The following is a 221,026-nucleotide window of genomic DNA, read 5'->3' on the forward strand; positions in this document are numbered from 1 at the left end:
AGTAGTTATAAACCTCTCAGCATTGTGATCAATTCCTTTGGCTGACGTAATCTAGATCTCTGGTGTAATTTACAACAAAGGACAGTTTGGGTAAGGTTCTGTTTTATTGCCTTCAACTCACCAACTAAAATATTTCACTGGTTTATGACTGAAGTTATTCCCAATTTTTGATAGATATGGAATTGAAATAGTCCTGAACAAAAATGTCACGTATGAAAGGGAAAAACATTTTATGGAATTAAAAGCAATAAGCATTTCATCTTTGGGGGGCATAATTTTGGCGCATGTATCTCCTGAAATTGTCCAAAGCACAAGAGTGAATCACGTGTGACTGTGTAGTTACCTGTTCATGTCAAGTCATCCAGACAGATTACAATGCTAATGAGCATTCCTTACCTTCCAAACACACACCATATAACTAAAACAATAGTGTACTTAGTCTACTTTTTTCTGAATCTGAATCACCAACCAGCCATTTGAGTGAAACAAGGAACAGTAATAATCTCTAGACATAAATACTGAGGATCACGTCTCCTGTCACTATGCCTTTGTACAACTTTACTATGATTTAGACAGACTGCTTTTTCCTCCTATGTCAGTTGTATATTCTAGGTCTGAAGACTAAATAAGAAAAAAGGAAACTAGGTATTGGAGTGGTGGTTAATGGAATAGTGGGGAGTTTGAAGAAAGAAGAAGGAACGGAGGTATTCTTCAGGTGTCCTGCACTAAGAGGAAAGGTGCCAGTCTTGTTATTGTCTTGTCACCATTCGCATCCCCCACCTGCACAGCCATATCAATACTCAAGGATGAGGTGGAAGCACAGCTGTTTCTACTGTATAAAGCAGGTATGAGGTGAAGGGTGGGGTAAGGATTTGGATTTAAACATCTATAACATTCCTTTCAGGCTTAATTTCCCTTTCAGTCAACTACAGGCTTCCCTTACATGGGCTTTTATTGTCCAAGACTGAAAATAATAATATCACAGTTATTGAGCAACTGTGGTATGCCAGGTGCTTTACATACTATTTCTTAGTTCACAAATAATTTTGTGAAGTAAGTAGGATCAACCTATTTGACAGATGAAGAAACATGTTGAAAGAGGTTCAGTATTTTGCCAGGGTAAGTCAGAGCTTGATTTATTTGCCAAGAGGCTTCTCTTTGGTATGTTAAATTGTGATGCCCTCCCTGATTTCAAACTATATTATAAAGCTATAGTAATCAACACAGCTTGATATTGGCATAAAAACAGATGCACAGATCAATGGAACAGAATAGACAGCCCAGAAATAAATCCATACATATATGGTCAATACACTTACAATGATGGAGCCAAGAATATACAGCACGGAAAGGACAACCTTTCAATAAGTAGTGTTGGGAAAACTGGACAGTCACATGCCAAAGAATGAAACTCGACCACTGTCTTACACCATACACAAAAGTTGACTCAAAATGGATTAAAGACTTGAACATAAGACTTGAAACTGTGAAACTCCAAGAAGAAAACATAGGTGGTAAGATTTTTTGAGTATGACAACAAAAGCACAGGCAACAAAAGCAAAAATAAACAAGTAGGACTACATCAAATTAAAAAGCTTCTGCACAAAAAAGGAAGTCATCAAAAAAATGAAAAGACAATTTATGGAATGGGAGACAATATTTGCAGATCAAATATCTGATAAGGGATTAATATACAAAATATGTAAAGAACTCATAAAGTCAATAGCAAAAAAAAAAAAATCTGATAAAAAAATGGGCAGATCTGAATAGACATTTTCCCAAAGAAGACATACAGTTGGTCAGCAGGTACATGAAAAGATGTTCGGCTTCACTAATTATCAGAGAAATGCAAATCAAAACCACAATGAGATATCACCTCACACCTGTTAGAATAGCTATCATCAAAAAGACAACAGAGATTTTCCAGTCAAGATGGTTCAGTATGTAAATGCTGTGCTTACCTCCTCTAAGAACCACATCAATTATAACTAAACTCAGAACAACTATCATTGAGAATCACCTGCAGTCTAGCTGAACTGAAGCCCTACAACTATGTACATAGAGAAAAACCACCGCAAGACTGATAGGAGGGTCAAAGACATGAAACCGGCTGGTCCCACACTTGTGTGTGACCATTAAAAATCGGAAGAAATATCTCAGCTGCAGAGGTCCCCCCTAAAGGAGCGAGAGTTTCCAGCACCACTCCAGGCTTCCCAGCCCAGTGTTCCAGTGCCAGGGAGAGAAGACCCCATAACTTCTGGCTGTGAAAACCAGCAGAGATTGTGGCTGAGTGAGACCAAGGGTGGATGGAGTCCCAGGCGCTCCTCTTAAAAGGCCTGTGCATGTACTTACTCACTGATGGACTCACCTGCTCTTAGTTCCAGTGCTGGGGCAGCAGCTTAAAAATTGCCAGGGACATATGGGGAGGAACTGAGTTGTCTGGCTTCAGGGCAAGGAAGGGCTGGTGGAAAGCTTGTTTCTTTGTTGAGTCTTCTCCCTCCCTGCATACAGATGCCATATCGGAATCTCCATCTAACTGGCTATTACCTTTCGTCTGGTCCACCCTAGTGAATCCTTAGACCCTGCCACACCTAACTTGGGGGCCCACCAAGCCTCTTCCTGTGGCTCTTTTGCACAAATAGTCTGTCTTAGCTAATGTTGCAGACTTTCAAAAAAATCTCTCAAAGGTTCACAAAGCCGAAACAAGCAGCACCTAGCTTTGGTGTGTCCCGTATTTCTGGCTGAGCAGCACTAAGCCCAGCACCAACGACAGCTGGTCTCAGTTTTCAGATTGGCCTCTTGAGGCACCTCCAAGACCAGTGCAGGTGGCAGCCATCTGTGGATTGCTTTGCGGCTCATATCAGGTGGCTCCTCCGAGGAGGACCAAGGGTTGGCACATCTGGTGGTCAGCTTTGGACCAAGCTAGAACATCACCTCGCCACCTCCAAAGATGACACACCCATAGGGCAGATTGGGCAAGCACCTGAGCCCCACTAAAGTGAAACCTGCTGTGTAGGGTCAGCCCTTGCACCACAACTCCTCCACTGTGGCCAGTCCTCATAGCAAATCAGCCTGAGGGTCAATCTCTCTTAATAACTTGTAAACAGCAACTTAAGCTCAACTACAACAGGAAGACACGCACAACCCACATAAGGAACACACCTGGAGCACCCAGCTCTGGTGAACCATGGAGACTGCATCACTGGGTCCCACAGGACTCCTATTACATAAATCCACTCTACTAAGACCGGGAAGCATAACAGCACTACATAGAAACAAACATAGGGTGGCAACCAAAATGGGGAGATAAATAAATATTTCGCAAATGGAAGAACAGGACAAAGCTCCAGAAAAAGAACTAAATAAAATGGAGACAAGCAATCTACCAGATGCATAGTTCCAAACACTGGTTATAAGGATCCTCCATGATCTCAGTGAGAACTTCAACAAACAGATAGGAAAGATAAAAATGGAGAAAGAAAACATAAAAAAGAACCAGTCATGCAACCAAGATGGTGCAATAGGTAAATGCTGTGTTTACCTTCTCTCACAACCACGTAAAAATTACAACTAATCTACAAAACAACCATTATTGAGTATTGCCTAAAATCAAGCTGAACTGAAGCCTTTCAACTAAGGACGTGTGGAAGAAGCCACCTCCAGACTGGTAGGAAGGGCAGAGACACATCATGGGCTGGTCCCACACCCACATGTGACCATTAAAGATTGGGAGGGCTATTTTGGCTGTGGGAGTCCCCCAACCCCCTAAAGGAGTGAGAGATACCAGCCCCACGCCAGCCTAGGAGAAAAGTCCCCATAATTTTTGGTTGTGAAAAACACTGGAGATTGTGATTGAGACAGAGAGGCTGCACTCACTGGTGCTCCTCTTAAAGGGAATTGAGTTGTCTGGCTTGGGACAGGGGCTGGAGAGGCGGCATCCTCCTGGACGGAGGGCCTGACAAAGGTCATTGTTTCTTTGCTGAGCCCTCCCCCTTCTCCACATGCAGATGCAGGCAGCCACCATTTCTGAGTCTCCACTGTTTGTTCTCACCCTGGCGATTTGAGACTGGCCCTGTCCAACTTTCAGGCACACCCAGGATGGTTTTAGTGGTTCTTTTCATACAGACTCCTTGCCTTGGCTCAAGCTGCAGACTTTTCTAGGGTCTATCAAAGATTCGCAGAACCCAGATAAGCAGCATCTGGCTTGAGTATGTCCTGTACCTCTAGCTGAGCAGTACTAAGCCAGCACTAGCGGCAGCCGGCCTTGATTTGCATTTGGCCTCTCAAGGTGCTTCCAAGCACAGCACGGGCAGCATAGATCTACGGATTTCTTTCTGGCTCCTGCTAGGTGGCTGAAGTAGACCCACAGTGGATCCCCTCCAAGGTGGTCCTGGGGTTGGCGCCCCTAGTGGCCAGCTTCAAAATTAGCTGGAGCATCACACCCAAGGGGCGGATTGTGCAGACGCCAGAGTCCTGCTGAGAGTCCTGCTGAGATCAGTCCCTGCACAACAAGTCTTCCACTGTAGTCAAGACCAGTCCTCACAACCAGTGAGCCCAAGTGTCAGTCCCTCAAATTGATGTGCAATTATCAACCAAGGCTCAACAACAAGAGGAGGGCACACATAACACACACAAGGGATGCACCTGGAGCACATGGCTCGGGTAACCTGAAAGACTGTGCCACTGAACCCCACAGCACACCTACTTCATAAGTCCACTCTGCTAAAACCGGAAAACAGCAGCCCTACATAATGCATGGAAACAAACACAAGGAGGCAGCCAAAATGGGGAGACAAAGAAACATGTCCCAAATAAAAGAACAGAACAAAACTCCAGAAAAAGAACTGAGGGAAATGGAGACAAGCACTCTATCAGACACAGTGTTCCAAACACTGGTTATAAGAATGTTCAATGATCTCAGGGAGAACTTCAACAGAGAGATAGGAAGCATAAAAATGGAGATGGAAACCATGAAAAAGAACCGGTCAGAAATAAAGGATACTATAACAGAAATAAAGACTATATTACACGGAATCAGCAGTATATTAGATGAAGCAGAGGATCCAACCAGCGATGGTAGAAGATAAGGTAGCAGAAAACACCCAACCAGAACAGCAAAAAGAAAAAAGAATCCAAAAAAATTGAAGAGAGTTTAAGGGGACTACAGGACAATATCAAGCGTACCAACATCACATTATAGGGATAACAGAAGGAGAAGAGAAAGAGCAAGGAATTGAAAACCTATTGGAAGAAATAAAAACAAAAAATTTCACTAACCTGGTGAAGGAAATAGACATACAAGCCCAGGAAGCATAGAGTCCCAAACAAGATGAACCCAACAGGCCCACACCAAGACACAGCATAATTAAAATGCCAAAGGTTCAATACAAAGAAAGAACCTTAAAAGCAGCAAGAGAAAAGCAGTTAGTTACCTACAAGGGAGCTCTCATGAGACTGTCAGCTGATTTCTCAACAGAAACTTTGCAAGCCAGAAGGGATTGGCATGAAGTATATTCAAAGTGATAAAAAGCAAGGACATAAACCAAGATTACTCTACCCAACAAAGCTATCATTTAAAATCAAAGGACAGATAAAGAGCTTCCCAGACAAGAAAAAGCTAAAGGAGTTCATCATCACCAAACCAGTATTACAAGGAATCTTAGAGAGACTTCTTTAAGATGGAAAAAAAGAAATAAGATTAAAAATATGATGAATAACAAAATGGCAATAATTACACTTCTATCAATATCACTTTAAATGTAAATGGATTAAATGCTCCAATCAAAAAACAGGGTGGCTGAATGGATAAAAAAAACAAGACCCTTACATATGCTGCCTACAAGAGACTCACTTCAGATCTAAAGACACACACAGACTGACAGTAAAGGGATGGAAAAAATATTTCATGAAAATGGAAACAAACAAACAAATAAAAAGATGGGGTAGCAATACATATACCAGACAAAATAGACTTTAAAACAAGGACTGTAACAAGTGACAAAGAAGGACCCAGTAACCCCACTTCTGGGTATTTATCTGAAGAAACCCAAAATGTTACTTCTAGAGGACCTGTGCATCCATATGTCCATATGTTCATTGCAGCATTGTTTACATTGGCAAGATGTGGAGGCAGCCTGGGTTTCCGTTGATGGATGAATGGATAAAGAAGGGGTCATGTGTATATACAATGGCATATTGCTTGGCCATGGAAGGGAATGGGTTCTTGCCATTGGATGGACTTGGAGGGTATTGTGGCGAGTGGAGTACGTCAGGTAAAGACAGATACAATGTGATTTTACTTATATGTGGAATATGAAGAACAAAATGAACAATCAAACAAAACAGAAACAAACTCATTGATGCAGAGAATGTTTTGTGGTTGCCAGATGGGAGGGAGGTTCAGGGTGAGTGAAAAAGGGGAAGAGATTAAGAAGTACAAATTAGTTGTTACACAGTAGTCATGGGGATATAGTGTATAGCATATGGGATATAGTCAATAATATTATAATAACTATGTATAGTGTCAGATGGGTACTAGATTTATCAGGGTGGGAGGGAGTTTGGGGGACAAGGTGAAAAAGTTGAAGAGATTAAAAAATACAATTTGGTAGTTACAAAATAGTCACGGAATGTAAAGCACAGGGATTATAGTCAATAATATGGTAATAACTATGTATAGTGCCATGTGGGTACTAGACTATTCAGGGGGATCACTTCTTAAACTATATAACTGTTAACCACTATGCTGTACACCTAAAATTAATATAAAACAATATTGAATAAATGAATAAAGTGTAAAAAAATAAAAATATAAAGAGTACATAAAACCAAATTAAAAATAAACAGGACAAGAGATAACACATGTTGGCGAGAATGTGGATAAAAGGGAAACTTGATAACTGCCCGTGGGAATGTAAATTGGTGTAGCCAATGGAGGTTCCTCAAAAAACTAAAAATAGAACAAGGTTCAGTAATTTCACTTTTGGGTATTTATCCAAAGAAAATGAAAATACTAACTCAAAAGAATATATGTATGTTCATTGCATCATTATTTACAATAGCCAAGAGATGGAAACAACTTACGTGTCCATTCATGGATGAATGGGAAGAAAAAGTGGTACTATCTAGGATCGAATATTATTCAGTCACAAAAAAGGAAATGTTGCCATTTGTGACAACATAGATGGATTGAGAGAGCATTATGTTAAGTGAAATAAGTCAAAGAAAGACAAAAACCATACGATTTAACTTAAATGTAAAAACAAACAAACAAAACAAAACCCCAAACCCAAGCTTATAGGTATAGAGAACAGATTGGTGGTAGCCAGAGGTGGGGGTAGGGGAGTGGAAGAAAAAGGTGAAGGGGTCAAAGGTATTAACTTCCAGCAACAAACTGTGATGCCTCTTCAAGATAGTTTGCAGAGCTATGAAATGCATAGTTCTAATATTTATTAGTTGTGTAGCTTTGTCTTTCATTAAATTTCTTGGGGTGGGAGGAACTCTTTATTCTTAAATCGCCATTATCTAATCAATTTCTTTCCCATAATGCTAACTTGTTTCCTGAACTAAATTGGGTGGATTAACAATGTGAGATTCAAACATTTGATGTGCTTGTTCAAGTTTTATATCTCTTCCCTGTATTTCTTTAAGGATGCAATCTGCTGTGTAGGTCAGAGAGCAAACATATAATTAATTGATACCTGCACTGGGAAGTAAAAAAATCCTGTGGCAATTAAACATTCAGAGCACCAAGCGGAACTTTGCAAAGGGTTACCTTTTTATAGATAACACTCCCCATGTCAGTGTGCACCAAACATGGGAGCTACATACATAATAACTATCTGTGGTGGTTTCAAGTGATTGACTAAGGATAAGAAAATCCTGTTGCAGTTCAGCAATTATTTGAGAATCCATTAAAGTGCCGGATACTAGGGAAATAAAAATGACAGGTTCTTTTCCTCCAGCGGAATGGAGTCTGACTGAACCTCCTATGAAAATGCATCTCTTGGCTGGGAGGGAGTTCGGCTGTACACAGAGATCGAATTCTCTCAGTAAAGAATCAGTGCCCCACTGTATTTTGTAGGCACTGGTTTAAATTTAGGCATTTTAAAAATCAGATTGCTCCAAAGTGCCACATGATTCTTAGATGACTGAAACATCATCTTTGAATCCTCCTACCATTACGAGAATATCTGCGGACATAACCTGAAGGTAGTTTACCAGAAACAGAGGCTTTTGAACTGTGAGACCTGTGTGGTTGGAAAGGGTAGTTCTACGGTGATAAGAAGGCCTCTGTCCTCCAAATCCCAACGTGGTATCTCTGGGTGATACCGCACTGTCTTACCTTCTGGTCCCAGGATGCACCTGCTGGAGAAGAGCAGCATGCAGAGGTCAGAGCAGGTGCTCTCGCAGTGTAAAGATTGTCAGAGAAATGCAGGTAATCTGGCAAACTCAGAGCAAACCACCCTTGGACAGACAGACTTCCTGAGAGTCAGAGGTGCAAGTTCTTTCAGCTGCCACGCACTAACCTGACTCAGGCTCTCGTAAGTGGATGAGCCTGGGGCATAAGGTGACGTCAATGGTAAGCTTCCTGCCATGATGTAAATGTAGGTAATCAAGCATGCTTAGCAATAACCAGCTCTCAGTACACATGATGTATAACAATTTATTTTAATCATATGATTGATTAGAACAACAACTATTAACATACAAAGTACCATTCAGCTCAATTGCAGGAATGGGCTGTCACAAGTATCTAATTCGTAGAGGCTTCACTCACACAACCTGTCCAGACACATTAACCTAAGGACACGTTTATAAATAGCAAACCCGGTTTTCACATTGCAGCTTTCTCAAGCACATATACAGGTGTGTAGTCTTGTTGATATGTCGTTTCCACAGTTCTTTCTGTTCTTGATGCATTCATTCTGTTCACATCGGTAGAGGTATTGCTTTCTGCAGACTAGTTTTTTTTTTTGTCGTCCACCATTTACAATACTCTGGGAATTAGTATTCCTCTTTTCACTTTTGTAATATTTGAACTGGAATATCTCTGCAGTACCATTCCTTGTGTCTTCTGGTAAGTTCCACCTTTGTCAAAGAGCTTTTGGTTGTAATCACTCTCTTGCAACAACAGCCCAACTCTACTAATGGGTTTCAGTGTAACATACCCTCTTCATAGCTTGTGTTAACCCCTGGCTTTGAGTCCTGTAAGGTAATGAGGGTGTGGTGTACTGTGTACTGACAATCAGTACAATTCCTTATCACTATTTACAGCCATTCAAAATCATGCCGTGATTAATCCAAGTCTGACATACCTTTTCTGAAATGTTCACAGTGCAGTATTTTTATGGCCTAACAAAAGTTATCTTGTATCATTAAAAATAAACATTTTTATAAAAATATAATACTTTAAATGTTCATATAGACAAAATCACTAGAGTATCCTGTGCCCCGTGCACTATACAGTAGTAAGCACAAACTCTCACGGAACAAAACGTCACCAAGTGCTGCTCAGGGTAACAACTGTTCATCCCGGGGAAACAGCCAGAACTTTGAATTGCCTTTTTTTTTTTTTCTACAACATGTTTTGCTTAACACAGAACATGTCCTAAAGCAAAACTAGACTCCCCAAAAGTTTTATTGTCTCCCCTTGTTTGTGGGATAGGAAGTTGCCACCTGAGAGAGGCTAATACTTCCAGTCAGTTGATCATTACTTTGCCATACATATGAGCTGTGATTAGGACCAATAAACCTTTCAGTCAGATGCATTCTGCTTTACAAACATGCTAAGTTACCTTTAAAAACACATCATCACAAAGTACTTGTTTTATTTTCAGTCTCCATTTAAAAAAAATACAGACAAAACATTTAAATGTCCACATCCATTAGATTAGAATAGCATCATTCTCAAGTTGATTTTTAAATGACAATTAAATATTTCATTGTGACTAAACTATTTTATGAAAACCTTCTCAATGTCATCTATGTACAATTCGCAAATATCCCTATTAAATTATAAACATTTTGTGTTGAAACACTAACTGCATTGTCTATGGATATTTCGCCAATAAAAGGAATGTGTATGCAAAATTTAAACGGGAATGTTTGCCTAATGGGCAAATGACAACATCAGTAATAAAAAATGTTAGAGACCATATAACACATGAAAGCTCTTTGAAACACTAATTCTAAATGAGTGGCCCGGTCCCATGGCTGCCGTTTGTCCTGGACATTACCACTTCTGAATTTTCTGTGATCACGAAGCCCTCAAAATTCAATGCCTCAGTTCCCCATATAAAAGCAGGTGGGATCCTGATTTTTAAAAACTTCAACCCAGAAATCAGGTTTGGGCCTGAATTCAACAGGAGGGTGATCCCAGCTACAGGGTTGCCATCGGTCACTGGTCTGTGGGACCAAGCTTCTGGCTCTGATGCTGTGTCAGATGATAAATTCCTCACAGTCTAGTCATTTAAAATAGCAATATAAGGTCCTATAGTAGTGCAATTTTGGCAAAAGCAAAAAATATCTGGTGGCCTTTCAATGGCCAGGCAGTGAAAAACTATCGGACGAAGTATGGACTGTTGTTTGGATAGTTCTACGATGTTTCTCAGAAGGGGCTTGATGGTGCATCCATCCGTCATGTATCTCCCCCACCATCAACGTGATCTTGTGATGACAACAGACAAGGGTATGGAGCGACACATTTGACGTTCACATAAGTGGCATTCACGTGGACATAATGCTCCCCGATGAAAGCAGAGAATATCGCTGATATCCTGGAGACCAGCTCAGCAAAGGAAGGGCGCTGCTCGGCTTTCGGGTGCCAGCATTTTAGCATCACTTCATACCTGTTTCAGAAAGGAAGAAATGCTGTGAAAAACACTTTGAAGGCACGCATTTCTGTACAAGTAAAGAATATAAGAGCTACCAAAGATTCTGAAGGAATTCCTACTTACAAGGGATCTGGGCAGTACTCGGGTTGCAAGAGCCTTCTGCCTTGCAACAAGTAAACTGTTATATCAAAGGTGTTGACATCAGGATAAGGTGGGGCACCTCTTGTCATCAGTTCCCAGAGGAGCACGCCAAAGGACCACTGGTCAAACAATGGAAGGGAGAATCCAGGTGAGAAATATGAACACACAAATAGGAAAGGTGATCAGTAGAGCTTAATAACTCAATGTGGGTTAGTGTAGTCAATACTCTTGCTGTTTTCAGCAAAAATTTCCTTAAAGGCAATTAGTAAACCATACATTTTATGACTTGTTTAAATGAGATTTGGATAAAGTTTAGATTACAAGTAAATGTAACATTTTCAAAAAGAATACCAGAAGTCCCATGGTGATTAAGATTTCATCTGTAGTTAGCACAGCAGGATTTCCAAGTTCTCTCGTGTAGAGTCAAGCATTAACAGGTTTCTATCCTGCTCTTTTCCAATAGCTTCACTGCAATTTTAGACTATTCGTAAAAGAAGAAGACACATAAGCCTTCCAAAATTTAAATTTTGGGGATTTCCAAATGAATGTAAATAGTCTTTAAGAAATGCAACCATATCTAAAAGTTAATGTTAAAAAAGAAGATCTAAGTCAATATAAGTAAAAATCCATATTAAAAATAAGAAATAACAAAACTGCTAGGCAACAAGGCTCTCTATTGAAAACAAATTTTAATAAAATAACTGTGATTTGAAAATGTTAAAAGAGGAGATTAATAAAAACAGCTGTAACTGTACTTGATAGGAGACTGCAGGGACATGGAGAGATTAAGCGACTTGCTAAAAGCTCCCCAATAAGTCTGAATTCACACTGGGATGAACAATTAAGAGCTCTTGGCTCCTGGGTCTTGCTTGGTCTACTGAACTTCACTAAATATGCAATTCCTTGATTTAAAGCACGCTACTCGGAATACATCCGGTCATACACATTATTGCCTCCTGGACATGCACCAAGGTGAGAACGACACAAACAGAGTAAGTCAGCATGTGCAGGTCACCTCTGGGCAGAGGACCCAGGAAATCAGTTCTTGTTTAGCCACACTCCCAGGACACATACACACTAGGACATATGTGGGGGGAGAAATGAGGACCCGAGAAAAAGAAGTTTGGAGGACGAGAAGGATGCAGAATAGACGGGTGGAGTAGGAGAATATGCTCTTAAGAGGCACGTGTGGCTCGTAATATTCAGCAAGGAGAATAAAACATGTCTTCAAACACTGTGGCTGACAGAACGGAAGCAGGTAGATGCTGTGGTTGATGATACAACTCTCCAGTAATGGCTTGTCCCCTCTGCCCAACTGCAAGAACTCTTCAAGGCCGTTGCCGGCCTTGATCCAAACTGAGCAAAGAAACTCCTCCCCAGCTGGGAACTAGGTAACTTTGCTGCCTTCTACAGTGTTTCAAAACCAGTTTTTAAACCTGAAAATCATGAGTCACTCCTGACAACTCCACTGTGTTAACCTTCAATTTCCAGAATTTGCATTAAAATTTAAATCAATGTAACAAGCACCTAGTGACCTTGATGGCGCACAAGTAGGTTACTGTCCAAGTGACTAGATAAGCCCTAAGGCTGATGTAACAGGGTTAAGTATTATGCAATTAACTGTCAAGTGGAACAATAAGATATAATCACCATAATTTAGAGCAATAATAGAAAGGAGGTACAAATGTTGTGCAAAATCAAGGAGATAATAGTAGCGTACTGAGAACGCTTCAGGAAGAAAGTGACAGTGAAATGGATCTTGAAAAACAGGGAGCATTTGTGTTCTAGGTACATGCCATGTGAGAGAAGAGAGAGTTACAGAGGGAGTGGCCACTGCCCAGGGCTGACAGTGTATGTGTGCTCTCAGTGAACTGCAAGTACAATAGGTCACTGTGCCTGGCGTGTGGACCATGTGAAGGGATGGGGGATTGGTAGGTGGAGAGGGGCCATGCTGTGGGGTTGGTGAAGGTCGAAAGTGGGCTAAACTGAAATCGATGGGACATGACTGGAGTTGAGCTCCAGGAGGTTATGTCTGTAAACACTGTGCTTTAGGCAAACAGGAGAAGCTGAGGCGCAAGGCAGAGGCCAGTTCGGAGGTTTCTGAACCAGAGGTGAGGGTTGCTGCCCTGACAACATGAGACTGAACTCCTGAATTAGGTGGAGGGAGAGGGTGTGTGTCACATAATGAGCTGGGTATGGGCATCGCACCTGCAAGAAAAGATGATCTTGTCTAATCCTTATAAACCCCGTTAAGATCCTGTCATTGGTTTTGTAGATGCTTACGGATGAAGAAACCCAAGTTCTGAGAGGCTGATTAGTTGTTTGTGATCAGGTCTCCCGAACCCGTAGCCTAGGCTGTAGGTTTATTTGGGGGCAAGTTCACAAAAAAGGACAGAGTTGGGGAAATTTCTGAGCAATAATGTAGATTCAGAGACGAGTTGGAGGACTCATGGGACAAGAGAGGTGAGAGGGGGGCAGTTCCCAGGAAAAGCACTGTCCCATCTGCATTCCAAATTCCGTTTAAGGACTTCGGACTGACAGGATAATGGGGGGAGGGGGAGCAAAGCAGGAGAATGATGCCAGCTGACAGAGGCTGGGGGGGTGGGCAGGAAGGAGGGAGAAGGGGAAGTGGGGGGAAGAGAGAGAGAGACAGACAGACAGACAGAGAAGGAGGTGTGCAATACGTGTGCATTAGGAATGATGGCAATAAGTTGGTTTTAGTTTCAAGGCAGGAAGCTCTACCATTCACAATGACTGCGTGGAGGGTCAAACAATTCTGAACATCAGCACCAGGAGTGAGCTCATCTGAAGAATCTCTGCCTAACTTTATAAACGGTGAAGATCAAAGCAGTTATTAGATGTGAGATTGTTAGAAGCTATAAAAAGTTATAAAAGGTCACTGCTGAGGTGAGCAGGGAATGGGGACAGCTACAGTTGAGCATTCAAGAGTAGGTAAACTGAGATACAACACAATCGTTACTGTCTTTTTTGTAAAAAAAAAAAATCACCATTCATAAAAATTGATACATTTTCAATAAAAGTATAAATTTCTGCTCTTTGATACTTGTAAAATAATGAAGAGGCAAGCCACAGACTAGAAAAATGTATTTGCAGAAACACGTACCTGATAACACATACCTGCACCCCCCAAAAATAAAGAGCTCTCAATAATTCAATAATTAAAAAACAACCCAATAACAACAACAAAAAAACCCAGAAAATGAATTCTAAAACTAAAAAAAAATGGGCAAAGCATAAAAAAAATAGGCACTTCATTAAAGGAGGTAAGAGGACAGCCAAGCAGCACATGAAAAGATGCTCAACATCATTAGTCCTTCGGATAGTAAATGGATAAACAAAATGTGGTACATTTGTACAATGCAATACTACTCAGAAACAGAAAGGAACCAATTACTCTGCTATGGAAAACAGTACAAAGTTTCCTTAAAACATCAAAAATAGAACTACTATATGATCCAGCAATCCCACTTCTGGGTATATGCCCCAAAGCACTGAAAACAGAATCTTGAAGAGATATTTGCACACTCATGTTCATAGCCACATTATTCCAATAACCAAGCAACCTGAATGTCGAGCCACAGATGAACAGATACAGAAAATGTGGGATGTACACACAATGGAGTATTACGCAGCCTTAAATCAGAAGGAAATCTTCTCAAAAGCTACAACACTGATGAACCTTGAAGACATTACGAGTATATACACTAAGTGAAATACGCCAGTCACAAACAGAGAGATAATACGTGATTCTACTTATGGATATGACGTATCTAAAGTAGTCAGACTTTTAGAAACAGAAAGTATAACGGTGGTTGCCAAAGAGGCTGGGGGAGGGGAAATGGGAGCTGTTCAGTGGACATAGAATTTCAGTTTTGCAAGATGAAGAAGATCTAGAGATCTGCGGCACAACATCTGCACATAGTAAACCCAACTGTACTGCGCACTCGCAAATGGCTAAGCCGGTCAGTTTTGTTATGTGTGTGTGTGAATGAATCACTGACACAACACCATGGATAACTGTCAAGTGCATTATGGGAAGTGAAAGGAGACAGACCCAAATGCTACTTACCGTACAATTCCATTTACATGACACTCTAGAAAAGGTACAACTATAGTGACAGAAAACAGACTAGTGGTTTCCAGGCCCTAAGCGTAGGTTAGGGGTTGACTACAAAGGGGCACAAGGAAATTTTCCAGAATGATAGAAGTGTTCTACGTCCTGGCTGTGGTGCTGGAGGTAGTCACACAGCCTTGGTAAACTGCAGAATGGTGATGCCATGAGTAGAGATAAAGAAGTGAGGAACTGAGAACTGGCAGGAAAGAATTTGACTTTGAACATGGTAAATTTGTGGCACTAATTGAGAACATCCAGGAAGAGAGATTTCAGAGGTGAATGTTGATGGGAATGGTTGCAATGGTTAAGGGAAGCTGACACCCAAAGACCAAAATCCTGGGGGCTAGTTGCATGCAGGATGTGAGAGAAGGAAGAGAAGTCATTAAGGGTAAAGAAAACAACCGAGAAGCAAGAGGAAAACCAGGTGGTGCAGTGTCCCAGAAACCAAAGGAGGAGGAAATTTCAAGAAGGAAGGAGTGGTCAAGTGTTAAATGCTGCAGAATGCTGAAGCAGGATGAAAAAGCCAGCTGACTGAACACCTGAGAAGCCAATACTGACTTTAATGGAAGCAGCTGTGCTAAGTGTGAAACACTGTACAGGACTGGATATGAGGAACTGAAGTGTAATGACACCCCCGTTTGTGTGAATAGGTCTTTGGCCGAACTCCCTCTGGGCATCTGCAAGAAAGTGGACCTTTCTACAAGCAGCAAGTTTTCGCTTGTAGATTTTAATATACATACAGCTTATTACATGCTTTCGGAAATGTTCCATGCCAACATTCAGAAGCTCGTGCTATCCTGGACATGAAACTTCATGCAAATATATCCATGTAATCAATAACTCCTGGCCAAAGCAGCGCTGTGATGGACGACCCAGGGCACCCATTATGTAGTGCAACGAGGGAGGAGACATAGCACTTCAGATCTGCAGAAGCCTACGTACACTTCCAGTCAAATATTTGAGTGACAGTTGCTCTGTGAAAAGTGGTGGCCTCCATGTGGTCTATGTGTATTTGTGGCGGTAGTGGTGTGTGTGTCGGGGGGAGGGGTTGTCAAAAAGCTCAGAATCATGATGTAATACAGAATTGTACACCTGAAATCTATGTAATTTTACTAACAATTGTCACCCCAATAAATTTAATCAAAAAAAAAAAAAAAAAAAAAAAAAAAAAAAGCTCAGAATCATAACTCTCACCTTGAACATCCAAAATTTCATCGGGCTCTTTTTGTTTTGTTTTAACAGCTTTGATGAGGTATAATTTATATATCATAAAATTTGCCAGTTGTAAGTGTATACTTGATGATATTTACTAAAGTTATATAGTTTTGCAGCTACCATCACAATTAAGTTTTAGATTAATTCCAACACCCCAAAAGTTCCCTCATGCCCGTTTATAGTCAATCTTCACTCCCACTATCAGCCCCAGGTTCTACAGCTTTCTGTCTCTATAGTTTTGTATCTTTCTAGAAATTTTATGTAAATGGAATCATTCAACATGTAATCTTTTGAGTCTGCCTTCTTTCACGTAACATAATGTTTTTGAGGTTTACCCATGTTGCAGTATGGATCAGTAGTTCTTTGTATCGCTGAGGTTCCACTCCTATTGTGGATACATGCCGTATTTTGTTAGCCATTCACCAGTGGATGGACCTTGGGGTTGCTCCTGCGTTTTGGCTATTATGAGTCCTACTACTGTGAATATTCATGTATCTGACTTTGTGCGGGTGCATGTTTTCATGCACTTATTAGCTAGCTTATCTTCCATCACTTTGGTAAAATGTCTATTCAAATCTTTTGACTATTTTAAGAAATTGAGTATTCTCCTGATTGAGTTGTAAGTTAGTTCTGGCTCTTAATGGTAGACTAACTGTTGGGTCTGAATGAACAGTATGCTCTTTGAGGATGGGTTAAGTCCCTACCTTCTGCCTCTACCTGCCACCATCACAAACATGTCCCCAGCCGACCTCTCTAGTATCCACTTCTTTCATCTGTTTCAGAGCATTTCAGAACCAGGAACTCAGGCATTTGCTCCACCATGTGCTACCACTTTCTCTTAGCAGTCTTGGCTGCCCTGAAGTCCCATTCCTCCACCACGACCTGTGACATTCTTATTGAAAACAAACTCCCCAGTCACCTCACCTTATTTCTAATGTATCCCCACCTCCTCATAGTAACTGAAGCTTGGCTTTCACTTGAAGATCACGATTTCTCTGAAACTCTCACCAGTAGAGGCCACGCCTCTCCGTCTTGCTAACCCAGAGGGAGGAGGGTAAGGTGGTTTCTCGCTTGCCCATCCAGGCTGCATTTCAGTCCCGCCCCTCGCAATCTCTCAAGAGCTGCCAACCCTTTCTCTTCTGAAGTCCATGTTCTCCATCAGCATTAGTTTTTGCTGATGTCATGGGTTTGTACTTTTTCTTTTCCAGTTGTCCTCAAGGGCCGAAACGTCAATGCTTCTCTACGTGCAGACATCGGTCTTCTTGGCTTATCGTGTGCAGACAGAGACAGAATAAGTGCACTCTCCCCCAGCTGACCCCCGGCCTCCCCTCACACCTCGGCCTCTGCAGACCCCAGCTCCTGAGGCATCCTTGTCTGACAGCAGGGCGCCCTGCTGAGCTTCCTGGCTCTGCTTCAAACTTGCTCTTCTCTGGCTTCCCTAACAGCCTCTGCTCCTGGATCTCCCACCTCTCCGCTTTCCCCCCTCACTTCGTAGATGGAGGTTCTCCCAAATAACTGCTTTCACACTCTCAAAAGCATTCCAACCTTGATCTCTGTCACGGACTGAATTGTGTCCTCCCCACATTCGTATGTTGAAGCTCTGACTGTCAGTGTGAGGGTGTGAGGAGGTGGGGCTTTGGGGAGGAGGTGAAGGTGGGGCCTTGTTGCTGGGATCAGTGCCTGTGGGAAGAGATGGCTGAGATGGCCGAGACCTTGCCCTTGCTCTCTCCTCACAGGAGGACACAGTGAGAAGAAGGGGGCCATGTCACGTCAGGAAGAGGGCTCTCATCAGAAGCGAACCACGCTGGCAGCCTCCAGCCTCCAGAACTGTGAGAAGTAAATATGTGTTGTCTCAGCCACCCAGTCTGTGGTGTTGTGTCAGGCAGCCCAGAGAGACTAACACAATGGCAGAGGCTGCACAGGCGGCAGCTCCGTATGTCTCACGGCGTGATGGACCCCTCGGCCTAGCTTCCTGCTGTCACGTCAGACTCAGCGCGTTCCAGGTGGAGCTTCCTGTCTTTCTTCCTGAACCAGCTTCGGCTCCTGCGCTTCACGTGCCTGTTCCTGCACCAGTGCATGACTCGCTCATCTTTAACTTTCATCAATTTCTTGCTGAATAGTGTTGATTTTACCTCCCAGGTGCCCTTTCCTTCTTTTCTAGTCTCACAGTTTCCATGTTATTTCAGGTTCTGTCTCTCACTTTCTCTTTCTGTATCTAGCTCCTCCTCAGTCATTTTACAGAATGAAGAACGTCTGTAGTAATCTAATCTGATTACACTTTACTGTTTGCTTGTGACCAGAGGATACATTCCAGACTCCCTAGCTGGCTTTCCAAGGACCTCTATGATCTGGCATGAATATATTTTTCTTACTTTATTCTCATAAGTCCCCTGTGCGCCCTGCATTTTGGCCAAATCACCCCGTTTACTCTTTCCCTAGAACTTGAAAGGTGTGTACACTTTCCTGTACCTTCGCCTCCCCTGGATTGGTATTGCTTAGCTCATTGCCCATTCCATCCTTTAGGGACCCTTTCGAGCACTGTCCCTTCCACCAAGGGGAAGGGCAGGTGTGGCTGGCAGGTGAGTGTCTCCTGCTCTCAGTACTCAGGGCATGCCTTCTGACATTTGTTCTGAGGGGAGGATGATCCTCGCAGACAAAGGAAAGCATGTTTCTAGCTAGTGCGGGAATAATGACTTCCCTGCTGGACCTGCATCAGCGATGGCCTCCAGCTTGAGCTATGAGTGGCTGGGCTAATCCCAGTCCACTTTGTGACGGTTACTGATGGCCACGCCTTCTTCCCTGCCGAGCTGACTCCAGGTTCACACCTGGTTCAGCACTGGGCTTGTCAGGCTCCAGCCTGGGGCTCTGCCGAACAAATGTGTTTGAATGAATGAATTTATGGAAACGTCCTATGGGTGCCTGTCAGACGATCCAGCTTTTACTTATGAAGAAAACTAAATTAGTAGCATTAATGGTTTCTCCTCCTTATAAAAATATTAAGTAGCCATAAAACCACTAAAAAAGTTGGGTATGCAAGTGAAAGAGGAGAAAGGTCAGGGGCGATCCGTGCGTTACCACATCTGACTTGGTGGTGAACTTCTGAGTCTGCAGACTTTCCAAAGCCATCCACTTCACGGGCAGCTTGGCGCCTGTTTTGTTGTGGACACTGTAGTATTCTTTATCATACACGTCTCTGGCAAGACCAAAATCAGCAACCTTGACAGTGAAGTTTTCATCCAGCCTACAGAAAGGACAAAAATGATTGCTGGTGGCTGAAACAGTATAATTTACAGCGATGCTGCATAGCTCTGGATTAGAACAAGCGACTTCAGTATTTGAAATCCAAAAATCTGTAATTTCTGCCGTGAGGCTTCCTCTGGCCTCAACTGACTAACACTGAATTACAGAGGAATTCTTGAATAAAAATGCTTGGCATGCCCATTACAAATTCAACAGGCCAAGGAAAGAGACCATGAATGATGTGGCAGAAGAAAATTCATTTGGGTTTAAATCTGGGGAAACGGTAAAATTGGACCCCTCCCAGCTTTCCTTCATTGCTAAATCAAGTATGCCACCTGACTAACCAAAAGCAATGGCCAATATTCACTTGTCAACTACCAGTAATACTTAGTTTTATGGGACAAACATGACAGGGGACTGTTATTTTCCTTTTTCATTCTCAACTGCGCTTGGTTAGTACATAAAACTGATATATCCCACCACTGAGGGAACAGAGAAACAGGATGCATAGTCAAGGCAGTTCACTGTATCTGAGGCTATGAATCCTTTGCTTAAGCCAGCTTTTATGTTGTTACATTGACCAAAACCAAGGTAGGAAATTAACAGCACGCTCTCTCATTCACACACACGGTGAGTCATGAACCAGTGCTACGCACCCAGTGCTGCATCAATAACAGACTGGACTGCTGCATTATACAGCCCAGGCAGCCAGGTGCAAAGTTCTTCTGTATATTCATTCCCAAACACCATTTTTGGTAGGGCGTCTGCAAGCTGACTTCAGATCCACCCTTGGGAAGTGACAATAGGTTGGTGTTTGTGTTATCAACCTTTTCCTTTTCACTGTAACAGGCTGAATCAAATTCTACCTCCCAATGCTAATGCAGCGTGAGACCACAACACTGGGGGCTACTTTGGAAGAAGGAAGAAAAGCGAAAGCACACAACAGCTGCTCAGATCCCCTCTGGAGAATCTTTTAAATTCTCCATTGACAAAGCCTGAAAGGGCCGCCTACATCTCCTGTGCTCATACACCGATTTAAAACTGCAATGGAAGCAAAGAGTTTTGCAGAAGAAGAGCAAACTTCCTTGCTAGCCTCCACCAGTGGGACCCACATTCCTCCCGGTCACTTAGTTTGGACGGTGGGCATCGAAATTCTGATACTTACATACAGTTTCTTGCGGCCAAGTCTCTGTGGACAAACTTTTTGCTTGCAAGATATTTCATGCCTTTGGCTACTTGAAGACCAAAGCCAATAAGATCTTTTACAGTTGGGTTCTGCAATCAAAGAGAATTGGAAACGCATAAACTAAGCATCTACTGTGCCAGCTATGATCTCAGAATTCTGAAATGTTTATAAGAACGATCTTGCTTCAAATAATAACTTGTGCCCTGTTGATGACAGCAATCATTGATTAAGTATCTACTGTTTGCAAAGCACCAGGCTAGATGTTTTTTAAAAATAAATTTTGGCTAATCCTTATACACGTCTGTAAGGCAGGTTATAGGGGCTCCATTTTTCAGATGGGACATTGAAGGAGTTTTAAAATGTAGGTTTTGTTATTATTTAAGTATGTTGAGGCCAACCGATGGGAGACAACTGCCATTGAAAAGATAGTTTGTTACAATTCCCAAGGGAAGGGGACATGCCCTGCCATGCGAGTGCACACAGGAAACACTCGGGTTGGGTTGGTCGGGAGGAGTCTTTACTGGGGCTTCCGCGGGAAAAAATGGGCAAGGCAGGGTAAACAGGCACGTCTGAATGATTTCAGCAGGCAGGCTTCGGGGTGTAGGGCTGTCCCTGGCTGTCTGGACCCTGCCCTTAAGCGATTAGGGCAGGTGGATAGTGACAGCATGTGAGAGCCCTTTAAAGGAGGCAGCTGGGGTGTAAAGGAGGTAGCAGGGATTGGCTGGTTTGCATGCTCTTTGAAGGTGAGTTGTTTACCATCCCTGGGAATTTGCCAGTCCTGGGAGGGCCAGTCCCGCCAGAGCCAGCAAGGCCCCAGACGTCTGAGCATTGGAAATATGTGGTTAATACAGGAAGTTCAGAACGGAAGAAATCACCCCAAACCACTCAGATGGTAAGTGGTGGAGTCAGGATTTGAACCTCAATCTTTTAGGCTCCAAAGCCCACACCGCAGTGAAATCAATCACATCAGATGCCCTCCTCATGGTACTGAAGCACCAGCTCACCACCCGGGGGCCTGCACCTACGTGGAGAACAGGAAATCTCATACTTCAGAAACTCCACCCACAAAACTGGATGGACAGAGGAGTGCCTACAGTAACTAGAAGAAGAGTATCTGAAGTTGTACCCATGTCACCGTGGCATCAGCCTGGCTGAGGCCTGGCCATCAGGAACAGCACATCTCTTCCTCAGCAGCTGCTGTGGAGTTCGTGAGCCCAAGAGCCGGACAGTCGGGGTCTGCCAGGAAGGCTGCAGCCCTGCTTAGTGCACACTGTGTGGAAAGGCCAGCTCCCTGCATTTTAGGATTCTCTCTAAGACGCATCTACGTCCATGGTTGTCATCAGTATGGACTCCCTGGGTTCTAACAGGCCATGGAACTGCACAGTAAGACATTTCTATCATGTTTTAACCCTGGGGGAATAATACGCTAGAGAAGGCAGCATATCCAACCAGATGGGCTTATCAGGGTAATGACAAGAATTAAAGTGGAAAAGTGGGACCTGTCAGGGCAGCTTTGTACTTCGTCAGGTCAAGTCACCCATCACAAACATTCACTGCCAGGGAGCTTTTTATTATTGTGGCTGAACACAAGTATGACTTCCTGTGCCATCCCAGAGCTCCTTCTTCTGAAAATGCCCCCATGTTTACGAAGTTGTTTTCCACCAAGAGTAAAGCTACCCCGTTAACTCCTCCAGGGGCCTGAACACAGGAGCCAGAAAGGAGCCCGAGGCCCCTGGGACTTCAGTTCGGGGCACCCTTTTCTTCCCTCTCCAGCTCTGCTCTGGCCATCACCTGCTCACCCTTGAGGTGCCATAAATGTCACTAAGAAACTCCCACTTGCAGGAGCCTATGAACTTCTTTTGTAACTCTGAGCTAAACATGTTCACTAAGAGTTTACGTGCCAAACACTATTGCAAGTGTGGGGGCCACAGCAGAGAATAAACACACAGAAGGCCCTACCCTCATGAGCCGGTATTTCAATGGGATGTGTGTATGTTTGTGTGCACACATCCATATATATATATGTATATATATATATATATATATATATATATATATGCATGTAGCTGTTATTCATTCATTTATTGTCTAGTGCAGCAGTGTTCAATGGAAATATAATGCAAGCCACAAATGTAATACAAAATTTTCTAATAGTCATATTTAAAAGTAAAAAGAAACAGATGAAATTAATTTTCATTATATATTTATCAACCCACATATCCAAAATATTATCATTTCGATAAGTAATCAACAGAACCAATTATTAATATTTTACCTTTTTATACCAAATATTCAAAACCTGGGATGTAGTCTACACTTACAGCACATCTCAGTTTAGACTGGCCACATTTCACACGTGGCTCATGGTCACAGAAATGGACCGCTCAGGCCTCAGCCCTAGTGTATAGAAAGATAAGTGTGTTGGAGAAAAATAAAGCAGGGGAGAGGAGACAGATGGAAGGCATAAGGATGGGGTGAGTCAGGTACAATTTTAGACAGGTCAGGAAAGGCTCATTTTGAAGATCAGATTAGGGCAAAAAGCTGAAGTTAATGAGTAAGTGAGATGTGTGGATATTTTGGGGAAGAGTGGTTCAGGCAGAGGGAACAAGTGCAAACGTCCTGAGGTAGGAGAGTGGTTGTTAAGTTTGAAGACTAACAAGGGACTCATTTATAACTAATTCTTTAATGTCTTTCCTTCTAGAGTTAAATCTTCATGTGGGCTGAGGCTAATGTGCCTTTATGTCTCCTGTGCTGTTTCTTGCACACAGTAGGTACTCAAAGATGACTAAATGTACCAATGAGGGAGATGGTAGAGGAAGGCTGTTTGCAGGCTGGGAAGAATCATGGACCCTGGGGAAACCCTGCTAGGTATTACCATCTTCCCACCAGAATATTTGCAGGTACAACTGAGTTGAATCGGTCTCTGTATACTGGAATGTTGCTAACATTTTACGGGTACTGCTTTGGCTAAAAGCTTTTAAAAAGGTTCAAAACAGGCACCTTTTGGAAGGCTGCCTTACAGCTAGTTCATCAGTTCGTTAGCTTGGTGATATACTTACATGAGTCTCATTTCTAATGAAATTTCGAAGATCTCCATGTTTCATGTAAGGTAAGACCACCAGTGGGGACCCCTCACTGCGAAGGCAGATTCCCAAGAGTGAGAGAACATTGGGATGACTGAAATCTTTCATGATGATCCCTTCAGTCAGAAACTGGGAAACTTCTCCTATGTCAGTGATTCCTGAGAAAGCAGCAGAGAGTGATTTCATTACGGAACAATGAATATTTTGTCATGTTTGGATAGGGAGAGCAATGGGATGTAAACCCACAGGGCTCCACCCTCACGGTGTTTTTGCAATACATTGAGTACCATGTTTTGCCGTGTATAATGTGCTCCTGTGTATAATGCGCACCCACGTTTTTGGCCCAAACTTTCACGGAAAATTCTTTCCTTGTAATTTTTCAATTGAAATTTTTATTTGTTTACATTTAGGTACTTGCTTTTGTATTATAAAGAATTTTAGCATTAATTTTTAACATAGTATTTTATAAGAAATGTTATGTAGCAAATAATTACAAAACACAAGAACAGATACAAGGTACAAAAAATTTTATGTACCAGTAACACATTTTCAATATTTACACATCATAGAAGGCCAAGAAATCCTCGTTATTCCAAATTCCTCATAAGTTCAACAAAACCAACTATCATATTCCAGGGTATTATTCTGCATACGGATATCGTTATTGATTTCTAGAGTTGCACTTTTAACTCACAAGCATAAGTAAAAGAATTAAAAACATTTATATAGATACAGAATTAGTACTACCCATGTATAATGAGCATCCTTATTTTCTCTTACAAATTTTGGGGAAAAGGTGCGCATTATACACGGCAAAATATGGTACGTGATGTCACCTTGCATTGTGCCTTCCAGGCACCACCTACTCCCAGTTTCGTAAACAGTTTGTCTCCTAGAGAACCAGTCTGTCTCATACAGTAAAACGAGAGGGAAGCAGGCCAGTCCGTTTCTGTAGTGACTGTTGAGGGCAGGGGTGGGCAACTTTTTTGTGAAGAGCCAGATAGCAAATGTTTTCTGGCTTTGTGGGCCATATGGTTTCTGTTGCAAATACTCAAACTTGCCTTCACGGTGCAAAAGCAGCCAAGGCAAGAGGCAGCTAAGTCTCAATAAACTTTATTTCAGAAACCAGGTAGTGGGCCATAGTTTCCGATCTGGGGACTGGGAGGATTTGAAGACCAATCGCTGTCATATATCTAAGTAGATTTTTTGTTTATTTGTTTGTTTCTAATAGTTTCTAATCACTTCCAGACAGAGAGCCCGAGGGCTTGACACCAGTCAGTATTAATGAAGAGTGAACAATCTTTAATTTATTTATCTGACTAGTGTCAGTGTTGGTGATGATATTCTTTTACAAATGCAGTACATTCTGAAACCTGGAAGTCCAGAGAGATCAACACACCCCAGGGACAGGGAAAGCTTTCTTGGCATCAGGACTGTCCTTTGTATAATTGGCAGTGATGCTCTCTCATGAGGCAAATTTATTGACAATCATACTTAATCCATCACAGTTTGTTGTTAGGTTTTATATAAACTGTCCCTTTTATCACCTCCTGGTCAGACTTCCAACCAAATCAACCGTATAGAACATGAGATTTATGTGTAAGAAAAGGCTGAAATAGTTCTGACAATAAAACTTATCTTGCAGAAAAACCTTTCACTTGTGCATTTAAAGCTTATTAATTCCAATGTAAACTTGTAATGTAACTGGCTAACATTTTTCAGCATACTGCAAATTTTGAGCACAAACTTGGACATTTAGGAAACGCCAGAAATGACTTGGCGTGTGAGACCTATCAGCAAAATGGAGCCAGGAAAACGCTAGAATGAATACATTGGGTTGTCCAAGATAGTAATTCATGCCACAGTTATGGCTCTGGGTCATCAGTAAAGTCTGAGTTTATGTTTGGAAGCACTCTTTGTTTTTTAAGCAGAGTATGCATTCCATTTAAAAAAGATTTTTGCTAAAATTTGAGAAAATGTTCTAGCATTAAAAGGGGGGTAAGTTTCACTTGTTTAGGAAGTTCATTTACGTGGAATACCTCACTCCCTAAAAATGCGGATAAATGAGGTATTACCACATTTTCAATTTTTCAATTTTCTGCCAGCATATTGTTCTCCTATTTGTCTTATTTCATTTTTTTATCTTTTTAATGGAAGTTGTGGTGAAAAAATAATTATAGTAATGCCTCTGGGTAAAATGAGTCATTACTATTGAATGTGCCAACATGCTTCCAATACTTTCCATAAATGTCACTTGCATAACAAATATTATAAGCCAAACAGAGTTAAATGATACTTAGCTCATCCAGGAACCTCATTTCTCCTACACAGACTTATGAGGGCTCTGAGGGACAATTTCTGAGGAAATATTTCAATAAGAATTTAGACCAAAGTTTCAGGATTAGATCCATAATTGCAGCAGTAGCTGATTTTTCCACAAGGGAAAGTGTAAATTTACACTTTATTATGAACTATCAGTTTGCAAACCACGAAAGTGTACTTAAATAAAATGTGACTTACTATTCAAGGATTTCACAGCACAGTGAATTTTCTTGTCATCATTATCCAACAAAGTCCCATGATACACACAACCAAAATGTCCTACATGAAAGAGGGAGTTTGGTTAGTGCTGCATTACTTTTAATTATGCAATAATTATTTATGAATCCCTTTATGATCTTCATTTCTTTTTCTACATGACAAAATGGTATATATATATTTTTTCTACTTTTCATTAACAATATCACTCTGTGTGTGTGTTTGTGAATACATGTAGATGTAATACATTTTACCCAAAGTTACAAGCAATGTTATTCAATACATGACAAAAATTTAGATGATATAACTGCTACTAAAGGCTATTATAATAAAGTATTCAACAAGTGAAACCAGAGAAACAAGAGTAACATCTGCCTCATAAAAAAATTTATTATTTTTAAGGATCAAAAAATATCTTTTAAATGTAAAAATAAAATTTTACCCACATGAAAAAATGCAATAAAATAAGCTCCCTATATTCCAATAAACTAAAATGAAACAAAAATTTTTCTCCTGTTTGTCTTATTGTGACCATTGGAAATAAGATCAGCATTATAGAAGGATTTCCCCCCTTAGTCACCAGTTAATATGTAACCCAGGTTGGCTGAAACTGAAAGGAAATTGCCCAGATGAAGCAAATTCACTCTGAGTCACTTCATCTAGTTCTGTCTGGCTCTGGCCACATCACTTTCCCAGTAGTAACCTTTCCTCGGGTGGCAGTAATTTTCCCCAGAGGTGCCAAGCATTGGATAGCTGTGTAAGTCATTCATTAATTAATTCATCCATCCAGCCAAGACTCCCCGAGTGCCTGGTATGTGAGCGTCAGACATTGGTCTACCCTCTCGTACTGCAAAGATGAATGAAATAAAACCTACGCTCTCAAGGGCTCACATTCTACTGAGGAAAAACATGAATAACCAATAGTTAATATTTATAGAATCGTGAATGATTATTCCTTTGTAAGAGAAATAATTACCATTTTTTTGCACCTTCATGATTAAAAAATAATTCTAATTTTACGATATGCAGAATTAGAACATAATTAGTGAAGCCACAGGCTCTAAAACTGGTGCAGTTACTGGAATTTCTAGGCTGGTGACAGAACTATGCGTTCCTCTGCTGTGAAACATGTTTACTGACAGCGAAGCTGCTACCAGGGGCGGGGAGCAGCTGAGGACGGAAGTCTGGAGTGTGTGACGAGGAACGTGTGGCTGCTGTGGCAGCAGGGGATGGGCAGACCTGGTGCTCATACAGGGCAGCCCGCCTGCCTCTGCATCGTGCTGCCCAGGCCTGTGCGAGCTTTGGCAGCACAGGTTGAATAAAAGGGATCAGAGGCCAGACAGTATGAAAGGTAAAAGCTTTTTAGAAACCAGGGAAGAGTGGAGTTCATTTTCTGGCTTCTGGTGGCTACTCTTGCCGCTCTGTCTGGCTTTACAAGTATTCATTCCCCTCCGTATAAAGAAATTGAAGTGCATTGTAGAGATGATATATGGTGTGTCAGGGTGGGAGAATGCTATAAATTCCCTGCCTTCTGATGCCGCCCAGAAGGGTACAAACTGCTACAAACCAGGACTTCAGAGTCAGTCAGTGTTTTCAGAGTAAAGAAAGACTGGAAGGAAGTAGGAGTAAAAATATTGAAACGTAAAAGAATGATGTTATAGAAAGAGGTAAAAGGTACCTTTCAAGAAATTAGAATTGTCATTATGAAAAAGGTGAGGAAGGAATGTGACTTATTTCTCGTGTGTTTGGGAGATTATCAAATTGCCTCCAGGTCCAGGGGCAAATCCCCATGGCTATGATTTGCAGGCCTGTTTTTCTGCAGAACAGAGACCAAGTGCCCTTGTTATCACCGTCCTGTCGGTTGCTTTCACCATTGTCTAAGTCTCTAATCTGCAAAGGCCGAAGACAAAATGCTGACTGGAAAATCGTCTTGAACAAAGAGCTGAGTGGAAACACTGACCTCTTCCTATGACCTCATTGAAATGCACAATCAGGCTGCTAGGCCCAATCACCACGTGCTGGACCGCCTGAACCAGCTCCGGATTCAGTGCGCTGAGGTCAATGCGAACGGTATTTTGCAGCAACGGACTGGATATGTCAGAGTCTCCACCAGGCAGGATGGGGGAGAGGTCCATCAGAGGGCACTGCACTTGTCTGCAGGATCCATTCTGGGATGAGTTAGCAAATTGGTCTGCAAGATAAAGCAAAGTATTAGAAAACAAGAGCAAAAACTCACTGCAACAGGGAGAGGTAGCAAATTGAATTAATAATGAAGCCTGAATTTTAAAATGACAGAAATGACGGTTTTATCATTGACTGAGGCTAGGAAGAGCGTTTACAAAGGAACTGGTTTAATAAAAATGGTAAGTTGGAAAAAGATGCTGCCTTTTACACACACACAGACACACGTTTTAAAAAATGTTTATACATTTTCTTTTAAGTAGACTAAGCACTGACTTTGACAGTTTGTTTACTCTCATTTCCTTAGACTTTCCTTTTTATATATAACAAAAAGCCACACTTGAGGTTTATTTTTAATATACTATATTCTTAAGAATGGGAAGCAGCAAAAGTAGTCTGCCTTTTGAGAGACTTAGTGTTTATTAATGGAATTAATTAGTATTGCTCAAAATCTAGATGGTTTCCTGGCCAAAGAAAAACATGTGTAATTAATTATTTTACATATATATGATTAGAAATATAATGGCTAAATTTTCAGAACTGAAAAATTTTCACATTAGCGGTCAATTGTCCATCATGTGATGCTGGCAGATTTAGTGTTACGGCTGTTTAGAGAAGGCAGATTAGAAGGGGGCTAGTGGGCCATCGGCACAGCTTAGCTGAGGGCATTGGAAAGGGCACAGCATGCCAGTAGGAGCCTTTAGGCAAGGCGTTTCATTTCAGGGTGGAGGAATTGCAGGGTTGACAATAAATTTCTTAATGTCAAATAGGGCAGAGAGGCCACCGGTTGCTTTCCCCTTTCCACTGGGAACCCATACACTTCAGGGAGAGGGTATCACGTCCACAGCCACACACCTGAGATAAACAAGGCAGAGCACTGAACTGTATTAGTACATAATGTGGGGAAAGGGCCAGGGTTATGTGGGCAGACCTCATCGGTACCAAAGAGTATTTGTTTGCAAAAGAGCAGGAACATCAGAACTTGAGAGAGGGGCATAACAAGGAAGTTCACGGCTCCCGGACTATTCCTAACCCCACTTAAGCAGTTTTCCACATTGCACAGTTTGGTTAATAACAAATCAATTTGGCCAGAGCAGGAAATCTCAACAGTGGTTCAGAAAAGCGTCAGTGCCACCTGTAGTGACAGTATAATCACTATCTGGAAATCAGACAAATGCTACCTGAAGGGAAGGATGTACAAACAGGCAGAATCTCTGAATGTTGGACGGGTGAGGGAAGAGGAGGGCCTAGCGGCCTGCCTGCTCCATTAATGCCAAAGTCAAGGTCTCCAAACCCTCCCCACAAAGGAGAGGCAGATGAGCCTCTCTAAGCTCAGTCCCTTCACTTTCACTCCCCAAACCTGGAGATCAGGGAGTTTGAGGGAAATTCTTGGTGAGACATGGAAAAAAGTCCTTGGGCGTGGAAATTCTACCGACTCTGGGATTAAACGTAAATATGTGCGCAAACCACTGAAACCATTAATATGTGATTCTGGTGTGACCCTGCAGAGAACCCTAGGTCCCCATAAAAGACTGATGAGAGGCTGGCCCCAGCAGACAGAAGCTCTGTACTCGTCTCTTCCTTAGGTGTGCGCTGTGCATTCCCTTTCTCTCTGGATGACCTATTCCTGCCTGTTCACTTTTCCATGTCTTCAAGGGTTCAGTGTAGAAAAGAGGATGGAGCTCAAGCTTCTTAGCAATGATGACAGAGGTCTGGTGAGCAACCAGGTTGAAAGAAGATTAAGTAAACTTCAGAAAAAATTACTTGTGAATTTTAATGATCTCAGATTAGAGCTATTACATGTGAATACGAGATAATCAAAGCTCTAAATTTCAAAACTGTAAATTGTATTTGATCTGTCCATGGATTTTTAAAGGCAAAAAGGACTCAGGTGGGCAAAGACAATACTTACGTGTATCTCTACAGAACTAATAGAAACTTCAAACAATAAGAGGCAGTCAGTGTTAAAAAAAAGTTAAAATGTTAAGTGCCTTACTGCTCTTGTATTTATTTTGAGGAGCAACTTCTAAGTTTTCCAGTATCCTCAACCGTCTGTGACTCATTTTATTTGTCCAGTGGTAAATATTCAACCAGGGAAATGCTTGTATTTGACTCACGTCCTGTAACTTCTAAAGATAATGGAGCAGATATGATATGGACATTTTGCCTTTACCAGGAGATTTTAGATAAAACAATGTGAAATGCTCTGGTTAACCTGACCATAAGCAGATGACGCTAACACCTCCTTTTTAAATAGCATAACTGAAGGTTTTTATTGGATAAGACTCAAAATGGATGCAAGTGCTGGAATGCTGTGGGTAAAAGGCTGTGTACTAACAGTCCACTGAGATTCCTCCGAAGGATTACTACAAGTATAGTTTAAATGTTTTAGGATCAACATTTTGAGCTAAAAAAAGTAGCAGTGCCCACTTTTATTTATATAAGTTTTGTATCTTAACTCTTTCTGGGTTGCTATAGAGAGCATGACAATTTCTTAACATTGCACTCACACGATAAACACCTGCCTTTGCTCAAATGATTTCAATATTAACCTTTTTGTGAGAAAAGAATCTAAAAACCTAACATAATCGGTAAATATGTTCATTTTAAAATAAAATCCCTGTAATTCTGTGTCAATTTAAATACTTCTTTGGCCAAAGAGGAGGTAAATACTTCTTTTATGTTTTTATAAAAATATAAAGGCAAAACCCAAAATAAGCAACAATGCCACAACCCACTGAGGTATATGCACAGGTATTTCTCAGAACAAAAAACTGAAATATACCTTCTGGAAAAGTAGCTCGGTAGTCTACAGATTCATTTGAGACCATTTCTGTGGTTGGGCTTACACTTCGGGCACTTACGAGCCTATCCAAGTGAGGCGTGTGTATTCGTGCATCATAGCGAACTAATTCACTGCCCAGATCTTAAAACAGAGAGAGAGAAAGAGCTCGTTAAAGACTTGGCTAGCATGGGTCCCAGCAGACCTGGACCAAGTGACACAATTCATGGATTTTTATGGATGGCATATATGACAGGGCACATGAATCTATGACAAGTTTAAGCTCTAGTGACTGTATTCTTAAGGTAACTCCTTAAAACAAGCAAGTAAAAAAAACGTACCTTTAATTTGCTTTCTCCTTTTCAGCCACAGGAAAAGCCCGAACAATAACGAGAGTAGTACCGATATGGAGATAACACCTACAATCAATCCTGTGAAATTCTGATCTGGTTGCACTATTACTTTTCCAAGGACAGTCGAAGAAACTGCTTGCTTCCACTAAAAATGACAAAGAAAAGGCAGCATTTGGCTGGCTGTTTTAGATCGACACAAAATACGCCGCACAGGGAGGATTAGTCTCCTGGGGCCCCACACACGACCCGGTTACTACTGTTCTAGAAGTGATATGAGCGCGTAATAAGACTCCTCGATTCTGCTTCAGAGTTTGAATAAGTAGGAGCTACTGCTCTCTGAGGGACTTACATAGCACTTACCTGTTTGTACTTGTCATTAGCTATTAGGGAGAAAAAGATAAACAAAGAGTTGCTGATCTAGAGGAACTGAAGTGTTAAAAGGGGAGACAAACACATAAACAGATGATTACAATTCAATGTGATGTGTCCCGTAGATGTGTAAATAAATACATCTATTTATACATGTAGTATAGTAAGAAACACAGACAATAGGACATTAATTCTGTCGTGGAGAGTGGGGCAGAGGGCAAAGGAGACTTCCCATAAGAAGTAAATAATCATACTATTAAGGGATAATAAAGTCTCAAAATACTTTAATTTCAGTTTTGATACATAGAAGAAATCTTAGAGGTCCCTTCCAGCTTTAACATGGTATAATTTTTAGGATTCATGGCCCTTCTGAATTCCAAGCCCTGATCTCGTAATTCAGCATTAAACTTTCCAAGTTTTTCTGTAGTTTTCCATTTTATAACTTTTTAGAAGATTTCAGGAACCCTTTAAAAAGCACTCATTCTTGGATAAACCAAATGTGGTATACAATGGAATATTCAGCCTTAAAAGTAATGAGGTTCTGACACATACTACAACATAGATAATCCTGAAAACATGCTAATAAGCCAGACACAAGACAACCATTATACGATTCCATTTATATGAAGTGTCCAGAACAGGCAAATTCATAAATACAGAAAGTAGATTAGAGGTTCCCAGGGGCTGGGGAAGAGGAGGGAATGTTACGGCAATGCTTAATCATTCCAGTGTTTCGTTTTGGGTAATAAAGTTTTAGAATTAGATAGTGGTGATGGTTGCAATTAAAGTGAATGCAATTAATGCCACTGAATGCAATTAATGCCACTGAATTGTACACTAAGAAATGGTGTACAATTGTGAATGTAATTAATGCCACTGAATTGTATACTAAAAAATGGCTAAAATGGGAAATTTTAATCTTATATGTATTTTCCACAAATTAAAAAGAAATAATAATGTAATATACCCCAAACCACTGAACTGTACATTTTAAATGTGTTAATTATATGGTATGTGAGTTAATCTTAATAAAGCTCTTCAAGGAAAAAAAATGCCAAAAAAAAATTACTCACTCTGGTTCCAGGTTATCTGATTTAGCTGTCTACATGCAGAAGCTATTGTCATATAGTTTAATTTCTCTTTTCTTTTGTCTAGTGCATACATATTCTTTTCTTATGAGGCCGAGGCCCATGCCTTTGAGATCACTGAGGATGGCAGTGGGATGTTAGCTCCAGCCTCCTGGGTGGTAAGAGGTAGGGGAGGGGCAATCTTGGATGTGTCCTTATCGCTCCTGAGAATGATAGCAAATTTTGGCAAGAGTGTGGCATGACAGAGAGGGAGCGTTGCTAGGAAGGGCTTTTGAGATCTACCCTCTCGGGCTTGGGAAGGAGACAGTACAACAAAAAACTCACTATTTCTAAAATAACAACTAAGAATCAAGGCTGAGCTGATGAGCCAAAGCCAACACACAAATGAGCTGTAATGATTTATTTTAGGTCTGCAAGTGACATAATTACACTGGCATCTTTATTTACATCATGAGAGGAATGCAGGAATCCCACCTCTATATTTAGCTCGCTGTTCAGCTTCAGCAGGTCACTGGGGACGGTACACAAAACGGCTTCCGAATGTGAGTGTATATTCTCACAGCTCTTATTTCCCACTTTTAACACCTCACCTTTAACTGCTTCAGGGTCAATGTCATTTCCCTGGAATTAGAAAAAAGAGGTTGTTAACACTTCACAGTTTTGCAGGAATGCTAACAATTGGGAAGGAACATAAACAATTGGGAAGGAATATAAATACGCTGCAAACAGGGCTGTGTTGTCTGCCAAGGGACATGATACTCAGTTTATGACACTCTTTTTCATGGGAATTTGGACGGTTGAGAGAGCACAGAGAGCACGACCATTTCAGGGCACTAATTAGTTAGGAATCACAGCATATAGCTTTTCTATTGAATTGGATTTTAGAGAAAAGGAGAGTCTTGGTTCCCATCCTTACATGGAATGACCTATTACCCATAATCACCTTATTAATGTTTTCAGGGGTGTTGATGGTTGGCAAACAGGAAGCAATTTAGAGATTCAGTTGTTGCACTGCCTAACACTTCCATGACGTAGTGATACCCAGGTTTGGCTTCACCTCTAGAATCACAGTAAGAACTTAATAAAATACTGATGCCTGGATCCCATCTCCAGAGATTCTGATTTCATTCATCTATGTTCATATATTCCTTTTGTGTTTGAGTGGGGCGGTTTCTTTTCATCGTACTTGCACAGTTAAGTCCTTTACATAAATGGTTTCATTTTTAGAGAAATGATTGCAAGATGCCATGTACCCCGCATTATGATTTGAGGGCACGAGTATGTTATTTTGAACAATTATAAAGGTACCTGAGGATTTAAAAAACTTATCCAATGTGACATATTCAGTTAACTGAAGTTACCATTAGGCATTTGTGAAATATTAATGTTTTGTTGAAGAAACCAGTAATTAGCCTTGGGAAAGAAGTGAAAACAGAGGAACAGTTTTTCATATCAACACTTAATGAGCACAGTTATTATTAAAAAGCCATTACTTGGAGGAAAGACTTATCCGAACATATCACTGTTTTCCTTATGGACACAGCAGCCAGCAACAACCACACCGTAGCTCCTCTGTTTTACATGACCTCTAATACTCGGCAAACTGCTTTTACGTTCATTGTTCATGGATCTTAATAGGTCAGTAGGGCAGATATTATTGTAGGAAAAGAAGGTGGGAGAAAATACTTTTTCCAACACGAACCTGGAGTTTAAGAAAAAATAGATACAGACAAACCCTGTCCATATGCTATTTCTAGAGGCAGCGTGGGTGCTGCATTGAATCAGGTCGGCCATACAGGGCAATTCAACACACAAGGACGTAAATCTAATAGGTCACTTTGGGGCTTCAGATGACAACTTGTTGGTTAGGTCTGAGGAGGATTAAGGCACTCACTCACAGACTGGAGGGAATTCAGGGGATGACAAAGAAAAGAGATTAAAGAGCTGGAGGGCTTGATTTATGAGGGAATGACTAAAATGTGTCCTGCTTGCTTAGATCATACCAAAGCTGGGGGAGGGGTGGACATCCTGCATGATGTTGCCAGGGCTCCTTTTGGGGTCAGGAGCTCCTGGAGGCTGCGTAACGGCTTCCCTAAAACAACACAGCCGTACAGCCGAACCCCTTCTCATTGGTGCCCACCAAGGAACATGTGCCAAGCAATGACTTCCATAAGAAATCACTATCGGCTCCATAGGTTTAGTAATTATCTTAGAAGTCACAAACCCAAGGTATCACAAAAGTGACACCAGCAGCCCACCATGATGTAACAGAGGGGCTTGAGTAAAGAAAAATATATAAATTTTTATCATTTAAAATAAACATAGCTTTATGGAGCTGTGGGAAGAAAAGGTATATATTTAGAACTTTCATTATTTACTTTTTCACTATTTAAGTATTATCAAATAGAACATATTTACAAAATTGGCTCAGTTCTTCAGTCACTGAAATGGCAATATATGGGTTTTTAAATAAAACAACAAAGAAGAAACTTTCTGGTCTTGAATCCCCCCCACAGAGCAATGTAGAGGCAAAATGACCCCATTTGATCCTGTAAAGACACCCTCCTGAGGTCAGTATTATTGTTACTCGTGCTTTACACATTGAGAAGGTTCAAGAAAGGATCTGATCATGAAGCAAATCTAATTCCATTTGATACAAAATGTCCTTGCTACTCACTCACTATGCATACCCCTAACCTTAACCCTAACCCTAACCCTAACCCTAACCATAACACTAACGAGAATATAAAGGGGAGGACGGGTAGCTTTCTCTCACTGCGGTGTTAGCACGAATGCCTTTTTAAAGTGAAAACGAAGCACTCCCAATGTGTCAGCCATACCAGGATGTTCCTTGTTCCCTCTCTTCCCAACTCTTGCCTGGTGTGACATCTTTCTATGTGGGATTCAGGCTCAGGGACCCAGGGGCAAGCTGCACACAACAGGGCAGATGGGAGTGGAAGCGCGTGGGATATGGAGAACAGCTTTGTAACAGAAGGGGCCTTGCAAGTTTTCATACATCAAGGTGGCCACAAGATTGAGTCTAGGGAAGTCAGCTAAGGGGGTAGGGGGTACAAGCTGGTACAGGACTCAGCCAGGCAGCAGTCCAGAGAGGCTGGCAGGAGAGAACCAGTGAGTTGGTGGCCGTGGGTCGGGGGGAGACTTATACGTTATCCAGAGGACATGAGTCCCTCGGCTTAGGAAGCAGGCCAGAGAACCTTTACAGAAAGCTTCAAGCCGAGTCCACAGGATGCTAATAGGCCTTTGGGAAAAAAGTTCCCAGGTCATTTGAGAAAAGCTGGGTGAACCAAAATGAAACTGGTTTCTTCAATGGCTACTTGGGCACTGTGAAACCACAAGTACTGCCTATGTGCCCTGGAATTAAAAAAAAAAAAAAAAAAAAAAAGAATATATATATATATTTAACAGAATGCACATTGACATGCACAGTATAGGGAACTACTAGTTTATAAGTACCATCAAGAAGAATAGGTCTTGACCTTGGGCCAGATGACCTCTAAGGAAAGAGTCCTTCACCTCCATCCTGCCTGGAGACAGAATTGTCCTCCGTGGTTGTGGTGGGGCCTGGGCCTATAGTTGCAGGTAAATTAGTCAGCAGGGTGAAGAAGCCAACCTCTGACTGGCTCTGGGCAGCAAGTAAGCTGGGTTAGCTCAGAACTACGCTCCCTTCTAGACACTTCTTACACCCAGACACTGACGCAGGCCTCTTCCTGACCCCCCACCTTTGCTCTTGAACTCGCAGTTCTATACCCGAGACCCTGCTCCCCCCTGAGCTGATCTTCCTGCCATCTTTTTCCTGTTTAGTTGACTTCTCCAGACTGAATTTCTGGAGGATCTCTGTTACCATCTACACCCATACGCTACAGAATAAGACAAACCCCAGGGCAGTGTCAGACGGTACTTGTTCCAGCATTAAGTACTGTACTTCTCTAGTTCTGTAAAATATGCTCATACACAAAAAGTCATACAATTAGGGAAAAATAGAGGGCTCCTTTAAACAGAATTGATTTTTAGATATTTGTAAAGAATTTAGAGCTATTTCATTTAAAGAACTGTGTAGCTAGATAACTACATATACCATGAAAGAAAAGTTTCTCTATTATGAAAGGTATTTCAGTATACATTAAATAAAAGTTAATATGAAAGCATTGTAATGTAGTGGAAAGAAGACCAAATTTGGAATCAAGAAACAGAGGGTGAGCCCTAGTTGTTTGCCCCCCAGGTGACCCAAGACCTAATCTTTTTAAACCGTTGCTCACTCATCTGTAAATGGGGATTATCATCACTGACCTCCCAAACCTCACAGGCACATGTGACTCTCAGATGAAATAATATAGGTCAAAGTATTGTGTTAACACAAATGCCACCCACATGTGAGCTGCCTGTGACATAAACTTGGTGCCCTCATGTGAACTGCTGAGGAGATGGCGACTTCTGGCGACCACTGCTCACCACTGGGGTGGGCAGACTCGAAGCTCGGTCAGAAGCTCCCTCCCACATTGATGAGGTTTCCGATTTGCTCTGAGGAGTGGCTGATCCTTGGTCTCTATGACATTCTCCAGATCCAAACTTGGCTGACCCCTGGCCATGGAGTAGTCACTGGGCCAACTGCTGACTGAGGCAATTCTCACAACTCGGACTGGAAACTATCACCGTCTCTTTGCAGCCAAGGAATTCTTGTCCGCATGGCTGCTCAAGGAGCGTGAACTCTTCCAGGCAACAAGGGGCCAATCTCACTGTAAACACGTGCTTCTCTCCAGAGTGCATTCATTGAGAGCATACAAACATCCTTCACACTCAGGTTTTGAAGGGTAATTGAACAAGCACAACGGGAAGTAAAATGGTATCCTTTCTTTTGGAAAAAACAGTCCACTGCTTGTCCAGAAGAGGACTTTTCTTTTCTCATGTTTTGCTTTCATTTGTTTTTGCCGTAAGAGAGGTAAAGGTTTTAATGGGATCAACTTTAGAGACTGATAAAGGGTTAAACTGCTGTCACACAAATGTTCTCTTATACCTTAGATTTTCTCTTATACGAAAGGAAAATGAAGTATGGGAAAAGACTGAATCATGATACCTAAATAGTTCCTAAACTGGCCCTTTTCCCCCAAGATTGTCACTCCGTAACATGACAGGTGTTACACACTTGTTAGAGAAGGGAGTCATTCTCTATAGAGGGAGAAGAAGAAACTGTTTTGTGCCTGTTTCCAGACACCCCTTGGGCCATGTTGGGAATAGTACTGAAAGGCTGAGGGTGATGGCAAATCATGTTTTTCTTGGTGCAACAATTTTGCAGGACATTGAAAAATGGATACTTAATTTACAGGAAAAGAAGTGTTCTCAATGTCAGACTGTGTTTGGAAAGGTAGATAAAAAGCCATTTATTGCTAATCCATCCATCATAGATACAGGAATAGAAAAATAGAGTTTATCTGGGCATAGAAATATTTGCAAATAAACCTTTGTTTTCATCAAGAAAAACCAACTGGAATCTTTCAAATGGCAAACACAGTAATTGTTGAAAGCAAAAGGTCACACTAGATTAGTTTTATTGAAAAAAAGAAAACGAGGAGAGATAAAAGCTCTTTCTCCCTTTCTAAAACTAATTAAAGAAGTAGATGAAAGATTCTGCTGTGGTAAACATGCTGTTCGTTGAAGCAGGCTTCCATTTCATTTCACGCTGGGCTTGCTTAATTATTGTACAAAACACAATTGTGAGATTAGTAAACTTGTATGAGTGTGAATGTGTGCATGGGTTTGGCTGTAAATAAAATCTTGTTGAAAAATAAAATTTTCAGTACAAAAATATTATTGCTTTGAAGACGATCTATGAGAACATATATTACATCTAAGTAAGGACTATCCTATTACTTTGTGTTTGTTCTTGTTTGCATCCTGGCAATCGTTTAGGGAAAAAAAATTCTAATTGTCTCAAACATGTTGAAGGATAATTTTGCTGTTTCTAGCGGAAGGCTATAGATAATGAAGGTCTTAATAATTTTGCCTGTTTTATTACTATTTGAAGACAAAATGACTGAAGCGACATAAGAGAGCTGTATTCTAGTCTTTGTTCTGCCACTATTTCATCACTTGTCAAACTTCTCTGGGCTTTAGTATTCTTTGTTTGCAACCGGCTGGGTTAGAAAAGATGATCTGCTATTCTCCAATTAAATTGTATTTAGAAGCTAATCTATTCCTAAGGTAGAGGAAACCCAGCTCCATTTATAAATCACCTTAGAAATAACCACACCCAGATACAAAATTCCAAGTGTTACAAGGAAGCACAGACCCATAATTGCTGCATTTACTTTCATGGCTCTTCCCTTTCATCTTATAATGAGCACAGTTAGGTGTCCAGGAAAATACGTACATAATATTGGCAGGATAATGCATCACAGGCAGCCTACTTAATGGATTTGTGTTCTATGTTTGCTACTTAATATACACACAAAAAGAGCTGTTAAATGCTTCATTAAAAAGCAGTCCACAATTATACTTACCTTTTAGTCTTATACCCAAATGATTTGTTTTTCAGAGCTTAGATATTTGCTGATGTAGGATACGATAATGACCAACAAAGTACAACAATTCTATTCCCATAGCTATAAAGTCAATTAAGTGCCAGCTGATGATTTAAGAGAGCATTTAAAGCATTTCTTACCTTAATTTCCAGGACATTTTCATTGCCTATTGAGATCATCACTGGTTTTTCAAAAAGCTTAAACACAGGATCGTGTACGTAAATGAGATCAAAGTATTTGGAATGGATCCCGTCTAACATGAAAAAGGCTTTGGTTGTCAGGGGGAGCTGCAGATCCAGCTGTTGGAGTGAAGGAGTTGTACAGCAGATTATCTCGGAATTAGAGCGGTGTTGACATGCCTATAGCGAGACACAATTATCCACCGTAAACACGATACAGCTTGACAACAGCCACAGCAACGTTCATGTTTCACTGCTTTACACCATCAATCGAAAGATAGAATTTTTGAAAAAAATCTGCCTTTAACTTCCTAAGGTTGAAGAACACATTTCTGGAAGCACAACCAATGCAGAATTATCCAAACAGTGCAGATTGCAAAGAAACACAGAGCTTCACTTCTCCAGAACAAGCTATGTTGGTCTAGGCTGGCTCCCCCTCCATCACTCTGTCTTCCTTAAGAAGACAGGACAGTTACCTGCAAGGACTGCTGTCTTGTTTCTGAGACAGCTTTGGCAGAGAGGAAGCTGAACTTTGTGCGATGAGAAGTCCTCATGCACATCCTAGCTTTAAACCAAGCTGTGAGAATCAGGGCAAAACCCTTATTAGAGACACAGTGTCCTCATTTAGGAAATAAGATTAAAGCATCATTAACAGTGTGGGACACAACATGGTAAAGTTCACCTCACGGTTTACATTATAGCTGTGTAGTCAGGTCATGTTATCAGCATGTTTTAAGCTATTAATTACTTAGTGCCAGGTTTTGTGCAAAATATTTTACAAGGTTGGTCTCAGTTAATTCTCACAATAATTCTGTAAGGTGTGTACTATGATTACCCACATTTACGGATGAAGGAACTGAGCTTTTCGAGTTTGCGACATCAAATCAGGCCACACAGCTTTGAGTGGCAGAGTAAGAAACATAAATCTTGGGCCATTGGCTCCAAAACTCAGTCTTAACTCCTATGCTGTCCACACTGCTTCTTGATCACTCTGTGTCTATGATGGCGAATCTTTTCCTATGCTCTCTATTTTACAAAGGCTCTGCTGTTATTATTTATGCTCTTTCACCTCTCATTTCAAATCTCCCCCTTTGGAAATCTGATTTATGGAAGTTTGGAAAATCTGGTTTCCTCTGGATTGTGCTTAGACTAAACCAGCAACACAAAGTGGCACATTTAAGGTTAAATGGTTGTGGTTTTTCTTCCTTTTTTTTCCTCCCTTAAGGAAAAGACAAACAAGCAACAACATCCCTTAGATTTCCTTTTCTTTGACAAGTAGAGTTGGAGATGAAACAATTACTTATGCCCACAATAGAAAAAGGACTCAGGATATACATAAAAAGCACAAACAAAATTGGGTAGTTGATATTTTTTAAAAAAATAATTTTCTAAATTATCCTACATTTTAAAGTGTACGCTGTAAGCAGATAAATAAAATTGATACACAAATATAATATGAATAAAATATCACTTAGTTTTATATCAAATTCATATTATAATGCTAAAAGGGATTTATTCCCATCATCCTGAAAAACGGAAATGAACAATTTTACTGCTATCACAATCATTCTGTACATAACAAGAAATTTGAAAACTATAGATAAAACTGCTGGCTTCTGAGATATAATGTACATTAGCAAATTAATATACATTCTGTTGAGCTGATTAATATTTTTACTTTTAAAGATTCAAGTTGATTGAACTTAAAGTTATTATGGCTGGATCAATATATCTAAATCAGACCCCAACAAGAGTTTTTACTTATTAAATAATGAATGGATTCAATTTATCACAGTCAATTTTAAATTCTACGAGCAGCAGGGAACACGGAAGGAATGCAAATCTCTTTATGAAGTAGTTTTCACAAACAATAGTCAAAGAGACCCACTGAATTTTTCATTCTTGTCCAATTCTTATGCATAGTTCTACTGTACTAATATGTTTGTGGCTAAACAACAGAAGTTTACATTTCCAGATATGTAAACAGATAACATTTTTATCTTCTAGCATTGTTTGAATCCCCCTTGGGATATACCACTCTTATGTCTCACACCTAGAAGGTTTTTAAATAAATATTTGGTTACAAATGAAAGAAGAAAGCCAAGAGGAATTCTACATATTATAATGCTTGTGAGAGAGAAAGAAGGAAATTTAGCCATCTTTTTATAACATAGGCTTAGTGTGAATTAGATAAACTAATAATTTCTCAGAATCTACTTTAAAAAGTCACATGCTAACACCAAAGAGGGTTCTTGTCATTCTTATTTGGACAATAAAATAATGTTACACTTGGTTATGGAGAACTGGTGTCCTTCAATTTCATAGCAGCGGTATTCTAACTTGGTTTGTGGCCGTGTGTGGGGATGGTTTCAATGCTCTCTACTTCATACCGTGACTCCCTGGAGGACAATCTCTCAGGAATATGATAAAAATCTAATAACACTCTTTAGAGGTGATGCAATGTGGCTGACTGAGCAGGTCAAGAAAAATCTCATTTGAGGTGACCTTAGTGTTTGGTGATTTGGCTTGACATTTTCAGCCCCAAATTGTTTTTTGTAATTAAAGAACACTGGCCTTACTCTTCAAGAAATATTGAATGGGTAATCTAAAAGAAAGTGCTGTCATTCAATCTATTACCTGCCCAATGAAAACCCTGCTGGAGAGGAGTCACTAGGTAATTTCATGTCAAGTTGAGGGCACAAGCCCAACAAGCTTATGGTCTTTTATGCCAGAGAAAGACAACGAAAATATGAAATCTTTGTAAATAACTTCAACTTTCTTAAGGTCTAAGCAAAAACTACCATTTTAATGTGATCTATATAGTTAGAACACAAAATAGGTCAATCACTTTTTAGGAGGCATTCCCTTAAATTTTACTTGCCCTTACAAATAAAAGAAGGTGGAGAAATACCAAAGAACATACACCCTCTAAGACATGGCAGAAGTATTCTAATGCTCATTCTCAGGACTTGATAAGTGTTAACAAAGGGACAAGAAGAATGGTAAGAAGAGGGTGTAAGAAAATGTCGTGTGCCTGCCACTTAGAAAGACAAAGATGCTGCTGCAAGACTGGACACTTTACCTGTGGGTTTTATTAGCCCCAAAGGGTTGATGTTCCATAGGACATTAAAAAAGGGGCGTAGAGGAATGCTATGAACTGAATATTTGTGTCCCCCCTCTCCCCGCACTTCATATGTTGGAACCCTAATTCCCAATGGACTGGTATTTGGAGGTGAGGCTTTGGGAGGTAATTAAGTCATGAGGGTGGAGCTCTCTCATAGTGCCCTTAGAAGAAGATACAAGAGAGCTTGCCTCCTCTTTCTCTCTAACCCACGAGAGGCTACAGAGAGAAGATGGCCTTCTGCAATGAGGGGAAGTGTCCTCACCAGATGCCTGGATCTGCTGACACCTTGATCTTGAACTTCCCAGCCTCCAGAACTGGGAAATAAATGTATGCTGTTTAAGCCACCCAGTCTATGGTCTTTTTGCAATAGCAGCCCTAACTCACTAAGACAGGAAATGATGTGGTGTGCACATGTACTGACTGTCTTTAAAAACACTGCCTCAAGTTGCTAATCATCATTTTTGTCTAAACGTGTGTGTATTTTTTTTTTTACAATGTTAGGCCGAGACTAGATAATTTTAGTTGTTGAATAAAAAATATTACTTGACCTACACTGCAAGGAAGGTGCAAACATTCAAGGCAAACTGAAACATCCTATGAAGCATGGTAGAGGCAGAGACGCAGAACTTGAAGCATAACTATCACTCAAAGGACTTACCACAGTAAAGTTCCTTCCTGCTTCACGCACACTTATTACCATCCTCAGGCCACTAACTGAATTCAGGTTTTTTCCAACACCTGTTATTGTGCTCCCACCACTAGCAAAATAAAATAGAAAAACAACATTAAGAGGTCCTTTTCCTACCAAGTATTTTAAGAGAGAAGTTCAATTAAATGACATGTAGTGACTGCAAGTTACAGCCACAGCCAAAGGCAATGGGAACTCTTCTTTGGAAACTTATTTAACTTGAAAATATTTTTAAAAATTTATATTTGGTAAGCTGAAGAAATAGACTTGTCTTTTTAATCACCAAATATGCAAAAGAAAGCTTTTATCTCGCTGAAAAAAATACAAAGAAAAACAAAATTCACTATTGTTGCTAGACTGATAGAATTAATGGAAACAAGACAGACTGAACTGGGTCCAAAGAGATATTGATTCAAAGGGACCCTGATATAAGTAACAGCTGTGTGTAAAGCAGGCAGGACAAAAATTGACACGTACATAATGTAAGTGCATAAATATTATGGTGCCACGTTAAATTGTTTTACTGAAATCCATTCAAAATGTAATAGAATAGGATAAAATGCTTCTTGGCATGAACTAGCACTGATAACGTCAAACTGCACTCAGGACCAGAATGTAGTTTTCAGTCCGGAATTGGAAAGGCAGCCTTTAAAAGAAAAGCAACAGCATCAAAGTCACAGATAAAACTACAACTCGTCTTCAATACTTAACAGCCAAATCATCCTTACGTTCATTATTTTCTTATACCTATAAGAAGTTTTTACTTACCTAATAAAAGATTTGGTTGGATGAATTTCATCGACAATGGGGTCTTCCCGGTAACTGAAGCTGTTCGTCTCTCGGTTGGCTAAGTCAATTTTTAATTTAATAGGAAACTCAGTTGTAGTGGTTTGGGCTGGGGTATAACATTCAAGAATATTCTCGGACACACTGTACAAAAATTTTAAGAAAATGGACCTTAGCTATTAAAGATACACATATTCTAAAATTATATCCATAATAAAGAAGATGTGCTACATATACACAATGGAATACTACTCAGCTGTAAGAAAAGATGAATTAGTGCCATTTGCGACAATATGGATGGATCTTGAGATTATTATGCTAAGTGATATAAGTCAGACAGAAAAAGTCCAGAATCATATGACTTCACTCATATGTGGGATACAAAACTGAAAGCAACAAACAAACAAGACAAGCAAGCTAACAAAAACTCATAGACACAGACAATAGTTTAGTGGTTATGAGAGGTTAAGGGGGAGAGGGGTGGTAAAGGGGGTCAAATATATGGTGATACAAGGAGAATTGACACTGGGTGATGAAAACACAATTGATATATAGATGATGTATTACAGAAACGTACACTTGAAACCTATGTAATTTTACTAACTAATGTCACCCCAACAAATTTAATTAAAAAAAGTCAAGAAAAAAATTATATCCATAAAAGGATATCACTCAGTGGCTCCTACATGGGAATTTCCTGATGAAGTCTAGAAAACAGCTCTTTCTAATGTAGCCTGTTTACATTTGACTAGATCCCAAATTTAGTCTTGTCTGGGCAAGCCATCCTTTAATTCAAAACATTTAGGATTTTAAGCAATTTAAAGGTATCCTTTCAGTATTTGATTAAAGTGAGCTCTTCCAACTCTATGAAGCAAAAATATCTTCCCTCCAAACCCTATGTTTCCCATGTTTCTCACTTCCCCAGAATGATTTAGTCTAATTGTAAATCTTGATGGAAATGTTTATTTTAATTAATTGTCAATTACCCGAATCTCACAGCTTACGGCGTAGGTAGGACACTAAGATATAACAGGAGAGAAGGTGAATGGAAAGATAAAACTCAAAAGTGGGATTAATAAACAATAAGGTAGAAAAATGGCAAAAGGGAGTAGATGGGCTTGAGAAGGAAGAAGTTTTATCAGCAGGAGAGTAAATGATAAATATCTTGATTTTTTGCCACAAAAAAAGAGTAAATTTTTTTTGATTTGTTAGATGTAGATATTAATCCTGCATTACTGATGCAACAAAAAATAAATTTACACCACCTTTTTAAAGAACATGTTTTTCCACCAATTGAAATGTGTCTAGAATTCCCACTGTTTAGGTACTTTCCAGTTAAAGTAAGTAAAGTGCCACCAGTCTTAGGACCATAACTTGGAGAAATACTTGCTATGATAGGATCCTGAATGAGAGATAAAAACAAAAAGACCAATAACTTGTTAATTTGGTAACTCTAAATAGATTAAGTAGCAATTAAATACCCCACTTCATGAGAAAAGTAACGCTGAGACTTACGACATAAGAAAATGCAGTATATTGTGCTGTGCCTCTACCGCTGGAAATAATTATGGGCAGATTGAGGTGCTCGCTCATTGCAGGACCAACTGTGCATTTCAACCTGAAAAAAACCCCACAAAGTTTAATCCATTACAAATCCAAAGCCAGTTTCTGGTTTGCCTGATTTATATGAAGGGACATTAACTCTAAATCGTGAGCTGACTTCTGACTAGCAAGCAGAGTTTTGTGGTAAACATTAGGACTGACAATTGTATAATTATATTCCTATATTTTTATGTTAAACTTCATAGTAGTAACGTGTTATATTACTTCTACAGACAAAACAGGAAATGGTAGACCTCATCAATGGAAAAGTTCGTAATAATCTAAGTCTAATCCTATAAAACTGTAGGCATAATGTTTGGCATACTTAACTATAGACTAACAGTATGTCAACAGCATATGAAACAATGGTTGATTATAAATAAGCCAAATCTCTTCATTAAAGTATGTCAACAGGTACAGTTCTGTGGTTCCAGGCTCCAATTTATAATGCTATGAGTAAGAACTTACAAAATTCATTTCCAGAATGAATTTGTTTTGCCATTCGGCTAAACAAGTATGACATTAATGGATGTTTTGGTCTCAGTAAAATTAATAGATTTAGACCTTTGTGTAACCCTTAGAAGAATTCCACTGCGTATAAAATACCCACTTGATAGGCTAGGTTCAACCATAAAACTTTAAATGTTTGGTTGTTGTTACTACATAACTAAAAATTTCTGGATTCTCATTCATTATGGGATTCAGATTTTACAGGAGGTATGTGTAGCATACAGTAGCATGAGCACGGGTCTCAGATAAGGAAAGCTGAGTTCCAAGGCCTGCTCAGCTCTTACTCTTGGGATTACCTCTGGAACCTATACTCCACCTCTCTGAACTTCCGGAACCACCTTTGTGAAATAGGACTGGTATTGCTACCTCCTGGGATTTGAGAATGGTTAAATAAGATACAGTCCTTACATTACAGTGCCATTAAATATCAGCTGAATGTAAATTTAAACTCATCAGAAAAATGAGTCTCAAAAGTGTGATTCAGCTGCTCCACTCACAGGTTTAGAAAGTGAGTGTAGAAGAGAGGATCCATATTGAGCTATTTACTGATTTTTATAGAAAAAGCCATTGGATACTATCTTTGAAGACTTTAAAGATGGAGTGATCCCAGCCAGTGCTTTCAAATCTACCCAAATAGTTTCTGAAGAGTTGTTACAAAATTGGCTGAAAAAATCCGATGTTGGATTCTTCTTTTCTTCACCCAGGTAATGTCACCTTTCTCTCTCCTGAATCCTGGTAGTAAATAGGATTCAAAAACAAAACAGGACAAATCCACAAGGATATGTCATAGGCCAAAACTCTTTTTAATTTAAGAGATGAACTTTTAGGGCAATTTTTACAAGCACTCATTCAAAAGCAAAACCTGTTTTCCAACCACACCCCAGGGAAGCATTCAAGTTCCTTACATATTTGCTGTACTCTCACTTAAGGTCAAGGTGCAGCTCTCATTTCCAAGGAGAATTCTGGTTTTCTTTAAATCAAATTTATTATTCCTCCTAAATCCAAAGTCCCAGCCACATATTGTCAGCGTTGTCCCTCCTTCCAGGGGGGCAGTAGTCGGGAAAACCTACAAGGACAACACAGAAGTTAAAAAACCCAATATATTCTTTCATATGTGTTGAAAACAAACAAAATATATATCCTCAAATAGTCTGAAATTCTTCCATTCTCCCACTACCTAAAGAAATGTAATTTTCACTAAAGGAATAATGGTCACAAATGTCAGATCACCTGGAACAAATATTAAAACTCTCACATGCTGATGAAATGCATTTTCAGCAGACCCAGTGAAGGGATAGAGAGCAGATTGAGCCTGGGCGGGAACGAAGGACCTCTTTGCGCCACCCTGAACTGAATCCATCTTCTAGGCAACTCCTGGGCTGGAGAAGACACACTTTGGGCCCCGACTTTTACATGCTGATAACGTTGATTATGACTCATTCATGGGCCTCCAGATCAAACTCTGCTCAAAACCCCTTCATGGGCCCTAGAAGCCAAGTGCCAACCTATGCCTCCCTCTGCGTACCATCTGGTCCCATGCCAGCCGCTGTGGTAGCCCCACCCAGAGAGGAAAGTCACAGGGTCAAAATACCAGTGGCTTTCCTACTATCGAACACACATAGATGGTATTCAATACATACCTGCCATTTATTCATTCTTTGTCTATTTATGTATAAATCATTTACTATGTGCTAGGCATCAACATACTCGTATGAGTAAGTGACTCTGTGTCTTTATACTTGTTAATTCACATTTATTACTGATTTACGATTTTTCTTTTTTTCTTTAAATATGGTCACTATTTGATATGTACAGTTGGTTGGTTGATACACCCAGCCTTTAAAAAATGATGTAATATTTAATACATTCAATATATTATTTCGTTAGAAAGAGATAAACACAGGACCAGAGAGAGCCCCAAGTGTGATCTGCAATTGTAGTAATGTTTCTAATTATCTCCCTTGGTATCATTTTACATCTCATTTCTTGGACAGATTCCCCCCACCCAACCTTGTTCAATGTTAAATAAATAACATGTTCATTTTATTATTGCAGGTTCATTTTCAGAGTGTTAAAAGTAAAATTTGAATTTATTAGTAAAACTCTGGCAACTGTAATATAAGACAGCATTAGGCTCTTAGGATTCTATAAGAAAACAATTCTTGTATTAATACTAAAACTATTAAAACAAAACAAATTTCCAAGTTAAAAATAAGCTTCTCCTCAGCAGCTTTGTGACAATTGAGAAAGGAAATGCTGTTTTGGGAGGACATATTGTAAATTGTGCTGTAAATTACAATGGTGGGAAAACATAACACCACTACAGAGACAACTCAAAAACCAGTAAAGGCATTTGTTTAAGGCTAATTAGTGAAAGTCTAAAAGTGATTCTTTTACAACTTAAAACGGCTTTTAGCAAAATTCAAATTTACAAAGATTCCCATCCCTCCCAAGTAAATAATCACAAACCAAAGTCTTACCTTTTGTTTACCACACCCCTTTAAAGTCTTAGCTCAATGCTTTTATGATGGCTAATTTACCCATTAAAATACATTACACAGTTGTGCCTTTCATGAAAACTTACCTCGTCTGTGTCTAGTCAAATGAGAACTGCTAGGGAAAAAATATGTTTATTATTACGTTAGAAATCCAGTAGGAGATAATAAGACACCTAACCTTCCCCGACTCTCTTCAGCCTGAGGCAGTCACACAGCTACTGTTTTTTTTTTTTTTTTTTTAAGATTTTATTGGGGAAGGAGAACAGGACTTTATCGGGGAAGAGTGTGTACTTCCAGGACTTTTTTTTCCAAGTCAAGTTGTTGTCCTTTCAATCTTAGTTGTGGAGGGTGCCGTTCAGCTTCAAGTTGTTGTCCTTTCAGTCTTAGTTGTGGAGGGCGCAGCTCAGCTCCAGGCCCAGTTGCCGTTACTAGTTGCAGGGGGCACAGCCAAGGTGCCGTGTTCAATCTTAGTTGCAGGGGGCGCTGCCCACCATCCCTTGTGGGACTCGAGGAATTGAACTGGCAACCTTGTGGTTGAGAGCCCACTGGCCCACGTGGGAATCGAACCAGCAGCCTTCGGAGTTAGGAGCATGGAGCTCTAACCGCCTGAGCCACCGGCCCGGCCCCCTACAAAACAGCTGCCCAAGGCCTGATCTACTGCCTATATCCTCGCACCTTCTGTATAAAAATTGAAGTCTGTCCCTCTGCATACATCATCACTTTCTATCCAAAGCAAAGGGATCGGTGACAATTTGAGAAAAGACACTGAGAGGTGTTCAACTGGTGTCCTGGCAATAGAAATGGATTTTATAAAAACTCAGCTAGACCGTCCATGAGGTTTCGAAAGACCAGCTCTACTTAGCTTTTCTCTCCAGGCTGAAATACTAAAGGAGGGAGTCTGAGGATTTTTCCTAGCTTACGGGGTAATGTTCACTCTTCCAGGGAAAAAGGAAGGAAGCAGGATTGGACTACACACCCTTGCACAGAACTAACAAAGGGCCAGCAAATTCAGCTGTACTGAAGGGCAGAGGAACTCTGGGAAGGAAATGAGTGTCTGGCATAACGCTGGGTCTTCCACCTGTCTGGATAGGGGAGAAACAGCCACAAAGGTAGCGAGCGTCCTCTCACAGGTGAAAATGATTTAAATGATCATATTTTCAAAACCTATGAAGATAACACACGAGAAAACTAGAAACAACAAAAAAGCCTTGGAAAATTAAAATGGGCAATGTATCATAGTAATGTAAGGTATTAACTATAGGGGAAACCGGGTGAAGAGTATATAGGGAAACAACAACAAAAGAACTTGGAAAATTAAAATTTGCCTCTTCAGTAGGAAAAACGTCACAAATACATTGGTGGTAGTGTATGGCCTGCATGACCTCTGCCCCCATAAGACGGTGCTTCTTATCTGAGTCGTCTCATCAATTAATAAACTGTTTTACTGTCTCACTGGGATGGAATTCAATCCTACAAGAGATGACAATTTTATCCTTATAAATTCAGAATACATTCGAAAGTGCTCTTCCTTTTCAGAAGCATTTCTCATTGCTCTTTAAGTACAAGATCAGATAACATGTTTGACACAAAATAATGGGCTCGCAATCCTGAAATCTCTCATTTGTGCAACTGCAAAGAGTTTCAGCCACCAAACATCATGTGCCTTGAAAAGCAGGTTAACTTACATTTATTGGAAAGTGAAACTCTATACATTAGCTGGGTTTTGTGCCTCTGGAGTTTAAGACAGATAAGGAAAAGATGAATAATCTGTCTTATTTTTTGCAGTAAGAATGCTGAATGTCACGCTCTAGTGCAGCATGAAATCTTTCTAACAACTATGAACCGCACAGCTTGAGACTCACTGACTTGTGCATGATACAACGCAATCTTTTAAAATTGCCAACTAGAGCGTTGGAGTTGGGAAAGGTGAAAGAGGAGGAAGATGCAAACCTTAGGAAAGATTTTCTGGTTCCAGAAAATTCTAAAATATTTACTCTGTTTTTTAACAATGTTAACATAGCTTGACTAATAAAAGGAAGCACATTGGTCAAAATTTAATGTTTCATTTATACAGGTTCTCAACCTGCTTTTCATTTAAAACACCAATGTGGCTATTTTTGATATCAAATTGTGATTTAACTACACACACACACACACACACACACACACACACACACACATACACCTCATATCTCTTACATGGAATAAATAGCTCAGCTCAGCTTTCTAATGTCTCAAGTTGCCAAGGCTGTGTGTTTAAAAGAGTGTAAAATTGCATGTGGTTTTAAAAGTATATTAAAGAACAACAAAAAGGGGGTACATAAACACTACAGTACAGATTTAAATTTGTTTTCTTATTATCTTCTAGTTTATTCTCTGGCTAATCAAGCTAAGTCTTAATAATTGTCACACCCAACAGAAACTGATTTGGTTGAAAACCCAGTCACCCCACAAACCGTGTCCCAAACCGTAACTAAATGAAAACAGCCATGCGCTTGGAGTGGTTTCCTGCTCTGAATCGTACACTCTGTTTACTTGGGCTTGAACCAGGCGTCTACGACCTTTAACTTGAATTTTTCACAAGCACCACTTACTAAAGTCCAACTTTTCTACATGCAGGAAGAGAAAATACACACTGGGTCCTCACCAGGAAGTATTTTCAAGCAAAATGTATTGGCATTAAGACATCTTAAAGAATTGTCAGGGAGATTTTCATTGTGCCAAATACAGAGGGTGCTAACAAAATGTATACATATTTTAAGAAAGGAAAAAAACTGTATTAAAATTGTAATACTCAGTATATACCAACAACAAAAGATGAATACAAGTCACATTTGACTTCTGCAATTATAAGAGGTGCTCAAAGTGGTGACCATCAGCGTCTGGACACTTCTGATTACCGCGAACTACTGCTAGAGCAATGTTGACCAAAGTGTCCACTTGTATACACTTTTTTTTTGGCATCCCCGGTATATGCCGAAGGAAGTAGGGCAACAAGGAATGATGGTGGCTGCAGTGTCGTGGCTGAAGCCCACGACTGGAAACTCGGTTCTCTGACAGCAGAAGGTACTTGGCTCTGTTCTGACTGGATCTCCCCAGTGTCTGGGGAGTGCCTGCTGGGTAGTATGCACTCAGTGTATATTTTTGGAATGAATTAAAGAATGGGATGGGATGGCTCACAGAGAAGAGATATTAGTATAGTCAACAGCTGCACCCTTATGGCTCTTCCAGGAATTCTGAGAGGAGGTGCAAGCCACCCCTGGGTGTCGACCAGCTACACTGCCCTGGGAAGTAGCCGCCAGTCTCACCTGTGATGAGACAAGGCTACCACCCTGGCATCAGACAGAAGAAGCCTTCTGTCCTGTCTGCCCCAGCACGGCTGGGCCCTCCAGCTTCCATGGTGCGCTTAGGGTTCTGGGTGATGCCATGAGCAGATCTCTGAGCATAGAGGAGCTCGCGTCTGGGCACCTGGTATATGAAGTAGGTGGTAAGGAATTAGGGAATGGGTGAGTCAGGGGGAACAGGTCCCGTGGGAGGAAGTGGGGTGTGATGCGGCTTACTAACCACCACTCCTACTCACAGAGCACCAAGGAGGCACAATCGCCCAAGGACAGAATGTACCTAGTGAGTGTGAAGGAGCATGTCAGGAGAGACTTGGGGGACGGGCCCAAACGCCAGCCAGAAGGGGCACCTGGAGGGAGGGGGCTTTGGCTGAGGTCTCACAGCTCAGTCAGTAAACTGATTTTTTTTTTTTTTGCATTAGTGAGATGTGTGTTTACCAAGAAATACTGATAGCTGCCAGAGACTCTTACCTCGTAGATTGTAGGATGACAGACATCTTGAGTCCATACTCCACTGGGGCATTCCTCCAATCGCACACATTTGTTGTGGCACCAGCCACACTGCACAAAGGGAGGGGCGGAGAGACACTGGCTGCAGGACTGGAAGTGTTCACAGCCCAGCCCATTCAGCGGGATCTTGGTGATCTGGGAACAAAAGGGATGGAAATAGCTTCCAGAGGGGTTTTGTTTGTTTGTCATATAAAACTAAACACACCAAAGATACAAGTAAATACAATTTTCTAGGATCTACTAGAGATAGCACCCATGTGTGCAAATCATGGAATAATGATAAAGTGAAAAAAAAAAAAAAATCAAACCCCTTTCTTCCCTCTACTCTTGGCACATATGTAATAGAAGTTACCACTACCGACCAGTGAACGCAAGCACTGTCATGCAATGCTAGAGGTTCTGTTTCGTAGGGACATTTTGCTCTGCCTGGGACGATTTTAAAATAACAAGAGAGTATAATTTAAGCAGCTGGATAACACACTTGAACCCCAGGGACATTCTAAGTAAGTTTACATATCATTCTGGTATCGAGATGTACATCCTTCTCTCAGAGAAAAGGGGTTACTGGCTGGTGTCAGATTCCAATATGAATTTTAGGATTTATCTGCCTGCACTGGAGTTCTTCCCTTAGGACTGTAATTCTAATTCTCTGTGTTTGTTTTTCTCATTGAGAAATATAGGACAAAAGGAGAAGCACACATTATGAGCAGGCCCTCCCTTAGGTCCAGTCTTCCCTAAATAAAAATTTAAAATGGTTTCAGAAGATCTCTGAAATACTCAAGAAGGAGCTTGCTAGAGGAGAGGTGAATCCAAGATAAAGAGAGAAGTTAAACAGGACCACGTGGTACTGGCTATAGCTACCCACATAGGAAGAATTGTGTCTGTGGCATCTACTGTGGGAACTCGGCTTACCGTCTTCCCAGTGACGACTAGTGTGTAGCCATTTTGGTTTAATGGGTGCTCCACAATCATTTCTGGAGACACGGGGTGGGAATCCAGGCGAAAATTCACATGAGGGGTTGATGATCCTGATCGAAAAAGCACAACCTGGGAAACGAAACAGAAAACACCTTTGTTCCAACAAGTTCAGTTTAAACATAAGTGGAAAATGTGGACAATAATGGTGGTAATGATTAGGAGAGCTTGTGGGTGTTTGAACTAAAGGTGTTTAGTTTATCTCATTGTAAATCAATATGGCATCTTCTAATCTCCTGCCTTGAAGACAATTCATCTGAACCCCCAAGACAGACTTTTGCTGCGATCTCTTAACAGTTTCTGGGGAGGGAGGTCTCCCAGTCAATCAGCCAGCACATGCAGACAAACCCTCATGATTGCTCTGGGAAACTGGAGGAGCCCAAACTCTCCCCAGAGCAGAAGACCTCACTTATGCTACAAGGATTTTGGATTATTTTTTAATGTATCCTCCCAACCCTCCCCACCAGGCAGCTTCCTTTGACGTAATGGGAAGTGCAGTGGACGGGGATTCTGGAGACTCGAATCTAGTGTCAGCTTTGCTACTCTTAAGCCATATTTATAGATCTTTGGAGGTGAAAATAGGCCCTCAGCTACTTTGAAATGATGTGCTGTTGTTTTTATAAACCATTGTCCCAGCATCTGCTTTTACTTGGATTATAAATAAAGTTCTGCTTCTCAGTCTGGTTTTATAATAAGGCCTGATGGTTTTAACAATGCCTTGGAAATGAGGCTTGATAACTGGTGTCATTCTTGCTTACAGGTATCTCTAATTTGGGATGCTTCTCAACTATGTAATTTTCATCTGGCCTGTTGCAAAACTCAGCAATAATGAAATCCAGGGGTCAAATCAGGATGATGATCTGAAATGAACACTAAGACTCAGGGAGAGTTGAGTGATGCTCAGAGAAACGTTCGTTCTTAAACAAGGGTGTAGGAGGCTGAACACGGCTCTGGGCTTGAAATTCACTTTGTGAAATTTCCCCACATCCCAAATACCCTCGTAGGTCACACTGAAAGTGTATGTATTTGCCATGGGTATGAAATCACAGGACAAACATGGGCACGTGTGAGACTAGGATTAAATAACCACTCCTTCTACCTTAGCTTTCTCATGCGTAAAATGGGAGAGAAAATTATAGGAGTAACTGACTGCTGAGCACATTAACAAACTCACACACAACATATAAATGTTCTGGGGAACCAGCAGTACATTTTTCCTTCAACACAATAAAGGAGTCAAGTAGCCTGGAACAATTTGGGAAGATTCCCTAATACCTAATTTGCTCCAGAGAATGGACCATTGGTAGAGAAACTAACGAAGCTTTTATAGACCAGACACATGAAGCATCATGACATTTTTTTCCTAACATTTGTTACCCAAAATGTTCAACACCTTCAAAACAGCTCTACTAAGCATGGTGACAGTATTTGCACAGAAGTTAAATGACAGACCAAAGGTCATTTGGTCAGGATGAGAAAGGATGGAAATTATTATTTCTAAATTGGGGGCCAAATAGGTATTTGTGACTTTTGCAGGCAAAGTAAAAAGAAGTCCAATGACCAGTCCTGCCTCCCTCTGGGTTCTGGTTACAAGCAGAGAATCAGGACTTCAGTCTTCTAAAGCTTCCATCCCAAATGATCCAGCTTTTGGTTATCCAATTTTCAATCTTAACTCACTTCTGGTGTTCACCACCTCTCGTTTTTCCTACCCAACCCCCTTTTAAATATTTTCATGATGGTTCCCAATTACTTCAAACTGCAAAGATTAAAGATGAACAAACAAAGCACTCTTTTTCTCACACACGTGTCAAAAACAAAACAGAACAGCAGCCTCTCTTACTACCCTGACTGTCTCTGCCTCATCCCTTGCTTTCCACTTCACTGACGATCCCTGGGAACCTTCCTGGGATAGCTGCATTTTGTTTCTGTCTCTCTTGTATCTTTCATTCTATTCAGACCTGCTACATAACAGTTACCTCATAGTTCCCTTTTTACCCTGTCTTCTTGATCTTTTAAATATCATTTCCCTTATCTATAATAAGCAATCTCTTAATTACTAGGTCATCATCCTTGACTTTATCACATATCTGACCCCCATGCAAATACTCATTTCCCGAAGAGAGTTAACCTTTCCCTCTCTTTCCCTAAAGAATCTCTTTGCACCTCTAACACTTGGATAGGTTCATTTGGTGCATCCCTGTTAACATTCTGTACCTGGTAAACACGAAACAAACAAAAAACAAAACAAAACAAAACAAAACAAAAGACTTTTTGTCTGGAGAGCACCATAGAAATGATACTCTCATAATAGGTAACTGAGCTAAGTACCTTAAATGGATATTTTGCTTACTTCTTACAATAATCCTCCAAGGTTGGTACTATCATTTTCCATAAAGAAAATACGACAGAGAATTTTAACTAGAAAGTACAAGAGTCAGGTTCCCAAGGAGCTTTATCTAATGTTTGAATTGTGTGCTTGACCTCTCCTTAAACACTCAACTGCTACACTCTTGGAGCACCAGAGTCAATACCAATAAAAAGCTTCAACTCTGAGCTTCTAAGAGCCACTCGTGAGTCAAAGCATTAAAACAAATTTCACAATATTTTTGCCTGCCAAACGCTCCTTGTTTCAGTAATATTGGCTGCACAAGTTAAGTGTGCCTAAGGAGAAAGACTCCACATCTGAATAGCTTCTGAGGGCACAGGGAATGCCACCAGCACAGCTGGCAAGCTTTACTTTTGATCATGAGCTGGGATGTGTGACTTGGTACAGAACACAAAACTAACCAGAGAAGACAGGAAGGCAGTGTGGAAAAGTGAGACGACTGTTTGGAATTTTGAGCAGAGGTCATATCACAGATGCAAATACCTTTTGAGTTGATCATTAGCCCTTTCTCTGCAGGAATACCTACGGCTATACAATGCCAAGAATGCTTTTCTATCTGTTAATTCCTCACTTTCTCTCATTTCCCGAATTCTAAATAGAGTAACCACTTTAACTCTCACAATACCCCTGAAGCAATGTTTGCAAGAAATTAGGAGTTTCTTTTGGTTGTCATAGAGATATTTCTAGGGACAGAACTGAATTTAGCGTCTAAATTTAATTCTTATGACAAATCACCTGGCAATCTTAGGTCAATTAGTATGAAATAGAACGTTTTGAGTTTCTGCGGTGTCGACAACCAATCTTTAGTGTTTAGGTCTCAAAATCTTTTTCTTTAATGCTCTTGAAAACATAAGACTAATACACTTTGGGGTGGAGGAGTAGGGAGGAGTCTGAATTTACTTAATTGTGGTGGTGATCTCAAATTACCTAGGACAGGACATGGGGAAAAAATACATGTACAAATAAAATCAAACCTTTGCGGCTGGGCCCCAAAATTCATAGCCTGAACAAAGTAATTTTGTGTGATTTAGCTACAAATACAAAGGCTAGAGACCCTCATCCCATACATAGACTTTTGTTTTTAATTAAGCTGTTTTAGAATTTAATTTTCCTTAAGAATGATGAGTTTAACATGAGATATTTTATATAGCTTTGTCTAGTCTCCCCATTTCTTAAAATAGTGGATTGTTTTTGGTATATTCACATATTTGTGCAATCATCACCAAAACCGGTTTTGGAATATTTTCATCACCTCACCCAGAATCCCACACCCCTAAGCCACCATCCCCCAGGGCCTCATATCCTCCAGTCCCTGGCAACCACTAATCTGCTTTATGTCTCTATAGATTTTCCTATTCTTGGCATTTGGTGTAAATGGAATTCTACAGTATGTGGTCTTTGTGTCTGACTTCCTTCACTCAGCGTAATGTTTTCAGGGTTCATCTGTGTTGGAATGTGTGTCAGTACTCACTCCTTTGATTGCCAAACAATATTCCATCGTATGGATAGACTATATCTTATTTATCCATTCATTGGTTGATGGATTTCTGGGTTGTTCCCACTTTTTGGCTATTGTGAATAATGCTGCTATGAACACTCATGTACAAATTTTTGTGTGATTATGTATTTCCACTTCTCCTGGGTAGATACCTGGGGTGGACGTGTTGGGTCTTATGGTAACACTGTTTAACCTTTTGAGGAACTGTCAGACAAGTTTCCACAGGGGCTGCATGATTCTACATTGCCACCAGCAACGTATGAGGGTTGGTTCCAATTTCTCAATATCTTCACCGGCATTTATTTTCTATTTTCTTCATTATAGCCATCCCAGTGGGTGTGAGCGGTATTTCATTGTGGTTTTGTTTTTTATTTCTCTGCCAAATGTTTTATTAAATTAAGGAAAAGGTAAGTTTACTTCTGGAGGTTCTACAGCCTTCCATTCATTCCTTCTCCCCGAGACTGAGTAGTTGGTTGGCATCACCTGCTCAGCCTCCCAAACAGTGTTCTAGAGAGCAGCCCTCATGGTCAGACTGGACTTTTGTAAAACAGGGTCCCAGAGAGGCTGGAGGTGAGGGAAGGGCACAAGGAACAAACATGGATTCTCACTAGAAGAACCAGTCAGAGTGGGAGATGTACCACACTCCCCAAGAGCCACTGTTTTTCGAAGATCAAAGTGAATTTTCCTTTTATTCAGAAAATATGCTGAATGGGACCTTTGCTACTAATTTAGATTGATTTTTAATTTAAAAGTTAAGAAAAATAGTGGATTTCTATGAAGGAATAAAGAAAACTTCATTTTTAATGAAAGATGGTGCAAATTATTGGAGAAAAAATGTGAGCTGAGAGGGAAAAATGTGAGTGAAGGTGATGACACCACTCAGAAACAGACTGGGTTATAACTGGATACCATCTTAATCCAGGGAAGGGGTCTGCTTTCCCAGCTCCCAGTAAAGTCTGGCACATACTAGATCCCACAGGATTACCTATCGCCTAAATATATGAATAGATTGAAATAAGCTCACTTAAGCCATAATGTCTTCATGGGGTTTTAAAATATTTCAGATATTTAAATAACCTTCATGAGTTTGATGTGCATTTTCAAATCATGGCTCCTGATGCCTCTTGCTTCTTGCTTGCTACAACAGACTGAATGTGTCCTTCCAAAATTTGTATGTTGAAATACTAACCCCAATTTGATGGTATTAGGAGGTGAGACCTTTGGGAGGTGATTAGGTCATGATGGTGGGGCCCTCCTGAATAAGATTAGTGCCCTTATCAAAAGGACCCCAGGAAGCTCTCTTGCCCTCAGCAAGAAGATGACATTCTATGCACCAAGAAGCAGATCTTCACCAGATACCAGATCTGTTGGCACCTTGGGCTTGGACTTCCCAGCCTCCAGCACTCTAAATGTTTGCTGTTTAGGCCACCCAGTCTCTGGTAATTTGTTGTAGCAGTCTGGACTGACCAAGACCTTTCTTTGGGTTTACTATTTTCTTCAGTACGTGAGAGACATTGGTATTTGTTTAGAACAAAATCCAATGTGAAGAGTTATTTGTTTCAATCAAGCTAAACATCTAGTTTCCTAGAATAGAAAAAAGATAAAACATGAGAAGAAGTAGAAATTCCTGATTGGTACTGTAAACTCAAAATTAAAAGTGGTAAGACAAAATATCAGGTAGCAAATGTTGAATTAAATGAAGCTTTACTCCGTTCTTTGCTTCACTCTTTTTGTACAGGGCACAAGTGTTTCTACACCAACTTGATACTACAAAGGAAAGGTACATACAAAAAGCAAAACAATTTTCCTTACTATTATAATACTGATATGTGTGTGTTTCAACTTTTTGAAATGAGTCAAAGTGAGTCGAAATGAGTCAATACCAAACTAAGCCCTTTGTAAAAAAAAAAAAAAAAAAAAAAAAAAAAAAAAAAAAAAATCAACTATCTAAAAACCAAATAGTCTAGTAAATTTCTAAAAATTTAAAAACAACTAATACTTTCAAATCAATATTTCAAATACAATGATTGTAGAATTAGCCAGTCTACACTCAGAGTATATTTGTTTCTGAATTTTAAGTGATAAAATTTAAAAGACTACTGATACATATATATCTATATCTATATCTATCTATCTATATCCATAGATATATATATCAGTAGTTTTTAAAACTATTATATATGATATATATATAAAACATGATGTATATACATATATATCTGTATACATATTTATATATATCATGTCTTAAAATGTCTCTCCACTCTTTCAAAAAAGCACCCAAACAAGAAATCTGGGCTATTATATCCTAACCAAAACAAACACACAAAAGTTTAGCGTTTTTTCATGGTTTCAAATATTTATAATGCTTTAAATTTCTATGCATGTAACGGTGTATAAGATAAATGTATTTGAAGGCATGCATTAATGCATTTTAGTAGACTATTCATGAACTGGGTTTAATTTTTAGTTATGGATATAACTGAAATTATTATTTATAATAGGTTCTTTTTTGCACAAAATAATTTCAGAACTTATTAGTATCTTTTCTTCTAGAGAAATATACTAAAGCTACCATTCTTTAGGGCTATAACTAAGTCAATAACATGAACATTAAAAAAAGGCTGATGATATTTTTATCTGAGCGTTTTATAAAGGAGACAGACAGGTAAGTCAGCAATCCATAAAGAGAAATGTTGCTCAAGTTCAAACTTCATTTGGCTGTGTCTCTTGCCAGATGCTCACAGCATTGATGAATTAATGATCTGTGTCTACATGCACTAAAACAGCAGTAATCCCAAACGTAATGCATGCCACCGGCTTCCAACACAGAGCATTGATGTGCCATGATGGTGGCACAGGAGCTGAAGGAATCTGGATAGGAGGTCAATAGATGCATTGATTCTTGTTACTGGAAGTGAGTAATTACTCTCAAGTTTACTGATTACTAACATAATCCTTTCAGTAATGGGCATGCAAGGTAATGATCACGACCTAAGGGTGTCTTTTTAGGTCATCCCTACCTCTTTAAATTTCTTGCTTAAGACCCAACTAGTCCAGTAAAAAAGCACAAGAGAAACGGGGTGATGCATGGTAAGAGCATTAAAGAATTGGGGATAGGGAAAAAGGGGATTGGAGAAGAGCCAGGAAGATGCCCAAGGGCCTAATGACAGCTGTGATAGTGCCCAGGTGGCCACTGTATGTGCACAAGGTAGCTGCCCAGTGCGTGTTAGTGGAGCTGAACTTGAAACCAGTCTCGAATGGGACTCCCCACCCCCAACCCATCCTGACCCACTCACTCTCTGGCCTGACAGTCATGCACAAATATTTTAATAGCAATGCCTCACATCTAGAGATTAAAGCCCTTATATAAGTGCTGTAAAAAAATCAAGCAGGCATTGTTTTTGGATGTAGATTAGACGAGGAGCTCAGAAGGGGAGACGCGGGCAATCCCTGTGATTAGTCCCGTGGTCTTCATGCGGCTCCCTCCCCTCGCCCACGTCGCTGCGCACGGCACTAATGTGCCTGAGCCTCGTTCTCGTCTACATCCTCCCCCTTCAAAGTGTAAGACAGCGCATTCTCCTTGTTTATTCATACGCTCGAATATTGCATATCGTGTTATTTTACTTCAAAGCATCCCAAGAGAGTGATCACAAAAATAAAAACTGTTTCTGAAATCTATATCTATATCGACGTAGCTCTACAGATAGGCTTGGATATATGTACCGATCAGAGTATTTAGACGTAGCTGCACCTGCATGAGATAAGTTACACCATGTTTAAATGTTAGAAACATGTCAAAAATGTCTTCACTGCCATATATAATATTGTTAGCTAAACAATATAATTCTTTCTAATCAAATAACCACTGTGAAATACCTGATTCACTTTGCACCCGACAGCTGGGGCTGTAGCTTGGATTCCCAGCCGGAGCTGAACAGAAGCACAATAGGAAAGGCAGAAACAGCTGCAAACTCTTGGGAGAAAACATTTGTAAAGCAACTTTGCCTTTAGGCTTCAGGCTAGGAAGGAAGTAAAATCATTTTTCTTTTCCTTTTCATGTATGGCAGCTGTTTTTGGAAAAAAAAAAAAGTCTATTCTATTTTGTAACAGAAACTCCACAGTATTATTAAAATACAAGTTGTGGAAGCTTAGGCCTGGCCCTAGATTTAGAACTTTAGGGCAGCCAAAACATTTACAGAGCTTGGTGGGTAGTTCCGTTCAGCTAGATTAAGCTGGAAGGTCCTCCGGTCTGTGCTCAGAACTGACTCCTCCCCTAACATTATTTGCTGTAAAGAAACATGATTTCAGTGATATTGACTGTTTGATCCTTCCAATGCGTTAGGTTTATTTATGTAAAATTTCATGGAATGGGATTCTCTTTGGCAGGTGTCAGAGAAATAGATCCTCTGTGGCTGTCAATAGTCCTTTGTGCGCCATTGTTTGCGGTCTTTGTATCAGGTACATGTTTTCATCTCCTCTACCACAATTTTAGTTCCTTAAAGGCAAGTTCTGTGTCACTTCTTTCCTTGCTTCATTTATTTGCCTAGTAAAGCAAAGTTAGTAAGTTCTGACATATATATTTGATGAATTAAGAGCCACCTGAGTTTTTTAAAAAATCAGTAATATTAGTACTTTTCATAAATAAGTATCTACTTGTTTCCTTCTTTTTATCTTTAATGTTTTGGATGCACAGGTAATGGGCATACTATAGCTTCTTCTATGAAAATGCTGAGAGACAAGAATAAAACATTTGCCACAGCGTTTCTGTGATAATGAGCCTGATGTATGACATAACACTTGGGTGGAGGAATCTGTCACACAGCAGAATTTACTCAGTGATTAAAGCAACCTATCTAAAAATGGGATTTTATAAGAACTGTAGAATCTGGAAATAGGCCAGGAACCTTTTGATGTAAGAAAGTGTCAGATCTAAAGTGACTGTAGAAAGCTTATTAATATGGAACTGGATTGGCAAGGTAATAGACAATTTAGAAAAGAAAAGCAGAAATAACAATAAAGGGAAGCAAATCGACACAGCGAACACATTGAGAATGCAATAGATGCTAGCTTCTTCCATCCTCTTCCAATTATTTTGGAATTCTATAGAATAACACCAACATAAACTGAGAAAAAAACACCACATAAACACAACATAATACCACACATTTTACAAGGATAATAGATGCGGCCATATTTCAAGTATGTTCAAGTGCTTGTCTGTGTGGGTGGGGACTGGGCATTCCTCCTTCAGATCTGAGGAGTTTAGGACAGAATTAAATGGTCTGAGGTGGGTATATAAAAACATTAGGCTGGGAGCCGGAGGGACGGGGGAGAAAGAGCTTCGTTAACTGTGACCCATGGGAGGAGGGGACTGAGTGTGGGAATATTTAGATAACAGGGTCTATATGATTCACTTTGAGCTAGGAAGGATTTATTGACATGTTTTAGGCCCGAAAAAATTCCACCATGCCCACTAGTATAAGAAAAACATGATTTAAAATGTGGCAATGATCACCATGCAGACTGCTACAAAGACAGTGGTAATTAAAAAAAAATATGTTTGGAAAAGAATACTGAAAAAGGATGTAGAGCCAGGCAAGTCACAAGAAAACATCATCCTCAACTGGTTCACTACAAGTCATTGTCTGACTAGGATGTTAATTATGTCAGATACTTATGAAACGAGCATCACTTTTTAAAAGAGACTTCTAGTCTTTGTAGGAATTCAGCCTTTCCACAGTATTATTAAAATACAAGTTGTGAATAATATAAGAAAATACAAGAATCACAATAGATGCCATTGTGATTCTGCGTTAGTTAAGAATCTGATGAGGAACTCATGTTGAAAGCACTAGGCCGTAACTATTAAAGCAGTAAAAGAGCCAACACAAGAGCATTTTAATCTCCGCAAAGTGCTATGATTCTTGTATCTAGGAAACACAAATTCTGAAATGTGAACTTTTATTGGATGGAAACACTGTTGCTATCCATTAAAAGCATTTCTTAACAAAATCCAGATTTTTTTTTAGTATTTGAACTTCTTTGTATCTGGCCCCATCGTTTTGCAGAATCAGGAGAGTTGAAGTTACAATGGGATTTTGATGATAACGTCCCTTCCTAACTGCTGCCAACATTTCTCAGTGATGTGAATGTTTCTTCTCATGGAGACGCGCGGTTCACACAATAGCTTTCCTTTGATGTGAAGCTTCCCTTGAAATAGGAAAACATCGCCTGGAAGTGCTTTAATTGTTTCATTTTATTTTCCAATCATGTGATAGAAATCATGAATGGAAAAGGGAAAAAAATACCAACAAACCATTTTTGGCAAAGGAATGAAAAGCAACCACATTTAAATCGAAAGCTTCAAGAATTTAACAAAAATAGGCCATAGACTTCATAAAACGTAAACCAGCCTTCTTTGTTTGGCTTTCAGTTTTGTCTCTAGCTTCTATTATGATCCCCACTTTACAATATTTGCAAGTATTTTACTGCAAAACCAAAAACCAATTAAGTGCAGGCTACCAGATGAAATTGACACGGCCGGGCTCAGAAAGCACTTACCTGCATGAAGCGGCCCTCCGACGTCCCGAGGTTGGCGATGGTGAGGTCGCCTGCAATGAACGTCGACACAGACGTCAGGAGGACTCGGTTGAACTGGCCCATGAATAAGTCGACCCGCTGCAAAGCGGTGGTGAACTCCGTCCGATACTCGTTACTGCGCACTTCACAGCCTGATGGAATTCTCAGAAGCGTCTGGAATAAAATATGGTCCTGGAATTAATGCGAGCAAGCTGGTAAGAAACGTTTCGGTGTGTCTTTTCAGAGCTTGGAGGGGGATGGCAGGGAGAACTGTGCCAACAGACCAAGATGGCCAGAGGCATTCCCAGGGACCTAAGTGGCTCCAGCATCGTCAGGCACCTTCGCACGTGTGTGGTCTCTGAGCTGGGGCAAACCATACCGTCCTGGTTCGAACCACGGTTCATCCCGTGCTGAAAGATGGAGCTTAGCTGGTGCAATTTAAAGGAAAATAAAGCTGTACATGTCTCAGCCCTTGACATAAAGATAATGCTTCTTAGCAGGCAAGTCCAATGAGATGAATTTTACCTGGAATAGTCCTAAATGTTAGAGTCACATGGGGACAATATATTTTAACATGTGTGCCCGTGTGCACCTGTGTGCGGGACGGGGTGTGATGGGTCATTCTGGGGAGGCTCCAGGGTGCAAACCCCAGGCCCGAGTGTGCACATCCCATCCCAAATCCAATCCGGGAGCGGGTGCTCATTTACTTCCTGGAGTCCTGTAATCTGTCTCCATCTGTGAAATTCATGTTATCTGTTTCAGCTCCCCATCTGTAAAATTGAGAGCATTATATGAGTGTGCCTACCTTCGAGAAAGAACTGCTGTAAAGATGAAATGAGCTGCTTCCTAGAAATCTCTAACAACAGAGCCGAGCGTGCAGAGAACACAGCACCACCTATGTATTTGTCATCATTACTTGGAAAGCTCAAAAAATGCCAGTGTTGAACATCAACTACATCAGTAACCAATGCACTAAAAGGCAATCACCACTCAATCAGGTGTTTGTGCTTTAGCTTCAATGTTGAATGGAAGGATTTTAGAAAATATTGTTAGTAACGTGTGACAGTTATGCGCTGTGGGTCCTCCCTCCTCCTTGACACTCCAGTCTCCCACTTTCCCTTCTGCCTTCTGGCTGCAGTGTCTGTATCTCCTTCGCAGGACAGCTTGCTCTTTCCACTCTCCCAGGGCGATCAGTCTCTCCAGTGCCGTTCAGTGATATTTAGTTGACACCTTTGTACCTCCAGGCTACCCCTCAGCTCTGAGCGGACTGTGCCTACATTACACCATTAAATCTGCTCGCAGATATCTCAAAGACCTCAGGTCAACATGGCCACCGTAGAAAGCACAGCCTTTCCCTGTTCCACCAGGTGCAAAGTCAGAAACCTAAGTGTCAGCCCTGACTCTCCCCATATACTGTCCATTACCAAGTCCCTTCAGTATCTCCTGGGCCCATCCAGATGTCTCTTTTCCACATCAACCTTCATCCTAGCTGTTCCCGCCCTTTCCTGGGCCACTACGATGGCCTCCTCAGTGGACCTGCCACACCCAATCTCATCTAATCTCTTTCCAGATCCAGTCTCTAGAGTGCAGCCAGATTTTCTTTATAAAACATAAATCTCATCATGTCCTCTGTTTAAAACACTTAGTATGTCTCCCGTTGCTCTTCGCATAAAGGACAAAAATGTCAACAGTACCCGTGGAGCCCTGCATTATCTGGGTCCTGACCAGCTTCTCCAGACTCGCCCTGCACCCGCTCTCCTGTGTCCCCTGAGCCCCAGGGAGCTGGCTGCCTTTCAGTTCTCCAGCTATGCCACGTGTCCTCCCATCGCGGGGTCTCTGCATACCGTGCCCTTTGCCTGAAATGCTCCTTTCACCTCCATGCACCTTGAACCGCGATGCCTCCTTCAGATCTCAGCTTGTCATCATTTGCGCAGGAGGTCTGTCCTGACCCCAATATCTAGGTCAAATCCTTCTATTATTTATACACATATGTATTATGTTATAGCCCTTGTTACAGCTGCAACTGCTACTTGGTTGTACGATTATATGGCCGACGTCAGACTTCTCCAAGTGGCTGCCTGGGATCGGGGAGCCTGCGTGTTCACTGCTGCAATTGCTTAGAGTAGATGAAATATCACACACAATAAACCGTCGGTAAATATTAATTCAATGAATGAACAACTGAATTAGTTACAGGTAGCTGGGAAATGAGTGTGGAGATATGAGCCAATATTACTAAAGTTATCATTTTCAGGAATAGAGGTAGCTAAGAGTTTATAAGGGACAAATAGAGTGTATGGCTCCTGACAAGAGAGTTTTGAATTGGTAAATTTGGGGCAGATAACATGGAGCAAGAGGAAACTGAAGGCGCACTTGGAAGAAAAAGAGAAAAAAATTCATTCTTATACGTCTTTGTGTATAATTACAACTCCAGAAAAGGATTTGAAAATTAGATATGCTCTATTATTATCCTACTATAGCAATTAGAAAATTGTCATACTATATTTCAAACCAACTTAGTTTAAGAACAAATTGAAATACAAACTTTAGTTATCCTTATATAAAATAATCTTCTCCGTAAGGTCAAACTTCTGTCACATGGACTGCAAAAGTCTTACATCTATTGACTTTTATGTTCAAAAATCACCTAAAATACTGTTTTATATAGCAACTCCGTCTTCATTTTAAATGGTGATAAATTAGCAAACGGAATCTCTGAGATGCTAAACCTACTGACTCATAATTAATGAAATGTTTCAGTTCTAGACATTTATTTTGATATATTAATGAGTGCTATTTCGCTATTTAATTAGAAGCTTTTTTTCACCAAAGTACTATAGATTGCTCTGAGGAGTAGCAGATAACTGAGATGTACCAGCAATTCAATAGTAACCAATTAATTGGTAATTAAGTTTCTATTGGTGATCAATCATCCATTTCGCAGAGATAGCCAGAACTAAGGGAATCTGCTTAAAGGATTCTAAATCAAAGGCCATCGCAAGTATTCTGTTAAAGAGGTGACTCTTTTCAGGGTCAGTTTCTGTGGGTATTTTGTTCCTTCTCTTGCTTGATCTTAGCCTTTTTTTCTATATCTGGGTGGCATCCTGGGAACTTTAAAGCCTCAAACTTGACCCTGAGTTCGGTGCTGGCAGAGATGTGATGAATTCATTGGGATATGAAACAGTTTGCTGTGTGTGGAGTCGTCTTTGACTGTAAACTAGTAGCAGCCTTCTATCAACAAGAGACCAGGAATTGTCTTATTTATCTTTTACTCCCCACGGTGTTTTGTGCCCAGCACACGATCCGTACTTAACCACAGCTTGCTGAGAAATGAGGGCATCCGTGAAGTAACCAGACTTATGGCCCCGCTGCCGCCCAGCTCGCTCTGTGGTCTGCTTTGCTGACCAGGGCCAACACGAGCATGAGGTGAGACAGATCTGTGTCTGTCAACCTGCAGGGACTTGCTAGTGTTTTTCAACTGAAGGAAGAGCAACACGACCAGAACGTTAGGCGCTTGTTTCCTCACGTGTGAGGCATAAATGCAGAACTCTGCATCAGAGTTAAAGAAGCGTTTATATTGTGCACCTCAAAATTTCCCCTTCAGGAAGTGGTAAGGTCTCCAAATGGTACCTCCTCAGCGACTGCTGGGATGAAGTTATGTCTCTCTTTGGCCCCCAAACAAAGTCCTAAGTATAGGAACATTGCAACTACAGAACTCCTTGATTTTGAAAAACTGCATTTTGGAGCCCCAAACCAAATATGATGTCAGGTTCAGGTGACATTCATAAGTCAGGGGACCCCAACCTTTTTCTTTTTCATTTTCTCCCTAACAGATCTGCAGGAGATGGGTTAGGGGCATTAGCTTCCAGGAAAAAGTAACATTCCAGGGTTGACGGCAGGAGAGGTGATGACTCCTTGCCTCTTCCTGTTGAGAATCCTGATAAACTCGACCACTGGGGTCAGGGTGACAGAAACTGGCTCCCGCAGCTGCATGCTGTCTTCAAGCTTGGATAGTAGAACTTTAACTATTAGAGAGCCTCAGTTCCAGCTCTCAGCAACGCAAAGATAAAGCGCTGTGCAAATGCAACTAAATCTCAGCCCGAGGAACCGTGTCCCTTAAAGACAATGAGTGAATGCGTTTGCTGCTTGTTTGTACAGGAAAGGTGGGTGGGGGGGGGAGGGGGTGTCTTCACAGTGCTTCAGACAAAGTTAGCTCCTGGCTATGGCATTTGGGGTGAGGCTGGGTCCAGCTGGAAAAGCAACTACAGACCTGCTGCCAGGGGTCTCCTTGCCACTCTGACTTCCCTCAAAGGCATGAGGTCTGGAAGCCGGGCTGGTGGAAGCAGTTCTCTGGTATGGCAGCTGCTTGGGGCACCACAGAGGTTTCACCCCAGCACTAGTTGGGAAGCCAGACTAACGCTCTCCCTTTAGTAACAAAGGGAGGAAGAAGGAAGGAAGGAAGGAAGGGAGGGAGGGAGGAAATCTATCTTTTTCCTGCACCTACACTGTGCCAGGCACCGAGGTGGGCATTTTCCCATACAGCCAGACTCTCAGCAGCCCCGGGAGCTGCCGTTAAACTCAGTTTTCAGGAGGAGGAGACTCACCGGGCCCAAGGTGCGGCCACAGTGCCCGGGCACGCTGGAACTGACACACTGGGGTTTAGTTCTCCCTGATTTTCATGGTCATGAATTTCTTTTGCTACTGCATACTATTCTGGGCAAAGTTCTGAGAATTGCACAATTGGAAAAGTGGAAAGGGCCTTGGAGACCATCTTATTCCAGCCCCTAATTTATTGTGTGAGAAACTGAAAGTCAGGAAAGTTGTAACTGTCAGAGTTGGAACCATTAAACAAAAGTTTACCATTTAACATAAAAAACCTGTAACTCTTGAAAGTAGGAAATGTAGATTCACCCGTCTCTAATTCCTTTGCTGAGAGAAAGGCTGGAATTAATCATTATTTTCTGGATAATGGCACAGAGATGACCACTAGCATTTTGGATTGTTCTAATCAGCTTTGCTATCAAATTTACCTGTTTTTATTACTTATTTTGTTAATTAACATTGCTCTCTTTTCATCCAGGTAACTTGAACGTTTCAGTCATTACTTCTTTCTCTAGCATTTCCCACATCCCACTAGGTGTGAAATCCCACTAAACCCCTTCCATGCACAGTGTCTCTCCTGTCAGCCCCCCCACACACACACCTGCACCACTGCCCCAGGCTAGGTGTTTCTTCTGTCTCCCATCTCATCTGCCCTGAAGCAGTTATGAGTTGTCACTCCCATCTTTAAACCTCAGTTGCTGCCCAAAGGCCTACAGGAAATGTCTAAATTCCTTAGCAGGGCCTGCCTTGACTTACATTTTTAGACTTTTTTCCATTAAGATGAAAGGTCAGGTGACCATCTAAGATGCCAAATGAATCTCAAGAGTGGCTCTGACACATGACCCTCCAATTCCTGGATTGTTGCATTTGCTCTGGCAATTGATGTCCCACCTCCAGGTAGGTCACCGACACCCACTCCTTGCTCAGGTCAACCTGAAGCCTGACTCTCTGCAAAGTCTCTGTCTATAAGGTCCTTTGAATGACAGAAGTAACGTGTTTTAATGAGTGAGGGAGGGGACATAGTGACAAAGAATGAGGTGGATAGTATAAGGGTACAGGAAGACACCACACAGCTTGAGATATTTGAGTCAAGAGGGGAAAAGAAATAAGAAAAACAAATTCTCCCAATACATTGTTTAGGTAGAGACACTTGTGTGGTACAGCTACACACAAGGGAAAGATGAACCAACACTGCATGACAGTTGTTCATCCACTTCTCTGGGCTGGAGAGGGCATCTGACTGGGGTGGGACACACAGTGCCTTCACAGACCTGGTAACGTTCTCTTTTTAAAGCCCAGTGGTAGAGAAATCAGTATGTGTTTAATTTTTCATACACACACAGCACAATACATATGTATAGCACGTGATTCTTTTGTGTATATGGCTATAGTTTAATAAATTTTAAAGAAAACAATGAATAAATAGGAAGTGAGAAAGTGGAGAGAGCCTATTTTGAACTTCTCCCCACCCCAAGTTCTCGATGTCCTAAGCAAATTTTAAACATTCACAGTTTATCTCAGCTTGTAGGAGGTCCCAATAATGTTAAATAACTTCTGCAGAGCGGGTCATAGTTTTCAAAGTACATTACTTCATTGGATCCTCTCAAGTTTGTGGGCTGGGCTTGTTATGGTCATCGTAGTTCTATATATGAAGAAACTGAGGTTCAGAGAGTTGTCAGTAAATACCACAGCTTGAATCTTAGTTGTTGGTTTCAAATCCTATATTCTTTACCCTGCATCATGCTCTTATTTACAAGCTCCTACAGTATTTCTGAGACAAACACATGCTCCGGGGCTGGTCTGGGACCTGGGAGAGAAAAGAAGCTAGCACCCGACAGGACTGGTTCCACCCCAACCAGGATCTGATGAGTTGCATGACCTCAGGCAAATCACTTGAGCTCTCTGGGTCTGAGTATTATTTTACTATTACTTAACAAACATGTACTCATAGTGTTTACGACGTGTCACTGTTCTAAGCACTTTCCGAATATTAATTTAGTGAATCCTCATAACAGTCCGGGAGGAGACTGAAGCACTGCGTGGTTATATAACCAGCACCTGCAGAACCAGGACCAGACCTCGGCCCCCGGGCCCCAGGGTCTTCACTCTAGTACCAGGCTATGTGCTTGTCTGTACAGCAAGGGGTTGGGTGAGCTGACCTCAAAGTTCCCTTCCAGCTCTTCCAAGCAATGGGTCTATGGAGGGCTTCCCAAAGACTCCCCTGAGCTTGGCACTGCCACCAGCCCGCAGCCGGAACAAATGAGTGCTCAGGATGTTCAGGATATCAGGAGGAAACAGTCCCCCAACCACCAGAGGTTACTCCAAAACACAGATTCTGGATACATGTGTCTAGTCTATAAGAAGTTTAGAAAAACATTTATTTTTTTCAAGGTTTATCCTATTTTAAAATAATTATATGATGTCAACTCTGAGATCCAATGATAAACAACCTGTTGTTGTTTTTTTAATTTTTAAAACTTGTTACAAATTGCTTCCTTAACTCAAAAGCTTAAATACTGTCAGAGGGCTAACTGCAAGGTGTGATCAAACAATATGGTTAATGTTGAAACAAACAAACAAACAAATAAAACTTACGGTAAAAGACACATTGCCATGAATCCTCCTCAAAGTACTCCCCTTCACTTCAAATACACTTATCCCATCATTCTGGCCACTTTCTTAAGCAGTTCTGGAAGTTCTCTTTCATGAGTGTCTTTAGTTGCGCTGTCATGGCTACCTCGATGTCCTCAATCATTTTGACTTTGGTGAAGAGCCAGAAGTCACATGGGCCAGATCCAGTGAATAAGGTGGATGAGGACACACTGTAATGTTTTTATTTGACAGAAATTGTGGTATACCAGAAGTGACATGTGACATGGAGTGTTTTCATGATGGAGGATGAAACCATTTGCCCATTTCATGTTAATGCACTGTTCGTAATCCATGATTTATGGCGCACTTTAAAACACACCTTCTCTCAACTGTAGCTCCCCCATGACTGACTGCACTGAACAAGCTGAAACTTGTCACACACGGTTGCTAAAGTTCAACCTGCTGCTTCTGGTAGTGAAGATCCCTGCTTTTCTGTTGGACGGCACACGGCAGTGGCATTCACAGTATGTTTTGATCATAACGGAAAGGCTCCATGTCACACATCGCTTCTGGTATATGGCAATTTCTGTCAAATAAAAACATTATGGTGTGTCCTCATCCACCTTATTCACTGGATCTGGCCCATGTGACTTCTGGCTCTTCCCCAAAGTAAAAATGATTCAGGACATTGAGGCAGCCACGGCAGCGCAACTAAAGACACTCATGAAAGAGGACTTCCAGAACTGCTTCAGAAAGTGGCAAGAATGATGGGATAAGTGTGTTCAAAATGGGGGTGGGGGGATTTTAAGAGGGATTAATGGCAATGTGTCTTTTACTGTAATAATTTTTTTATTTAAACATTTACTGTAACTTTTGATCACACCTCGTAATAAGAATTACTCTACATTTTGTAAGCCTTGAAATAATACTTTAATTATTCTAGTCTTTCTTTGCTTTTTCATGAATACTTGCCAGACTTTTTTACTTGACTCAGACATATACCTGTTTTATAAAACGAAAACTGTATTTGCTTCAAAATGTTTCCCCTAATTAACATTATGATTCATGCAGTGAATATGCAATTACATTTAATTCAGTATAATTAAGGATGTGATATATTTAAAATAGTGATTCTTTTAATTGATCTATAGGACAGATTTAGCTCATCTATAGATAATTTAAATCAGTCTTGCAGATAGAATTTTTTAAATGTACTATCTTGTAAAATCTTTACCAGTTCACTCATACCAGCTCTCTTCCCTCCTTGCCCATGACTAAATTAACAGAAGCAATTTAACATAAACTTTATTCATAATTATACTTTGTACAGACTCTGTGGACATGTAGTTATGGCTTTCAGGGGGATACATATTTCAAAATGGAAAAGTCCTCTTTGCCCAGGGCTTTTCATATAGTTGGCTAAAAACTCAACTGCTTTAATTTCAGGAATTCCACTTAGCATATTTATCTAAATTTTAAGTATGTCCTCTCTTCTCTTTACTAAGTGGGATTGGGAGAGTGGTGGTCTGGAACTGACAACAGACTGAGACATAGAGCTTTGAACTTCAGTGTCAGGTTATGTTTCTTTCAGAGCTATTTTTAACTTCTCTGAGTCTGTACTCAAATGTCTAAGATAATCAACATTGAAGCCTGATTCTTTGTAAAATGCAGAAGAGTCAGCTCTCTTGGGCAGACTGCTAGGGTGCTGTGGTCAAACCCTGAGAATCTGATTAGGTTGCTTTGTGTTATGAAGAGGACTCAGCCGGATGATGTACAGTTTAAAAGAAAGATCCTTCCTCAATAGTTCTGCTGCCACAAACTCCCCTTGAAGTAATCCTGTCTCACAGCTTCAATAGCCATGGGGTTCATGACAACCTCAGAGCTCAGAGTTCTAGCTGGGGAGGAGAGCTGGGGAGCAGATAAAGAAGAGTTGATTCGTCTCTGGGAAGGCAGAAAGGGCATCCTCTCTGGCTATGTGTTCATTCTCAGAAGGCCACGAATGTAGCACAACTAGGCGTCTGGCCAGCCAGCTGCTGGCCCAACACCGGTGACTCACGAGATGATGGATGCCGCCTCGTGGTGATGACCTAACTTCACACACCCAGTGGCATTCTCTCTTCTGAGGACCAGCCCTGTCTCTGAAACTGCCTTCAGGCCAAGTTTAAATATACCATCGATGACATTCAAACTCATCGTTTGTCTTTCCGAACTGACTCCCTCTTCTAGCTTCCTATTTCTATATGGCCTCAATAGCTACCTCATCCTAAGTGTGAGGTCTCAGCCATCTTTGACTCTTCCTTTTATTGTTTGTATCTACCCACTGATATACTTTTTTAAAATTTGAATTAAGGGAAATCTAGAACTTGGCCTTTTACAATCTGATTTCCTTGATTCCAGAATCTCTTTTCTCAGTTCCACCTGTACAAATATTTAGTGTAATGTTCCCCAAGCACCTTCTTCATCCTGTCCAGTGGTAATCCCCCTGGCCTAGCGGACAGGCCTAGTGGAGAGGAGCATGGGATCCAGGTGGCCCTGCCCTGACCAGCTGTTCAGACTTAGAGAGGATACTCACATCTCCACGCCTCAGTTCTTCACTTGTAAATGGAAAAACACATACCTACTAACACAATTGTTTTAAGGTCTAAATGAAAGGAATGTAGTGACAATACTATATTGAAGGGTTACTTCCTTCATTCATTTCGTCATTTAAAAATATTTAAGACCTTACTAGGTTGACTAATGTCCACCCCAATGACTGATATTCACTTGGAACTTCAGAAGGTGATCTTACTTAGAAAGGCTCTTTTCTATGTAATTCATTAAGAATCTTGAGGTAAAATCACCCTGGACTCAGTGTGAACCTAAGTCCACAGACTGCTACCTTTACAAGAAGAGGAGAGGCCATGTAGACACACCCAGGAAAGATGGTTCTATGAGAATGGGGAGAGACTGAAGTGATGCTGCTACAATCCAAGGCATGCCTGGGACCACCAAAACTGCAGGAGGAAGGAAGGTTCTTCCCTGGAGCCTTCAGAGACAGCATAAGCTTGGCTGACACCGTGATTTCAAACTCTGGCCTCCAGATTGCATGAGAATAAATTTCTGTTGTTTTAAGCCACAAAGTTTGTGGTGATTTGTTATGGCAGCCCCAGGAAACTAATGCAAACCCATACCATGTGGCAGATAGTATTCTGTGTGCTAGAAGGATACAGCAGCAAACAAAAGACCTCAGTGCCTGGCCATGTGCAACTTAAATAGTTATGATTAATATCACTGTTGTTGGTCTAGCGATTCCTCATAATGCCCATAAGGCTAAAGTCCAGGGTTCTCATTATTTAGATTAACAAGCCTCGGGTTCTTCATCTGTTAAATGGAAACACTCGTACCTATCAAATAGAATTACTTACAGCAAGTGAGGTTGGCTGGGTTATCTGTCCACTATTAATTTTCACTATCCTCTAAAGCAGGTGGGTGCCCTTCTTTTACAGAGGGCGAGGTAGCAAGTATGTTAGGCTTTGGGTACCAGACGCTCTATGGAATATATGTTGGTTTGTGTGTTATTTTCTAACCCTTTCAAAATATAAAAACCGTTCTTAACTTGCTGGATGCACAGACACAGGCCATAGGATGCCAGCCCTGGCAAATGCTTCTACCGACAGCCAGTCAGTGGCACATGGTGCACACTGGGAGGGGAGAGATAAGACACGCAAAACAGCTAATTCATAAGGCAAAGGACCAAGAACTAGCTAACAGATCGGTCCTGAAAATGTTGGTACAGGTAGCAGATGCTGTAGGATGTGGAAAAGGATAAGATCCCTGTGGCTGGAGAGGCTCACGCGGGGCGAGGTGGGGCCAGGTCTCGACAGAAGCTGGATTAATGAAGAGGAAAGAGAAATACTTGGCGCAGAGTATGTTTCGTATATATGTGTTATGGGTTTCCACACATGTGTACAAATGCATTTATATATAAATGACATGGATACACATCCATTCGAGGTCTGTCATGTAGCTCCTCTCGAGGTGTCCTCAGGGTTCAGAAGACAGCGTTCTACAATGGGAGGAGCTTTGGAATTCCAAGAGCTAAAATGTTTGCTTCTGTAGCATCGCTTGCTAAGGTGAGTCAGCTCTAAGGCAGACCAAGTTCATGTGGTTTCGGTTAGCAGCCTTCCGTCACATCCAGGAGTGACAGACTGATTCATCGGGAAAGTTGCTCCAAGTGAGGCAGATCTTAATGCTTAGTGTGTAGAGGTGTTCTGTTTTTCTCTATTTCGTGAACAGACAGGAATTTTAATGTACTTACTCACAGGAGTATGAGAGACACTCAAAGACAGCACACAGACTTCCGTACACTAACGAGAACACAGACGCGGCTCTCCCTGTCAGTGACAAGAGCCATCCACGCCTGCTGATGTGCCTAAGTGTCACACTCCATAGAAATGGGCCGATGAATGCCTTAGCGGAGGCCAGGAGAGGTGAAAGATGGATGAAGCCTGAGTCCTTCAACTGGGCCCCAGCATACTGTTTAAAGCCATGACTGTGGTCCAGTCTGCCACCTCTTATCCCTCCTTTCCATCTTTCCATTGTGCAGTGAGACTCTACTCACCTTCTCCCCTGGCACCTGACTAGAACCGCTTATCAGAAACCTCCGTTTGTGGGCCGTGCTTCCCACTGGCCAAAGTCCCTGAGGCGCTTCCCAAACTCGCTTCTAATCTGACTGCATCTACATGGAGGCCAAGCTCAAGGAAGTTTCTCTCTGCACCAAGCACGCTCTTCGTGCCTGCGAGTGCGCCCTTTGGATTCCAACCATGTGGCCACAGGAAGGCTGGTATTTCAAACACCTTCACCCTAACCCACTTCTTTTCTTTAACCAATCATTGTCTTCAACCTGAAATCAGAGATTGGTGGTCAAGAGTGAAAATCTGTGGATTCCAAATGCAGACTTCATGGGGGTGGGGACACCTCTGCTGGAACATCACCCCAAGTTGTTGCCACGAGTCCCTCATACAGACAGTATCACCCACTCAAAGGGGGAGCTCAGTGGACAAGCTCCAGAAAGTCTCACGGAGCAGAGATACTGCTCTTCCGTCTTTTTCCTATTAATGGCGTGTGTTTTCCCAGTTTTATTTACAAAGCTTGGAATTCCTGTCTGTTGACCTCTCTATCTTCATCTTTCCTTCTCCTCTTTGTTCTGATCCATCTTCATTCCAAACTAGTGGATGGAGGAGGGTGTGAGGGTGTGTGTGTGTGTGTGTGTGTGTGTGTGTGTGTGAATTTATTCAGTTGCCAATTTAATTTTTGGGAACTCCTCAGTTCCATATACTAGTTTTTAGAGATTTGGAGGAGAGATTTAAAAACTATTTTATCTAAATATTATTTTTACTAATCAGCATTTTATTACATTATTTGAAAATGGGGGCTTCGTCATAATTGTTCACTCAATTGATAAACACATATTTTGTTCAAGCTATTGTGTCAGGTAATGGGGATGTGGAGATAAAAGTCAAAGTCAGTATCTTCAGGGGGCTGATAAGGGAACCAGTGAACATGTTACCAGAGTGTGGTAAGAGACATGGTAGAAATAATTAAAGGGTGCTACTCAGTACTCAGGAAAGACAGCTTATCCAGAATGGGGCTGCAGGAAAAGCTAGAGAAGATTTCCTGGGGAAGAAAATGCCTGACTGGAGTTGTAAAGAATAGGGAGAAAGTGTTAACCTGACAAAAGAAACAAAACCATTATCTTGAAGAGATGTCTAGACTCCCATGTTCATTCAAGCACTATTTATAATAGCCAAGGGATGGAAGCAACCTAAGTATCTGTCAACGGATGAATGGATAAAGAAGATGTGGCATATATATATTAGGTTGGTGCAAAAGTAATTGTGGTTTTTGCAATTATTTTTAACCTTTTAAACCACAATTACTTTTGCACCAACCTAATAGAATATTATTCAGCCTTAAAAATGAAGGAAGTCCTGTCATTTGAGACAATATGGGCGAAGCTTTTATGCTAAATGAAATAAGCCAGATAGAGAAAGGCAAATAGTGCATGGTATCATTTACATGTAGAATCTAAAAAAGAAAAGAAAAGTCAAACTCAGAAAGTGAGAGTAGAAAGATGGTTGCCAGGGGCTGGGGCATGGGTTGAGGGAGAGGCTGGTAAAACAGTACAAACTTACCATTAAAAGATGAGTAAGGTCCGAGGGTCTAATACACGCAATATGGTGACCATAGTTGATAACACTGTTGTATAACTGAAATCTGCTGAGAGTAGAACTTAAATGTCCCGTGGCCCACACACACAAAGAACGACAGGCTGAGGGTAGGGAAGGGTGGCAGTGGTGTGCGTAGGCCGTTTTGTACCAGATTGCAGAGCCAACTGTAAACATTTCTTCCTAATTGTTGTTCAGTGACTTTACCTTTGTAGCTCGAATTTGGCTCGGTGGGAGTACTTCCACCAAGGAAGGAATGGAAATTTGCAAACACTGCAAATCAGGGCTTCTGCTCCTTCTCCTCTCACAGTAAAACGTCTACCAGCATACCACCTGGTGTGAGAAGGACCAAGAAATGGCCAGTGCGAAGGTGAGGAACTCCTTGAATATCGTACTAAAGAGTGTGGATTTGACTTTGAAACCATTGGGACGCCCTCAAATTATTTTAGTGGACGTAATTACACAAATGGGTGTGTTCTGGGGAAAGAGTACGTACTCCAGCAGCATTATGGAGACTAAGAGGTTGGCTGGAGCTGAGGATGGGGACAGGGATTCTAGGTTTATCTTACAGGTATTATTCTCAACACACTCATCACACAAAACCTGTCTGGAATGCTAACCTGCAATTTTCTCTCTCTGCTTTGCTTATATGTAGAAGGAAAGAAGAAGATTTTTAAACTTAGTATTTACTGTGAATGAGACCAGGTTTTATTCTCAAGAAGGAATGTAAGCAGCAGATTGAAATAGATTGTGCTAATGAAGAAGGCTGAGATGGGCTGAATGATTCTCTAGAAACATTAAGTTTCTTGATTAAATAGGTGTTGTTCATTGCACCCAAACCAGCAGCGGAATAAGGTGCTTACGAAAGTCTTCAATAAGGCTGGTGCACGGAATGAAAATGTCAACATGTATTAATGAATGAGAGAGGTTGTGTAAACCATTGCTTAATCCCAGCTGAGGGTTTCCTGAGCCACTGGGGAACTGGGTTGAGGCTGATAGACAAGAACAAGGCGAGAAGGAAGCAGAGCATTAAACAAGCAATAGTTCATTTTCACTTGTGATTTACCCAGAGTTTAGAGTATAGAATGAAGGCCTTGCCAGTGGCAGAAAAGGTGAAATAAAGCTATGCCAACATTGTTCTTAAAATAATTGTCCAGTCATTCGCTGGAAGAGAGATTTTATTACATATTGGCAGAGAAAATAGAAAATTTGACTGTTTCCTAACTACTTCTTGAATCCCCAGCATTTAGAGTATTAAATAAGGCATTGGGAGTTAGAACAGCTGGTTCCAAGGACCCGGAGAATGCAAGGGAAACTTTAATATCTAAAGCTCACACAAGTACTAAATTAATATTTACTTATGAAAATGTAGGTGTTTACTTTCCAAACATTTCATAGTCCTTCTTTTTTCATGAATTCATCTGCATTCAGTTGGAATATTATCACCAGGGTCATAAGATACTCAATATTATATAGTTTTCACTACGGCTACCCTAGATCCCACAATAATTTGGAGGGTTTTTTTTTTTCTTTTTTTTAAATAAAAATTTTCCTTTTTTTTAGGTGTGGTAAAGTCCTGGTATATAATTTTTTATGATCTGTAACAGTGCCACCAATGTTGAACTTCAGATTTTCAATACTGACGCGAATATGTTTTCCTGTACAGAAGCTATTAAAAAGGCCTGGGGGTGATTCGTATGCCACTGTGCCACATGCCCAGGGTCATAAAAAGCATTGCATGCCTTAAAATATGAAATTTCTACTTATGTTTCCATAAGCATTTGATTCTAAAACAGTAAATAGAAAATATAATCATTTTCACAATTTGCCATAACATATCATCATTTTTAAAAAGTAGGCATGTATCTTAGTCCTCTTTGTACACGCCAAAAAGCTGTACTTTGACCTTTCAAGGCTAATTACTCATTATACCTGCTATTGTTAAACTACCATTATATATTACTCATCATTTTGCAAACACTGACTAATATCTTTAATATTGGGCCAGTAACAGAATCGATCTTGTGCTTTGTCTGCCCAATTCTACGTGGAATCAATACCTTTTCTGTGACTCTTCTGAAATGAGAAATGAAAGAGAATGTAGTTGAGAATAAGAAACACTGCCCTTTTTTTTTTTCCATATCAGGTCTAGATAAACTCAACATAACTGGTGTTTCGCAAATTAGAAATATTTCTCAATTACTCTTACTAACATGTTTACTGATTCTTGTTTACCATGATGCTGGAGCCACAAATAAGTTTACATTTAATGAATCATCAGATAGATTGTATTCTATTCTAAATTCCTCTTCTTTATTCATTTAATTCGGTTCCTTAAGTACCAGGATCACCTAATTTGACCTCATATTCACCTCTATTATTGGACTTTCTCCTATTAGTGAATATATGAAGAAAAATAATCTCGCCTCCCTATTATCTTTCTTGAGGTTTTATATAACCCTTACACACATGGTACTCTTATAAACAATCTCTTACATTCAAGATTATGGTCACATTACTGGAAAGTAAATAGTCCTCTGCTTGTAATTACAGCCTCCAGGAAGGGGCAAGCCAGTGACCTCTGACATGTAGGCACAAGAATAAGCTCTGAAGATTAAGTACCTCCTGTTCCCTCATTTTTCCCTTGGCAAACTCCACTTCTTTCTTGGCTAAACACATGTGAACACAGAAGAACGTATTTCTTTTGATTCTACATACATACATACATACATACATACATACATACATACATATTTTGTACCTGCATTTCACATCTCTGTGGTTTGTGGAAATGACAAAAACAAAGCCTTTTGTGATCCAGTCATAAAAATGCATTTGTAGATTTATCGAGGACTTTTATCCAAACATTTCATCAATTCAGATGGTCTCTGTTTACTTTGTAAATATACAGACTTCTTTTGGGAGACACCATTTTTTGTCAAGTAAAATCAACACTACTGTCTACAATCTGTAAAGCACATGCATAAGCTTAGGCACAAAGAAGCATGACAAACTGCCTGCCCTCTAAGATCTTAAAGTTACTTAGATATTTACACGATTAAACATAGATAGATGGATACATGGATAGATAGACAGACAGACAGATAGATACAGATAAACGTGATTAAAATGAGAGACAAAGGCAAAAACGTGTCTGCAGCTAAAGATGCACTAGAACAACGTGAAGGCAGCTTGAACCAGCTAGCAAAGCCTGTACACTCAGCAGGCGCCCCTGACATCCCCGTGAGTCCCCGGAACACTCATCTCACGTGGCTGCAAGATTCACAAGAGAAGGAAATCATCCAAAATGGATGCCATTGTGCAGAGGACAGTGCACAGATGCAGAAGGACAATATAATATGATGGGCCCACCTCAGCATCACATTCCCTTGAATTCAATCAACTTTTATAATTTTGATAGTTTCAAAAGAGCTGATTCTGTGTGTTCTCAGGAGTATACGATTCACTTTGTCATAGGACTTACTGGTAACAGGATAATCCGTTCCACTCTCAAGCAACACAGGTTCTTCTGACAAATAGGGTCCCAAGTGTTAGCCAGAGAAGAAAGGAAGGGGTACCAGGAAAGAAACAACTTGAACCGACATAAGCACTATTTGTTTTCAGAGAAGCTGATAAGGTGACAGGCTGAGAGGCAGTGAGAGCGAGCACTCCTTACTTCTGTCCTAGCGTCTAGAAATCTACACTTTCTCTTCTTCAGACTAAAAATCACTCAATGAAAAGTAACAATTCATTCAGAAGTCAAAAAAAAGGCAGTTTGAACACAGTGACAACTATTTAAAAAACAACAACACAAAAACTGTTAAAAAAGTTAAATGGTCTAGCAGAGCTCTACTCCTTGTGACATGTTTTTGTAAGTGCAGAGTGATACGAGCTCACAGCCAGAACCCACTGTAAAAAGCTGCTTAAATGCCGCAGCATGTAGATCAGACCTATAGCCTGTGAAATAGGTCATAATTATTAGTTAATTACATACTGGCTATGTACCGGCCCATGTACTAAAGATATATTACTTTTTCTAAAATTTTGAGTTTTACGTAAAGGTGATTTTTAGCCTTATGTAAAAGTTAACTTTCACCTCCTCAGGGTGGCTTTTTGCGACGATACTACCAAATTAACATATTCCTCCTCATTTGCATGTACAGCTGTTTATTTCTCTCACTATATTGCATACATCATCATGATGTATTTGCTTGTTGGTGTGACTGATCATTTATGGTCATGTCCTCCCCTCGTGTGTTTGCTTCATAAAGACAAGAGCCATGCCTGCCTATGTCACTCACCACTCTAATACCAATAGGGTTAGGCACTCAATAAATATCTGCTGAATTTCTTGTTGAATCTTGGTTGTATGAACAAATCCTTTCCTCTGTCTCTTGCTGAAAACAATGATTATAAATTCTTGGCCATTTTATGCACTAAATAAAGTAGGCTTCTAGCACTTGGCTTAAACTAATAAGATGAAAGAACAAGAATATAACGTAATTAGCTTAAAATAAATGGAAAGTATTGCACATTTTATTGTCAAGATAATTTTAGAGATATTCGTTTTTGCTATTGACTGCCACTCAGTAGCGCTTGTAATCTGCTTAGTGCATTAGCACTAAACACTATTGATTCACTCGGCTCACAGACCAATTTAATCTCTGCATTCTTCCCATTTCTTGAACACCACTTCACCTATAGTTTATTTAGTAGACCGGTTGCTGGATGCAAGTGTTAATAGGATTTTAAATTTCAAATGTCATTAGAAAATTTAATATCATACAGATTTACACATTTCTCCTACACGAACACAAATTCTAGCAAATTATGACTAACCTATGTATTTTGAAATGACAACGCAGCAAACTTAATTTTCATGAAATCAGTTCCAGAGAAGAACACTTTACAAATCACAACTGACCTTAATTCATCCCTTTTGCCTAGAGCACAATGTGAAATATCATCTACCCTTTTCATCTCTGATTAATAAATATTTTGGTGATTTACCCACTTAAGACAACTAAAGTCAGATTTTAATCTGAATTCATGATTTCTATTTTTTGTTTTATATTTATATTATCCACAAACCATTTCTCCCTATTTGTGAACATTAAGAATGGTTAAAATAGCCTTTATTCTATATTGGCATGCAGTTGTAAGACATTTTTTGTGTCCTCTTGTTTAAAAACTAGAGAACATATTTGAAGCGGAGAAGGTAGGTGCATTCCATCTGCTCCAATGTTAGCTCAGTTCTAGGGTGAGGTGCTCTATGCCTCTTCCTCAAGGGTTTGGGGATGGAAGTCAACACCGCTCAGCCAGTAACTGACATGCAAACGAACCTGCCTGGAATATTTCAGTTAGGAAATTATTTAATTAGCAGACTGGAATGTATCTAGCTGGGATCCTAGAATCACTTACCACATTCACTATTATTAAAAACACACAAACAAAAGAACAAGTCAGGAGAGTTTTAGTGGCTGCAGGAGCAGTTGAGTCCTGGTTTCTTTTCCCTGGTAACAGCCTGTGCAGCCCTCCCCGGCTGCAGATGGGGCTTGCAGCACGTAGCTGGGCACTTAGTCATTGTGGACTTGTGTGCCCACTAACTCAGCATCTGTGCCAATCCAGGAATAAGCCACAGCAGAATTTCCTAGTGGGTCTCCTATCGCAGTTCTGACAGCTTCTTATTTTTCTTATTAGGGTGGGATGGCAGTCGAGAAGAGAGAATTCTGAAGTAAGGGTGTAACACCCCAAATCTGATATCCATTCTGACTCAAGGAGATTAATATTCTTATCGACATGCAGGACGCACAGGCTTTCAGAAGTCCCTCACCATGTGGTGGTGTGGCCATGACGATCATGGACTAGAGCTGTGGCTTCAAGATGTTACTAGCACTTCAGCTTTTCAAAACGCAACTTGAAGATTTTTTTGCATGAACTCCTTCTTGTTTACTACATTAATTTTACCAGATGAATCTCCGCATAGAAACCAACTACTTAAATCTAACACAGAGCTCGCCACCTGCTTCCAAAAACGTTATGAAGAATGAAGAATGAATTTTGATGCATGTGGCATAGTGCCCTCTTAAAAACCCACACACGGGCAAAAACATCCATCACATCATGAGTCAGTATAACACACAGGTAAGGCCTACCTATGCTGTTGGTGACTGTTTCTGCATTTACTGTTGCTCTTTGCTGTTAGCGTATAAAAACATCATGCTTTTGCTTCTTCATTCTTTCCTGGGGTAGACCAGTGAATAAGCTATGACATGGTTTCGAGACAAGTTGGGAAGAGGAAGAGAAAAAAGCAAAAGTCATTAATGGCTCACTCTGCAATGCATTTTCTCATACTCTCAGGGTGTGCCCAGTGAACTCAGAGAGTGTTACAAAATTCTGGAGAAAAAGTAATTTAAAATTCCTTTTCATAAAACAATGCAATATGCCACTTTTCATGGGACGGGTTCAAAAAAGTAAGTTAAGGAACAGTGACTCCCTGAGCCTGGGAAATAAAGAAGAGTTTACAGAAGGAAAGGCATCAAGTATAAAATTAATAAATTTCTACTTTGATTTTAAAAAAAAAGTATATATTGAATGCTTAGACCTCAAAGATTTTCTTTCTTGCAATATTTTGCTTTGGTAGCTATTACATTTGGCACATGGCCAAGATATTTGGAGTTTAGAATGAAGAATCCTCAATAACATTTTTCATATAGGATAACATTCTCTCATTTCGGAGCACAGGAAGTAAAAAAACCCTGAAATCTGACTTCACATTTTTCATCCCTAACACAAAATGCATTCTCTGGAGAGGCTGGATTGTTTAAATAAGACATGCCAAACCAGTATAATTACATGGATATTATTTGTAACACTGACTCCACATTCCCAGTTCAAATGGTGGGGTGTGGGAGATTATAGATATACGGCCTATAAAGAATTATAAATCTTTGTTTATTTTATTAAATATTACGAGACATGCCCTGAGGATGACAGATCAATAATGGTCCTTGTGGTTTCCTGATGGAAGGCTGCAATTATTTTCTTCCATTACAACTTAAATGTAACCCAATTTTACTCATCTATCATCTTTATACTAGTAATAAAGAAACATCACTGTGTGCTTACTTTTCTGCCTATTCCTATTATTCCTTGTTTGCATCTTGTTTTGCTTTTGTTTTCATTCAAAATTGTTCTAATCACTTTGCTTTCTTCCTTTGATGGTTCTGAGTGGTGACCCTTTAACTTTGGCACTCTTTGAGGGAGATGGAAAATTACTACTTTAAGTTTCCTTTTTTTGGGGAAGCGGTTGGCTACCTTTGAATTTGAGTATAAATGATAATTAAAAACAAGGAAGCTTGATAAAAACATCCTGTGAGGTTCAGTTCTTTTTTTAATTGCATTATGTGCAAATTTTTGAATGCACAGTATAACTAAATTACATGAGCACAGTATCTTAAAGGGCCATGGGCAGGTAGAATTGAAAGTTGGGGAAAGCAGCACACTTTGTACTTTGTAGCTTGGCTACCATACATTTCTGATTCAATTGTCTTTCTCTCTGCCCCCCAAACACCACCACTCCTCACCTCTCCTTTCTTTCTTTTTCTTTTCTTTTCTTTTCTTTTTTTAGCTATTGTTTTAAGAAATTAAGCATTATGGAGGTGGGTCACTCATAACAGGTAGGGAGAGCCTCATGAGCAATAAAATCACAATGTACCTCTTCCAGAAAGCAACCCAGTCATTTGAATTTGCCTTTCTTTACAAAAGTATTTCTCACAGTAATCGCTGCTATTTATTATGTGCCCTGGACTGAGTTAGGGTCTTTTACAAACATTGTTACACTTGTTCACACAGTAGTCCTGCATGGAAGAAAACCGGTCCAGAGAGAGTTTAAATGATGCTCTCCTGGCAGGCAGGTAGAAAATCGCGGGGTACGCATCTGAACCCAGATCTCTTTGACTTTAGTCTTGTGCCATTTGACCATGCCGCCTCCCAAGGAACTCAATTTATGGTCACCTTATTGTGCTAGGCACGTTCAATAGATTATCCCAGATTTTTACAAAACTGTGCGAAGTATTGTCACTTGCATGTTACAAAAGAAGAGACCGAGGCTCTAAAAAGTTAAGTAATATGGCAGCCGTCGCACAGCTGGTATGCAGCAGGCCAGGACTTCATTCAGATGTGTCTGCACCAAACGGCATGCCCTCCCCCTTCAACTGGTCAATCATTGGTCAGGAAGATGACCAAGATGTTGATGAAAATATCTGCCACAAGTCTCCACTTATTCTTTCAAATGCTTACAGACAGAGCAAAACTTTGACAATGAGATTGTACAAAAAACATATGACTGCATTTTCTGGGTAGGTGAGAGAACCCTTTTTAATTTCAAATTTGATCACAAGTCTTTCCAAATATATCATTCTACTTCTCTTAGTAAGTGTGCTAGAATTAGGGAACAGGGTCTTCGCAGACTTGGGGCTTAAAAAAGTCCCTTATTCAATATTCTCATTCTTAGGAGATAGGGCCAATGTGTACTGATTCTAGTTTTTTCCTGGAATAATTGTCATGTTAATAAATCCTTTACATGATACTGTGGGAGATTCCAGTAAATGTGCTTAAAATTAACTGAATTTTTAATCCTGTTTGTCCCAGATAGAATGTGAGGTATTTGTTTGTTTGTTTATTTTTTCCTACCCAAACTTGGGGCTTTACAAAGTCTCCATATTGAGTCGTGGGGCATTTTCTCGGTTACTTTATTTTGAATAATAATGTGCTGTTAGGGACTAATGCATTAGTCTAAAACAACTTCAATTAATACTAGTTTCAGATGCTTACAGAGGTCCACTGATGAATGGGTGAAAAATGGAGGGTAAGATATTTAAGATATTTGGGGGTATATAATCTCATAATTCTAAGTGTTGGAAGTCACATTAAACAAACCCTTTAAGAATAACTTTCAAAAGCAACACAAAAAAATGGTAACATTGTGAAGATCAAGAATAAACTCTTACAGAACAACTGATACAATCGACGCTAATATTATACCTGTGGCTTGAGATAAGTTTCCAGAAACAGCGTCATATGTGGAAGCAAAGAGTTCTGAAGCACAAAGAACTTGGAGGTAAAGATGATGTGCTCTGGAAACTATCAGATGACTCAAAAGAGGGCTTTAGTGATATCTTCAATATGAGAAGATGTATATGAAGAATTTGTACAACTAGTGCTTTATAAAATGTCAGAGAGGGAAAAGCAACATAATGAGTGATCTTAAATGAGCAAGTCAGGCCTGATACACCTACCCTTTCTTGGCACTCTCTCTGTCTGATCCTGTGATAGAAACCCTTCTTGCACAGGAAGGGAAGCTCAAGGAGGGCCAGAAAACCCCTTCTGTGGCTGTGCTCATATTCTAAGGACCGGGCAGACCTCAGCGGGAAATCACTGCCACAGCTTTCTTAACCTTCTCCCCAGAGCACACGGCAGCCCCTCCATAAAGATCTGATTGATTAGACTTGCTAACAAAAACTACAATGTACATGTCTATTCACCAAACTTTATGACAAAATAAAAACTCAGTTCCAAGAAATTGTTAGAAGCGTCACCTGATAGCTTGCCAAGTAAATTTGCCAAGACAAAATGGAGTTATCTTATTGCTTAGAGTCTTTCCAAACTGGTTTGATTTTGTAAATCATTTTGTTTTTGTGTGAGTAATGGCTCTAGGTGCCTTGTTTTGAAATGAAGCTGGAAATGACTGTATGCTGATTATTGGTACGATCTGGGGTTTTCTGTGGAACGGGCATATGAAAACTGGGAATGTGGGTAGTCTCATTCTTGGAAGAATTCTGATCTTCAGTAACCAGGGAAGATAAACAGGCAAATAAATAGAGGAGGTTTGAAGGTATTTGTCTTTATGGAATCTGGCCAGTATAGAAGTTGGCTTCCTTGTAAGAAGACTGCGTTGGCGAGTTCCATCTTGTTTCCCACAAAAATTTGTGTGATGGGAGTGATAATGGTTTTAGGTGTGGCTGGAGCATTTTGGGCATTTTTCCTGAGTGATAAAACTGACCTGTATTTCATTGGATAAGCCTGTCTTTTTGTTCCCCTTGGAACACTAAAAAAGTCAAAGGTGTACGATAAAGTTCAGATATGTTTTGGGAATTTCTAGAATTGATAAATACTTTTACATCTGGGGGCTGACATGAACAAAACAAAATAATAAGATATCAATATAAACTCATAAGTTAGGTCTCTTTTCAATTTTTAAGAAAACAAGATTTAAATAGCAAAGTCATGTGCTCTAGAAGACGTGGAGAAATTCCTAACAGACATTTTTTAAACTTGTGTTTCTGAAGCAATTCATTGGATGCAGGAAAAGTGTTTTTTTCTGGAATGCTATTAATATTGCACTTTTATTTCCTAACTCCAGGCTTCTGAAAGTCCTTTCATTTCCTTTCATTCTTTTGTATTTTCTAGTGAAGGAAAGGGGCAGCCTCACTAGCAATCCCATTGCTTCTTACGCAGTTTGCAACATATATTAAACACATGCAGGGAAGAGTAAGTCATAGTTGGGATATATGCATATGCATATTATGTGTATTCATAGGCTTTGGAAGGGGAAGGAGGGAAGTTATGTTTGTAATTCCCCAAAAGATGAATTCATTTTTGCAGAAGTTTCTAAACGTTATTAAAAAAAAAAATTACTTGGAGCTTCCATCTGGGGAAGTACCCCAGACATTTCAGCAAAAGTGAACCAAATGTTTCTGAATTCACATGCCCTTGGTACCCCTCAGCAAATGACATACTTCCTTTCACCAAGGACGTGTTTCAAGTTCTACTTACTTGCAATTATAACCTTTATTACTCAGATTGAAAACTGCTAGAATAAGAGAGATGTACATTTCTACAGTCAAATCGTCTTTAGAAAAGCTATACTATTTGTTCATTCAATTATGATCACGAGTGGCATAGCCAGGTCTGTATGTTCAAATCTGGTTGCAAGCCAAGAAAGGCCAAGGCCATTGTGGAGTCTCAATTTTGTGCTCTTCCTTCGGCACCAAGATCTGATGACTAGCAGGGTAAATCCCCAGGCATAGCTGGTAGCTTTTACTACACCGAAATCAACGCAAAAGAGAGTTTCCTTAATACGTCCTGTGAAAATACCACTCCATGGAAGGATAAACAATCACTGATCAAAAATATTCATATTTATATGTATCAGTACCAGCCAGATAGAAAGTATTAACCTACAACTGGGTAGACACATGTCTATTCAAGTGGGAAGTTCATGACTGATGTTAAGATCCAAGGGAGGGATTTGGGAGCAAAGGTTTCCTCTCTAGTTTTCTATGTTATTTAGAGAAGTATATTAGTTCATTTATTTACCAACATTTTAGAAGAGATTTTGTTTTGTTTCGTTTTCACTTAAGTTTCTTTAAGTAATGCCAACAATATTGACCATTTATTTGCATATTTGTGAGGGAATTGGGGCCTCATAAGAGAAACGCCTTCCAAAGCCACAAATTAACTTGAGCGCCTAATTTTAAATGTTGTAAAGACTGCATTGGGATCTCAATAATCATGTTTTATAGGAATTGGTGTTGTGTTACACTTTGTGTAAATCTGACCAGAACGGCTAAAGCTTATGAGAAGTTTAATAATCTGGTGTTGGCAAATGTGCAAACCCAAATTGTAAAAATATTTTATTTTTTCTTTTAGTTACCGCATTTTTTCTCAAGCTGTGATTTGACTTTTAAGTGAAGATTCCATTTCTAAATTTTCTTGGAAAGGATTTGCCAATATTTTGGATTAAGACCATTTCCCAAGTAGCAAGAAGCCCTTAATATTCTTCTCTAGACCGATACTTGTTCTGATTTATATCTCATAATTTGTAAGTGGGGAACCTGAGTGACTTACCCTATTAAAGCAGGGCTCGTGGTTCGGTCCATAAAAATGCTGCAGACATCGCACATTGTTTTTGTTGACTATCTTGTTGAAGAATTCATTGACCAACTTGATCGGGAACGCACAGACGGCGGAGCGATTCATGGGTTCGGCGGAGTCGGGCTTGCTTTGCGCGAACACGGCGTAGAGAATGTCATCATCCAGGTTGACCCCTATTTGGTTGGCGAGGTGGGTCCCAGGCTTACCGACGTAGGCCGCTTGGAGGATGTTAAACACTTCCTGCCTTGCGGATCTCCTTCTCCTCTTTTCTGTGAGAATACACTCCAGGGGCATTTCCACGTAGGAATGCAAGCCCGAGTCTACGGAACAGAACCTGATGATTCTCGTGTGGAAAGTCTGAGCATCGAGAGTTTCCCGTTGGACCGTCAAAAAGTAAATAAAATGGTTGCTTTCAAAGGCGTGGACATACTTAATGGGGTAAGAATCTCGGAACTCGGGTAAAACATCAATATAGGACTGGTCTGTCAGAAACTTAAAGCCGTCTTGCGTCTCCTTCAGCCGTCTCACCGATATCGAGTGCAACGCGCGGGCCGGGAGGTCAGCGGAGCTCACCGTGTTGCCCACGAAGAAGTTGATGAAGCGGTCCTTCTCGGAGAGCAGCACTTTGGTGCCCAGGGCGCTCACCACGCAGTCGGGGCACCGGCCGGGCTCGTCGTCCGCCTGCGGCGAGTACATGCAGTGCACGTCGGCCTGGATGTCCGCGGCGTGGGCGGCCGGCAGCACGTGCCGCTGGCAGGTGCCTCTGCGGACGCTGCCGCAGCTGATGAGCTGGTCGTCGTAGTACGTGTCCACGAGCAGGGCCATGTTGACGTTATCTGTCCACACGGCCCCCGAGGCATTGGCCTTGTGGCTGCAGTCCTGACACGGCAAGCAATCCGGGTGTTCCAGCACCGGCCCGGTCTTATACTCAGCAACCTTCTGAAGGTCCCTGTCATTCAAGACGTAGATGTAGTTAACGGCTCCGAGGTAAACGTAGTGCTCGTGCACGACGACGTTCTGGATGGGCGTTTCCGCGGTGAAGTTGGGGAGCTGGTACTTCATGTCCACGTTCATGGCAGACTTCACGAGCGCCTCTTTGCACTCCCCAGCGCTCGTCTGCACCAAGGTCAACAGGTGCACGAGGAGGCCGGGTGCAAGCACAGCCAGGGCCTTCATGGTGAGACGTGTATCTGCCAAAACATGTCCAAGGCGAGAGCAATTCAGCTGTCATTAGAAACGAAGAAGAGATGGAAAGAACTATACCAGTTAAACTATTACAAACAGAGCTTCCTAACCAGACATTTTAATCGAATGAAAACAACAAAAAATCTCTAGCTGTTTCACATAAAGGTGCCTTGTGCAGTTGGACATGACTCTACATAGTTTAATTTTAGAACTCAGACCACGACGGAGGCATTTTAGTGAACTATGTGAGACGCAAACAATGCTCTGTATTAAGGGCCTGAGAACCACTGGGTCAGATTCACTCAGCAATGAAGTCAGACACATCGCAAGTACCGTTCTTAGCCCCTTGCTGGTTTGTCATGTGGTTTAATATCGGTGGCTAATGACTACGTTGATATTTAAACGTTCTCAGTTAGTCAAGTAAAGGAATTGTGGTTCAGATTCATTTATTCTAGAAATCACAGCAGGCATTGTTTCCTTGGGAGCATGCAGAATTACTAGGCTAAATTTAGCTTCCTTTTGGAAGAAAACAATCATAAATTCTAGAAGCAATATGATCACATGCTGTTTATAATGGAATTCTGTGTGCAGAGGAAAGGTATGGTTATAACTTGGCTATAGCTGACCTATTGTTTTGGATAAACAAATGCTTAACTTAATGTAAGATCATTGGGAACATAAAAACAGCAAGCTGAAAATGTATAAAATAAAATATAATCTTCAGGACTAAAGTCCTAGAATTATTTCTCAGGGAAAAACAACATATTGTTCATTACCAAGTCAAAAGCTATTTAGTAAAAAGAACATTATTTTAACATTCTGTTTTATGCACATGGACAATATTTCTACTAGGAAGCATGAGTGGACTTGTTATTCAGTTTTTAGAAACTTAAGGTGCCCAAGTTATAAACACTGTGAGTTCAGCTTATAATGGTTATCGGCTGGGTTATTGGCTGGGTAGTAGGTTGGAAGGAGAGGCCTTAGAGCAAATAGAAACTAAATAGGTATTACTTTGTTCCTTTTTTTAATGCATAATTCTGACAGGACAAAGGGAGCATCTAAAAACATACTACACATTGTAACTATTCCGTAGTCTAACCCTGGGTCTACAAAAGCACAACAGAACTCACTGAGCAACTAGTAGTATGTGCACAGCTCTGTTTGCACTATGGAAATGGGAGATGGCCCCTACCTTCAGCGAACTGACAATGTGGTTGAAAGAGAACACACATATGCAAATAACTTTAATACATGGCAGGGTATTAGAATGCCATGCGAAGCACAAACCAAAAGCTAAAAGCATCAAGAGATGGAGGCATGGCCTGTTCTTAGGTTTACTACGATTATGAAAAATAGGGGTAAGTCTACTGTGCTGTAATTACGGTCCAGCAGAGCAAGGACCTTACCTGTTTGGCTTATCACTTTATCCCAAGTACCTGGCATGGAGTCTAGAACACAGTAGGTGTTAAATAAATATGTGCTGAATAAATGCGTGAATAAAATTTAAGCAATGAGTTTAAAGTCACAGAACAGGTAAATATAGTAGCCAGACTTGAATCCAAATCCTTTTGACTCCAAAATCAAAGATAGTTTTACTCTATTGAATTTGATAGCAATTGGGGCTTTATTTAAAGTTGATAGAAAGTCATTGACAGGTTTTGGGCTGGAGACCCACATAACCAAGATTTTACTCTAGGAAGGCAAGGTGGCTTAGAGCAGGGAGAACCCGGCAATGGGAAGACCAGATGACAAGCTATTATTACAGCCCATGACCAGGTAATAAGAGCCAGCCAAGATGGTGGCCCCAAGAATAGAAAGAAAGGGATAAATGAGAGACATCATTGAATAAATAAGATCGACACCTAAATTGGGGACGTACAAAGGAGAAGGCGAAGATGATTAGCGGTCATCTGGGAAAAAGTGGAACAACTTACAGAGCTGGGGTGGTCAGTAGGAGGAAACCAGGCTGAAGATTGGGGAACGCAATTAGCTGGTTTTACACGTTGAGTTTGATGTGATACTGAGACAGGAGTGAAAATGTTCTACTCCAGGGATGACTAGTACATTTTACATTGTTCACCAGGAAGCAGGTGTCTGGCATAAGTGAAGAATGAAGATTTCAAGCCTAGAGAACATTTGTGTCAAACAATAGAGGAGAATAATGAGAAGGATTCCTTGGAGAAGCCTGCCCTTCCTGGGAAATAGGCACAATTGGTCTTGGGGGATACAATGTCCATCGTGGGTGAGACAATACCCATCGTGGGCGAGACCACATCCGTCGTGGGTGAGACAGTGCCAAGTGGAAGTGTGAGTGCCAAGTGACTGCCATCTCTGCACTACAAGGCATGGTGTTGGTGGAGTAACTGGATTCTAGTTGGACTAGAAGTAAACTTGGCATGTTATTTGTACAGAGGTGATGGTTAAAACCAAGGGTGTTCAAGGAGAGACAAAGTGAAAGAAGAGAAGGCAAATGAACCAAATCTTGGGAAAACCAGTGAAGGAGTCAGTGAAATTATAATAAGTTTAGTGAGGCATCAAGTGAATGTCCACTGCGCAGTCACAGAAGCCAGGCCAAGAGAGAGGCTTGGGGCAAGGTGTGGGGGTATGTGGTCCACACGAGGCTCTTTGTGCATCTTCGTGAGTAGTTTCAGTGGGTTCAGTAGTGGTATTTGATGCTGAATTGCAAGGAACGTGGTGAGGAAGTAGAATGTTTGTCAAAGGAAGAACAAGCAGAAGGCAATGTCAGGGTCAAGAGGAGTTTATTCTTAAATTGTAGGAAAGACATATGCTGATGTGTAGACCGCCCTTGCTTCCGCTAACATTTATTGGTGTTTACTACAGGCCAGGCAGTGTCGGGTGCTGGGAGCGCAGAGACAGGACACCTTTCCCCAGGAGGCTCACACACACTTGGTGGTGGCCGTGTGCTGATGGACAGTTATGGGAATGTGAGGAAGGGCAGCCAACCTGACTGGAAAAGATGCTAGAGCTGAGTCTTGAAGGGCCCTGGAGGATGGAAATTCCTAGAAGGCAGAACAATCTGTGTGAAGATATGGAGGCAGGCATGAGCATATGGCCCGGTTGGGAGAACTGCAAGTAGCTGACCCTGGAGAGCTGGGGAAACCAGAGGTCAAATGAGGGAGAAACAAATTACTGGGGCGACATTCCAAAGGAGCAAAGAGAGGCATTTCCAAGAGCCCTGGCACATAAGACAAGTCAGTGCATCTGAGACAGAGGAGAGGATGAGAAGTCAGATGAAGTACAAGGACCCGGAGGGAGTTCAGGGCACATGATCCCAATGTTTTAAAAATAAATCGGAGTATATGACCATCTGCTGAAAGTGATGGACGTCGAGAGGGGTTAGGGACTTCAGGGAGAGGATGCGATTTAGAATAGCTGCAGCAGGGCATGCGAACAGGTCAGCAAGAAATGAAAGAAAAGATTGCTCAGTACCTCTGAGGGCTCCTTTGAGATAAACTACCATGTATTATGATTTCCTCTCCACATTTATGAGATACGGAAGAAACCAAGGCAGAAGGTCAAGGATATAGTGATTTCAGGATCCAAATGAAGGCATGTGATTGGGGATACAGGCTTTGAAGACTGGAAAACTGGAGGAGTTCTGAAGGGCAAAACAAAGCTTCATTAAGGTGAAGAAGTAGAAGATAAATCATAAAATAATAACATGTATTGAGTACTTATCATGCGCCAGGCATTCAGCTAAACCCTCTGCATTACTCTTCCTAAACACCCCGTGATGTACGAAGCTTATTATTCTCCTCTTCTAGTTGAGCAAACTTGCCAAAGTCACACAGTTAGAACCAGGTTCAGGGTCACACCTGGCTCACAGGCACCTGTCCAGGCCCTTAAATGCTTCCTGACCACTGATGCTGCGTCCCCGGCAGCCAGTTGAGCTCTGGTCCCCGCCCTGCCCCTCTCCAGTTGTGACTTCAGGGGATTCACCAACCTCTTGGGTTCCAGGGTTTGATTCCCTCACATGATGGTTTTAAATATCAAGAAGAGCTCTCATCTCTGAAAACACTTTGTTATACAGTATATATAAATATACACGTAGGGTGTTGTACTTGCTCTTTTTATATCTAATTCTCATTGTTTTGAAATGGAGTAGAAAATTTGGGGCACTGGTGGCGGGGATGACAAGGAGTAGAAGTAAAGGATTTGGGACAAATTGTCCCATGAGAAGACAAATACGAACTGCAAATATGTATCTAAACCTTCTAGACTAGATTACGCAGAAAAATTAAATACTCTTCTCAATATGGTACTGGTGTAGCTTTTAAATTGGGAACATTAGCCTAATACATTATTTATCACCATATTTTTTCTCGGAGAAAATAATAAAGGAAGAAAATAAATGAACCATTACTGTCAAAAGGAAAAAAAGCCCAACAACCAAGCTGTATCTCAGTTGATGCCCATTAATGTAGGACAAAGGGCAAATGCCTTTTTTTCTTCCGGTTTTTGAAGGAGCCTTCAAAATGATCTTTCTTTTTTTTTTTTCAGTCTGAGGTATCATATTAAATCATGTTTTAAAAATAATGTTCATATGTCAAGGTTGGTACATTAGTTCACTCACAGTACTAAACCTCAATTAACTAGAATCCAACAAAATGTACAAATGCACTAGTGGGCTTGTTTGTTATCTCATTTGATGAGACAGCAAATCGTAGGAAAACCAGCAGGGAAGGAGGATAGTTTTTCTATTTCAAGAAAAAAATCTTGCAGAACACCCCTGAAGCCAGTAACCCAGTCTCCTACACCTTCTTCACATTCTTTTGATAGCAAATGGTGATGCCATTTCTCAGACTGAAAAATCAAAGAAAAGGTTCATTTTTAAATTAAAGCAAAAAAATGAAACTACGGACAATTGTCAACAATTGGATTTTTAATTAAAATACGGGTTTCTGTTTAATCCTCAATGGGAAAACATAAACACCCCATTTCCTTAATCATTTCAACTAATGTAGGCCCTCCCCCATTAACAAAGGGGTTTGTTGGTCGGACCAGATCTGCTCTGGGAAATGTTTGTGTCATTCATAAGGAAAGGAGGGAGACTTTTGGGAAGTATTTTTTTGCTGAGCTGTGTACCCTTATGACACTGCCAGTTTACTGAGTGACAGGTGACTGGTCAAGTGCACAGGCTCTGGAGACAGAATCCATTCACTGCCTGTGTGACCTTGGCAAGTAATTTCTCTGAACCTCTATTTCCTCGTCGGGAATATGGGAGGAGTATAGTACCTGCCTCACTTGAGGATTCCACGAGTTAATGCAAGCACAGCAAGAGCAGTGGGTGGCACACAGTAGGCCAGTAAGTGTTTATTATTATTTGTTCATGCCTTCAACACACTTTTTGAGCATCAATTATATTCCAGATACTGTGCAGAGGGCTGACGACACAAAAATGACTAAAAGAGTTGTCAGTGAGATCTCAGACGAGTAGGGAAGTAGATAAACAGACCACAGTTTAAACTCAATGTGAAAAGGTCTGTGAGGACCCTGAAAGGGGACCTTGATCAGGCTAGGGGAGTCATGTGGGCTGACCAGTCAGTCAGTCACAGTCCTTTCCTCCTGATGCATCACAACAGAGGGGCAGCAAGGGGCAGAAGCTGAGTGTCAGTAGTGGCAGTGCCGCTACATAGTTGTATGGCCCAAAGCCAGCCGCCAACTCCTCTGGCCTCAGTTGCTTTCTTACGTGTAAAATTATAGTGTTGAGCCAGTCATGTGCTGGAGCCTATGGGTGCATCTCTTCCCAACTCACGTTCAGTGACCTTATCTCAGTAGCTTGAAATTGGTCGTGGTGGGTGTATTTACACCATAGAAATAGGCTAGCACTACAAATCAGGGCTTTTTATCTCCCCTGAAGGGATGGGTATTAAATATTTACAAGAATACGCCTGGGTTGAACTAATGAATTCTAAAGTATTTTCCAACTCTAATAATTTTCAACTTCTGAGATGGTTTTCTGCAATTACATTTTACTTCACTGCCATTGAGTTGGCATACACTGCTTTCTCTTCTCTCTCTCTCTCTCTCTCTCTCTCTCTCTATATATATATATATATATATATATATATACATATATATATATATATATATTTATTTATTTATTTATTTATTTATTTATATATATATGTTCTGCCAAATCGAACTATGTGAGCAAAATACTTTCAATTTTCATATACTTTTATCTTGATACACTTATTCCTGTGATGTGCCTGGATCAGGTTTTCAATATACAATGTCTTTTTACTGTTTCTTTTTTTTTTTCCCCTTTCTTTCTGAAATAATCCTGGGCATTTAACCAACTTTAAGTTCTTTACTAAAAGGAACACTTAAAGATGATTCATATAGACTAATTAATTCTCACATGGCAAGTGAAACTGAGTCATGCATGAAACATTTATTTCTTTTCAGTTGATAGCTAAGATAATTTCACCGGCAAAACATTTCCTGGGAGTGATTGTCTCCATGGCACCTTGGTCATTAAACCACGGGAATTTAGGAGTGTTTCCTATGAAGAGGACCCTCTGTTAGCTACAAATACTGGCCGAACCCCCAGGCCAGTTACTCTGTCTGCCATCGACTGCCTCTGGTTTTATCATTACACTAGCTTCCATTGGTCTTTTCATTCCTTAGAAATCTAGTGATACGTTTAACTCTCTAAGAATTTATCGAATAGCTTACCTGTGCCTATCTTCACTACTATTGTCCTCATCAACAAAACCTGTCTCAAGGCGAGTCTGTGAGTTTATTCAAGTACTAATTCCTCAGGAAAAAACTCAACAGGTGTAATGGCATACATTTTATAAGAGAGAGACTTTCCAAACTTTGACATAGGTGAGTTTGCTTTCTTTAGGAATTAATTTTCTTAGAAATCATAATATTTTATAACTATATAGATAGCACTTTATAGTGTACAAGATACTGTCAATTACATCATTTCTTCTAATCTGCATTTCTTTGAAAGTAAGCATTATTCCCATGTTTTCAAATGACCAAACTGAGATTCAGTGAAACCAAAATATCACCTAAAATGTGATAAATATGTAATCTAGTTCTTCTGAATGTATTTCTAATTTTTTAAACTATGATACTTATTTGAATTGTTTCAAATTATTTGCATTTCTTGGAAAATATTTTTAGTCAAAAGGGATAATAATTTAGTAAACATGTGTGTTCACCTGCCCAGCAGCCACTGTCTCTACTACGGGCAAGTCTTTTGAAAACTCTCTCTGCTATGTCATGGGATGTCAATCACATGGCCTCCCCACAGGTGAGCTGGTGAACCAGGCTGGCCTTTCAGTGAACTCTATTCCTTGGACCCGCAGCTTGGTCAGGGGTGAGCAGGTGACCAAAGCAAGGCCAATCAGAATCTTTTTAGGGACTCAATATAGATACTGTGAGAGGACCTATCTCCTTCAAAGATCACACGAACTAAAGATGATAACTTGGAGTGTCTGATGAGCATCTCTGCCACTGTGAGGAGAAAGCATGCCTGCGCAGGACACGGACCCAAGGAGCCGCGATCTCGGACGTGGAGGAAAGCGGGTTCCTGATGGGACTGCTTGAGCATCTGCACCCGCCACGTCGTAAGCTAATGGGAAATGGCAATGTTTTCTTCCTTCTTTTCCTTCTCTTTCTTTTTTTCATCAGCAGTTTCATTGTGATTTTTTTATTCCTTGCTCCTAAAAAAAGTCCTGACTAAAGAATGTGCACTCAAAGATACTACAAACCTATGAATTCAAACACAAAGGTAGGTGTATAAACCACTTCATGTATTCAAGTAATTAGAAAATGGTGGTTTATTTTTCTAAGAATTACTTTAAATATTTCACTTTGCATGTGGGCACATCTATTAAAGTTTCTGAGGTGTTATACTAGTTTTTATTTTCTGCTATATAATTTCAAATTCTCCCACAATATTTGCTTAACATAATCTCAAGATAGAAATAATGTATCAAAGTGAAATCAAAATATAAAAAGTAGCAAACATTCAATCCTGCTTTTAAGTGTATAAAAGGGATTTATGATGATGGAAAATGGCTGAGGTCCCATATTACGGAAATTAGTCATAAAAACAGTCATGGCTAACTCTCCAGGAGAACATGCCAGAGTGAAATCCTAAGGCAAACCCTTAGACCTCTCTACATAGATATGATTTCCATGAACTTTAAAAGTAGGCCTATAAAAACAAAGTTAAGGGAAGAAGATCCAATAAGAGATTTCTGATGTCATTTACAATATTGTATTTAAAAACAGTCACTACTTATGTCATATTATATTATGTCAACAATATTAATCACATATTTGTGAGCACTCATTGCATACCATACCCTTGTCGAGATACCGAAAGTTTCTACCCTCAGAAAGTGTACAGTCTACAGATTTGAAGATAGCGAGTTAAATGCTTAAAATTGAAACGTGTAACCTCAATTGAAAAGTGAATGGATCTACCAGACTGTTGAGAAAGTGAATTTTAACATGTTTTGTTGAACATTTGATTCTTATGCCTAAAGATTTAACACAGTGATATGATCATCAAAAAGTCTAAACCGACATTAGAAAGATAAGACAATACAGTATGTCAAAAATCTCTTCTAATGTAGCCTGACATTGTCTTGACAATGATTTCTAACACTAAGTTGAAGGGATGAAGAAATCTTCAGGATTTTTCAGCCCATCCAATTGCTCTTTTATTTTTTTAAAGATTTTTATTAAAAATATAGCTAACATACAATATTATATTAGTTTCAGGGGTACAAGTGATCACCATGATAAGTCCAGCAACCATCTGACACCGTACCACGCTATCCCAGTGTTATTGACTATATTCCCTGTGCTGTATATTACATCCCCATGAGTTACTTGTTTTATACCTGGAAATTTGGACCTTTTATTCCCCTTCACCATCCATTTTTCACCCTTTTAAAATTTTCAATTATAGTTGATTCAATTTTATATTAATTTCAGGTGTATAACATAGTAATTAGACATTTATATAATTTAAGAAGTGATTCCCCCACCCCGACTAGTCTGTACCCACCTAGCATTATACATAATTATTACATTATTGACTACGTTTCCTGTGCTTTACTTTATATCCCCATGAGTAGCTTATAACTACCAACTTGTACTTAATCCCTTCAACTTTTTCACCCTGCTGCCCAACCTCTCTCCTATCAATACCCTGATAAATCTAGTACCCATTTGACTATATTCCTGTGCTATACCCTACACCCCCATGACTACTTTGTAAAAACCAATTTGTACTTTTTAATCCCTTCACCCTTTTCACCTACCTCCCAACCACTTCCATTTTGGCAACCATCAAAATGTTCTCTATATCTATGGGTTTGGTTCCGTTTTGTTTATTTTGTTCTTTAGATTCCACATTTAAATGAAATCACATTGCATCTGTCTTTTGCTGTCTGACATACTCCATTCAGCACAATATCATCCAGGTCCATCCATGCCACTGCAGATGGCAAGAACCCATTCCCTTCCATGGCCGAGCAATGTTCCACTGTATGTATGTACCACCTGCTCTTTATCCATTCATCCATCAACAGACACCCAGGCTGCTTCCACATCTTGGCCATTGTAAACAAACCTGCAATGAACATATAGATGCACAGGTCCCCCTGAAGTAGCATTTTGGGTTTCTTTAGATAAATGCCCTGAAGTGGGATCACTGGGTACTTTGTTTGTTTGTTTCCATTTTCATGAAATATCTTTTTCCATCCCTTTACTTTCCGTGTGTGTCCTTCCATCTGAAGCAAGTCTCTTGTAGGCAGCATATGGAAGGGTTTTATTTTCTTATCCATTCAACCCTCCTATTTTTTGAGTGGAGCATTTAATCTATTTACATTGAAAGTAATTGTTAATAGATATGTAGCTATTGCCATTTGGTTATTCAAAATTTTGATTTTTTTTCCATGTTAAAGAAGTCCCTCTAACATTCCTTGTAATACTGATTTGGTGGTGATGAACCCCTTTAGCTTTTTTTTTGTCTGGGGAGCTCTTAATCTGTCCTTCGATTTTAAATGACATCCTTGCTGAGTAGGTCCTTACTTTTTATCAGTTTGAATATTTCATGCCAATCACTTCTGGCTTGCAACGCTTCTGCTGACAAACCAGCTGACAATCTTATGGGAGCTCCCTTGTAAGTAGCTAGTTGCCTTTTCTTGCCTTTTAGGATTCTCTCTTTGTCTTTTAACCCTTGCCACTTTAATTATGATGTGTCTTGGTGTGGGCCTGTTTGGGTTAATCGTGTTTGGGACTCTCCGTGCTTCTTGGGCTTGTATGTTTATTTCCTTCACCAGGTTACAAAAGTTTCAGTCATTATTTCTTCCAATAGATTTGCAATTCCTTGCACTCTCTTCTCTTTCTGGTACCCCTATGATGTGAATTTTGGTATACTTGATATTGTCCCAGAGGCCTCTTAAACTATCCTCTGGGTTTTTTTTTTTTTCTTTTTTCTTTTTTTCTTTTTGCCTTTCCTATTGGGTGTTTTCTTCCAAATCACTAATAAGATCCTCTGCTTCATGTAGTCTGTTAGTGTTTACTTCTAGTACACTCTTCATTTCTGTTATTGTATAATTTATTTCCGAGTGGTTCTTTTTTATGGTTTCTGTATTCTTTTTTATGCTTACTATCTCTTTGTTGAAGTTCTCAATAAGCATCCTTATAACCACTGTTTTTGTTTGTTTGTTTGTTTGTATTAGTTTCAGGTACACAAGACAAAGTAATACTTAGATGTTTATCATTTATATCCCTCACACTGTGTGAACCCCCCTCCCCCCATCCACTATCCCTCTGACATCGCACAGAGCCATTACATTTCCACTGTCTCTATTCCAAGTGCTGTACTCCGCTTCTTGTAAGATTATACATACATATATATATACATACATATACACACACACACACACACACACACACATATAAAATTACAGTTGGCATTCATTATTGTTCAGCTTCAGGTGTACAGTGCAGTGATCAGGCATCTACGTCATCCCTGAGGTGGTCTCCCAAATGGGACAAGTGTCCATTGGATACCCTACAAAACTTATAACCACTGTTTTGAACTATGTACCTGGTAGGTTGTTTGCCTCCATTTCATTTAGTTCTTTTTCTGGAGTTTTTCCTTGTTCTTTCATTTGGAATGTATTAATTCCCTCATTTTGGCTGCCTCGCTGTATTAGGTAGGGCTGCTATGTCTCCCAGCCTTGGCTGGGTGGCCTTATATAGTAGATGCCCTGTGGGGCCCTGGCACAGTCCTCCTGGTCACCTGCTCCAGGAGAGTTCCTTGTGTAGATTGTGTGTGCCCTCCTGTTATAATTGAACCTTGATTGCTATTGGCAAGGCAGTAGGTGGGATTGACCCTCAGGATGACTTGCTGTGTGGTTTGGCCACATCCACAGCTTAAGGGCTGCTGGGTGGGGGTGGGGGTGGGGGCTTACTCTTCTGAGTGGGATTCGTCCCAGTGGGCTCTAGTTCCTGTTGAGACCGCCCTTTGTGTGTGCCACTTATGGGGCTTGTTGAGTAGCTCTCTGTTGTGGTATGAAGCCAACCTCCAAATATGTTCATTCTGGGGCCTCTTGGGAGAGGCTCCAGTGCAGGCTCAGGTCACCTCATCCCTATGACTGGCAGAGGACTCCCTGGTAGGAGTTACAAAGTGATCTGGGGTTGGTCACTGCCTGTGCTAAACCTGGAGGCACGTGAAAGAGGCCATGCTGAGAACAGAGGATGGTTGCCACTGGTACCAGGCCTAGGATAGCTCCGCAAAAAGCAAGGACACACTAAAGTCTGTTGCCACCTGCCTCCTCCTATAAAATTCAGTCATTGATGAAGTCTCATGTGGTACAGAATTGGGTGAGGTGGGGTCTCCGGGAGTCACCAGAGTGGAAAAGTTGTGGTCATCAGGCTAATGTAGATTCTGGTTTGGTGCTAGTGCTGAGCCTGGAGCTACTCAGCAAAAGTTTCAGAGCACACCGAGGCCAGTGGCTTCCCTCCTGGAGTCTGCAGATCACTGGCAGTTGTCCAAGAAAGAGAGCAATGCACGCAGGGCTGGCTGCTCACTAAGTGTCTCAGGCATGGAGTGAATTGGGTGGGGAAGGGTCCCAGGGAGTCTCCAGGGTGGAACGAGCAGAGCTCACCAAACCAATTCTGATTCAGATTTGTCTGTGTAGGGGGAGGGCTCAACACAGGAAAGATGGTGCCCACCTGCTGGCTACATGAGAGAAGGACCCCACACATGGAAAATGGTGACTGTTCCTCCAGTCCCCACCTCGAAGCCACACAACTCAAGTCTCTCCCCGTATGTCTCTGATACCTTCTGTGTTGCCGTCCCTCTGCCAGAGCCCAAGGTGAGTGCCTACAAGCGAGTGAGTCAGTGTGTGGGCCCTTTAAGAAGACATCTGGGTTTCCTGCAGCCTTCCATCCCACTGGACAGTCAGAATCCCACTGTTTTTCAAAGCCAGATGTGGTGGGGGTTTCTTTTCCCAGCACCAGTATTCTGGGCTGGGGAGCCTGGTGTGGGGCTAGGGGCCCTCGCTCCTCCAGTACAGGGGACTTTAGTGGCAGAGATATCCCTTCCTATTCTCAACTGCCACCTGTTAAGTGTGGGGCCACCTGTTCTGTATCTCTGTCTCTCCTACCAGTCTCAATGGGGCTTCTTCTTTATAGCCTTAGTTATAAAACTATTGGTAAGCTAGACTTCAGATGGCTCTCCAGGTTGATTGTTCTATACTTTTTGTAATTTTAATGTGTTCGTGGAAGGACACAAGCACAGGTTTACCTTCTCCAGTTTGGATCTCTCAGGTCCCAATTGCCCTTTTATACAACTACATTTAAGTGACCCAAATATCCATGAGTCAATCTTATGTCTAATATTTAGACTAGTTTGCTTGACAATATTCTTCCTAATAGTTCATAAAACCTTCTGGAGAAGAGGTAGGGGGTAGCAGAGAGAGTATGGGCTTTGGTGTCAGACAGACTTTGATGTGATATGAATCTGGGCTTTACCATTTACATACCTTCTGACTCCAAGTGTCAATTTCCTTATTTAAAACATGGGGATAATGGTATATATCTTGCAGGTTGGCCATGAGGGTAAGAGATAAATTATGAGACACCGGCATTCAATTATGTCACATACACTGGTATTCAATAAATGTAGCTACCATGCTTATCATCTTAAGTTGTGTTTTAGCCAGTTTTTGCCTGCCCTTGTCAAAAATGAGGAACTTGGCACAGTCCTGGGTGAGCCTACTCCAAATACTTGATGACTGTTTCATCACCACAGTTCTCTCATCTACAGATTAAATAGTGTTATTTCTTATTTCCCACCCTTTGGCTATCTTGCGGTTTTCCTTAAACCCATTTCAAGTTCTTGAAGTCCCTCTTAAGTTGTCCTCCAAGAAAAAGGCCATGGTAAGGGCCTTCTATACTTAGGAAGAACAAATAAGTAACCATTACTTTACCTCTTTAGAGAAGAATAAACCCATATCCCCACGGAGGTTTAGCAAATAAAGACATAGGATGCCCAGTTAAATTTGAATTTCAGATAAACAACATATACGTTTTTTTTAGTACAAGTATGTCCCATGAATATATTTTATATGACAATCTTAGTTGTAAGCAAATAAAGAAAAATAAAGGAACAATAACCCTTTTTACTAACAGAACTCTGATTAAAAAGATTTTGGCTGAACCTAATTATCTGTTGGGGTAGAACAGTATTTTTAAGGTTTTTATAGCACATACATGCTGTGAAACTGCATGCAGTTTTGTTGTTGTTGCTGTTTTGTTGCTGTGTGTCTCAAACATGCTGTTTCCCAAGTGATTATCAGGTTAACCTGTTCCTAACAGGTGGTTTTAAATATCATGGGAATGTATAACTGTGAAAGGGAGTAGATTCTTTTCTTTTTTTACTAAAAATCAAGGAAAAGATTGTGTGCTTGTGTAGAAAAATTGTTCTGTATATGGCAACTTGTCACTGACATGAAATTTCTGAAACAAAAAATATTCCTAGATTAATTTGCATACTTCATTTATAATAAACCAGCTTATTAAAAATTCAAACATAGTTGGCTATAGGAGAAAACAAGGTAAACATGGTAGAGGAATAATTTTCATGTGTTATAATTAATGTTTCTAGGGGCTCCTCTAAATAATGATTCTTGATTATTACACAGATGTTGTTACTTTGAATAAGACCAAAATAGTGCTTTTATTCAGATTCTTACCTAATATTGCATCCTTTCTTCTTCCAATAAACATTTTAAAAAGTTGAAAATGGAGGGCAGCGGATGGCTCAACTGATTAGAGCGTGAGCTCTCAACAATAAGATCGCCGGTTCAATTCCCGCATGGGACGGTGGGCTGCGCTCCCTGCAACTAAAGATTGAAAATGGCAACTGGACTTGGAGCTGAGTGAGCTGCGCCCTCCACAACTAGATTGAAGGACAATGACTTGGAGCTGATGGGCCCTGGAAAAACAAACTGTTCTCCAATATTCCCCAATTAAAAAAAAAAAAAAAAGTTATCTATCCAAAATGTCCTTAAAAAAAAAAAAAGTTGAAAATGACTGAATCATAGCACAAGAAAAAGCCAACTATGCATTTTCCAGTTGTAACATATGATTGAGGTCATTGTCCAACTCTGCCGTAGTAAAAGATAAAAAGAATAGAATTCCATTATATTGTCGAGATTATCCCTCATACATTCATAATATGTTAGTAAACATCTTTGTCCTTTTAAGAATGGCTGAAAGTATTCAACTTCTGGGAAAGGAGAATAAATGGACATTTGTTTTATCATTGTGCACATTGTAAAAAGTCCTATTCAGAAAGCATATTGAAGTCAGAGTTCTGACTGATGGACAGGCTTTTGTCCCATTAATATGTTGCAGGTCAGGCAAGAATGTTTCATTGCTCTTGAAAATGTGAAGATTGAACTTTCAATATTAAGAGCGTGCCAACAAGCTTGAAATCCTTTAAAATTATTTTCAGCTCAATGGGTAGATGTAATTTTATAGTTCAGATTGTGCAGAAGTGCTACCAGATCTTGTTCAATTAGTCCAGGGACACAGAATAACATGAATCTGTAAATTGCATTTGAACACCATCTAAATATGTAAGTTAAAATAAGTCTAGCAACTTTCCCCAGTTGCATTCAAATACAGGGTTTGAATAGGTTAAACCTGACTGAAACCATCAGAATGTGAACCACTGAAAGGAGACGAGTTGTGGAGGAAGCTGGTACATTACTCACTAATGAATCAGACATTTCCCTCCCTCCATGTTTGAAAATGTCCTCAGCATAAGTCACGGTAAATTCCAAAAGGGAGAAACCATGTTCAGGACTGGGTTTATATAACTGACAAATCTCCTTTGGTGTTACCTAAAGCAGAAATCAAATGGCTGCAGAGGAATGCTGCTGGTGAGTGGACCCCTTTCTTGTCATGGTGGCTGTCATGTAAAGAGGAAGCAACATCCAGAGAGACAGAAAGAGGCCTGAGGGTACCACAGGCCAGGCCCTGACCCTGAAACACAGAGCGGTCAAATGAAGTGGGTGTTCTCCTGTAACAATACTTCCACTTAGTTCTTGGGGTCTGTCTGAATTTTATTTGGCTCACACCTGGGAACTTTTCTCAGAAATCAAAGTTAGCAAGTAGACTCTCTGGCAGTCGAATGAGCTAGGAATCTTTTTCAAGGTGTATTTTGTCAGTATATTACCTTTTCTTTTTCAGGCAAAGGAGGAAAAAAAGTTTTAGAAATCATGAAAATACTGTGAATGGAAGGAAAGCCAAACATAGCCATGTTTTTGTATAGATGTGAACTCCTTGAGTGAACATAATGCAATTCTAACAGTATTGGGAGAAAATTTTAAAGCATATATCACTATGCTGAGATCAATAGTAATTAGAGAATAAAGAACCAAACCAAAGCTTTCTACAAATATCTTAAATACTTTCAAATGAACAGAGAAGGGCAAACAAAGTTATCCTAACAAAAATAGAACAGTACAGAAAAATAAGTACATAAGTACGGAATCCAATTTCTAAAACTCAGTAAACACTCTGGATCCTTGAAAAATCAATAAACCAAAAGGTTAGGACACCTTAAAAACAACTGTGCGCAGGTCTGCATTTATATAACTGATCAATTCAAGGAAAACTAATTCAGACAGGGGTGTGTGTGTGTGTGTGTGTGTGTGTGTGTGTGTGTGTGTAGAACCTATGTGTGCTTGAGGGAGAGGAGAAACAGAAAGAGGGAGGATGAGATATTTATAAAAATAAGTTTTCAACCATACAGGTGTTGCCCACTGGCTGGCGGTCCCAGCCTCCTGCCCCACCGCATTCCAGGTGGTGCTGTAAAGATGGGTGCACATGCCTAGAGGAGCAGAGGGAAGAACTAACTGGGAGACAGAGGTGGAGTATTTCAGAGTGGAGATATTACTTGATCTTGAGCTTGCAGGACAAGCTGGAAGTGCTCAGGCACAGCAAGGGACAGACCATTTGGACAGAGGACCCACACACAGGCACCTCTGGAGAACACGCAAGGCTGCTCGGGAAGCTGTAACGAGGACAGAAGCTGTGTGAGCTGGGCTTGGTTTGGAAGAAGCTGGAAGGTTAGGCTGGGGCCACATCACAGCAAACTGGGTAGGTTCTGTTGAGGGTCTGCACCTCACCTGTAGAGGTGAGTCACTGGGAGGTTTGAAGCAGGAGATGAAAATCGGTATACTTATATCTATAATCAGAAAATGTTGTGATGGTCTGGAGAGTGGCTTGGACTGCAAAGGAGCGAGACACCAGAAGACATGATGGAAAGTCACTGCATCTGTCCAGGCAACAGAGGATGAAGATCAAGAACAGACTGAAGACTCATATCTGTATCTTCATCTCAGAACCACCAAAGCCCAGAAATCCATCCCTCAAGCATCAGCTTTGTATGCCCAACAGCTACTTGAGACTAAATTTGACATGGATTTACTGAGGCCCTACTATGTGTGAGGTGCTTGGGTACATCAGTAAACAAAATAAACATTCTTGCTTTTGTAGAACTTACTTTCAGCAGGTGTATTCAAACAGCAAATTATATAACAAGTAGATCATCTATGTATTAGAAGCTGATTAGTGTTACGGGCAAAAAAAAAATAAAAATAGAGAAGAGCAGGGTTGGGGGATCAGGCACATCTAGAGGGAAGGTGGTGGGAGAGATTTGTAGCTTTGAGAAGCGGGGAAGGCGACCTGTAAGGAGAGGGCAGAGGAGGAGAGGACTTAGCCATCTAAGATGTGAAAAGGGATTTCTGAGCAGAGGCAAGAAGGTCCTACTGAGAGCATGCCCAGGATGTTTGAGGTACAGCAAAGGGCCAGGAAGTCTGGGCATCGGTGACCAGAAGATCAGATCAGAGGACAAAGAATCAGAGCTCGTAGGGCCTGTGGGCTGCTGAGAGGCCTGTGCTTTTAGTGGAGTGACACGGAGCCAGTTCAGGGCGTTGATTGATCAGAGCAAGGCAGTAATTGATTAGGACGGAAGGGAACCACCTTGACATTGTGTTGGGGGAGATTGCTGGTGGTGGGGGGTGTTGCAGGGCAAAGGGGGGAAGTGAGACCGGTTGGGGGCTGCTGTAGAAGCCCATGGGAGTGATGGTGGTAGCCTGGGGCAGAAGGAAGTGGCGAATGACAAGAGGTGGCTGAATTCAGGTTACAGGTTGAAGACAGAACAGGATTTACTGATGGATTTGAATATGAGGTATGTGAGAAAACAAGAAGTCATGAATACTCCAAGGAGTTTGGCTTTTTAACCGGGAGAATGGCTTTGCCATTTCCTGACATGGAGAAGCTGGAGGGTACAGCGAGTCAGGCAGGGACACGAGACTATCAGGGGTTTCGTTCGTGTTTGAGATACTTTTCAGGAATCCAAGTGGAGCGTATGCAGTTGAATCTTTGAATCCTAGAGTTAAGGAGAAAAGTCCCGGCTAGAGAGTTAAATTAGGAAGTTGTCTGCATGTCAATGGCACGGAAAGCCTTGAGCTTGGATGAGACCACCCAACAAATGCGTGTAGGGAATGAAGAGAAGAGGCTACACCTGGGCACACCAAGGCCAACAGGCTGGGCAGAAGAGGGTGGATGCGACAGAGACTAAGAAGGAGCAGTCAGATAGCCTTTTGGCACATTCATCTACTCAGTGACTAACATTTCCCATATTTACAGGACATCCTCCTTGACTCCCACCGACAGGTGTTTTAAACATGTCCATCTGCTTCCATCCCGACTGCCATCTGTAGTTCAGGGCAGTGTCACTTCTTGCTTGGATTCCTACAACAGCTTCCTACCTGATCTTCCCTCATCATTCCTGCCCCTGATCATCCGCTACTCAATGTACCAGAGATATCTTTCTAAAATGACAATCTGATTATGTCATTATTCTGTTTAAAAACAATTCAACTCCTTAGCACATCTTAAGAGCCATGTATGATCTGGCTTCTGCCTTAACCCTCCAGCCTTGCCTCTTGCCATCACCCCACTAGAAATCTGGGCTCTAGCCATCCTGCCCTTCTTCACATTGTTGAAGCAAGCCATGTGCTCCCCCATTCTGAGTCTCAGCACATGTGGCTCCCTCTTTATGGACACTCTTGCTCTAACCTTCATCTGGTTAACACTTACTCTCGTTTCAAGTCTCACCTTAGGGAACACTTCTTTTAGGAAGCCTTCTCCAATGCCTCTCTTACCCTCTGGTAAGAAATTAGGAACTCTCCCATGTGCTCATACATCAAAACTGCCTTCCCCTTATCTAGACATTATCATGTTGTGTTATAATTTACTTATCTGTATCTCCCACTAGACTCAGTTTTCAGCCCCTAGCATAGTGCCATAATTTGACAGTTGGTAAAAATTTGTTGAAGAATGGATAACAGAATGAATTAATACATGAAAGAATGATCCTGAACAAAGACTCTGGACGTATGAACATGACAGAAAGGAAGGACGAGATTAGAAAGATACTAGAGAGATAAAATTTATGTGACAATGATTCAACATGGATTTCATTTATAAGGGAGACTGAGAAGTCAAGGATGACTAAAAATGTCTAACGGTGTCATAAATGGTAAGGAAGACAGGCAAAGAAAAGTACTGGAGTAAAAATGGCTGGTCAGTGAATATCTCTGAGGTGTGGGATGGTCATCTGAGTAGAAAAGTCTATCAGGTAGCTAATGACATTGGCATTGTGGTTAGAGTAAAGAGGGAGTCAGAGATATCAGGTTGTGAACCACTGGTCCCTCAGTGTATCTGAAGTCATAGAGGTAAGTGAGCTCACCCATGGGCAAGTTCAGTAAGTAGAAACCCTAAGGAAGACCAGAATCTACCCTTTATATTCTAAAGGTAAACAGTTTGAGTGGTATTTCAGAAACTTAAGGAGAAATTTCAATAAAGGAAGAGCAAGATGTATAGTATCAAACGTCAGAGGAGTCAAGTGCGATAGAAAGAATCAGTCATATTTGGGAATGAGGAGGTTACTGGTGATTACAAAGAGGACACTTTCTTGGGAGTGTAGAACACACTGCTTGAGTTGAATGAGGTAAGGAACACATAGGAGTAGAGAAAAAGAGTTAGAAATTTATTTTCAAGAATTCTTTATTTAAAGGATATGGCAGAAATAGGAGTGAATACTTAAGGTAGTTGTGTATTAAGGTTCCTACCAGGATATTGGACATGTGTGTTTTCTTTCTCTCCAAAAGAAGAAGTTGACTAAGGGCTGAATGAAAAAAAGTGAGAGAGACTTTAAAAGATGGGAAGGGTTGGTAGGAAGGTGGGACAGATGGAGCAAAGTGCCTGACGACATGGGAAAAAATGGAATCAAGACCAGAGGTTGAAAAGACCATATTATCATTTGAGACAGAAACAGGGATCTAAAAATGGGTGACATGGAGACCACTTTGGCTTCTGTTTACTATCTAAACTATAAAGATGTTATGCTGAGAGGAGCCATAGAGATTCAAGAGCTTGAGAGAATGGTGAACGTTTGCAATCATTGGAATGGGAAGAGGGAAAATGGAAAATGACCAAAACAAGAATACAAGTTCGACTGAGGTAAAACTCATCCTAATGTCCATTCTCATTGTCTAAGCAGTTTGCAAGGCAGATTTGGGAATTAAATGGTTCCAGAATCATGACCTCTGTAGTGAAATCCTTGTAATGTTTACATAATTCAACAGATCTATAAGTCTTTATTAAGAGGAAATGCCAGGATTTGATTGTTTTTATTTCAAAATGAGGTTTATTGAAATCTGCAAGGAATAACTTCAGGGGAAAAAAAAACATATTGAAACAGATACTCTGCTCTTTTCAATAAAACCAACAGTCTAAAGATGCTAAACAAATGAATTAGATATAATGATCATCTAACTCTGAAAATTAAAACCCATTTAGGAATTGTGAGGGAGTCTTGATCCCAAATACCAGTCTTGTTATTCATTCAGAATCTTTAATAACGTTTGGAAAGTAATTAATCAACTCATGACACAGATTCAAGGGCTGTCACCTTTCATTGTTAATGAAACTGTCTGGAGTTTCATCTGCACTTTTCTGGTGACTTAAAGAACATCATTTTGTTTTTGGTAAGCTCTCTGAAGAGCAGACGATTGTTTAAAATCATTGGACCTTGATGTGCAGATTTCACTGAACAATCTAAGTATGTGTTAGTGAGACTGAAATAAAATTTAGAAGTATCTTAATTCTCACATGACAGAAAGTGAATGTTTGAAAAGTCCAAAATGCATATTCATTTCTGTTAGGAGGAAGCTTTTTCTGTCAACAAACTTTGCTTTGGCTGCTTTTTTATATACTTACTTCAGCAGAACTTAAAATATTTATACTATTTTACCTTCAATTAAAAATAAACAACTAGGGTAATATTTGAAGCTCAAAGGTTTACATGGGACCTAAATGATTCCATTTACCTGCTCACTTTGTCTTAACTAGATACGTAGTAGTCGGACCACAAGCTCACTTTGGATGGATCGCTAGGAGCTGGAGGGACTCTGCCTGAACGTGAGTCTAGAGTCAGGTGACAGCTGCTCACCTATGACTCTGAGCGGAGCAAAAAGACAGGAAGTGAAGGCAGGCCCTGACATGAGCTTTCCTCAAATCTTGAGACCACTGTCTGAGTTTGTGTTTAGAACATGACAAATATATGACAATTCCTTTGCACACTCCAGTATGCACAAACACTGTATAATCAAGGCCCAAAGAAATGGCCTCAAGATAATATCCATAAGACAAGCTAATATGAAAAGCTAACATCCACAGCAGATGATATCCCAAAGGAAAGTAAATGTGGATACAGTTTTTAGGGACAGAACTTTTGGTCCCAACAGTAATAGATGCATTATAAGCACTGATATGCTAGAAAATTTTAGTCATGAAAATGGTGTAAAACATTTATAAGTCTTTTTTTTTTAATACTATGGTTTCATCTGAGAACCTGGAATTTCAGAGTGTTTGTGACTAGCTAAGAGAGGACTTAGGACACACCTCGTACATTCAGAATAAAAGTTCTTTCTGCTTCCGCTACGTGTCCCTGCTATTCTTACTGCTGGCTGAGGGTAGGGTAGACCAAGGGGCCTAATGTCAGACTGGATAGATGACAGTCTAGCTTCTCCCGGAGTCAGACCCCTGTGATAGAGTTGGGGGAAATTTCAATTTTGCTTGTCATGTGCCCTACCATTTTTCTGTGTGCCTCCCTTGATTCCCCACTCAGTTTTGACCAGGGTTCTCCTATTTGGAAGCAGCAACCTGATTCCTAATGGGACACTCTTCATGACTTGCAATGCACCCAACCCATGACTCTTTCAGTACATCCACCCACCTCACCTCTTGTTCAACCTCACAGATCCAATACTCTGTCAAAACCTTAAGGTCTCCTTCTTATCTATCTTCTATATCTGTGGCGTGAGAGTTATCTCAAAAATTTTCTTAAATTGAACTACATTTTTCGAAAAGTACAATTAGAAGCATTTGACTGCTCATTTATCCAATTGTGACACCTTTTAATTGAAGTTAAAATCATCTAAAGATGAATTTGTAAAAACACATTAATATATGATTATTACTGATGCTCTGGCTAACCACTGAAATAAAAATTAAGCATGTCAAAACTACATAAATAAGTTACTCCTTACACAGTGCTATCTATAATTAAATTTCAAAACAAACTTTACTAATGATATACGTATTCCACAAACCTTCTGGTTCACCTAGGAGAACCTCCATTTCAAGACCATAATAACATAATTTTCCTTTATCTCCCCACCAAGATATAAGAAATGGCCAAATTCTGGTACCCCAGTGTCACACAAAAACAAGACACCTTTGATCAGGAGGTTTTCCGGGGAACAAACGTGATGAGTTGTGAGAAATTCACAACATGATATCAAAAAGATCTCAGTGACCATGTTTCACTATGCCTTCTAAATTCTTTCTTTCTTTTAGACAGAAGGAGTTGCTGTTTCCATAGCCATCAATACTGCATAATCATAGGTATTTCAAATGCACTTAAAGTTACATATCTGAGCCGAGTCAATATGGAAAGTCTAGTTACCAGAAAATAGACTCACAAACAGGAAATCTAACTACAGTAAGATAGTGTTTTTCTCCACACAATAGAGTTTAAAGATGTGTCATCTATGGAATTTGGAGCAAAACCCAACACCAGTGTTATTGTTGCGTATCCGTCTCTCCCCTCCTATATTAGGGCAACTTATGATTATAGCATTATGTTTTCTAAGCTTGTTTAAACTTGCTGCTCTTGTGTAGAGATACAAATGACCTGCCCTTTTCTGTACATAGCTTTCAATCAGTAAGCATGTCAAGGTGGGAGGAAGGATGGCAGGATCGGAGAAAGTGAAAAAAAAATTCAATTTTCAGAAAGCATACGGTAACAACTGAATACTTAATCAAATTAGCCTAGAAATTCCTCCCTATTTTCAGCACTCTGTGCAAGGCAGTTGCTTCATGGTACAGAATGAATTTCAATAAACGTCATATATTTAGTTAGATGGCTTATTTAAAAAATTTGTTGAACCAGGTCATTGACTCAGAATAGCTCTCATTCCAAGACATGACAGATGGATATTGATATTGAATAGAAAGATTGACATTAGCTGGGCAGAAGAAAAAGCCATTCGTTTAACATTCAATGACATATATACTGAGTACCTACTGTGTGCCAGGATAAAATTATAATAAATATTTGGACTTTATTTTATATTACAATAGAAAGAGGAGTTGTGCCAAAATAATTTCTTTGGGGGTTAGGAAGGATTATAAGGGAATACCACTGGTAAGCGAGATCTTTAAAAGTACTTATATTTTTCACATTGCATCAGAAAAATGCATTAGTACTCATTCAAAAATCCATTCTGTCATGGTTGCAGGATTTTAGACCCAACTCAGATTTTTGAAGATGATGTTTACTGACCCTCAGTAAAAACCAACTTCCTATTTTTCTGGAACAAAAGGGGCCTTACATGGTTTCAAAGATTTCTTAGACATCAAAGAGCTTAGAGAGACATACAGTTTATGGGTAATGATTTAGGATTTAGTGAATCAAAAACACATGGATTAAATTTCTTTTAAAAGACCCCTAGGTTTAAATTTTAAGAGCTAAAATGTTGGTCTAAACACATGTGAGTCACAAGCAAAGCCAAAATTTATTTGTGAAGATAGTCTGAATTGTCTCATAGACCCAAAGCTTGGCTGGGCTTTTCTTTCCCACATGATTAGGCCTCACAGGAGAGAACCTGCCTTCTGCTAACCAAGTATCCCCCACCTCTCTCTCTGACTTGTGAAAACCACTACATTATTTCAAAGGTCTCCAGCTTTGAATACTCTTCTTGAGATTTTCAAAAACATATTAAAAGCCCAAAATATCCCACGGTCTTATTGAACAACTGGAGTACTTTTTAATTCCTTCAAGTCATTTCTTTTTTTTTTAACATTCAATTTTAAAATTGAACCCGAGATTCTAGGTGCTGCCTCAGATTTCCAACTATCGGGAAACACAAGATCATTTCAAAACAGGAAAAGGCCACTGATCTTAATATGTGCACTGTTTCACGATATATGATTATATTTGCATTTAAAATAGTAGAAAGAAATACAGCACATAATCTTCCAGTCTCACACAATGGCTTCCGGAAGGCTCCAGCCTGGACATTTCACCGAGTTTTTAGGATTAAAAGAAACAAGTTAGTGTACAACCTGTGGGCTTTTATTCCTTTGGAAAAATAGATTGCAACACTGATCTGATGTCTTTTAAAGGGCGCTGGAAACCAAAGCAGTGCGCGTGTTGAATTTCAATGGTAGAGGAATAACAACTGGTGAAGTTCAGGGAGATCTAAAAACAAAACAAAACAAAAACAAAACCAAACCAAGAAAGTGCCAGTATTCCAAAGAGAGAGTTTATTCTGAATGAGAATTTGGAAATGAAATATGACATCCACATATAAAGATATGATGAATTTAGGTTTCAGAAAGTGATTGCTTCAGTTTAAGAATGAACTAGCTAGATTACCGTTTCAAAACACAAATAGCTTGATAGAAAGTGTGTGGGCTGAGTTTAGAAAAGTAAGTATGTGCCAATATACAATGAAATACAAACCGTATTTTTCTTTTTTAAATTGCTAAGCTAATATTCCAGAGAAGAAAAAAAATCTGAGAACTCTAAAAGATAAAATACTTTGCAGAAGTGGTCCTGGGGATCTTTGGCCATGTGCTGCTGGATTCAACAGCACCTGAAGGTCCCACACGGGATCACTTGGCAGGTACAGTCATGGCCACAATTGCAAACAGGACCACCAGAAGCCAAATCTGGCCCACACACATTTTGTCTCTGCCGCCACAGTTTTAAAGATGCCGAGTCAACATTTTAATATTGTGAGATTTCTAGCTCCTCTTGAAAATCTGAAAGACAACACCACATGGGTGCACATCACACACTGATTCTCACAGCAACTCTGGTGGTGAAGCCAAGCAGTGTGCCCTGCTACCCCCTTAGGTGGGGCTTTTTCTGAGCAGGTTGTTGGTCCCTAGTGAAAGGGTTAGTTTCACTCATTCAGGTTAGCTGTTTGCAAATCTCGATACAGGATACAGACAGGGCATAAGAAAGAAGAAAGAAAAGACAAAGAAAATCCAACACAATGGTTCCTCACAGGAAAGGGGTATTGAAGGTGACAGAGAAAAGAAAGACGTGCACAACAGACAGAAGCTTATACCATCAGCAACTGCCACCCTTGCTGTCCCCGGATTTACGCTATGGAAGGGATCTGTGATGAAGTCTATGGGCATTACTCTCAACAAATCCCATTGGGCCAGGCTCACAGCAGAGAAGAAGGAAAATTGTCCAAAGGGAGCAATATCCCTGATCAAGGATGGAGTCTAGGGATGGGACCAGGCAAATGGAGGAAAACACCGTGGATTCTCTTCTTCCATACCCCATAAACCAGGGGATGTGGGCCACAACTTCAAATTCAGGTGCATCCCATTAGAAAACCAGAGACCTCATGTACAGCTGTGTAGGCTGTGGACTGCACAATTCACAGAAAACAAAATGAGAATGGCACTCCTGAGGAACGCAAAGTAGAAGCCCTGCTCCAAATCACCAGATGGGTCACTTTCTCGTCTCCTTCAGGCTCTAGCTCAAAAGTCCCCTGTGAAGTGCGGCCTTCTGACCCCACCACCGGATTTTCAATCACCACTCCATCCCCTTATCCTTGACAGTACCTACTCCCCTTCATCACGTTATGTGTCCTTTTAGCTCTTATCAGCACCTCATATGCAACACATTTTATTTACATATTGTATTTATTGTTTGCCGTCCTCAATATAGAACAGAACATCATAAAGTTAGATACTTTCGTCTATTTTATTCTCTGCTGCATTGCCTATTCCTGGTAGGTGCACAACAAATTATCCTGAATGACTAAACCCTCCCACAGTCTTAGAGTACAGGAACTTAGCTTTCACTACAACCTGTGATTCTCTTTATCACATTATATAATTGCTTTGACCACATTTCATAATAATCCTTTATTATATTTGGAGAAACACATTTTCAAATCCTATGGACCATTATATAATTTATACAGCTCATAAGCTCTTATATAATTTCTATAGGCCTTTTAGCTACATAATTTATTACAGAAATTAAAAACAACAGGAGTATCCTCCATAAACATATTCGCACAAATTCACACAATCACAGAAGAAATATGTATACCTGGGTATGTAATTAGCAAGTTAACTTTTTAAAAAATTTTCACTGTGTTTACACCTCCTGCTACAAATGCCACACACATGATTTTTCTCTCAATTATGTTTTACAGCTTATAAAAACACTTTTTTATTTTGTCCCTTAAAAAGCAAAGTATTCAGATTTTACTGGATGTTTTTATTGAAACAAATCCCAAGGGGGATATACTCTGTTAAACAGAGCTGAAGAGAGATCTGAGAATGGGATTTCTGATAGAAGGGGAGATCACAAAATTACTCACAACTCTTAATCTGATAATAGGAGAATGCCCCACACATATGAATGGAGCCTTTCTTGGTATGCTTTACTCTAAAAAGAGAACACAAGAAAAAGAGAACTGGAGAAAGAGAAGGTGAGAAAAACCCCAGAGCCTAGAAATGCACATTCATCATTTATTACTAACCTAAAGACGCCAACCTATTTCTCAGTGGAAATGGCTTCAAATAGTTAACCTTTCCTGCTGTCTGGGCAGAGGCTGTGGGTGCTGTTGAGACAGCATGGGGACCAGACTCAAGCACACACTTCGTCGTCTATCACGTGTGAGGTTAAGATAGTGCCTATCTGGTAAGGCTGTTGTGGCATCGGAAAGATGATATACTTAGAAGCAGCTTGAAAATTTTAAGAGGTCTTTAAGTTGCCATCTTTTGATTGAAAAAAATTCTACTATTTAAAAAGCAAATGGGGTGATTTCTAACGATGACATTCTCGTGGGACAGCCCTTTAATAACTATGGGTCTTGGTTCCTTTTTATATGTGTATTATTTATCTGTATATCTAGACTGTAAACGCCTCTAGGGCAGCATTTCTTCCTCTTTAAAAATGTCTCCCTAGTACCAAACATGTATGATACTCTATGTGCAGTTCTTAGCTATTTTTGGTGAGGGAAATGTGGGCCTTGCCAGCAACTCAGTGTCTGTTAAATCAAAGTGATGCTGAATTGACACGAGTCAGTATACACATCATTTATTACCAAGAGGTGACTGTTTATTTTGCATTGAGCAAAGACCATGAAAAAATTCTGTCCTGAAGGCTCAGAATCAAAGACAACAGTTTCAACATACACCAGGGAGGTGTACTCCCTGGCACTTGAATTTCTGCATATTTTCTCCCCTTAAGGTTAGAAAACTTGGGGTCCCATGAACAAAGACAGCAACCCAAGGAAAATATTAGGGATGATGGGGAAAAGAAAGCATAGATGGTTCTGGTGAGAGTCATTAGGTGTAATGACAGTGAAGAGGAAACCCTGAGAACAGAGTGGACAAATGGGGGCACAAAAGGTTTTGGAAGGAGCTCTGACCAAACCAAGGGGAAAGGATGAGGAGGAAGTGGGTGGGGAGATGGGAGGTGCTCAGCATGTGTAGGGAGCTGGGTACTCATCATGGCGTGTCACCAGAGGCATTGCTGCAGCCACTTAGAGAAAGGTGCATGTCCTGAGAAAATGTTAGCCTTTTGGGTTATTCACTGTATTCTGAGATGACCACATTTGAGAAAAAGTTTATTTGAGGTTATTATATAGATTTGTTAAAGGAAAATTAGACTAATGCTATTTTGGACTTTTTTGTTTTACTAACAGCTGAGAAAATTGATTCCTGAAATGTATCTCTTAGTCTAACCCTCACTAAAACAACCCCCAAAAATCAAGATTATTAGTGGAACATATGCTTATATAGTCTTAAAATGAATTAGTAAGATAAGGGTATTTTTTCCTGCTTAGAAAAGTGTCATTTTTCTTTTATTGTAGATTTAAAAGTCATGAAAATACTAGTTATGAGCTTTCATATGGGCTGTGGCTAATCTTGTACATCTTTATCATTCAGAGAAATCTCACCCACTAATTCTGAAGGCATAGGGTGTACATCTAATGTAAACCCCTGTTGTGATGTATTAAGAACAAAGCAATCTTTGAAAAAGCAGTAGTCAGCAGACCATCTTCTATATGCCATAAATTCAATTATGTTAAAATAAAAATGTATTTAGGTTAATAACTGTAGACTTGTGCACTGATAAGTGTGAAACCTGAACAGATTTTTAAAAACACCAGTATATTTTGTAGGCAATCAGACACATTTCTGTACTACAGAAATTTCTTATAAGTAATGCAAATTTCACCTGTGTTATTCAGCATTTCAGAAAGAGTGAACACTGAATACACCACAGACATAATTGGAACCAAAGCACCTCACTTTTGTTCCATTACGGAAGGTTACATGTTAAAACAAAGTCTAATAAGCTTAGAGCTAGAAAGTAAAGAAAGCTATGTACCTGTAAATAATCCAAGCACCACTTACACTTTACATAAAAGCACAATTTATGCCCCAGTAGCACAGAGAAACACGATGTACATCATTCTCAGATCATCTTCATGCAGAAAAAAATCATTAGTCAGCTATAATAGTTTAGCTGTAAAGCAGAATAATGTTTTTCTGAATCCATTTGCATGGCAATATACATGTGTCTGGCTGATGGAAACAAGAGAATAAACCTCCATGCAACTCTACAAAATGTGAACAGTCTTCTTAAAATTCAGGAGACGGTCCAGATAGTCTACACTCTCTCCAATGTCCGTTTTTACAATCCTCCTATATTCATCGACCATCGTAACTTGGCAATTAAAGTATGCTGATTATTTTGCCTAAGAGAGTTGACAATATTTCATTCTACCACAGGGCTCCTTTGAACATAAAACTGTGATAAGAAAAAATACATTGGGTAACTATTCATGCATGAGCCACTGGAACCCTCTTCAACTGCCAAATCTGTAAATGGCTCTTTTAAAACATGAAAGGTATGAAATGGGAAACCGTACTCTGGAGTAAATTCTGCATTGGCAATAGTCAGTAAGATTACTTTCATTAGTGCTTTTATTATTGGGTCAGTAACAGTACTGGCCAGACTACCGACCTCTGGTTATAACCTATTTCACCTAATAAGATAGATGCCCTCCCCAGAGCCCCAGCAAAGAGCTAAGGTACAACTGAAAATGATGGATCACAAGTCCTGTGTATTTGCCAGACATGAACAATTCAGACCTTTACAGAAACACCTGTCCCTTGGAAGGACTCCCACGTAATACAGATGAAGCAGAGCTGGGAACAAGGAAACCTCTGGGTTCCAACCTTGCCAGCTGCATCACCGTGGGACAGGGTGACCAGATCCCTCTCTTAAGGGATGAGTCAGACTGCAGTCTTGAAACTGGCCTGGCCATAAACAGTCATATATCACCCCCTCCCCAGCCCTCCTCTCTCCTGAGTCACACAGGTGGCCGGCAGAAGCGACCCCCTAAAACGAATAGCCCCATTACAGTTTCGACCTCCCCCAGACCATATCCCTTGAGTTTCTCGAGCCTCTGAACTCTCGCCTACCTCTCTGGTCTCGTCTTCCGCAACAGCAGTCAGGTCTCTTACGGGAACAAAGAGAGCAGAAGCGCGAGGGGTGGAGTGCGGGATCGGAAGAGGGTGTAGTTTACCTTGCGGGGCCCGGGAACCCGCGGCCGAGAAGTCAATGGCGCAGGGACCACCCGCGCACTCCGTGCCTCCCCGCCGCCTCCTCGCAGCGAGTCAGCTGTCGTCCCGCATCTGGCTCGCGCCCTCCGCTGGGCTCCGCATCTGGTCACAAAGCGCTCGGCGAGAGCCTCGGGTCACCTGCGGCCCGGCCCGCGAGCGGCGCTCGCCGGCGGCGCTCCCTCCGTCTCTTCCCACCCGCGCCTGACCCGTCCGTGACTCAGCCGGGTATGGGCGCGCGCACCGCCCGCGGAGGCCCGGGCACGTCCAGGCGGGAGGCACGGCCCTGCCACCCGACCCAGGCGCTCGGCCTCCCGCCCGCCCCAGCACGTGTCCGTCTGTCTGGCGCTCTGTCCGTTCGCCTCGTCCGCGGGTTCAAAGACCGCTGAGGTGAGGACTGGCACCACCCACAGGGGGAAATCGGCCCCCGCCCTTCCTGCCGCTGCGCCGCGCCTGGCCCCACGGGGGTCGCGTTTCCTTCCACCCCTCCCCCGCCCACGGCAAGGTGAAACTTTCTAGGTGGAGAAGTTTTCTAGCCCTGGCTGCGCGCTCTCTCCTCACCCCCCCAGCTCGGGCAGTTAGAAGTTAGCACAGCGGCAGATAAGCGGGACCGCGTCTCCCCCTCCTGGTGCTCGCGGGGCGAGCGTCACCCGGTGCGCAGAGACCCCCGCGCCCACACTCCGCGCGCAACCGGCGGGAAGAGCGCGCGGCTCTGCCCGTCCCACGTCCCGGTTAACCACCGGGCACTGACCCGGGCAGAGAAAGATTTGGGCACCACGGAAACAAGGAATTCATTGTCAGAGACGGAGGTTGGAGTGGATAGAAGAATTGTCCCAATGATCTCATTAGGCAGCGATTATCCCTACTATAATAACTCGGATTTCTGGAAGGAAGAACAATGCAGGAGTGTAACCCTGAGGAAACCTCGGTTTCTTTAAGGTTTTTTTCTTTTTTTTCCCCCACAGCAGGAAACAGGCTGATTAAATAACTAGGCAAACATCAATGAACAAGCAAAACAGAACAAAAGTTTAATTCTTGAGTGTTGAAATCTTATGATTAAAAAAAGATGAGGGCTTGGTGAGTTGTGTTAGTATCAATTGTTTTAGGATAACTTTTTATATCTCACATGTCTGAATGTAAAAATTGACATTACCCTTCAAAAGAAAATAAATACTCAAAGGTAAAGAGACCTGAGCAGCAGCGTCCTCCTTTCTGACGCCTACAGGCTTGTTGGGATAATGGCATCCGCTAGTTATTTAAGTCATGGGACAATTTACAACTTACTATGCAGGTTCAGGAATTATTTACCTGCAGAATGAAAAATATAAAAATATAGTAAGAACAGCTAGCGTTTTCCTGAGAGCTTACTATGTGCCACTTTACCAGGGACTACACACTCCAGTTTCCATCCTAAAAAGTGATTACCTCATGATTCCTTAATTTTATGGAAAAGGGATGTTCCCGTTACATAACAATAGAGCCCTGCATTGAAACATTTTGCAAACAAGGAAACTGATTGCCTAAGAGTCCTAACAGGGTCACACAGCTGGTTAGTATGAGAAGACAGGTTAGAACCCAGCCCTCAATTCCCAGTCAGGTGTTCTTCATACTGCAAGAGGCCTCAGCCTGGCAGGGCTAAATAAACAATGTAGTCCTACCCAACATTTCCTGATATCACATGGCATAATTTAATAATGATTATGGTTCATATCAAAATGCTGATTTAGTGGCTGGAGGACATTGAGTCTAGTATGAACAAATCAATTATAGATTTGGGGTTCAGTATGAACTTTCAATAAAAGGTGAATCAACTGACGAATTATTTCACACACACACACACACACACACACACACACACACACACACGAATAATTAGCCATAGTTGTCCAAAGGAATGATTAGAGTGCTGTTTCTATTTTCTGGTTTCCATAGCAATATGTTAACTGGATTTTAGATTGCATTATGTAGTTGCCTTAACAGGTTTTCTGAGTTTGTCTGCCATGATAAAAATATAAAAGAAAAAAATTACAACTAAAGTGGTAGAAAGACCTAGACAAACCATTGCAAACTGGAAAATAAAATAGATTATAAACTCAAATAACATGTTATATATTTTCAGCACTGATGTTTCCTAGTTTCTAGTTATTGACAAATTTCAATCCAATTTTGAAACGGTATAAAAATCGTCATTTTGACTTTATTAACCATAAATAAGGAGATAACATTTTATAAAAATAACTAAGAAGAGCATAACTAAGAATCTCTCTGTGTGTGAAAAATCGAATAATTAGGTTTAAACAACACCTAGATAGGTTTGATCAAGAAAAGGGGTAAAAGTAATTTCAAATATTTGGAAATGGATAGAAGCAGATCTTTTAAAAAGGCAACAGGAGTTCTACCTTCAGTTTTGGTTTTGTGGCAAACTTCAATTGTTGCTGTTTCACTTTCCATGATACAGTGTGTCCATGACATGGGTGACACACTGTGTGATGAAGTTTTGTTGGCATTTCCCTAAACAAACCAAACCCCTGTGGTTGGCTAAGCCAACACCTGTTCCCAAACCAGATGCTCCCTTGTCTGCCTCCACTTCTGGAGCTGGAAAGCAGAAAGCTGACTTTCCCAGACTCCTTTGTAGCCAAACAAGGCCACGTGATGTCATTCTGGCAGTGAGGTTAAGCTGAAGTCTGTCGGGCACTTCTGTGAAAGAGTGTGGTGTCCTGATGAAAGGGACCTAATACGCTGGTGCCAGCCCTTCTCACTTCTTGCTTTCTTGATTTCATACGTAGCGTCCAGCAGAGAGCTAGCAATTTTGCGACTGAGGAGAGAAGTTGGGTCTGATATTGCTGAGCTACAGCGCCAGTGACAGTAGACACCTGCTTTCAGATTTCTTGCTTTGTGGAAAAATACTTGTTCAAGGCACTGTTAGCTGGGGTTTCTGTCACCTGTGTCCAAAAAATATTTAAAATTGATATACCCCTCAAATGGGAAGCAAGATATCTCCAAGACTGAGTTTAGTGTTGTAGCTAAGAATATGGGTTGTAGAGCCAGACAGCCTGGATTGAAATCCCAGTTGTGAGGTTGCTAGCTGTGTAACTATAGGCCAGTGGCATCAGCCCTCTGTGCCTTATCTGTAAAATGGGAACAATCATAGGATGACTGTGAGGACGAAATGAGGAGCTACGAGGAAAGCACGTGGAAGGAGGCCTGGTAAAATATAAGGGCTTGAAAGGTGTGAGCTATCCTTATCCACATACTTGTGGATAACATACTGTGTTTCCCTGAAAATAAGACTGTCGTGCAGGGTGGCTTGTGGGTTCTCAGCTCCCACTCCCCACACAAGAACGCAGGATATGCTGAGGCCAAAAAGGAACACCACGGAGCCATAGGTAGGGGAGTCATACCACTATAGTCTCACTGGAGTCTGGGTTCACATGACATGCGACCTGCTGTCCACTTTTCTGCCAACCGACCGACTCTGCTCGACTCACCAACTAGTGCAGCTGCGGCAGTTATATCAGCGGCCAATTGGTTAACTGGCTACAGCTGATGGCCAACTAGCCACAGCCGACGGCCATCTACTACCCGAGCCAGCACCCCTCCATGTGAGGCCGAGAGCCTGGAAACTGCTCTCTGGGGCTCTGTCCCCACAAAGACCTAACCAGGAAATAAGCCCTAGCATGATTTTTCAGGATGACATCCCCTGAACATAAGCCCTAATGTGTCTTTTGGAGTAAGAATTAATATAAGACCTGGTCTTATTTTTGGGGAAACACGGTAGTGTCAAACTATCCGCGGGATCCGACCTCTTAACCCTACGATAGACCCAATGGTCGCCATGGTCAGTAGAGAGGAACAGCAGTGTCTTGCCGCATCCTTTCTGCTCTCCCTTTATCACATGGAAATTTGCATCGTAGAAGGTACTCTTTCTTTAAGTTCATTCACATGGTGCTATTTTTGAAACAAAAGTGAAAGCTGTCTTAGAACAGGGGCTTAATGCTGGCAACCTGTGGCAGGCAGGGCCCACAGACACACACAGGCCCACAGAGTGTTTTTTAAAAGCTGGAATCACTGTGGCCAGAACCTGTGTTCTGCAGTTTGCTGTTGTCCTACCATCTTCTCTTGTGATGCATCCAGCATCCCGATGATCTTGATATCACCTTAATCTACAGGACTTGTGAGCATTAAGTTTTGTGACACCTGTCAGAGAGTACTTATTCTTGGATTCTATCTCTGCTCTCCCCAACTCTCTGGCCCCGTTACCCCTATTACTGTGTTTATGGAAAATGTCTCCGCAAAAGGACAAGAAGAGTAATTCAGGTGATGGTTCCTCAAGTCATTTCTGTGGGCATTTTGGAGATGTAGGAATCTTTTTACCTTTTAGAGATACATTAGCTGCATCAGAATATTGAAGATTCTGAAAATACACAGGGAAAAACAGAACAACAACAACAAAAGACACGCTTTTTTTTCCGTCTTAACAGTTTCAGTAGCAATTTTCCTTAAAATTAGTTTAATAGGTAACATACTTTGGGAAACCTCACCTTAAAGAATGGAAATGCCAGCCATAAAGGGTTAGAACAGGGCAATTTCCATATGAACTGCTTTTATGTTGATTTATATTGGTCATTTGCTTGTGGCTGGGTTCTCTAAAAATAAAATATGCAACATTAAGTTATCTAAAAATATGACTAAGCTTATTCGATATCTTGGACAAGTAAAAGACAGCCATGCTCTTGAAGCTACAAGTGTCCCAATTTTACTCAGGAAGCCTAGGAAACTGGATGCAGGAAAATTAAAAATAAATTACCATCTCCAACAGGGTGCAGCGATTTTGTTAGTGATTTGGTTCATTTTCACACCCAGCTTATACCTCTCTTATAAACCACGTGAATGTATAATGTATTTAGCTCCCATTTATTAAATGTCTGCCATGTATCAGTCATGTTTTTGATTTCTACTTGTGTCCTCATAACAAACTCCAGGAAGGTATCATCCTCTAGTTTACATCCAGGGCAAGGAGGCTCAGAGAGATCATGTGGTTCATGCAAGGTCACAACAGCTGGCCTCAGTCTGGCTGTTTCCAGAACTGCTCTTTCTTTGGCAACTGTTTATCAACTGGTCCTCCTGCTCTGGTGAGCCGTGCAGTCATTTTACAGAGACCAGTAGAACTTAAGCCTTCTTCTCATTTTCCCTTCTTCTCTGCAACTTAAGGCATGGAACCTCTGTTTGTTTGCCTTGGGGACTGGTTGTTGCAGTGCAGAATAAACCTTTGTTGCCCATCTGTAAAGCACTGTGCATTTTGGAACAAGGGTCCCAGACAGTCAGAGTGTCCTGGGGGTGGGCTGTAGGTGAGTATGACCACGATGTCCCCCACGTGGAAAGGAACTGGAATGTTCTTTCCCCATTGTCTCTGTTTTCACAACCCCTGAGCTCTTCATTGGGACTTAGGGAATGTGAGAGAGAAAGGGAAGGCCCAGGTAACAAAGCCTGGAGTCTTTAAGAGAGGGTCTTTTGGAGTCTCTGAAATAAAGGCAAGAACTTCCAGAAAGGCTGCCCTCGTAATTCTCCTATCAATACTTCATGAAGCCACGTTCATTTCTTATCCTTTTGTTTTCTGTTCTTGTCTTTTCCTTTTCTGTCTTTTACCTTGTGGTAAATTGTAAAAGCATTTTGGGAAAGAAAATGGGAAAAATCTTTCATTTTTTATACAACATAGTATAGCATTATTTCCCAACTAGTATATCCATTCCATCTGTTCATTTAAACTGTTTGGCACTAATACAAGTGGATTAGCCTATCTGGGAAATAATGCACTAACAAAAATAAACGTGTCCTTCATTGAACAGCATTTCTTTATGATTAACCCTTTAAAAATGAGTGTGTGTGTGTGTGTGTGTGTGTGTGTGTGTGTGTGTGTGTGTGTAATTACTGCAATCCTAAATTTTACCACTAACTTAATCAGTGCTTTGGCACTTAACCCCTGTGGATCAGTTTCTTCAGCTATAAAAACAGTTCCAAAGTCTGATGAAAATGATTATAAAAATTAAGTATCAACTAAAATTTTACTGAAACCAGTCCTTTCAAAGCAAATACATCAAACAATTTGCTAATTGTATTGTATATAAGGAGACATTGTATTAGAAAGAAAGTACTCCCAGGTGTGGTTCATATTACTATTCCCTTATTCAAATAGGATAAAATTCCTTTTTCTGTTCCAATCATTGATTGGTTTAATAACCAACTTAGGGATAGTATACTTGATGAGTCCAAAAGTAAATTAGGCAATTTAGAAATGGCTACAATATTTAACAGTTAAAGAGGTAATATATAGGTCTTAGTGGCATTGAAAAACTGATGGAATGAAAGGTTTGATTAGAATCGTTGTAAGTATTGCACATGGCTAAAGTGTACTGAAGTATAATAACGGTGGTTCCAATGCCTTTGCACTGACCAGATTTCCACCTTTTGTTTAACAACCTCAGAGTCTAAACATAATTACTATTAATGTGGATTCAAAACACACAGAAGAAATGGCAATCACTCTGGATTAACCTTGGTTTGCCAACGAAAAAAATGTTTAAGTGGCACATTAAAAAAATAACGCAGCCAAATTGCGACCAGTCAGGGGTCATACTCAGAGAGTCACTCGTGATGCAAACTGCTTCAGACTTCCAGTTCGCTGGTCTATTATAAACATTCTTGCCTTACCTATTTTGAAAAACACAATCCAACCAAACTGCCCCCAAGAGGCAATTGCAAACTAACCTCCAGACAGAACTGTCAGAGACAATAAAATCAACTGCAAACTTTCTCACTTATGTTGAACTTTCAAGGAGTGTGTAACCTGAATTAGAAAAGACATCTTTTTCGAGCTTTCCCTGAAGTGTCTGAGCATCTGTTTTGGCCCAAGCTTCCCATGTTAGAACTGTTATCAAGTACTGTCGGCTCTCCCATTGCTACTGTTAACAAATGGATTTGTCACCCAAAGTTAAGAAAAACCAGATGTTTCCTTTGTTGTTCTGTATTCCAATGGCGGGTCAAGAGTGTGTTTAAACAGCACCAGTGAAACTGAGATTTAGAAATAATCTCATTAATCTGATCAATGAGGTCATATGATTTAGGACCATTTCAAGATTTGGACTGAATTTCAATATCTGGCCATCTAAGTTTATCAGATTACCCCCAAATTAATCCGGGTGGGTTTTTTTTTGTAAATATAAACCTATATTTTATGGGAATCATAATTTGTATGGAAGCAGTTATAAATATAGAATAAAATATTTAAACATGTCAGGACTTGTAATCCATCAATTAATTTCTTAACCCAATGTTTATTGAGCCCCTGCCACGTCCCAGGGAAGTTTTAGTGTCTGGGCTACACAGACGAACGAGATGTGACCCTGCCACTGAGGGGCTCATTGTCCAGCACAGAAAGCCCGCACGTAGCTGAGCAGGCAAACACCAGCCACTGTTAGGAGAGTGACATGGCCCCCACTGTGGTGACTGGGAGGAGGTGAGAGAATGTGGAAGACTCTGCAAGGGGGGCCACATGTCATCCACCTCCGAAAGGGTGAGAAGGAGTTTGCCAGGAGAGGAAATGAATTCTTAGTAGAGGGAGCAAGCACACAGGCTTGAAATATTAAGTTGGTGCAAAAGTCATTGCAGTTTAAAAGGTTAAAGATAAGTATAAAAACCGCAATGACTTTTGCACCAATCTACTAATTACATGTTCAGTAGTCCAGAACAGTTGGGGGCATGTGTTTGGGGTAGGGGAGGAAATATGGCTAAAAAAGTAGTTGAGAATCAGAATATGAGGGGTCTTCTATACCACACCAAGACAGAAAATCGGTTTGGGAGGCCATAAGGTGTCACTAAAATATTTTAGGTAAAAAGAATTGGAATTTTACATGTTAGAAAGATCACTCTGGTTTAATGGAAGGTTTGGAGCAGGGTGAGATTGGAGGCAGGGTGGCGAGAGGGAAGGCTGTTTCTTTTATGCAGGACAACAATGAGGGAAGCTTGATGTAAGGCTGCGATGGCTGGGATGCAGGGCAGGGAGGAAAGTTGACAGATGCTGAGTGCGTGACAAGACCACTCCGAGGTAAGAGAAATTGACCCATACTCAGAAAGGTTGCCTTTGGTTTGTTTTATTTATTTTTTGTTGTTTAATGGATGTCTGGGGCACAGTAATGCGTTCATTTTGGACTTGGTGAGCTTGAGATGGTATTTACGTGGTCCTGCACAGTGAGTTATAGTAGTTAAGGTCAAAACACCAACGTGTCAATTGTTCTATTGCCTACTTGGTTATGTTGGCAACTACGGTTTTCACTCTCTTTCTCCATGTCATTCCAGGTTGGCACTGCCCCAAAGGGAAGCTGTGTGAGTTCTGGGAATCAGAAGAGAAGCAGCTGTCATCATGTTCTGGAGGTTACCGTCCAACCCAAGGGTGCTGCTGCGTTCCAGGATGTGCTTTCTCTTTCCTCCTTCCCGATGCTGGCCTTGCCCACTAAAAGTGACCCTAGGCCTCCACTGGATTCTTTGGCAACAACTCACAGAGGTGACAGCCAGGAAGAACCCACAGCCTTCATAGAGCTTGTGCCCCCCTGTCCCCAGCAGCAGTGTGTGCTGGTTTACACACACAGCTCCTGCAAGTTCTGGCTCGTTCATGACTTGTCTCTGTTGCTTCAACAACATTTTTCAGATATTTATCTCCCCAGTTCTTCCAACAATTAAGTATGAATTCCTACCATAAATTCCTTCTCCTGTATTGTTCATGGCGGTTCTGCTTACCTGATTGAAGTTTTTTTCAAAACTACAACCAACGTGTATTTTCAAACAGAACCCCTTAAAAATACTATATTTAAAAACACTTAATACTTTTTATTTCTTGAAATTATTTGATTTTTTTCATTTTTAAAGATTTTTATTAAAAAACAGCTAACGTACAATATTGTATTATTTTCAGGGACACACCATAGTTATTCCTCATTTATAGACCTAAAGAAGTGATCACCGTAAGTCCATCCAGTATCTGACACTGTACCAGCTTTCACAATATTATTGACTATACTCCCTATTCTGTACCCATTATTTGTTTCATGCCTAGAAATTTGAACCTCTTATTCCCCTTCACCTTTCCCCCCTTTTTAAATTGATCAACTACGGTTGGCATTCAATATTATTTTGCATTCAATATTATTTTGCAATATTATTTTACAACATAGTGTTAGACATTTATATAATTTAAGAAGTGATCCCCTGACTAGTCTAGTACCCACTTGGCACTATGCATAGTTATTACCATATTATTGATATTCCCTATGCTTTACTTACATCCCCATGACTATTTTGTAACTACCAATTTGTACTTTGTAATGCCTTCATCTTTTTCAACCTCTCCCAACCCAACCCCCTCCCATCTATCTCCCCAACATATCTAGTACCCATTGACACCATACATAGTTATTACAATATTATTGACTATATTCCTTATGCTATACTGTATGTCTCCATAACTACTTTGTAACAACCAATTTGTACTTATTAATCCCTCCCCCTTTCCTCACCCACACCCCGAAACTCCTTCCCATCTGGCAACCATCAAATGTTTTTTGTATCTATGAGTTTGTTTCTGTTTTGTCTGTTATTTTTTTTTCTTAGATTCCACATATAAGTGAAATCACATTGTATCTGTCTTTCTCTATCTGACATACTTCACTCAGCACAATACCCTCCATGTCCATCCATGTTGCTGCAGATGACAAGAAGCCATTCCCTTCCATGGCTGAGCAATATTCCATTGCATATATGTACCACCTGCTCTTTATCCATTCATCCATTGACGGACACCCAGGCTGCTTCCATATCTTGGCCATTGTAAACAATGCTGCAATGAACATGTGAAGGCACACGTCCCCTTGAAGCAGCATTATGGGTTTCTTCAAATAAATATCCTGAAGTGGGATTACTGGGTCCTTCTTTGTCTCTTGTTATAGCCTTTGTTTTAAAGTCTACTTTGTTTGGTATAAGTATTGGTACAGCAGCTTTTTTGTTTTTTGCTTTTTTCATTTCGATTTTCATGAAATGTCTTTTCCCATACCTTTTCTTTCAGTATGTGTGTGTCTTTCAATCTGAAGTGAGTCTCTCATAGGCAGCATATGTAAGGGTTTTGTTTTCTTATCCACTCAGCCCTTCTGTGTCTTTTGATTGGAGCATTTAATCTATTTACTTTGAAAGTAATTGTTGGGAGATATGTAGCTATTTTGTTATTCATAATTTTTATGTTTTTTTTTCCATGTTAAAGAAGTTCCTCTAACATTTCTTATAATATTGGTTTGGTGGTGATGAACTCTTTTAGCTTTTTCTTGTCTGCAAAGCTCTTTATTTGTTCTTCAATTCTAAATTATAGCTTTGCTGGGTAGAATAGTCTTGATTGTAGGTCCTTGCTTTTCATCACGTTGAATATTTTGTGCCAATTCCTTCTGGCTTGCAAAGTTTCTGTTGAGAAATCAGCTGAAAACCTTATGGGGGCTCCCTTATTAGTTACCAGTTGCCTTTCTCTTGCTGCTTTTAGGATTCTCTCTTGGTCTTTAACTTTGCCATTTTAATTATAATGCGCTGGTATGGGCCTGTTTGGGTTCATCCTGTTTGGGACTCTCTGCACTTCCTGGGCTTGTATGTCTATTTCCTTCGCCAGATGAGGAAGGTTTTCAGTCATTATTTCTTCAAATAGGTTCTCAGTCCCTTGCTTTCTCTCTTCTCCTTCTGGTATCCCTATGATGTGAATGTTGTTATGCTTGATGCTGTCCCAGAAGTTTCTTAAACTATCCTCATTTCTAAAAATTCTTTTTCTTTCTTTCCTTCTTTTTTTTTTTTTTTTTCTGTTCCACTTGGGTGTTTTCTGCTATTTTGTCTTCCAAATTTCTGATTCAATTCTCTGCTTTATCTCGTCTGCTGGTGATTTCTCCTAGTGCATTCTTCATTTCAGTTATTGTAGTTTTCACTTCTGACTCATTCTTATTTGTGGTTTCGATGTCCCTTTTTATGCTGGCAATCTTTCTGTTGAAGTTCTCACTAAGTTCCTTGAGCATCCTTATAACCATTGTTTTGAACTCTGTCTCTGGTAGGTTGCTTGCCTCCATTTAGGTTAGTTCTTTTTCTGGATTTTTCTCCTGTTATTTCCTTTGGGACACATATCTTTGTTTCCTCATTTTGGTTGCTTCTCTGTCTTTGTTTCTATGTATTATGTCAATCTGCTGTGTCTCCCCGTCTTGGCTGAGTGGCTTTATGTAGTAGGTACCCTGTGGGGCCCAGTGGCACAGTCTTCCTGGTCACCTGAGCTTGGTGCCCCAGGAGTGCCCCTTATGTGGGCTGTATGTGCCCTCCTGTTATAGTTGAGCCTTGTTTGCTATTAGCACATAAGTGGGTGGAATTGTCTCCTAGGCTGACTGGCTATGGGTTTGGGTAAGTCCACAGCTTATGGGATGCTGTGTGGGAGGCTGACCCCACCAAGTGGGATTCACCCCAGTAGGCTCTGGTGCCTGTTGAGACCACCCTTTTTGTGTGCCACTTGTGGGGCTAATTGGGCAGTGCTATGCTGTGGTATGAAGCCAAGGTCCAAGTATGTTGGTTCTGGGGCCTCTTGGGAGGGGATGCGGTGCAGATGCGGTCACCCACTGCCTGTGACTGGCCAGGGGCTACCTGGTAGGAGCTACAAAGTGATCTGTAGTTTTTCGCTGCCTGTGCTAAACCTGACGTGTGTGGAAGAGGTCATGCTGTGAGCTGAGGACAACTGCCACCAGTACGAGGCCTATGGTAACTTTGCAAAAAGGAAGGACACCCAGAGGTCTACTGCCACCTGCCCATTCCCTTAAGGTTCAGCCACTGATAAATCCTCTCTTGGTATGCAAGTTGGATGAGGCAGGGTCACTAGAGGGGGAAGAGCTGCAGTCAGCAGGTTAATGTAGACTCTAGTTGGTGCCAGTGTTGAGCCTGAAGCTACTCAGCAAAAGTCTCAGAGCACACTGAGGTCAGTCACTGTCCACGTGGGGCTCATGAACTCTGATAGTTTTCCAAGAAAGAGTATAATGCAGGAGAGGCTGGCTGCTTGTGGAAAAAGTGCCTCCAGTGTTTCATGAGTTGGGTGTGTTAGGGTCCCAGCTGAGTCATCAGGGCGGAGCAGGGAGCTCACCAGGTCAATCAGATTCAGATTTGGCCTGTGGGGGTGGGCTCCACATAGTAAAGATGGTGTCCACCTGCTGGCTGCACAGGAGAAGGACCCCTCACTGGGAGAATGCCAACTGTCTTCCAGTCCTCTCCTGAAGCTATACTCCTCAGTCTATCTCCTGGACATCTCCAAGGCCACCCCGAATGGCCCTCCCTCTGCTGGAGCCCAAGGTGAGTGCCCGTGAGTGAGTCTGTGTGCTGGCTGTTTAAGAGTAGGTCTGGGTTTCCTTCAGCCTTCCATCTCACCAGAACAGTCGGAATCCCCACTGTTTTTCACAGCCAGATATTGTGGTGCCTCCTCTTCCCAGCCACCTCTTCTTCTCAGTACTCCAGGCTGGGGAGCCTGGTATGGGGGGCTGGAGTCCCTCACTTCTCAGAGGAATCTCTGTGGCTGAGATATCCCTCCTGATTCTCAATCACCACACAGAGGTTTGGGGCCCATGCCATGTCTCGGCCCCTGCTACCAGTCTCAACAGGGCTTCTGTTTTATATTTTTAGTTATTGGACTTCTGTTTGGCTAGATTTCAGCTGGTTCTCCCAATTGATTGTTGTATAATTTAGTTGTAATTTTAATGTGTTCATGGAAGGGCACAGGCACGGTGTTTATTTACTCCAACATCTTGGATCTCTCTGGAATTATTTTGATTTTGAGAGTCTGATTTTTTCTGATTTCTTGATAGTGGTCACTTGAGTAGAATGATGATCTCAATGTGTCCAAACAGGAGAAATTGTCAGGATAGCTATGAGGAATTTTAAGAAAATTCAACATTTGGTTCATATGCTGTTGAAAGAAATCATTATTATTATTATTATTATTATTATTATTATTATTATTTTGTATGTGAACATTTTAATATGATGTAGTGCTGTGGAATTATCTGGGCCATAGAGAGCCAGACATGAAAGATCTTAGGTGCTGTGGAGACAGGCAGGGAGGACCAGGGCAGATTATAACAGGAAAAGAGGAGTTCCTCCTGCTAGCAGGTGAAGCCGTCTTGGGGTGAAGTGGGATGAAGCTGGTTGAGAACGCAGCTGTGGGGCAGGGATCCTCATGCTATTGGTTTGGTGAGGATCCCGTCATGAGCAGGTTGAGAACAGGAGTGAGTGGGGGATACTGTCCAGAACCGGAGAATAAATGTTTGGGCTGTTCTTCTCCATCCTCTCCTACCCTGGGAAAAGGGTGGAGTTTAAGTGCAAAGATGGTAAGGAAGAGGTATTGACTTAGTTGCCAGTACTGGGAAATGAGACTTGACCTAGAAAGGTGTGTGCCTTGAGGAGTCCTTTCTTGTGTTTGTTCTGCTTTTTGCCTTTCTTCCAAAGCCGGCAAAGGAGAACATGGGTGTCTCCTACTCCAAGAAGAGAGCAGCAAAGGAGGCCTTGTTGGGAGCCTTGTCAAAAAGGCAATGGTATTCGCTCTGTTTATTCCTTTGGTGGGAATGACCTTCCTTCTTATATTTGCATGGCAAACTCTGATTCATTTTACAAGGTCCAAACCTCATGTGGGAAGGCTTCCATGACTGGCCGGCCCTCTCCTTCCCTGCCCTGTCCCACACACTGAGCAGGCTGACAGCTTGCTTCATCTTTCTCCAGTGGCATTTCATACTCCTAATTTAGTATATCTTGCACTGTATTATAATTAGTTTTTTTTGACCACATGACCCAATGATATATTAATTTGTGTGTTTTTTCCCTGTCTTCTACTTTGTGACTCAGAAAGAATTAAGGCAAATAAAATAAGCTGTCACTGGAGCCAGAGGGAGGTAGGGAGCTTACATCACTTAGAGTGTTGTGTATTCAGAAGGAGTTGCCTTGCTGCAAGTATAGGATAACCCAGCTTTACCTTAGCTTGGTTGGACAAGGCCCCAGAAGCAGCACCCCTTCAATCTGTTTAACTAAAAACCTTGACATCTCTATGCTTACAAAGTTTTAAGAATTCATAATAAGCAAGTGTGGAAGTTGGGCTGTGTCCTTTGTAGACGGCTCTGCAGGCATAGCAGGAGTTCATGCTCTGGGGGCAGACCCTTCACAGGCAACCCGCTTTATGGGACTGATGACCCCCAACCTGTGTTGTGCAATTAATAACCTTTCCCTCCTCCTGAGAAACAAATGGGATTAACAAGCTGTGGCAGTTTCTATTATTCTTAATGAAGTCACACTGAGATGGTGTCTCTTCCTCAAATGACATATTATACATACTGCACAAAGAGAGAGTCATGCAATATGTGCAAAACTCTCATCACAATTTTCTCTTTGTCCAGATAGCATGCCTACCAATAAAGTGGCCATTTTACTAGATATTTGAAAGGTGTCCACCACTTAGTGCCTCACATGAGGCAAAAACATTGGGATTGGATGTGTCTGTAAAGTCTGTCACAAATAAGGTAAAGCATATGATTGGAGGGTACTAGTAAACCCATCTTGTGGGCCTGAGGGAGGAGAGTTTTACCTGGGTGTCACCCAGGACTCATAGTACACCTGTCGCCTTGGAATCATTTACTGATCATGCCCATTGCTATTGGCTGTAAGGTGGGGAGAAGCCCTTTTGTCTCTTTAACCAAGTGCGCCATGCCCACCAGGGGTCTGTCAGCAAGTGAGTCCATGTGCAGTCCCTTTAAGAGGAGCGCCTGGGACTCCAGCAACCCTCCTTCTCTCTCAGTCATAATTTCCACTGGTTTTCACAGCCAGAAGTTATGGGGCCTTCTTTCCGCAGCACTGGAACCCTGGGCTGGGGAGCCTGTTATGAGGCTGGGACCCTTCATTCTTTTGAGGGTGGGACCTCCATTGCCAAGATATCCCTCCTGATTTTTAATGGTCACACGTAGGTGTGGGATGAGCCAGTTCTGTGTCTCTGCCCCTCCTACCAGTCTCAAGGTGGCTTCTTCTGTGTGTCCTTAGTTGTAGGGCTTCAGTTCAGCTAGATTTCAGGTGATTCCCAATGATATTGTTCCGTAGTTTAGTTGTAATTTTGATGTGGTCAGGAGAGAAGGTGAGCACAGCGTTTACCTGCTCTGCCATCTTGACCGGAAATCCTATTCTGTCTTTAATGACTATCATATTTTCTATTCCATCTTTATAATTAGCAGAGACTTCGCACGTTTATCAGGTTTTGATGATCAAGATTCTTTTCCTTTGGTAAGTCATTAAAGTTAAATTTGATATTCCTTTAGAAACCCCTCCCACTACACACACTCCCTCACAACCAAACAAAATAGCCCATAAGGTTAAACTATTGGCTTTGAAATAGTTTTCCTTAGTTAGCTGGCTTATAACTTTAATGTTTTGAGTTTGTCAATCCACCCAAAAGAGTGAGCCAGGTGGAATGTAAGCCCAGTTTCCCCCTCTTTATTAGCCTGGCCTGGATAAATGCCCTAGGAAAATTTTCCCAAAAATTTATTTAAAGTTTCTTGCAATGTGGAAGAAGACCAGTAACTTCAAAAGATTTTTTTGGGGGATATTGTCCTATATCTAATCTTTAGATAGACCTTATTTGAAGGGTTTTAAAAAATCTATTTAAGGAGCTCTTTGGAAAGATTACTGATATAGGTTTGAGCTAAAAGTCATTGGTTCATATTTCATTAGTCATTCCGCTTGTCACCAGTAAATCTTGCACTGGACACTTGTCCAGTCCTATGAAAATAACACTCTTGCCTTTATTTCTATATTTTAGCTTCCATTAAACTGAGGCTTAGAGCTCATTCTTTTTATTCAGACAGAGGATAAGATTACCAGAAATATAATGTTGAAACGTCTATTTAGTGACTAAAATAAGTTATAGGCTTTTAAAGGGACCATGGTTATATCTTCTTGGTTATTTGGAAAATTCCTTTGAACATATGAAATGTATATTGTGAATTTCTGCAATGAATAACAACAATGTAAAAAAAACCTTGGGATTTTAAATATTGTCAAGATGTTTTAATAGTCCATTTACAATAATCATGTATTTTACCATCACTTATATTATTTATTCATGACACTTACTCTAAGATCAGTTCAGATAATACACATAATATACATTTGTATGTAATTTGATTATTTCATTCAAAGAAATCTGATATGTGTTATTCTTTTCTGACACGTGAATTGAATAACTTATTTTTAGCAGCTGTGTTTTTCAAATTTAATCTAGAAACAAATTGCATCAAGCCTGGTGCTAAAACTCTATCTGATGAGAATCTTTCCAATTTTATTTTTATATTTAGATTTACAGATAGAAGGTTATACATCAGTCACATTTAAATTGAAGCAGCATTTCAAAATAAAGATTTCTTTTTATGTTTGTTTTGGTAATGTAGCTTTGCTTGTATTGAATAGAGGGTAACAATCACTCGCTAATCTAGAAGGAGCTAAATACCAAATTTTCAGATTAACGTTGAATTTCCGGTACTTTCTTTTTGATGTCCTTACATGGCTGTAACCAAGTAAGTTCCATATTGCTTGATTGTAATATTCTCCTGGCTTCCTGCCATGTAAAGGGATGTATTAATAGTTCTCAAGAGTGTTGTAAAGTTCAGCTAATTAACATTTATAAAAGCTTCTTGAGATTGTCTGCTGAAAGATACTTTGTAAGTTAAAATTATAGAAAAAGCAAACATGTAGAGCACTCTAGAAATTGTTGCTTAGCACAGATAAATGTGTCCTGAATATCTATTCGCCATGTCTGATTCAATGAGTTCTGGTTTCTTTAATTTATTGTAGTAGTTTATGGTTAGTACATAAAGAGGACTTAAAGATGCATCATCTCTTGTCATAGTGAAGAATTCTTTGTGAAATTTTGGTCAGAGAAGTTTAGGTTAAGCATTTGTCTGGTGCTCATTAGGGCAGAACATTCAAATCAAAGATCTCATTAAAAGTAAAATGTTAGCCAGAAGAAGAATTCTTGGTCCTGAGGGAGTGAGCCTGGTGGTAGGCATTCCAGCCAATGGGATGAGAGCAGAATTGATTTGTGGAACTTCTGGGTTGCATTCTTAAAAGGAGAGTATGCCCTTTTTATATCTCACTGTTTGGAATGTAGATGTGATGACAAGCCACCTCGAACTTGCAGGTGAAGAAAACAACCTAAAGATGGAAGAGCAACAAAACAAAAGGAGCTTGAGTCCCTGAACAACTCACATCACAAAGCTGCCAACCCAGCCTTCTAATGCCTGCCTGTGGATGTGTTTAAGACACGATTAGTTTGATCCTTGGTTATAAGCCACCAGCTTATGGCTATCTTTATAGAAAGCAAAGGGAAAAAAACCGGATTCAATTTTCAGATCGTATACAAATTACCCACTCATGGATCAGGTCTCATTAACCAATCAACTGTAATTTTTATTTATGTGCTGAACACAGTAAAAGTTTTCATCTGGGGATGTGACTCCCCATCCTAAAATGGATAAAGAACAATTTCTTAAGTTGCACCTCCAAATAGACTAGGGAACTCTACTTTGAAATGACTGCATTCTCTGAAAGCCCTAAACATTATGAAAGTAGTAATATTGGAGAGAAAATATTTTAACTAAAATTATGCAATTCCAATACAGTGGAAAGATAAACCATCTTGATGGTGCATTGCTCTCTGTCCTTCTCTATCTCATTCTGATGCTTATCAGCTAAGTGGCAGTAACTGGTTTCTCTAAATGGTGAACACCCACCAGCGCTGACTGCACATTGTTAAAAAACAAACAAACAAACTGTGATCTCTGTTTAAAATTCCTTCTGTTTACAATTTATTCAGAGCTCAGGGTAGTATAGCAGATGCTTTTCAGGTATAGTTTCCATTTGCTCCATAAATTCTTTTTGCTTTCATGTAAATGGGGAATATACCCTCCCCCATTTTTTTCACCAAATATTTAAGTTGTGCCTCTATACATATAGCTAGATAAACTACAGTCAAGTATTAATGATAAATACATTTCTGGCTTGTACTAAATAAAGAGAAGTGGCATATTCATGATGATATTTATATTCGTTACACTTTTTGACCACTAGAAAGTCATTCATATTTACATTTCATGAAGGTATCACTAATTTCTTTTACTGAAAGTAATCTATTGCTGTGTGGTAAACTGGCTTAAAACCATAACGATTACTTCTTTTGCTTGCAGATCTGGAATTTGGGCATTGTTCGTTTCTGCTCCATGAGGCATCAGTTAGGACAGTGCGACTGAGACTGAAGGAGCTGCTTCTAAAATGGCTCACTAAAATGGTAGGCAAGTTGGTGCCAGCTTTGAGCTGGGAGGTCAGCCAGGGCTCTAAGTTAGTGGTTTACATTTATTTCCCTAATGACCTGTGGGGACAGAGCCCCAGAGAGTAGTTTACAGGCTCTCGGCCTCACGTGGAAGGGTGCTGGCTCAGGTGATGGATGGCCGTCGGCTGTGGCTGATTGGCCTTCGGCTGTGGCTGGTTAGCCGATTGGCCGCTGGTATAACTGCTGCGGCTACGGAGGAGAGCCGAGGACTGTCAAGGACTACCGAGGATTGCCGAGGAGCCAAGCAGAGCCAAGGAGAGCGGAAGAGGAGAGCAGAGGAGAGCGAAAGAGGAGAGGACAGAGTCGAGAGAGTGGAGGAGGAGAGTCGTCGGTCGGTTGGCGGAAAGGCTGACGGCAGGTCGCGCGTCAGGTGGGCCCAGCCTCCAGTGAGACCGTAGTGGTATGACTCCCCTACCTATGGCTCCGTGGGTGTTCCTTTTTGGCCTCACCATATCCTGCGTTCTTGTGTGGGGAGCGGGAGCAGAGACCCCGCAGGCCGCCCCGCCTGAAAAATGGCGCCGTGAGCAGGGTCTCCCGCACGACATGACCTTTCCATGATGTTGCTTGAACTTCCCCCAGAACATGGTGACTGGTTTCTAAGAAAAGAGCGTTGGCTTAATCACCTTAAGACTGGAGCGTTAGTCGGGAAGACTCCCAGCCTGTTAGCTAGCGGCCCCGTGTCCCACTGCTTCTGAGTTGCCAGAAGAATGTTCCCGCCATGTGTGTTCCGCTCCTCCTCAACTACTCATAAATCACCCACTGTCTCTTCTGAAATCTAAGACCCTGTGCCCTGCTTTTCTCCTTTGTCCAAAATCTCGTATATACCCAATGTTGCCTCACTGTCGTTGGGATTTTCGACTATATGAATCCCTGTGTGCATGTATTAAAACTTTGATGTGCTCCTATGAATCTGTCTGTTAATTGGACTATTACCCCAGCTAGAAGAACTTAGAGGGTGGGAGGAAAAGTATTAATTTTTTGGTCCCCACAAACAGAAATGTTGCTTTTCTAACTGCCCTCTCCCCTCTACTCATGAGGGAAAGTTTTAGCATTTTTGAGAAGTGTGGGCTCTTTGTGCTAGCATTACATTATGACATATTTCTTATCTCCATAATGGGCAACATGGTCCACTCAGCAAAACATTCTGTCTAATAGAAGTACTGCATTTGGTTACAGCAAAAATCAATCCAGTGATGGGCTTCCAGGAGATCAGTAATGGAACCGTTGTTATAACTAGTGAGGGACAATTCTGGCTAAGTTTGGAAGATATTTCATATTACATAATTTTAAGAGCTATACCCAAAAAGTGGAGTAATATCAATAGGTGAATATATATTTTAAGTAGAGGGTATGGATTTGGCTGCTTTAACAGAGACCAAAAACAGTGCCTTAAACATTATAGTTCACTTTTCTGTCATGTAAAAGTCTGAGTTGGTAGGTCAGGGGAGGGAGGTTAGGCAGCTCTAGGTCCCGGACATTTAGGAAATTCAGTCTTGGCCACCAGATTACTGTGTTGTCATTAACCACATGGCCAAAGCTGGCTCTCTACCACCATGTCCGTATTCTAGGCTTCGGGGAAGGGGAGATTATAAGCAATGGGCAGTAGCCTTCCATGAGAATATGATCTAGGCGGAAATTGCCCACATCCTTTCTGCTTACATCTCATTGGCCACTTGTTGATAAGCCACAACCAGCTGAATGCTCTGTTAGGAAATGGCTCTAGTTGGGACTCCATGTGTCTAGCTGAAAAGGGAGAGGTTTTATAACTACAAAGAAGGTGGGACGTGGATGATGGGTGACAATTACCTGCCTCTTTCATCATGAGTGTTACCTGCTTTCAGAAGAGAGGTGGTCTAGCAGGCTGACACTGTTAGCCTTTGCCTTTTACAAGGAGGTGTTCATCTGGTATTGAAAGCCTGTGGACCTACCCTCAGTCAGCATTGTTTTTTGCTTTCCACTTTGCATTCGTTAAAACCAGTGGCTTACAATCTCCTGATTCCTTTTTCTTGGCTTCTGGATTCCTCACATTCTGTCACCATCTCACCCTAACTGCATCTTGACCAAAACTAAGCACTTCTTTGCTTTCAATATAGGTGTTTAAATACCCAAAGCAACTACTAGCTCAGAAAACTTCACTAAGCCTGGGGGTGGTGGGAGCTGATGAGGGATGGCTTGTTCTCGGCTTTCCTCCTCCTTGGTGGCTTTTACTCTCCCTCGTTTCCCTTCCCACCTCAGCTTTTCACCCATTCATTTCCAAATAGCCCTGTGGCTTCCAAATTCCTTTACTTCTATTAGGCAGCACTATTTTCCTGTTCCTCTCAAGCCTTCACAATCCACTCCAGAAGCTTAGAGGGTCCATTTCTGCTCCAAGGGTTGTTCCCAGCAAAAGTTGTTTGCTCCCTTAAAGGAATTATAGTACCAGTTGTTTAAATAATAAATTTTCCCACCTCATTATAAAGTGAAATCAACTTCTGCATTTGCTGTAAAAATGTTGTGGGGAACATTGTCCATTACATCACTCAATTTCCTCTCTATAAAGCTCCACATCAGAAAGTTCTTTTAGATTTCGGTGCCAGAAAAAACTTTGCTTCTCCTAAACATGCATCCTCCTTTCTGATATCAAGAGTTATATAACGTTTCACTCTTTCTGAACCATATAACTCAGCCAAATTTGCAGCTCCATCATTGCAGTTATGTTACATACAATTAGGACCTTTGTATTTCCTTTATTTGTTTGGCCCATTTTATATGTCATTCATATTGGCCTGCCTTTTGTTATAGGCCATTTCAAATCCTTTTAAAAGGAGTTGATTGTAAATCAGTTAAGTAAATAAGCTGCTTAGAGTTTATCTAAGGCAATAGTATGCAGTGTTTTTGACCTCTTAACCAACCCCACAACTACTTAGATAAGGCAAAAGGCCCTGGAAGGCAAAACTCACTTCAGGAAGCACCAGACATTTTAGATCCTTCAGGTCACCTGTCTACAAAAGCCTTTGTCACCACAATAGTGACCATTTCAATAAAGTTTCAATGGATTTCAAGAAAGTACAACCCAACAGCACCTTTCCTTCTGCCGATTCATGCACTACTCACCTTCTTCCCTGAGGCTCCTTGTTCATGGAGGAAGAAGAAAGACACTATGGGGTCTGCTTGTGTCCGTGTATCTGCATCCTAGGAATGAGCAGCACCTGACGCCTGGGCCACTCACTAAGCAAGAAATCAGGCCATCGAAAGTTCTGACCAAGAATGAAGGAATCTAGAATGGATGGTGGAAAGAGAAAGATGTGGTGATGAATATCAGTTATGACCTTGGTTAATATGGGACCAGCAGGCAGAGGGACTGAAGCTGGTATCGCTAATTTTCCTGCCATAAGCTGCTTTACTAGATTGCACTCGGTAATAAAGCAGGTGCATGTATACTTTTGCTTCTGTCTCTGCTTTCTGGGGAACCAGCTAAGATAGCAGGTTTGCAAAACTGGCCCTTGGTCATATATATAAATGGAAATCTGTGAAGACTCATCTCATTCTGTGAAGAGACTAGGGAAGGATTTTTGTCCTTTCTTGGTCCTCATTGCCCACCCGCCGTGGACCACACACCATTCTCTGAGAGTCACTGGTCCATAGGATTTGATCAAGGATTGTCTTACAGAGCTTGGGAGGTTCTAGAGCTGGAAATCTTTGGATGGCTTATATAGCTTAGTTTTCTAACAACATTGGTTGATGAAGTAGGTATTTGGAAAATAATGCTACACTATCTAAAATTCTCAGTAGAAGTTCCAAGAAGGCACACAGCTCTGGGGCAGCATTCTTATTGCTGTTTTTGGGGGGCAAGTGATCACATTTGACCTGGGAATGACAGCAGATTGGAATGGCGGGTTTGGAAGATAGATTGGGTTAGTTTAAAGCAGCATCGAGAGTGAAGTTTATGGGAATTATCAGAATTAAGAAATCACAGAAACTTGGGTGAGAACACAGCAGATGCTCTGCCATGAGACCAGCAGCCCAGGGCCAGGAAGCAGGTCGGGCTCAGAGGTCAGGAGTGGACAAAGCCATGGGCTGAGCTGGTGCCCTCAGTCATAGTCTGGCAGCAGTGAGGACATCAGGCTAAGATGCTTGGAAGCTGAGCTGAGGCTCTGCAGACAGCCAACCTTTTATGGAGACTTCCAGAGAATTAGTGGGCCAGGGTCTGAGGTTCGACGGCTGAGGAAGGACAGCAATTCCCTACACCAGGCAAACTGTGAGAATTTTAAAGAAAAATAACTTTTTCTCTTCTGAAAAAATCTTAGTGACTTAGAGTAGGTTCCTGTCAAAGAGAAAGCAATGCAGAGTCAACACAGATGGCAGTTCTGAGCCTCTCCCTCTTCTACTTTGAAGCCCTTGGGGTTTTATCTCCAGCTTCTTCTTTGAGGTGCAGACAGCTCTTTGGGGAGCACAGCATGGATGTGAGCAATTGCTTACCACTTAGTTAACTGATACGAACTAGTTTAGGTAAGACTGCTAGCTATTTGCTTTCTCCTTGGTTTATGTTATAAACTGTCTACCCTCTACTCCTGATGACTCCTGTTATCAGAAAGTAACTCACCAGAAGAAATGGGAAGTGTTTTAGAAGACAGACCATCTATAGTACGTCAATCATTATTTCTCGTAAGAAGGAAAAAGCATGGACATCCTTAGATTCTGAGAGAGAGAAGAACTTACCTTTTCTTGTCTATTCTTGTCTCCTTTAATTGTAAGAGTTGTTAATCATCATCCCCATCTGGTAGATGAGGAAAGTGGAGCCCAGAGAGCTAAGCAACATGTAGAGTTAGGAAGAGTGGATTTGAAGCCACGTCTGTCAGGCCCCTGAGCTTCGTCACTTCATCACATCCCTCTGCGTATGCTTATGGGCTGTCTGCCCACAAATGACAAGGAAATCTTTATGGAGTTATTCTTTTGAGACACCCACTCTTTTATCACCACTCTAAAATTAATGTGCACTTGATTTGGAAAATTAAAATGAGGCAATATCATGACATTCTTTAAAATTATTTAGTACTTTCTATTCAAGTATTGATTGTATTTAGAGAAGAAAAAAGGGCAAAGCCCCTTAAAAACCAATTTGGTTTTAACAGAAACTCACATTGTAAAGTACAAAGTCTAGCTAAAAAAATGCCTTTTTTGTATAGTGGAGACATTCACAGGAAATTAATGTTTAAGAAAAGGAATGAAGAGAGATACACTCAGTTTAAAGGAAGAATTATGAAATCTTGGCTACTAGAGGTCTGAAAAGTCTGAAGGATTCTACCATTGCAGTAAATAACTTAAACTCTTGGAAATTTAATCACAAACAAACAGTACCATAAATGGAAGCTACCACAATAAACTGACCCAGGAAAGGAAAGGCACACCAACCTCTAGGACTTCCTAAGCAAATCCAATCCTATTAGAAATGTTCCAGTTAAAAGCCAAACATATCTAGATACTTTTTGCAACATTTTTTGTGATCCATAAATAACAGTGGTCTGCAAATATATTATAGTTAGATCTATTCTACAATAGAATGAGTTAATTAGATGCTTTCTAATCCAGAGAAATTGGCCATTAAAATAATTAGGAGCTAAATTTTAAAGAAATTAAAACTATTATAACAGGTGCCTCATTAATTACCTTTATTGGAGACTATTCTCCTTTCCATATCTTTAAGAGTAACATAACCTCTATTTTCAACATACAGCTCATTTCATGGTTTAGTTATATCATGTATCAAATCATATCTTCAGCTATATTCAACTGTAGATAAAAACGTTTAATATTACACATTTCTTACAGTTCAGCTGTAAGAAATATAGAAGGATTTATGTTTGCCACTGGAAAGTTTTTAGTTCTAATCACGGAAATATTTTTCCCCAGAAAATGTTGCCAAAAATTTTGCAGGATAACTTTTTAAAAATAATCAAATAGACAACATGGCATAATATACATAAAGAGATTCTTTATTAGAAAGTTATTTAGGGGGTTTTCTTTTAAAAATTCCCAGAAAAGAGACAGCTGAAATGACTTGTAGGACACAGGAGTAAGCAAAAGTTTCTACGGAATTCTAGGGAAAAGAGCTGAGGGGAAGGTTACTCATGTGTGTTAATTATTATGTAGGTAAGTTTTCTTTTTCCAAAATAATAGCATTGAAGAATATTATTAGGATTTACTTATATTCTTCTTTCATTCTTACAATTCCCAATTATTTTTTAATAGTATGTATTCTGATGTAGGGCCCATATTATTAAAAAGTCAACTTGAAAATGGCGTCATTGATTTCTTTATCATGTCAAAAGATAATGTTTTCTGCAAGTTTTCTCAAGGTGAATTAAATGTACAATCTAATTTTAAAACATGTATAGGAAACAATTTCAGAAAACTGAAACATTCCATTAAATAATACTCTAATAGGAAGATGGTAGAGAAATGCCTCAGTTGATGGAAATATTTGGGTAAGATGCTGTTTTGTTGAATTACTTTTTAATTTTTAATTTAAAATTAAATGCTTTATTTTCAATTTCTACTGAAAATCTTTAAAAAATGAATTCATGTCTTTACTGTCATGGGAAGTACAAAAGTATATTAATCTTTCTTCGGTCACTGTGAATTTCCAGTGTCTGATATTGATCTTCCTGAATGTCAATAATCACTGTATGGTCAGAGATGGGGATGGATGTATGTAACCTCAGCACATAACCAGGGTATTTATTATTTGAACAAATCCTTTATTTAAACGTCTTTTCCCAAGATGTGCTTCCTTTTTTCTTTTCCTCAAAATAGGCTTCTAGCAATGGTTTGGGATTGGAAATGTTTAATTAGGGGCTCTAATTCATTAGATATTTGTTAAAATAAGATTTTACTGTATGCTTGATGGGATTTTGCTGACTACAGGAGGTAGACTGCTGAGGTTTCCTCCATCAGCGGGCAGTGCTTCACTCAATGAGGTGTATCTCACAGTTGGGGACCGGATAGGAGGAAGTATTCCGGATGTAGAAAAGGGCCTTGAATGAGGATAGTCTGTTTAGCATCCAACCACTACAACTTCTGGCTCGACTTTGGAAATTGGGGTTCGAATATGGTGGGACTGTTACAACCAGGAAATCTGATCAGATGAATAATGGTTGATTGGTTCTGGAAGACCTTTTTATCGTGGTGTTTGTGAGTGGAGAATTCAACTTGGGAAGAAAGGCTAGAAGGAGACATTAGGGCCCATATGTACTAGCTGGATTTAGAATAGGGTCCAAATCTAAAAGGGGTCTGGGCCACTCAATAGGATCACCAGATGTAAACTATACAGTAGAAAATCAATGCATAGACTTCTTATCAATATGGTGAAAGGAGATAATGGTGAAAGTCTCTTCCTCTTGCTCTTAGTTACAGGAATACTTTAACATATGTAGATTTTTAAAAGTAAATAACCCAACTTGAGAGAAAGAAAGTAAAAATCCCTGGTACCACAGAGGAAGGAGGAATACAAAGTCAGATCTCCAAGGAGAAGATGAAGGCTTGGAGACTTACAGGGGTTTCCCAGGCAGACTGAGATTTGAGAGATGGGACTAGAGTTCAGTTCAGAGACAGGAGATGAGGCCCCAGACTTGTCTGAGAGAGGCACTGGGACAGGTCCCTCCATCGCGAAGTCTTGAAGGGCTGCCCATGGAAGAAATAGGGCAACAGAAACTCTATCCTCTGGGGTGGGCCTGGGGAGGGTTGGGTCAAGAAGTCTGCAAAGAACTGGAAACTTAAGTCGGCACAAACAGGTGTGAGTCTGGAGTTTACACCACTCCTGAGGTGCTGGAATCCCAAATTGAGAAATTAACACCATTGTTGGCACTAGAATTTCTGAACCTCCCAGGCCCCTGGAAGAAACAGGAGTAGAACAACTCTGAAAGGATCATCCCACAAAACAGAGCACATGGGAATTAAAAAAAAAAATAAAAAAAATTGAAAACTCCATGAGGAAGGAAAAACAGCTGCAATAACCAGGAGAATTTGCACTCCAAGAACTGGAGATTGTAGAACAATCTGAAACATAATAGGTACATTACAAAAGCTTAAAGAGATATAAAGAATAAAAACCATAACAAAAATAAACAAAGTGGTGGTGAAAAAAGGAAAGCATAACTATAAAGCACATATAGTAAGTGAAATGAAAACTCAACAAACATTAAATAGCAAATTAGGCACAGCTGAAGAGAGGATTAGTGAATTGGGAGCTAGTCTACAAAAAGGCAATCAGAATATAGCACAGAAAAATAAAGAAATATATTAAAATGATGAAAAGAGATGGAGGAAAGATAAGAAGCTTCAGTATAGTCCTAGAAGCATAAAATTAAGATAATAAGAAACAGGTTGTATGGTTGTACATTTACCTGAAGCAAGACAGGGTCCCTCATTTTAACAGAATATGTTAATATCCAGTGAGATACATCAAAATAAATCCAAATCTAGGCTCTTCAAAAACTAAACAGAAAACCTTAAAAGCTATCAGAGGGAAATGAAAGAAAATGTAAAAGAAGTGATAATTAAACTGAAAGCAATTTTCTCACTGAAAAACTAGATATTAGGAAACAATAAAATGCATTTTTAAATGTTGAAGGCAAAAAGGGTATTTCTCTACTCCTTGATTCTGGGCTCAGCCATGTGACTTGCTGTAACCAATAGAATGAAGTGAAAATGACAATGTGCCCTTGTCAAACCTAGGCCCTGAATGTGCGTTTCTTCTGGGCTTGTGTCATTGCCATGGTAAGAGTATTCCTGGGCCACCTCGGTGGTCCGAGGAGGAGTGTGAGAGATCTGAAGAGCATAACAACCCCAAATTAAGCATAGAGGAGATGAGCTGACCCACAGATCCAAGAGAACAAATCACTGTTTTTCAAGTTTTTGCATTTTGGGGTGGATTATTATGCTATTTTCCTATTACTGAAGTAACTATCACAAACTTAGTGACTTAAAACAGCACTAACTGATTTTCTTACAGTTCTGGAGGTCCAAAATGCGCCCTAAAGGGCTCAAATCAAAGGGCTGTTTTTACTGGATGCTCTAGGGAAGAATTCCTTTCCTTGACTTTTCCAGCTTCTGGGGACCTCCCACATTCTTTGGCCCAGGAAGCCTTCCTTGTATCACGCCAATCTTTACTTGTGTTGTCACGTCTCCTACCTCTGTGTCAAATCTCTTTCTGCTTTCCTCTGAGAAAGGTACGTGTGATCACTTTTAGAGCCTACCTGGATAATCCAGGATAATTTTACCACCTCTGGAACCTTAATTTACTCACAGCTACAATGTCCCTTTGGCTGTATAAGGTAACACTCACAGGTTCTGGGATATAGGATGTGGTCATCTGGGGAGGGGGCATTGGTATGCAGACCACAATTGTTATGTAAGGTTTTATTTTTATTTATTTATTTAAACAAGAGCCATTTCTTAGAGAATTAAAGTCCAAGAGACTTACTAGGCAGAGGTCAATCCTGAAAGAACTACTAAAGGATGTAGTAAGTAGACAGCATTAAATCGTGATTAAGCGCATGGATATTGTTAGGCAGACTGCCTTGGTTCAAGTACAACTTCTGCCACTTTTTATTTGTGTAATCTTGAGCAAGTTACCTTTCTGTGATCAGGTTCTTCCTTGGAGTCTGGGCTCGCCCTTCTTATAACATTTCTGCTTGACTCTCAGCTCTCTTAAGGTAGAGGCAGTGTTGGCCATCATGGACCCTCCAGCAATGTGTCCAGATTCAGGGCCATCTTTCCGTTGGAGGCCAACAAATATACTTGTGTCAAGAGTTCTTTGTTTCTGAACCAAAAATCCCAGAATGATTTCTGTGTAACTTGAATCCTTCAAGATGTTCTGTGAAAAAGGGGTATTACAGTCAAACATTTTAGGAAATGCTATATGCCATATTTCCTTCTTGAGGATTTATAAGTCAATTAACAGGTGAAAATTATCTAAATGAATTAAAGGAAAGAAACACATAAAGAAACTTTGCATCTCCCCACATTATTTGACACCAAAATGAATCTTTTTTTGGGGGAGGGTCCTTTAGTGTTTTGTAGAATTCGTTTTGGTCCTCTGTTTGTATTTATGTTATTATTTTCCTAACTCTTCAGAAATATTTCTAAAAGATTTATTTAAAATTAAATTATACCTTCATTCCAGTGTTTCTATATGTTTAAACTCCAAATTGTTCTTAAAATATTAACCAGAGGTTTAGTATAGTCATTTTGTTTGACTCTGTAGGAAGAACTAATACCATGAAGTTTTCTGCAAGTTATTTTAGCTCTTCAAAATAGTATTAAGGCAGTGCATTTATGATGGACATATAGACCATTATACTTTTTGTAATTAGATTTTATGGTACCTCCTTTAAATGTCCAGTATCACGCTCAGTCTTCAGTCTTTTGAACAAATATATCAATAGCTTTAAATCAAACTACCATGCTAAAATATATTACTGTGTCATGACCATTTGCAGTTATCCACTTAATTGCATCCTATAAAATGAACCAGGAGGTATAAGTTTACAAACATAACATCTGAGGTGGTGGTAAGATTAGAGCTAAACAACATATGTAGTTTAAATTCTCAATATAAAGTCACGAAGGGCTGTAATTTTAATATATTGTTGACAAGGGGCATTCAAAGATTTCCAATAAATATTTTCAGTATTAGAGGACATAATACAGCTTCAGTTTTATATATAATGTTCACACACACACACACACACACACACACGTATTTTGCATCTTTTGCTGGAGCATGGGAGTATTCAACTAGTGTATTGTCTAAACTTAAGGAAGTAATAAAAAATATTGTACTCCGTAAGATAATTTTTGGCACAAAATAGTTTCTCTGTAGCTGTTTATTATGTGATTGAAGTTTATTTTGTTTGATTAATTTAACCCTCTCCTCCCAGAAATTACAACAGAATTAATTAAATATGGCATATGAAACAATTTCCATTTGATGAAATGTACTGTTATTCTTTTTTTTTTTCATTTTCACAATTACGTATTTTCAGTAAGTCTCTCAAGTTTCTCAAGTTAGTGAAAATTTCTCTTGTATGTGTGTGACCTTGAGTTGGGTGGCCTTGGAAAAATTAACCTTTTAATGTCTGTTTCTTTGTGTGTAAAACAGGGATGCTAATAGAATTGTGATTATAAAAGTTAATGTAATATACATAGTGTTTAGAATACATGAAAGTGTATGGCACATAGAAGTCCACCATTCATGTTAGCTATTATTATCTTGAGTGTACACTGAACAGACTAAATAATTAGCAATACACCACTTTTTCCACCAGAATCTATAATCACAGTTCAGCATGATCAGATCTATTAGCCTAACTTATAAAACCAGATAGTCTACATTAGATCTTATTCATAGTTGCTTATTTGGTTCTTTTTAATTGGAAAATTAACATAAAGAAATTGGCTAAGTGTTTAAGTTTGGAGGGGAGGAGAAGGCTATTGATGGGTAAGGCACACAGATGCTAAAATCCCTCCTATTCTTTGCTCTGCTTTAAAGTCTGTACATTACTTTTTAGTTAGTATCAGGAGTACAAGAGCCCACCAGCTCACCCCCCAAACTTCCCTCATCTACATCCATTCTCTGATTCTTTTTTACTCCCAATTGGCAGATAGACCAGTAGGCAGAATCAACAAGTGTTGGGATGTAGGTGGTGGTGGTGGTGATTTGAGCAAGGGTTGTATAAACGGTATGTTCTGGCTGAGAGTGGAGCCTGAAGAAAAAGGTTGCCTTCTTTTCATCCTCCCATTTAAATCTCTTAACTTTTCAAAATGTTTCTTCATGTATTTTATAGTCATGATAAGTATATGTAATTTTGTTTATATTTTCAAGGCCATACTCTTAGAAGGCAGAAAAGTTATACAGAAACTTTGCTCACTAAACTTTAAAAGAAATTAACAATTGATACTATTGATCAAAAAAGTAGAGCAATGAGTAGAACTAGTAATGGCTATTTCCAAAAAGTTTTAAAAAGCTGGATTAAGAGATGAGTTGCAGTGTGCAAAAATATAAAAAGAACCATAAAAAATGTCTTACATATATTAGGGAACACGTTCCTTAACTAAATGGAAAAAGATAAGAAAAACAACAAATAGATTCCTACAATAATATGTATTTGGATATACCACGCATCAATTTGTACCTCTATAATCATGAACACATACATACTAAAATACACAAATATATTGTCTTCAGGCCACTGTTCAAGACACACTTAGAGTGTAAGGCAGAGCTTGGGATGAGAGTTAAAATGGGTGAAAAATAAAATGTTATAATCCTCATACTGTACTTTCTTTCCAGCTTCCATTCTAAAACTATTGAGACAAGAGTAGGGCAGGAAGCATACATTTTAGAAGTGGAAAATCAAGATAAGATTTGGAGGACCTAGCCCTAGGCTATTAAATAAAATATATTAAAATATTTAGGCTGTTTAGCATTTTAATCAATAAACTAAATAATTATAGTGATACGCGTTACCAGTTTTGAGGACATAGGACAGAGAGGTTATTGTATGCAGATACACACATACACACACACAATATTATAGACATATTTTACAGCTAAGAGGGAAAATATACATTAGCAAGATTGTAAGTCATGGAGAAATACACACGACAATGATTTTAAATATTATACTGTCTGCACAAGCAACACAGACCTAGATTCTTATTTTATTCCTATAACCATGCAGCTGACATGAGTACAAAGTCCCATTCAAGGTCATTGGAAACTTTGAACTTGGATTGGCTCCAGGAGGACATTGGATAACACAATAATTGTTCCCCTGAGTGCCAGAAGATTCAAAAATGGTAATATTTTTTTATAGAAACTTAGCTTACTGTTTCCTACCATTGAGCAATTTCCAAAATTTATTTTTTATAAATTAAAACAGTAACAACAAAAAAGACATGATACAGAGGCCATAAGTACAAGTTTGTGCTTTAAAACCCCTGAGAAGTTAATTTCCATGCCGAAGATAATGTTTCAAAGAGATTTCTTTTCAATGTGTTTTCTTAGGAGGGCAAGATTTCAAAGAGGAAAATTAGCAAAGCAAGGTAACTGTGATACTGCCATCTGGAGTTTTCAATTAGCATTTCTGACTAATACTTGGACAAAATTACTCACAAATACTTGCAGAGTTGAGAAATAATCTTGTGGCACGTTCTGTTCTTATAATAAGGACACCGGGGCATATAAAATAATGCAAAGAAGTTTGTGAAGTCCAGCTACAGGGCGCTGGAGCATTCTGCTTTTACTATCATGCTTAGTTTTTCCATGTTGCTCGTATGAAAAACAACATTACTTAGAAATGGTAAGGAACATGATTGGCGCACAATTCTTGTAATTCAATGACTAAAGGATGGTCACATATAAGCAATTGTGTAAGAATGAACATCTTAGACCAAGAGATGATTTCAAATATAGTATTACTGGATATTAATTAAAAAAATTAAACCTGTTGACATGAGCAAAATGAAAAACCTTAGAAACACAGATTGTGGAAGTGGAACAGGACCTTAGAGATCGTTTGCAATCACCTCATTTTACAGAAGCGAAATCTGAGGACCTGGAAAATGAAGTCACTTTCCTGAGGTCGCATGGAAAGTCAACAGCAGAGCTGTGATGACACTTAGATCTCTTACCCGCCTGCTATGCTCACTCAGGAGAGTGCTTCAAAGAGGGTTTACAGCCTTTAGTCACAGTTTATCTTGTGGTTAATGCCACATTATTCCTACATTTGTGCTGCAAAAATAGCCCAGAGTGATACAATTTGCTCCAGGTCAAACACATATTAAGACGAAAGGCAAAGCGTTCCCTAGTATTCTTCTCCTGTGTAGTTCTTTGGTGTGTGTGTATGTCCAATCCCTCTTCCACTATTCCCAAATCCAAAAGCTCTGAAAACTAAGTTTTTCATATTTGTGCCAAACTCCATTGATGGCAAAACCTGATGTGAATCAATGAGAGGCTATTTATAAACTTCATATATACCAAGTGTGACCCCTGAGGCATTTCAAATATTTCAGACATAGTCATGTGTTTGGTTATGGGACGCTGCCCCAGACTCTGGAGATGATACACAACACAAGCTCCATATACTGTATTACATTTTCAAATCCTGAAAAATTCTGAATTTTGGCCCCAATGGTTTTGGAAAAGTGATTGTGGATCTTGAATTTGTCCATAATGTAATTTCATTACATTAATTTAGACAGTTTGACTTACAACCAGGCAACTCAGAAAACACTTTACAGATATTATTCCTGTTGTTCAAAGCATGTGAACCAAAGATAATTAAATGGCATGTGCTACCTATGTGGTAGTAAATATATAAAAATAGGAAGCTTAGTTTCACCCCTCTTATTTGTGGTCAGGAAGTCTGGGATAAACCCAGTGTTCAGCTGAGGCAACTGCCTCATCCCAGGTTTCTGCTAAAAATATGTGTCTTTTTCCTTTTCTCCCCTTTTTTGAAAACTTTATTTTATAGTCTTCTTTTATATATGTTTTTTTATTCCAACCTACATCGAATGTTAGCATATATGTGGGGAATGAATTAAATGTTTTCTACCCCACGTCTCACAGCAACTGTGTTCTATCATATACTTAGTAGCGAAGTGGAAGGCTAGTCAGTCAGCTAATGTTTATAGTTTAGCCTGTGTAGTTTAGAATGTGCTGAGCAGGTTAGAGTTTAAATGGATTTGACCATACCTGACACGATATATGTTTCCTTTATGTTATAACCCTTACATTTAACCAAGGTCTAGATAAGCTCAGTGTCCTGTGAATCAGGGCTCAGCCTAAACAACAAGTGCAGAGCCCATGGCACTGGATTTCATCCCAGCTGGAGTTGCAGTTTGACCAACTGCAGATGGAAAGGAAGGGGCAGTCATTAGGGCAAACTCAGAACAGGCCAGCCCTTTCCTTGTTTGCAGGAAGCTTCATCAATCGAAAATTTTGACCTGTCATACACTGTCAGGATAAACACACACACACACACACACACACACACACACACACACACACTCCACACACGGGTAACAGTTCACAACGTCTTAGATTTTTCTATGTCCCTAGTCAGGATCCTAAAAGTAAATTTTATAGATAAAAGTGAGACTTATGGGTAAGCATTACTCCCATGACAATTTCAAATGTGTTCCTAGAGACATTCATTCAATTTCTAGACAATCAAGTTAAATGTAAAACATTTGCCTATTTCAATGTATGCAGATGTTAATGGCTAGGGTATGCCCTCTTTTTGTTACAGTCCCTCTAATATTGTATTAACTTAGGTTGTATTATTTAAAGGGACATGTGTGACATAACACAACACTCTCTTCACCCAGGGTCAAGCAGAAACAGACTAGTAAGAGCCATGAAACGACAAAAGACCAGGAATCAGGTCCCCCCAGCTACACCGGGACTTGGCTGTGTGACCTCAGACAAGCCATCAGCCTCTCTGGGCCCGTTTCCTCCTCTATGAAGTGAGAGGACGGTACCCTGACGCGCTCCAACATGTTCTGATTTAAGAGAGACGAGCATCCATAGGCTCCACAGGCTCTGAGTCTGTTTTGGATCTTCACCAGGAGGAGACCTCTTAATAGCAAATGTCTTGCAACTAACGGCTAACTTTCTTTGCTTGAGGAGAAATTTTTAAGCATGGTGCTTAATCTGAAATGGCAGGAGGAGAAGGCAGAGGCTTGCTGATGAGCCCATTTCAAGAGTTCTCTTCCCTAAGAGCACGCATTGTAGTCTTGTGACTAATGCATGACCCAGGGGGAGGGGCAAGCCCAGTGAGGCAGCCTGTGAAGCAGCGACTGACTGGATCACTGACTGGATTCTCTGCCAGTGCGTGGTCGGTCGGAAGAGCCCACGAACGCGGCCGCGCTGCGCCTGAGGGCTGGAGGGGAGCGGGCAGGGTGGGCACCCCCTCCTTTGTGGCAGAGGCAGGAATGGGGAGGTACCAGAGGAACGGGGTCCAAAGGGACCTTCTGAAGGAACAGGGCAGTGAGATTTGTTTAAGTAGTGGGAGGAATGACCACCTGCTTACGATGATCAAAGAGTAAAACCTTTCAGAAAGAACCCATTTTATAGATTCCATCAGATGTAACAGATGTCCATTAGGTCAGGAGTAAAGATGGACTATTTGATATATTTATTTGCTACCATAATAGCATTTAATGTTTACCGAGTACCATTGCCAGACACTCTGGAAAGTGCTTTATATCCATTAGGTCTTCTAAAAACCATTATAACCATATGAAGTAGGAACCATTATTTCCATCTTTCAGAAAGAGACTCAGTTTTAGGGGACTCAAATAATGCCCATTGCCACACAGCTATGAAATGGGGGGATCTGAGATTTAAACCTGGATAATGTACTTCTCTATACTGCCTCCCTCTGTCTTGTTTTCAGAGTATGAGAGGATGTCTGTGGAGTCTATTCCTTTCTCCTCTCCTCTTTTCTCTTTCTCATTTTAATTCATTCTCTCTCTCTCTCTCTCTCTCTCTCCATCCCTCTCTCTGTCTCTCCCCCCATCCCTCTCTCTGTCTCTCCCTCCCTCGCTCTCATTCCCTACAGCAGCATCATATGTGAACTTGTCTGTTGTTGTAGGGTGGCAAACTCTCACATTTATTGGACAAGATAATTACAGAAAATCTTCTTTCCTAGACATTCTTAAGGATTATTTCCAGTTATTCCTCCTGAAAATGTAAAACTGAGATGTAAAAGAATTGCTAAAATCAATTAATAGAAAGTTCATCCTCTATAAACTAACCCTCACTGCACCCTGTTAAAGATATTCTTCATCATTATTGTCCAAAAGATTTTAATAGCTACAAACCAAGGTTAGTTGTAATCTCACTAATTAAAATACTGTTAATTCATACTCCCCAGAAACGAAACTGAGATTTATGCTGTCGTTTATATAAATTAGAAAATATGATGAGATTTTTTTGCTTCATTGGGGGAGAAAGAATAACAAAGCCATAAAAGCCTTCTTCTTTTCCTCTTGTTGTGTAGGCCTTACTCTCTCGGTAGAAGGATAAAGTAGTTATTTTTACCTTGAGTTCCCATCTTGCCCACAGAGAGACTATCCTCCTGAGACAACCACCAGAAGCTCCCTCGCTCCATAACTGTGTTTGGGTTAGTTCTAGGCATCCCCACTAAGGATGAAGGATGCTATGTCCCCCGCCCCCCACCAAGAGGCATAGACTGCAGCTATTCCTCTTGTCTGTATAGCCACTGATACTGGTTTTGGTCTTCCCCAGGGCACTGTGATCTTCAGGGTGCTGAGGGGAAAGTCTCATCTTCTTCTGCTTCCCCCATCCCACCTGCCCTAGCCCCAGAAGTTCATGTGCAGAGCCACTCCTTTGTGGCACAAGCATGTCCAAAAGCGCAGGGCTGGGCAGTCTGACTTTAGTCCCGTCGTAAACCTAGAACCGTCATTCCCATCAGACTCCCTGACTCAGCATTAGGTCAGCTCATTGGGCCAGGCTGTATTCTACCTCCAAAGTAACTTTATTTTGGCAATCTGTTGCCCTTTCCTGTGTTTGGGATTTAGCTGAAGCCATGTTGCTCTGTCACAGCCTATTTCAATAATTTTGAATGCTAGGAGAATGGATTGATCATTGAACGCTTCTTCCCAGAATGCCCTGTTCTCAGGTTGCTACTCCTCTAGTGTCCCTCTTGGTACCTTAACTCCTTTCAGAAGGATAAAAGAAGTTTCTAGATCCCAGAGTATGCACAGGCAGAAACCAAGACCTCTACCTCATGCAAATCTCTCTGTACACATTCCTTCACCAACACGTCTAAGCCAGTTGGATGTGGCTCTAGGTCAATGTCGGGTCTTTTCTACAGGCTTGTCATCTCCCCTGACTGCACTGAGTAAGTAGTCTACTGCTGGAGTTTCCTATGTTCTTCCATTTCCTTCAGGGCATTGTTAGAGCAAACCCTTTTCTAATCAAGATGTTAGGATAGAGAGGTTATGGCATGGAGTATGGAATAGCTCACTCAACCCCGAATCTCAACCACCTCCTGTCTTGCCTTCCTGGGCCACAGGTATTGGGGAACTCAATACTCAGGCTTCCTAGTCATCTGGTCACAGCTGGCCATGGGACAGATCTGGCAAAAAGATGTAGCAGAGGGGTTTCCTTTCTTAAATGAAAAAAACAAAAACAAAAACACACACAAAAAACAAACAAAGCCTTAAGAGGGAAAGGTTTTTGACTTCTTCACCTTCAACCCTGTCTGAAACATCGACATACTGCTGTCTCTGAAGACTGAGAGAGAGAGATGAGAGGAAGCTGCAGGACAAGGATAGGAGAGCAAAAAGATAAAAAGTTTCTGGATACGTGATGATGTAGGTGACGACGTAGGCAGCAGCATCACCCGCAGTTGTCTACATCAGTGCTTCTTGTTATGAGGAAAGAAAACTGTTTAAATCACTATAATGTATTGTTTTGTTATATGGGACCAAATGCCTTCCTGATCGATACAATGGGGAGATCAGGATAAGTGTGTCTGTTTGATTGTTTCTATTTACTTTCTCTCATCACTCCTTATATACATCTTAGAACTCTAAGCTCAGGGTTTTCCTTCTCTCTTATAGTGACAGTTTGAATTATTGTGCAGCAAATATCACTCTCCTTCTATCCCATTGGGGGCAGAGTGTGCGTCCCTTAACTGCTGACATAGGGCCTGAGTATGTGACATGCTGTAGCCATGGAATATTATGGACATGATGTGGACAGAAGCTTTAAATACGCTTGTGGAACATGGTCGGTCTCTCGCTTTCTCATGAACCGCCGTGACAAGAAGGAGCCATGGCTAGTTACTGCTTCATTAGCCTGGGGCCCAGAATGAGCAGACGAGCAAACTGGAATGAACCCATAACCTGGAGCACAGCCTAAAGCTCGGGCAGCCAGCTGAGCCCAAGCTGGAGTGCCTGAACCACAGGTGCCCTACAGACCCCTAAGATGAGGGTAAATTTTTAGCATTGTAAGCCTCTGAGACTTAAGGTGGTTTGTTATTCAGCATTAATGTGGCCATAGCTGAGATATCACCCAGCAGAGACGTCCCCAGAGATGTACTGCTAACTCTGTTTTTGGCTTTGTTAAATTGGAGGTACCAGTCAAACCTGACTCTTGGTATGTAAATAGGAATTCAAGTAATCAAAAAAAACAAATTCACTCTGCTGTGCTTGGCTTCAATATTCTGGCCTTATTTGGAACTGAAAATGTTTATTTTGGTAGTCAATAGTAAAGCATTGATTCTTTCTCTCTATTGTCATGTCTGTTAAACAATTCTAATCCACTCCCAAAGCAAATGAATGCCTTTGGCCAATCAAGAAGGTAAAAAAAAAATAAAATGTGAAATAAAGAAGCACATAAATATATTTCAGAAAAACTGTAAATTACAGTTTCTGTTGTTATGGTCTTTGCTTCTGCTTTTTAACTCTACCAAGGCGTCAGTAAAAAGTCTTATAGTCAACTATGGTCTGCAGGCCACATTTGGCCATCTGATTTTTTATAGCCTATGAGCTAATGATGGTTTTTACAGATGAATATTTGTATGACTTGATGATAGCGAGCTCTAACTTTTATTCCCCAATTAAGTGAATTATCCCCCTAGAATGAACCTTTTTGTTTATCCTTAAATATCATTATAGTTATTTCATGGTTGATATTGTATAGTTTGGTTGTACTGATTTGGTACATCATAATTATGGAATTACTTCACATTCACGTTTTTAATTTAGTAAGTTTTTTTTAAAGTTGCACTCAGTATCCTGCTAGGATCTTCAAAAATTACTTGTGCTTTAAATTCCATTTTTGCTTTCTATTATTTTACTTTCTTAGTATGTGTTTGATAATAGTAATACTTACTATAGTAACATTTCAGTCACTCTAGATTTACCCAGTGCTCAGAAATGCGCTGGGAACTCTACCAAAGATGGAGAGAAATCTGTTAGAGGAAGAAGTCCGGGAGGAGGTTGGTAGGCGCTTCCAAGAGCGCCTCAAGGGCTCTGCGGGCTCAACCTACAGAGACTGCCTGTTCTGATCCAGAGGGAAGAATTGATGTAGCTCCTACATTTATGTCTTTATTATTGTGTCTTTAACGCTTATAATCTTTATAATACCTCCCATGTGCCCACTGCTTTTCAGAGCCAGCACTCATGCTTTTATTTTGTAATCACATTTTCTCTTTAGATTCCTATTATTTCTCCTGGGCTTCTGAAGCTTTCTATGTTAGGAAGAGACTATGCATGTAAAGAGCTGAGCCCAGAGCCAAGCACCTAATAAGTGCTCAATAAATGGTAGTTGTTGTTAAAATTTGATTTTATTTGGCTTAAAATCCCTGTGCATTTTTACAAACATTCGTTGAAAATATTTTTACATTGAAATTCAAAAGTCTGGTTATAAGACTGAAGATCTGTAGTGGGTAAAATTCTGTATTTCTCAAGACCTCTAACGGGAATGCACTAATATCACTGTAAGCATTTAAGACAATTGTTTTGATTGCTGTTTTATAAATCCTTTGTAGAGATATTCTTGCCCGGATTTGTTCTATAATAAAAATAGGTTATTTTCAAAAAACTATGTACTTAATTAGAATACTTATTTCTTGGTACCAGTGGGTAGCTGAAGAGTTACTGTGTATTTATACTGTATGGATAAGTATTAATTTTAGTAGATCTCTGTGGTGTTCCTGAAGCTGCATAGAAAGGCCCAGAAGGAGGCTTATAGTTTTTCTGCATGATAGAAACTTTCCCCTAGTATTTGTCTACTATTGTGATACCAGTACTGAATCCCAGGAACCCTGGATCTCAGTTTACTTCTGTAACTACCAGTTCACATGACCTTCCGTCAATACCCTGGACTGTAACTAGAATTTTAACAAATCACAATTAAATTAAGTCACAATGAAAAATGTATATTCGTAAAACTATTCCACTAATGAAGTTATAATTAATTAATAATTAATTAATGAAGTTACAAATAATTAGTTTTAAGGAGTATAATTTTGTGACCTCATTATTATCTTCCTTTTTTTCTTTGTGATATCAAAACAACTCAGCAAATCAAACCCAAAGAATATTAGTTAAATTCATTTATTTTGGTAAATAATTGCCTCTCTTGTTTTACAAGTGAGATATGGTTTGGTTTGGGCAACATTTAGCAAGACCATTTCCCGCAGGCTCAGTTCAAATCGGTACAAAGCTCTGGAAGAAATGGAAGATTATGGCAGATCTGTTTATTCCCAAAGCCTCCACACCCCTCCTCGAAGCTGCCTTTCAGGTTTAGATACCACATATTACAACCTCTTTAGAATGTTCCCAGAAGTGCTGTTGGCAAAAGTAGAATTTCTCAGGGTTGGTTCAGTCTCTGTGCCCTGAGTTGAGTTTTTTATGTTTCTATCCTTCCTTCCCTAGGCTTTTGTGAAGGGGAAAAATACATCTCATGATACTCAATTGCTTGTGCTAATATTAAGCATCTCAAGATAGATGAAACTCTCCCCGTCCTTTCCTCCCCGCCTTCCCCAACCCAGGATATGGCTTGGCTGGCCAGTGGTTTGCAACTGTACATCCGGCAGCCTGGGGTGTGGCAGGCTACAGAAAAGTGACTTGAGATCCTAGATAACTGCTTAAGGATTGTGTATGCTTCCCAGTCAACACATACTTTCTGGTCACAACATAACAGTAGTAGTAATAATAATAACAACAATAACTTTTATATGATTCGTGTGCAAGACACTGTTCTAAACATTTTAACTATAATATAAGCTCTATGAGGACAGAGATTTTTGCCTGTTTTACTCACTGTTGTATCGCAGGTGCCTAGCATGGCACCAGGCCCACAGAAGGCAATCAACAAGTCTTTTCTGAGATTATTTATTAAATGATCACCATAACACTCTGAGGCAGATACTATTATTGTCTCCATTTTTCAGATGAGAAAACTGAGGCACCGCCTACTTAAACCATTTGTTAAATTTGCACAGCTGGAAAGTGGCAGAGCCAAGTTTTGAACCAGGCAGAACTGCTGCTTTGCAAAAATGTGAAGTCAGTTTACATAACAATCACACAAAAAAGGCTAAGCAGTATGCACAATGGAATGTACTTAGATAGCCTCCCTTTTGAATAACCCAGCATTGAACAAATTATATTGAGTCCTTTACTGTATTTTTTCCACATGCTGAGTTAATTTAATAGCCTTAGTTGTTTTTTGAAGTAACTTATATTTTTCACACTAACATTTTTCAGCCCTTAAGAATATACCTCATTTTGTTAGTCCAGATGGCATTTCTTGAGACTGCCAAAATACACAAACAACATAAAAATATTAACCTCATTTTAAAGGGAAAACTATCCCCCTCTTCTGACATTCTGGAAGCCTGAAAATGCAAATCATCAGCAAGTTCACTTACTGGCCATCCAGAAGACACGCCCCTTTAAAAGCATCACATTCCAAAACACACACCTGATTTCCAAAAGTGTGGGAAATGAGAGGTGCCATGCTTCTCCATATTTAGGAGTTTCCAAAGACTGTATCACAGCAAATGTTGTAAGTAGCATTTAAAAGATGAAGTAATGAAATGACACTTCTTGATAGTTGAAATTAAAGATAAGTTTGGTGTGTTGTTGGAAAGAAAAATACTTGACAGCTCAGTTCTGGCACTTCAGGGAATAATGACTCTTGCAGGGCACTCCCGTTGTCAAGATTTATTTGTAGCAACCCAAAGGAATTAGCAAAATTATTTCAAGAAACATGGAAACATTGGAAACCAATCTTTATTCGCAGTTCTGGAGTACAGAGATGAGAGATTCTGCACCTGCCCCTCAAATAACTCACAACCTAGAGGAGAAGCAGAAAAGAAGGCGAACAGACACATAAAACCCAGACTGTAATACAATACAAGGCAAGTGTGCTGGGTCCAGGGTGTGGGAAGGGCCGTGCACAAGGGGCTCCCACAGTGGGGGGCATGCCTCCAGGGCTCATGGTGGACTTGTTATCTGAAGGAATTTTGAAAGACAAATCTAGGTGTTTCTAAGATGGAACACAGTAAAAAAGTAGAAGGCAAGTGGGAGGAAAATGCTGGCAGGAAGCTGCCAGTACACAGGGAAGTCTGGAAAAAAGTTTTGGGGGGTAGGGGAGGAGAAACGGGTGGCAAGCCTGAGAAGCCATCAAAGCCACATTGGGAAGGACAGTGCCCAAATGCAGGGACACTGAATTTTGTCCTAGGGACAACTGAGAAATAACGAAGGATAGTAAGCAAGGAAGGGACAAATTAAATTTGCATTTGTGGAAGGATGATTTATTGAATGTCTAGTGGGATAATACAAGGTGGGATCAAAAACTGCAGTGAATGCTGCTGCAGAGTGCCATCTAACGGAAAGGCGGGGTCTTCAATACGGGAAGCGATGCGTAGAACCTTAGTAACAGCATGTGACACGTTTCAACTTGTTTGGTGCTGTCAGTTGGGTGAGAGAAGGTGTGTTTTAAAGTGTGTCATATATCATCCTCCATCATGACAACACTCTATGTCACATATCACTTCTGGTATACCACAATTTCTGTCAGATAAAAACATTACGGTGTGTCCTCATCCACCTTATTCACCAGATCTGGCACCATGGGACTTCTGGCTCTTTCCCAAAGTCAAAATGATTCAGGACATCGAGGCAGCCATGACAGCACAACTAAAGACATTCACAAAAGAGGACTTCCAGAACTGCTTCAGAAAGTGGCAAGAACAATGGGATAAGTGTGTTTGAAGTGACTGGGAGTATTTTGAGGGGGATTAGTGTCTTCTACTGTAATAATTTTTTTATTTAAACAATCACCATATTTTTTGATCATGCCTCATATTTTGAGATATTAGCTGATGTTTTATTTATCCCCGCACTTCCCCCTTTCTCTACTGTTTATCTGTTTCAATCTGCCAAATTCAGTCTGCTGGCCTGTGCTCACTGCCTTAGAGTTTTAGCAAGTAATAAAGTACCAGAGATCTGAGAAATTTTGTCTCTGAAATCTAATCCTTTGACTGAGAGTTTTAGAGGATTTGTGGAAAAGGTAAAAGGAGTTTAAGAAGATACAGCATATATTTAAAATGTCTTGGCCAGAAACATAAAGGGCTGAAAATTCTTTTCTAGCCTAAAAGATTCTGACCCTGTGTGATATACTAATTTCTGCTTTGTTCTCCATATATCTCTCTCCTTTCTTGTTTCTAGAAGGTAGTTGGGATTTTATGTTTCTTGGCATGAGGGAGTTTGGGGTCTTAGTGTCTAAAACAGAGTCGCCAGAAGAAACAAATCTTACACGGAGGAAACCTCACCTTGTTCAGGGAAGAGGAAGAGAGAGACAAGAGGTCCTCCAATCTGGGAAGGGGTGAAGGTCCACGAGGTCCATGCAAACCTGTGCTCCATACCCTAGTGTCCCAGGAAGCTGGCCCAGTTTAAGAGGGGGATAGAAAGCTGAACTCACGGTAATGGGCCTGCCAGCTTCAGCAAAGATTCCTGTGCTTCAGGAGAGCACGCTGTGCCACCCACTATCGAGGGATTGTATTTTAATCTATAGAAGACTCTTGGGATCCTCACACAATCCTGGAGGGAAAGAGATGGGGAGTTGAGAACAAACTCAATAATAACTAAGAATAAGATTTTCTATGCAGAGTTAGATTGAATTAGGTTTCAGGAAAAATAGCTTGACATTTCATCCACACTTGGGTTGGTGAATCAAACTGTATACACATTGCACGTTATAGAATGATTGTCTGGGGTTGATGAAGAACTGCTAGAAAACGTCTAAACTGGAAGAAGGCAACTGCGTGGGAGGCTTATGCTAAGAGCTAAACAGGGAATGACAAGGGTCTAAGCTCAGGCAGGGACTCTGGGACTGGAGAGGAATTGCTAGAGCTGAGAAATGCTTAGGAAATGGGAAGGGACTACAGTCAGGCTCCCATCAGAAGACAGAGACCACACAGTGATCTGAACAGGGCAAGTTTAATAGGAAGAATTAGTAACTAATAACAGGGGATTAATTACTAAGGGATAAGAGAACTTCAAACAGCACAGAAACAGCAGTTATGAAAAGCAGCCACTGCCCCTGGGGACACGGCATAGCCGCCAAGGAAGAAAAAATTTGGAAATGCTCTTACCTCCTTCAAGGTGAAACTCAGATCTCCTTGGAGAGGGCATTTCTGCTGCCCACCGGATGGTGAACAAGCTTGCTGAGGCTGGCAAGCAGAAACCCCTGCGAGGTGCAGGTAAAACTGGCCTCTGGGTGCTGGTAGAATTTGTTGGGAAGCTATCTGGAGGGTTGTTGCTGAACTTGCGGGGAAGCCACCTCGCAGCTGACCCTACGGGGAAGCCGGTTGTGGCTCCAGTGGTGCTCGCTGGGAAGCGGTCCGTGGGAAGGCTGCTGAAACTGCCTGGGAACGAGCCCCACGGCATGTCCTCCAAACTGCACAAGCAGCACAGGAGCAAGAAGAGAGAAGAGAAAACTGGAATTAGGAAGAGAAGCCCCTTCTCTTCTGCAATGTCCCTCCACTTTCCACTGAGAACTGAGAAAGCTTAACTGTGGGCCAGTCGGCAAGGGACAAATGTCCACAGGTTCGGCTTCAATGTCACAAGCAAGACAATGGAGGGTAGATTTAGAGCTCAGAAGCAAGAGGTTGATAGCTGGCATGAGTTTGGGGGAAATTCTAAGATGACACAGGTTTTTGCCTTGAGTGATTAATTTTATTAATTCAATAAGAAAGGAAGTTGGCGGAAAGAACTTGATGGACTCAGGTCACATTTTGTGAGTCAATAATAATGAAAAGGAGACATAACTAATAATTGAAACATGAGCATGTCGATATTTTAGGGATGGTGGGGAAGAGAGCCCCACAAAAGAAACTGAGAAGAAGGAACGTTGTATTAGGAAGGAGGAAAATTGGGGGGGGGTATTATGGAAGCCAATAGAAGAGACATTTAAAGAAGGGACACAATGGTGAACAGTGCTAAATGCTTCAGAGATGCAAAGTGAAAATAAGAACTGAAATGAGTCAACACAATTTAGGAGCTAGGAGATCTTGTGTAGAACCTTATCATACACAGCTGAAGTGTTACAAGTGGACAAAGGAGTAAGGGGATTAGACCCTGCAGTTTGAAAAAGTCATTGCTCTAGAATTTTGTGAGATGGAGAAATATGTAAGATGCTAACACTAGTTCCAGGGAGTTTACTGTAGAAGGGGAGGAAAGATATATAAACATAACTCCAATACAAGGTGTACTAAAGTGAACTTTCTATGCAACTGTAAATGGAGTGTAATTGGAACACGAGGGAAGGAGAGGTTATCTCATGCTGAGAGCATCATAAGAAGCTTGATTTGAAGGAGGATGCATTTAAAATGGTTTTTGCAGAATTAGGAGAGTTTCAGGAGGTAGAGAATGGCACACGTGAGGACAGTAGAAAGGTACAGGACAGGTGGGAAGATTGTGAAGTTTGACCTCTGTGTGATATGTCTAATAGCAAATATTGAGAGTGCTACTGGAAACGGAGGTGCAAAGAGAGGAATTTTTACATGGCAGTTGGCCATGTAATGAGTACTCAGTAATCGGTGGGAAGCCAATGAGTTAAGTCAGGGCTTAACCAGCTCTGTGCTTAGGAAGATTGTTGTGAACAGTTGTGTGGACCAATTGGATGAATGATAAAACTGGAAAGAAATATACCAAATCAGGGGACTACTGAGATAGGCAGGGGACGAGGTCAGCTCTGAAACCAAGAGCTTTCCTTGGGGAGTAGCTGAGGAGATGTCTCAGAGTGTAAGGCAGGGATTATGCCAAAGAAGTGACAAGAAGTAGTGTCCATATGTTGGAATCTAGTGGTGGAGGAAATGGAAAAAGACTCTAGAGCTCTCAGAGATGGTTTGGTGAACGATGACACCATTAGTAGACATGCAGAAGAAAAAAGGCGGGCAGTTTGGGTTGGGAGGAGCGTTAGTTCTGGAAAAGTGAGCAATCTTAGGAGGTTACGAAATGTTGACTCTCATCCTTGCAGTCTCCAATGTAGTAACCACAACCTAGTGGGTGCTTAATTTATAAACTGCACTCAGGGCTTTGAGAATGGGCTCTCATCGAGTTTTCAGGACCGCCTGTGATAGTATTCTTTGTTTTACCTGTAGGGAAGTGGGGACTTAGAGAAGCTGTTATGTGACAGACGTCCTAGAGCCAGTAAGCGGCAGAGCCAGGTTTCGAGGTTGGTTTCTCTGTTTCCAGACCCAGGCTCTTAACTGGTACATAAGACTCTACTTGCATATATATCTTCTCCCCTCAGTCAGCTAACCTGTCATTCCTGGTGACCAGGAGCCACATCTTGATAGCTCTCAGATTGCTAAGGACGAGACTTGCTCAATTTAAGTATTCAATTAGTATCAGTTGAATAATGAATGCTGAAATCCACTTAATGGGCTCCAAGGGACGTGAAGAAGTTGAAACTTCCACATTTACCAAATAAATATGTGCTTGGATTTAAGAAAATACAGCTGGCGAACTCAGTTGATCTGAGCATGATACCAGTGAGGCCAAGGTCGTACGTTTAATCCCCTCGTGGGCCAGTTCACTTGGCACTATTTTCATGCTTTTAATCCTAAACAGACTTTCTACCGACTGCAATACACGCACATGGTCCCAACGGAACCAGCAGAAGGAAGGAGAAAGAGGGACTCAGTAAATATCCATCACCAGCGCTGGAAAAACACCTTGAATACTATTACCCACTTACGGCTGGTCCCTCGTGTCATTTATGTTTACATATGAAGGATTGTTTGTAATTACTGTGTACCCTGCTGGAATTTGTTATATTGAAGTCCAAATTAGGATATGTACCTTAAATAAAAGAGGATTTAATAATGTAAACAAAACATTATTAAAATGATTTGTCAAATAATTTATAGCAGCAGAAAACATCTTGGGTTCAGTTAAAATTTTATTTATACACAAGAACATCTTTACTAAATTAAGTGATGTGTTCCTGAATAGTCCCCTTGTCATTGTGATACGAGAAACTTGCTTTTGAATTAAAAAAAAAAAAAGAAAAGAAAGGCAAGAAAGAGAAGTCTAGGGAATGATGTGTGGAAAAGTTACGATGGCAGATTTTCCTGGGTTCAAATGCTGAACTCACAGGTGACTATCTTTGTGATCTGGGACTACTGTCTCTCTGAGTCTCAGTCTCTCATCTGTCAGATGCTCCTATGTACCCTGCAGGGTTGTTTTGAGAATCTTGGGAAATGATGTATCTAAAGCACCTTGTATACAGGAGAGTCTTAAAAAAATATTGTTCCTCTCACTGTTTATTTCTCAAAATACCTCTGAGTTTATTCCTCTGAATTGTAAGTGGTGTGAGTAATTCGAGAAATTGTTGTAAATTAAAGGGTAGCATTTAAAAAATATCTGTTATCATATTAGCTTCAAATATATATATACATATATACATATATGTACATATATATGTACATATATGTATATATGTATATATATATATGAAGGTACTGATTAATTTTTCCAAGAAATTTTTAATTTAGCTGGTTCATGTTCTCTTTGTGGAAAATATTTGTCTTAGAAATAAGGAAGTACAACTTCCTGTAATGATTTTGTCTTTTCTTTGGCAAAGATGAATTTTGCTTTTTTTCTGATGTAGTATAAATGGAATTGCAATTAGTAAAATGGTAGCTCCTTTGAGGAACAATAACTCTTCTCAAAAGGGACAGTAGGGTGCAGAGGTTTTCATGCATTACATGCTAGAACCATCACTGTGAGTCACCCTCCAGTGCAGAGTTTACTTTACTCCCTGTCTGTCAAGGACAGACTGCAGGACCAGGCATTATATGATTGCTGGGGTCACCCACCCTCTTTATAGTAGCAACAATATTCTCTCCAACAAACAGGCACATTGGCAACTTTGTAAAATTAGATTAGTCACAGACTCCAATGGAAAACATCGATTCATTTAAGACTTTGCTACCTAAATAAGGTATTTGGAAACATTCATAGAAAGGAAGGAATAAACCCACATCTACGTTTGGGTACCTGTCTCTCTAGGTTTCTAATATGCTTCCATTCTTCAGGGCAGAACACCCATTGCACTGAGCCACTAGCCTCCAAGTGGTGTCTATTAATCTCTGTTACTTATATTCTCATTTTTCTAGCTGATGTTGCTCTTGTCTAAGGAAATTTAGCAGAAGAATAAAAATGTAGTCTGTGGGGGGAGGGACGGCGACAAATGTATGAAATAGATGGAAGAATCAGAAAAAAAATCAAAGTGGAAGCATTAAGATGAAGAATTTATGGAGTACAATTTGTCATGAGTTGTATTGACCAATAAAGAAAATGAGAAGTTTGTGGATTAATATTTTAAACTCATACCCTGAATTAGAACCCAGCAAATCAATGCCAGGAACCAGAAAATGTACTTAGCAATTAGCAGGAGGGGAAAAAAAAAAGTGGGCTAGTTAATCAGCTCTGGAACTTACCGTGGTTCAATTTTGCATTCTGATGAAACCATTTTAATCTAGTTGTTGTTTACTTTTAAAGTGCTGGTACAAGGAATTTGCTGGAAATAGCAATACTAATTGCACAGCCTTGAGCCAAGCACACATTCTGTGCGCTGTGTGTTTGTCTTTTGTTGTGTGGCTCTGCCAACGAATTCCTCCTCTGCTCCCACATTTTCCTTCCTTGGGCACAGCACACCAATTGACTAGGTTCTCTGGTGTGTATGGAGGTGTGAACATGTGAGTGTGTGGTATGTGTGCATATATTCTAAGTGAAAAATAGTACAAGCTTTCAAAACAATTCCTTTTTATTTATTCCTAGGCCTTCAGATTCCGTTTTCCAAAATGTGAAAACTCACTGAACGAGCCTAAGGAGCCACCTGGTTTCACTTTCACTCTTTTATAGATGGCTTTCGTTTCTCTTCCTTCCTTATTTCCCCTAAAAGTACAGAAGGATTCGCCATCACATGGCTGTGCATTTCCACCTCAAGCTGCTGCTTGTCATGGCCTCACTGAGCTGTAACTGAGGAACCCTCCATGCTGACTCCATGGGTAATTGGGGGACTGGTGGATCAGGTCTCAGGTTGGATCAAGACCGAAACCTGTGCTGAAACTGAAAAAGGCGTAACCATCTAAATCTAACCACATCTACACTTCCAGGAAATTCTTGGAATGTGAACTTGGTAAGTTATGAAAAGAATTGTGAAGAAAGGCTTCACACACATCACATACCAATTGGCAAGACAGGATGCTCATTCTTTTCTTTTCTTAAATCAGGTTTACTAAAAGTATTTTCATAACATGGACTAACTGCAGCCCATCAAGGATGAACAAGCATGTGGGAGAATTAACACCAAACCTTGCTCTGACTGTTGGTGAGGAAGGCACGCTTACCCTCATTTTCCCATCAGGGAAAAGGTGAAGCATACAAAACATGCATTCTTTACTGTTTATTTCAAAAGTGCTTTATTTTATTACGGTGTGCAGCATTCATCACCTGAACAACCAGCTCCTTGGGAAGGTGGTGCCAATAAAGACCGTCAAGATAAAGCTCAGAGTCAATATTGTGAGTACAGCATTCAAGTCAAATGAAAGAAGCACTGCTGAACTGCCAGCCATTGGACCTGTCTATTGTGTAGGTAGAACTCAGACACCAGGCACCATGACATTGTACATATTTCTTTTCCATAGTCACCTGCATGCCCCTTAAATGAACTATGTATATATTGGGACCAGAATTGAGTTCTCCCTCATTGTTAATAAACTTAACAGTTTAACACTACCGTCATCATTTAAACGTGTTTTCCCCCTTAGTCTACCCTGGGAGCATAGAGGAGACTCCTAAACTCTATCCTGCGTGGGCACAAAGGCAACGCCGGTCTCAGGAAGACCACTCTCTGGCTGTTCTGCTGCTGGTTGGCATGGGAGGGGGAGGGGCGGCAGCCTGTGCTCCTGCGACCTCAGCCGGCAGAAGCAGCGCCCCCTTCCGGCTTACTTGGTGCTAACTGGGGGCGAAGGAGTCAACCTTGGCAATCTGATGGTCTAAGCCACATGTTTCGGCAAATGAATTATGGCCTTGTACATCTTCTTATTTAATTGGGACTGTTAGGGGATCCTTTCTTCAGGTTCCTGTCTGTACTGTAAATAAGGATTATCTGGGAGAATCACAAGTACCATCCAAGGGAAAGGAAACCGGGGCTGATGGTGTAACTCTCCCATCCATGCTGCACATGTACACATTTTGACTATTAGCTCAGGCCCTGGAAACGGAAGGGAAGGTGACATCTGTCCCATCAGACACGTCATCATTTATCAAGGGACTTCCCGCTTATGTTTTTGGTTATATTTGAGATGCTGTTACTTTGAAAAATGGGAAGCTGCAAAGGAGAAGCGCCGGGGTTTTTGTTGTTGTTGTTGCTTGTTTGTTTTTTTAAACAGTTATTTAGTGGAAAGCTGTGTTTTCTGACACTAAAATTTAGAGTCAAGGGGAAAATAAGAATTATTTTCCCTTGGCCATTCACATTTGTGATAAATGTGTGCGGTTTTATCAGGAACATCATATCTTACCACGAAGGATATAAACACAGACAGTCAGGAGAGCATATCGGTTTCCCTTCATTTTGTAGAGCTGGTTTCACATTGATGTTTCTAAATGTGCAAGCCTAGACTGTATATAATCGAATGAATTAACAACATATTTTTTAAAAGTCAAAGTATTTAATTTTACTCCTTTTTACTCTTTCTTTCAAATATTATAAATAATATTTATCTAAATCAGTTACTACATGTAAACAATCCACATTTTACACCCTCATTCAGAAGCAGTTCTTCCATTGCTACCCATTAGCTTTTCATAGTTACCTTTTAGTCATCACGATGTTCTTACATATAGAAAATAGTTCAGATCTCTTCTCTTTGATCAGGTCCTACCGCCTTGATAGTGTTTGACAAAGTGGACACCCACCCTCTGCTTATTTAACCGTTATGCCCTGTGGCCATGACGCCCTTGGCTCTTTCCTTATTCTTCCCTTGTAAAACCATTTTGGGCATTTGCAGTGATTCCTTACTTACCCAGAAGTCCTGAGCGGAGGTGGGCAGTGCGGTGGCAGGCAGTGGATAGCCACAGAGCCTTACCAAATCCCTACCATGGTGGGGTAGACGTTGCCCAGGGCCTGTGGGATTAGAAATCTGATACCAGTTTCCAAACTGACTTAACAAACATTGCCCCCTCGGAAAATTTCACCAGAAATAGATGCTTATAAACTTGGTTAAATTAAACAACAGTGGAATATGAAAGAGCCTCATGGGTGGGTATGCCTGTCTTCTGGTCAGCAAGTTCTCTCTTTAAGGCAAAATGTGAGAAAGCTATGTTACCCTCCGCGGGCTGCATAGTGTGCCTGGGACAGGAAAACAAAGGGCAGTATCTGTCACTGATCTCCACAAGGGGATGTAGCTTCCTGGTCTGCGTTTGGAAAGGGTGAGTTTGCGAGCCAGTGTTCTTCTCACTGTGGGTGGTGCTTGCAAGCTTTGATGAGCACTGCCACTATTTGTCCCTGTGCTTCTCGCTCATCTCTGCTTCATCAGCTGCTTCCCATCATGCCATGTCCCACTTTATGGCCCCTCAGACCTTGTACCCACGCCCACACCCTCATTGTTCCTTGTTAATAATTTCCTTTACAGATATGAGAATCCTTCTATCCTCTGAGCTATTGAGAAGCAGATAAGTTAAAGGATCATTAATTCAATTTATATAAAGTTGTCATTTGCAATCTTATTTCCATGATTTCCATGATTTCCAAAGAAAATAATGATTGTCATAGATGCCCCGTCCCTTCTTTCTCTCACACAATGTTGTCACGTGGCCAAAATAGCACTGTCTTTGCAGTCACAAAATTTCAGAGGGAAATCTTTCTGTCTCTGGTTAGTTCTGAGATCTTGGGTGGGTTATTTATACCAACTGACCTTCAGTTGTTCATTAATAAAATGGGTAATAATAATAATAATAATACCTAACTTTGAATGACTTCAGCGATGTAACTCATTTCCAAGTTCACCGCTCTAGCCCCCACCTGTCTCTTGAGGTCCGCAGCCCTATTGCCAAGTGCCCACTAGGAAACCCTACCTGGAAGTCTGTCTAGCAACTTAAACTCAAAATGTCCTGGAGGTGAATCTTCTCTCCCTTCAATCTGTGGCTGCTTCTCTGGAACAGGATGGTAGTAGGCACTGAGTGGGACTTATTTCAAAGCTGTGATTACGGCTCAAAGCTGGAAACAGAACATTCTAAACAGTCTGCATTCTAAGTGCAGAGAGCAGACCGTTGTAGGAGTTGGGCACTTCTTCTCAGGGCTTGATGAGTGGTTTCAGTGGCATCATTGTATGCCAAGCCCTCTCCAAGCCCCTAACCTTGCACCTGCCTCCTTCTCTTTTCCCATCTTTGTCCTAGCAGAAGAGTAGATTGTAAAATTTGGTCTGGAGCCATTAAGTAAGGATACTTCTGCTCCTCCTCTGTTTTTCCTCCCTACCCTAAGACCCAAGAGGAAGCACGGAGAATGGGGGGTGAGGTAGGGAAAAAGAGGCCATGATCCAACCTCCACCCCAAGTTACTAGAATTGCAGGTCTATCATGGCATGGTGGGAAAGGGGTGTCAAAAGAGCCATAAATCCATGTGATATTGAGGTTTCCAAATTACCAGGACTGAATTGAAAGAAGTAGAATGAGACTGTTCTGATAGTAGAAAGTGTGGGAAAAAAGTCAGATCCCCTCTAATATCTCTCTAGAAGGAGGTAAATGAATAAACTGCCCGGAATTATCTTATGATATTGAACATAAGCACACCCTATGACCCAGTAATTCTACTCGTAGGTATGTATCCAAGATACACTCACAAATATGTATACAGGACACCACTACAAAAATGTTTGTAGCAACAGTCATAGCAAAAACAAACAAAAGCCTGTAGATTACTAGAATGTTCAAGGCAAAAAAAAAAAAAAAAAAAAGCATAAATAAACTGCAGTTGTTCACACAGTGGAATATTACACAGCAGTGAAAATTAATTTCACCATATCCAAAACTGGGGATGAGTAGTAATAATATAATGTTGAGTTTAAAAAGAAGCCAGCCCTAAAAGGTTATACAGAGCTTGGTCACTTTGTTCTAAACCAGCATTTGCTGTAAGTTATTTTTTAAAAAGCAGGGAATTGATAAACATAATTTGGGGTAATAGTCATAAGACAAGGCAAGACTTAGAATGAAGAGGCAAACATAGATTGATGTAAGTTTTTCCTCACTGTTTTATGATTATGTTATTAACATGTGTTAAATAAAAAGAGGGCCATGAATGATGACAGTATTTAATGAAACAAGTATCATGCTTTATCTAATGTTGTACTCCTCAAGTCCATTAACAATAAATAAAAAGAAAAGCTATGAATTTGGGTGGGGATAAAGTGCGTGGCTGAGCAGAACTGAAGGAAGTTACTGGAAAAACATTCAGTTGTTATATTTTTATTCCCCAGCAAGTTGAGACTTCTCAATAAAATATTTTGAAATGTTCAAAACCACCATTCTCCTAGTTGCCCAGGTTTGAATCTGAGTCATCTTCTTTATTACTGTTATCCCGTTCACAGGTCATGACCCAACAGATTACGAAATCAGTTTAGTGGTTTACTCTCAGTTTTGAAATAAAACAAGGAAGGGAATAAAAAATAGAAAATATTAGTGTGCATCACACATAGTAAGGGGCGTGTTTTTTTGAAACTTTGTTTCTGTTATTTATGCATATGTATATGTGTTGAATTACAATGCAATTAGAGGATGTATTAAAAAAGTAGTTGGTGGCTAAATTCTGTAGGTCTGTAACAAATCTATTCTCTCCTTTAGTCTCACTGCCTACACCTTTGGGCAGATTCTCCATTACCTCACTTGGGTATAATACCTGCAATTAATTGGTATCTTTTTTTCTTCTTCTTTGTTTTAGGAGGGCACAGATCACAGTGGCCCAGGCAGGGATCGAATCGGCAACTTTGGTGTTATTAGTACCACTCTCTAACCAACAGAGCTAACCGGCCGCCCCTATTGGTATCTTAATTCCAAGCTATCCTGTTGTCAATCTGCTAAACCTCTGGAAGAATCTAGCTAAACACAGTTCTGATCATCACTTCCGTCCTCAAAATGCTTCAGTGATTTCCCTTTCATTATTTTTTGAACTCAGTGGAGACCCCGCTGTTAAAAAACCCTCTGAAATATATTCCAAACACACTTTTGTAGGCTTATCCACGATACTTTTCTTCCTGAGGCCTCTCCTGATATACTCAACTTCACATTATTCTTATAGCATCTTTACTTTTTATAGTAATAATTTACATACATGATTTGTTGTGCTGTCAGAGTTCAAGCCACATGACCTCAGTGCCTGGAAAGTGCTTTGCACATGGTGGTTGTCCAATCAATATTTGTTCATGTGAAGAATAGAACTTAAAATACAGTCTTGGATTTCTATTTTTAATACAAGAATGTTCATAGCTTTATTGATAACATCCCCAAACCCAGATATCCATCAATAAGGGAGTATATAAACATACTGTGGTACATTCATACAAAATAAATGCTTCTCAACAGCAAAGGAGAATGATCAATACATGTAACAACATGGATGAATCTCAAAAACATTATGATGAACGAAAAATGTTCGACACAAAAGAGTATATACTCTCTGATCCTATATTTATGAGTTTCTTGAACAAGTGAAACTAATTTGTGGAGGAAAAGAAATCATACCAGTGGTTGCTTCTGGTATGATGAGAGACGAGATGAGGATTGACTGGGAAGAAACATGGGAATTCTAGGGTAATGGAAATGCCCGACTGATAAAGTTTGGATGCATTTGTCAAAACTCATTGAATGGAAGGCCAAACTATGGAGACAGTAAAAAGATCAGTGATTGCCAGGGGTTGGGGAGGGGGAAGGGATGAATAGACAGAATACGGAGGATTTTTAGGGCAGTGAAAATGCTGTGTATGATACTATAATGATAGATATATGTCATTATACATTTGTCCAAATCCACAGAGTGTACAACACCAAGAGTGAACTATAATGTAAACCATGGACTTTGGGTGACTAGGTTCATTAGTTGTAACAAACGTATCATTCTGGTGCGGGAGGCTGGGAATAGGGGAAGCTATGCAAGTGCAAAGGCAGGGAGTAGCTGGGAAATCTCTACCTTCTCCATTTACTGTGAAACTTAATCTTCTCTAAAAAGATCAAGTTTAAAAATTACAACAATCACAACAATAACAACAACAACAAAAATACAAAACCTCATTAAATGGTACACTTAAGATTTGGGCATTTCACTGTATGAAATTTTCCTTAAAAAAGCTATGAACAAATATTAAATTCTAATTAATGATGCAATGTTGAAGCATTTAGGGAGAAGGATATTGATGTCTGCAACTTACTTTGAAATAACATCAAAAATAAGATGGGTTGATGGATGAGTAGATGGATACATGGATGGACAAATAACAGATGAAGTAAGAGCAAAAAAAAATGTTAGTGGTAGAATGTAGGTTATACGGGGTTTACTATGAAAATTTTCAAATTTTCTGTACTTTGAAGATTTTTATAATGAAATATTGGGGATGGGAGAAGTCAAGTAGAAAAGTCTAAAATCCCTCATGGTTTAAATTTGCTCATTACTAATGGATTTTTCTCTCTATGATATGTTTTCCTTTGTGGTGTCTGGGAAGATTGGAGGGTGAGATGTAAGGAAAGTTTTTTCAAGAGAGGAAAAGGGTGGAAGATTGGGTGGGGAAGCAGACGGTAAGACTGTTGGGGGTTCAGCCAGAGAAACAATCAGTATAAGATCTATATTAAAGGTTTAGCACAAGGAATTGACTTACCACAGTTGCGGGGGCTGGCCGGGCAACTCCCAAATCAGTAGGAGAGGCCAGTAAGAAGGGCAGGCTGGAAATTGGCAAGGGCTGAAGCCACAGTTCCCGGTCAGAATTTCTTCTTCTTGGGCCTCAGTTCTTCATGGTTTAAAATTTGAGTTATTTAATTATTGAAGCAGTGGGAAATCTTTAAATGAATATACCCAGTTATAAATTCTCAAATTTGTTGCTTATACAATTATATTAAGTGACTCGAATGTTAATGTCATCTGACTCCCAATTATTGTTAATTTACAGTGCATATAGAAAAAATTATTAAAAATGAGAAAAATCTCTAAAAATGTTTTACAGTGGATGTTGTATTTACATAGATAAAATAAAGTAAAAGTACAGAAAACTGCAAGTGCTAGAATATTTTAGGTGAAATAGCATTTGTATTGATGAATTTGTGCCTTTTTAGGTTATCCTGATTGACTATATGATTATGTTATTTGAAAGTGACTTTCTTTCATTTTGCTTAAATAGGAAAATATCTAAAATTTTTCATTGTAAAGTTAATACAAATAACTCCAACCTTTTTCCCTTAACAAACAGTAACAGAAGAACAGTGAAATAATATAACATAAAAACAAAAAATCTGGAAACCCACGTTATTACATGGTTAAGATTTTCCCATCAAGCAGCCAAGTAATTACATAAAGACTGAGTAAGATTTTTTGAGTTAGCTCTTCTCTTGTACTCCTTTCCCAAACCCAGTGGTTGAGACAAAAAGCAGAAAAATGGCCAAAATGCAGCCAAGGAAAGATTTCAGAAAAACAAGGTCCTTAAAAAAATTATGACTTGAATCATCAATTACTAAATCATCAAGAATACTAATCTATAAATAGTATTTAAATGTTATTTAAATTCATCAATTCTTGATGTATTTAAGTGAGCTTAAAAACAACTTTGTAGTCTACTTGTTTTTCTAAATCCTTTCCAGTTCTGTTAAGTGAGACTTTGCAGTTTATATGGTAGCATTTTCAAGGTTTTTTAGCTTTGGTTTATATGAAAATTTCCTGAATGATTTCTGGGCACCAGGTTTTTCATTTAGATAAGAAATTATTTACTACCCTGTCTTCCTTTTGTTTTTTTGAAGAAAAAAAAATGCTAATGAAGGCTTCTGAAAGGTATTTTTATATGGGCATTACATTTTTTTTTCCCGTTCTGTATACAGGCCAGCTCTAAGTCAAGCTATTTCAGCTAATGAAATTTGCTTTGATCAGAGAAGGCCAATCATCCTTCAAAGCACTGCTGTGTTTTGAAATGCAAGGAAGTACCTAATAAATCGAGGGTGCTGCAGCAGCAACAGATCAAAATAGAGGTTGATGTTTCGTTAGATCACATTAATACCTGACAGAAAGAATGACTCCAAATCAATGGGGAGACCTTCTACTCCTATTGACTTTCTTCTCCCTCTCTTTCCTGCCTCCCTCCCATCTTTTTTCTCCTCTCCTTCATCTAGGTCCCACTTTTGCCAAAGTAATTTATACTACGGATGTAGTGACGTAAGGCCAAGCATTCTTTTATCTTTCATTAGACATTTACAGTGCTAAATATTGCAGAGGGCTCTAAGATAGTAAGTTGTAGACAGAACATTTTAAAAATAAATATTTATATAATACATTTTTCTCATTATATAAAATCTTTTAAAACCCTCTCCCATTATACACATATCTATTTTCTCCAGAGGAAACAATTTTTAAATAAATTTTTCAGAAAATACAAATTCTTCATGAAAAATCTCAAATATGGTTTTTATAATAAATTATATATCTTCTCATTCAAACTAGGGTCAGATGACTGAGCAAGCAATATTGGGGAAATTCCTATATTATGCCATAAGAATTTTTTTTTCTCTAATTGCTAGAAATACAGGTTACCTCACAAGTCACAGAGCAAATTATACCACTCCCTTTTAGAGTTATCTGTCTCTGACCCTGAATTTGATTTTGCCAATTAATTAGCCAGTGGGGATACTCTTTGTTTTTCTTTTCAACAACAACCAACTGGGTATGCTAGAATTCAATTTAGTTCTGACATTACCTGGAGTTAACACAAACCCTACAAGTTAAGGGCTCAGTTCTACAAGACTGCCCTCCCTTCAGACACCAGCTGCAAGTGGGGCCCCCAGGCCACCCACAGTTCTGCCTGGCAACTAAAAATTCAGAGATTCCCATCATTCCCCCTCTAGTTCAATAATTTCCTAGAAGTAGAAATGTCACATGTGGTGTCTTGCGGGGTCTCTGGTCACGCTCCCCACATAAGAACGCAGGATATGGTGAGGCCAAAAAGGAACACCCACGGAGTCATACGTAGGGGTATCATACCACTATATTCTTGCTGGTGGCTGGGTTGCAGACACAGGAGCCACACTGTCCGCAATCCGCCGTCCTAACTGCCATCCGCGCTTGCCAGCCACCATCTTCTTGCTAGCCACCATTTTGCTGCTAGCGTAGCCACGGCAGTTATATTAGTGGCCAATGGCTCACTGGTCATGGCTGACAGCCAACCAGCCACAGCTGATGACCATTTACTAGTTGAGCCAGCACCTTTCTATGTGAGGCCAAAAGCTTGGAAACTGCTCTCTGGCGTTCTGTCCCCACACTCCACCCCTACAGGGTCTCGCCTTACAATCTACACGACAAGCGTCTTCTACGAGGGGCCCTATGGAGGCATCTGGAGGTGAATGCAATATCCTGGACACAGCCAGGCTCTCTGGGCACAGCCAGGTTTCTCAGGGCACCACCAGTCCCTCTGGGAACAGCCAGACTTCCTGGGCTTCTTAGGGTACCACCAGTCTCCCCGGGCATAGCCAGGGCCTCTCAGGGCACTGCCACTCTCTCTGGGCCTCTCAGGGTACTGTGCTGGAACAACAGTGACTCACAGTCAAGGTGCTTACATATTCTCGATGGCGCCGGTCAAGACACAAAAGCAAACATCTGCCAGTTCCACTACCTGGTGGTATGTTCCCAAACAGTCAAGTGGGCCATTAAATTAGGGATGGAAGGCCATTCCCCATGGTCCACAGTCATTTGCCAGGGCTGTCCTGGGGTGAGGGACGACCTTGACCTCACCCTTATCTCCCAAGGAGGACTCAGAAAGTGTTTCCTCCTGGGACTACAAGTTCCGTGTCCGGGCTGCCTCAGCAAGAACTTTCCAGCTCACAGGGCCACAACGACCTTCGCTTTCTCCGGCCTATGCTGGTTGGGGAACCATCCACGTCTTCCCACCCCTCCACGGGGGCCCAGCTCTCCGGCAGCTGCTCCTCCTAGTCTTCCTCAGACTCACGCACAAACTGCTCCACCACACTTCAGAGAGCTTTCGCCGGCACCGTACCCTGCTAGCTGTGCCATTTGTCATGCGGGGTGTCATGCAGGGTCTCTGATCCCGCTCCCCACATAAGAACGCAGGATATGGCTAGGCCAAAAAGGAGCACCCACGGAACCATAGGTAGGAGTGTCATACCACTATATTCTTGCTGGCGGCTGGGTTGGAGACACAGGAGCCACACTGTCCACAACCCGCTGTCCTAACAGCAATCCATGCTTGCCAGCCACCATCTTCTTGCTAGCCCCCATTTTGCTGCTAGCGTAGCCACAGCAGTTATATTAGTGGCCAATGGCTCACTGGTTACAGCTGACGGCCAACTAGCCACAGCTGATGGCCATCCAATCCCAGTTGATGGCCATTTACTAGCTGAGCCATCACCTTTCTATGTGAGGCCGAGAGCCTGGAAACTGCTCTCTGGGGCCCTCTCCCCACAAGAAGGGTGATGGTATACTTTTCAGGACTTAACCATGTAGTTTCTTGTTTCTCTTTCCCTCCTACCTGATTAAATAACTGTTTTCCTGAGGCTACATGAATACCTTGTTAATCCAGTTCATCGGCAAAATGCTGACTTCAAAGAAACTGAGTCAGACCTCAGCCATCCAGACACTGGCAACCCGGCTGCAGTTCTGGGCTGCAGTTTTCCATCAGATGGCATGTGAATCACCCCTCAGACCTGGTCCAAGATAATCATCACAGAACAAACCAGACCCCAGGAGACATTCTCCCAGATGAATCGCATGACTAACTCCCCCTTTCCTTTGTTCTGCTTCTTCTTTGTACCTATAAAACCCCCTGATGGTTCTGGGAAGAGGGAAGGTGGTCTGTGAGACAGAAGTCCACCATCTTTCAGGAATGCTGGCCATTTGAATAAACCTACTTTTCGTTCCATCAACCCTTGTCTCTCAATCTTGGGCTCACAAGTGACAAGCAGCCGAACAGAACTACTCATGGAACTCAGGAAAATGCTATACTTAACAATTACAGTCTTACTCTCAAAGACACAACTCAGGAACAGTAGAAAGGAAGAGATGCATAGGGCAAGGTATGGGGGTGCGTGGTCCAGAGCTCCCACACTCTCTCTGGGCACACCATCCTCCAGCACCTCAGTGTGTTCACCAACCAGGAAGTTCCGCAAATATCCTTGTTCAAGAGTGTGGGGACAGAGCCAGGAGTGCAGTTTCCAGGCTCTTGGCCTCACGTGGAAAGGTTCTGGCTCAGGTAGTAAATGGCCATCAATGGCGATTGGATGGCCATCACCTGTGGCTAGTTGGCCTTCAGCTGTAACCAGTGAGCCACTGGCCACTAATATAACTGCCATGGCTACGCTAGCAGCAAATGGGGGCTAGAAAGAAGATGGTGGCTGAGCTAGCAAGAGCAGATTGCAGTTAGCACAGCGGATTGCAGCTAGCAAGTGAGATTGGTTGGCAGAGAACTGGATGGCAGGTTGCGGATCGTGTGGAACCTGCTTCCTGTGTCTCCAACCCAGCTGCCAGCAAGAATATAGTGGTATGACTCCCCTATCTATGTCTCACTGGTTATTCCCTTTTGGTCTCACCATGTCCTGTGTGGGGAGCAGGACAGGGGACCCCGCCTGCCACCCTGCATGACAAAGAGTTATTATTGAAGTTTCATTGTGTAAACATGATGGATTAAAGCACTGGCTATTGGTGATTGAACTCAATCTCTAGCCCACAGTTTCTTCCCCAGAGATTGAGGGGTGGGACTAAAGCTCCAAGCCTCTAACTGTGTGCTTGGACTTTCTGGTGAGCAGCTCTCCACCTGAAGCTCTCTAAGGGCCCTACTATGCGTCACCTCATTACCAGCTCAGTATGGTCGAGAGGGGCTGCCTATGAAGAGCAAGACACTCATTACTCAGGAAATCCCAAGGGTTTTAGGAGCTCTGTGCAAAACATCAGGGCAAAGGCCGCACTTTACATTTTCATTATCCCATGGACTACCTCCTGTGTGAAGCATCCTGGTGCTAGTTTCTGTGTTGCATTGTAAGGCCTATTCCCTTTGCTGGCACCATTTGAGATCAACTCCATGTATTTGTAAGAGATGAGTTAAGATGGCCTGAGACCTGAGGCGGCTGGGAGGAGGGCAGTTGAACAGTCCTCTCATCCGGTTGCTCTGAGTATCAGTGAGTTACACATATGAATTGCTCAGCCAGCGGCCTGGCAGACAGTGACTGCTATGTAAGATTTGCTGTTATTATTATTGTCTTTTTTGTTGTTATCATCACCTTTGTCTTCCCTTTGCAAAGGAGAACACTGAAGCTCACGAAATGCAGTGACTCACACAAGGCCCCAGCAAGCCTTTCCCACCTGGAGCTGAGGTATAAACTCTGCTTCCTAGATGAGAATTGGAAGTGGCACCTGTAAGAGCTGGATTCATCTGGGGGCCTCATTTTGGCTATGTTCTAAGCAGCCACAGAAACACACATTGTGTAGCACTTACTAGGCACCAAGTGAGACCACAGCTCATGGTGGGGTTTTATAGCCACTCTCAGTGTAGGTAATGCGCTGAAGTGGTACAACACCGTGTTTGGGGCTCTGCAGAACAAGAAGTTCTCTGCATTGCCAATAGAGTTTCATCGTAAAGCCAGTAACGTGTACTGTGGTGAAAATGAGTCTGTGATGATAGTAATTTAATGGGCAAGTTACACTGGAAGCCAAATTCACTTTCAGCTGCCTTAAATTTTACCTTTATTGTTTCATTGCCTTTTGCATCTAAGCCAGGAGTTAATGGTCTCTGTAATAAATTCAAAGGCAGGAGTTTAAAACAATGGGTGCTGAATAGTCTGTTTTTGTGTCTATATAAGACCATAATGCTACTGTTACTTAGATTCTGCTCTAGTAAGTTTCACCAACTTGATAATTTTATCTTTCTGGCTGTATAATTAATAATTAATTAAAATTGGGATTGGGTATCAATAGCAGATAGCAATTTACATTTAAGAATTCGAAGTCTCTTAGCTCTGTTTTCTGTTTTGTTGCTACTTCCCTTACCAACTTCTAAAACTTCAAAAAATACAAATTCAAATACAAGAGAGACTCATATCTGTAACCTCTTATTTTGTGACTATTAAACTTAACTTCAAGCTCGTGGAAATTATTGAAAATGGGAGCCTTGGAAATACTTTTGCCTGGTGAGGAATGTTTTAAACCACCTCTGTGTTTGAGAGGAATTGAAGACGAGGGTCATCATTCTGAATGTGCTAAATATCACGTCTCTGCTGTATTCAGCCCAGAAACCTCTACCTGGTGCCTCAATCCTTTGCATGGTTTCTTTATGAACAGAAGTGGATAGAATTGGAGGGACAAAGAGGAGATACCCAGTCTCCTTCTGGTTGATTTGATTCTGTCTCTCTCCTGATCTTCTGAACAGAAATGAATAGCTATGAATGCCCCCCACCTACATTGCGTCCTTTTTCCCTCTGTCTTTATCCTCTTCCTGTCAGTAAGGGATATGTGGGCAGACATTCCAATTTCCTTTTTATCTGCACCTCAAATATTGACAAATTGATAGTCCCAATTAAAGAAAAAACTCAACCACACAGCCTAGCGTCAGGAAAACAGAACTTACTGAAAATAATGACCATTGTGGCCTTTTTCTCAGATTACCTTTAAGGGGCTCTGTCCATTGAAAAATCACGTGCAATATTTTGTCTTTATTGGGCTTCTATTTGTAAATAACTGCCAAAAAAGTATCTTGCATGCACGAAATAATGTGCTCAGATGTTTAGAATTCATTGGGAGAAAGATGCTCTATTAATTGAAACAGTCACTGCTACCATCGATAGCATAATGTTAATTCTCAAATGGAAAGCGGTTCTTTCACTGAGGGATTGCACCCTAGCTATCTCAAGGGACCATCACCAAGCAACTATCACAGACTGAAGTGTGGCCGTGCGTGGCAGGAGGGAGTGTAAAACATAAGCTCTGCGCTGAAGGACCTAGCTGGGGAGGAAAACTTTAATCATAACACATAAATCAAACAAGAATTATTAGGAGGATACCAAAATGAATACCAATGTGATTTAGTGGAGGCAGGAGCCGACTGGGAAAAGCTTTAGGGAAGAAAAAGCAAAAGATGTGAAGCAGAAGGTATTGGAGAGACCATCTATTTCAAAAGCTACAGTTTCCGGGTGTCAGCAGAGGTGCCTGACGGCAGGCTTCTCTGCCTACTGTGAGCAGAAGGCAGGTCACTGGGCTGGCGTGTGAGTCAGGGGGTGGGGGGGTTGTGGATGCTGGGAAATTTCAGCGGTTTTCATGGCGCTAGTCTGTGTGATTGAGCTCGAGCTTTGTTTCTTTAATTGCCTGTCATTTTATCATTTTATTGACTACCATTTTATCAGTATTTGAGGGGTGGATGTTTCAAACTTGCAGAATAACACAGGACAAAAGGGCCAGGCTTGGAAGAGGAAGAAGGAAGAGATTATGGCACTTTAGGTTGAGAAAAGGAAAAAACAACAGTGTATTAATCAGGGTTTTTCAGAGAAACAGAACCAATAGGATACGTGTGTGTGTGTGTGTGTGTGTGTGTGTGTGTATGTATAGATAGATGCATACATGTATATACATAGATACATGCATATTCACAGTCTAGCCAAGTTGACACATAAAATTAACCATCACACATGGCAGGACCCTCTTTGCAGGTGAGGCCTGGTTAGCCTGTCACTGTTGAGACCTGGGTGGAATCTGTCAGTTGAGAATCTGTCGTGCTTGGTCACATCTCAGTCACATGCCTGTCCCTCTACAGCAGGTGAGGAGAAGGAGCTGCTTGCCCCTTGGTTTCCACAGTGGGAGACGGGCAGTGTCTCTATCAGGGGGCTCCACTTAAAGGGAGACCAAGTTGTTCAGGGGAAGGGAGGTGATATTCTGACAGCTGAAAAACAAATGTCGACTACGCTTCTGTGATGTATAACTCATTTTTCAAAAATTCTTTGTCTAACCTATTTTTCCTTAAATTCTCAGAGGCAATAGACCCTGTTATTTATTTACTTGTTTATCATGAACCCCCCCGCCCCCACACACACCAGATGTAAACATAACAAGAGAGGGGGATCCTGTGTCTTTTGTCCACCACTATTCTATCTAGTACCTAGAACCAGGCCTGAAACATGGTCAGTGTTCAATATATATTTTCTCAATACATAAATACATGAATAAATGTTAGACAGTGGACAGTAGACATTCTATACTATACGATGACTGTATTGTATTGTATAGCATAGAAGGTCTACTGTCCCCCTCAGATTCATCTGATGAAACCTAACCCCAGGGTGTGGGCATCTGGAGTGGAGCCTTTGGGGAGTCTGATTAGATCAAGAGAGTAGAACCCTCAGGAATGAGATTAGTACCCTTAAAAAGAGACCCCAGCGAGCTCCCTGCCCCTTCCACCATGTTAGGACACAACGAAAAGATAGCCGTCTAGGAACTAGGAAGGATCTCTCACCAGACACAATCTCCTAGTGCCTTCATCTTGGACTTCCAGCCTCCCAAATGGCAAGAAAGAAATCTCGTATGTATTATAAGCTGCTCAGTCTATGGTATTGTTACAGCACCTCAAATAATCTAAGACAGTCTATAAATAAATGTTTATGGTTACAAGTCTATAAATATATGTGTAAGTTTATATGTCTTGCTTGACTTTAACTGCTTGATACTGTGATAAAAAATGATGAAAATAGGGCTATCAAAAATTTTATCCTTATGTTTTAATTCCACAGAACCAAGAGATTTAGCAGACGTTCATTTTGCTTATTTTGTTTCATAGCCATAAAATTCTTTTTCTCTCTCTCCTCTTTCTCCTCTCTTTCTGAACTCTCTCTCTCTCTCTCTCTCTCTCTCTCTCTCTCTCTCTCTCTCTCTCACACACACACACACACACACACACACACACTACTTATATGATATATGACACTCCTTCTATGTGAAACAAACAAATATAAAAGTTAATCCCATATTTATGAGCCTTTTTCTTACACTTTTTAGATTTATTTAATCTTTCCCATAATTTGGACAGTTTCTCATCTCTTGGGCACTGTTATCTTCATAATGGGGTCTATTTATTAAAAGTTCTGAACATAACCTATACCTGGGAAAAATTGATTTTGCCTTATAAGAAAATAAAAATATTACTAAGGTACTGATAAAGCTTTTTCTAGATGATCTGAGTTTTTCACTAAAGAATGTTGTTGTATTTTGTATTTTCCACGGCAGAGAATTCCACATCCAAATGTCCCACCGTTGCCAGTAAAGCTTTTCCCAGCCCAGCATCAATAATACTCGGTTAACAATAACCTGGTAATGTGTATGTTGAGTCCCTCAGCCAAACATTATAATGTGAGGTACTTGCACTTGCATGACTTACGTGACAGGAGGCCCTTTCCAGCACTTTGATGCTATTTGTCTAGGATGAAAACCTTGGCCTTGTAGGGTCTTGGATTTTCTAGCCCTCCTGATGAATTTCCCCAGGTTATCTACTGCTGTATAACAAGACACACCAAGCTCTGGGGATGAAGTGGCAACCATTGCATTGTGCTCATTGATTCTGTGGTCAGAAATTCAGACAAGGTGCATGCAGGGACGGCTTCTCTGTTCTCAGGTGTCTGGGACCTCAGCTAGGAAGACTCAAACAGCTGAGGGTGCCTGGAATGGCTGGGGGCTCGAACCATGTTTACACCAGATACCTGGGCTGGGTGACTAAGAGGCTGGGCTCACCTGGGACCATGGGCTACAGTTCCCACCAGGGGCCTCTCCATGTGGCTTGGGCCTCTCACATGGTGGCTGGGTCCCCAACGGAACACCTCACTAATGAAGTGCCACATTTTGAATCTCAGAGAATGATTTTCTTTGAGGCACATAGCATTATAGAATCAAACATGGGTTTGAATCTCTGCTATCTCACTAAGTAGCTAAAATAACTACTTTCCTTTTTTGTCCTCCTTTTCCTTCTTTGTTGACAAATTCTATGAGTTTCAGTTTCTTCATCTATGTAGGGAGAGTCTGGCAAAACGGAAGGTAAATGTTTCCCCCTGTGAAATGAATAATTAACTATTTGGCAATAGAGTAGGTAGTGTTGAAATTTTGCATGAGGAGGAGCCCAGAAGACTTCTCAGAGGAGAGACACCAGGGTTACTCACTGGTGTGTCACTGCCCTCTGATTTCAATCTTTCTGTGATTCAAGTCAGCAAACCTGTCAGAGTGGACCAGGGTTGCCTTGAGCCAGGCTCAGGGACAGGAGCAGATGATACAACTTCTAAAATAAAATAATGAGGAGTGTGGAAAGAGAGGACCCCTGGGCTGACGCTTCCGGCTGGGGGAAGCAACGAGGAGCATGCTTTTGCTTTGGTGAGATTTTCATGTGATCCACTTGAAAAGGCCGCAAGGTTGAGCCTGGGCTACTTTGGCTTGGAGTCCCTGTGACTGAAATTTTCTCTATGAGAGAGGAGGGCAGATACCTTCTGCTCTTCCTTGACAGCACTTGGGAAGTGGAGTATGTGTTGGTGGCAGAAATACAAGCATGGCCAAAACGGGAACGAATGCCCTCTAGTGGTGCAGGAGACACTCTTTTGGCTGCCCACTCTGTTCAGTGGCCTCTCATGTTTGAGGCACCTCCAGAAGCACTGGTTTATTCCAGAGCAGTGCGCTTCTCCTGTCAACTGTGAGATTCCTCAGCCTTAAGGTGACTCTGGTGTTGTAGCTTCAGAGAAATCCATAAGTCTGGGCCTTTGAATCCTTTAGGTACTGGCTGTAACCCTTGAGCGTACCAGACAGGGGAGCCTGGGGTGGGTGAAAAGTGACAGGGTGAGGCTAAAACGCTGTGGGATCCTCAAACTTACACAAGAAACCACAGTTACAGATGTGACACAGAACAAAAGTACCAATTGTTTCTGTTGTTGTAAAGACTACATAACAAAAATAATTTCACATGTAAATTGCCCACCGTAGTACTTGGACTATTTTAGTAACTAAATTAACATTAACTTTCTTTCCCATTTTTCTCCATTTTTCATCTCTCTCTTCTTTCTTACAGGGGAAAAGCCTGGATTTGGGGGTCAGACATACTTGGTTTTTGAATTCTGACTCCTTTATTTGCTAGTTGTGATGTTGAGCTAATCTCTTAATTTTTCTGAGGCTTAGTTTTGTCATTGGTAAAATGACCCAAAAATAAGTTCACTAGTTTAGTAAAGTTAAAATAAAGTTATAAAAACTGAATAAAATGATATGCCCGTCCCTTTTCTAAATATTTATCTTACCTCCCCTTTATTACGCACTCGACAAAAAGCCATGGCCATTTTGTAGTTCTAACTTTCAGGGGAATTTCGAATGTGTTCCTCTCTGCCTTTCCTGATTGGCACTGGCCTTGATAAGCATTTCTTTGGGACCACCCATGTTTCCTAGACTGAATTTCCCCAAATCTACCCTAGTGAACACCCAAGGGGCCATACTCACTTCCTTCCTTTATGCAGGAACAAGGTCACCTCCTGTAAATTTTTGGAATGTGTCCATTTGAGGCTTACTCTGCCTTTCTGTTCATCATTCAACTTCTACCTCAGAGGAACTATGTAGATAGGCCACAGAGTTAAGCTTGAGAGTTTTTTTCCACTTAGATGGCAAAGTATTATTACTCAGGGCCATGAAAACAATTAGGTATCCCAGAGAAGTGGCCAAGTTCTAAGCATATGCCACATATTTATTGGGTGACCAGGAGTGAAGGCCTGCCTGTGACCAAAGCACTTGGGCTCAAAGTGTTGACCTGGTCCCAACCCCTAGACTCAAATGTTTCCTGGAACTGAGAACAACTTCACTTCAGAATCAGTGCCCCATCATGGCAGAAAATCCACTCAGACTTTAGAATTCTCCACCTGAAACCCTGGGGTTGTTTTAGAGCTTTCCAGAGCTGCCCTACCATTGGACCACATTTGTTACATAGCACGTAATTGACATTAAGGGGAATCCACCTTGTCTCCCTTCTAGCTCCTGTCCAAATACGACTCCGCTGAGATAGCACAAATTGCTCACTGATCCTAGTAGCTACTCTGTCTTTTATTTTGGTGTTGACTTCACAGAGTCTTCAAAGTTTTCAGATGAAAAGTTGTGGTGAACGAACGGTGTTAGAGTAACATTGTTAGAATAACTGTTATCTAGGTTTCTCATAATTACCGAGCTCAAGTACTGGAGATAAGAACCATTGAAACTCACACGCACACACACAACCTTAGACAGAGACCAGGTAGCAGGAAACCTGCTTACTCTTCTCAATCCTTTCTTTTTCTGACACGACGAATGAGAGAAGCGTGACCCGCTGATAAAGGGGCACATACTTTGAGGCCGATCCCCTTTGCAGCTTGCTCCGGATCTCTCATGGGCTAGTAATAATGAGCAGCTGAAGGTCACTTAATTTGACTTGTTCTGCTTGGCTCCAGGTGGTTGATGGTGAAAAATGGATAGAGCATCAAGGTGATAGATACTTGGTTTCCTTTAAGAAAGGGTGTTTCCTAATAAAGATGTAATGGAGGATCCGAGAGTAAATTTTCTGTCATTGGGGGTATTCACTCATAAGCTCCATTACAGTGGGGATGTAGGCATAGCAAGCATGGTTGGATTAATAACCTCTAAGCTCCTCTCGAAGCTGGAAATCCTGAATATATGATTCTGAAATTGCTATGTCTAACTGCACATTTGTTACTCATGAGACATTTGAATCGTCATGAGGAAGAAGGCCCAAACCCAAATTTTGGAACATGAGATTTGAACACTGATCTGAGTAATTAGCCCAAGGTTGTTGGTAGTTTAGAACATGTGATGGGACTGTATTTTATGACGGTGGTTCTGAGTTCCAGTTCTGGTGTCTCCACTAATGAGCTGTGCAAAAGTGTGCTGGGCTGGCTCACACCAGCTTGGGAGAGGTAACTGAGCACGTTTCTTTCCAACTTTGCGTTCAGAGACTTATGTTGGCAGCTTGACACTAGCCATACAGGGAGTACTTAACTCTCCAAAGAGGAATTGCAATAATACCCAAATGATATTTGTGGGGACAGAGCCCCAGAGAGCAATTTCCAGGTCTCGGCCTCATGTGGAAAGGTGCTGGCTCAGGTAGTAGATGGCTGTCAGCTGTGGCTAGTTGGCCATCAGCTGTAACCATTGAGCTGTTGGCCACTAGTATAACTGCCGCGGCTGCGCTGGGGAGTTGAAGGGAGTCGAGGAGAGTCTGTCGGTTGGCAGAAAAATGGTCAGCAGGTCGCACGTCATGTGAATCCAGCCTCTGGTGAGACTATAGTGGTATGACGCCCCCACCTATGGCTCCGTGAGTGTTCCTTTTTGGCTTAGCCACATCCTGCATTCTTATGTGGGGAGTGGGAGCAGAGACCCCACAGGCTGCCCCGTATGACAATATTGATTACCAAATTGATGCCCCCTGGAGGAAAAGCAACTTGATATCGGCTGTACTGGCACTACTTACACCATAAAAGTGGAAATCTACAAATTAGGGCTTTTTGTATTCTCTGGAAAGCTGGTTGTTAAACATTTATCAGTAGAACCATTAAAATTTTTTTTTTTATATGCACTCCAGTGTATAAAACAGACAAAGGAAGACTGAACTGGGGAGTGGGGCCTACACCATACCACCTTCGCCCCCCTCCCCACCAGTGCATGTCCTCCCCCCACAGAAGGCTCTCAGGAACCTGTGTGGCACTCTGTAACTCCATGGGGTTTAAAAACCTCTGGAAAAACAATCCTTTCTGCTCACGCTATGATGGTATCCTTCTAACTATTATTTTCCTTTTCCTAGATCTAGGAGTCCAGACATAAAACAGCAGGGTTTCCCTCTGCTTTATGAGATTGTTTTTAAAATGCAATGCCAAAGGGATCAGTTTGAGAACAGTGGAAATCTGATTCCTCGATATACAAGAAGAAATGTACATAGGAAACAGTGAGTTTCCTCGCTTTATAAGTATTCTTAATGTAATTGTGGATTTTCTCCTGTGACACAGGGCCAGCCCTATGTGTAGCCCTAAGTTTACATGTTATAAAGATACCCCAGACCTTTCCATTAGCATGTCACTTTTATTTTCTTTGTTAGACTAGAAACTTGATACCCTGAGGGAATAAGATTTAGTAGAATGTTGTAATGTGTGGAGGGTGGGAGCAATGGAAAGGCAGGTTTAAATGATCAATAGGCCTTTACATGGGCTCCTAAAAAAGGTGAAAGGGTATTGAAAGGACAGCTCTCCAAGTGGATAACTTTGTCCACTTGCTTTTTTTTTTGTACTTCATGGCTTGTTTCCTGCGGTGCCTGAAAATTGTCCTGGGAGGACCACATAGGCTGTCAGGCAGCTAGAATGCAAGTCCAGGCATCTTTGTGATATGCTTGAGGTGACCCCAATGTTCCCAGGGTGCCTGTAAACTGGCCATGACTTGCTGTGAGAAACTTTTCAAGTCAAATCAACTTTATCACCTATTGTGGAATTCCTTTTCTTCTCAAAAGAAGTGATATCTTCTGCACATGTTTTGTGTCGAATATTTCATCTGAATTTCTCTTGTGCTCTGAACTCTGATTTTTTTAATGTCACCCTTTCCATTCTTCCCAGAATTACAATGGTTTCATTTTCCATTCAAGGTCTTCCAGTTCCATTGCCTCTTTCCTTGACTTTGGCCCCTGATTTCCCTCATATCAGGTTCTCATCTTAAGAGGGGCAGAGTCATGGCCGGCTGGGTTGTAGCCTTTATCTCTATTCACACTCCTTCCTGTTTTCTTCTCTGCCAAGCTTCCCTCTTTACTCTGTCCGTCAGTCCCTGAGCTGGCTTTGGACTCGGAGCCTTTTCTGCCATATGCTCCTCTTGTTAGAACCCGTCTCCTAATGTACACCACCAACAACCCTCTCTCTCCTCTGTCGAAATCCTTCCCTTGTCTCCCTAGTCTTCAACTTGCTATATTGTCTCCTACCAGCTGCGATCAAACCTCTATTTCCTGGCTTACATTTGTGTCTTTCCCTTAAATTACCTAAAGGAAACAGTTTTATATTATATTTGCACTGAAGTTATGTCACTGTCAGATATTAAGCACAGAACATAAGATGAAGTATAATGCCACTTTAAGTTGCTTTACAGTTAAGTACTATTGAATATTTTGGTTTCTTCGCAAATACAGAGAACAACAATTAAAGATGTCCCAAATATTTAACAATAATCAATGTAGACTTACGAAAAGTATTATTCTCTTCTTAGAACACAGGTCAGAAGTAGTGACTGACTGATTATATTGTTCCAGTTCGCATGGATAATCAGGTCGCAAAGCTACTTTAGCAGCAGTGTAGTTTCCAATGAACTTGGAAAGTCAGATAATTTTTTATCAAACAGAAACTGTTCATCAGGTTTAACTTTTCAAATCTAATGATCTGACACCTAGTGTTAATTTTGAGTACTGCTAAATATCCGGGGTGCCAAAAATAAATGTACACAAGTAGACACTTTTGTCAACGTTGCTCAAGCAGTAGCTCGTGGTAATCAGACGTGTCTGGACGCTGACGGGAACCACTTTGAGCACCTCTTGTAATTGTAGACGTCAACTGTGACTTGTATTCTTCTTTTGTTATCAGTATATATTGAGTATTACAATTTTAACACATTTTTCCTTTCTTAAAATGTGTGTACATTTTTGGGCACCCTCTATATTTCACAATGAAGAGTCTGCATTTAAAAAATTCAATTTAGTTTCATTATAGACCCTGAAAGATTTATGATATAGTCTCAGGCTATGGTATAGTCTCAGGACAAATATAATTTACTCTTTGTTATTCAAACGGCACACAGGCCTTGACATCAGGAAGCTGGGTTCTAGTTGTGGAGCTGACTTGCTCCTGTGACCTTGTGTAAGTTATTTTCTTCTTCCAGTCTGTCTGAGCACCCTCACTGGTAAAATACGAGTGATGTGAACTCTTATTTATCTCCAGGTCTTTTCAAACTCTAGCACCTTGGAGATATCTTTCTAAAGAAATGGATATGTATGCCAGCTGTATTTTGAAGCTTGGAATATGTTTGCTGAATTAACTAGCAAATAAAGTAGTTGTTATTTGGAAGAGTGTGGTTATTCTTTTGCTAAAATAAGCCCCAAAACTGATGTTCCAAGTTACAACAAAGAACTAAAATAGGATTTTATTGACTTATAGTAACACTGCCTGATAGAACTTCTGTGCTGATGCAAATGTTTCTGTATCTGCACTGCCCAATACTTGGTACTTGGAATGTAGCTAGCGAGACTAAGGAACGAAAATTGTGTTTTATTAATGTAAGATTAATTTAAAGTTAAATAGCCAAATGTGGCTAATGGGTACTGATTCGGACAATACAGATTTATAGAGTATAGAAATGTGGGAGTTTCTTGATGAATTTGGGATGGTATTCATCAATATACGTAATTTCCTTCTATGCTGACTGGCTCTACATTACTCTTGTAACTAAGGGTTTTGCTTTCCTATTCCCGAATCCCGAGATATAAATTGTTTTCTGTTCTGCACGATGAATCATTTCCACAAAGTTACGGCCAATGCTACCAACCACCTGGGTTCAAGGAGCCGATTTTCCTGATTTCCCAACTAACTTTTCTCGGGATTCGGGAACGGGAAACCTAAAAAAAAAATTCCAAATGGGCGGGGATTCCTTCCCGGAAACCCTAGCGATAAACAGGAGAAATGTCTAAGAGATACACTGTGAGTAGTACGTTTATTTCCCATTGTGGGTATTACTGGGTTCAAAGAACTGATTTTACCGATTTCCTGACTAACTTTTCTTGGGATTCGGAAATGGGAAAGCGAAAAAAATTCACGAGAACGGGTGAGAATTCCGGCCCGGAAACCCTACTCTTGTTATTACACATTCACCAGTTCCATTGTTTGCTGGAATTCACCATACAAGTGCTTTAGGATTCATTCCATAGTTGTGTTTTCTCTCATGGTTTCAGCTATGAGGTCTGGTTTAATTGAATTTAGGTAGAGCAAAGATGTTTTGTTCTGGATCACAAACAAGAATTAAGACATGCAAAATCACTGGGACACTTTGTAATGCTTAGTGAGGGTAAATTTCAAAGCCTAACAGTTATTTTTCTAAGCTAATTTTCTGTGTTTGAGAGTTTTGTTTAAAAAAATGGCTATGAGTCTCATGAGATATTGAAATATATTTATTTTCTATTTACTATGTTGTCTAAAAAGAAATACTTGGACAATTTCTTTTAATTTTACTTTACTTAAAATTTAGCTTTCTTAAAATCTACCCTGAAAACACCCAAGGATTTTGAATAGAAACCTCATCCCATTTTATTCATTTCAAATTATTTATCATTAGCCATACTTTCTTTTGTGCTCTCACAATTAAAATTAGACCCACTAAACTAACTCATTCTTTAGCACATAATCTGTCTTGATTTCTATTATTGGCATCATAGAAAACACTTTCATTTAATACCTATTGCCATGTAATGCCTCCAACAACAACTGCGCATGCGCACACACAGACATTACGCAGACACATTCACACACACACACACACACACACACACACACACACACACCTTTCTAAGATTTAAAGTGACTGCTAGCAATTTTTTAATTTGTTGTTGAAAGGGCGCCTCTTTCAACAACCAAGTATCACTATGGTGCATGTGCACGGGAGGTTCTGACCCAAAATAAGTAGAAAAATGACACGTGACTTATAAAGGTTGGTTTTAACACCTATAATGAATTTTACCTTTCCACACCTACGCCTGCCACATTCTCAATTTATGCCTTATTATAAAATTACTATGTAAAAAACGCTTGACACTCCCAGAGGTATGTCCAACATCCAGAATGAGTTACTTTGTACATTTAAAAATGCAAAACAACCCATGTATTTTTCTGCCATCTAATCAAAGGATAGCATTTATCTATCCAGAGTAACAACAGATCAAAGCTCAACTAACTATATTTTTTACAATATTGTACGAAGATAATTGTTTTCAAGAATGACCATCAGTACCGCAAAGCCCGGAACTGCCTTCTGAAATGAAGACTGAACTTTGTTTATGAAGAGTTCAGCATTGTGAATGCAGTTGAGTTCAGTTCCTTAAAAATCCGCAAGGTTTTGTAAATGTATGTAACTGTACATGCATTTTGTAACGTATATTTTCAGACTGTGTGATTAGACATAAGGTCCTAATCTGAAATCTTTTTGGGGAAGAGTTCCACATATGTACCTTTAATTTAGTATAAGAAGCATGATATGAATTATCTCTGCTCTCTGACCATAACAAGGAACCACAGTTTGGAAATCATTTTCTGAGAATGAATGCCACGATTCTATGTTCACCAGAGTGGAAAACAAACATTACTCTGTGGATGGAAATTAAAACTCCTTAGTAGCGAGTATTTCCAGGCAGAATATTCCTGCAACTGCATGCTATATTGATTTGTTCCATGCATATATCTAGATATTTATCTTTATTATAAAAATTAATATCTGTAACGGTAATTTTCTATTACAATCCTGCTTCAGTTATTAAACAGCTTAACTAGTTTTATATCATAAATGTCCAGTAGATGGCAGTATAGGCACTAGAATTCACAGGACATTGTCTTAAACCCTGATAGCAGTTATTATTTTTTGAAAGTCTGCATTTTGGAAACTTTAATAAAGCTCACACAATGATGTGGAAAGTCAACTTTAAACTACTTAATTCTTCATTTTTAGCTTTAAAGAACCAATATAAATGGAACATATATTTGCTTTTTTTTATTTTGCTTGAGAAAGATTTTGTCACAATGAAACAAAAGAAATTATTAACTTAAAATATCCAAAAACACTAGAATAATAAAGGCAATAAATCAATTTTCTGTCAGTGTTCTTGATGTTGTAGAGAGGAGCAGACTGGAGGATGTGATTTGTGGCCAAGTATCCTTTAAATGTGACAAGCAACATACCAGGTGATGCTTTGTTCTAGAAAGTTTCCTTTCTCTTTTGAAGACACGCTGATGAGTAATTGTAGGCATTGTCATTAATGTTAAATACTGAAAAGTGGCTGTTACATGGGCTGCCAATCTGATTTGTCAAAGAGGACATTTTGGGGGGCAAAAGAGAGAAAAATAAATGTTTTCCCCTAAGAGACAGGGATTTCCAAGGGGACCTCCTCCTTGGTGGTGGTAGTTCTTGTTCACCTGAAAAGACCTGGGCAAGATAAAGAACCTGTCCTGCCCACTGGGGAGCAGAGCGGGGGAGTCATTGCTTCTGGAACTCGCCGTGGGTTTGTCAGAAATAAGCAAAGGTGAGGCTGCTGGATGTGGTGAGCTCACCCAAGTCCGAGGAAGACTGAGGAGAAAGCTTTTGCCTGGTCAAAGATCAGGAAGGTACCAGGTGAGATTATTGGCTCTGTCTCAAGCCAAGGGGCACGTGGCCTAATGTAGAAGAGCGTGTAGTAAAAACTCAGAGAAAGTGGGAGGAGGTGAACCAAGTGGGGGGGGAAGAGCTCAGCTCCCAGGCTTCCCCCTCCATTTTCACCAGATCATCACCTTCTCAGTCTCATAGCAAATACTTCTTCAATCAATGGGTGACCATGCAAAGAAAATTATTGGAATATTCCAAGTCCAAGAGTGTGAAGGTACAACGATACAGGAAGTACAGCCATGGTAGAAGCAACAGGAGAGAGCATGTCTGTGGGAAGGGTAGCAAGTTCTTGACACCCCCAGAAAAACCAGAGTCTCTGTGGCCTAGTATAAGGAGACACAGAGGTCAGGGTAAGAGCTTAAGAAGAGATCAAGACAATTCCAATTCTGGATATTTATCCAAAATAATTGAAAGCAGGGTTTTGAAGAGATATTTGTACTTTAATGTTCATAGAAGCATTCGTTTTTTTAAAGGTCTCACATATTTATTACTGAACCAACCTACTAGTGTAGAAACATATTAACACAGAGAAAACTTATTTTTCCAATAATTTCTCGATAAAACACGCCCAACTACCCAAGTGGTAGTGTTCCTTTTAGTGGTATGGTAAAATGCAAGCAACCTGGATATGGCATAAATATGAAGCTTGACAATTAAGTTCCGCGAACTTGTGGCAACGAAGTTTCTAACCTTTCTTGATATCAGAGGGATTATTAATTATGAATTTGTACCAACTGGACAAACAGTTAACCAAGTTTACTCTCTGGAAGTGCTGAAAAGGCTGTGTGTAAAAGTTAGACGACCTAAACTTTTTGTCAACAATTCATGGGTCTTGCATCACGACAATGCACCAGCTCACATGGCACTGTCTGTGAGGGGGGTTTTAGCCAGTAAACAAATAACTGTATTGGATCACCCTCCCTACTCACCTGATCTGGCCCCCAGTGACTTCTGTATTTACCCAAAGATAAAGAAAATATTGAAAGGAAGACATTTTGATGACATTTAGGACATCAAGAGTAATACGACGAAAGCTCTGATGGCCATTCCAGAAAAAGTTCCAAAATTGCTTTGAAGGGTGAACTAGGTGCTGGCATCAGTGCATAGCTTCCCAAGGAGAGTACTTCGAAGGTGACCATAGTGATATTCAGCAATGAGGTATGTAGTGCTTTTTCTAGGGTGAGTCATTGAATGTAATTGTCCGACCTTGTATGTGTGCCATCTCATACGTGATCACAGATCCAGCTTGGCTCTTCTCCAGTGTCTCCTCTTGGAGTTGTACCTGATTTTATTTCCAGTTTTCATCAAATCCATTGGAGAATGGGTTAATTCTGTCCTGGCCAGGAACTGCTTGATCCTGAAAGTTTTGTAAGAAGACTTGGCGAGGAAGTCAATCACACACACCACATGGCGGAGAAAGAGAGCCATAGCAGCACTATTCACAATCGCCAAGGGCTGGAAGTATCCAAACGTCCATTGATGCATGAATGGATAAACAATATGTGGTCTATGCACACAATAGAGTATTATTCAGCCTTAAGAAGGAAGGAAATTCTGACACATGCTGCAACATGGATGGACCTTGAGGCCATTCTACTACCTAAAATAAGCCAGTCACAAAAAACACAAATACTTTATGTTATGATTCCACTACACGAGGCATCTGGAGTAGTCAGACTCATAAAGACAGAAAATAGAATGGTGGTTGCAAGACACAGAGGGTGGGGGAAATGGGGAGTTGTGGTTCAATGGTTATAGAGCTCCAGTTTTACAAGATCAAAAGGTTCTGGAGATTGGTTGCACAACAATGTTAATATTCTTAACACTACTGAATTGTACACTTAAAACTGGTGAGGAAGGTAATTTTTATATTGTGTATATTTACCACAATTAAAAATGTAAAAAATCAGTTTCTAATTTCACACATCATCCTAAGATTTATTGAAATTCAGTTTACGATATCCATCTTGTCTTATGACAGTCTTTTAAAACTCATCAAAATGGATTCAATGCCTACTGAAATACTTCCTTTGGAGGATTTTTATCTGGGTTAAGTAATTCTGTTCCCATGTTTTAAAATGTGCAGATAGGAAAGTTGTTATAGGTGATACATATCACTCTAACAACACAGCCCATAATGATGAAAATATTCTTAATATCCACTTTCAGGATCTTTTTTTTCTGTAGTTTCTTTGGAAAATTCGCCAATTCCTCACTTAGCATTGAAACATTGCATTTAACTTAAAGAGAGAGATTTTGTTTACTTATTAATTTAAAAAAAGTATCTTCAAATGTGCTTTCTACTGATAGCTACATGTCATTAAAGGAATGTTCAGCAAAAAAAAAAAAAAAAAAAAAAAAAGTAAAAAAAACAGGGGGGGATGTCAAGAGCAGATCCTGCAGGGCAAGGGGCTTCAGCCAGCATCTGTACTTCATTTCCTTGGGGCTGAGACCTCCATATATAGTTCAGTGTGTTTAGATTTTCAGGATTTGAGCATTTTTAGCTCAATATTCATGCTACCTATTGGAATTTGCCATTATAATTGCCTTCTGGAATTCCAGTTTTGTTAACTAGGTTCTTGCATCCCTTGCAAGGCACTGGCCTGTTGTCTCCAGGGCTGGGGTCCTGCCTGGTTCTTGTAGTCCCTTCTCTTCTCGAAACATCCTTGTCCAGGAGCCTAACCTTGAGACTGACTTCCTGCTAATCAACTTCCTTAAAGATAACTCCTTTCTGCAATGATTTTCTGGATGTTCGACTAGGGTGACCAACCATTCTGGTAGCGCAGGACTGTCTTGCTTTTAATACTGAAATTCCCCCATCCTGGGAAACTCCTTCATCCTGAGCAAACTGGGCCAGTTGCTCATGCTACCTGTAACTGTCTTCTGTCTGCAGTGTGTTCTTTAGTGTTGGACCCTTCAATGCCTGTCCCATGGTCTTTGGTGGAGGCAATGAGCCTGGACAAGCCACCAACTACACAGCTTGGAGTCAGAGGTGGTGCCTGGAGCCATAACAAAGCAACTTGATACAGGACAACATAGGGGATGAGGAAAAGCTAAAGATTTGGGAGGCTCTAAGATTTAAAACTGGGAAGACAAGAGGAAACTTGATGCTAAGAAATAATGTTTAAGAACTGTGCTGAGATTTTGACATGAATTAACTCACTCCATCCTTACAACTTTATAAATTAGACACTAGATTATTACCATTTTACAGATGAGGAAACTGAGACTCAGAGAGAATGGATAATTGGCTTTGCTGAACTTTGAATCCTGGCTATCTAATTTTAATCAATCGCCCAGGGAACTTTAAAACAGACTAACAACTTGGTTTCAAACCTATGATAGAAATCATTTATGTTGTCTAGGGTGTGGCCTCAGCACTGGAATTTTCACAGACTCCCCAGGTGGTTTTAATCCCTTCACCTTTTCATCCCTCCTCCCAACCCCGCCCCCCACCTGGCAACCATCAGTTTGTTCTCTGTATCTATGAGTTTGTTTCTGTTTTGTTCATTTATCTTGTTTTTTAGATTCCACATATAAGTGAAATCATATGGTATTTGTTTTTCCCTGTCTGACTTATTTCACTTAGCATAATACACTCTAGGTCCATCCATGTTGTTGCAAATGGTAAAATTTCATTCTTTTTTATGGCCAAGTAATATTCCAGTGTATATACGAGGTCTGACAATTATGTTCATGAACTCATCCTAGAAAAACTGCTACATGCTTCATTGCTGAATATCACTATGGTCACCCCTTGGGAAGCTATGCACTGATACCAGTGCCTAGTCCACGCTTCAAAGCAATTTTAGAAATCTTTAAATGGCCATCAGAGCTGTCATCTTATTACCCTTGATGTCCTGAATGTCATCAAAATGTCTTCCTTTCAATATTTCCTTTATCTTCGGGTAAAGAAAGAAGTCATTGGGGGTCAGATCAGGTGAGTAGGGAGGGTGTTCCAATACAGTTATTTGTTTACTGGCTAAAAACTCCCTCACAGATAGTGCTGTGTGAGCTGGTGCATTGTCCTGATGCAAGAGCCCTGAATTGTTGGCGAAAAGTTTAGGTCGTCTAACTTTTTCAAGCAGCCTTTTCAGCACTTCCAAATAGTAAACTTGGTTAACTGTTTGTCCAGTTGGTACTAATTCACAATGAACAATCCCTCTGATATCAAAAAAAGGTTAGCAACATCATTGCAACAAGTTTGTGAACTTACTTGTCAGACTCGTATGTAATACCTCTTCTTTATCCATGTATCTTTTGATTGCAGTATTTAATCCATTTACATATAAAGTAAATATTGATAGGTATGTAGTTATTTCCATTTTATTAATTGTTTTCTGGCTGTTTTTGTAGTTCTGTGTTCCTTTTTATTCACTTGCTCGCTTCTCTTACATGTTGATGTTTGTTTTGGATTCCTTTCTCTTTATGTCTTGTTTATTGCTTGTAGATTTTTGATTTGTGGTTACCATGTGCTTCATATATGCCAAGATATATTTATAGCAGTCTATTTTAAGTTGATATTTGCTTAAGTTAGAAAACATTCTAAAATCATTACCATTTTTCTCACCCCTCCATGTTTGTTTTTGTCATTTTTTATTATACTTCTTTTATGTGTGTGTGTGTTTGTGTGCACCCCTTAAGTTACTGTTGTAATTACACATGATCTCACTTTTGTCTTTAACCTTTGTACTAGCTTTAGTGTTTGTTGATCTACTGCTTTTATTGTGTGTTTGCCTTTGTCAGTGAGAATATTTTTTCTTTGCAAAATTTTCTTATTATTATTTATTAATATTTGTTTATTTTCTCCTTCTTCTTAAAGAAGTCCCTTTAACATTTCTTGTATTACTGATTTGGTGGTAATGAACTCCCTCAGCTTTTTTCTTGTCTAGAAAGCTCTTTATCTGTCCTTTGATTCTAAATGACTGGGTGGAGTAATTTTGGTTGTAGGTCCTCGTTTCTCATCACTTTGAATATTTCCTGCCAATCCCTTCTGGCCTGAAGAGTTTCTGTTGAGAAATCACCTGACAGTCTTATGGGGGCTTCCGTGTATGTAACTAACTGCTTTTCTCTTGCTGCTTTTAAGATTCTCTTTTTGTATTTAACCTTTGGCATTTCATTTATGATGTGTCTTGGTGTGGGCCTGTTTGGGTTCATCTTGCTTGGAACGCTCTGTGCTTCCTGGACTTGTGTGTCCTTCGCCAGGTTAGGGAGGTTTTCAGTCATTGTTTCTTCATTGAAAATAGGTTTTCAATTCCTTTCTCTCTTCTCCTTCTGATACCCCTAAGATGTGAATGTTGGTATGCTTGATCTTGTCCCAGAGGTCCCTTAAACTGCCCTCATTTTAAAAAAGTTCTTAGTTTATTAATCATATCATGAAAAATCTGCACAATCACCACAGATATAGTCACTGAAGAATCTTTACTTCTTCTGTTGTCTATTCTCCAGCTCACTTTTTGCCAGCCTTTGCTGTCTCCATTTCTTCATTCTGTTCTTGTGTTCCTTTTGCCATTGTCTTGAAATCTTCTTATACAGACCATGTCTTGCAAGTCTATCTTTGGGTTCATTTTTCTTTGTGTAATCCAAGGAATCCTAAATCATGCCAAAGCCAGTTGTCTTCCCACCACCAAAATGGGTTGTGAATCCAAATACAAAGATGACACCTAGTGTGGTCTTGTACCTTTTGGCTAATTTTTCTCGAATTTCTGTCTTAGGTACTGTTGCCCTCCCAGGGTGAAGAACATCATAACCATTGGTTTCTGTTGAGGTAGTCTGTTGGTCACAAACTTCCTAGTCTAGAGAGTTACTGTGTCATTCATGATGCCATCCAATCCTCAAACAGCCAGGAAAAAGAAGCTATCTTCATTTTTTAAAATTCCTTTTTCTTTGTACTGTTCTGATTGGGTGTTTTCCGCTGCCTTACCTTTCAATTAGCTGATTTGATCTTCTGCTTCATCTAACCTGCTGTTGATTTCATCTAATGTATTCTTCATTTCAGTTATGGTAGTCTCCATTTCTGACTGGTTCTTTTTTAAATATTTGCTATCTCCTATTTTATATTTCCTATCTCTTTGTTGGCATTCTCCCTGAGATCATTGAGCATCCTTCCAATGAGTGTTTTGAACTCTGTGTCTAGTAGAGCACTTGCCTCCATTTTGTTTAGTTCTTTCTCTGAAGTTTTGTCCTGGAGTTCTTTCATTTGAAATATATTTCTTTGTCTCCTGATTTTGGCTGCCTCCCTGCGTTTATTTCTATGTATTAGGTAGATTAGGTAGAGCTACTATGTATCCCAGTCTTGGCAGAGTGGCCTTATATGTAAGTTCTTGTGGGCCCAGTGGTGCTGTCTCTCTGTTCACCTGAGTCAGGTGCTCCAGGAGTGTCCCTTGTGTGGATTGTGTGTGCCCTCCTGTTGTAATTGAGCCTTGATTGATATTGGCATGTCAGCAGATGAGACTGACATCAGGCTGACTGATTGTGAGGACTGGCTGTGGCTACAGCAGATGAGTTGTTGTGCAGGAGCTGATCCCACAGAACAGGATTTGCTTTAGTGGGACTCTGGTGCCTGCCCAGTGTGTCCTTTGGGTGTGTCATTTGTGGCACTAATTGGATGGTGCTCTCTGGTCTGAAGCCAGCCACCAGGTGTGTTGATTCTGGGGCTTGTTGGGATGGACTCTTGTGCAGGCCAAGGTCTGCTGCTGTCCATGTCTGGCCTAAGTCCACCTGGTAGCAGCTAAAAAGTGATTTGTGGTTAGTAGCAGCCTGTGCTGGGCTTAGAGACACCTGGGTGTAGTTAGGCTGTGAACCAAGGCTGGCTGCCACTAGTGCTGGGCTTGGGGCCACTTAGCAAGAGGTACAGGGCTTGCCAAGGCCAGCCACTGCTTGTTTCTGGTTTGTGTACCTTTTAGAGATTTTAGGAAAGTCCACAGCATGGGCAAAGGCCAGCCACTTGTGTGGATAAGCCTCTGAAAGAGGTTCGAGCTGGGTGTGTGAATTGGGTGGGTCAGGGTGTCAGGGAATCACCACAGTGGGGCAAGAGCAGTATTAGCCAAGTTAATAGACACTCAGACTTGATGCCTACCTGTGCCTGAAGGCTGTGTGGGGGAGTGCTCAACAGAGGAACAATGGTAGCTGCTGGCTTGTTAGACTTGGAGGAGCTGCCCCTCCAGCCCTTGTCCTGAAGCCAGACAATTCAGTTCCTCCCTGTATTTCCCTGGCACTTTTCAAGCTGCTGACACTTTTCTGGAGCTTAGGGCAAGTGTTTGTGAAGGAGTGAGTTTGTGTTTGGGCCCTTTAAGATGACACCTGTGTCTACAGCAGACTTCCATCTCACCTGGACTGAGTCCCTACTGATTTTCACAGCCAGATGTTTTTGGGACTCCTCTTCCTGGCACTGTTGCTCTGGGCTAGGGAGCTCAGTGTGGGTCTGGGACCCCTTGCTTTTCAGTGAGAAACTTCGCAGCCCAGATATCCCTCTTGATTCTTAACTGCCACATGTGGGTGTGGGACCAGCCTGTTTTGTATCTTTGCCCTTCCTACTAGTCTCGATCTGGCTTCTTCTTTATATCCTTAGTTATAGGAGTTCTAGTCAGCTAGACTTCAGGTGGTTCTCAAGGGTGGTTGTTCTAAAATTTAATTGTAATTTTGATGGGGTCATGGGAGGAGGTGAGTACATCATTTACCTACTCTGCCATCTTGACTGGAAGTCCCACCCAAGGTTTAGCACCACTGCATTAAAGCCCAGTTTCTAATAGGTGAAGTTTCAGAAGATGGGCAGAGCTGGGGAAGTTGAACTGAGAGCAAGAATGGAGAGATGAGAAAAGGTACTCAGGTGATCAGCGTGAACACAGCCACATGCTGTTGCTTTCTTCTACTGGCTACTGATGATTGGTGGGTCACACAGATTTAGACATAGGTGGTCAGGATAAACACCACTGGTCTGTTTATTGTCTCTTGACGTCTTCCCCTGATGTCATGTCCTACTTGCATTTGAGGCTGGGTGTGCCCAACTCTGTGCCTGCCCTTCATAAGGGGGCTGGATCAAAATCAAAACCTGGTCTCTTATAGAATTACTGTCTTATCAAAGTTATCCTGACTTAGGAAAAAATGAGAATCTTCTTCTTTCTCATCCAACCCCATGCTTTTTGTCCCATTAAAAGAGACAGAATCAGGTCCGAGATTTTGAGATTTTACTTGGGATGTTAAGATATTACTATTTCTTTGTGGAAAATGTATTAGATATACGGGCCTTGTTTATAAGCCTTCATGCCATTATCAGGTAGGTAATTTGTTTTGTAATTTTCCTAAAGAACTTCAACCATGTACTAGGGAAGCACAAATGTCCACCCTTGGGTGGCCACTCAACCAGCCACTAACATTTGTGCGTAGGCGAGAAGCAATTGAGTGTACAAGACCCCCGAAGTCCACAAATGGTCCTCACACAGCTCTCTGTGTGAGTACTTCCTAGAAACCAAATTTTACATAATCGCCCCAGAACATGGTCATTCTATAATCATGAAAACCAGTTCTTACAAAGGACCAACATCAGTAAAGTTGGCTAAGAGTACAATTCCCGTAGGTGGATGCAGGAGTTTCCAGAATGTTTAGTCCCTCTTCAGGTTTAAACTTAAAAGAATACGCAGAAAAATTTAGATTTCCAGTAACTTTCTGTTTCCTAAATAGTTAGAATTTGAGTTAATTACCTTGTGGTTCTGATAGAGACACAGGGATACCGTGTTTCCCCAAGAATAAGACCTAGCCAGGCTATCAGCTCTAACATGTATTTTGGAGCAAAAATGAATATAAGACCCGGTCTTAATATAATATAAGACCAGGTCTTATACAGTATAATATAATATAAGGCCAGGTCTTACATTCATTTTTGCTCCAAAAGACGCATTAGAGCTGATGGTCCGGCTAGATCTTATTTTCGGGGAAACACGGTAGCTTCACCCTCTTTTGCTTCGTGTTACATGTCCAAGAGAGGGCTTTTGAAACAGACTACTGGATTGGGGTGTGGGGACATCTCTGGCCATACAACAAGGTGAAGCCCTGGGTAGTGTTTGTGAGCCTGGTCTCATCAACACTGGCTCTGATCACTGAGTCAGGGGTCAGAAAGCCATGGCCACAGGCCAAACCCAGCTGGCCGCGTTTTTTCTAATAAATACAGTTTTATTGGAACATAGCCAATGCGTGAAATGACAAAGTTGACTAGTTACGACAAAGACCATATGTCTTGCAAAGCCTAAAAATATTTACTATCTGGCCAAGAAAAGCTTGCCAAACCCTACAGTAAGTTATTCACAGATTTTGAAGAGAATTGGTTGAAAAATATTCAATTTGTCTCTAACCTCTTTTGGGGTCAAGACCAAACCAAAACAGGCCACAGCTTGGCTTGAATGTGGTACCCCTGTAATCTGCAGTCAGCCCCTCAAAGGCCATTATTGTCAGTGAGAAACTGTGCTGGTCTGTAGTCGGCGCTAACATTTCAGTTTTACAAACACTCGTAAAAATAGGCTTGTGTTTTTCAGAAGTCATTGGAAATTATAAACTAGTGTTTGCTGCAATTTGGATTTGTGCTCTAGCAAGAAAAAAAAAGAAAAACAAGCAACAAAAAAAAGAGCTATTGGAGGCCTCCTGGAAAAGTTTTCCGGGACCGTCATACTTTTATTCAGCCTACAGGAATGCTTGACTGTTTCTTTTATTATTGTTATTTTTTGGAACACTCTTGTCCCCTTGGGTCTTATTGTTCTCATATATATTTTTTTTAAACTAGTGAGTCAGAGCCTTGCTACAATGAGAAAAACATTTGGTCTCACAGACCTTTGCTAGCTAGCGTGAGAGATGGCGCTGAGGTGCAACGATGTCACTGGATGAACTAAATATAGAGCTCGCAAGGCCCTCCCAGGCCCCACCATCTCTCTGTAGCCAGAGGCCTGCTGCATGTCATGAGTCTCCTCCCCATTTCTTTGCCTTGGGCCTTGTGCCTTTTGCACGGCTCCTCAGGATAGAGCTGAGGAAGTGTTCCTAACTTCCCTGAGGGCACAGAAACTGTGGGGAGCTGCTGCGTGAACTCGTTTCTGGAGGAAACATGCTGGCCGTGGTGACCAGGCACAGAGTAGGGTGCCTCCAGATGCTGTGTTAGGGCTGGTGATCTTCCCAGTTTTTAAGCGAATTTGCTATGCATTGGGTGGCAGCACTTAGCTGCTCAGTGTGGAGACACCATCAGGTGGAAAGAACTTCTCAATTTACTTCTTCATACAAATAAGTTGGGCAAAGTAGTTTACAGATTAGACAATGGGAATGTGCGTTTCTAATGACATGAAAGGCTGAGGAGATAGTCACTGGCAGGGGAAGTGAACAGTACTATTTTTAAGCTGAAGGGGGATTGTCCAGCTGACTTAACTCTCTTCCTTGTCTGAGGCTCGTGGGCTTAAAGTCTTCTCAGTGGTCTACGGCAGAAGGTAGGATCCTGACTTCATGACCCCACTTGTGATTGATCCTCCACTTTCCTCAGCACAGAGTCTAGACCCTATTTTGCAGGAGGAGAGATGCCCCAGCAGAGGGGGAAGAAGAATCTGTGATTCGCCTCTGACTCACTGTGTAACCATGGGAAATTCTGATTACAAAACATGAAAAAGTCAAAGTTTTTCCCTTGAGAGTCATCTCCTTGACTCTGTCTGCCACCCGTCTACACACCCTATCTGTGTAAAACTGCCTCCTTGGGCGGTAAGGAAACCTGGGACCTCCACAACCACGAGGGAGAGGGGACCAGGCTACAGACGGCTGGGGTAATGAACTTGGCTGCAAGCCTGGCCTTTGTCGTCGGTGGCTGCATTGGTTCATGGAAGTGCAGCTGCTGTAACAGGTAAACCCTGGAATCTCAGTAGTCAGCTTTTACTCGTGTAAGTGCCCATGGTGCTGGCGGGCGAGGGGCAGCACAGCACTTTACACAGTCTCTGGAAGACCAAAGTTGAGAGAACCGCTGCCATTTCAACACATGGTTTTCATAGATGCCCTTGGTCTAGAAATCCAGCCAACAGATGGAGGAGCACATGGGAGGTTACTATGGCTCATGCCTGGAAATACAGCACATAATTTCTGCCCAAATTCCAGTGCCAGATCGAAGTCACATGGTCATGCAAGAAAAGCTGTGGAATGTAGTCTAACTGTGTGTCCAGGAGGAAAGATAAACATTTTGTGCACAAACTAGCTGGTGTCTGCGACACTTCCCAGTGTGGCTAGTGTTGATACCAGGACCTGGTGGCTTCAGTACATGGGTGGGCCTTTAATGGGGAGCCGGGAAGTCAGATGATGAACTGTATCTGCTTCTGAGAGACGCTGCTTAGTGTGAAGCGGCCAGTGGCAGAGGCCTGGAAAACAGGGCTTAGTCCCCTGAGATGGGAGAAGACTTGAAAGAACCAGGCAGGACTGCAGGGTGGAAGATCACAGCCAGACAATCGGGACCCAAACAGGTTTCAACCCCGGAAGAAGCCAACGTGATCCCAGGAAACCCGAGGTGGAAACTCAGTCAGGATTTCGTGGCCAATACAATAGATTAGAAGCTGTGGCCTGGGCTCTGGTCGGTGCTTAGGGTCTGGGACAGACATTCTGCACATGATGTGGAAAGTCAAACTCTACACCACCTGGAGGTGAGGGGTCTCCAGTGCTGTGCCAGACTCAATGGAACAAACCATGAAGCCAAACAAAGGTCTCAAGTTTCTTCAATTGATTGGGGCTGAGGAATGCAGAGTTACATACACCAGTTTTTTCTCTTTCCTTGAATCTAGGAAACATTGTGATTGAGTCTCCAAGGTCTATTTTACTATAGATCTAAACCAATCTTGGTCAATCCATTCATGTATCTGTCCAGGTAACTTGGCAGAGTCAGGAAGCCCCATGTGACTCTGCAGTTCTATGACTGATAAGAAAGTGTGGAATTACATGTCCCCTTGGTAGCCCTCTGGAATAGCTCCACACCTGTGAGTAATTCCTCCCCCAGGTGGGACATTTCCCAGCACAAGATATAGGCATGCCTTGGATCTGTCCATCCCAGCTCTGAATCCAATTGACCATGGAGTTGAGCAAATTCCCCACGCACTCATGGTGGCAGGGACCCGGGGGCAGGATTGGCACCACTCGGGCACCAGTCCTGGGGGTAAGTGGGAAGGATGATCTAAGAGGCTGAGCACTCCAGCTGGCCAGCCTCTTTCCTCTAGCTGGCTGGGGACACTGAGACCAGGGGAGCAGGCTGCTTCCGAAGCCACACAGGAGCTCAAGGCCCAGAATTTCAGCCTGCACACTACATCCTACAGGGGCAGATTAAGAGCATGCAAAGTTGGAGTATGTGGCTTAACTGGTGTAAAATCTACCAAAATTAGGGCTTTCCTCTTAGATCTATGCAGGCTTTGTTTCTCTCATCGCAAGACAGTGGAAATTTTAGGGTAACCCAAGGGTTTTACCCACTTTTCACAAGCTTCCAAACACTAGAGCAAAAACAATACTTCACATCACTCATACATCTTTCCACCCTCAGCTGCACCAGGCTGCTCAACTCAGAACTAGCACTGTATCCAAGGTGAGTGTGAGTGGACACGGTGGAGAGCATGTCATGGCCTTTCAGGTGAGTCTCTGCAGGAGGAGCCCACCTAAGCACTCCACCCAGGTCTTTCAGTACCTGCATCTTGGGGTCTGAGGGCTTTTTTTGTTTGTTTGTTTGTTTGTTTTTTTGGTGGTGAGGGTGTGGGCATTTCTGTGTTTCACTCTGCCCAGGAGCAGGGCATGCTGGAGGTGCCAGTCCCATCCTTAGCTCCTGTCACCAGCAGCGAGTCTCAGCTAACTTGGGAAATGGATGTAAATGCTGCTCTCTTGCCCGTTGGGGAGGGGGGATAATTCTGCAGCATGTGCTGTACACCATTTCCCCAAGATAACCTGTGCACAGAAGCTGACCATGGTAGCTGACTCCACGCTACTCTTATAGCTGCCTGCCCTTCCCTTTCTCCCTTTCTCAGTTCTCAGCTGACACTCCCTGCTCTTCTAAATAAACTATTTGCATGTGAATCCTTGTGTCAGAGTCCGCTTCTGAGAGAAAGCAAACTAAGCCTCTACTTTCCCAGAACATAGCCTGGGCTGCAGGAGGGGTCATCTGACACTTTAAAAATAATGTTGTCTCAGGCAGATATTTTGGGATCACGATGGAATTTACTCCCAACCTTCCTGTCTTGCTAATCTCTTTAGACACATGGCAAGTTCCCATCAGAATTTTCTTTATTTTATTTGAGACCCAAAGACAAATTATCTCCATGTAAATTATGGAAATGACTTGAGAGATTTTTTTGGTATTATCCTCAGTAAGAATATGCTCTATATTGCAAATCATTACTCATTACACACATACTCATAAAAGTGAAACAAGACTTATCATCCTATTTCCCTTGCTATCTGTGATGTACTCTGATATTCCTATTCCATTCCATCCCATTCCATCTCATCCCATCATCCCATCTCAATCATCCCATCCATCCCATTCCATCCCATCCCATCCATCCCATCTCATCCCATCCCATCCCATCCCATTCCATCCCATCCCATCCCATCCCATCCCATCCATCCCATCATCTCATCCCATCATCCCATCCCATCATTCCCATCCCATCCCATCCCATCCCATCCCATCCCATCCCATCCATCCCATCCCATCCCATCCCATCCCATCCCATCCCATCCCATCCCATCCCATCCCATCCCATCCATCCCATCCCATCCCATCCCATCATCCCATCCCATCCCATCCATTTCATCCATCCCATCATCTCATCCCATCATCCCATCCCATCCATCCCATCCCATCCCATCCCATGCCATCCCATCCCATCCCATCCCATCCCATCCCATCCCATCCCATCCCATCCATCCCATCCCATCTCATCCCATCATCCCATCCCATCATCCCATCCCATCCCATCCATCCCATCCATCCCATCATCTCATCCCATCATCCCATCCCATCCATCTCATCCCATCCATCCCATCCCATCCCATCCCATCCATTTCATCCCATCCATCTCAGCCCATCCCATCCACCTCATCTCATTCCATCCATTTCATCCCATCCCATGCCCTCTCATCCCATCCATCCCATCCCATCCATCCCTTCCCATCTTATTCTATTCTGTTACATTTTTATTTAAAAATAAAAGCCATTACCCACGAAATCAGTTTTATAGCTCTATAATAGGTCAGCACTCACAGTTTGAGAAACAGTAGCTGAAGGAGACAGACATTTCAAAATGGAGACCAGCAAAAGAGGGTTCTTAAAGGAAGAAAGTTTAAGAAGGGGATTTACAAACTGTTATTTGTTGTCCCTCACATAGCTATCCAGTGACTTTGTTTGTAGAACCCAAAACTTTTTAAGATCCTCTGTTCCTAGAATAAAGATAAAATATCAATATATTGCAGATATCAGTATTCTCAATGTAGGGATTTTTCCAGAAATCCTTATTGCAGTGAGAAGAAACACTGTGGGGTCAAATGGAACAAATAGATAGCCAGACATTAGGGTCTCCTGAAGGTTTGGAACAGCACTACTGTGTTTGCACTTGCTTTTCTTTTCTTTTTTTTAAAGATTTTATTAACATACAATCTTATATTAATTTCAGGGGTACATCATAATTATTCACATTTATATACCTAAAGAAGTGATCACCATAAGTCCAGCAACCATCTGACACCGCACCACACTATCACAATATTATTGACTATATTCCCTATGCTGTACGTTACATCCCCATGACTTATTTGTTTTATACCTGGAAATCTGGACCTCTTATTCCTATTCCCCTTTTCTCCTCTTTTCAAAATTTTAAATTACAGTTGACATTCAATATTATTTTATATTAATTTCAAGTGTACAGCATAGTGGTTAGACATTTGTGTAATTTAAGAAGTGATCCCCCTGACTTGTCTAGTACCCACCTGGTACTATACACAGTTATTACCTTATTATTGACTGTATTCCCTAGGCTTTACTTTACATCCCCATGACTATTTTGTAACTATCAGTTTGTACATCTTAATCACTTCATCTTTTTCACCCTGCCCTCCAACCCCCTCCCATCTATCACCCCCCTAAATCTAGGATCCATATGAAACCATACATAGTTATTACAATATTACTGACTATATTCCTTATGCTGTACCCCACATCCCCATGACTACTGTGTAACAACCAATTTGTACTTCTTAATCTCTTCCCCTTTTTTACCTCTACACTCCCAAACCCCCTCCCATCTGGCAACCATCAAAATGCCTTCTGTACCTATGAGTTTGTTTCTGTTTTTATTTGTTTGTTTGTTTTGTTTTGTTCTTTAGATTGCCTATATAAGTGAAATCACATTGCATCTGTCTTTCTCTGTCTGAAATACTTCACTCAACACAACACCCTCCAGGTTCATCCATGACACCACAGATGGCAAGAACCCATTCCCTTCCCTAACTGAGCAATATTCTATCGTATATATGTACCACTTCCTCTTTATCCATGCTTCTATCGACAAACACACCCAGGCTACCTCCACATCTGGGTCATTGTAAACAATATTGCAGTGAACATATGGATGCACAGGTTCCCTCAAAGTAGTATTTTGGGTTTCTTCAGATAAACATCCAGAAGTGGGATTACTGGGTCCTTCTTTGTCTCTTGTTTTAAAGTCTATTTTGTCAGGTATAAGTATTATTAACCCAGCTTTTTTTTGTTTGTTTTTGTTTTGTTTCCATTTTCATGAAATAACTTTCCCCATCCCTTTATTTTCAGTCTCTGTCTTTCAATCTGAAGTGAGCCTTTTGTAGGCAGCATATGTAAGGGTTTTGTTTTCCTATCCATTTAACTTTCTATGTCTTTGATTGGAGCATTTAAGCCATTTACACGGAAAATAATTGTTGATAGATAAATAGCTATTGCTATTTGATTATTCATAATTTTTATTTTTGTTTTCCACGTTAAAGAAGTCCCTCTAACATTCCTTGTAATACTGGTTTGGTGGCAATGCACTCCTTTAGCTTTTTCTTGTCTGGGAAGCTCCTTATCGGTCCTTCAATTCTAAATGAAAGCTTTGCTGAGTAGAGTAGTCTTGTAGGTGCTTGGTTCTCATCATTTTGAATATTTTGTGCCAATCCTTGCTGGCCTGCAAAGTTTCTGTTGAGAAATCAGCTGACAATCTTATAGGAGTTCCCTTAAAAGTTACTAGTTGCCTTTCTCTTGCTTTTAGGATTCCCTCTTTGTCTTTAACCTTTTAATTATATAATGTGTCTTTGTGTGGGCCTGTTTGGGTTCATCTTATTTGGGACTCTCTGTTTTTCCTGGACTTGTATGTCTACTTCCTTCACCAGGTTAGGAAAGTTTTTAGTCATTATTTCTTTAAATAGGTTTTCAATCCCTTGCTTTCTCTCTTCTCTTTCTGGTACCCCTTTGATGCAAATGTTTTACGCTTGATGTTGTCCCAGAGGCCCCTTAAACTCTCCTTATTTTTTTGGATTCTTTTTTCTTTTTGCTGTTCTGATTCAGTGTTTTCTGCTACCTTGTCTTCCAAATCACTGATTTGATCTTCTGCTTTACCTAGTTTTCTGGTGATTCCTTCTAGTGCATTCTTCATTTTAATTATTGTATCCTTCACTTGTAACTGGTTCTTTTTTATGGTTTCTGTGTCCTTTTTTATGCTTGGTATCTCTCTGTTGAAGTTCTCATTAAGTTCCTTGAGCATCCTTTTAACCCTTGTTTTGAACTTTGTCTTTGGTAGGTCACTTGCCTCCATTTTCTGTAGTTCTTTTTCTGGAGTTTTCTCCTTTTCTTTCATTTGGGATGTACTTCTTTGTTTCCTCATTTTGATTACTTTTCTGTTTGTTTTCTATGTATTAGGTAGATCTGTGATGTCTCCCACTCTTGGCCAGGTGGCCTTATGTAGTAGGTGCCCTGTGGGGCCCTGGCACAGTCTCCCTCATCACCTGCTCTGGGTGCCCCAGGAGTACCTTTGTGTGGGTTGTGTGTGTCCTCCTACTATAATTGAGCCTTGATTACTATTGGCACAACAGTGGGTGACATTGGTGCTCAGGCTGATTGGCTATGGGATTTGGCCATGTCCACAGCTTATGGGCTGCTGTGTGGCAGGCTTACCCCACTGAGTGGGATTTTCCCCAACAGGCTCTAGTGCTCATTGGGACTGGCTTTTGTGTGTGCCACTTGTAGGGCTAATTGGACAGTGTTCTGCTGTGGTCTGAAGCCATCCTCCAAATAAGTTTGTTCTGTGGCCTCTTGGGAAGGGTTCTGGTGCAGGCCCAGGTCACCCACTGCCTGTAACCAGACAGAGGTTACCTAGTAGGAGCTGCAAAGTGATCTGCAGTGTTTGCTGCCTGTGCTAAACCTGGAGGCACGTGGGAAAGGGCATGCTGCAAACTGAGGATGTCTGCCACCAGTACAAGGCCTAGGGTAGCTCTACAAAAAGCCAGGACACCTTCAGGCCTGCTGCCCCCTGACAACTCCCTTAAGGTTTAGCCACTAATAAAGCCTCATTCAGTATGCAAGTTGGGTGAGGCAGGGTCTCAGGGAGTCACTAGAGTAGGAAGAGTTGTGTCACCAGGTTAATGTAAGACTCTGGTTTGGTGCCAGTGCTGAGCCTGGAGCTACTCAGCAAAAGTCTCAGAGCACACCGAGGCTGGTCGCCATCTGTCTGGGGCACAGGGACTCTGATAGTGTTCCAAGAAAGAGTGCAAGTGGGTGGGGCTGGCTGCTCTCAGAGAAAGTGGTCTGTCTGGTGTTGGGAGAGTTGGGTGGGGTAGGGTCCTGGGGAGTAAGCAGGGTGGAGCAGTGGATCTCCCCAGACCAATCAGATTCAGATTTGGCCAGAGAGGGCAGGCTCAACACATTAAAGATGGTGGCTGCTTGCTGGAGGAGGACCCCACACAGGATAAATGCTGACTCTTCTACAGCCCTTGTCCTGGAGTGGTGTGGGGATAGAGCCCCAGAGAACAGTTTCCAGGCTCTCAGCCTCATGTGGAAAGGTGCTGGCTCAGGTAGTAAATGGCCATCAACTATGATTGGATGGCTATCAGCTGTGGCTAGTTGGCCGTCAGCTGTAACCAGTGAGCCATTGGCCACTAATATAACTGCCGCAGCTATGTTGGGGAGTCGAGGAGAATCGAGGAGAGTCGGTCGGTTGGCAGCAAAGCGGACAGCAGGTCGCACGTCGTGTGAACCCAGCTTCCAGTGAGACCATAGTGGTATGACTCCCCTACCTATGGCTCCGTGGGTGGTCCTTTTTGGCCTCACCACATCCTGCGTTCTTATGTGGGGAGCGAGAACAGAGACCCCGCAGGCTGCCCTGCACAATAAGCGGCATGCCTCAATGTGTCCCCTGCATGTTTCTGATGCTCCTGAATCACCGTTTCTCCATCAGAGACCAAGGTGAGTGTCTTTGTGTGAGTGAGTCTGTGCATGGATGTTTAAGAGGATGTCTGGGTGTTACACAGCCTCCTGGATGGTCAGAATCCCCACTGTTTTCACAGCCAGATGTTGTGGGGGCTCTTCTTCCTGGCACCACTATTCTGGGCTAGGGAGGCTGGTGTGGGGATGGGGTTTCTCTCTATTCCAGGGGGAACCTTCATGGCCAAGGTATCTCACTTTTGATTCTCAACCACTACACTGTGGTTTGGGGCCTGTTTAGTGTCTCTGCCCTGCCTACCAGCCTGGACGTTTATATCCTTGTGTCGTGCAGGAGACCCTGCTCGCTGCGCCATTTGTCATGCAGGGCGGCCTGCGGGGTCTGGTCCCGCTCCCCACATAAGAACGCAGGATATGGTGAGGCCAAAAAGGAACACCCACGGAGCCATAGGTAGGGGAGTCATACCACTATGGTCTCACTGGAGGCTGGGCCCACCGGACGCGTGACCTGCTGTCAGCCTTTCCGCCAACCGACCGACGACTCTCCTCCACTCTCCTCGACTCTGTTCCTCTGCTCTCTTCCGCTCTTCTCGGCTCCTCAGCAGTCCTCGGCTCTCCTCCGTAACCACAGCAGTTATACTAGTGGCCAATTGGCCAACCGGCCACAGCCGACAGCCATCCACTACCCAAGCCAGCACCCCTCCACGTGAGGCCGAGAGCCTGTAAACTACTCTCTGGGGCTCTGTCCCCACGCCTTGTTATAAAACGTTGGTCCAGCCAGACTGCAGATGGCTCTCCTTGTTGATTTTTCTGTAATTTAGTTGTGTTAATGCGTTCATGGAAGGAGGCAGGCAGTGTTTATCTACTCTTTGGATATCTCTGCACTTGCTTTTAAGAATGACTAGTGTTTGGCTGTTGGAAAAGCCAGAAGGAAGACGTGAACAGCCTGCATCCTCACTGTGATCTCATATATCACATTTCCCCAAAAAGAAGACCCAGCCGGACCATCAGCTCTAATGCGTCCTTTGGAGCAACAATTAATATTAAGACCTGGTCTTATTTTACTATAACATAAAACCTGGTATAACATAACATAACATAACATAACATAACATAACATAACATAACATAACATAACATAACATAACATAACATAACATAACATAACATAACATAACACCGGGTCTTATATTAATTTTTGCTCCAAAAGATGCATGAGAGCTGATGGTCTGGCTAGGTCTTAATTTTGGGGAAACACAGTATGTGTGGTTATCTATAGCCACACCTGTGGGTTCACCAGAGGCTTATTTGTATAGGAGAACTAGAAAAAAGACACTGAACTTCAAGGTTAAGCCCTATTATTGAGAAGAAGCAAGACTTCAAACCTCTCAGCCATTCAGGGGGAGAGTTCTCCTGAAGGGAACACAATGCTGTTATATTCTCTGTAAATTGCTTTATAGTTCTTTAGCACAAACAGAGGTGTGTGTGTGTATGTGTGTGTATTTTTAGATAACACCTTAGCAGTGGGTAGTTAACTTCTGAAATACTGGACTAAGGAATTCACACTTCAGGGATACTCAACTAGCACCGGAAAGCAATAACCCACAATTCTATTATAACTTTATCTTCAATGAGCACAAGAATATATGCTGGTTAGCATAAGGGATTTTAGAATAATTTTTCATTGATAGAATGAGTGGTGATCAAGTTAACCACTTGATTAGTGGAAAATATTGTACAGGGCCTCTGTCCTTGTGTGAACAACAGGGAGTAAGGCTCCAGAGAGAGCCCTGCCCTCTGCCCTCTTCACAGGGGCCTTCATGGAGCAGGACTTCATTCAGGCTTCGTCCAACAGCTCAATGGACGATCCTGGGGCCTGACTTCTGACCAGGAGTTTAGCGGAATTTTCCCCAGGTCACTGGTGCTTCTGTTGCCTGGGACTTCATTGCACTAATTGTCTCAGGTGATCTAGCTGTTTCTGGGCCTGCTTGTAATGGGTATTTGAACAAGTGGCTTCTTTGTTTCAACATGTGCTTTCAATATCATACATCAGTCAGTAATGAGATTGTGGGGGAGGAGAATTATAATTCTCACCTGTGATAGGTCACTGGCGGTGACTGATATCTGCCAGAATAACCTAAAACTCATGAGCAACCAAATTTGCTTATGTCAGCTCTCTAGGTAAACTCACTTGATCTAAGGAAATTGTTTGAGGGTCAGAGAGAAATACTGCTTTTCAAACACAGCGTAGTGAGTGCAACAGGACTTGTCTCCAACTCAGTCCTCACAGTTCTACGGAGATGGAGCCTGTGACAAAGGATGAGTCAAAAAACCATCTGACTATAGACTCTGTGAAAAATGTGAAGTGGAAAGTAGCCCTGCTTTGAAGCACAATCATAAAATGGGTAACAAGCATGACTTTCCTCCAAAACACAGGATGTGAGTAATATTATATTTCTTTCCTTTCTCTCAATAAATTTGATCTGCTCCAAGCCCCCACTCAGCTTGGCTGGGGGAAAGGTCAAACCCTGCATGACAGACTTTTTCCTGGTGCCATGTGTGGGCAGTAGGGCTATTTGGTCCCTGAAGATCACAGCCGATGTAGTCGGTGTTTAGAACTATACTATCTCTCAAGGACGGGGCTCTCCTAGGAGTCTGGGGTCATTGCCTAGGCCAGAGCCCAGTGCTCAGGGTCCAGCCTCCTTAGGCACTCCAGGTGGCTGTCCTATTCTGAGGTCCTGTCCCATCTTGTGCATTGCAAGGCACCAGGGCAGAGGCTCCCAGGGCTTGTGGAGCCCACACATCTTGCTGTCTCCCGAGTCATGGAGGACACTTCCCAAATTGCCTTCTGGTCTTGCTTTTTCCATTCCTTTTATTTCCGAGAGGACTCCATATAGTCACTGTGGTTGGAAACACAATATGAAATCTCCTTGGAGGAGTGGTGGGAAAATAATATGCCAGTACTAGTCTTTTTCCTACAAACACAGTTCCTACAACATAACCGTGTTGTGCAACGGCCACATTCAACAATGTCGATAGAGGGGTGAGAGGAATAGCTGCAGAATTGTCTCTTGAGGCTATCCAGCAAGCAGGATGTGACCTTAGGAGATATGAAGTGGCAGAGAAAAAAAAAAAGGAAATCAACTTAAAGTGGAAAAAAGTAATTTGACCTTTTTTCATATGTCTTTTCTGTGCAAGGAAATACATACTCAATTATTTGCTAATAACATAAGCACCATTACTATGATAATCACTATTTGAAACATTATTTAATTCAAAATGAGTACATTTTAATAGTACATTTGTTTAGCATTATATATTAATAGTACATTTAAATAGTACATTTTAATAGTACATTTGTTTAGCATTATGTATTTTCACACTTGTGCTCTCATTTGCTGTTGACCATATCCTGGGAAAAGGGTATGGTAGAGAAGATTTCCCCATTTTGTAGCTGAGAAAAGTCAAGTGCTTTTCATATTCATTGAGCTCCAAAATCTGTCAGCCAGTAGACAGCTGAGTGAGTGGGACTAGGACTCAAGTGGATTGTTTTTCCACTTGACCACTCTGTCCTAAGTTGTAAGACGGGGAATAAAAATATGGTTTATAGATGAATTATTCTTAAGCAAATCAGTTATTTTGAAGTGACTCTTTCAAATTAGCCACAGAAGACTTTCCTCACAATACCCTGTGAATAACCAAATTCTCTCTTCTTTTAGGCCACACATTTAACTCCAACTGAACTCGCTGGGCAAGTGAGTAGTATTGAATGCTCAGGTGCTCTGCAGCTGAGAGCTGTTTGGAAGGAGGTCGGTGTATGGAAGGCTCAGGCATGTGCGGTCGTTCATTCACTCAGAAACATTCAATTAGCAATTGTTATGTGCCCAACACCACCCTGGACTCCAGTGCTGTTCTGTCCAACAGGGTCGTCATGAACCACATGCGGTGATTTCAATTTATATTAAATGCAACTAGATGCAGTTTAAAAATTCAGCTCAGAGTCACACCAGCCACACTTCAAATGCTCAATAGCCACATGCGGCTAGTAGTTACTATTGGAAAGAGCAAGTATCGATTCATAAATAAATAAAGTTTCTTTAAAAGCCTTTCGTTTATTATAATAGAAATAGAGCATTTCTATAATTGCAGTGAATTCTATTGGACAACACTGTTCCACAGGTATAAAGATGTAAAGGGATCAGACCTGGTCCCTCCCTTTTAAGAGCTAATGATTATCATATGCCTATTGCAGAACTCAGGATGCTTCATGGTAAATTCTATAACAGAGTATTAGTTCAGTGGAGTGGCTACTTACTGTGCTAGGCCCTGTGATAAAGTGGACAAAGTTTGGTGCTGCCCCCAGTAGCTTACAGCTCAGTAGAGATATGAATGAAATGCCTCAGGGCCTCAAGGATCAAAGCAACTTTCTCCTCCTGGGAAAGAGACAAGAGGAAAACACAGTTATGCCCATATCCATGTGCATGCCTTATTTCTTGAACAACACAGAAAATACTTTAATAACTGTATTATGTAATAAGCAATTATTATAATTTTGTGTTGACATTCTCAAAGTACTGTCTCCCTTTGCTCTGTTTCACAAATGTGCCTGGACCATAGGTAGGAACCGTGACAATCCTGAATTTGCTTGGCAACATTACTCATAAGGCAGGCGACTGGACCTCATGCCAGTGACACTTCTCTTTGCACTCTGCTGCCCCAAGCTGAGACTGCCTCCCTCCCAACACCGCCTTGCCCACGGGTCAGGTGCAGGAGAAATTTATGTTTAATGATGGCCCCACAGCTCTAAGAATGGTGGTGATCTTTTAGTGAAACTTCTGGCAGCAGCTGTTTTGTCTCTTCTCCTTTTATTGTATCTCATTTAAGTTACACAAATAAAAACATAGTTTTGCTTTTGACACTAAGATAACTTCTCATTTAGTTTGCTAGCAGTGGCTGAGTACTCTTTTCCGAGACTTGTAGGAAGGGGACATCTATTCATTGGCTCAATTATGGGGGAAACGCTCTCCATTGCCATCGAGGGTTGGTGCCCAGGATTTAAACCTCAGGTACTCTCCTACTGACATTAATGTTACTCTACAGAGAGGAAGCTGCCCAGGAGTGAGAGCATGATGGTGTTGAGACAGAAGTCTATTTCAAGCTGGCTTATTCCCTCATTTTAGTGACTTTGGATAGTTAGCTCCTTCTTCTATCTGTGCCTGTGTTTCTGCCTCTACACTTGGTACTGATGCATCATTTGTTACTGTATGTTTTGAAATCTTTGCAATCTTAATTGTTAAAGAGAAACCAGGCAGCCTAAGCTCTCAGAAAATCTGGATTTATTTTTCGCTCCATCAGTCACTCATTAAGTGACCCTAAGTTAGTCATTTGTCCTCAGTGTTTTAGTCTCCCCATCTGTAAAATGGGGTTATGAGGATACCTCCCTTCCTATCTCATGAGAATGAGAGGACAGATATAGGGAAGACTTTGGAAAATCAGAGTTTTACACTTAGATTGTAATGCTAGACATGTTACATCCCTTTTTCTAATTAGCTACCCCTTGCTTCCATAACTCCTTGAATGGGCAACCTTTCAAACCAACGTACTCTGCTGTCATAGCTGCTACTGACTGAACCAGGAAGGAGCACAAATGTAAGAGGAGCCAATCTATAATCTAGTCTGAGGTAATTAGATGTCCCCTGTGAGTCTGTGAATACAGAGACAGAGACGTGGGAGTCAGGTGGTAATGGATCCTTGAAGTAAAAGTTCAGGTAGATTTTGGGCATTTTGACTCAGTTCATATTGGTGAGGACAAAATGAAATATGCTGTCTGGAGACAGGCAAGAGAATGGCCTGGATGTGTTAAGAAAGCAGGTAAGTGACCCAAAGGCACTAGAAAGAATGAGATACGTGATGGAGTCTGTCTGTACCTTTTAAATTCCCACGAGGTCTGGTTCTGTTTTAGGCATTTTCACTTTTCATTCGAACCACAGTCTAATGAGGTAGAAGACACCATGGCTGCTGGTTTAAGAGAACGTATTCAGTTATGAGACTCACCCAAAGCCACACAGACGGTTCTCAGATTGGTTGGGGAATTAATTTCAGGTTCCTGCTTCTCAGTTCAAAGTTTATTTTTTGTTTTTTTGTTTTTGCTCTAAGATGGTTTATTATTTGCATTTATTACTGTTTAAGGTTGAAGGTAACATAAGAAGATCTAGAGAAACCGTTCTAGCCCAATGTGGATACCGAAGGCTGATATTCTGTTTGTAAACGCCTGAGCAATGCTTGACGTCATCCCAGACATTTTTCCTAACGCCTAAAACCTCACTGCTATTTCCTCCTCAGGAATCTAAATGCCACTACAGATGTTTTCCTGCTCATCCCACTCAAATCATTACTCACTCATTTCTATTAGAAATGGAGTGTGAAAGTTTGCATAGCTTCATATATTTTAATTGGTATTTATTCATGGTTTTAATAGATATTTTCTGAGTTTGATCATCTTCTAAGTTGAGCCTGAATCTTCAAAAAACATTATTAGAACATATTTGAGTGACAATCACAAAAGCAAGCCAATTTAAGATCTAAGTTGGTATAAGAAAATGTATTTATTTTACCAATTTAATCAATAGTTTTCAAATTTTCTTAGCGATGGAACTATTTAGTCCAACAA

At 40.9% G+C, this 221,026-nt stretch overlaps 1 protein-coding gene, 1 long non-coding RNA gene and 2 pseudogenes across 5 annotated transcripts; 1 reads left to right on the forward strand and 3 right to left on the reverse strand.

Moving 5' to 3' along the window:
• Positions 1-8,649: 8,649 nt before the first annotated feature.
• MET (MET proto-oncogene, receptor tyrosine kinase) lies at positions 8,650-121,086 on the reverse strand. Of its 4 annotated transcripts, none has more exons than XM_019743213.3 (21): positions 120,688-121,086; positions 89,675-90,891; positions 64,344-64,535; positions 53,833-53,967; positions 52,882-53,055; positions 47,477-47,637; positions 45,975-46,077; positions 45,725-45,861; positions 44,442-44,603; positions 43,644-43,743; positions 39,823-40,041; positions 33,621-33,767; positions 31,678-31,834; positions 31,340-31,480; positions 28,334-28,564; positions 26,356-26,436; positions 23,812-23,993; positions 20,732-20,841; positions 19,402-19,567; positions 10,959-11,095; positions 8,650-10,850 (listed from the first exon to the last, which is right to left on the reverse strand). In XM_019743213.3, the coding sequence occupies exons 2-21, from the start codon at positions 90,875-90,877 to the stop codon at positions 10,640-10,642; spliced, it is 4,149 nt and encodes a 1,382-aa protein (XP_019598772.3). In that variant the 5' UTR covers positions 90,878-90,891; positions 120,688-121,086; the 3' UTR covers positions 8,650-10,639. The 4 variants fall into 4 exon arrangements, with proteins under 4 accessions (XP_019598772.3, XP_019598770.3, XP_019598774.3 ...); XM_019743211.3 differs by having other exon boundaries at positions 120,584-121,073; XM_019743215.3 differs by having other exon boundaries at positions 89,675-90,925; positions 120,688-120,857.
• LOC109453475 (uncharacterized) lies at positions 98,310-107,039 on the forward strand. Its single transcript, XR_002138294.3, has 3 exons — positions 98,310-98,493; positions 103,096-103,272; positions 105,197-107,039. It is a non-coding gene; the product is annotated as an uncharacterized LOC109453475 (long non-coding RNA).
• A 76,076-nt stretch (positions 121,087-197,162) lies between the features above and the next one.
• On the reverse strand, positions 197,163-197,414 carry LOC141567717 (large ribosomal subunit protein eL39 pseudogene; annotated as a pseudogene).
• Positions 197,415-201,350: 3,936 nt separating this feature from the next.
• LOC148757389 (small ribosomal subunit protein eS24 pseudogene) lies at positions 201,351-201,748 on the reverse strand (annotated as a pseudogene).
• Between the last annotated feature and the right edge of the window lie 19,278 nt (positions 201,749-221,026).

Source organism: Rhinolophus sinicus, chromosome 8 (genome assembly GCF_057876585.1).
Source record: "Rhinolophus sinicus isolate RSI-liver-muscle chromosome 8, RSI-T2T, whole genome shotgun sequence".
In the NCBI taxonomy this organism is placed as follows: domain Eukaryota; kingdom Metazoa; phylum Chordata; class Mammalia; order Chiroptera; family Rhinolophidae; genus Rhinolophus; species Rhinolophus sinicus.

Bases quoted from the DNA above. Each gene is read 5' to 3' on its own strand.
- MET (XM_019743213.3), bottom strand. From the start codon at position 90,877: ATGAAGGCCCTGGCTGTGCTTGCACCCGGCCTCCTCGTGCACCTGTTG. The intron at 53,968-64,343 runs GTAAGTGCTTTC...TTCGTTTCCCAG, and splicing joins CGGAGGGCCGCTTCATGCAG to GTTGTGCTTTTTCGATCAGG. The intron at 26,437-28,333 runs GTCAGTGTTTCC...TCTTTCATGTAG, and splicing joins CAATGAGGTCATAGGAAGAG to GACATTTTGGTTGTGTGTAT.